This window comes from Oryctolagus cuniculus, chromosome 15 (genome assembly GCF_051225735.1).
Source record: "Oryctolagus cuniculus isolate XC-2025 breed Fujian yellow rabbit chromosome 15, ASM5122573v1, whole genome shotgun sequence".
NCBI lineage: Eukaryota > Metazoa > Chordata > Mammalia > Lagomorpha > Leporidae > Oryctolagus > Oryctolagus cuniculus.
In genome coordinates this window covers 73,818,490-74,106,847 of record NC_142881.1, presented here as the reverse complement: position 1 = coordinate 74,106,847, position 288,358 = coordinate 73,818,490, and the positions used below count along the sequence as shown (strand labels likewise).

Sequence of the window (288,358 nt, the reverse complement as noted above, 5' to 3'; positions counted from 1 at the left end):
GTCCAGAACTCTTCTCTGTTTCCTGGTAATTCACTTACAAGTCCAAGTCTTGTGTAGCTGTGTGTGCCTGCTTTGTAGAAACAAAGCCATATGTCTCCATTCTAACAGCAAGGGAGAGAAGGAACATTTCCTCTTTGAATTCTGCATTGAAAAGGCAGAATTAAAAATGTAGAGATACATCAACATATTGTGACTGTTCTTAAATGATATGTGGTTATATGAATGACAGAATTCCATGAAGTCTCTCTCCCTCTTAAAACAATTCTTACATTTTGCTACTGCTGTTTTAATACGAATGTTCCTCAGCCTATGATGTGTTGGGTTCCTGGTGAGTTGAAAATATCACAGGTGGGAAATGCATTGGGTACTCCTAACCTATTGAGGATCCTAGCTTGTCATCAGAGCACACTGTAGAGTGTCAATTGTGTCTTCTCACGATGGGGAGGCTGACTAGGAACTCTGGCTCTCTGCCACTGCGCAGTATCAAGAGGGTATCCTATCTCATATCACAAGCCCAGGAAAAACATCAAAACTCAAAATTCAAAGTACACTTTCTACTGAATACGTGTTACTTTTACACTGTTGTAAAATCAAAATATTGTTAAGTTGAACCGTAATTCAGGGACTGCCTGCTTTCCTTGCTGAACCATGGATTCAAGTTAGTGATGTCTTACTCATTTCTATATCCACAACCTTCCAGTACACTACCTGGCATATCAGTAATTCTTTGGTGATTGTTAAAATAATACAGCTATGAGAATTCCTTGCCTAGAATTTTTACACCATTAATTGTGTGAGATGTTAATTCAGTCTTGAAAACTGCATCACAATATCTATGCTGTAAAAAAGTCTTAAACTGAATTTTAAATAGCTCAAGCTTCAGGAACAATTTTAAATACTATTTCAAATTTGATCTTCAGGAGCAAGACCAAGTCCCTGCCTTTCAGTGTCACCTTTTACATCAAATGCCATGATAAACAGAGGGGTCTTCAGTCAATGACTGAGGGAGGTGAGGTTATCTTTAGTGCTCTTGGCCTCCCTTCTCAGCTCTCTTTTTCTCCTCTATATCACGCTTGGATGTCTAGAAAGGACAGTTACATCTCTACCCATTTAATACTCATAACTATTCCGCATGCTTTTACTATATCCATGTAATAGTCTAGGCCAGAAGTTGGCAAACTATGGCTTCAGGGTCCAAACCAGCTGCAAGAAGTCAGGGTTTGTAAATAAAGTTTTGTTTGCACTGTAGCCTGACTGATTCATTTATGTATTGCCCATGGCTGTTCAGCTATTATGGGAGCATTGTGTATTTGCTATGCCCTGCAAAGGCTAAAATATTTACGATCTGGCCCTTCACAGAAAAGTTTATTAGGTCCTGGCCTGAGCCTCTGGAGCACAATAGAATAGTCAGGACTGGAAACCAGGTGTTCTGATTGTAGGCTCCATTTCTGAAAACATGTGGAGATATTTCAAAGTAGATTTCTCCAACTGTAGTGTTCCTTTTGTCTCAGTTGATTCATACTGCTGACCAAGTGAATCAAGCATGGAGTTTATAAGCACATATCTATATAGCCTTTTTGGCTGTGAAGGGAAAATCACAGAGTATTAAATAGAGTGGTTTTTAGTGATTTGTGCATTCAACATGCATGAGTTGTTCGCAGGTAGAGTACAAGATTCTGCAAATACAGATAATCAGTCTTTATGTTTCTACCAGAAACTTCAAGGGCATAAAATTGTTCTGGTTAGTTATTGTTGTGTGACAATCACTACAAACTTGGCAGCTTAAAACAGCGGACATTTTAAATATAAATATTTGCTTTTGAATTAGGAATTTGGGCAGAGCTATTCTGGACAGTTTTTCTGTTCTGTGTGATGTCCACAGGGGCTGGCCTGTGGTCACTGTTGGGTGGAAGACTGGTCTGGATGGTGGAAGAGGATTTCATGCAAGTAGGTGGCATTTTGTGGGGAGCATTAGAAGGCTGGGCATAGCTGGAGCTGTCAGCCAGAGCATCTACCTGTGATTTCTCCAGCATGGCAGCCTCACGGTGGTCACGATGTCCTAAGTGGCTGCTCAGGACTCTCAGAGAGAGTATTTGGAGAGAAAAGAAAGTGGAAACTGCTAGTTTCTTAAGGCCTGGAATTACTTTTGCCATATTTTATTGAATAACATGGTCCTTAGCCCACCAGATTCAAGAGGGGGACACAGAAATTACTTCTCTATGGGATACATGTCAAGGATTTGTATCCATTCTTAATTTGCCACAGAAATTGATTAGGAAAAGTTTAAAACATGCATCAATACAAATATGCGCGGTGAATCTCTCTCTCCCCCACCCCTATTAAACAATCTCCTAATCCTAGGAGATTTGAGGGTTGAATAATGAGCGCATCCCTCAGATTTCCTCCTTCCAAATGCTAATAATCTGCTTTTACATTCAAAGAAACTGTAAAACTATTCTTTTTTTTTTTTTTTATTTTGACAGGTAGAGTGGACAGTGAGAGAGAGAGACAGAGAGAAAGGTCTTCCTTTGCCGTTGGTTCACCCTCCAATGGCCGCTGTGGCCGGTGCACTGTGGCCAGCGCACCGCGCTGATCCGATGGCAGGAGCCAGGTACTTATCCTGGTCTCCCATGGGGTGCAGGGCCCAAGTACTTGGGCCATCCTCCACTGCACTCCCTGGCCACAGCAGAGAGCTGGCCTGGAAGAGGGGCAACCGGGACAGAATCCGGCGCCCCGACCGGGACTAAAACCTGGTGTGCTGGCGCCGCAAGGCGGAGGATTAGCCTAGTGAGCCACGGCGCCGGCCAGAAACTGTAAAACTATTCTAAAGTACATCTCAGGCAAGACTCTTCAGAGCCACCATTCTGTGTTCTTGGCTGAAGAACATCCAGGTGCTGGAGCTGCCCATCACGAGGTCAGAGATCATATTTTGATGTGATCATCAGAGGCTGAAAAAGCCAGCGCCTTCATGGGGGCATCCCACAGCATTTGCTTTAGGGCCTAACAGTAAGGTTCAATATTAAGTACCACCTCAATTCATGGTAGAACTGGGGAATCTGGAATGTCCTAAGTTCCCCTTGTCTATTCCATGCATGAGAGCCCCTAGCCGAATAATCCTCCTCACCAAGTGAACCAGGTACAGTTCCTCCTTATCCCTGCATTGAAGTCTCATTTATCTGTCAACAGTGGAATTTTCCAAACCAACCAAGTATATCCCCTAACAGGAAACAGGGGCCACCCTATTCTCTTGATACTGAAAGCCTAAGTATGGTCTGTTTGGCAGTTTCTTCCTTCCCCAGGATGTGAGTACATGTGATCAATAGTGTGCTGCTGTGAATCTCACCTGTCCAGTGCTGGAGTTGTGGGTATGGCGAACCCCAAAACCCTAGGGAAGCTCCACAGTGAAGTGAAGAGGAAACAGCTCAAATAAAGAAGCACTGAGACCTGTAGAGGAGGGCCTGTTTAGATACTATGTGCCTGTGCAGTTGGGAGTCTTGCCCCTAAGAGCCTCCTTGGTGACAGAATGCTTCTGCAGGCTCCTCTGGGCACATGGGAAAATTCACTGCAAGAGCACCAGGGTATAGCTGAACCTTCCCAGTAACTGTAACACTAACTGCTGAGGTCTAGTACAAAATGATCCATTGAGAGTGACGGAGTCCAACCATCAAATGGTTTCTAGACCATTAACTGCAGAGTAACCCATATAAAAAAATGACAACCAGCCTACATTGAGATTCTGACATTCACTTTCAATCTTTATTTATTCAAAAGTCAGAATAGGAAAATTGCTTCTACTGTAATTACTGCCACACATCTTTTTCTTTTTCCATTATCCCAGCTCTGATGATTCTTTTTGGTGGGTCCTTGACTCACCTGAGATGTGCTAATCTGTAAAATGGGGATCATAATAGTATCTACCACATAAAGTTATAGTAACATTGCAGTTTCAACATGTATAAGTTCTTAGTAAGCATCAAGGGAAACTTTAAATTGAAAAAATGTGTGGGGCCAGCATTGTGGCATAGCCAGTGAAGCTGTTGCTTGTGACACCAGCATCCCAAATGCTGGTTTGTGTCCCAGCTGCACCACTTCCAATCCAGCTCCCTGCTAATGGTCTAGGGAAAGCAATGGAAGATATCTCAACTGCTTGGGCTACTACCACCCATGTGGGAGGTCCAAAGAAGCTCCTGGCTTCCACTTGGCCCAGTCCTGGCTATTGCAGCCATCTGAGGAGTGACTCAGTGGATGGAAGATCTCTCTCCCTCTCTCTCTCTCTGTCTTTCCCTCTGCCTCTTTCTCTGTAACTCTGACTTTCAAATAAATAAATAAATAATTTTTTTCTTAAAGTGGAACCTTGGCCAGTCCTAACTTTTCCAGGTGTCTATTCAATGAAACCTCTCCAGACTTACAATTAATCCAGGAAAATGTGAATAACTCAGATTGAATCAGTTGGAGAATGAGGCTACATAACAAATGATTGAAAATGTTAGAAAGTGCAGTATTGACAGTCTTTTCAAACAGCCATGGGGAAGGGTCTCAGCGGCTGGGCCTGCCAGCTAAATGTTTAAGAAGAAGGATTTGATCTTGGCCTTAACTATGCATAGAACTGTTAGAAAAGGGAAGAGTGGTGCTACATATGAATGGAATCTGTAGTAATTTCTAAGAACATGTATATAGCCCTAGAAAATACTAAAATTGACAAAACTTTACTTGTCAAAATCATTAAAACAGGAAAATGCCATTAATTATGTGTTTACTTATATAGTAGACATATTTATATGTCATCACTAGCTCAAACCTTACTTTCACCAAAAAGCTAATCTTGTTCAAGAACTTGCCACCACTATGCTACTACTGTACTTGACACACTTCTGGGTGGCCCTCATACTCCATAGTATAACATAACTTACCCATCTCCTAGGCTTGGCTCTCAATCTACAAACTCAAGTGTCAAGTGGTACAACTCAGTTTCAACTCAAGATGACATAATTTCTAAGGGGCTTTGTTTATAACCAAAGTAAGGGGTAGAATTGCAGGTGCACAAGGTTATCTATTCACGTAAGCCTAACCCTAGATTTCTAGTTCGTGTGAGTTCACTTTGGATTACCCAGACCTTGTTCCCATGATCTTCAAGCTCAGAGCTTGTCTCCACTACTTCCCTGCATTTTGGGCACATGGAAATAATCTTGTTGTTAAAGTCCCAGACGTATGCTGTTTCTTTTCTTGGGTCCAGGCATCTCATAGACCTGAACCCAGTAGAAGAGTCTTCATCTAGGATTCACCAGTGTCAGTCTTCTCTAGGATCAAAAAATATCAGTTCTCATCACTTCTCCAGCTCTCATCCCCAAGCCAAAGGACTTCTTTTCTAACAGAAAGGATGGGGAAGGTTGGAGGATGATTGTTCATTTTTGTCTCTCCAACATTTCCTCTAGATCACAAATTCCTTCTGTTCCCCAAAAATCCACTCCACATGCCCTTCTACTTCACTCCCCACACTGTAAACCCCCACACCCTTGCACCCAAAGAAGTACACTATTTATTTCCATGGAATGTGTGGTGTGTTCCTTTCCTCTCCTAAATGGCAAAATAAATAGCAATAGGCTTTTCAACTATTTACAGAGTCTAGAAGAATAAGATAAAGCAGACAAGGATGCTTCATAAAGTTCATGGCAAAATAGAATTAGAAGATAAGTTTATTTTGGTGCAAACAATTGAAGTCCATGCCTATGAGAGGTCTTCAAATGGCTCACAAAAATGTATATTATAAAAAACCTTGGGTGCTGGCACTGTGGTGCAGTGGGTTAACGCCCGGGCCTGAAGCACTGGCATCCCATATGGGTGCCGGTTTGAGTCCCGGCTGCTCCACTTTCCATCCAGCTCTTTGCTATGGCCTGGGAAAGCAGTAGAAGATGGCCCAAGTGCTTGGGCCCCTGCCCCCACATGGGAGACTTGGAGGAAGCTCCTGGCTTCTGGCTTCGGATTGGTGCAGTTCCGGCCATTGCGGCCATTTGGGAAGTGAACCTCTGGACGGAAGACTTCTCTCTCTCTCTCTGCCTCTTCTCTCTCTGTATAAGTCTGACTTTCAAATAAATAAATAAATAAATCTTTAAAAAGAAAACCCTTGAACTTTTGAAATGGCCTTGTACGTGAGCGCATGCATGCTTTTATAATTCTATTCACAGACATCTCCCACAATGAGATAGATTAGCTCCAGGGGTGAAAACATTAATATCTTCAAAACTTCCCAAACTGTCACACTAGAATCCTTGTCTCACGTTCTGCTTCTGAGAGAAGCCAGATTAAAACAACCATATGCACTGCTGGAGGGAAAGACACCTGTTGGTCCTTGTATGAGGGGAAACACCAGGCAGAGTCAGGAGGGAAGGCTGCTGGTGGCAGTGGGTGTTTTCCCCAGGTGTTTTCTGAGTAATACACATCCCACACCCTTGCTGAACATACAGTGATGGCAGACGGCTTCACATACCTAGGAATCAGCTGACGAGCAATCGTTTTACACTAACAGAAATGTGATAGTCTAGATGTCACTGGTTTTCAAAGTATGGTTGCTGGGCTAGCATCAGCAATGGGATATTGGAAATGAAAATTCTCAGGCACACTCCAGCACTCAGGAAATCTGGAGGCAGGTTCCATAGTACCTTGTGCCTTGACAAGATTTCCGGGTGATGCTGACGCACACTCAAGTCTGGGAAGCACTATAGAAAAGTGACCATGGAAATGACCAGGCCCCATGAAGGTGGGGCCAAATCATGGGACACTGAGAGCTTCTTAACTGAGTTTTGCTTTGAGACATGGCATCTACCCTTCTGAGATTATCTTAATTGCCAGACTGTGAAGCAGGGGTTAACATGGTCATAAGGGACCATGAGAATGAAAGACATTCATGTGCATGGAAGGTCTTCATCACTGTTAAAATGCCATAGGAAAACAAGGCAGCAGCTTCCAAACAACCAGCAGCAAAAGCAAGAGAACAGCTAGGTTGGAGGTTCCAGCACATTCTGAACAGCCCTCCTCGGGTTTGAACAGCTGCTGGAATCAGTCCCACATCTCAACAGATTCAACAGTCACTTGCCTGCCCTTCCAACTCATGTGAGAGCCTTTTCTCTTCTCTGCCTGCAGCCACCTGGGACTGGGCTCTGAGATTAGCGGTCACTTCAGTGTGATGCCCGCCGTGGTTGTGACTGCAGATGGCCATGATTTACAAAGAGCGTGTTGAAAAGATGCCTGGCTGGGTCTGGCTCGGCCATTTCTCATCGCACTGTCTCTTCAAAAGAACTGGTGAAAGAGAAAAGGCTGAGGAGGGGGACAGGAATGAGAAGAGGACTGGATCCTCCCTTCGTGACCTGCAGGCTGCTTCTTCCCTCTCTGCGTGGCTTCCTCCAGGGCTTGCCGCTACTGGTCAGAAATGAAGGTCACAGACAGAGCAGGGTCTGCGATCTGGACAGGAGGCTTGATCCAGATGCAGGGAGCTGCTTGCTTGTGCTTCTCCCCTGCTTGCAGAACAAAAGAGTGTAGCATCCAAACAGCCCTGGAGCCCTGCAGGGAAGGGCTGTCAGAGGGCTCTCAGGGACAGGGCCACGGTGCATGAATATCAAAGAGCTCCCCCTCCTCATTGGTGGACTGTCATGGTTCAGCTGCATCTCCCAGATTCCTGAATGGCCTTTGAGGCTGAGTGCTGCAGAGAGACTGATGAGCATAGTAAATATACAAAGGGGCCGTGGCGGATTCTGCAGGCTCCCCTGGCATCCCAGGCATCCCAGGGAGGAGGCTGATTTCTCTCTCTGCCTGTACCTATCATGTACTAAGATTTTAATGGCAAAGAAAGATTGAAAACCAGGAAGACTTCCTTGTTGTCAATTTTGTTTCTTTAAGTATAAAAGCTGGCAAGAAGCAATGCTATTCAGTGTGCAAGATGGGGGTGGAGAGTGGTACCTGCAATTGACGTATTTTCTTCTATAGATGCAGACAAGAAGACCTCCAAATTTTGAGATTTAAGCATCTTAGCCATTCTGTTTGCTAGAATATATGGAAGATCCTAGTCTTTGGATATATGGAGTACATCTCTAAGCACAAAATTCTGAGAACTGTTGTTACTGATGCCTAAGCTGATTCTCAGGTGTTTAAGCCTTTCAGCCAAGCAGTGTGGCCTGGCGCAAGTTCCAGAAGCACCGACTGAAGTGATGTCACACTTCTAGCTCCCAGGTTCTGACATGAGGCCAGGGAGAAGAAGAACAAACACAATTGTCACCCAAAGGAGAAAGGATGAATGATTGTCTTTCTTGACGTGCTGAACAAATTTTGTACATTGGTTTAGATCTCGTAACAATACCAAGAAAGGAGGGAAGGAAAGAAAGGAGGCAGGGGGAAGGTGTTAGCCCCTTGCCTCCTGGATCTATGCAGACAGCGTGAAAAATATCACTAGCTCTGGCACTACCACAAGAAAGACCGAGAAATGGCAGAATAATCACAAATAGGAAGAATAGCTCAAGCCTGTGGTTTTATAAACACAATGTCTCTTTCCTCCTGACTGGCACTCTCCTAAGCCCGCAGCCATGGTTTTTCACATTTTTTATTTGTACAGATGCCAATTTAGCTCAGGGAACAAAATAAACCACAGCTCTCAATTAAATAGACTCTGAAAACTGGAAGTTCATGTTTGGCCAGAGGTTTACTCACATTAAGCTGAGGTCTGCAGCCAGGGAATCCCGTTTAGCTTTCCTTTGTATGTTGTTTCCACTGTAAGAGGATCAGGGCTGATGCATTATCTCCAATTGTAAGGATTTGGGGAATCTGTATATACGATGTGAAGCTGTAGAAATTCAATACTGACCATCTTACAGCAATGGGACTACAAATAAAGACTGTATTATGCCTCCCTGAGATCTCAAAACGGATCAGTGATATTTGTAAGAATGTCCAGTAATTTGTGATACTCTTTACTTTCTGTACATATTCACTAGAGTCCTCCCCTGTGGTGGCCCTGCATTGGATCGTCAGACAGTAGAACCAAGAATTATCCCAAAAGTGCATTCAATGAATGTCCCCTAACCTCCACACTGAGAATTCAGGGTTTGCAGGGAAGAGAGTAGATAAAAGTGTCTGGTGACACAGAGCATCCTGAAAGAAAAAATATCAGGACCTAAACTACATTCCTCTGTGAGGTTAAATGTCTTTATTACAACCCTGTTATCATGTCCTTAACATTCATCAAAATGTTGTAAGGGTAGAGGTTCTATCCAGATGATGCTTAGGATTCGTTACCCAGTTGGACACTTCAAGTCTGATGAATGGACAGGGCATTTCCATTTAGGGCAGCGTGTCCAGCCCATTCAGAGCAGGTAAGGATGGATGCCTACCTTCTGAACTTGATTCAGGGGCTTCTTATTTCTCCCATCCTTGTGGGTGCTCCTGTCTCAAGAGCTGGCCACTGCCATTTGTTGATTCCTTCTCTTCGTCTCTGGTGTAGGACCTTTATTCCTTTAAACTCCCTTACCTTCCCAGTACCCTGAGCTCTCCAAACACACATGCACACACATAAACAGGTACATGCACCCAGACAAATGCATGTGCACACACATATCACAAATTGCACTTTCCTTCCCCTAGTCTTTCAACTGAATAAATCATCACTCCATTCTCCCCATCATTTTTCTGGAAAGAGCTGGGAGTGGTTGGGTTCCTAAAGGTCAACGAAGGGATGGAGGTAAAAGAGTGAAAACAGAGGAGCTGTTCAGGAGACACTAAAATATCTGTGCAGTGAGGGTAGTGGGGACAAGGATTGAGACAGTGAAGAGGGTGAGAAGGAGTCAGACTCAAGGGGCGTAGAGGATTTGCTGATGTGCTGGATGTTGGCTGAGAGGGAAATAGAATGATGATTCTTACATTTTTGTTTTGAGTAGCTGGGTGGATGTTGGTGCTGTTGACAGAGATAAGGGAGCCATGGAGAAGTTTCAGCAAGAAGTAGCCATCAGGAGGTCATGTTTGAATATAAACCTTGAAATACCTACCACACATTCAAACAGAAATGCTGAATAGACAGTTACATTTGTAAATGTAGAGCCAGGGACATAGACCTAGGAATTAATCATACATCATAATCTATGTACCCTCAGGCTGGTGAACAGGAACATTTCAGGAAAATGAAATGCACTTAGGACCTAATATGTGCCAGGAATAATGAGCAAGTTAAAACACGGGGAGACTGAGAAACTTGTTCAAATCTCTAAGCTAAGTAAGTCTCTCAACTATTCTTGTTGAACATTTATTAGGTGCCCAACATGTTCCAAATACTCTGGGTTCTTAAAGACACTAGGATCAAAGAGATAATTGGAACAGAATAAATGCTGACTGCTAGTTATTATTATTATCCATATTTGAGGAGCTAATCATGCAGTGGAAAAGAGAAAGGGATGAATATAATTATGGAAATTGTCATAAAAGCAACATTAGAGGCAATACAAAGCATTATGACAGTATCAAAGAAGTCTGCCTGATCCAAGAAAGAGGGTCTGTGTGCCCCTGACAGCCACCCACCCTCTATTTGTCCACTGTACCTGTAATTAGGCCAAGGGCACCCGAAGACACTGTAACTCAATTATATGGCTCCTAATGGTACTTAATGCAGTGAGGGTATTGCTGTGCTAGAACCAGGACTTCACATCTCCATGAAAGGTGAAGACCCGGACAGCCCTACTGCTACTTCAAAGACCCAAGTATTTCCTCTCTACTGGTGTGCTTGTATCTGCAGACTCTTAACTTAGTGATGGAAGAATCCATGCCTCTCCTCTGTCTCATTAGAGGAAGCAAGATGAGAGCTGTACCTCAGTGTCTTGGCAGAAAAGACACAAAATGCAGATCACCTTAATAGGAACATTACATGTGTGCTTCATATCACAGACTGTTCTGAGTACTTTCCTTATGCTGTTTTACATTATCCTCCAACAATGATGTGAAATTATTAGCCTCATTTAATGCATGGGGCACCAAGATCACCCAGTGTCATAAGTGGTAGAATGAGGATGTGAACGAAACCATGTAACCTCAAATGTTGCACTCTGGACCACTAGGTTATGCTAAATGAGTATTTCATTAAGGGGCACCACATTTACCTTCATTGTTTTGTATTCCTCTGCATACCAGCATATAAATCCAGAAGAACATGTACCCAAGGAAGAAAGTCACCTATCATATGTCCTCCAGCTCAACCTACCTTCCCTCAGCTCTATCCCTCCCTCTCACTCTGTGTAAACACTGTCCCAATTTACATAATAGTTTCTTGTTTCTCTGCACAGACCTGATTTTACACTGTTCAGAAACTTGCAAAATTTAATGGATTCCCTGTAGATACTAGGAACCCTTTCCATTTTGCTGCCAGTTGTAGGCTGTTAAACTACCCACCAATCTGCTGATAAAATACAATAATGTGATTTATCTCTAAGCACAGGAGAAACATCTCAACAAATTGGATTTACTTTATCTTCTAAAAAAATGTTGTTTGGGGTTTTCCACGATGTCCTTTTTCACAGCATTGTCCTCATGATAAGTTGAGATGACTTTGAGAAAAAGAAGAGAACTTCATTTGCACCCACTCCCCCTTCTGATTCTGGAAAGATTTATCTGCCCTGTATTCTCTCGAGATCCTTACCTGAGTTCCCAGAGTGGGACTCTCTGATGTTCTCCCCTTCTGCTTCTATCCTGACCATGGGCTGTACCCTTGGGAGAGGGATTCAGGGACTAATTAATTCATTAAGTCCTCACCGCTCTCTTGTTCTGGGTCCATCAACCTCAAGACCATAAGGACCATGGTAACCCAGGTTCTTCTGCTAATTTCCAGCCTTCCCCACTGTGCCCTTATTCACTTGCAGCTGAGACCTCACCCACTTGCCCAAATCCTGATCCTTTCTAGAGAGCTCAGTGGAGTCCAGAGTCATTGTAACCTCTCCCTTTAGTCTTTGTCCTGAATGTTTCCCAAACCTCTTTTATTTGCCTATTCCCTGGGCAGCACAGCTTTATCCATAGCTCCGTACTCAGGGAAGAATGCTCTTCTGGCAGCTCTCCTCCTTATTTCAGGGTGTATTTTGTGGTTTGTTTACATGACTATAGGAAAGTTGTGATGGGTCAGCATTGTGGCACAGCATGTAAAGCTGCCTCCTGTGATATCAGCATCCCATATGAGTGCTGGTTCAAGTCCAGGCTACTCCACTTCTGTTTCAGCTCCCTGCTAATGTACCTGGGAAAGCAGTGGAAGATGGCTCAAGGCCCTGGGCCCATGCATCCATGTAGGAAATCCAGATGGAGTTCCAGGCTCCTGGCTTCGGCCTAGCCTAGCCCTGGAAGTTGTAGCCATTTGGGGTGTCAATCAGCGAATGGAAGGTCTCTCTTTCTCTTTCCCTCTTCCTCTCTCTTTATAACTTCACCTTTCAAATAAATAAATTAACAAAATAAATAGAAGAATTGTGGTGGATGAAAGAAGACAGGTATATTGCTTTTTATGTGCTGCCTTGCCTATTCTCATACCCTGACTCCTCCATTTCAATCAGAATCCCCTCTGGGCCCCCAACTCGAATCAGTCCTTGCATTTCTCCTTCTCACTGTTGTTGTACACTGATCATTGTTGCATTCAAAAAGACATCTGGAGCCTTCATCTCTGTGTTGTCTCCACCCCAAACTGCCATTACCTTGGACAACTTCATCATCCACATGAATGGCTCATTCTCCTCCATTCACATCATCACATGACAACACAACCTGATTTATCATTCCCTGATTTTCTTCCCACTTTGAGGATCACCTCCCATGACCACATCCTGGATTTTCTTCTAGAGCTGTGCTGCCTCTGATGCTTACATTCAAAAATCATATCCTTTTTGGTTAGTCCTTCTCTTCTACTAAACATGATCTTTAATCTCTTCCAGACCTTTATTCCACAGTCACTTCTTTGTTCGTATGTTGACCATGACCTTGCCTTCCTCCATCATCTATGTCAGTGGTCTTGGATCACAGGGCCAATCATTTCAGTGGAATTTCCCCCATATTTTCATTTGTGCTTTCCCTTTTCTTTCATTACACCATCCAGGCTAATGTGCATGACCTCAGAGATAATGGACACAGGATATAAGAGTGAGTGAGGGTTGAGAAGAGTGGATAAGTTGAGCTTGCATCTACTATGTAATCATTTGTAGAAGCCAAACTCTTTGTCCCTTCTAAAGGAAATTACCCTACTCTTGACTCTTACAAATGCAGTCATTAGCCCTCTGCAGCAATCCCCAACCATCATTCATTATACTGAGTTGGGCCCCTTAACCACAATCCACAAAATCACGATCAACTAATTCTATGAATCCAGCACTCAGTAGATAACCTATGAGGTGACCTAGGACAAACCATTCTGCCCAAGCTGGGACAAGATAAGCTCATCAAATTGGTATTCTCTGAAAGTTATTACATACAGAGAAGTCAAGTAGTTCATAATGGGAAATGAGAACAAAAAATAGATTTCAAGAAGCCTCAAAGTAGATCGGTGGCCATGAGGAACCCTGCAGAGACAAGAACAAGCCAAAACTGTAGGAGATGAAAGTCATGCAAAATTGAAAATCCTAAATAAGCTGCAAATTCTTTTTTTTTTATTTAAAGATTTATCTATTTGAAAGTCAGAGTTACTGAGAGAGAGGACAGACAGAGAGAGAGGTCCCCTATCCCCTAGCCCACTCCCCAGATGGCTGCAACAGTTAGGGTTCGGCCAGGCCAAAGCCAAGAGCTTCCTCCAGGTCTCCCATGTGGGTGCAGGGACCCAAGCACTTGGATCATTTTTCCACTGCTTTCCCAGGCCATTAGCAAGGAACTGGATTGGAAGTAGAGCAGCCAGGACTTTAACTGGCACCCACATGGGAGACCAGCACTGCAGATGGTGGCTTTACCGGGTGTGCCGTAGCACCGGCCCCAGTTGTGAATTCTTTACACTAGAAACTTAAATCTCTTTTTCAACCCTTCCCTCTTCCTTATGTCTTCTACCTAGTTCGGTCAGTTGGTCATTAACTACAGTCACCTCTGCCTGTGAACCCTGTCCTTTCCCTTCTTTCATCTGCCATTACTCTACCAAGGCTGCTTTGCCTTCAGATAAGCTCTGCTTGAGAATCATCCAGTTGGTCACCACGTGTTTATCTCTCTCCCATACACTCCTCATTGCCACTAGGGTTGTTTCATAGAAAACAAACCTGACTTCCGCCTTCCATCTTTAAATACCTCAGTAGTCTCCCCACTGCCGTCATGACAGTACAGTGTCCAGCATCCTTCTTGCTGAATTCATGCTGAAAATCTGAGTCATTAAGAATGCTTAATGCATGGGTGATTCCATTTATATTGTCATCACTTTTACTATGTCCCCACCTTATCAATACCATAGCTATCATCATCTCCCTCTGATGCTTCCATGATCCCTCCACTTTAACACACCCAGTTCTTCTGTGGCACTTGACTTGAGCCATCACTATTGCCTCCCAGGATCTACGTTAGCAGGAAGCTTGAGTTAGGAGTTGGAGGTGGGTATTGAACCTAGGCACTCGGATATAGGATGTAAGTGTTCTAATCACTAGGCCAAATGTCCATCCATCATATTGTTTTTCTTAAACTAGATCACTAGGAAGCTCAGACCTGTTTGATCTGATTTCACTGAGTATTGTGAATTCTTTTAGTTCAGTTGGGAAGAAAGCTACAAGATCTTGCTTAAGCATAAAAGGGAGGATTTGTTAAAAGCAGACAGATGAGCAGAGAGCAGATAGGCAGCTGACTCTCAGCAATGAACAGGAAGCAGAAGCTGATGCCACCTTCCCCTTTCCTCAAGGCCAACTGTTTCTCTTCCTTCACAGATAGGCCTTATTTGCTTCTAGGTCACATAGTAAAAGCCATGGTAATTTTTATTTTCTCCTTTCAATACAGTGGGTCAGACTGAATGCTCTCTCTATTTTTTAACGATTTATTTATTTATTGGAAAGGCAGAGTTAGAGAGAGGCAGAGGCAGAGAGAGAGAGAGAGAGGTCTTCCATCCGCTGTTTCACTCCTCAAATGGCCACAATAGCTGGACTGCACCAATCTGAAGCCAGGAGCCAGGAGTTTCTTCCGGGTCTCCCATGCGGGTGCAGGGGCCCAAGCACTTGGGCTATCTTTTATTTATTTCTTTTCTTTTCTTTTTTTTTTGACAGGCAGAGTGGACAGTGGGAGAGAGAGAGAGACAGAAAGGTCTTCCTTTACCGTTGGTTCGCCCTCCAATGGCCACTGCAGCGGCATGCTGCGGACAGCACACCGCGCCAATCCAAAGCCAGGAGCTAGGTGCTTCTCCTGGTCTCCCATGCGGGTGCAGGGCCCAAGGACTTGGGCCATCTTTCACTGCCTTCCTGGGCTGCAGCAGAGAGATGTGCTGGAGGAGGAGCAAGCGGGACAGAATCTGGTGTCCCAACCGGGACTAGAACCTGGGGTGCCAGAGCCGCAGCTGGAGGATTAGCCTAGTGAGCTGCCACACCAGCCTATTTGTTTGTTTATTTATTTATTTATTTATTTTGACAGGCAGAGTGGACAGTGAGAGAGAGAGACAGAGAGAAAGTTCTACCTTTGCTGTTGGTTCACCCTCCAATGGCCGCCGTGGCCTGCGCACTGATCCGATGGCAGGAGCCAGGTACTTATTCTGGTCTCCCATGGGGTGCAGGGCCCAAGCACTTGGGCCATCCTCCACTGCCCTCCCGGGCCACAGCAGAGAGCTGGCCTGGAAGAGGGGCAACCGGGACAGAATCCGGCACCCCGATCGGGACTAGAACCCGGTGTGCTGGTGCCGCAAGGCGGAGGATTAGCCTAGTGAGCCGCGGCGCCGGCCCTATTTATTTATTTTCAAAGAAACCTATTTTGATAAAGTTATATATTGCTGTATTACAGAAAAAGAATTACTGAATACCTGGGTGAGGCTTTTCCTCCCCAATAATTAAAGTTATATAATAAGTATGAAATACATGGCTTTCATAATAACTGGACTCTTCTTCATAAAAATGCTCTACTTATTTTTTAATTTATGTTTTTTTCCAAAGAAACTTTTTATTTAATGAATACAAATTTTATAAGTACAACTTTAGGAATATAGTGATTCTTCCCACTATACCTGCACTCCCACTCCACTTCCTCCTCTCTCTCCCATTCCCAGTCCCATTCTCTATTAAAATTCATTTTCAATTATCTTTTTACACAGAAGACCAACTTTATACTAAGCAAGGATTTCAACAATTTGAATGCATACACACAAAATATAAAAAAATCATTTGAGAACAAGTTTTACAGTTAATTCTCATAGTGCAACTAATTAAGGGCAAAGGTCCTGCATGGGAAGTAAGTGCACTCTGACTCTTATTGTTTTTTTTTTTTTTTTGACAGGCAGAGTGGACAGTGAGAGAGAGAGACAGAGAGAAAGGTCTTCCTTTTGCCGTTGGTTCACCCTCCAATGGCCGCCGCGGCCAGCGTGCTGTGGCCGGCGCACCGCGTTGATCCGATGGCAGGAGCCAGGTGCTTATCCTGGTCTCCCATGGGGTGCAGGGCCCAAGCACTTGGGCCATCTTCCACTGTACTCCCTGGCCACAGCAGAGAGCTGGCCTGGAAGAGGGGCAACCAGGACAGAATCCGGCACCCCGACCAGGACTGGAACCCGGTGTGCCGGTGCCACAAGGCGGAGGATTAGCCTAGTGAGCCGCGGCGCCGGCCCTGACTCTTATTGTTAATTTAACAATTAACACTCTTATGTATGACATCAGTGGACACCAAACGCTTTTGACAAGAGCTATCAAGGCTATGGAAACCTTTTGACTCCACAGTGTCCATCAGTATTTAGACAAGGCCATAAGCAAAGTGGAAGTTCTAAACTCCCTTTAGAGAAAAGTACATCCTTCTTTGATGGCCTCTTCTTTCCACTGGGATCTCACACACAGAGATCCTTCATATTGGACATTTATTTTTGCAACAGTGTCTTGGCTTTCATGTCTGGAATGCTCTCACGGGTTTTTTAGCTAGACTGGAATACCTTCAGGGCTGATTCTGAGGTCAGAGTGCTATTTAGAGAGATTGTCATTCTATGAGTCTGCTGTATGGACTGCTTCCTATGTTGGAACATTCTCTCCTTTTTAATTCTGTTATTAGCAGACACTTGATCCTACTTGTATAATCCTTTTAACACTTAATCCTTTCTATATGATCAATTTAACACTTAAGATGGCATTATTACCACCTAGTTTAATGGGATTTGGAGTCCCATGGCAAATTTATAGCTGTACCCTTAGAAGTAAGGCCATAGGAATGTATGCAAAACTGTACAACTCCTCCTTCTCTTATTCTCACTCTGTATTTTTTTTACTGGGATCTATTTTCAATTGACTTTATACACATATGATTAATTCTATGTTAAGAAAGAGTTTAACCAATGGTATTAAGAAGAACAAAAAATTGTTCTTCGACAGTCAAGACAAGGGCTGTTCAAGTCATTGCTTCTCAAAATGTCAATTTCACTACTACAGGTTCCCTTTTAGGTGCTCTGTTATTTATCACAGATCAAGGAGAACATATAGTATTTGTCCCATTGGGACTGGCCTATTTCACTAAGTATGATGTTTTCCAGGTTCATCCATTTTTTTGCAAATGACCAGATTTAATTATTTTAACCACTGTGTAGTATTCCATAGAGTACATATCCTATAATCTCTTTACCTGGTGTTCAGTTGATGGGCATTTTGGTTGATTCCATGTCTTAGTTATGTGAATTGAGCTGCAATAAACATGGGAGTGCAGATAGCCCTTTCATTTGCTGATTTTTGATATAGTGATTGGGGTGCTGCTTGGGATGCCTGAAGCTCATGTCTTAGTGCCTGAGTTTGAATCCAGGATCTGCTTTCAATTCCAGCTTCCTGCTGATGTGCACCTTGGGAGGCAGCAGGCGATGGCCCGGGTAGTTGTGTACCTGCCACTCATGTGGGAGATGTGGCTTGAATTTGGGGCTTCTGGCTTCAGCCTGGAATGACACCAGCTGTTGTGGGTATCTGGGTATTGAACCAGTGGCCAGTAAGTGGAAGATCTTTATTTCTCTTTCAAGCACAAAACGAATTAAAATAAAAATAGAAAAGAAACTTCATTGAGAAGGGTATGTGATTTATTTATCTTGAGTCACTCCTGGACCAGCTATCTGTAACTAGAATGTATTAGTCAGGATGCGCCAAAGAAACAGAACTGGTAGACATGATTATGGATGCTAAGAATTCCCAGGATCTGTTGTCTGCAAGCTGTGAACCCAGAAAAGCTCATGGTATAGCTGCAGAACAAGAAGCAATGATGAAATGAAGTTCAGTCCACAGGCAGGGGAAGACTGATGTTCCAGCTTAAGAGGTCAGGTACACACACACATATACACATACACACATGTACACATGCACACACAGAAAATCTTTGCTTCTTCCACTTTTTGTTCTATCCAAGTCTTCAATTTGTTGGATAGCCCTATCTTCTCTACTCATTCTACGAATTCAGTAGTAGTCTCTCCTGGAGGCACCCTCACAGACACAACCAGAAATTCTATTTAATCAGATATTTGGGCATCCCATGATCCAGTCAAGTTGACACATAAAGTTAACGATCATATAGGAAGTTTTGATTGCTTTAGAAAGAATAAAGCCAGGAGCTTTGGCTATGTTCATGTGGATTGAGTGGAGAATAGAGGAGCGTGTTTTATGTTTTATAGGAAAGGCTATGTTGGCAACCCCACTACATGACTCTTTCTTTAGAATCTTACAGAACAAAGCTTTGTTGTCACAGCATGGGGACATGATCTCAAATGCACATATTGTATGACTTTTTGTTCACAGTGGTAAAATGTCTGTAGAGTGTATAATTCATACAAATTTTATGGAGTGTGATGTATGTGGCTTTGAATTTTGTCTCACAACTTGATTGAATTAGGCAAGTTACTTAACCTCTATCAACTTCAGCTTCTCATTGGTAAAATGGAGATAATATGCAGGATGGTTGTAAGAATTAAATAGCTTACTGTTTGCAAAGTGCATGCACTTAGGATAGAAAACATTCAATGAACAGTAGCTATTATTATCATCATCACTAATTTAACACTAATCATCATCATTGCAAGCAGCACATTCTCAGACCAACATTGACAAAGGCCATTCAAATAAATTGATGCTCTGCTTTTGACTGATGGCGACAACAAGATTGCAAGCCAATAGATGTCCTGACAGGCTCGACCCATGACTCTGAAAAACATAAAATGCATAATTATATTTTCATGCTAACAAGGACTGAGAAGCAGTACTCTTTAATTTTTTCATTTTTTGTGGTGACATCTACTAACCACCACCTGGCATTCTGTGGTGGGAAGATCACACAATGACACTTCAGTTTGTGAATTAGATGTGAACCTGTGTGCCAACTAAAGCCTGTCACTCTGTCAAACAAATACAACTGGCAGGAAAGTACTAATTTGAGTTGGTGCATGCTTTTTGTTTTTCAAATACAGTTTAAGGAGGATGTACAGCTAGAACAAAGAAAAAATTATGTTGGAATTGGGGATTCAGTGCTGTCTTGAAAGAGAACAGGGCACTAAAGGGAAGTATTTTGTAATTTACTGAGAAATGGGCCTCAGAATCCTGTTTTTCACTCAACATCAAAACAGTTCCCTTTTAAAGAACACAGGCATTTTCTTATTTCAAAACCTAGAGAAGCTACTCTTCCTGAAGACATCACATGCAGGCTTTTCCTGCCTGCTCTGAGGGAAACTTCCCTTTTTACTTTTTTTTTAAGATTTATTTATTTATTTGAAAGGCAGAGTTACAGCGCAAGAGAGAGAGAGAGTTTCCATCCACTGGTTCACTTCCCAAATGGCCACGATGGCCAGAGCTGGCCAATCTGATGCCAGAAGCCCGGAGTTCTTCCAGGTTTCCCATGCGGGTACAAGGGCCCAAGAACTTGGGCCATGTTCTACTGCTTTCCCAGGCCATAGCAGTGAGCTGGATTAGGAGTCCAGCAGGTGGATCTGGAACTGGTGCCCATATGGGATGCTAACACGATAGGGCAGTGGCTTTACCTATTATGCCACAGTGTCAGCCTCCTTTGTTTTCTTTAATCAGAATTTTCTGTTTTCTATCTTGAGTAAAGGTCTTATTATTCCTTCTCTCTCTCTTTTTTTTTTTTTTACAGAAGATCAATTCAGTATATATTAAGTAAAGATTTCATCAGTTTGCACCCACACAGAAACACAAAATGTAAAATACTGTTTCAGTATTAGTTATAGCATTACTTCACACTGGACAACACACTAAGGACAGATCCCACATGAGAAGTAAGTACACAGTGACTCCTGTTGTTGACTTAACAATTTGACACTCTTGTTTATGGCGTCAGTAATCTCCCTAGGCTCTAGTCATGAGTTTCCAAGGCTATGGAAGCCTTTTGAGTTCGTCGACTTCGATCTTATTCTGACAGGGTCATAGTCAAAGTGGAAGTTCTCTCCTCCCTTCAGAGAAAGGTACCTCCTTCTTTGATGGCCCCATTCTTTCCACTGGGATCTTACTCTCAGAGATCTTCCATTTAGGTCTTCCTTTTTTTTTTCTAGGGTGTCTTGGCTTTCCATGCCTAAAATACTCTCATGGGCTCTTTACCCATATCCGAATGCCTTAAGGGCTGATTCTGAGGCCAGAGTGCTATTTAGGACATCTGCCATTCTATGAGTTTACTGTGTATCCTGCTTCCCATGATGGATTGTTCTCTCCCTTTTTGATTCTATCAGCTAGTGTTAGCAGACACTAGACTTGTTTGTGTGATCCCTTTGACTCTTAGACCTATCAGTGTGATCAATTGTGAACTGAAATTGATCACTTGGACTAGTGAGATGGCATTGGTACATGCCACCTTGATGGGATCGTATTGGGATCCCCTGGCATGATTCTAACTCCACCATTTGGGGCAAGTCCGATTGTTTTAACTTCTCTCTCTCTCTTCTCCTCCCACCCTCCCATTATCTTGTGCAATACACATTAACAGCTATTACACAACAGTACTTCAAGATAAATATGAATGGTGGCTGGTATTGTGGCTTAGGAAACTGGGCCACTGCCTGGGATGCTGGCATCCTATATAAGTGCTAGTTTGAACCCTGGCTGCTCTGCTTCTGATTCAGCTCCCTGCTAATGCACCTGGAAGAACAGAAGATGGCACAAATCTTTGGGCCCCAGCCACCCACATGCAAGATCTGGATAGAGTTCTGGGATCCTGACTTCGATCTGGTCTGGTCCTGGCTGTTGTGGGCATCTGGGAGTGAAACAGTAGATTGGAGATCTCTCTCTCTCTCTCTCCCCCCTTCTCCATCTCTCCCTCTCTCCCTCTCTCCTTCTCCCTCTCTCCCTCTCTCCTCCTTCTCTCCCTCTCTCACCTCTCTCACCCCTCTCTCTCTGTAACTGTCTTTCAAATGAAAAAAAAATAGATCTTTTATATATTTGAAAAATCTAGAAACTTCAAAAAGTTCATGGGAAAATGGAATTAAAATGTCTATTTTGGTGCAAAACATTTTGAAATCTATACACATTTTTTCCATAACATAGATTTCCATGAATTTTTTGAAGATTCTGTATATATCACAGCATGATGTCCTCAAAGTTTATTAGTATCATTACAGTTGGCCGATTTCCTCCCTTTTTTAAAGGCTGAATATTATTCCATTATTTATATGTGAGACCAATGTCAGAGCTTCCTTTTCTGTGTTTTCCTTTAGTAGTTTTATGATTTCATGTCTTAGGTTTATGTCTGATTTATTTTGAGTTGGTTTTTATAAGTGACATGAGTACAAGCTCTAATTTCATTCTTCTGTATATGGATACACAATTTTTCTATCACCATTTTGAAGAGACTGTTTTTTCCTTATTGTGTGTTCTTGGCACACAAAACCAATCAACTGCAAACACTTACATCTATTTTTGGGCTTTTTCTCCCTTTTCATTGATATATATGCCTGTTTCTGTGTCAGGACCCTGTTGTTTTGATTATTCAAGCCTCGCAGTAGATTTTGAGATCAGGCAGTGTGAAACCTCCAGCTTTGTCTTTTTGCTCATGTTTGTTTTGGCCACTTATGGTCTTTTATGGCTCTATATGAAGTTTATGACTATTTTATCTGTTTCTGTGAAAAATGTCATTGGAATTTTGATAGGGATTGCATTCAAGCTGTGTTTAGGAGCTAATGCTTTGGGGCACTGATGAGATTGGAGGGACAGTCCAGGGGAAATGGGGAGAGATGTGAGGTAGCTGGGAGCTAGAGGAAAAAGTTGAGAAAGGGAAAGAAATAACTCATAGGGACTAAAAAAGTTGTGCTTTTCCAACTTTAGTGTGTGATTTAACATATTTTCAATTTCCCCAAGATATATTCAATAAAAGTCCATATCAATTACTAAGGTATGTGTGGAGGAGGATCTGTTTCTGGACTGGAACAAAGCTCCTAAGATAGCCTTGGGAATGAGACCTGGGGTCCTCACAGGAGGCTTCCTATCTCTGGGAGACATTGAAATCAGAGCCCACCTTCCTGTTCTGTCTCCACTAGGAACTCCCTTTTGAGAACCCCAAAGAGCACTGATGTTCCTCTTTGGAGTTTTGAAAGTGCTGATCTCATCAGAAAGCAGCAGTCTAAATTTATGATCCCAAATTTTTAACTCATGTGTCTGGCTCACTCTAGACTATGAGTTATTTGAGGGTAGGTTCCTGGGCTTTCTTGCTTCTCTATTCGCAGTACTGAGTGTGTCTAGGACTAGAATCAATGCCCTATAATTGGCAAAAATGATTTCTCAGGTCCATATGGCGCCTTTAGGTATGTTGACTGTTGGTATTGACACCATGTCTTAAGATAGTCTTAATGTAGAATGTTTAAGGGAACTGGCCCAGTTTCAGGTCTTCTTGGCTGAGCCATTTCATGCCAGAATGCTGTTGGCTAAGGCCTTCCATGGTTTGACATTTTGTTCCTGGCTCTAATGAGAATGTTCGCCTCTCTCTGTAGCAGCTGGGAAGCTATATTTTTCTTGGCTACTGACCTTCTTACCCCATTTGGGAATTACTCCTGAAGATGTGCAGACCAAGAAGTGAGGTTATAACCAGGTCAGCCTCACTCTTGAAATAGACATGAAAAAGAACTAAGCAAAATATCTGTGAAGGAAGTTTTAGAAAAGAATAGAAATCAAGTAAGAAGAGAAGTGAATTTTTAGCTAGAAATAGAGGAAAAAGAAAGGGAAGGCTGGTGTTTGTTTATTAGAGTGATAGTAGGCAATTGACCAAGAGAAGGAGCATTTAGGAATATATGTATGTGATCACTAACTTAGCCTTTCTGGTGTTTTCCTTTTTTAAAAAAATAATTATTCATTTTACTTATTAAGAGAGAGGGAGATAGTGCTAGAGAGAGAGAGAGAGAGAGAGAGAGATAGGAATCTTCTATGATTCACTTCCAAATGCTATCAGTGGTCAAGGCTGGTTGGGGCTGAAGCAAGGAGCTAGGAACTCAATCCAGTCTCACACATGGGGCACAGTAACCCAACTACTTGGACCATCACCTGCTGCCTCCCAGGGTTCCACATTGTAGGAGGCTGGATCTAGGTCTTGAATCTAGGCAGTCTGATATGGGATATAGGAGTTCCAAACAGTATTTCAACCACTATGCCAAACACTTGCCACTGGTATCATCCCTAGTAAAATGGGAATAACACTTCCCCTCCTAGGATGAGATTTCTGAGGTTGCTAGCATTGATTCATGCCCAAACACACCATGTGGCTCCCACCATGGCTGATTTGAGTTCATTGAATCCATAATTTCTTTACTACTGTTTGTTGAATGAAATTACTATTAAGAAGGTGAATGTAGGCCGGTTCCATGGCTCACTAGGCTAATCCTCCCGCCTGCAGCGCCGGCACTCCAGGTTCTAGTCCCGGTTGCTCCTCTTCTAGTCCAGCTCTCTGCTGTGGCCCGGGAAGGCAGTGGAGGATGGCCCAAGTGCTTGGGCCCTGCACCCACATGGGAGACCAGGAGGAAGCACCTGGCTCTTGGCTTCAGATTGGCGCAGTGCACCTGGCGTAGTGGCCATTTGTGGGGTGAACCAACGGAAGGAAGACCTTTCTCTCTGTCTTTCTCTCTACTGTCTAGCTCTGCCTGTCAAAAAAAAAATAGTTAAAAAAAGAGGGTGAATGTATGAGAGTACTTCAAAATAGTTCATGGAAAAATTTGGATTAATAGATAGCACACTTTTTCCATGAACTTTTTGAAGACATTTTGTATAGTACAGTGGTGAAAGTCCTGGACTTTGGACTGATTACTGATATGATATGTGAGAAAACAGTTGCTTTCGAGTTAAAAAGCTAGGTTCTTCTCAATTCATATCACATTAAGCATTTATATCAAGTGGGAGCTTCCTGGAGTTTGACATCAGGACAAATACTATTAATAATAAATCTTTCAGGTTCATATCTCAATTCTCTGACCTGTGTGAGTTATTTAATCTCTGTGAACCCCCATTTCCTGGCCTGTATAATAGTGAAAAACGATGCCCTTCATAGAATTCCTGTGGGGTTAGCTGAGCAAAGTTGTTTGGCACAGAAAGTCTTCAGTAATGGCCAATGATGATGGTGAGGGGGTGGCTGGGGTGATTGCATCAGAGATGGTCATTTGTTTACCATTACATATTTATTTGTTGTTATTTTCCTTTGGAAACAGAGTCCTGGTATATATTTGGGTGATAATATGCCCAGGACAATCTTTTCCAGGCTCCCTTGAAGCTAGGTGTAAACATGTGAGTATTTTTGGCACAATGTGAGCTGAAGCTGTTGGGTAGAAATTTAGAAAGGCTTTTTAAAAGGCAGATAGATCTTTTGTCCTTCTCTGATTCCTTCTTCACATTACCTAATGTTTAGAGGTGATGGCAAATTCTCCAATGGCAATTTGAACCATGCAGTGACTTTGCAAATGAAAGCCTCACTCTCAAAATGGCAGAATAGAAATATAGAGGATAGACAGATAAGGCAGAGTACTTTACCAGAACTCTTGTGGGTGAGAGGATTTCGTGATATAATTTGCTGTTGCTATGGTTTTTATTTTTTATTTTTTCTGTAGCCATATAATCATAACTGGCAGTGATGGGGAAGTTAATTTCTTTTTGGTTTTCAAGAGACCTGTATTCATTTGGGGAAATTTTGCGAGGATCGTCTCTTGGTTGGTTGATTTCCAACTGGCCAGTAGCTAGAGCAAGATTATGGGGGAATAGGGTATAAGGCAAATGCCTGGGGAGGGTATTGCTGGCGAAAGATTATGACTCTGAAAAGAGAATCCAGGAAGAAAGCCCCTAGCTCTGTGTTTACTAGCTGTGTCACCTTGGGCAGGTCAAATAGTAGCTCTGACTTCAGGCTTTTACCTCTCCAAGGGCTGCAGCAGGAATTAAATGGGATCATAATTATATGATCTGGTTCATGGTAATTACCCAAATAATGTTTGTTTGTTTTTACCAATTTACTAAAATAGGTCCAGAAAGTACCTATCTCTTGGTAATCAAAGAGTAGGTGGAAATAGTTTTTTCTCACCTAGGTTTTCACAGCTTACAAAGCAAAAGGCTTACTGTTCTTTCATTAGAATTGCTCAGCACCCTGCACTCTGATCTCCTTTATCTTTGTCTGTGGCTCCTGACAGACCCAGCCCTGCCTGCACTCATCAGGCTCAGGAGAGCAGCTCAGGGGGTGGGAAGAGAGAGAGTGGACACCAGGCTTCAACCTTCATTCCAGGGCACGCTGGCCTGTCTCAGCCCATCGCAGGCTGGATGGCTTTTCCTTTCCCCCGGGATGTTATGCTAAACACAATTACATGCAGCATTTGACAACAGAGCTGGTAATTTATGTGCTGCTGGAATGGAGGAGGCGGAGGGTGATCGAGATGAATATCAATGCACTGCAAGAGGACACTGTGTGTTCTCATCCCTTTCAGGAATCAGGGCTGGGTCAGGGAAGGAGGACGTTAATTGGTCACTTGGAGGATTGGTGTAAATCCCATCTGTTCAGAAAGATGTGCAAGGGACTGGGATATGTTATCCCTCCTGGTGGTCGTGTGTTTGGTGGGAGAGTGGGCAGAAGTCAGTGTCAGGTTGCCAACATGCAAATGTTTGGTGGAAATGCTGACTTATGACTTGTGAACTCTTGAGAACATTTTCATACCTTTCTGAATCTTTATTCTGTTATCAGCAAGTGAGAGATGATAATGCTATCTCACAGTGCTGCTCTGAGGGCTAAATGGGATAAATTATAAAAAGGATCTGGGGCTCCTCCTGTTACATTATGGAGGGACTGCTCACTATTTACTGGAATTGGAGACAAGCTAACTGCATTTTGAAGAACAGATGTGTGTGTGTGTGTGTTTGTGTGTGCATTTGTGTAAATTCAAACCTCTTATGGTTTCTGTTTTTCATCACCAGCAATCCAAAAATACCATTGCATACTATTATCACCTTAAATGCAGTCGCCTGCTTTTTCTCACTGATAGCTATACTCTAAGATCCAGATCCTGAGGCTCTTCCTCCTGGATTACCTTGCTGGGAACACACACACACAGACACACACACACATATACACATTGACAGAAACCTCTGCTTTTAGGAGGTTGTACAGTAGGGATCACAGATTTTCCTCCCCCATCTCCAAGAAAGAAATGATACTTCAGGGTCTCCTGGAAACACTACTTACGCTGCCTTCCCTGTTGGGCCCCACAGATGGCATTTTTCTCTGGATGACACATCAACACGAGCCCAGGAAACAAAACAAAACAAACAAAACTCTCTTCAGGGAAAGTCCCAAAAGAGGCCCTTCTCTTACTTACATCCCAGGTTTTATGCCTGCTTTCAGGCCACAGAACCCTCCGTGCTTGTGGTCTTGGGTTTGGATTCCTCTTTGCTTTCTTTCCTCTCTTTCATCTCTTTTTGCTTCTTGCTTGGTCCTGTAACTGATTTTTCCCTGTAGCCTGAGGTCCAGGGATTTTCAGCTCTGCCCTGATGAACTCAGTGGTCTTCTGCAACTCTCAAGAGAGGTGAGGAATCTGGGTAGATGTAGCCCCACTGAAGGCCCGGAAGACCCCTCTTCCAGGAAGTGATTGGCGGTCTTATCTCTAAACCTGTGGTCTTGGGCCCAGCCTGGAGGAGGTAGGATTGGCAGTGGCATTCCAGGTCTGGTTCTCTTTCTCTTGTAAGAGGTTGGCCTCTGAGGATGCTTTCCTTTCTCCCAAAGTCACTGCTCACTTTTGTTCTTTCCAGGACTGTTTTGCTACAGTGAATACTTAGTATTTGCTTCATCTCTATTTGTGGCAAAAAAAAAAAAAAAAAAAAAAAAGAATTGAAAAATCTCTTAAGTCCAGTGGCTCCAGTCTATGCTTTGTCATTGGACCTGGAGCCTGCCCATGCCCCAGTTGCATGGTCTCTGGGTTCAAGCCAAGGCACTTGGACCCAGTGGCACTGCTGGCTGGCTAGAGTCACTGAAATGGCTCATCTGGCATGGATTTTATGCTCCTATCGCTGTTGGGTATGCTTTTTACAACCCCAGAAGCCAGGTGTTCGCCCATCCCACCCGTCTGATGGGCAGACATCCTGTGGCAAGTCCACTAGAGAAACTCTTCATGATCTACCCCACTGGCTGTCCTCTCTGTTCCAGAAGTGGTTGTGCCTCTCCACTCCTACTCTTTTTGGCTGCTCCTCATCTCATTTCTCCAGGCTCTTACCTGATTGAAATTCCAAAGTTCCCTGTCAAGCCTCCTCTGCATGACAATAGACCCCAAGAAGCCTGGGGTTGTGGGACTTGGATGCCTTCCTTTCCCCTCTTCATCTCCACTTTATACAGTCTGCAATGTGTTTGTGTTTCCTGGGAGTTTGTGGTAAGGGCTAGGTGATTAGGTCTATCCTGAATGTAGTGAAAGCGTTTAGGAAGCTGCAAGCATTTTCTAAAGACAGAGTTGGAAGTTATATAATTACAATGTGCATCTCCTGCTTATGTTGCATGTAGTACAGTCAACCATGACCTAATCAATCAACAGACTCACTGATCAATCAGTGGGTAACGGAGATTTATTGGGCTTCCATTGTGTGCTCAACCATGTTTTAAGGATCAGCGCCTGCTTGGAGGCATTTGCAATCCGACTGAAGAGAAAAGATAAACAGCCAAGTCCCTGTGCAAAACTTCAGCAGGCAGTTGTTGATTGCTACATACTCTGTGTGAGCTTGTGTGTGTGTGTGTGTATGTGAAGCAGGGGGCAGGAATACCTGCCACCCAGAGAGAGAGAAAGAAAGTGGTGACATGAAGCAACCTGGGGTCTCAGGATGGGAGGAACCAGGTTTGAGTCCTGGTTCCCTTTCTTGTTTTTTGAGGGCTTAATAATTCTGAATCGCTTGCAGAAAACACTTATTGAGGTCTCTGTGTAAACATCGCACAACTACAGATAGGATTGTAGTGAGGTTTGCCACCAATGGCAGAGTCGCAGTCTTAACTCAAGCCACCAGACCAAACAGCCGACAAAGAACGTCCTTCAAATGTGTTAGCCCTGGAATAGATGAAGGGGAGTCTATGGCTGTAAATGCATGCTCCACCACACTGATCCAGGGACTCACCACACTGACGTGGCTTTGCTGTGCAATTTAAATTAACAATTACCCTTTTGATGGAGCTCCTGTCATATTTCAGGAGGAAAGCAAATGAGTGCACACAAGCACCTATTCCATGACAGTTTCTTTCCTTCTTTCTTTCTTTCTTTCTTTCTTTCTTTCTTTCTTTCTTTCTTTCTTTCTTTCTTTCTTTCTTTCTTTCTTTCTTTCTTTCTTTCTTTCTTTCTTTCTTTCTTTCTTTCTTTCTTTCTTTTGACAGGCAGAGTTAGTGTGAGAGAGAGACAGACAGAGAGAAAGGTCTTCCTTCCATTGGTTCACCCCCAAAATGGCCGCTACGGCTGGTGCGCTGCGCCAACCCAAAGCCAGGAGCCAGGTGCTTCCTGCTGGTGTCCCATATGCGTGCAGGGCTCAAGCACTTGGGCCATCCTCCACTGCCTTCCTGAGCCACAGCAGAGAGCTGGACTGGAAAAGGAGCAACCAGGACAGAATCTGGTGCCCCAACCGGGACAAGAACCCGGGGTGCCAGTGTCACAGGCAGAGGATATGCCTAGTGAGCCGTGGCGCTGGCCCCATGATAGTTTCTTAAAATCCATAATCTGGGGGCTGGTGTCGTGGGTAAAGCTGCCACCTGAGATGCTGTCTACCCATATGGGCCCCAGTTTGTGTCCTGTCTGCTCGACTTCCTATCCATCTCCCTGCTAATGGCTTGGGAAAGCAGTGGATGATGGCCCAAGTTCTGGGCTCCTGCCACCCCTGTGGGAAACCTGGAAGAAGCTCCTGGCTTCAGGCCGTTGTGGACATCTGGGGAGTGAACCAGTGGTTGGAAGATCTCTCTCTCTCCCTGTATCTCTTTCAAAATAAAAAAATCTTAAAAACAAATCCATCATCTTGATAATCTTCATGATCAGTTGTGATTATGCATGCTTTTTATAGGCGAGGAAATTGAGGTTCAAAGAAAGCAAATTAATTGCTCAAGATCAAACACTAATAAGCAGGTGAAAGTTGGATTCCAGCTCACGCTGCTAGGATGCTATCTCTAATTTTGTAGAGTTTATTTTAGCTTGATATTTCCCACTGTCAGATGAGGCCACCCAGTGAGGTTAAGTTATATAAAATGATCCTGTCCAGAGCTGGAATCCAAGTCCAGTGTGTTTGATTTTGAAGCCTGAGGCTCTTCCTGTAGACAAGCCTGAGGATTGTGGGGAGAATTTTGGATATGAAAGAAATGGTTGCTGTGTATGAAAGATCCAACCTAGGGGGTTTAGCCTAGTTGTCAAGACATTCAGTGTTGCACACTAGAGTACTTGGGTTCAGCCCCTGGCTCTGAGTCCTAACTCCAGCTTCCTGCTAATCTAGATCCTGGGAGGCAGCTGTGAAAGCCCTCAGTTGGTTTCCTGACACCCCACTGTGGGAGTCCTTCCTGGTGCCCAGCTTTTGCCTTCTTCCGCCGACCTCAGCTGTTGCTGGTATTTGGAGAGTGAACCAGCAGGTCAGAGTACTCTTTCTGCCTATTGGCCTCTGTTTCTCAAATAAATGTATGAAAAAAATTTAAAAGTGATAAAATTATACTAAAAAGAAACGGAAATTCAGACTAGTAATTTAAACTGAAGGGATCACCCATTATACAAAACAGCCCTAGCAAAATCTAAAGGAGCGCATCTAAAAGGTCCTGTGTATGTGAACCCCCGGAAGATCGGAAGATCGTGTAGAAATGCAGATTTTGATCCAGCTGGTCTGCGGAGGAGCCTGTCCCTAGGCATTTCTAAAGAGGCCATTCTGCTGATCCGGGAACCACGCTGAGTTGCAAGGGTCTAAGTCAGGTTTCTCAGTCTGAACTCTGTTGACATTTTGGCCAGGTCTTTATTGTGGGGGATGTTCAGGAGAACCCAGAGTCTCTTCTCACTAGATGTCAGTGGCATCATTCCTGTAGGTGTGACAACCAAAAATGTCTCCTGACATTGCCAAATGTCCCGCGGAGAAGGGCAGCAGCTCCCCCAGGAAAGGTGTAACCACTGATCTGAACCAGTGTCTGTGCTTGGAATCACCTGGGGAGCATCCAGATCCCTGGTGCCTGTGCCCCACTGGGCAGATGGCGGTGTATTTGGGATGCTGCTGGGCTGGAGGTTGGAAGGTTCCCCAGGTGACTCTAATGTGTAGACAAGTTTGGCAACCCCTGGGCTAAGCTCAAACTCTGGACCAATCAGCTTCTTCATCTCCCGCAGCTTTCCTGAAGCTGCCAAGCTTAATCCTCAGAGCTTCCTATGGCCAACCAGACACCTGGTCCTGGGAAAGGAAGGGCGGTTTCCAAGCCTTCACTCATCACACAGAGAGGCCAGCTCTGGACTGGCCAAAATCCTGCAGGAAGGAAAAGCAGGAGAAATTACGCAGGGCTGGAATCCATCATGCTGTCGCGGGCTGCTCTGCATACAGAAGCACTGTTTGTTTTAATCTCCAAAATTTTCTTTTTGAGTTGGTGATCTCCCATGTAAAGGCCTCTGCCGTGTTTTGGCTTCCTTCCCTACCTCCCCCACACCCTTCCTTGTTGGAATAATTTTATTCTTCTCTTAGAGGCCAGGATAATAGTCTAATGCTGCTCTGAAGTTTGGACTGAGCAGGTGCTTGAAGGCAGGGAACCTTTGCTAGGTAGAATTCCACCTGGTAGACCTTGAAAAGAATAGCTATTTTTAGTTTTCCCCTCAGCTGTGTGTGTGTGTGTGGGGGGGGGTTGGTGTGGTTGCACTCATCATGCTAAGGTTATTCCTATCTAAAGCCAAGTGTATTTTGCAGTCTGCTGTCATTTGCTGGGAATGTGAACAAAACAAACCTACAGTGGGGTTCTTACATAGGAATTGCTCATTAAGGATTCACCCTTCTTAGATGACCTTCTGCTTCTTTTTTTACTTATTTTTTTTTTTGGACAGGCAGAGTGGACAGTGAGAGAGAGAGAGAGAGAGTGGGAGAGAGAGAGAGAGAAAGGTCTTCCTTTACCGTTGTTTCACCCTCCAATGGCCGCTGCAGCCGGTGCACTGCGGCCAGCGCACTGTGCTGATCAGAAGGCAGGAACCAGGTGCTTCTCCTGGTCTTCCATGCGGGTGCAGGGCACAAGGACTTGGGCCATCCTCCACTGCACTCCCAGGCCATAGCAGAGAGCTGGCCTGGAAGAGGGGCAACCGGGACAGAATCCGGCGCCCCTACTGGGACTAGAACCCGGTGTGCTGGCGCCTCAGGCGGAGGATTAGCCTATTGAGCTGTGGCGCCGGCCTAGCTATTTCTTAGTACAGGAATTGCAGTGGCTGGAACCATGGCTAAGAGAACACAATCATCAGAAAATGTGCATGGAGCTGCGTCGTGGTAGGGCAGGGCTAATGGATCTTTGGGGACAGCCTGGGATAGGTTCCCAGGTCCACTTTGTTACCAATATTACTATTGAATTACCTAAACACTGAGAGTCTCAATTGCCTTATTGTTTTTTAATCAGAAAGTATAGTAACAGCTATAGGCTTGTTATGAAGATTATATGTTTTCATATGTTATGAAGATTATACGTTTTCACCAATCACAATTATGTGTTAGGAACATGCCTTATTCATTTAATTAATGCTCCCCCCTCTCCCCAGCAATCCCATGAAGTTAGTCTTTTCATTCTTCCTCCTGTTTTACAGCAGCCTGACTCTAGAGCTTATGGTTTCAAAAATTTAAAATCCACTACTAACTAATAAAGTTCCAGATATAGTTATAGTTCTGTTCTCCTTTCCTAATCTATGTAACAACTATTATTTTCCTAGTCCCCAATATTATCAATGGATTGTATTAAGATAAAGGAGGAAGGCTTAGTGGGAGGTAAAAATGGTGTCTTATGGATGGTAGAGTACAAAACCTACAGCATCAAGAATCAAGGCAGGCTGAAGGGGTTGTGATTTGTGCAATGAAGGATAGATATCCAGCTCTCAGATACCCAAAACCACTGCAGACTTGTTGGGAGGTCTTGCACAAAAGGCATTAGACTTAATGTGAATTCACTGTGTACCTAGATGTACAGTAACTGGATTACAGATAGACCCAGCGAAGAACTAGATGGGCATGGCTTGGCCATCTCTCTGCTGCTGTTAGATCTACATGGCTGTGGGGGCTTGATCCAAATTGGCAGGGAGTTCACAATGCAATTTTCTCAACCAATTGTCCATACATTCATCAACTTTTAAAAAAAATCCAGGATAATAAACTTGAAGACATCACAAAATTTGCATTTTAACATTAAATTCCAGCATCTGACTCACAGGAAGATGAGCAAATGTATGTTAAAATGACAACAACACCAGTGTCAACCATCATGTTTTGAGAGTCTCCTATGTACTGAGCAACTTACAGGATGTTTTGTGTGGCATTATTTAATTTAGTGCTCACTATAGCCTAACGGGATGAGTCCTTGTCTTGCTTCTCTTTTATAGATGAGGAAATGGAGCCCAGAGGGACTATGTCATTTGCTCAGGACCACATGCTGAGTTATAGGAATTGGGATCTAACACAAAGCAAAACCAGAAGGTGGGGTGTCGAGAAGAGCGGGCTGACAGAGGGCCTTGATGATCCACAGATTGGCTAATGGGCCTCTGGCTACCCATGGCCAAGGCCTTGGAGACAGCTTTACTGAGTGATTCTGACTAGGTCTCAATGCATGCATCTCCTTGCTGCCTGGAGATACATTTCCTATCCCAAATGTGACAGCTTCTCCTAACTGTTACTGTCACTGGCTCAGTGATAAAAAGGATGATTTCCATAGTTTTCCCAGCACGTAGAAATGAGATAGTGTCAGATGCAATAAAGCTCGGAAAGGCCATCATATCCCAAGGTTCTACCTTGTCATTCTTTCTGCTCTTGTAAACAAGCGCAGATCTGCTCCTGTTTTGCATCCATCAGAACGTAAGGTGGAGGTGAGCATTCAGCGGTTGTGGTTAAGTTGCCCTGAGTCTTGGCAGCAGAGCTGGAGGGAGCCAACAACAAGGCACAGTGCTGCAGGTCCTCTCCCTGCTTAGTTCAACCCTGGAGTATTTTCCTCTGATAAAACTGTAAAGAAGTCTCCCTTTGTTCTCAGACCTGAGGGTTTTGTGCAGTGTTTTCCAGTGTGGGCCTCATGTACAAAGAGCATTCAGAGCCTGTCTGGGTCTGGGGGTGTGCTCTGCTTCTTCCTGTCTCCCCTTCTTATGATTCCCTGTAAATAACCCCATATTTGGTCACCAGCTCGTTTTTTAAATTTTAAGTTTAATTAGTTTTTAACAGATTCAATGTGCTTTGTAGATACAATTCTAAGAATATAATGATGTTCCCTCCCTCCCCCTCTCTCTCTTCCACCATCTTTCTTTCTCCCTTTCTATTTTATTTTTTAGTTTTTGAGATAACATATTTAAATTTACATTACTGTAAAAAGGCTTAATGCTTCCCTGAATATGAAGTTTTACAAGTAAAAAGCAAGAAGACCCTAGTTTAGTGGGAATATAGACAACACTATGAACAATAATTGAAGAGAAAAATGACTGTTTCACTCACATGCAGTTAATTTTAAAGTAATCACAGATTATTAAAACTATAGTAGTTGAACATTCTTAACCACTGGTTTCTCAAAGGCATAAAGCAAAACTGTATTTGCAGCAATACTGTTACAGACATTTCTTTCTTTCTTGTTGTTCTTCTCCTTCTAATTTTTTTTTTTTAAATTTTAACTCCCACTTATAAGGGAGAACATGTGGTATTTGTCTTTCTGGGTCCTGCTTATTTCACTCAACATTATGGTAGATGCAAATGATAGAATTTATTTCTTTTTTTAATTTTTATCTTTTTATTTATTTTTTTGACAGGCAGAGTGGACAGTGAGAGAGACAGAGAGAAAGGTCTTCCTTTTGCTGTTGGTTCATCCTCCAATGGCCGCCACGGCCGGCGCACTACGGCCTGCGTGCTGCAACCGGCGCACCGCGCCGATCCGATGGCAGGAGCCAGGTACTTATCCTGGTCTCCCATGGGGTGCAGGGCCCAAGGACCTGGGCCATCCTCCACTGCACTCCCTGGCCACAGCAGAGAGCTGGCCTGGAAGAGGGGCAACCGGGACAGAATCCGGCGCCCGACCAGGACTAGAACCCGGTATGCCGGCGCCGCAAGGCGGAGGATTAGCCTAGTGAGCCGCGGCGCCGGCCAAATTTATTTCTTTTTGATAGCTGAATAATATTCCATCTCACAACAGACCCCTGAGCATATCAACCCCACTGTGTGCAAGAAGGACCTCAACTTCAGCAGGGGCAGGGGCTTCCCCCATATCACAGCTTCTGGAGGCAGGTACAGGGGCCCTCTCCAAGCTCACTGTGAGCTTTTAGCTTCCGTAGCTCTGGTCTCTTGTTATATATTAATGTTAGCTGTCGCAAAACACACCGGACACCGGAGTAAGGGAAAGGGTTTATTGTGGAACACCCTACAGACCAGAGTGAAGGGGCGGTGAAGGGAAAAGAGAAGGAGACTGTAAGAGAGAGAGACAGAGAGGAGGGAGAAGAGAGATGAGAGGAGGAGAGGAGCCAAGAGAGGCCAAGAGAGCGAAGGAGGGAAGGACCAAGAGAGCACGTGTGCAGGAACAGGCCCTTTTAAAACTTTGCCTGAGGGCGGGCAGGGAAGCAGGAGCAGCGAATCCCATTAGGATGGAGGTGGAGCCTGGCTCAGGTAGCTGGGCCATGTGGCCACCTGGCTACAACTGCGCCAGTTTCCTAACATCTCTAGCTCTGGAATGGAACTCACCAGCGACCACTGCCAGCTGCCCTCCACAATTTCTTTCTTTATATATCTTTCCATTTACTAGTCACCCATTGCTGCAATCTCACCTATTCTGATTTGTGGGTAGCAGCCTCTCTTCCCAACCAGAACAGAGTAGGTGCTCAGTAAACACTGGTAAAATAAAATAAATTCTACATCTTCCAGAAGCAGAGCTAATCCACATTATATCAAATATTTTCTTTCTTAGCCAGGAAAGTGAAAGCATAAACTACAGCCAGCATGAGTTCCTCCTGACCTGTCAGGACAAGAAAAAAAAATTAGCTAACCTCCTAGAGATCCTTTAGTCAAGGGAGCTCGGAATTTGCCCTCATGGTTCAGACTTTGTTTATGGGATAAGCAGGTGACTCACAATGAATTCTGGTTTGGATTAAGACAGATATCAGATTCCCGTGCAAGGGTGGATTTGTATGAACATGTGACCTGGGGGCCCAGATGGCCTTCCAGAACAGTGTCTTGGTGTCTACCCCAACCTCACACTGGCCCTCCTGATAGATATCCAGATGGCTGCGCAGCTGTAGGATTTCATTCCTCCTAAGCTTGAGGACCCCATCTCACAGGGGCTCACCCAAGGGCAGCTTGAGCTGTGCTGTTGAAGTCTGAGGGGAAGAGGGTCCTGGATTTGCAGGAGCCTGGGAGTGGAGGTAAAGCAGAAAAGACTGTGCTTCTGTAGCAGCAAACACTTTCAGGTCAATTATTCCCTGAAGAGCAGCCTCTATCCTCTCCCATTCTCTGCCTTTCTAGCCCTCTGGGCAAACTCCCAAGTTTAAGAGAAAATGCTCAGAGTGAAGGAACAATGCCATACACAAAAGCAGCAGGTTGAGCTCTCGATTGTGTGAGCTGTGCAGTCGCAGTTTCTCAGAGCACAGGGCTTTCCTGAGCCTCGCTGCTCTTAGCAGAGATGGCCAGGCATTTGCTTCATCTAATTGTGTAGTCCACATTCCAACTGCCCATTGACAGCCCATTCAAGAAAGTCACACCTGCGTTTATTAAAAGAGGCAGAAGGAAAATTCCAGGTCTCAGTGCCCAAGCATCCAGGTGGAAAGACGGGAGCCTTAGCAGAACAAGCTGAAAACAGGCTAACAAGGAGAGGAGGGCTTCATGGCTAGTGAGGGGAGGCCTAGGTTCTGTTGAAGGAACTCACTGAGCACTCGAATCCTGAAGGGGATGCAGAAGCTACAGTCATTCTCTTTGTGTTCTATTGGCCGTTTTCATCATCACCACAGCCACATTTGAAGGCAGGCGTGGAAGCGCCGTGTTCCCGGATCACAGTCAGAGTTTCAGTGTGTAGAGTAAGATGCATTTGGAAGCTTCACTGCAGAGCCTGGACTCAAAGGCTTGTGCATATTGCACAAGTCCAAGTCCAATATTCATGTCCTTGTGATGTCTTTGTCAGGCATCTCTGCAGTGCCAGATTTCTCATTCGGTACAGGTGTATGGAGAGGGAGAAACTCCATCTTGTGATGGAGAGCTCACCTTGTGCACTCTGTGGGTTTGGGGCTGGGGTTTAAAAGATGCCAGGGTGACAGCTGATGGCCACGGCAGCTGTGGGAAGGATGTCTTGGGCTTTAGAAAAAACCCACGGGAAAGGTGGCACAGGCATGGACCTGGATTGAAGTGGGACCACCAGAGAATAGAATGAACCAATACTTAACTCCAGGTCCTGCCTTGGAGTCCTCTCAAGCCTAGCAGGCTGGTATTCCTCCATCTTCCTGATGGTGGAGCTAAGGCACAGAGAGGACTGCTTTGTGGAGGGGCAGCGGAGTCCGGCTTGCTAGGCAGCCTGTCCTGGAAGTCTCTGCAGCACTGGGGCAGCATGCACCCAGGGCAGCAGGCTGGGCAGGGGTGGAGCTGGGGCTTTGCTCCTGCTGCCTGCCTTCTGTTCTTCTGTCAATAGACATTGTCTGATCTCATGTGCTGGAGAAACAGAGGGTAGTGAAGAAAAGATTGTCAAGGAAATGATAAGATGGGGAGGAACCTGATTAGTGGCTTACGGCAGGTAGACAATAGACGCCCATCCCCAAACCCCTTGAGCATTCCCATCATTTTGTTTATCCCAATGAATTCCCATGCTAAATTTACAAATCCCTCTGTAGCCGTATTCTGTGTTTCTGTTGCATGGATATAGTGCCTGACACTAGGAGCATTGCTTAGGTGAGACTCATTGGCACCCCTTGTTGCTGATAGTTTTTTTTTTTTTTTTATTTATTTTTTTATTTTTTATTTTTTTTATTTTCACTTGGAGTTGAAATCTACTCACTCAAGATATCAGCCTTAACCTACGCTGTCCACTTTGGGGAACAAAGGAATCAGCCAGCCCCCTTCCACTTGCCACTCCTTCAGAAAATGACCTGTCAGGCTCTCCTGAAAGCTGTTGACAGAGCTCTCTCTTCACTTGGAATTGACTCCAAACCCTCCACAGTCAGACCCACTTCACCTATTTCCATTTTCCTCTCTGGTCACACCTTCTAGTCTCTTCTGCAGGCTCACTTGCCTTTATTCACTACTAGATGATGGACTTCCACGACAAGAGTGGATGCTTCCTTTGAAATTTACTCTAGGCCGGTGCCGTGGCTCAACAGGCTAATCCTCCGCCTTGCGGCGCCGGCACACCGGGTTCTAGTCCAGGTCGGGGGGCCGGATTCTGTCCCGGTTGCCCCTCTTCCAGGCCAGCTCTCTGCTGTGGCCAGGGAGTGCAGAGGAGGATGGCCCAAGTCCTTGGGCCCTGCACCCGCATGGGAGACCAGGAGAAGCACCTGGCTCCTGGCTTCGGATCAGTGCGGTGCGCCGGCCGCAGCGCACCGGCCGCGGCGGCCATTGGAGTGTGAACCAATGGCAAAGGAAGACCTTTCTCCCTGTCTCTCTCTCTCACTGTCCACTCTGCCTGTCAAAAAAAAAAAAAAAAAAAAAAGAAGAAGAAAAAAAAAAAGAAATTTACTCTAGCCTTTCTGCCTGGGAGATTTTATCTGGGTCCGTGGCTTTAATGGCCACTTTCAGTATACATCAAGCAAACTTACATCTCAGCTGAGCCTTTCCTTGGAGCTCCAGACTTAAATCTACAAATGTATCCCTTAAATCACTTTTTTTTTGTTTCTGGAAAATTTTAAACACATACCAAAGTAGTCAGAGCAGTTTATTGAATCTCCAGTAATTAGTGTTGGTTTCAACAACCATCGATGTTGTGGGATTTTTGGTTCATCAGTCGCCTTGCTGGTTGGCATACTTAAAACAAATCTGAGGCATCATGCCATTTCATGTGTGAGTACTTTGGAATCTAACAGCCTTCTAAAGATTTCCCTTTGGCTTTCTCAGAAGTATCTCATGGGCAACTTTCCAGCATCAGGTGCAGGACTTTTCTCTTTAGAATGGCTTCTTTCAGTGTTTACTAGCCCAGTGAACATCAGCACAGTGTAGCCCATGGGTTTTCCTTGATAGCCCCCTTCCAGCCCAGCTCCCTGTGTATCAGGTCCCTTCACCTCACTCCTCAGTGAATTAGCCTCCACACATTGTTCTGTCTTCTCAGCACATCCTCTTTCGTCAGTCTGGTCCTATTCCATTTCTTCCCCCACCTCCATATTACAATCAAGTTGTATTTTCTTTGTTCATTCAACAAATACATACTGAGTGCTTACCGTGCCCTAGGATTTATAAAAAAGATACTGGACACCTATTGGTGTATGGGACAGGTACATTGCCTATTTATGAAACACACACACAGATTTATACATACACACATGTGTATGTCTCCGTGTTATTGGAGACAATAATATAATTTGAGGCTCAATGAAGAAAGCAAATCTGGAGCTAGATAGCAACAGGGGGGTTGTCCTACCCAGAATGATCAAGAAAAGCCTCTTTAATGAGCTCATGTTTGAGAAAAAACTGATGGATAATGAAAGCATGAATCATACACAAGCTTGGAAGCAGAGCCTTCTAAGCAGAGAAAATAGCAAGTGCAGGAGCACTGATGGATCTCATCTTTTTCTGTGAGGGAGGTTCTTCATTAATTTTTTTAAGACTTTATTTTTTAGAGTCACAGCAAAATTGAGAGGAATGTTCAGAGGTTTTCCACATTACCCTGACCTGAACACATACACAGTTTCTCCCATTATCAATACTCCTACTGTGGTGGTACATCTGCTACAACTGATGAACCTACATTTATGCATCACAATCATCCCAAATCCATTAGTTTTCATGAGTGCTCACTCATGGTGTTGAACCTTCTGTGAGTTTGGACAAACGTGTGATAACATGGATCCACCATTAGAGGATTATACAGAGTAGTTTTAAGGCCCCTAGATCCTCTGTCAACTTAGGTTTTTTTTTTTAAGATTTATTTTATTTATTTGAAAGAGTCACAGAGAGAGGTAGAGACAGAAACAGAGAGAAAGGTCTTTCATCCACTGGTTCACTCCTCAAATGGCTGCAATGGCCAGAGCTGAGCCGATCCCAAGCCAGGAGCCTAGAGCTTCCAATGGGTTCAGGGGCCCAAGGGCTTGCTTGGGCTCTGCTGCTTTCCCAGGCACATTAGCAGGGAGCTGGACCAGAAGAGGAGCAGCTGGGTCTCGAACCAGCACCCATATAGTATGACAGTGCTGCAGGCTGGGATTTTAATGCACTGCCCCACAGTGCTGGCCCTGTCAACTTAGTTTAAAGATGGCAAATATTTTTACTCCTTAAGAAAATAATACAGGTACAAGGTGTACCATGGGATAAAACATGCATAAGGTATCCTGTCAGAAGACAGTGCTATCTTCCTCACTATTATCAATTTCATGTCTGTTCATTCAAAGATGTACAGAATCAGGCACATATATGTTTATACAATACTTTCTTTAAAAAAAAAAGATTCTGTATGTAATTGAAAGGTAGAGTTACAGAGATGAGAGAGGAAAGAGGGAGGGAAGGGGAGAGAGAGAGGTCTTCCATCTGCTGGTTCACTCTCCAGATGGCCACAACAGCTGGAGCTGAGCTGATCTGATCCGAAGTCAGGAGCCAGGAGCTTCTTCCAGGTCTCTCACGCAGATGCAGGGGCCCAAGCACCTGGGTCATCCTCAGCTGCCTTCCCAGGCCATAGCAGAGAGCTAGATAGGAAGAGGAGCAGCTGGGACTTGAACTGGCACCCACGTGAGTTTTTGGCACCACAGAAGAAGGCTTAGCCCACTATGCCACAGCACCGGTCCCATTAAAGCACTTCTAAACTATCCTCTTCCCAACACATTTCATGACAAGTATCATTAGTCTCTGTATCCTCTGGTTTTGACTTGTGTCTTTGGCTCAGACCTCAGTCTCTGCTGCCCACTGTCCTGGGGACAGGGGCTTCCTCCCAGTCTCTGAACACTCCCCACCACCACATCCACCTTGCACACACTATTCTTTTCTGTTGGACATGCTGCTTTCTCCACCCTGCTTTGCCTTAACCTAGTCCATATAAGGAGTCCTTGATTTCTCCTGTCTCTGCCAGCTCAAGCTGCTACAATAAAATATCATAGAAGCTTTGGGGGCTTCTAAGCCACAGAGATTTCTTTTGCATGGCTTGAAGGCTGGAAGTTTGAGATCAGGACACCAGCATGGTTAGCTCTGGGGAAGGACATTTGCCAAGTTGCAGATGGTCAGCTTCTTGTCATATCCTCAGGGGGCAGAAAGGCAGCAAGAGAACTCTCTGGGGTCCCCTTTTTGAGGACTCATCCCATTCATGAGGGCTCCTGCACATGGCCCAGTCACCTCTGGAAATCCCAGCTCCACATACCATCACCTGAGGGGCAAGGATTCCCACACAGGAACTTGGGAGGACACAATTGTTGAGACCACGATGCCTCTTTAGGAGTACTCCCAGTGAAGTCTCGCTCCCCGTTTCTCCTCTCACCCCCTGGTCCTGCTGAAGTTTGTCTTTCTTGTTCCAGCAGAGCCTTCTTTTTGTTCTTCAAATGCAACAACCACCTCCCCGTCGTTGGCCTTCATGCAGGCCATTTTCTCAGCCTTGGATGCACTTTCTCATCATCTCAGGGTCAGTGTTGCTCAGACCACATGGCACCACATCAGAAAGCCTTTCCCAGGCTACCTCCCCTCACGTGGCCATGTGATGTCTCTCTGATCACTCTCTTCTAGTTTGCTGCTGATAGATTTCTTGATTGATCGAAAGGATTCCATTGATCTCTTCCTTTCCACCCCAAACTTAAGCTGTGAGAGAGAAGAAAATCATCTGTCTTCTTCATCTTGTCTCCCTAGTGCCTGGGGCATGTGGTGGGTGCATGCTGTGTGTCTGTTAAGTGAGTAAGGCATTATGTATCTGTGAGCTGGAAAGTGCAAGATGAAAGTGGTGCTTAAGGAGGCCTGCAGATCAATAAAATTCGAGGGGATCAAGGACAGCTTAGATGTAAAGACAGGAGTGAAATGAACCGGAAGGGGAGCATGGGGCATGAGTTGCATTGCTCCCTCCCCACTGCCAATCAAATGGGAGCCTGTGAGGGTGGAGCCCTGCTCTGCATGTTTGAAAAGCACCTCAGTAGGTTCTGATACTCAGCGGGGCTGAGGATGGAGTTAGATGAGATGTAACTGCACTGTCCACTGAAATAGAGTGCTGGACACGTCGGTACATGCCATTTAGTTTTCTAATAGTTAAAATGATTAAAAAAAAAGGTGAAATTGGATGTTTTATTTAACTCAATCTATCCAACGTATCATTCCAACAAACCATAAAGAGGAAAATTATCAATGATAAAGCTTACAGTGTTTTTTTAAATTAACAAATCTTCAGCCATCAGGGTAATGCAAATAAGATGTCACCTTACCCCTGTCAGCATGGCTGTTACTCAAAAGACAGCAACAAATGCTGGTGAGGATGTAGAGGAAAGGGAACTGTTATACATTGTTGGTGGAAATATAAATGAGTGCAGCCACTGTGGAAAACGGCATGGGGATTTCTTTTAAAAACTGGAAATAGACTTGCCATATGATCCAGCAATCTCACTACTGGGTATATACCCAAAGGACATGAACTCTTTGTATCAAAGAGATACCTGCTCCACCATGTTTATGGCAATACTGTTCACAGTAGCTGAAATATGAAGTCAACCAAGATGTCTATCATCAGATGGATGGATAGAAAAAATGTGATATCTATATCTATATATATGAATATTATTGGCTCTAGAAAAGAATGAAATTCTATCATTTGCAACAAAATGGTTGGAACTGGAAGACATCATGTTTAGTGAAATAAGCTGGACACAGAAAGACAAATACCACCATTTTCTCCCTTATATGTGGGGCCTAAAATTTTAAAAAAAAAGTAAAACAGCAAAATATCCATGTGTATCAGTTTTGTTGCAAATATGGTGTTTTGTCAACAAAAATTAAATCTGCAAAATCAGAGTGCAGCTTACGCTGACAGCACTTCACAGTGTGTAGCAGTCACGTTGCAAGTGCTTAGAGGCCCTGCGTGGCTGGGCTCCTGTATTAGATGGTGCAGACCAACAGGTCCTCTGGCTCCAACAGCTGACAGCTGAATCTACGCACAGCCAGGAGACTTCCATCATTCTGAAAGCAAAGCAACCCAGCATGGACTGGGACTCTCGTTTCTTTCTTGTTCTGATTAACATCTGTGTTCTTCCAAGATCTGCCTTCTTTTGGCTGCAGATTCATTTCATTGAGCTGTCTGTTGGTAACAAGAATCCCCAGGCTAGAGCAGAGCTGCTTTGCCAATCAGCTTTTTTTCTTCATTGTAAAGACACAGAATCTGATGTTTAGCCAGTGGATGTCACTGTTTACACAAAGAGCGTTCTCAGAAGAGACAGTCCAATCCATGGACAGGTGCAAAATTGCAGTCAGTGTCTCTTCTTCACCGATGTCAGTGTTTCTCTTCTAGTTTGGGCGAGTGATAGAATTTTAGAAGGAGAACTGCAAATGATCATTGTTGGTTGCCAATGCCAGTGTCTTGTATTAAGACACACCTACGGAGTGCTTCTTGTCTGCTAGGAGCCATGTACTATGCTTACCTGTAACATCTTATTCAATCCTCCAGACATTCTGGGAGAAAGTATATTTTGCATTTTATACTTATTATAAATCTCGTTTTTAAAGATACATTTATTTATTTGAAAGGCAGAGTTGGAGAGAGGTAGAGGTAGAGGCAAAGGCAGAGGCAGAGAGAGAGAAGTCTTCAATCTGCTTGTTCATTCCCCAAATGGCTGCAATGGTCGGTGCTGCGCCTATCCGAAGGCAGGAGCCAGGAACTTCTTTGGGGCCATGCAAGTGGAAGGGCCCAAGCACTTGGGCCATCTTCCACTGCTTTCCCAGGCCATAGGAAAGAGCTGGATTGGAAGTGGAACAGCCGGGTCTCAAACCAGAGCCCATATGAGATGCTGGTACTGCAGGCAGCGACTTTACTTGCTATGCCACAGCATCAGACCCTTGCATTTTATATTTGAGAACTATTTCAGTTCTTAGATAACTCCTCAAAATCTACGCAGTGAGTAGGATTTGAGCTGAGCTCCTGTGATTCCACAACTGGAGCTCTTAACCATTGCTTCCAAGGCAGAACAGGATCTGAAGTATAAGGCTACCACTGAAAAGCTGTGGGAAAGGAGAAATTATTTTGCTCCTTTGTGTGTTAAGCTTCTTTGCAAAATAAGAAATAAGAAGTCTGCTTCCCAGATTGTTGCAAGAATTAAGTAAAGTTCATATATCCTCTGATGTACCCTTGTCTCAACAAGTGTTAATGCACTTCACCCCTTCCATCCTCATATTTCATGGGGTGATTTGCCTTCTACTTCAATGCATTCATTTAGTGCAATGGACGAGCCTTGCCCTGGGAGAACCACCTGCCTGATCATGATGTCTCCCCTGCCAGGTAATGCATTCATTCATTGGGCATTTTTTGGGTACCTGTTATGTGTATTGTGAACAACCCAGATGCAGTTTCTGCAGTGTGATGGCAGGAAGGAGCCATGTATTTAATCAATGAGCTGCCAACTCTGTGTCTCCAAATGCAAGACTCTCAGGCCCCTCAGATGCATCAGTCTCCCCAGTGTGACTCTCCTCAAGTGCTTGTATTTGGGCAACACCACCCACCAGCTGTATGTGTTTGGGGGCAATAGCCTGCCTACCCTGTTACGTATGTCTCTTTCATCCATTACATTCCTTAGTTAAACAGGTTCCAGGTCCTAGAGGCTCTACCTGGAGCAGGGGCCCAAGCACTTGGGCCATCTTCTACTGCTTTTCCAGGTCATAGCAGAGCTGGGTCAGAAGAGGAGCAGCTGGCACTCAAACTGGCACCCTTAAACTGGTGGCGTTAACCCACTGCACCGTAGCGCCGGCCCCTGGAACATCTCTTACGTCCTCAGGATTCTTAGGATTCAGGCCACCCTCACTTCTCACCAGGAGCCTCTCTGCCTCTTCCAGGGGTCTCCTTTTCTGCCAGTCTTGATCCATCCAATATAGTCTCTCCATGTCTGACTGAATGCATGTTGTGAATGCAGCTCCAAGCCCATGGTCCCATGCTCCAGGCTCTGCAATAGCTTCTTCCTCCCGTCAGGTCCCTGCCCAGCCCCAGGGTGCTCAGTCTCATGATGTCTTGGGCCTCGTGGTGGGATCTTTTCTTCATTCCCTAATAACTTCAACCCTGTGGAACCTGTGGGTTACTCTCCTGGCTTATGCACCCACAGATTTGCTCAGGACACTCTCTTTGCTGGGAATGCCCAACCCAGGCCTTCACTTAGCTCAATCAATTTTGGGAAGGAGAAATCCTTTCCAACCCCTTCGGGAACCAACTTACAGCAGAAGCCTTTCTGTGCTCCCGAGCGTGGGTCAAATTCTTCTTTTATGCTTCAGACATGTCTTTATTTCTCTGTCTGAATGAAAGCAGGCAGCCTTGGTCCAGGCTCCTAAGGCCTAGGAGCATGAAGCCGGGTGGGCAGTAGGGAAGTCCTGAGCTTTCCCAGCTGTGACGCTATGCCCCTGTGAGCACCATGGCTCAGAAGGAAGGGCTTCTAGAGTGGCCTCCATAGCCACAGGGCTCGGAGGCTTAAATAGCTGCAGAAGAAGTCAGCATCTGTATCTCAAGCCCTTTTTTTTCCTGACATTTCTCTCCTGAAACGCCACTTCTACCGAGCCACATGCAGACACATGTCCAAGGGGGCTTGACCTATTCAGAGGCCTGGTGATCAATCAGAGAAGATGAGCTGATCCTGATTCCCAGCTGGGGGCATCGGCACTGCAGCAAACATCTGCTGCGGGTTGGGGCCTGTCCCTTTTGGTCCGTCCCTGCCTGCCTGCTGGCCTTTCCCATCTCCCGGCTCTCTCTGATGTGCAGAGACAAGTAATTAATTAAGCTAGGCCCTGAGTCTCCTGCCTGCCTCCCTGCAGCTCCTTCTTTCTCACCAGATGTCAAGACTGTCCCCTTGCTGCTCAGTGAGGATGCTGGGGACAGCATCATGATGGGTTGGAGCCAGGATGGGGTCCCCAGTAGGGCCCCTGATTCCTCATCTTCACTGTGGAATCTAGGGGCTCTGAGAAAGAGCTGAGGGCTTGCTTATTTTCAGAGAGCTGGGAAATGTTGGTATGTTTTTATGATAAGATTGCCAGGCTCCACAGTCGGGTAAAAATGACCCCAGGACTCCCGGTATGGAGACAGGAAGGGTCATGAGAAATAGCTGTTTATTTCTTGAAAGGGTAATCTCCCTCCCTTCACCCTACATCTGCCCTGAAAGTAGCTTCCTGCTGGCTTGTGCAACAGAACATGTACCACTGAATGAATCAACTCTTACTCACACTTTCTCATTTCTCACTTAATTTGATTCTTTATGAACACTGTGAGATGGGGAGGCAGAGACAGGCAATATGCTCCCTCCCTCAATAGGAGGAAACCGAGGCACGAAGGAGTTATCATATTTGTAAAGCAATTTGTATGTCAATGGTTGCATTTGATTCTTAGCAAGACTGCAAGGTAAATAAGGGCATGTGGATGACGGGATCTTCAAAAACTATTACATGTTTATATATGCTGGGTACAATTCTTTGTGACAATTAAATATGACATTAGGCAATAACCCTGTTTAGGTGGTGTTATCTCTAGGCCGGCCATACAACTGGGACTCAGGTAAGTGAAATAAACCATGTGATATACAAGGTCGTCTGAGACCAGGACTCAGACTGCCAGGCCTGCAATACAAAATCATCTCTACCACCAGCCCAAGGCCATATACTCAAGCCTCCTTCTAGAATATTCTTTAGTACTTCCTGTAGTCTTTGAACATGAGCCTGGCCTTCAGTTATTGTGGTAGCAAGATTTATCTCCAGTACTGCTAGCAGGCACAGGAGGGAGGCTGATGACACAGGACAGGGAGAAGATGAGGTCCATTACTGTGTGTGGCTGACGTAAAGCCTGGGCAATACCCCAATAAGGAGTGCTACAACATCACCACTGAGCAAATTATTCTTCTCTGGGAAATACTTTTGTTTTTTCCCTGGCTTTTCCTGGATCCCAGATTTGTTTCCTATTGGTAACTTCATTTTCAGCTCATCTAATTCAAGTTTCAGAATTTCCTGCTGAGCCACGTAATATTATCCTAAACTTTTAAATAGGGACTTTGGAGATGCCGAGAAGTTAAATGATTTGCTCTGGGTCATACAGTGTGCTAAGTGTGTAAGTTGTATAGCAGGCATTAGAATCTCAGCCTGGTTGACCCCAGAGCCTGCACATTATCTACTTTAGTGTGTCATGGACTTGCCGAAAAATCTGAAGGCGATGCGCACTGTAAGCACCTTTGAGCAAATTAGGAAAAAGTGCCGCTCCCGGACACCAGTTCCAGCACAACTCTGGGACATGTGGCTCAGAGAGCCAAGCCTGGTGGGAAGGGAAAGGCATCCTCTTCCCCCTCCAGGCCCAAGGCCTGGGTAAAGTTCCAAAATGGGCTGTATTTCAGCACCACTGACCACCTCAGCAGGTGCCTTTGTGCAGATGGTTCCCTCTGCAACCCCAGCTTGTGGTGGGCAGGCTTGGGGTGGGGGTGGGGCACTTGGTACTGCAGTTATCAGACTGCCTGGGTTTGAATTCTGGCTCTATTCCACACCCCCCCACCCCAAGCCCTGTGACCAGGAATCTGCCTCCTCACCCTCTCTGTACCTCCAGGTGTGAGGATTCACTAAGACATTCCTGCCTGTGCATGTGCAGTAGTGTCCCCACTGCTCTCAGTGTTTGCTGTTATTAAAGGGAGTCGGCCTGGAGGGCTCCTCTCAAATCAATGCACCTGCTTTCCAGGCTCCCTTTTCATCAGCTGCTTTGGTATGGTAATTTGAGGCCCAGGAGGATCTAATTAGAGATGGAGAAACACATCAGGAAAAAAATAAGACACACCTTCTTGGTAAGCACACTCTGGCTGCAGTGGATATGAATCCCAGCTCTCTTCTGTAGGTACAAAGCACAGGGGGAGATGTCTAAGAATTGGGTTCTTCTGCCTTTCAGTCCCACAGAAAACTCTTGTTCATTCTTCTAAGTCCCAGCTTAGACATGTCATCCTCCATGTAGTGTTCGCTGATCTCATCAATATATTAAATCTCTAGTTTCACTTCAGGACATTTTACTGATGTTTCAGTAGTAGAATTCTCGCCTGCTCTGTTAGGACATTTTGCACATACATCCAACAATTACTGACTCATTTGCTAACTAATTAAGCAATTGTTTATGCAACTAGTACTTCATGAGTATGTATTACATGCAAAATATAGAACCAGGTGTGAGCCGGCGCTGCGGCTCATTAGGCTAATCCTCCGCCTGCGGCACCAGCACCCCAGGTTCTAGTCCTGGTTGAGGCGCTGGATTCTGTCCCGGTTGCTCCTCTTCCAGTCCAGCTCTCTGCTGTGGCCCGGGAGTGCAGTGGAGAATGGCCCAGGTCCTTGGGCCCTGCATCCGCATGGGAGACCAGGAGGAAGCAGCTGGCTCCTGGATTCGGATCAGTGCAATGCGCCGGCCTTAGCGGCCACTTAGGGGATGAACCAATGGAAGGAAGACCTTTATCTCTGTCTCTCTCACTGTCTAGCTCTGCCTGTAAAAAAAAAAAAAAAAAAAAAAAAAAGAACCAGGTGTGTGGTTTGTCCATGTGTGAGGAATTTTTTTCTTTTTTAAAGATTTTATTGGGGCCAGTGCTGTGGCACAGCGAGTTAAAGCCCTGGCCTGAAACGCTGGCATCCCATGTGGGTATCAGTTCTAGTCCCGGCTGCTCCTCTCTGCTATGGCCTGGGAAAGCAGTAGAAGATGGCCCACATCCTTGAGCCCCTGCACCTACGTGGGAGACCTGGAAGAAGCTCCTGGCTTCGGATTGGCGCAGCTTTGGCTGTTGCAGCCATCTGGGGAGTGAACCAGTGGATGGAAGACCTCTCTCTCTCTCTGTCTCTACCTCTCTCTGTAACTCTGTCTTTCTAATAAATAAAATAAATCTTAAAAAAAGATTTTATTTACTTATTTATTAGATAGAGAGACAGGATATGTTCCATTGGCTGGTTCACTTCCCATATGGCTGCACTGGCTGGGGCAGGGCCAGGCTGAAGCCAGAAGCTTCTTTCAGGTGTCTCACGTGGGTGCAGGGGCCCAAGGACTTGGGTCATCCTCTGCTGCTTTTCCAGGCACGTTAGCAGGGAGGTATATTGAAAGTGGAGCAGCCAGGGCTGGAACTGGCATCTGTTTGTGATGCCAGCATTGCAGCCAGTGGCTTAACCTGCTTGCACCATAGCATTGGCCCTGTGTGTGAGGACTTTGGATCCTTTTTTTTCTCTATCAGTTTTTGGTCCCTGGCTATTGTAGGCAGAAATGCCTGTTCTGTTTCTGCACTTAGCCCTAATCCTGGCACTGGCTCACTGTGCCCTACACCCTGTTCTCCCTCCAAGAGTAACTTCCACAGTGTGGCTTAGGATGAACAGAGGAAAAATGCGCTGAGAATGTCCACCTTCCTGGTGAAGTTCTCGTGCCAGAAGTGGCAGAGGCCACGACGTGAAGACAGAGGGCAGGCAGCCCTGTGAGTCATGTTCCATGAGGGCAGGGCTTAAAATGGAGGATTAGTAGGTATGAATTAGTAGGTGTGAATGGGGAGTGCAGAGGCTCATTTTGCACTTTCTCCGCATGTTACTGCTTCCTTTGGTTGGGGAGGCATTAGTGCAGCTGCTGCTATAGCTCTGCATATAGGTGTCTGTGCAAGGAGGAAGAGAAGGGGGAACATCTCAGACAAACAGAGACAGCTGGTATAGCAGGCAAACTCAGCAGTAAGAGCATCGCTGAAGCAACCAATAGCCTTGACCTACAAGGAACATTAAACCGTCTTGACAGGGACCATTTTGTGCTGCAGAATACCGAGACAAAGGAAGCAAGGCGCTCCAGAAGAGGCCTGAGGCCAGGTGGGTAGAGAATTCCCACATGTCTTCAGGACTTTTATTAGCAATTATTTTGTGAGGAGAAGTCCCAAGGACAGAGGCTGGCTGAAAAAGACCATTTGAGAAACTCCTTGAAGGCTGTGATATGACGCAGTGATAACTAGTCGAGGATAAAATCGCTTTTCTTGGTACGGAGAAATCCCAGAGAATGGAGCTCCTTGCAGTCCTAGCTCCACTCTTGTTCACAGTAGAACAGACCTGCTTTGAATTCTCACCCTGCACTTACTAGAGAGGTACTCTTTTGCAAGTTACTGAATGTCTCTGTGGCTGCCATCTCGTCATTTGCAAAATGACAGGCATGGTCGCTATGAGAGATTAAAGACAAGATGTGTAAGCCATCTTGCACGGTGGCTGGCAGGGAGTAGCCATGGCTCAGTAAAATGTAGCTATTATAATTTTGGGGCAACTACGGAGGTTGGTGCTGGTTTTAGGGTAACACTAGCTGTTGGAACATAGAGACCCTGAAGTGTCTGGTCCATAAATCCGTAGAAATCTGTCTCTTGCATATGCAGTATTCGAATGCAGAACCCGAGGTCATGGAGCAGTTTTCTCCCATATGGGAAAGTGACACTCAGGAATGAGTGTTCTTGCTGTACCATCTGCCAGGATCTCACAACCCAGGCCTGCAAAGTCCTAGCTGAATGTGATTCATAGCACTCCTGCTCAGGTGGCTGAGAATGGGACATGTGTCCACCCCTAGAGATGGGGGCCGGATGGATGGGAGGGTGCTTTGACAGTGACTACTGGGAGCTCTCTATTAGGCATAAATGCATGTTGCTTCAGGAGGCACACATATTTTTGGTGAGCAGTGAACTGGCTCTGCTCTGGTGGTAAGTGACAGATTGGGATGAAGCAGATGGTTTAGGAAGAAGCTAATCCAAGCCAGGCCGATTATGTAGGATGGAAGTGTGTGCATGTGTGTGTGTGTGTGTGTGTGTGTGTGTGGTACAGGGTAGGGGGTGGAGGAGGTGTGCAATCAATTCCATAGAAGCTCATTGTTCAAAATGTGCTCTGTGGCCCAGCAGCATTGGCATCACTCAAGAGCTTGTTTTAACAGGCACAATCCTAAGCTGCACCCCAGACCTCCTGAGTCTGAATGTGTGTTTAAGATCCCCTGTGTAGATTTTGATTTGACAGGGCTGGGGTGAGGCCTGGGATTCCACATGTTTCTATGAACCTCTCAGAGGATGCAGCTGTTGCTGCTCTGTGGCTAGCCTTTAGACCAGCAAGCACACCATTTCAGAAACTTCTCCCTGGATTGAAGGAGGATTTGCAATGTAGAAGTAGGGGCGACAAGGCTTTCCGTTTCTCCTCCTGTGCTGTGGTTATCTACTGTGCGGAAGTGGTGGCATTTCTGCAAGAAGAGGATTGAACAGGAGCCCAAGCTCTTTGTTTTGTCTGAGAAAGAAACTCAGAGGCTCCCCACCCCCAAACACACAGGACCCCTGCAGCTGTGTATTTGCTGAAACCCTATGGATGAGCAGGGAGAGACTCACACTTTTCAGATGTGGGATTAGGATCATCTGTGTCCAGCTGAGATTTACTTGCTATTGTCTGCAGTGAGCAGGGTTAGTTAATGAAGCTTGTGCTATGGTCACACAGGTAGTCACCTCCTTTCCTTTTCTCACCCTCCAACCCCTCCCCACCATGACAGCTCATTCTTTTGGAAAAATTCATTATCCTGCAGTAACACTTTTCAGCGTCGACAACACCGAGTAAAAGCAGACTGGTGTTTCTTGCTTTTCACAGACAATTCTCTCAGCTCCCTGAGAATTGCACACATTTTAGAAGAAAAAAAAAGCAGCAGCCTTGACTTGAGATCAGTGGTCCTTGGGTAAACGCTGCCTGGAGGTGATTCTGGCCTGTGCTCCAAATTCATGCCAAGACTTTGCAGGAGCTGTGGAGTGGAGGGTGGGGAGGGACGTGGTATGCATTCATCACATGCTATGTACCATGCACTGTACTTTGCACAAGGATCTCCTCAACCTTCTAAAGTACCCTGCAAATAAGAGAAGGGGACTAATAGTGATTAACATCTGCCAGGTGCTCTGCTTTGTGCTAGTGTGAAGAAGAGTAAGTATAGAAGGCAAGACATGTGGTGGTGGGGGCATGGATCACAGACAGAGAATCTGAAACAGTCAACTTGCTTGAGCTTGCTTTGCAGAGGATGATCCAGGAAGGCTGATCCCAGGGAGGCCCGGACAATCACAAAGAAGGAAAACAGCAAGAAATCAGTCTGAGTCAGATATTTGCCCATGCAGTGTATAAAGATGTAAGTTCCTTGAGCAGGAAGAGCCCTTCTCCCTGGCTTGTCTGTGTCCTGGATGTATATTGCAAACAGGACCCTCTTGCTGTTTTTCTGAATCCTGGACATTCCCCTAACCCTTGTATAGCAGTCCTGGCAAACTGCTTCTCAGGGAGTTGGTTTCCTTAAGGCGCTCTGCCTTCCCACTACCTCCTTTACTTGTCACAAGTAAATAAAACTCTCCTCTGAGCAACTTCTGCTTGAGGCTGATTATCCGAGGACACCCCATCGAGCAGATCCCTTGTGTCTGCTAACACTAGGTGTTGTCTGCCACATTGGCCGTCTGATTTAGTCCATTGCAACCCTGAGGATCAGGCATTATTGTGTGTTCTTATCGTTTCACAGATGAAGATGGTGCGGGTTGGGGGAAGTGTAAGTAAACTGCAGAGAAGGGTTTAAAGGTTTAAACTCAACTGCACCCTCATTGAAGCTCCTGCTCTTCCAGCTTCATTACAAAGTCACTACCATTGAGAACCATGCAGCGCACTTTTAGAACGGTGGGCTGCTCTTCCATGGCTCCCAGATCCATGACATTGCTCATTTTAGGGGCCATTTGGGACCATTGCACATAGCAGCTGAGTGTGGACTCTTAGTCAAATGCACCTGTGTGTAATTCCTGCCTCAGCTGGGACTACAGTCACATTGCTGAGCCTCTCAGAGCCTCAGTTTCTCACTTACATTGTTATCACAGACTAACATGTCATAATATTGTTATTGGGATAACCATAGTGTTGATCCCATAGGGACAATGGGACATCCATGAAAACGTTTTAGCATAGTGCCAGATGTAGAATAAGTAACTAGTGAATACGAATTACCATTAATGCAGTTAATATGATTAGAGTCAAGGCCCTTGTGGTTGAAAGAGATGGACACTACTCAGTTCAGATCACGTGAAGAAGACAGGGCTCTTGCAAAGCTGTGCAGAGCAGCCTGACCAGAAGGTCAAACAGAGGCTCCTTTCTTTGTCCTTGGGGGCCACCATCCTTGCACCTGCTTCTCTTGTGGCATCTGGATCGTACTTCTCTGGACTCGTGTCCTCAACTTCCCATTCTCAGTGCACAATAAGGCTGCCTAAGGCCAGAGTTTGCATGCCACCTTTTTTTTTTTTTTTTTAAAGCAAGATTTATTTCAGTCAAATTCCTCCTGGTAGAGTGGCCAGGAGGGGGCTCCAAGAGAGGAGAAACCTGAAGGAGCTAGTGGTAATGGGGTTTTTTCAGCAAAATTTTGAGGAAGAAACGGTCAATCAGTGTAAGGCAGGGATAAGCCCATCAAAATACTTGATTTGTAATCTTTTTAATGTGTCTGGCTTGCTCATGATAAAATAAAAGAGCCATAAAAAGGGTGGGATACCTAATTTTTAAAAAATTTATTATTTATTTGAAAGGCAGAGTTACAAGAGGCAGAGGCGGGGTGGGGGGGATTGTCTTCCATCTGCTGGTTCACTCCTCAGATGGCCACAATGGCCAGAGCTGTGTCGATCTGAGGCCAGGAGCCAGGAGTTTCTTCTGGGTCTCCCACATGGGTGCAGAGTCCCAAGAATTTGGGCCATCTTCCACTGCTTTTCCAGGCCACAGCAGAGAGCAGGGTCAGAAGTGGAGCTGCTGGGACTCGAACTGGCACCCATATGGAATGCCAGCACTGCAGGCTGCTGGCTTTACCTGCTACACTACAGCTCTGGCCTCATCTAATTTGTTTTACAGTAAACTGGGAGCTCTTATTCCAAGTTCTTGCCGTTGATCACTTTTAGATATCTGGGACTTCATTTGAAATGAATGAAAGAGCACTGGTAAGTTGCAGGTCAGCCAACATATTGAGCTCCTGGGTCTGGGGTTTGCTGGCTGTGCTGGATGAATTTTGCTTTCTGCTGTAGGAACCAGCTGTGCCCAAAAGGGCTAAGGGTAAAGGCAAGCAGTCATGTACCTAGAACTCCCTTCCCTCCCCTCCCCTCCCCTCCCCTCCCCTCCCCTTGCTAGCGCGCTGTGCTGATCCGAAGCCCAGAGCCAGGTGCTTACTCCTGGTCTCCCTCATGGGTGCAGGGCCCAAGGACTTAGGTCATCCTTCACTGCCTTCCCAGGCCACAGCAGAGAGCTGGACTGGAAGAGGGGCAACCGGGACAGAACCGGCCCCAACTGGGACTGGAGCCTGGAGTGCTGGTGCTGCAGGCGGAGGATTAGCCTAGTGAGCCACGGTGCCGGCCGTGAATTGGTTTCTTGAGGAACAGGAATTAGAGATAGTATTTGGGATGATTGTCGCTCCCCCTCTTCGTGGAGGAACGACACAGGACCCTGCGCTGTTCTTTCGTCTGCTCGGCCCTCCCCGGGTTTGCTGCTGGTTCTTCCCGGGTTGGCTACCATCCCTTCCACCTCCGTGGAAGGGCGGTTCCCCCTGCCACATTCCCCACTTCCGCGGGGGAGCGGCACACCGCCGGCCGGCTCTCTCGGGGGCTGCACAGGTGTTCCTTCAGATGTTCCCGTTAGATGTTCCTGGTGCATGTTGTCTCTCTCCTCCTTTATAGTCCTCTTCCACCAATCCCAACTCTGCTACCCACACGCCGAGTACGCTGCTCTCCTCCAATCAGGAGCAGGTCCTACAGTTTGTTGGTTGAACTGGAGGCAGCTGTGTAGAAGCTGTTTCTCCCTTCTCAGCGCCATATTGTGGGAGAGCAGATGCATAGAATAAGTCTTAATTCCAGTAACTTAGTCTAGTCCGAGTTGCTCCCCACAATGATGAAAAACATTTCCCCACAAATGGTGAATTGCAGAGAAGGGCATTTTTACATGTTGGGCTTGACTAGAGGGAGTGTCCTGTGCTGTAAGCCATGGGCCCATGGGCAGCCTCTGCAGGACTTGCCGCTCTGTGCGCTGTCTGGGGAGACCTTGATGGGTGTTTCTCTGTTTCTGTCTGTCTCTACGCCTTCAGACATAATTGTTGCTATTTTTCATTAAATAAGAATTTTCTAGGAGAAAATTATTTTCTTAACCTTTTGCCTTTTTTGTGGCCTGAAAGTCATCAACTCCTTCTGGAGCCAGAACATTGTCTTTCTGTTTCTTTTCTTTTCTTTTTTTTGACAGGCAGAGTGGACAGTGAGAGAGAGAGACAGAGAGAAAGGTCTTCCTTTGCCATTGGTTCACACTCCAATGGCTGGCGCGGCCGGCGCGCTGCGGCCGGTGCACCACGCTGATCCGAAGGCAGGAGCCAGTTACTTATCCTGGTCTCCCATGGGGTGCAGGGCCCAAGTGCTTGGGCCATCCTCCACTGCACTCCCTGGCCATAGCAGAGAGCTGACCTGGACAAGGGGCAACTGGGACAGAATCCGGCACCCCGACCGGGACTAGAACCCGCTGTGCCTGCGCCGCAAGGCAGAGGATTAGCCTATTGAGCCACGGCGCCAGCCTGTCTTTCTGTTTCAAGACCTGATTCCCTGCATGAGGTTGGGTGGTAGAGCATCAGGGAATTAACCAGGAGAATTTAGCTGGTTTCCTAAAACTCAGGGATGACTGATTAAGGAATTATGATTTTCCTTATTTAAGGAGAGGAGCCAACCATACCATTAATCCTAAATTGCAATCTGGGATTTTCTATTCCCTGCTATACCTACTATGATATATAAAAATGACCATATTAACTCAGGTCCTTAGTATTATGCTGCTTTTGGACATTTAAATCAATGAAGCTTTAGAAATTGTGAGGACACTTCAGAAAGTTCATGTAAAAAGGAATTTTTAATTAACTTAAAATTAAAAAAATATTAAATGTTTATTTTAGTATAAAAATTTTGAAATTCCATGTATAAGTTTTCTTTTTTTAAATTTATTTATTTGACAGGTAGAGTTATAGACAGTGAGAGAGACAGAGAGAAAGGTCTTCCTTCCGTTGTTTCACTCCCCAAATGGCCGCCATGGCGCCGATCCGAATCTAGGAGTCAGGTGCTTCTCCCTGATCTCCCATGCGGGTGCAGTGGCCCAAGGACTTGGGCCATCCTCCACTGCCCTCCCGGACCACAGCAGAGAGCTGGACTAGAAGAGGAGCAACCGGGACTAGAACTGGCTCCCATATGGGATGCCAGCGCCGCAGACAGAAGATTAACCAAGTGAGCCATGGTGCTGGCCCCAAGTTTTCTTATAATATGTGTTTGTCATGAGCTTTTGGAACGTCCCCTGTATTCGTGGATTTCCAAAAAACTTCCTTTTAAAGATTTATATATTTATTTAAAAGCCAGAGTTATAGAGAGGCAGAAAGAGAGAGAGAGTGGTAAGAGAGAGAGAGAGAGAATCTTCCATCTGCTGATTCTCTCTCCAAATGGTCACAATGACTGGGCCTGGGCTGGGCCAAATCATAGAGCCTGGAACTCCATATGGGTCACCTACATGGGTGGTGGGGGCCCAAGATCTTGGGCCATCATCTGCTCTCTTTACAGGTACATTAACAAGGAACTGGATCATTAGTGAAGCAGCTGGGACTTGAACTAGCACTCCCATATGAGATACCAGCTGTGCAGGCAGCAGCTTATCCCACTGTGCCACAATGCAGACCCCATGAGGATACTTCAAAATATTCAGCCCAGCTCTGAAGCCAGGAGCCAGGAGTTTCTTCTGGGTCTCCCACATGGGTGCAGAGGCCCAAGCACTTGGGACATCTTCCACTGCTTTCCCAGGCCATTAGCAGAGAGCTGGATTGGAAGAGGAACAGCCAGGACATAACCTTTGATGCTGGCAGTGTGGGCAGAAGCTTAGCCTACTACACTGCAGAACTGATGCCCACTGAATTTTTTGAAGACCCTTGTATTACTCAGTTTCACATTTATGGCTTTGGATAAGGGATGACACCACCTACCCTATCATTTGCCACCATAAAAAGCACAAGCTTGATTCCTGTGGACTCTGAGAGACTTTTTTTTCTGACAGGCAGAGTTAGACAGTGAGAGAGAGAGAGAGAGAGAGAGAGAAAGAAAGGTCGTCCTTATGTTGGTTCACCCTCCAAATGGCCGCTACAGCTGGTACACTGCACCGATCCGAAGCCCAGAGCCAGGTGCTTCCTCCTGGTCTCCCATGCAGGTGCAGGGCCCAAGCACTTGGGCCATCCTCCACTGCCTTCCCGAGCCACAGCAGAGAGTTTGGACTGGAAGAGGAGCAACCGGGACAGAACCGGTGCCCCAACTGGGACTAGAACCCGGGGTACTGGCGCTGCAGGCGGAGGATTAGCCTAGTGAACAGTGGCTCCGGCCTCTGAGAAACTTCTAAAGACTTATAGAAACCATCCTCTGGTTCCCACTTCCAAGTTCCTTTGCTGCTTTCTGAAAATAAGTGGGGAGAAGCTTGCCTCCCATATGTAGATTTGATTGCCAATTTTAAGCTCAGTCACTGCAACGCTGTTAGTATATATGGCCAATTTGCTTTGTGCTTTTTTTTTCGATGTAGGCATTCCTTGTTTATTTTTCATTAACTTTTATTTAAGAAAAGCACACGTAAGAGTAGTTAACATTTATTGAATGTTTGCAATGAATCAACCACTGGGGTAAGAACATTTTAGGCTTTATCTCCTTTAATTACTACTGGAGTATGGTGAGGCAGGTTTTAGGATCATTGTAGTTTGCAGTTGCAGAAACTGAAGCTCAGAGCACATAACTGTCAGCTTGGCTAACCATGCAACTTTTCTTCTACCCTTTTGCCATACTCGCTGTCAATAGGATACATGTCCCTACTGTAAGCCTTCGCCACCCTTGTGGGAAAGGGGTGGCTTCAAATACTTCCCAGCCCCATCAAACACATCATTTGATTTTATTACCCCTTCCACACCTGCCTTTCTGCTCCTCTACTTCTTCTACATCTGCCCTCTGCTGCCTTCTGTTTCTTGGTGGGATGTCTACAATGATGCAGCCAAAGAAAGCCGACTTTGGAATGTGTGTGTACCACTTTTCCCCACCTCTCCAGTGCCAGTCGTTCTGTCACCTCTGAGAGCTGTTGCTGCATCCTTCTTCCCCCTGCTTTGCCAACGAGATGTTCAGCCAGTGTGCCCAGAATTGTAGCTGCTGCCTGAGGAACTGGAAACAATGGTGTCAAGACAAGGTTATTAGGGAAAGTGTGCAAAGAGTGAAAAGCCAGGGAGACACTTGAAGCTGGAATTGTAGAATCACTGTCCCATAGGCCAAAGATTGGCTAAGCTACTCTCTTGCTTTTTGGCCTTCGGAAAGATGCTTGTTCTGAGCAATGGGAATAGCAAATATGTCTTCCTTGAAGTCCTGAGTGGTGGCACTGAGATTATTATCTTGATTCTGGCACAGTGCCTGGCACCAGGTGACACCACACCTGCTATTCCCTCTACACCCCTTAAATGCTGGAGGACACTTTCTCTGAACAGCAAGCTCTGCTTCTCTTTGTGTTAACAAGAACTCAGAATGTTAACTCAAAGGTGCTTGATCAAGCACAGCCCTGGCATTATGCACTGTATGAACTTGGTCCTATGGCTTTGCCTAGTGAAGCTTTATATCTTCATCTATTACATGTCCAGAACAAAATATCCAGCCTTACATGTATGAGGCATTTTGAGAAAACTCTTTTGAGTAATATAGAATTTCTGTTTGATGCTATCAAGAAATGCATGTCAAATGTTTCACCTGTTTTCTCCATCCAATTCCTCATCATGTCTCAGATCCCTATCTTGTGTGTGTGTGTGTCAGCTGAAGGGTGTTAGTGGCATGTATAGGTTATTGCCAGTGGATTAAGGCTCAGCAATAGGGAGTAGATCTCTTTTTTTCACATGATTTAATAAGGAAACAAAACTCTGGGTTTTTAAAAAATTTGTTGTGCATAATAGAGATACTCCAACTTGTCTATTTTTCTTTTGTTGCTTATGTTTTTAGCATCCTACTGGAAATCATTGCAAAGACCACTGTAAAGGAAACCATCAATAGAGTGAACAGGAAACCTACAAACTAGGAGAAGATATTTACCATGCATCTGGTAAAAGGTTAACATCCTAATATAATGAATGAACTCCAATAACTTAATAACTAAAAACTCCAAATAAACTAATTTAAAATGACAAAGAGGGACCAGCATTGTGGCACTTTGTTTAAGTTGCTGCCTGGATGCTGGCATCCCTTATTGGAGCACTAGTTCTGAGTCCCAGCTGCTCTGCTTCTGATCCGGCTTCCTGCTTATGTACCTGGAAGATCAGTGGAGGATGATTTAAGTGCTTGGACCCCTAAACCCATGTGGGAGAGTCAAATAGAGTTACAGGTTCTTGGCTTTGGCCTGGCCCAGTTCTGGCTATTGGGGTTATTTGGGGAGTGATCCAGTGGATAGAAGATCTCTCTCTCTCTTTCTCTCTCTAATTGTTTTTAATTTATTTATTTGATAGGTAGAGTCACAGACAGTGAGAGAGAGAGAGACAGAGAGAAAGGTCCTCCTTCCGCTGGTTCACTCCCCAAACGGCCGCCTCGGACGGTACCGTGACGATCTGAAGCCAGGAGCCAGGTGCCTCCTCCTGGTCTCCCATGAGGGTGCAGGGGCCCACGTACTTGGGCCATCCTCCACTGCCCTCCCGGGCCACAGCAGAGAGCTGGACTGGAAGAAGAGCAACTGGGACTAGAACCCAGCTCCCATATGGGATGCCAGTGCCGCAGGTGGAGGATTAATCAAGTGAGCCACAATGGGCGCCGGCCCCTCCCTCTCCTTCTCCCCCCTCCCCTCTCCTCTCTCCCCTCTCCCCCTCCCCCTTCCCTCCCCCTTTCCCCTCTCCCCTCTCTCACCTGCCAAGTACCATTTTATTCTCTGTTTCAATGAGTTCAGCTTCTTCAGCTTCCTCATGTAATGGGGATCATACAGTAATTGTCCTTCTACATCTGACATATTTTGCTTAACATAATATGCTGCAGATTTGTCCATGTTGCTACAAATATCAGGACTTCCTTCTTTTTATGGCTGAATAATATTTTGTTGTATGTATCTACCATGCTTTCTTCAGCTATTCACCCACTGATGGACACTTAAGCTACTTCTGTGTCTTGTCTAATGTGAACAGTGCTGCAGGAGACAGAAATGCAGAGAAATGCAGATTCCTCTTTGAAACCTTCATTTTTTTCATATATATGTGTGTGTGTGTGTGTGTGTGTGTGTGTGTATATATATGTATGTATCTCCAAAGGTGGGACTGCTGGGTCATATGAGCTACTCTTTTGATTTGTATTTTTCTGATGGTCAGCAATGTGTAGCACCTTTCCATATACTGTGGGCCATCTCTAAGTTTTCTTTGGTTAAATATCTGTCCTAGTTCTTTGTCATTTTGTAAAAGATTTATTCTAGTTATTTGAAATGCAGGGTCTGTCTTTCTCTCTCACAGAGGAACTGAAACTTATTTTTATCTATGTATTTATTTATTTATTTTTTTTGACAGGCAGAGTGGACAGTGAGAGAGAGAGACAGAGAGAAAGGTCTTCCTTTGCCGTTGGTTCACCCTCCAATGGCCGCCGCGGCCGGCGCACCGCGCTGATCCGATGGCAGGAGCCAGGAGCCAGGTGCTTTTCCTGGTCTCCCATGGGGTGCAGGGCCCAAGCACTTGGGCCATCCTCCACTGCACTCCCTGGCCACAGCAGAGAGCTGGCCTGGAAGAGGGGCAACCGGGACAGAATCCGGTGCCGACCGGGACTAGAACCCGGTGTGCCGGCGCCGCAAGGCGGAGGATTAGCCTACTGAGCCGCGGCGCCGGCTCTATGTATTTATTTTTTGACAGGCAGAGTTAGACAGTGAGAGAGAGAGAGACAGAGAGAAAGGTCTTCCTTCCATTGGTTCATCCCCCAAATGGCCGCTCGGCCAGCGCTGCGCCGATCTGAAGCCAGGAGCTGGGTGCTTCCTCCTGGTCTCCCATGTGGGTGCAGGGGTCCAAGCACTTGGGCCATCCTCCACTGCCCTCCCGGGCCACAGCAGAGAGCTGGACTGGAAGAGGGGCAGCCGGGACTAGAACCCGGTGCCCATATGGGATGCCGGCGCGCAGGTAGAGGATTAACCAAGTGAGCCACAGCGCCAGCCCCATGGAGATTTTCTGTACAACATGGGTCCTGTAGCTAGGAATACTGCAGTGTGCACTTAAAATGTTAAGGCTAGATCTCATGTTAAGTGTTCTTACCTCAATTTAAAACAAAAAAAAAAAAAAAGAAAGTGATGTCTTAAAACATCTAAACATGTCTTCCTCAAAGTAACAGCGTTGAAGATGGTGGCAGCCAAGTCGGTGTAATAGAACTGTTATGTTCACCTGTCCACCTAATGGGATCACCTGAGGATAAAATGAGACAACTGTTGGGACAAAGTTTTGTAAACTGTGTTGCTACATGTGTGCCAAGTGTTGTTGTTGTAAAACAGTGTGTCTTTGTAGAGAAACATGTCATTTGAGACCCACTGCAGTAACTTGACCTCTCTAAGTTGACCAGTAAATTGATTCCATATGGCAGGGGTGGCAGGCTGTGGAGGAAATGGCCAAGTGCTGTGTGGAGGAAGCGAAGGCCAGCTCCTGGGAGAAGGTGAGCCCTTAGCCAGGTCATCACGGAGCTGACCCACTTGGCTTTGCACAGGGGAGGGTATGGAACACTCTCAGGTGGGAGGTGGAACCTGGCAAGTGGGGGGTCAGGTCCCAGGCTTAGGACCCATGCAGTCTTCCACAACTGACAGGAGTGCCTTTTGCCTTTTGTGAGATAATGTGAATGAATTCTATGAGTTTAGCTATCTAGTAAGAGCTCTCACCCTGCAACAGATCCCAGTGCTGGCAGGAGGCAACTGAGATGTTTGAAGTAGATGGGCAGCCAGCCCCTCTTCCTCTGCCTGCCTCTGTCTTCATAGTCAAGGGACTCTCTTCCATCCATCATCATCCTGGCCACGCCCACGTGGGTAGAGTGGAGCATTTTCTCCTTTTGTTATTATTTTTCCCCACTTACACTAGCATGCTCTGTAAGCACCCTTGGATTTCGGAGAGTAAATCATTAATATCCAATTTGGGAAAGTCAGTGGTATGTAACTGCAGCACTGGCAAAGTAAATGGGAAGTGCAAGGCTATGAGCAGGGTATTAATTATCCTGTGCTGCAGACAGAACGGGGGCAGGTGTTGATGGGCTCCATCTAGCTGGCTGCCATGGCTGCAATCAGGGAGATTCATGCCCAGGGGCATATCTGCCTGCTCCCTGCTGAGCTGTCCTCTCGCCCCAGCAATATTCTTACTTCGAATTCAGACAAAATAGAATCTCTATAGCATCTTAGAGTACTGTATCTCTTTCTTCCCGGGCAGGCTTTGTTTGCACTGAACTTTCCTTGCACACACACTGTGGGGGAAAGTGAGGCCAAACACTGCCTGAGGGCATGACACCAGATGAGTGTGGGAGGGAGGTCTCCTCCACTTACATGGAGATTGATGCACTCTCAAGATGGGTGTTTACTCATGCGTGAGATGAGTGTGAAATGATGGGAGTTTAGAACAGCAACCTAAGATCCCTGGTAGCCTCTCATTCTCCTTTTGGTTCTTTAGACGTCTTTCATTCTCCTGGACCTTGTGATTCTGTTTCCTCTCCCATTTGGCTCCTTGGCCATTTCCATTCTCAGTTCAAACAACTGCTATCCCTACTAAACAATGCTTTGTGTGTGGCATTATTTTGATGTGACTGTGCAGAAAGAGGACAGACAGGGTCACAGAAAGAAGACCCTGCTACTCTGTCATGTGGATCTTGGCTGAGGACATGGGAGTCCTGAATACACTCTCAGGGCTGGTGCTGGGGCTCCCTGTTGAGCCTGGGCAGGTGTGCTGCCATGACTGTGTGGGTCAAGGCTTACTAGCTTCTGTGCAGGACACCAGGCAGCTGTCCTGGTGGAGGGACAAGAGGGCTGGGGAAGATGGTCAGCTCCTGTTGTGAAGGGAGTCTACTCTCTTTTGGCTGTATCTTCTAGTCCTATTTGACGAATAGTTGGGTTATGTCCTAGATACGAGGGTGAATAGCTGCTGCAATTGCCTCGTCTCACTGTGGCCCTGTGTATTTAGAAAAGCAAAGCACATAAAATATTTATGCTTTTCTGAGTAAATAAGAGTTGCACTTTTGGAATGAGGAACCCAGCGTAAAGTGAAACAGTGTACGTGTAACACACATGCACACACAGCTTGCTTCTTTATCAACTTCAAGAACAAAAGGTATTTTTCTCACTTAATTTGGCACAGGAAGAAAACTTTAATATGATTTTATTTCCTTTCTCCCACATTTTCTATTCCATCTCTCCCTTTCTTATATTTTCTTGAATTTGTTCATATAGTTGGTCTTTATTTATTAAAATTATTTGGAAGGTGTAAAATACTGTTTCAGTACTAGTTATAGCATTACTTCACATTGGACAACACACTAAGGACAGATCCCACATGAGAAGTAAGTACACAGTGACTCCTGTTGTTGACTTAACAATTTGACACTCTTGTTTATGGCGTCAGTAATCTCCCTAGGCTCTAGTCATGAGTTGCCGAGACTATGGAAGCCTTTTGAGTTCATCGACTTCGATCTTATTCCAACAGGGTCATATTCAAAGTGGAAGTTCTCTCCTCCCTTCAGAGAAAGGTACCACCTTCTTTGATGGCCCTGTTCTTTCCACTGGGATCTCACTCGCAGAGATCTTCCATTTAGGTCTTCTTCTTCTTTTTTTTTTTTTTTTCCCAGGGTGTCTTGGCTTTCCATGCCTAAAATACTCTCATGGGCTCTTCAGCCAGATCCGAATGCCTTAAGGGCTGATTCTGAGGCCAGAGTGCTATTTAGGACATCTGCCATTCTGTGAGTCTACTGTGTATCCTGCTTCCCATGATGGATTGTTCTCTCCCTTTTTGATTCTATCAGCTAGTATTAACAGACACTAGACTTGTTTGTGTGAACTCTTTGACTCTTAGACCTATCAGTGTGATCAATTGTGAACTGAAATTGATCACTTGGACTAATGAGATGGCATTGGTACATGCCACCTTGATGGGATCGTATTGGGATCCCCTGGCATGATTCTAACTCCACCATTTGGGGCAAGTCTGATTGAGCATGTCAATCTCAATTGTACATCTCCTCCCTCTCTTATTCCCACTCTTATATTTAACAGGGATCACTTTTCAGTTAAAATTTAAACACCTAAGAATAATTGTGTGTTAATCACAGAGTTCAACCAATAGTACTAGAACAAACCAAAGAGAAAATACTAAAATGGATAAAATATTTGTGTTTCTGTGTGCGTGCAAACTGATGAAATCTTTACTTAATATATACTGAATTGATCTTCTGTATATAAAGATAATTGAAAATAAATCTTGATGTGAATGGAATGGGAGAGGGAGTGGGAGATGGGAGGGTTGCGAGTGGGAGGGAAATTATGGGGGGGGGGAACCATTGTAATCTATAAACTGCACTTTGAAAATTTATATTTACTAAATAAAAGTTAAAAAAATTATTTGGAAGGTATAGAAACAATGAGAGAGATATACACAAATACAGAGAGAAATCATCTATCTGAAGTTCACTTCCCAAATGTCCTCAACAACAGGGCTTACCTAGACCTAAGCTAAGAGTTTAGAAGTCCATCTTGGTCTCCCATGTAGGTGTCAAGGACCCAAGTACTTGGGCAGTTGTCTGCTGCCTCCCACAATGTGTATTATTAGGAAACTGGAACCAGAAGTGGAACCAGGACTCAAACCCAGATACTCTGACATAGGATGTAAGCAGTGTCTTAAGTGCTGTGCCAAATGTCTGTCCCAGTTTCAGACTTTAGATTGAGATTATTAACGTATTTATTTTTTATAATGATAATAGTCAATGATATACTAGACACTAAACATTTTATATGTTATCCTTTAAACAATATTTATGGTGGTGTGGTATGTGGGTGCTCTTCAAAATGTCCATGGAACATGTGTTTTATGAAAAAATTATGCATAGGTTTCAAAATATTTTTACCAGCTTATCTTTTAATTCCATTTTCTTTGAACTTTCCTAAGTCTCTTTGTAGCTTTGACATTTATAGTAAGTTTTATTTTTAATATTTTATTTATATTTAACATTTTACAGGAAGAGAGGTAGAGAGGAAAGGAGAGGAGAGGGAGAGGGAATGGGAGAAGAAGAGAGGGAGGGAGAGGGAGAAAGAGAGAGAGAGAGAGAGAGAGAGAGAGAGAGAGAGAGAGAGAGAGAGAAACTGCTACCATCTGCTAGTTCATTCCCCAAATTTCCAGGGCTGGGTTGAGGTTGAAGCTGGGAGCCAGGAACCAATCTAGATCTCCCATATGAATGGCAGGAACCTGACTACTTCAGCTATCTCAGCTGTTTCCCAATGTTTTCATTGGCAGGACACTGGAATTCAGAGCCTGAGCCAGGAATTGAACTCAGACACTCAGATTTGGGATGTGGGTGGGCTAAATGCTTACTCTTATGAAGTTTTATAACCATATTAACAGTAATTTGGAAGACTTACCTTACTGATTTTATTCCTCTTGTATACCATGACTTCCTCAGTTCTGATTTTATGGTTTTTGACTCACCTTTTGGTAATGTGGAGAGTTTCTATTTTCAGGGGGTAGAAGTATATTGAGCACATGTTTGAAACAGCTGGGACTCTTTGTGTTGTCTTGTACATGGACAGGGTCATAATCTTGACTCTTAAAAATCATTTACAATTAATTGTTTGTTTCATGACTTTAGGGGAGAAGTCATCATTCAGTCTGGTTCTTGTTCCTTTGAAGTAGTATGTTTTATCTTATAGCATGCTTATACTTATTTTCTCTGGCTTTAAAATGAAAAACAGAATACATAAATGGTCATCATGATAGTCAGATGTGAACATTATTTGGTTATTTTGGCCTCTCACTCAGGGATCTCATTTGATTTCTGACTCAACTTGGCATTGAGCATTGTTGCAGATGCTAAAGAAAACTGCTTAGAAGGGGGGAAGGCCTCATGAAAGAGTGGAAAATCTGAAAAATAGATTTGGTGATGGTCCTATTTCATTGTGCTTGTGGAATAGTGGAGGTGGGAATGGGATGGAGTAGGGACTGAGTTTGGGGTAGGTTATCCACTTGATGATAGGTTTGCAAGAGGGTAATGAGGTTAGAGGTGGAAAGACTGATTCTGGTAGCTAGAATGAATGCAGGGTATGACAAGGAGGTCTGTAGGTTATGAGCTTAAGAGAGGTGACTGGCTGTGGGGCGTGGCTTCTAAGCAGGCTCAGGTAGGAGCTATTGGGAGACTCTGTGTGGGACAGTCAGGGAGGACTCCTACGCTCATGTCACTGGGAGAAATGAATGAAAAGGTGAGGCTGTGGGGGAGGGAATGACCTCAGGGAACCAGCTAGATTATAGCACAAAAGGTAGAGGAACTTTAGGGAGGGATGGGAAGTCTTTAGGGAGGGATGGGAATACAGGCCATGTATTCCAGAAGATACAGTTCAAGGTAAGGTAGGCCAGAGGGGAGGATGCCCAGGTTAATATGAGGGTGATGATCTGCTTGGTACTGGATGACCCAAGAGGCTGAGATTTTTAAGTTGTTATTGCAGGCAAACACCTGTGAAGAGGAGACATGGCCAGTTTTGTGGGTGAGTGACTTTTGCAGTTGTGCAAAGCTCCACGTTTAGAAGGGTCCATGCTTGTTCTGATAATGTACTATCATCATCTTAAGATTACTAATACTTTTCAACCAAGGAGTACTGCCTTTCAATAATGTTCTGGGTCCAAGAAGTTACACAGTTGGTTCTGGGATGGGGGTTAGGTGTGCCTGCCACTTGAATGAGATTGCAGTTCCCACACCAACTGACTGCTTGTCTCAAGCTTTCCCAGAGCTCTGTTCCTATCCCAGCAATGCTGGTGCCAACTGTGTGTCAATCACTGTCCCAAGGCCCAGCCTCACTCCTCCTCTCTCAATTGGAGTATATGAGGGCTTTTCCTTGGGCTCTTATTCTATTATGTGGGGAGCTGGTGGGACAGAGTGGGCCACATCAGCCCTTCTTCAATCCAGACTATTCCCAAAAGGCTTGTAGTGTGAGAATGTTCCTATTTCTTTCTTTTCTTTTTTTTTAAGGTTTATTTATTTGAAAGGCAGAGTTACAGAAAGGCAGAGGCAGAGAGAGAGAGAGAGAGAGAGAGAGAGAGAGAGAGAGAGAGGTCTTCCATTAGTTGGTTCATTCCCCAGATGGCTACAATGGCTGGAGCTGTGCTTAAGGGAAGCCAGGAGCCAGGAGCTTCTTCCAGGTCTCCCAAGCAGGTTCAGGGACCCAAGGACTTGAGCCATTTAGTACTGCTTTACTAGGCCACAGCAGAGAGCGGATTGGAAATGGAGCCACTGGGACTTGAACTGGCACCCATATGGCACTGCAGGTGGCAGCTTTATCTGCTACACCACAGCGCTGGCCCCCGGAATGTCCCTATTTCTTTGTTTCCATTGCTGATGATGGGGTTTTTAGACTTTCACTCAATGAGAACTGGGGTATAACAAGGAAAAAGAAGTAAAGTTATATATTTCAAATTGCCATGGTAAGAGATGCTTTTTTAAAAAAAGATTTTTTATTTGAGAGGCAGAGCTACAGGCAGAGAGAAGGAGAGACAGAGAGAGATCTTCTATCCGATGGTTTACTCCCCAAGTGCTACAACAACTGGAGCTGGGCCAATCCAAAGCCAGGAGCCAGGAGCTTTCTCGGGGTCTCTCACATGGGTGCAGGGGCCCAAGCACTTGGGCCATCTTCCACTGCTTTCCCAGGTCATTAGCAGGGCGCTGGATCAGAAGAGGAGCAGCTGGCACAGAAACCAGCAACCATAGAGGATGCTGGCGCCATAGGCAGAGGCTTAACCTAGTATGCCATAGTGTTGGCTTCTTTTTTTTTCTTAATAAGATCTTTCCTAACTCTTTTAAAGGATCAGGGTGTATATCCTTGCATTCCATACCCTCTTTGTTCTGAGAGATATTTGCATCATTAGACACAGCTGATGGCCGAGTGTATAATTTAATTTTGTTAAGTTGCCAGTATACTCATTGTTACACAACCATTAATGTGAGGAAGAAGGATTAGTGAGTTCATAAAAATCAATGCAGGGTTGACCCAGTAACAACCGATGTGGTATCAATGGGTTATTTCCTTCTTAAAATAATTAATTTTTTTGTTCTATTTTTCCTTTTTTCTTTTTTACAATCTGTTACTTCTGTTGACCACACACTCTTCCAAACAAACACCAACATCATCCCTTGCTGCCATATTTCACATTAAGTGTGTGAGAAAAAAATATCTCAACATAGCAGAGATTAGTTTCTGTGCATTCAGAATGAGATCTGAATAAGCAAGACGTACAAGGGAAATGACCTTATTTATCTTGTTCGTTCCTCACATTTTATCTCACTTAAGGAGGATGAAAATCAAATTCTTTTTGCCTTCTGACACGCAGCGTAGCCTGCACAGCCCATGACAGTTACATTTGTGAGGAGGAGGGTGTGTGGGCTTTTGAATGCCATCGGCTCAGCCAAATACCAGGGCTTTCTGTTCACTGATGCAGAGTATCACAGATGCTCAGTAAAGATGGTAACCAACCTTAAACAGATGCGTCTACTGTTTGAAGAGGGTGAGGGTCCTCAGAAGCTGTTACCCCCACCTGAGTGTTAGCCGCCAGCTTGTTACTTTCGTTTGTCACCTCAGGGGATGAAGCAACAACACCATATGGTTTATTTCCCATTTGCAATATAAGGAAACTGAGGCAGATGAAGGACGGTCCAGTTGTAAATCATGGACACAGCATGACCCAGGACACACCTGTCTGACCCAGGTACACAATGGGAGGGTGTCTTGGTATGCTGTAGGTGGCAGTAACTTGTCAGTGGCCTTTTATCTCTATTGAGCCTGGAGTTGGTTGGTGGTGTGCTGCAGATGGCAGTAACTTGCCAGTGACCTTTTATCTCTATTGAGCCTGGAGTTGGTTGGAGGACTGAAAGGATGTGTGTGTGTGTGTGTGTGTGTGTTGGGGTGGGGGTAGGGGAATGTTGTTGTACTTTAAGCCATTGCTTGCAACACCATCATCTCCTCTCAGAGACTTTATTGAAGTCCTGGCCACTTTGCTTCCTTTCCAGTTTCCCACTAATGTACCTGGGAAGGCAGTGGAACACAGCCCAAGTACTTGGAAGACCAGGATAAAGTTACTGGCTCCTGGCTTCAGTTTGGCCCAGATTTGGCTTCGACAGTCTTTTCGGGGAGTGAACCAACAGATGGAAAATTTCTCTCTCTCTCTGTCAATAAGTAAATCTTTAACAAAGATTTGTGGGGGAAGTACAATTTATTAATAAAATACTTGGCTTCATTATACATTTTTTATATTTTATTTTATTTAATGAACATAAATTTCCAAAGTACAGCTTATGGATTACAATAGCTTCCCCCCCCCCATAACTTCCCTCCCACCCACAACACTCCCCTCTTCCACTCCCTCTCCCCTTCCATTCACATCAAGATTAATTTTCAATTATCTTTATATACAGAAGATCAATTTAGCATATATTCAGTAAAGATTTCAACAGTTTGCACCCACACAGAAACACAAAGTGTAAAATACTATTTGAGTACTAGTTATAGCATTAATTAAACACCTAAGAGTAAATGTGTATTAATTACAGAGTTCAACCAATAGTTTTAAGTAGAACATAAAAAATACTAAAAGGGTAAAGTATTAAGTTCTTTTTTTTCTTTTTCTTTTTTTGTTTGTTATATAGTTTTTTTTATTTAATAAATGTGAATTTACAAAGTGCAACTTGTGTATTGTTGTGCCCCCCCCAACCTCCCTCCCTCCCATGGCCCTCTCCTCTCCCACTCCCTTTCCCATCCCGCCCTTCATCGAGTTTCATTTTCAATTACCTTCATATACTGAAGATCAACTTAGTATATAATAAGCAAGGATTTCAACAGGCTGCAGTCACACAACCACACAAGGTATAGGGTATTGTTCGACTAGTAGTGTTGTTTTTAAGTTTCATAGTAGAACACATTAAGGACAGAGATCCTACGTGGGGAGCATATACCCAGTGACTCCTGTTGTTGATTTAACAATTGGCACTCTTATTTATGACGTCAGCAATCACCTGAGACTCTTGCTATGAGCTGTCTAGGCTATGGAAGCCCCTTGAGTTCACCGACTCTGAACTTGTTTAGTCACAGTGGAGGTTCCTTCCTCCCTTCAGAGAAAGGCGCCTCTCTCCTTGATGACCTGTTCCTTCTGCTGGGGTCTTGTTCACCAGGATCTTTCATTTAGGCTTCATTATACATAAAAGAGAAGCCCAATTTGAGGGAAACTCCATTTCCTGTCCAAAGAGAGGCCATATTTTCACAATACTCGTGTTTCCCAAAGTTTGGTTTCCTGGTCCCCTTAGAATATGGAATACCTACCTACATAAAAGACATACACCTATAACTTGTGCCTTCTGTACAGCCTTTCTCAATCACACACTCATGAACTTCTTTCCCTCCTTCCCTAAATGTGAGAACATACAGAAGACTCATATGTGCTGGGAACTAGACATTAAGAGACTAAGAAGATAGATGGTGGTCCTAGTAATGGGCATGCAAAATGCCAATTGTAGAAAATTAGGGGCCAGCATTGTGGCATAGTGGGTATAGCCACCACCTGCAATGCCAGTATCCCATATGGGTACTGGTTTGTGTCCTGGTTACTTCACTTCTGATTCAGCTCTCTGCAAATAACCTGGGAAAAGCAGCAGAAGATGGCCAAGTGCTTGGGCCCCTGCCACTTACATGGGAGACCTGTATGAAACTCCTGACTCATGGCTTTGCCCTGGCTCAGCCTTGGCTGTTGTGGCCATCTGAGGAATGAACCAGCAGATTGAAGCTCGCTCTCGCTCTCACTTTCTCTCTCCCTCTCCCTTCCCCTTCCTCCCTCCCTCTTCCTCTGTAATTCTGTCTTTCAAATAAATAAATCTTTAAAAAAGGAAAATTAAAAAATATTACTGGTAAAAGGCATCAGAGAAAGTCTTACAATAGATGTAATCTCTGAGCGGAAGCTAGGGGTGGGTATGAATTCTCTGTGCTGAGAAGGCAGGAGAAGGGCTCTGCAGATAGGGGCTGGGCAGGAAGGGTTTGTTTTGGTGGAAAAGAGTGGTGGAGGACCAACATTATGTAAGGATGCAGAGAAGAATGGCAGAAGGTGAGGTGGGAAAAACAGTGGGGATAATTGAAGGCCACAGACCTTAAGTGGCACAGGAATATTATTCTATAGGTGATGGAAACTACTGGAAGTCTTAAATGAGAGGAGTGCCAGGGGCATATTTGTAGTTTAGAATAAAAACCGACACTGTGTTAAGGGTGAATTGAGCTGCATGGAGACGAGGAGAGACGGGAGGGCTGGAGACCACAGCTGGGGCTATTTCATCATGTAGCTAAGCACCTGGGTTAGGTGACTGGTAAGATTAAGGAGGAGCAGTATATTCACATGACACTGAGAAGACTGAACAGATGGGTCTCTACTGTGTGGAGGTTGGAGACATGGGAATGAGGAAAGCAGCAGGAATGGCTCCCAGTTGCAAGCTTGGGCTACTGAGGGCATGGTGATACCCTTCACTGAGGCTAGACATATAGGAAGAGGAGTGTTTTGTCGAGGGGATGGTTGGGGCAGAAAGGCAGAAAGGAGTGTCATGCTTGAGGCACTGCCTTGTTCAATGATGGTAACAGTGGATGAAGAGTGAAGTTCTCCAGGGCAGAGATCCTGGAATTCTCCCTCCTTTCAATCTGATCTGACCTTCAAGGCTCACTAGGATGCTGCCATTAGCAGAACTGGGGGTATCTTGAGTTCTTCATCTCAACTGTGGTATACAAAGCTAATCAGTAGCATCAGAGATCTGGGAGCAGCAGCAAGGGAGTGTTTTCAGTTCAGACTGAATGACCAAGAGAAGCCAGAGCTTTCTCTAATGTAATGTGACACTGGTATCAGGCCAAAGCTTACTGTTAATAAATTTCAGCAGTGTCCCTAAGTTGCAATCATTCAGTATTCAGAAAAGCTACCTACAGCAGCTTCGAAGTCCAAGTTGAATGCCCAGAGCCATTATGGGACCTCTCCCCTGATGACAATTTGCATTCCTCAGTGCCTGGCACTGGCACTGGTGATTAGAACATCGACAATGTTCTTGCCAAAATGTTCTCTTGGGGAGTCGCTGTGCACCTGTCTGGGTGAATAGCTGTGGTGAGTGAGGCAGACAGATACAGGCTGCCTGGCCAAGCACAGAACAGACAGAACAGGAACTCTAAAACTTTGCTGAACCAGAACATGGCATGAAGGAGAAACACATTTTCTGATAATTATGGGCTATTGTTTTATGCAAGTCATTCTGGTGGAAAATACTCTGACTGGCCTACTCATCCAACAGTGCTTACAGAGCATGTGCAACACAAAGTCTCAGGGTTTGTTAAGTGCCCTGATGGTGTCTTCAACCCTGTTGAGGGCCAGGGAATGTAATAGAAAATTGTTATCCTGTGCTGCCCATCAGGAATCACTAAGCAAGGTTCTGGAGGGCCATCCTTTACTTGGTAGGCCCTTTAGTCTGCCATCGAGAAAATCCAAAGAAGCTAAAAAGGAGATGTGTGAATGATGGATCAGGCAACTCCAATTGCCACTGTCTGGAACATGGGAACTCATCTGCCCTCTGTGACTCATGCCATCCCTGCCTGTGCTCTGCACTCATCATCATCAATGCAAACAGAACCTTGCAGTTGTCCAGCCCAGGGCCAGCACAGTCCATCAAGTTTTATCTGTATTCTGTACATACAGAGAAAATTACCAAGCATGATTCTAACTGAAGGCAGGAGCAATTAATGTGAAACATGCATGGCTCAATAAGCTATTTAAATGTATGGCTACAAATTCCACTTGGAATGAGACCAGCTCCAGAGCCTACTTCAGATGTGCCAGAACTGGCTGCCAAGCAGATATCTAAGGGAAAAACCCCAGAAGGACTGTTAGGGGCTGTTTATGAAATATCCTCATGAAGTATTTGCAGGATCAGTGCTGGGAAAGATCTCCACTGATGACCCTGGTAGTGGGAAAGGATGCTGGAACTTAGGGAGAAGCATTCATCATTCTCTAATTCCCCATACGGAGTTAAATTTGGCCTGGAGAGTGCAACACTCAGTAAACTGAACATGAACTTTAGCTGAGCTTGGATTCTTGGCTTTCTGATACTCTGGGTAGTCCCTGAACAGGCCAATTATCCCTTATCCTGAATGTCAAAGGAAAGTAGAACAAAGCAGGCCCAGAAAGGTAACATTCCCCTTTCCTGGAAACTTTTAAGGTCATGTTATATTGCATGATTCAGACATTTGTAGGGCTATCCAGTTTCCAATAAAATTTGGAATGAAAGTAGAAAATTGGGTTGGCTGGACTAGCTGAGACCATGTTTATAACTGCTGGCTTGGAAATTTTCTTAGATACATGGAGATAAAATAAAATGATCTTATCAGTTTCTTTCAAGAGAATCCCGTGGAGTCAATGAATTTTGCCTCTTTTCTTTCAGACTAAGAATCTGTAATATTGTTTGAGGGCACAGTTTTTCAGATCATGGCTTCTCAGATCACCAGAAGTCGAGGGATCATGGTGTTTAAAAGTTATGTTGAATACAGGAAATTTGATGATCCATTGTGAAATTGATCTCTCAGCTTCCCATCACCATCCTGAATTCAAATGGGGAATAAACATACTTTTAAAGGATTCTTGTGAAATTATCATTAATAAAAGAAATAATCCCGATTTGGAAATATCTCTTCACAGTCTACACATATGAAAAAGAAATTCTTCAAAACAAACTTAAAAAACAGTAGCAAGAACAAATATACCTCCACTTTCACACCCCTCCCTGCATTGTTTATTTTGATAATCCTTTATGGTATTTTGGATGATTTTTTATTTATTAGTATTTATTTTAAAGGCAGAGAGGCAGAGATCTTCCATCTGCTGGTTATCTACTCAAATGCCAGCAACAGCTGGGGCTGTGGGCCTGGGAACCAGAGCTTAATACAGGTCTCCCACATGGATGGCAGGGACCCAAGTACTTGAGCTTTCGTCTGCTGCCTCCCAGGGTATACGTTAGCTAGCAGCTGGCATTGGAGGCAAAGCCCAGGCTGAACCCTAGGCAATCTGATTTGGGATGCTATCCTCCCAAGTGGCGTCTTAACCACTGCACTGAATGCCCACCCTTACAGGATTTTATAGAGAAATAAAATGCATTGGAACAGGACTCAAGAGATATTATCATTAACCACAACTTTGGGCAAACCACTTAACCTTTCTGGCATCCTTTCCTCATCTGTGTGATGCAAAGTTTGAATGAAATGATCTCTTAAGAGCTGATTTCTCTACTTTGCCCGTCTGTCCCCAACTGTAACTGCTGATGACTTGTGACCTTGCTACTTGGGTGTTCAAGGTATGTCCTGAGACCAGCAGCATCTGCATCACCCCCAGTGCTTGTGAGAAATGTCTCCACCTCAGCACTTTAGTGTACAGTCAGAATGTGCACATCAGCAAGACACTGGTGATGGCATCAGTGCACACACAAGCGTTTGAGAAGTGCTTGTCTACACCCTGCAAACACTGGCATCCTGGCTGGGCTCAGTCAGCCTCCCAGGCCCTGGTTGTGCTGCCTCAATTGCTGGTGAGGCCCTCCCCTTCCTGCTGTGCCTTTGCTTTCCTACTCCCTGCAGCATGGACCTCTGGAGCTCCTGCTTCAAGCAGACTGGGCTCCTGGAACCAGATGCTCCCAGCTGGCTATTGTGTGCCATTCTGATCCCTTTCACTGTATGTGGCTCATGTCCTGGGTAAACAATACTGCTTATTGTACTCATAGAGCCGTTTAGTATTTTTACACATAAAGAATGATCTGATTAGCTCTTTATATAGTTATCCCTTGATATCTGTGATGAGTTAGTTCAGGCTCCCACAGATACCCAAATCCATAGATGATCAAACTTCTTACAGAAATTAGTGTAGTATTTGCATACAACCCACCCACACCTCCAGATTACTTATAGTACCTACTACAGTGTAAATACTGTATAATTATTACGTTGTATTGTTTAGTGAATAAAATGAGAAAAAAGGGCTGACTGTACATGTTCAATGTAGATTTTTTTCCCCTAAGTATCATCATTGCATGGTTGGCTGAGTCTTTGAATGTGGCTCCCATGGATATATAGGGCTGGCTTTGCTTATTTATAAGATTAATTAATTGGTGCCCTGAGTGGATAAAACAGACAGGCGTCCCATCTACACTTCACCTTAGTAGCCTTCCAGCAGTCAGGAAATGTTGCACGTTACAACCACATCTAACAGTACATATTTACTTTCCTTCACTGTAACCCTTCTGCAGCCCAAATATATCAGACACTTTAATAATGCACAATGTCTTCATTCAGAGTTGACGAAGTAACATCTATTTGCAATGTCTGAATTGTTTCTGGGTTTAAGATTAATTACTGAGTGAATTCCAACGCTGAGGACTGATTCCAGTGTTCTAGTTTCAAGGACAGACATTTCTAGACAATTATGCGATGATTATATGGTAGTTGATTTTCGGTTTTCAAGGTCAGGATTAATAGAATAAATACAGTGGAAACACAACGTTGATATTTTTAACCTTTTTTTTTTTCCTACTGAATGAGAAAACCATTTTCTCTTGAGCTTGTTGAAGCAGCTCTGTTTGTGCAAAGGGCTCCCACTGTTCTCAGTCAATGTTGGAAAAGGGGCGGGGGGAGTGGCTGCTGGGCGCCAGCAGCCTTGGTGGCCATCAGAAATGGGACTGCTGTGAGCCTGGAGCCACAGGCTCTTTTGCTTGATGAGTTCAGATGGACAGCATGACGGATATGTGTAACATGGGAAGTGGAGGAGGAGGCTCAGGAGCAGGTGGGTCAGGGTGTGTAAGGCCACCCCTGTTCTGGATGAGAAACTTTGCTCCTTCACAGTGAAGGGTTAGACAGCCGCATCCTCCAAGAGGACAGCTCCAAGCATTGAGGTTTCTCACTCCTCTCCTATCAAAGCTGGGTACATCATTTGGCCCTTGGTGGCAAATGCTCTCAGCTGCCTTGTTTTGTAAATAACGTTTTATTAGATCACAGCCATTCTCATCCATTTACCTATCATCTCTGGTTGCTGTTTGTTTCAACAGAGACTGGATAGCCTGCAACACCTAAAATACTCTTTACAGAAAAACTCCGTTGATTTTTGCCTATATCCATTGTTGTTGCTCAGTTTTAAATCTTGTGGAGGGGTATGGATAGATTTCAGCTAGGATCAGCATTTCTGATGATCCCTCACTACTGTAATGCAAACTTTGTCCTTGGACAGCAGTTAAAATGTAAGATTTCCTGTGGCTATCTTGGCAAAATACCTAGGGATCCATCCTTCTAACAATGAACCTTCCTTTTTTTAACTTTCATTTTTTTCTTGCTTTCTTATTTGAGTAGTAGATAGAGCTTTCATTGCTGGTTAACTCCCCAAATGCCTGTAGCAGTTCCACCTGGTGCTACAGCTGGGTGCCTGGAACTGAATCCAGCTCTTCCTTATAGGTGGCAGGAATCTGACGACTTGAGCCATCACCACTGCCTCCCAGAGTCTGTATTAGCAGGAACTGGAGCTGGGAGTTGAACTCAGTTGCTCTGATGTGGAACACAGGCATCTTAACTGCTGGGCTAAATGTCTGGCCCCAGATTCAACTTTGGGCACATACCATCGCCACTGCCCAAATTTACTCTTTGATAATAAGGCAGCATATAGTTATAGTTACCCTTGAACATCCCCATCCCACCCAATTACTGCTTCTAGAAATCCCAGTACCCATTTGGCTATCTTGCTTCAATTTGATACAAGTCTAATGTCTACTCTGGCTTCCAGGAACAAGTTAGGGTGTGATGGGGAGGGCAGGCACCCAAGCTTCATCAAGTACTGTGATCTGAACGTCTCCCCTCCCCAGTTGTTAAGGTGATGGTTTTAGGAGGCAAGGCCTTTCAGAAGGTAATTAGGTCATGAGGACCCAGACCTCATGAATGGGATTATTTTCCTTATAAATGAGCTCCTTTTCCCCTTCCATAGTGAGAAACAGGCTTTGTAAAGACACTGCATGTGCAGGAAGCTTGAAGTGGGACATCCCAGCCTCCAGAACTGTGGGAAGTAAGCCACCCACTTTATGACACTATCTTCTTTTTTAAAAAAATTAGTTTATTTATTTGGAAGTCAAGAGTTACGCAGAGAGAGGAGGGGCAGAGAGAGAAGGAGAGAGAGAGAGAGAGGTCTTCCATCCGCTGGTTCACTCCCCAGTTGGTCACAACAGCCAGAGCTACACTGTTCCAAAGCCAGGAGCCTGGAGCTTCCTCCTGGTCTTCCTGTGTGGGTGCAGGAGCCTAAGGCCTTGGGCCATTTTCCACTGCTTTCCCAGGCCATAGTGGAGAGCTGGGTCGGAAGTGGAGCAGCCTGATGCAAACTGGTCCCCATATGGGGTGCCTGCACTGCAAGCGGCAGCTTTACCCGCTACACCACAGCGCCGGCCCCATAACACTTTCTTAGAGCAGCCAGAACAGATGAAGACACCAGGGGATCTGGGAAAGTGTGTTATTGTGTGCAGTGAATCACTGTTGGGCCACTTGGATTCGGAGTCCAGAGTTCAGACCTCCTATGGGTCACGCAGCCTTAACTGCAGCGAGTAACAAGAAATCCCTATTTCTCTATTCAGGGTGCAAAACCATTTAATATTTTAAGTAGAGAAAGAGATGTCAGTAAAGGGAACTGCAAAACTCCCCTTTTTCTTTTTAATTTAGAAGATGAAATGTACAGTGAGCCTTTGAAATCTTAATTGTCAAAATTTCAGGGGATGTTACTTTGTGACAGTTTTACTAATTGAAAGTCAATTAAAAATAAAAATTCTTTTACACTGTTTTCAGTCTGTGGGTGCAGATACTTTGAATTGGGTCCTGGCAGAAACCAAGTGAGGCTTTCCTTTTTTCTGTTTTTTCCTTTTCTGTTTAAGAGGGGTGTAGTTTGGGGAGAGTAAGAGAGGAAAGTGCTAGGGGTTCTGAAGAAGCAGACCAGGGATTTTCAGTATTTTAACCTTGCTGACTCCTGAACCTTGAAAATCTTTGCTATGTCTTTGCCCCTGTGTGGGGCAATTGGGAATCAAAATAGGGTGAACATTTGGCCCAGTGGTTAAGACACTTCTGGGGACTCTTGCATCCCATACCCAAAATGCCTGGGTTTGAGTCCTAGTTCTGTTCTTAATTCCAGCTTCCTGTTAATGTGCACCTGCGGAGGCAGCAGGTGATGGTTCAAGTGGCTGAATCCCTACTACCCAAAGAAGATCCAAACGAATTCCCTGCTCTTGGCTTGGGCCTGGCCCAGCTCTAGATGTTGTGTGCACTTTGAGAGTGAACCAGTAGATGTGTCATCTCCCTTTTTCTTTCCCTGTATCAAATTAAAAACAACAACAACAAAAGGGCAGAAAGCAATCTTTCCATCCTGGCCTGTGGAGTTTCAGATTGTGCTGCAGCATTGGGTGGCTAAATGCCAGCAACTATTTTATGGTAAGGCTTTGAATTCAGATTCTCCTGGTTGAAAAAAAAACAAAACTTTGTTGAGTGTCTGGGACAAAGTCAGAGTCAAAACTAAGCCAGCCCTGGTAAATACTTCTAAAAGAGTAGTCTTCTTCCTTTTATTTCCTTTTCAGATTGTGCCCCTCTATAAGATCCAGGTTGTTCTACATCGTAGTAAAGCAATGAGTAATTGTACGGATTTGGAAAGAGCTGTGTTGAGAGTCAGAACAGGTTTTAGCTCCTAGTTCAAGAGCTGATACACTATTATGTGATCTTGGACAAGTTAATGGTTTCAGTCTCTGTTTCCTCATTTCAAAACAAGTTTAGCAGTAACATCTTGAAGTGTTAATATGTGGGCAATGAATGAAATAATTTCTGTAACATTCCAAGCACACTCTGGCACTTTAGTGGGTTAGTTTAATTTATTAGTGGGTTAATAGATTAAAAAATAGTTTAGTACAATTTTAAAACCATGTTTATCCTAATACTTAAGAGAATTATATTAAACATTTCATCTCGTTTTGAGTCCAAATAGCAGAATTTGCTATCTTCATCTGAGGAACATATTTTTTTAAAAGATTTATTTTATTTATTTGAAAGAGTTACAAAGAGAGGGAGAAACAGAGAGAGAAAGAGGTTTTCCATCTGCTGGTTCACTCCCCAGATGGCTGGGCTGATCTGAACCCAGGAGCCTGGAGCTTCTTCTGGGTCTCCCACATGGGTGCCAGGGGCCCAAGCACTTGGGGGCCATCTCTTACTGCTTTCTCAAGCACATTAGCAGGGAGCTAGATTGCAAATGGAGTAGCCGGGACTCAAACTGGTGCCCATATGGGATGCAGGCACTGCAAGCTGGTGCTTTAACCCACTGCACCACAGCGCCAGCCCCCTGAGGAACATATTTCTAAAACTGGATGGATGTTTTCAAAAACTTTACTACTGTCATAGTTTGTGAACTCAAGAGGCTTCCATAGCCTTGGCAGCCCATGACAAGAGCCCCTGGTGATTACTGACATCATAAATAAGAGTGTCAATTGTTAAATCAACAACAGGAGTCACTGTGCACTTGCTCCCCATGTAGGATCTCTGTCCTTAATGTGTTGTACTATGCAAATTAATGGTAAAGCTAGTACTCAAACAATACTTTATACTTTGTGTGTCTATATGGGTGCAATCTGTTGAAATCTTTACTTAGTATATACTAAGTTGATCTTCTGTATATAAAGATAGTTAAAAATGAATCTTAATGAAGAATGAGATGGGAGAGGGAATAGGAGATGGGATGGTTTGCAGATGGGAGGGTATAATCTGCTATAATCCAAAAGTTGTACTTTGGAAATTTATATTTATTAAATGAAAGTTTTCTAAAAAAAGTAAACTACTGAAGGATAAGGGAACAAGAAGTTAAACCTCGAGTTAGTTTCTCCTTCCCAGGTCTGATTCATGCACTTCCCATGGTTCATCTCCTGAACCCAGGGAGATGTTTGGAAAGCCCTGGTCAGTGTCTTTGACTCCTTGCTTCCTGAACCTCTAGGTTGTCCCGGTTGCCCATGGAGGCCAAGGCCGGGCTTTATCATTTCTCCATAGCTATGGCAGATCCAATGTCAAATCCAACTCAATCTGTCTCCTCAGGGGCTGCTCAGAGATGCCTGGGTGATAGGATTGGCAAGTGAGGGGGAGTTAACAGCCCAGTGGGGCAGCTTTAACAAAAAATAAATTCTACAAGAGTAAGGAGTCTGCAGACGACTATTTACTTTTCTTCGCAAAGGACATTCCAAGACACAGTGCTTCTTCCTGGGCTCCTCAGGGACATGCTGAATGACAAGCAACCAGCTGGGTCTTCTCTCTTTTTAATTTGAGAGGAAGAGAGAGAGAGCGAGCCCACAGCTGGTTTACTTCCTAAATGCATGCAGCGCCCTTAGCTGGGCTGGGCAGAAGCAGGCACCTAGTAATTCAACCTGGGTTTCCCAGTGAGTGGCAGGAACCCAACTGCTTGAGCCAACACCATTGTCTCCCAGGGTGTGCATTAGCAGGAAATGGAGGCAGGAATTGAACTCTGTCATTCCAATGTGGGCATCTTTTTTTTTTTTTTTTTTTTTGGACAGGCAGAGTTAGTGTGAGAGAGAGACAGAGAGAAAGGTCTTCCGTCCGTTGGTTCACCCCACAAATGGCTACTACAGCCAGCATGCTGCGCTGATCTGAAGCCAGGAGACAGGTGCTTCCTCCTTGTCTCCCTTGCGGGTGAAGGGCCAAGCACTTGGGCCATCCTCCACTGCCTTCCCGGGCCACATCAGAGAGCTGGCCTGGAAGAGGAGCAACCCGGACAGAATCCGGCACCCCAACTGGGACTAGAACCCAGGGTGCCGGTGCCGCCTGCGGAGGACCAGCCAAGTGAGCCGCGGCGCCGACCCCAATGTGGGCATCTTAACCTTTTAGCTAAACACCTAATCTTCCAGCTGTGTTTTCTCACAAAGCTGTCTCATAAGCCACTTTGCATTTTTTTCCATGGGTGCACTCTTTTTTTCCCCTTTGCTCTTGCTTCCCTGGGATTGCATGCCTCAGTCTAGCGACAAAGTAGCACACAGACTTTGCCTCAAGTTCCACTTTCTGGGACCAAGACACTTGGCACTGGATCATCCTAGAGAGTGGAATGTTCAGATGGGACTTTGGAATTGATCCAAATATACTGCTGGGTGCTAACAGACTTTCTAAGTGGTGGTTCTGCAGTGACAATTGTCATGAGGTACAGCGTTGGTAGAACAAGTGGCTGGTGAGCTTGATTAGCAGGGACATGGATAATTACAAGGATTTAGATGTCTGTTGTCTGTTCATGGCAGTGTTAGAACCCTAGCCAGGAAAGGAAACTGAACTAAAGACAGGACATTAAAACTTAATTTAACAAGACAGGTAACTGTCATGTTAAGGTGCACTCTGAAAGCTGGAGGTCTCCATGGGAGTTTTTTTTTTTTTTTGGACAGGCAGAGTGGACAGAGAGAGAGACAGAGAGAAAGGTCTTCCTTTGCCATTGCTTCACCCTCCAATGGCTGCCACAGCCAGCATGCTGCGGCCAGCGCACCGCACTGATCCGATGGCAGGAGCCAGGTACTTATCCTGGTCTCCCTTGCGGGTGCAGGGCCCAAGCACTTGGGCCATCCTCCACTGTACTCCCTGGCCACAGCAGAGAGCTGGCCTGGAAGAGGGGCAACTGGGACAGAATCCAGCGCCACGACCAGGACTAGAACCCGGTGTGCCAGCGCCGCAAGGCGGAGGATTAGCCTAGTGAGCTGCAGCGCCGGCTAATTGATATCTTTTAATGTAAGTTATTTCATATGGTAAAAAATATTCCATGTATCCTACCATCAGAAACTGTCTTGAAAACATCTGTTTGCACGTTAAAGAAAAATACTATCAAATATTATATACTAGTTGATAGTGTTTTTCTTTGGAGTTTTGAAAGAATCTGTACTCTTCTTGGGGTTATGGCTCTGGCCTATTTACTGAGTGCCTTAGACTGCTGCCAGTTCTAAGAGAGGAGTCACATCAGGTCAGTCTCCAGTATAAAAATACGTGGAACCAGCAGAGGTGAGTGTGCTGGATTTTTCTGTGCTGGGGTCATTGGAAAGCCTCATTGCTGCCACACAGTTGCTTGGGTTCTTGAGAAAGCCTATAACTTCTGTTGTAAAGATTGTTCTTTGAAAAACACATGTTCTGGAATCCTCCCAGGCTTTACACTGACTTGACCATGGAAAACTGACAGACTATATAACTAGAACTGTCCATCATGACATGATTTTTATTGGGCCCATTAGTAATTCATTATGTCGCTCCCCGTCTTCATGGGGGAACGACACAGGACCCTGCGCTGTTCTTTCGTCTGCTCGGCCCTCCCCGGGTTTGCTGCTGGTTCTTCCCGGGTTGGCTACTATCCCTTTCACCTCCGTGGAAGGGCAGTTCCCCCTGGCCGCATTCCCCACTTCCGCAGGGGAGCGGCACACCGCCGGCCGGCTCTTCTCAGGGGCTGCACAGGTGTTCCCTTTAGATGTTCCCCATAGATGTTCCTGGTGCGTGCCGTCTCTCTCCTCCTTTATAGTCCTCTTCCGCCAATCCTAACTCGGCTGCCCACACGCCAAGTACGCTGCTCTCCAATCAGGAGCAAGTCCTACAGTTAATTGGTTGAACTGGAGGCAGCTGTGCGGAAGCTGTTTACTTCTCTCCCAGCGCCATATTGTGGGAGAGCAGATGCATAGAATAAGTCTTAATTCCAGTAACAGTCTAGTCCGGGCTGCTCCCCACAGATCCCCCTTTCTTTTTATTTTTTGGCGTTGATACGCGCCTGTCTTCGGTGTCCCGCAGCACACACTCTGCTCTACTTGCTAGAGTTGCCACAGGCTCTTACAAGTCCTATCAATCAGGAAAACCGAATCCGGGTCCTCTCTTCGCCATTGTGAGGAGGTTTTTAGGCGCTGATGCGTGCCTGTGTTCGGTGCCCTGCAGCGCATGCTCTGGTCGAGCCTGCAGGGGCTTACAAGCTCTATCAGGCAAACCGAATCCAAGCCTTCTCATTGCCTTATTGTGGGGGAGACTTATTAGTGTTGGTTCGTGCCTATCTTCGGTGACCTGCATCTCATACTCTGGTCGAGCTTTGCTGGCGCTTACCGCCTTAAATCAGGCAGACCGAATCCAAGCCTCCTAATTGCGGTATTGTGGGGAAGCTTTACTGATGTTAATTCGTGCCTGTCTTCGGTGACCTGCGGCTAGCCGCCTAGGTGCTCATCGCCTCACTAATCGGGCAGACCGAATCCAAGCCTTCTAATTGGCATGTTGAGGGGAGGCCTTATTTTTCTCTATTTCTCTATCTCCGGGCATTCCTACCTCTCCCATTTCACTTCTATCTTCCAGCATTCCCATTTCTCTTTTACTTCACTTCCAAACTTCTGTTTCTCTTATCCCCGCAGCTTCCCGGCACCTCGCCCCGCCGGCGGGTTCCCGGCTCTGCGCCACTTCAGCCCGCGCGCCTCTCTCATCTGCGCAGCTTCCCGGCTTTGCGCGGCTCGGGTTCACGCGCTCCGCGGTCTCCATGCTTAACCCTTTCGCGTCTGAACCACGGCCTACGCCAGCGTTCCCTATCTATTCACGCCCCGTGCTCTCTCTGCACGCGGCGGCTTCCGCGAGTAACACAGCGTAGCTTGCGTCTCCGCCACTAGGATTCAATCTAAGTTCCCCGGGCTAGCCTGGCGAATTCAACCCAGCGTACGTCTCCGCCCCACGATTTGGCTTCCCGTCCTTTGCTCCCCGGGCTAATCAGACGGATCCCAACCTGGCTTGCGTCTCAGCTTCTAGTTTCAACTTTTCGCCCCCTATTCCCGGGCTAACTTGAGAATCCCAAAGTGGCTTTCGTATCCGCCTCGGCCTGCCCCCCGCGGCTTCAATTTCCCTAACATTTTTCTCTACCCGGTATGTTTCCCCAAACTTTCCTCCAACGATATTCCTCCCTCATTTCTCCTGGCCTCTCCCCACAGTCCGCGTCCGAGTCTGTTTGTTCTAGCTTTCACTTTCGCTTTCGACCTTAGAGATTTCTCCCAGCTTCCCCCCGTAGTCTGCATCCGAATCTATGCCTAGGCTTTCAATAGCTTCCTCCGGCACCCTTTTCGTCCGGCTTTTCCCTAGGCTGTTTGCTAGTCTCTCTCTCCGATATTTTCCCAATTCTTCCCGTTTCTTCCCGTTTCTTCCCCCCTAAGTTTGCTATCCGTCCTAGGCTTCATATCCGAGTCACGGCACCATTATGTCGCTCCCCGTCTTCATGGGGGAACGACACAGGACCCTGCGCTGTTCTTTCGTCTGCTCGGCCCTCCCCGGGTTTGCTGCTGGTTCTTCCCGGGTTGGCTACTATCCCTTTCACCTCCGTGGAAGGGCAGTTCCCCCTGGCCGCATTCCCCACTTCCGCAGGGGAGCGGCACACCGCCGGCCGGCTCTTCTCAGGGGCTGCACAGGTGTTCCCTTTAGATGTTCCCCATAGATGTTCCTGGTGCGTGCCGTCTCTCTCCTCCTTTATAGTCCTCTTCCGCCAATCCTAACTCGGCTGCCCACACGCCAAGTACGCTGCTCTCCAATCAGGAGCAAGTCCTACAGTTAATTGGTTGAACTGGAGGCAGCTGTGCGGAAGCTGTTTACTTCTCTCCCAGCGCCATATTGTGGGAGAGCAGATGCATAGAATAAGTCTTAATTCCAGTAACAGTCTAGTCCGGGCTGCTCCCCACACATTACAGGCTGAATGTGGCCCTTTAGAAATTAGACTCAAGCAAGGACTTGAAGACAAAGATAAAAACAGGTGGCCCAGGTTCCCATGTAACCAATTCATCGCCCTCTGTTTGCACCTATGGCCACTGGAGGGCCCCCTACAACCAACTGATAGAGGAAGAAAGACTTCAATCAGGTTCATAGGTGGGTTGTGCTGATGCTTTGGCACCAACTGGCAAGAGATTCCTGCGACATTTCAGCCTCACTCATTAGTTGCTTTGAAGGGAAATGATTTGAGTTGGCGTAATGCACTTGTCATCTATTTCCTATGACAAGAATTGAGGGAGAGCTGAGTTATGGCTATATACTAACAGGCAGTATCAAATGACTTGGTAGTTTTGTCAGGGACAACGACAGATCCGTGACAGGGAAATCTAAGGAAGAGATGTGTAAGCAGATGTGTAAGGTGTGTAAGATGTGAGGAGCAGGCCCAAAGCATGAACATCTTTGGGTCTAGGTCAGTACCTGCCAGGGAGTTTTCCAGCAACAGGTAGACAAATGGTTCCTCCTGAGGATACCACCAGCCTTTCTCCTTGGCCATTGCAACATGTGTGCAATGAACCAGGACCCAGTGCCTCACGTGGAGGCATGGAGGTTGTAATAAGCATGACAATGTGATTGTGGTCCTCTTGTCACTGAGGGTTTTGTAACTACTGTCAGGACAGATGGCTTAATTTGCTAGGCTCTGAGAACACTGAGCTCTGCTCTTGATATGACATCCTTCTGAGGGTATGCCAATCACAGTGGACAATCTAAAGTTTTTTTTTTTTTTTTGACAGGCAGAGTGGACAGTGAGAGAGAGAGAGACAGGGAGAAAGGTCTTCCTTTTCCATTGGTTCACCCCACAGTGGCCGCTGCGGCCAGCACGCTGCGGCCGGCGTACCGCGCTGATCCGAAGGCAGGAGCCAGGTGCTTTTCCTGGTCTCCCATGGGGTGCAGGGCCCAAGGACTTGGCCCATCCTCCACTGCACTCCCGGCCACAGCAGAGAGCTGGCCTGGAATAGGAGCAACCAGGACAGAATCCGGCACCCCGACCGGGACTAGAACCCGGTGTGCCGGCACCGCAGGTGGAGGATTAGCCTATTGAGCCGCGTCGCCGGCCGACAATCTAAAGTTTTAAAACAAAGTTACATATTTTGTATATGTTATACTGATATGAGATTTATATAGAGTAAAATTATTAAAAATGAAATGGGAATGATTAAAACAGGTTCATGGTAGTGTTGTCTCAGGAAGTGGGAGCAGACAGTGCTATTGGGGAGAGTGTTATTAATGTCATTCACGATATTATGGTTTTCATAGTTAATGACATTTTCACACATTTCTTATACTATTTGTCTTTAGATAGGGATAAAATCTTATTATGGAGGAAAAGAAGTTGTGAATATGGTTAGGAAGAAAGGACAAATATTCTACAGAACAATGAGAAAGGTAGGCTGAGCAATGAAGTAGAGTAGAACCAATGAGCCTGTCAGTGGCAGAGCTAGGCTTGCCTGTGGGTCTGCATAATCCAAGTCTCGAAATCTCCCCATCTCCAGACACTGTGATGCCAGCCTGCATTCTGAGCAGGCTATGAATCTTAATGTGGCCTCCTATATAATGGAGGTCAACCAACTTTTCCTAAAAGGGCCAGATGGTAAATATTTTTGGCTTTGCAGATCACATAATCTCTTCTTGCTACTACCCAAGCCTGCCCTTTTAATATGAAAACAGCCACTGACCACACACATAGCTGTGTTCAGGGCCAACTACACCATAGGTGGGGAACAGTTGAATAATTATTAAGAATTTAAAAAAATGCCAACTGCAGCACATTAAACCCAGTAAGGGCCATTCTAAGAGGCTTCCTGGGTGGGGTGGGGGGTTAATACAGGCTGTGTGCCAAAAAACTTTATTAAATAGGTAGAGGGATAGAGTTGTATCAGAGGCCAGTTGACTGACCCATCCTATAAAGTGTGAAATAACAGTGTATGCTTTAAATGATGAAGAGGATTCTGAGCAGGTGCGTGCTATTGATTCCACATTCAATTGTCTCTCAGTTTTCCCACATTTCTATGCCATGACTGGAAGTCCTCGACCTAGGATTATCCTTTACGGAAGGGCATCCCTGGCCCTACAGATGAACAGGCCAACAGTAAGGGGTTCTTTTGCAATCATGTGTCGTATTGCTCTTACTTGGTTACCTCTGGGAAGACAAAAGGGATTTTTGTTTCTGTTCTTTTTTTCTTCCAGGTAGCTTTGTATTGACTTTCCCTGGAAGTGTCCTTGACTTCAGAAACTCCTTCAAAGGCCACTTTTGAAATAAACACAAAGTGATCCTCTCAGAAGTCTGTCAGCCTTTGATTAGCTCTCGCTGACTTTCGAAGAATGTGTCTTGTCACTTCTCTTGAGTTTTCAGGGCAGCCTTTGTAGTGTCTGAAACGTGTGTGTGTGTGTGTGTGTGTGTGTGTTTTTACTTCCTCCCATATCAGAGCTGGGCTCCGGGTGAGTCCTGGGCTGGGCCTGTGGGTTTCCATCACAGCTGACTTCAGTCTCTTGTGCTGATCTAATGTTATTTAACGTTTCTGTGCCCCATGCACCTGATTTGTAAATGAGGGATGGATAGAAAGGGTTAATACATAGTCATAGAGCAATGACTAGCAGATAATGCAGTAGACAGCGTCTCAGGGAGAATCAGCTGCTGTGACTCTTACTGAGAGTAGCCTCTTTCATTTTATGAGAGCTTCATGACCACCACAGATAGATGAACAATATGGTAATCTTGAGTCATTCCTTTTCTGTTGATAGAAAAAGATCTAATCATGGCCTTCTACAATACATTTTGATGCTGATTCCTGCATTACAATTTCCCCAGAACCCAGCAAATCACTTTAATTTTCTTTTTTCTCCAGATTTATTGAGCTATAATTGACAAATAAAAATTATATTTAAAGTATAACAATGTGATGTTTCACTTTAATTTTCAATATTGATTCTTTTTAAATTTCTGAAACATTTTCTCCAACTTTAACTTTCAAAAATCATCCGATTCCAACTGGCTTACACAGTAATTGAATTATTCAGGAATTCAGGAACTCCTTACATTTTCTCAGTTTTTTGTCCTCTCATTATTTCTTTCTTTGTCTGTTTGAGGCAATGCTCTATTCTGGTAATGTGTTATTGTTTATAATTCTTATTTACTTTACCAGGGAAATAATTTTCCATTCTTTTTGTTTTATGTTTGTAAAGTTCATTTTAGTTATTTGATAGTGGATGACTGTATGTGACCACTTTTTTTTTAATTTAGAATTTTGGTGGTAGGTTTGTCATACTAGTTCCTAGATAAAACTTTCTGGTGTGGTTAGTCTTCTTGTGCTTTGGAATGGTCAGTTTGTACATTATCAGAAAAGGAATGATGAAGACATTGATATAATGCCATTTTCTCCACCTCATCAATGCCAGAATGGGCTCCCAAAGTTTGAAGGTGCAGTTCCAACTATATGGAAATAACAAGGCTATTGGAGCAAAATTCCCAACACAGAGAGATTTCCCTAGATTTGGGGCTGAGAAGCACACCCTGTGGAGGTGATTCTACAATTTGCTCAAACTACTCAAAGCTCTCTTTAGAAGCAAATTCCCCCCTATGGCATCCATCAGCAAGGGAATCCACTTCTATCTCACCTCAGCTATGTAGGCTCTGGCAGAGGGAGCCAGAGGTTGAAGACAAGTTGGATTAGGGGCATCTATTCGTGTGGGGGATTGTAAACTGACTCTCACGGTATGTGCTTGATTAATGCAAGTAGCTTCAGGCCTGCTTTGCCTGCTGTTGAAGCAGAAATTCTGCAGCTGGGAATCCAAGGGAATACAGCCAATATCTGAGCAAACACTGTGTTAGAGAACAGAGAAATGGCTCCAAATTCCAGCGGGAGACTGCAGTACCATGACAAGGCACATTTGAAAGTCAATCTGTGAGCCGGTTAGGGATGTTATTACATTTGTACTCCCCAGACAATCTGGATATGGATGGGGTAAGTTTCTTCTGGCTGCTGCAGGGTAGCTCTGGGTGTTCCCGGAGTGGACAGCTTCTTGCTCTCTGAGGTTTCCTAAATTAGGGCACAAAGTAAGCTGAGGTTGGAGAGACAGGACTCACCCAGGATTACTCACAGGCTCTAGACAGCTTTCTCTTGCCTGTATTTGGAGGTCTACATTGGGAAAGGAAGAAGCCAGAGTGGGTCATTCTCTGCGTACTTGCCATTTAAATCACTGGGAGGGAACGTTCACTTCAGGGATGAACACCAGGCTTGCTGAGTAGGCTTTCCAAACCCTGCTTTCCAGGAGGAAGGATGGCATTAATGTTAACTGTCCTCATGCCATCTGAAAGCTGTGAGTGCTAGCCACGCCAGAGATCAGACATGATGGAGGGTTACCACAACTGAGTTGTCTGGGTCTTGTTCATCTAGCCAGGCACAGAAAAGGTTATGAGGATGGTAGGGAGGGAAAGGGATGGTTTAGAGACAGCAACCTGAGACAAACGGACTGCAGTGAGGAAGACCTAGTGAGCTTGGTAGGTATCGGTGCTTAGCTTGTCTTTGAGAAGGGCTAAAGGGACTCAAGTTTGTTCAGAAGGAATGCTCACACCCTTAGTGTGTACCTGGAAGAGGAAGCTGGACTGTGGCTATTCATGCCAGGCCAAGATACCAGAGGATTCTCAGAGATCAGTAAGCCTGGAAGATGGAATGGGGAGGGTGGCAGCTAAAAGTCAGGAACCAGCCCTTCTAAGTCCCTTGGAGGTGTTTATCTGGACCCTGTTGTCCTCTGTGTTCAGTTCACTGAGCTGAGGATTGCAAAGAATGTCATTATCATTGCCATGACTATAACAATGGTCTCATAACACTATGATTTCCTTGATAGACCTGTTTCTACAAATGTGGCGATAGATTTTGAACTATAGAGAGAAAATGCTAGGCATGGGAGAACAAATGTTTTCTTTTCCTCCTTAGAGTTAGCTTTGCTTCATGAAGTGATAAACTCAGGAGAAGTGGTATCAGACACAGCTAGCAACAAAGCAACAGTGATTGTATTCAACAAGAGCTTACTTATGGATGAGAATGTAAATGTGTATGGTCACTATGGAAAACAGTATGGAGATTTCCTAGAAAACTAGAAATGGAACTGCCATATGACCCAGGAATCACACTACTGGGTATATATCCAGCAGACCTGAGTTCATTCTATAAAAGAGATAACTGCTCCACCAAGTTTTATAGCAGCACTGTTTTCAATAACCAAGATGTTGAATAAACCAAGGTGTCCATCCTCAGATGAGTGGATTAAAAATATGGTATATATCCACAATAGAACACTATTCAGCTATAAACAAGAGTAAAATCCTGTCATTTACAGCAAAATGGGTGGAATTGGAGGACATCATGTTAAGTGAAATAAGCCAGACACAGACAAATACAATATGTTCTCCATTATATGTGTAACTAAAATAAAACAACAACTCAGTCTGAACACAGAATGTTGATTACTGGAGGTTGCAAGGGGTGGGGGTGGGGGATAAAAAGAGTGTGGAAGCTGGATGTAGTTAATTAACTATGACAAATATACTAATGTGAGAAAATAAAAGGGACACAGAGTAAATAGGAAGACTTTATATTACTTGCCACACAATGTTTGTTTTGTAACTTTAAAGCTATCCTGAAATAAAATGTTAAAAAAAGAGCACACACACACATACACACACACACACTACTATGGACCATACATTCTTCTAAGCTCTTTTCATACATGAATTCATTTAACCCTCACAACAAGTATGTATCCATATTATCTTTGCTTTAGAAATGTGTAATTCCTGTTTTATTTCTGTTTTATATCCAGGCTTTGAAAGGTTAAGCAACTTGTGCTAGTTCACTTGGATATCTGGAGGAGATGGGATTTGAACCTAGGCACTAGTCACTGATGGTGCTTCCTCCCCTGCTCCTGCTCCTGGCTGCACTGCCACAGCCTTGGACAAGTGATAACTTCCCAAAATGAGTGCCTTGCTAGAGTTTGCAGCTGGAATGCACCTAACTAGCACCTGGAACATAGGTGAGAATCCTCCTCTACCCCTGTTTTACATCCCTTCTTAGCTGGCAGAGCAGGTTAGCAACATATACAGCTGGATATTTTAAAAATTAGTTTAAAAATTTTTTAAAATTAATGACAGATGTAAAGTCTGTTATAGTTATGACTTCCAAAGTTTAAACTCATTCTTGCCACTTTATTTTGTTTTCAGCCATTCTTTCTCCTGCTTCTCTTTCATTCTATTTCATTGAATTGAAGAGTGTTCTTTGTCTCTTTTTCTTCCTTCAGTGACTGCATGCTTGAGCCTCTTTCTCTGTTGGCTCCACTGCTATCCTCACCACTACTTTTTCTCCTTCTCACAGCTCCACCTTTCATGTTGGGATTATTTGTGATTTGGGTTTCTATTTTTGAAATTTCAACCAATTAGTCTATAAATTTCACAGGTTTTAGTGAATTTTTGTTTTATTTCTTGCATCTCATGTCATTTTCTTACTTTATTCATTTTCCAGTAGATGCCCAATTCTTTCAGAGATATCGCATGAGGAGATATATCTATGAATCCTTGTATGTCTCTATCTATCCATCTATCTATCTATCTATCTATCTGTCTGTCTTCTCTTTTGAATATCTGTTTCAGTGGATATACGATTTTAGGTTCAAAGTAATTTTGGTTGTTTATTGTCTTACTTTTTTGGTATTCAGTGTTTCCAATGAGAAAAAATGTGCATCTGATTTTCATTCCCCTCTAGGTGATATTTTTTAAAAAAATTGTGGAAGTTTTAAAAACCATTTATTTATTTATTTGAAATGCAGAGCAACAGAAAGAGAGAGGCACATGCACACACACACATATCTACCATCTGCTGGTTCAATCCCCAAATGACTAGCAGATGAGGCTTGGCTAGGCTTCAGCCGGGAGCCAGGAATTCCTTCAGGTATCCCACATGGCTAGTAAGTCCTGAGTACTTGACCCATTGTCTACTGCCTCCCAAGCACATGAGCAGGGAGCTGGATCAAAAGCAGAGTAATGGGGACTCAAACCAGTGCTCCAATATGTGATGCCAATGTCACAAGTGGTGGATTATTCCTCTGTGTCACAATGCCAACCCCAAGCTTTGTGGAGGTTTTTGAAGACTTTACAGTTACCCTTGATGTCCTTACATGTGACTGTTGCGTTCCATGTGGATGGTTTTGCTTCCCAATCTGCTTTTTCATGTGGTGGGTCCTGCTAGTTGGAATCTGGTTCTCTAATCTTGAGAAGTTTTCTGTTCAATCATTGGTTACTCTGTCCCCTCCATCTTCTTTGGCATGTGCATTGGAGTAACTGTGGTACTTCCAGGTTTACTCTTCCTGTTTCAGTCTCACATGCCTCCTTCTCTTGCTTTTCTTCCTAACAGTATTCCTGCATGATGAACTTCTGCACAATTCAGTGGTTTAAAGTGGCCAAAATGTGTCATGTTTTGTGATTCTGAGGTGGACGAGGCTGTTTCTGCTCTTTGTCATGTTGGCTGGGGTCCCTCAGCTGGCTACCTTTGGCTGGGGTCTCAGAAGGGCACCGACATTCCTTTCCTGGTGGTGTCTCACTCCAGGTGACGTTATCCTCCTGAATATCTCCACTTACCTCTTTTCTCCAGCAGGATCACATGGGCTTCCTTCCATGACGGCAAAAAGAGGGAGCATTCCAGGATCAACCCTGTAATGTCCCATTGGCCAAAGCAATCCACATGCCAACCTGAGTCAGTGTGGTGGATCACTGTGCAAGGACTTAAGAGCTAAGAGATGCAAGTTTTTTTTTTTTTTGACCCAACCATGTAATAACCAAGCAATGTTGGGGAGCTGGTACCTCAGGGTTAACGAAAATCTGAGACACTTTCCAGCTCCTCATAGGCCCACCTTCTCTGGTATTCTCTGATCTGAGGAGAGTATCTCTACCACTACCGACTGCTATGGTGGGAGGTAGCAGGAGGAGCTCACCTCCTTGGCTGCCCTGCATTCATCTTTGCAGTTAATCTTGAGTTTTTGTAGCCCGTAACTGTTCTGCCTTTGTTTCTTAGCCCCACAGTGTCCAAGTCTTACTTGTATTGCCTGAAGTGACAGTGTCTGTCTTTTCTTTGGCTGCCTCCTTCTGATTCTTCTGATGGGATAAGAAATATAAATTGAGTTTTTTCCCCAGAAACAAGTTTACCTTTATCTTTTTCCCCATAGGTATTTTGCAAAGTCTTTACGATTTAATAATCACATTTTAATTATATTTAGTGAATATTTGTTGTATGGCACAATTAATGTGCAAGAAGTTATTGATTGGGTTTAACAAAATCTGTTCTGGCAAGCATTCATGTTGAACATATTCTGAAAAGTCACCTCAAAATTCTAGCACTTAGGACAAAGCCCTAATTCCTTGGTATTTCACAGATGACTTTTTGTGCTTGTTTTTGTTTAAATTTATCCCTCAAGTGTTCTTGCATAGGAAACTTAATTCCCAATGTGGCAGCGTTGGAAGGTGGGTTAGAACGGGAGGTGTTTTAAGTCATGCGGGGATCCATCTTCATGAAGGGGATAATGGCATTCTTGTGGGAGTGAGTCAGTCCTCACGGGAGGGGATTCATTAGTTATCATTAGAGTGGGTTGCTCTAAAAGCAAGTTTGGCTGCCTTTTGTCTCCTCTTTCCCCACATGGCTTCTTCCACCCTTCACTCATGTTAAGATGCAGCACAAGGGCCTGACCGGAAGCCAGGTGCAAGCTGGCACCATGCTCTTGGACTTCCCAGCCTCCAGACTGTGAGTCATAATAAACCTCCATTCTTTATACATCACCCAGTCTCAGGTATTCTGTGATAGCAACAGAGAGTGGACTAAGGCAGTGGTCTGTGCAGTGCCTGGTTCTGTGGCATCACCTCTTACTCTCAGTTGTATCCTCTTCTGTATTCAAACCAGTGTTTATTCAGCTCTTCAAGAACTGCATGCTCTTCGAATTCTGGCCCTCTGCTTGTGTAAGGCTTTCTACCTGGAAGATTTTTTCACTTTCCAATAGCCAGTTGACTCTAACACATCCTTTAGATCTAGTTCCTCTGGGACATCAACCGTGACTCCTTCACATTTCCAGAGCTCGGTTAAAAACTCCTCTGCTGTACTTGCAAATCCTCCTGTTTGAGCACTTATCCTATGGCACTCTAATTGTATACCTGTTGCCTGGCTCTGTCATGTGACTGTAAATTCTAGGAGAGCAGGGACTGTGCTGAGTATCTAGCCAGTACTACATTGTTGAACACTTAGCTTACTACAGTGCTAGGCACATGGTAGACACACAGAAACTGTATATAGCACAGTAGTGATATATAAATGAATTATTTGAAAGTCAGAGTCTCTCTCTCTCTCTCTCTCTCTCACACACACACACACAAACACAGGACTGTCAGCAGGGGGCCAGAGAGAGAGAGAGAGAGAGAGCAAGCGAGCGAGCTTCTATCCGAGGGTTCATTTCCCAAATGACTGCAATATCTGGTGTGGGACGAAGCTGAAGCCAGGAGCCAGGAACTCTCTCTGGGTCTCCCACATGGTTAACCAGAACTCAAGAACCTGGGCCATTGTCTGCTGCTTCCCAGGTGCATTATCAAGAGGCTGGATCAGAATCAGAGCAGATGGGACTTGAACTGGCACTCTAATATGGGATGCCAGGGCCCCATGCATTGGCTTAATCCACTGTGCTACAATGCCCACCCAAGAGATTATATTTTAAGTGAGTGATTGCATTAACATGCTTTAGGGGATTTTTACAAAATTTGGAGAAATTTTTCGGTGATTAGCTGACATTTAAACATCAGGAGGGGAGGGAAGGAGGTTGGAGGGGGAAGCCACAACAACACAAAAGTTGCACTTTGTAAATTCACATTTATTAAATTAAAAAAAATCAGGAGGAACCTGTTTAATGTTTTCACATATGGTTTGAACAAATTATCCAGCTGAAAATAGTTCTACTACTAAAAGGGTTTGGGGATCTTGGTCTGGATGATGCTTTCATTTCACAAACACATAATGGATTTTAGGATGGAGAGTGACTTACAAAATCTCACATCTTTGTGACTGGCAGAGCTGGGAGCTGGATTCAGGTCATCATCTCAGCTCTCTTGTGACAAGCCTCTGTGACAGGTTGAGTGGCATCGCTGTCCAGGCTAACCTCTATTCACTCACATACAGCCATCAGTGTTCTTCTCTTGCCCTCCCGGTGGTACCTTCTCACCCCTACCTGCCCCTTATCTCTACCCATGATGGAAACTGCCTCTGACCAAGTTCTCTTATGAGTGCTATTTCCTAAAGTGCTTGCTCACAAAACTGTAATGGGGGTTGTCCAGAAAGGCTCATAAAATCTATTGGTATCATGTTAGGACTCTGAGGAAGGTCCAGTCTACATCAGATGCCTTGTGAGTATCTCACCATGGTCAGGCAGGGTGGCTTTTGCCATCCTGTTTTACAGATAAGGAAATCAGACTGCAGGAGTGACAAGAGCTGGACAAAACAAGGCCCACACAGTTTCAGGAAGAGCCAGGAATGGACAGGGATGCATCGCCATCTGTCTTGGGAATCGCACTGCTGCTTGCTGACCAGTTTAGCAAGTATCCAATGTTCCCCTTGAGAAGGGACAAACTGCAATACAAACCAAGTCAGCACGGAACAAAACGTTCTCATTTGCTGAGCAGGAACTTAAGTTGGGCCTTCCCTGTCTTGGACACGTAGTGGGGGTATTGTGGGTTATGTGCTGTGCTGCACTACCCTGTTTCCCAGCTTCCATGCCCATACACTCAGCCCCTCACCTGGAGAGAGTGATGGTTACTGTTGGTTCACAGTAGCATCCTTCTCTTGTAATTCCCTTGACTGAAAGAGCTTTCTTGCATCCAGTGCTGGGTGATGCAAGGGTACAGAGACCTGGTCATTTTAGCTTGAAAGTCCCCTGGGGGATCAAGTCAGGGCTGATACCACTTCTCTCTCTGCTAGTCTTCTTCACTTGTTTATAGGAGTCCTTCCTATCTGTGCTCTCCTCTGAACATCCTCACTGTGAATCTCCATTTTCATCTACCTCCAGGGAAGTCAGCCCTCACTGAGTTGTTAATGAGCTGGGCATTGCCCACACCTTATGGGGAAGCAAAGGGGAGTCTCTCCCTGGCACAAAATCAATAGAGAAGGAGCTTTTGTCTCAAAGAGCATGTGAAGCTTTGAACCCTATGGGAATGAAAGTCTAACACCTGCAGAAGTTTACAGGTGGGAGGCTTTATGGAGTTGCCCCAGGTGGCTGTGCAGGAGAAAGGAGTGGGAATAAGCTGCAGATGTGGTTCCCTTGGAAATGAGATGGACTTTGGGCATCTTGAAAGCTTCTTCACCCAAGAAGCTGGCCTGAAGGGATGAGAAGTCCCTGCCTTGGAGCATTGCTGGACACCCGGTGGGGGGGAGAGGAGGGGTTAGGGCACAGTCCTGTTGGCTTACTAGGAATGACAATAGCCGTGCCAACATGTGCAGGTGAGAGACCTCACCTCTGACACTGGGGGTCTCTGAAATACCCCAAAAGTGCCCCCTGCAGGATTTGGCTGCTTGTCACAACTAAGGGCAATAAGAAACAGGGAGAAGACAGAGAAAACACTAGAGGTGCAAGGTACTTTGACATTCTTTCTCTCTCTTACTGCTCTTTCCTCCTACTCAAGTTCAGAAGCACCCAAGTGCATGGGAGAGTGGAAAAGAAACGGTTAAAGGAAGGTAAAAGGAGGGCCGGCGCCGCGGCTCACTAGGCTAATCCTCCGCCTAGCGGCGCCGGCACACCGGGTTCTAGTCCCGGTCGGGGCGGGCGCCGGATTCTGTCCCGGGTGAGCCTCTTCCAGGCCAGCCCTCTGCTGTGGCCAGGGAGTGCAGTGGAGGATGGCCCAGGTGCTTGGGCCCTGCACCCCATGGGAGACCAGGAAAAGCACCTGACTCCTGGCTCCTGCCATCGGATCAGCGCGGTGCGCCGGCCGCAGCGCGCCGGCCGCGGCGGCCATTGGAGGGTGAACCAACGGCAAAGGAAGACCTTTCTCTCTGTCTCTCTCTCTCACTGTCCACTCTGCCTGTCAAAAAAAAAAAAAAAAAAAAAAAAAAAAAAAAGGAAGGTAAAAGGAAAACAAAAAGACTGGAATTTCTCAACGTAGGCTTTCTCAATGCAGGCTTTGTCTCTGGCCCTCACTACAATACTACAGGAGTATGAAACTGGATGGGAGACTGCAGTTTTGGAATTCAAATGGACCGGACTTTTTTGCTCCTAAGCACAAATCCACCTGTTAATCAACTGAGAATGACTGAGAAAGCTCTGAGTCCTGGCTGGAATTTTACTCAGAGACGGAAAAGTGTAGTGTGTCTGAGTAGGTTTAGAAGACACCTGATGAGAAGGGACCATTTTGTTTTCTTCTTGCACCCTGCTGAGTCCAGCTCATTCAATAAACAGCTTACACTTGACTTCCCTTTTGGCCAGTTTCCTGCTGGGAGCATGCTGAGGGCAGAAGGGTGTATGGAAAATCCTTTGATCTGGGAGGTTTTCTGACAGTTGTATTTCCCCAAGTGCGCTCCATATTCTGCCTGATGTTAATGAGTATTCATCGAAAAGGGATCTCTGTGGCCAAATAATCTTGGAGTCCCCGGACTAAGTATAATGGAATTCTTTGCTGCAGGCAATCTCATGTGCTGGGACAGAGGGAGGCAAGAATATGGCATGATTTAGAGGAGCTTTAAAATGTCGTATAACCTGTGCTGCGGTTAGATGTGGTTTGCGTGTGTTTCTGAAAGGTCCATGTGTTGGAGACATGGACCCAGTGTGGGGAGGATGAGAGCTTGAAGAGCTGGGGTCTGGTGGGAGGGCCTTAGGTCACCGAAAGGGGCTGCCATCGGAAGGGATTAACGTAGCGCTCATCAGGTCGTGCCTGGTTCTCACAAGAGAGAGCTGTTATAAATGAACAAGCCTGGTTCTTGAGGGATTTTTTTAGCTTCCTGTTCTATCACACGGTCTCCTTCTTTCACATATGCTCCTGCTTGATGCTAATGGCCTTGATGTGATAGAACCAGGGTGGCCCTCACCAGAGTTGTGCCGTACTGCTTAACCTTCAGCCTCCAACACTGTGAACTAAAGAAACCCCTTTGTAAAGTTCCCAGCATTGTGTATTCCATTATAGCAACAGAAAGCAGACGAGTATGGGCCTTTTAAAATAACAACACATAGGGCCGGTGCTGTGGTACAGTGGGTTAATGCCCTGGCCTGAAGCACCAGCATCCTATATGGGTGATAGTTCGAGATCCAGCTGCTCCACTTCCTGTCTAGCTCTCTGCTATGGCCTGGGAAAGCAGTGGAGGATGGCCCAAGTCCTTGGGCCCCTGCACCTGCATGGGAGACCCAGAGGAGGCTCCTGGCTCCAGGCTTTGGATCGGCGCAGCTCCAGCCATTGCAGTCAGTTGGGGAGTGAACCATCGGATGGAAGACCTTTCTCTCTGCCTCTCTTCTCTCTGTGTAACTCTGACTTTCAAGTAAATAAATAAATATATATATATATATATATATATTTAACAAGGTAACAACACACATCGTGAATTCCTAGACAGGTTTTCCCACTCATTTGATCACTACCTGATTGTCCTGATGAGGATCTCTAGGACCCAGTGTTGCTGGAAGTACCTAGGAAAAGGGGAAATTTAGAAGTACAGCTCCCTGTACCTGTATGTCAGAGCAGGGTTTTCTGGTAACAAATGTGTGGCAAGATTTCAGCAGTCATTATGTCTTAGTCTAGGCTTCTGTAACAAAAGCACCATAGACTTGGTTCCATAAACATTTGTGGCTCACAGTTTTGGAATCTGAGAAATTCAGGATCAAGCTGCCAGCAGATTCAGGGTGCAGCAAGAGCCTCTTACTGGCTCCTAGGTGGCCATGTTCTCAGGGTGTCTTCCTGTGGCATAAAGGAGCCACTCTGGGCTGCCCAGCCCTTTGAAAGGGCACCTGTTCTCAACATGGAGGCTCCCGCCTCATGACTGACTTACCCTCCATAAACTAACACCATTGGGATTAGATTTTAACAAACACATTTTTTGGGGGGAAGAGACCTAGACATTTAGTCCATAACAGATCCTCGTGGATGTTTTCAGCACTGCTTTTTAGGTCAGACATGCTTTGGGACAATTTCAGATTTGCTCTTAACTCAGTCTCCTGGGCTCCAGAGCATCTGAAGAGAGGTCTGCCACAGTGGTCTTCACAGCTGAGCACTGTGGAGCACTCACATAAGCAGCGTGTAGCTGGGCAGCACCGCAGCCTGTGTCCCTGGGGTGCTGTCCTCCTGTAGAGGACCTTCTGAAAGCTGAGCACGTCTTGCTGCTTCTCACATCCCAACTTCATTGCCCACCATCCTGGGCACCCTCCACCAGCCTTAATGCCTTCTTTCCATGTTCTGATCCACTCCCCAGAATATGCTTCACTTTCTGGGCTCTGCAGTGCAGTCATGTGGCTTTTTAGTCCAAGGCTTGCTTGTGGTGGAGGGAGTGGCTTACGGCATCAAACCCTTCCCATACTGGGACTCAGGACAGAGGCAGGGTGAAAACTCTGATATCTGCCATTGAGTTGCAGAGCCTGGAGGAGAAAGAACCCCACAGTGAGGAAAATTCTTTCCAAGGTTCAGCTTATTACTTTCTCAATCCCACACATGTAACTTTTGCCCTTGCTGTAGAAATTGTATTGATTTATAATAAACCTCTGCTCGTGGAAAGAAAACGAGAGCGCAGAGCACACGACTGAGTTACTGTGCTTGCAGCTACCATTTGGGGTGGCTTGGGAAATTACAACTTGAAGTGTGGTCCTCGGTGTTCTTGGGGGGACCCTCTCCGGAAGCCAGGGAGTGTGCAGCTCCTTCATCCGTCCATAAGGAGTCTCAGTTCCTTCCAGAGGAAGGAGAGAACTAGGCCGGAAGTGGAGGAGTTTACCAAGTCCTAGGAAGCTCTCAATACCAACAAAAGATGCCATCTTTGTCCACCTCCAGTTTTGCTCCAGCACAGAACTGCCATCTCCAGAGGCTTGAATGAAGAAGATCGTGACCATCAGATTCTGTGTTCTGCTGAATTGTTGTTATGTGTGGATATTAAAAAAAAAAAAAAACTTGCAGAAATGTGAGGGGTTAGAAAGTTTGCTGCTTTCTTATGCTTCATCGAAACTGCTCTAAGATGTGTTGCCTGCTGCTAAGAGATACATCAAATGGAAGATCCCAAAGTAGATTATGTTGTCTGCCGCCAAGAAAATCTCAATGTGTTCCAAAGTGTAGAAGGAGCCCTAGCCACATTTTCTGACTGGGATATGATAGCATGGGGAAGATAAAATACAAATCAAAAACCGATAATAAATGGAATAAAAAATAATTTTCACAAATGACTACTGGCAGAAAGATGAAATAAAATGGAATTATGGTATATTTTGAAAATGAGTAATTTGATGCAAATGAGAATACTGTGTAATTGAATCATAATCATTTCACTTCTGGATGAGAAATGATGATGTAGGGTGCCTTTTGTTGCACAGAGTGAGAGGAGGAATCAGGGCAGGGGTCTGCACCTTCCCCTGAGAAGACAGCTGCAGAAATTGGATCCACTTACCCAGGAGAAGTATCTGTTACCAGAATTGCCCCTGAAACAAGGAGGTATGCTCAGGGAGGGAGGGAAGATGGACTCATTTCATAGGAGTTAGCTGAGGAGGCAGACAAGAACATTTGTGATTTCTCCCTAAAATACAAGGAAGTGGAGTCAAAGGCAGCAGCAAGGCATCACCCTGAAAGTGACAGCAGGCCTCATTTTCAAAGGAGGGGCCAGCCCAGGCTAACTGGCCTGAATCGCAAATGTCCCTCCAAGACACAGCCTTACCTGGGCTAGCAGCTGCATAGGCCCTGGGCTGCTGCCTGTGCTGAGCGCCTGAGGAGCCAGCCCTGATTTGCCCCTTTGGCGCTCCTCAGACCTACGCATGTCTCAGGGCACAGGCCCAGGGAGCATAAGCACTGCCACCCCAGAGCCCAAGAGCTGTCCCCTCCTCTCTGCCAGTGGAGGCTGCAGGTTTTCCTGCTCCCACCATGGCCTCTTCCGGAACTCACAGAGCAGGGGCCACCTTCCACCCGATGCCTTTTCCTTTCCTCTCCCTTTCCCTTTCCCTTTCTCTTTCTTTCTTTTTTTTTTTTTACATTTTAAAAAATATTTATTTTATTTATTTGAAAGAAAGAGTTACAGAGAGAGGTAGAGACAGAGAGAGAGGTCTTCCATCTACTGGTTCATTCCCCAATTGGCTGCAATGGCTGGAGCTGTGCCGATCGGAATCCAGGAGCCAGGAGCTTCTTCCCGGTCTCCCATGTGGAGACTTGGGCATCTTTTACTGCTATCCCAGGCCATAGCAGAGAACTGGATCAGAAGAGGATCAGCTGGGACTAGAACCAGTGCCCATATGGGCAGGATGCCGGCACTTCAGGCCAGGGCATTAACCTGCTGCGCCATAGCACCAGCCCACTTTCTTTCTCTCTTTCTCTTTCTTTTTTCCCCTCCCTCCATCCCTTCTTTCCTTTCTTATTTATTTATTTATTTAGTTTTAAAGACAGAGTTAGATAAAGAGAGAGAGGTCTTCCATCCGCTGGTTCACTCCCCAGATGGCTGCAACAGCTGGAGCTGTGCCGATCTGAAGCCAGGAGCCAGGAGCTTCTTCCAGGTCTCCTACATGGATGCAGGGGCCCAAGGACTTGGGCCATCTTCTGCTTTCCCAGGCCATAGCAGAGAGCTGGATCAGAAGAGGAGCAGCCGGGACTAGAACCGGCACCCATATGGGATACTGGTGCTTCAGGCCAGGGTGTTAACCCGCTGCGCCATAGCGCCGGCCCCCTTTCCTTCTCTCTCTTTTTTTTCCCCCTCCCTCTTTCCCTCCCTCCCTCCCTCCCTCCCTTTCTTATTTATTTATTTATTTAGTTTTAAAGACAGAAATAGATAGAGAGAGAGAGGTCCTTTATCTGCTTGTTCATCCCCCAAATGGCTGCAATGGCCAGGGCTGGGCCAAGCCAAAGCCAGGAGCTTCTTCTGGGTCTCTGATGTGGGTACATGGGCCCCAGAACTTGGCATCTTCCGCTGCTTTCCCAGGTCATAAGCAGAGAGCTGGATCGAAAGTGGAGCAGCCAGGACTTGAAGCAGCATCTACGTGGAATGCCAGTGCTGCAGGCAGCTGCCTCACCACAGCCCTGGCCCCTGCTCCTTTCCTTTCCCAGTGTGCACAGGACTGTCAGTCTGGCAGGGGCTACAGCATGCAGGCCTGGCAAGCACTCCCACAGGATGGGCCGTGCAGCCGCATGGGGTGAAATGTGAATTCTGCCCATGTGCAGGTGGGCCCAACAAATGCCTGAAGCTCAGAATGTGGCTGTGCCTCCTAGGACCAGCGCTGCTGTCCTCAGGCAGCACCTAGGAGGACACACAGTTGGGACAGGGCCCCTGCCTGCATTGCACATGGCTTCTGAGGAAGTGTGGCCGAAGCTCCAGCCTCACTCCATCCTGCCAAGGTGGCAGCAATTGGTGACCCCCATTGGTGGACCTCATTGGCTGGAAGGTGACCTTTGGGTCCAGAGGGACACCCTGTGCCTGCTGTGTCTTATTCTGCTTTCCATTCTGGTCAGCCAGCTACACTGCCATCCTGTCTCCTCATTGCCCTTCTTGCCTTCACCCTCACAGCTTTTCCTTCACCTTCCAAATGTCAGCCAGAGAGTGACCTTTCTTCAACACCAGTCTGTGCATGTCTCCATCCTTTAAATTCTTCAGGGTCTGCCCATTTTCCCTCTGGATGAGGTCTGCATGCCTTACGGAGACTACAGCATCCTGTCAGCCTTTGCCAGACATATTTCCCTTCCTGCTCCCTCCGTCCCCCAGCTCCATTCACCAGCGTCTCTGAATGACTCAGTCTTTCTTGATGTTGGCTGTCTCCTGCTCTCCTCACTGTCTGCTCAGACACCTGTACCCCTCTTCGTCGGGGTGCCTCAGCCCAGGCTTTAGCTGCAGAGCCTGCTCCAGTGTGTGAAGCCTGGGTCTGGTGCCTTGTGAGCTCTGGAGGTATGTTTTGCCTCCCCATCACAGCAGGTATCAGATCGATCTCTATTTGCTTGTTTTTCTGATCAATTCCTCTGCTCTTTTCCCAGTGTTCTACCAGGGCAGGATTTCCCTTCTAATTGTTCTTTCATTTATTTGGCTCCTGATGTTGAACAAATACATGTAGGGTCACAGGTAACAGTAAGTGTACCTACCATCCTACTGGCTGCTGCACGTGCCGCAGGGGAGAATGGGAGGACTTTAGACGTTGCCCACCTTTGATGGGCCCCAGAGCCCTCAAGAGAGGAGGCTGCTCACATGGAGGGTCAGCACCCACCAGGGGCTCGGAGACAGGTCAGCTTCATCCAAGGATGATAAGAAATATGGATGGAGAGGCGAGGGTGTATGAATGGCATTTGTGTATCCTAACTGAGCCTGCCTTTGCAAAGTGCCCAAATGTGGCTGCACCCACAGCCAAATGCTTTTTGTGTGTGATTGGAAGTCACAATCAGCCAATTTTTACCACCACAGAGGCACCCCCAAGGAGTTTGTGTTCCTGAACCTAACAAGATCCAGAGGGACTGAGTAGGATTTGCTTCCCTTTGTTCTTGTATCAGAACTCCAAATAGGTTTGAATTGTACTGGGGGAATCTGGGTGGAAGAAATGGGTTCCTGCCACCTTTTAAGTGACACGTGGCCAGCAAGTATCTGAAGACAGAGGCAACCCTTTAGCCTTTGTCATCCCAGACTATTGCTCCTGAATTTCCAGTTTTTCTCCAGGTACTTAGAAGATGAGTTTATGAGCATGCAGAGAAGCTGGTGCAAGACTGTTGATGCAGATCCAGTCGTTCAAGGAGAAAGGGGGGGCTTGAGTATTGGCTAGCCATGCTGTTTTTCTGTCACTGGGATGTGCCAGGACCTGGAGGAAGTCTCCTCAGCATGGCTGGAATCCATAGCAGAGAATCGTAGTGTTCCAGCAAATTTCATTTCTTTTAGTTTCTTCCAGGACACAAAATGTGATTGCATCATCTCAGTACCTGCTGCAGGTAGTGATACTTTGGAAAGTGGAGTGTGGGCGGGAGTGACATGGGTCATTCTTTGGCCTGGCACTTGAATGCCTCCTGTGTGGTCCTCCACAGAGGCTCAATGGTGCATGGGTCCCGAGAGGACTGCATGGAACAGAACAATTCTTACCCATCCCTCCTCCCCTGCTGACTCAACGTGGTCTGTGAGTCGAGCAAGGAACAAACCTTTGCTGGTTTAAGCCACGGAAGCATGAGCATCATTTGTAAAGTGCTGAGCCAACTTTTGTGCAGCAACCCTTTAGCCTCTGTCATCCCAGACTATTGCTCCTGAATTTCCAGTTTTTCTCCAGGTACTTAGAAGATGAGTTTATGAGCATGCAGAGAAGCTGGTGCAAGACTGTTGATGCAGATCCAGTCGTTCAAGGAGAAAGGGGGGCCTTGAGTATTGGCTAGCCATGCTGTTTTTCTGTCACTGGGATGTGCCAGGACCTGGAGGAAGTCTCCTCAGCATGGCTGGCACCACACTGTTGTTCCCAAGTGTGCCAGATGCTCAGGGAGAACAGGCTGTGTTATCCTGCTCCTCCCACTTCCGTAGGAGCCCTTTGCCCATGTGCCCATGAGCACTGGAGGCCGTCAGTGATGGATAGACTCTGCCAGTGTTCCGAGTCACCATGCTGCTGTCCAAGCCATGACAGTAGCAAATCCTTCTGTATTGGGGGTCAGACAGATGTGGGCTGGAAACCCTGCTCTGGCATTTGAGTGACTTAGGGCAATTTGATATCTTTGAGTGCCATTTTCAACTATAAATATAAAAATATATCTTTATAGATCTCTCTCTACATATAAATAAAAATACCCATGTGGATTTCTATAAATGGAGATTGTGGGGAGCAACTCGGACTAGACTGTTACTGGAATTAAGACTTATTCTATACATCTGCTCTCCCACAATATGGCGCTGGGAGAGGAGCAAACAGCTTCTACCCAGCTGCCTCTCACCAACTTGACAAGCTGCAGGAGCTGCTCCTGATTGGAGGAGAGCAGCGTACTCGGCGTGTGGGTAGCAGAGTTGGGATTGGTGGAAGAGGACTATAAAGGAGGAGAGAGACAACATGCACCAGGAACATCTAAGGGGAACATCTATCTGAAGGAGCACCTGTGCAGCCCCCGAGAGAGCCGGCCGGCGGTGTGCCGCTCCCCCGCGGAAGTGGGGAATGTGGCTAGGGGGAACCGCCCTTCCACGGAGGTGGAAGGGACGGTAGCCAACTCGGGAAGAACCAGCAGCAAACCCGGGGAGGGCCGAGCAGACAAAAGAACAGCGCAGGGTCCTGTGTCGTTCCTCCATGAAGATGGGGAGCGACAGAGATAAAAATTATGCTTTTCACCCAGCCTCATCTTCCATATGTCCTGCGTATTTGTTAGGTTTTTCTGTGGTCAGAAATCTGATAATGATGACCACACACTGAGTCCCGTCAGGCTTTACCTGTATTAACTCTCACTTGTATTAACCCGCTTAACCCTCACAATAAGCCTATGAGTTAGGCTGTATTATTTGTGAGCTCCATTTTACAGATGAGGAAACTGAGGAAGAAGACTGGACATTCTATAGTTCACACAGCTGTAGTGTTAGAGCTAACTTCAGGCACAACCAGGCAATCAAGAGTCCCTGTTCTTTACTACGAGGTCTAGGTGATGGTGATGAAGGGAAGGAGGGGAATGATGAGAATGTTGGCGTGGGACCCTTTGCTCACAGGAGAATTGAACTATATGCTGTGTCCATTTCTATCTCTGTGGCTTCCATGGCTCCTACCTTGGGCACGTGCAGGGTCTTCAGGTTGGGGGGAGTCTCTGTTGGCTCTCTTGGCTCAGCCCACAGTGTCTGTGTGCACCAGTGGCTCTACCTGTCCTGGCAGTGGTTTCAGGCTCCTGTGAGGCACACTGCTTCTCCTGTCCATGTCACCCCATGGCTTCTATTAGGAAATGCCAGCAGCACACAATTGCCAACTGCAGTAGTCTGGGACTATCCCAGGAGCACTGTGGTGTCCATCTGGGATTGTGGTGGCCACCTCTGTCTCGGCATCTCCCAGCACAAACTGTGGGGATAGGTCTATGCTGGCTTCCCCTGGAGATGTGACAATTGAGTTATGATAGGAAAAAAATTGTAGAGCTAGGTGATAAAATGGGCCAAAGTGAGGAAAGAGCATGTTCAAATGCTGTGAGGTGCACCTGAGCTTGGAAAGTTGGATGCTGAGATGCTGTTCTCAGCCATGGTATCTGCAGGGCTCCCAGCTCAGCTGTGCTCACACAGGACCTGGGACTGAAGACTTCCTCTGCTAGTGCATGCTGCTGCAAACCCTTCCATGATGGATGGGGATGACAGCCGTTTCCAGACCCAGGCTGTGAGGAAGCCATGAATCCAAGCGTAAGGATGAGAGCTCTGTGGCAGTCACAGGCAGTCAGCCTTGAATACATGGCCTCAGGCAGATACTGCATTGCTCCTGGCACCCAGTCTCAAAGACACCTGCTCAAAGGAGATGACGAGGTCAGGATAATCTTTTCTTTTCAGAAAGGAAGAGCCAGACAGTCTTGACTCTGAGGAGGCCATTCACTAATTGGCTGCAGAGCAACAGGTACAGAGGCGACAGTGGAAGGTGTGCCCTTGAGAAATTTCTACAAATACCCAAGCCTTCCAGGGTATATTGTGAGTAGGTTGCCAGTCTCTGCCTGCTGGACTTAGTCAGCACGTGTCCTGGAGGCTGCATTCACTAACGGGGTATGTGTGTGTCTCTGAGCCAAGAAGGACCATGTCTTGCACAGCATAGATGAGGGGAGAGCTGGATTATTTCTCTCTATCATATCAGAATGAAATGGGTCACTGGGGCCCTGTAGGAATGTTAGTTTAGGACCCCTTTATCTGATCTCCAGAAGGTAAGAACTGGGCATCACCAGCTTCCTTTGATTCTTTGTGGTAATCAGAGACTCTTGAGGTCATAGCAATGCAGGCTTGCATTCCATCATTAAGTCACTGTATTCCCTTAAACATGTCAGTGAATTTCTCAGAACTTCAGTGTCTTTCTCTTTGGTGCTGTGAGGAGTCCTAGAAATCGTGTTATCTAATGTGTGGGAGCCACATGTTGCCATGCCTGGTGCACAGTAGACCTGACTTTAGAGCTTCTCTATGCTCTGCTTGCATTGGTGTGGACAAGTCATTGCCATCACACATGACCCAACCTACTAACTGCTGAGAATGTCTCCAGTTTCTCACCAAAGGACCATCAGCCTGATCAGAACATGAATTATTTATATCCCAGGGCCACCCTGGCTGTTTCCTACGTGCAGTACCAGTCTCTAACCCTCCCTATTCCCCACCTGTCACTCTGTGCTTGCTGGCTTGCTGCCTAGGGAGAGTTCTGTTGTCAAACTGGGTGGCTTTCCTGGCAGCTCAGTCCTGTGACTTGGGGTCAGAAATGTACAGATCTCACCCTTCAGTATAAGGCGAGGTTGGTGCTGGATGGTGATGAAACCAGAACTCCTCTTCTGAGGTCCATTGCTATCAGTGACCCTAGGGCTGCCTAAGTACGAGGAAAGCTGGCCTTTGCCCACTGTCTGGAAGATCAGAGCAAGCCTGCCACCCATGATGATGACATTCAAGGTGGCAATTACCCTGCACAATGCCTGTCCCCCCCTTAAATTTAATACAGAAATCAGGTGTGTCATGAAAGGGTCTGGAAAGGCTTTAATTTTCTCATTCATCTGAGGCACTGTGCAGATTGAAGTGTCCCTGCTACAAAAGCTCTGTCCATCATGTGCTTGCTGAATACAACCCTTAGACCAGGCCTGCAGTTTGCCCAGACAGCACCACAATGGGGCTCAATCAAGGCTCAGAACCTTGACCTCTCCTCCCAGCTCCTCACACCTGTCCCTGCTTCCCTCTTTCTGAAAGAAAGAATGAACGTATTGTTGAGTATTTCTTTGATGCTTATCGTTGGCCAACAGGAGGTATCTGCTGTCACTTGTGACCCTTTCGGTGTTGCTCCTTAACCTTTTAATCCAATTTCCTTGGCAGGGAGGTGGTCAAGAGTCTGTCACTTTCCCCAGCTGACATCTCCCTTCCAGCAACTGAAGAGGGAAAATCTACTCCTTTGGCAAATGTGGAAGTTTCTCCTTAAACCGTCTACCCGTGAGACCTGCTGTTCCATTCAGTCTTTCTTCTAGTTCCAGAGCTGAGTAAACTTGGACTCGGCTCCACAGGTATTAACTGGCAATCAGAACTTAAATGCTCCACTTAGACAAACAGCCCCCCAGAGGAGGGCTTGCTTTGCAGGCAGTCATGAGTAAACCAAGGAAGAATGAGTTGGCATATGTCTTTGACCTTCCTTAGTGGTGTTTGGGGAAGTGCTTAAAGAAAAAGAGGTTGCACAGTGTATCCAAGTGGATGATGTTCAGTTTGTTGTCAGAATATGAAGTTTTCTGCAGGAGTTTTTGTAACACAGGTAGCTTTGCTCTGGGGCAGGCTGGGCCACTGTGGAACTGGAGGAATCTGGCATTGGAGTTTTCAGGAGTGAGCTTCAAGGCAGTTTCTCAAAAAGGGGTAGCCAACCACCCATTTCTCGAGCATCCTAAGGGCCAGGAGACTCTATGGGGACACCCACGTCAGGTGTTTTGCCTGGTGCATGCAAGATGCCAGCCAGGAGTTAGAGTAGGTAGAGTCTGGCCCAGGCAGGTGAAGGGCTGCCAAGATCTCAATAGAGGGTGTCGAGGTACAAGGCACAAGGGCAGTTGTTCCCAGTTGAATTGCTGGACATGCTGTCAGATGCACTGAGCTCTTGATGTGCAAAAGAGCTCTGGAATAAAGGATGAGGTTCACTAGAACTCAGAGCCCCCCAAACTGGCAAATTCTAGCTTCCTGGTAACTTGTTCATCGGGGAAGCATTGACCAGGAGGCATTGTGGGACTGATGCTGCAGGCTGGAGAGGGGCTGGGTAAGTTGAGTCTGGCAAAAGAGAAAACCCTCTTGTGCATAGAAGGAAAAAGAATAAAAGCCCAGTTGGCATTTCCCTGGAGAATAATCTCATACTGATTAATGTGATTATAATGATTAATGTGATTATAGCCATTTATGTGTGTTGTTGGCAACCAGAATTAGTTCTGTAGCACAGACTAATAGTCCTGAGAAGCCAGTGTTGTTTCTCACCATTGATTTTCCATTTTCCATTTCAGCTGCACTCTTGGGTCATGGTAAACTCTACTTCATTGCACAATCTCTTTCTTCTCCATTCTGCCATTTATTTTAATCCTCTGTTCTTATTAGTGCTGCATAACAAACCACCTCAAAACTCAGCAACTTAAAATAATCACCATTTGAATATGAGGGATCTTCAATAAGCTCATAGAAAATATGTATCATGAAAAGCCTGTGCGAGGATTTAAAAAAAATTTCTGCACCAAAGTAAGCTTGTCTTTTGCTTTAATTCTCTGCAAACCTTTAAGGGTATCCTTGTGTGGGTAATATGCTGTAAGAGACATAATGTGACTAATGTTCATGATAGTCATCTGATCCACAGGACCTCTACTTTGTGTCACTTAGCAGGCAGATGTGACCTTGTCTGGGGAGTTCCAGGAGACAAGGCCACCTCAGCATAAATTTAACTGTCATGAACCTTAAAGCAAAGCAGAGGGGCAGGCACTGTGGCATAGTAGGCTAAGCCTCTGCCTTCAGTGCCAGCATCCATGTGGGTGCTGATTCATTGTATTCTGGCTGCTCGTCTTCTGATCCAGCTCTCCGCTGTGGCCTGGGAGAGCAGTAGAAGATGGCCCAAGTACCTAGGCCGCTGTGACTGTGTGGGAGACCTGGAAGAAGCTCCTGATTCCTGGCTTTGGATAGGTCCAGCTCCAGTCGTTGTGGACATTTGTGGAGGGAATCAGTGGATAGAAGACCTTTCCCTCTGTCTTTCCCTCTCCCTGTCTGTAACTGTACCTCTCAAATAAATAAGTAAATCTTTAGGAAAAAAAAAAACAAAGGTGAAACTCCCTTTATGAAAAAAAGGAACGCTTATAACTGAAAGGTGGAAGGACACCCACCCTCTGAGAATTGTCTCTGTTTGGAGGCCCTCCTGGCCAGGTGGTCTTCTGAGCCCTGGCTGTGTCTGGTCCGTACCAATGGCTAGCTCTCACTGTCTGTCCTGTAAGATGCTGCCAGCATAAACTTCTCGAACATCAAGTAGTGTCTTAAGACACTTAAGACTCATCTTTGTTGTGAACCAGACCAAAGGGGAAAATATCACCCCTGAGGAATCTGGTTAACTAGGACCACTTGAAACCCTCAGCTTCAATAATACTGAAGTAACACCTTGACAGTAGGGACTGCATTTTAGAGCACCCCAAACTCTATGCTGAGAACTGCCCTCCCCCCAGCCATGAGACTTTGGTCTGAAACTTTGAGCTAACAGTACACTGTATCCCACTTGGCAGAAGACAGAAACTCCCTAGCATGGTGGCTCAAGCTTATGACAGGCTGCACCTGGATGAATGTTAAGATTGTAATTTGTTTATTTTCAAGATTGTAACTGATATTAGTTTCCCATAGGCCTTAGGTCAGCCTGACCCTAGTAACCACTTATTTCCACCCCCCACTTCCTAGCAACCATGTATTCCCCCTCCCCTCCTTGTGGTTTTTGCCTTTAAATAAACCGTGTTGCTTTGAGCTTCTGTGTCCAGAGTTCTTCAGGGCATGACTCGCTCTCCACCGCTGGCAATAAAGGACTGTCAGATTTTATCAATGTGTGGTGCTCCTGTGTTTACACTCCCTCAGGCGCAATAATATGCTGTTGACTTCCATCTGTTGGGGATTTAGAGATGGCACCTGATTGGGTTTTCTCTGTTCCATGATGGCTGAGGCCTCTGCTAGGAAGACTTCAATAGTTGTGAGGTTAGAAGAACCGGGGCCCGGGATGACTGGAGACTTCTTGCCCCATGACACCTGGGCTAAAATGGCTGCAAGGCTGGGCTCCGCTGGAATTCTCAGCTGGAGTGCCCACCTGCAGCCCATCCAGCATGGCAGCTTAGGGCTCCAGGAATAATGGCCAAGTGTACCCTAGCCTTGAATGTCACTGTCATACTCTGTTGGTTCAAGTCATGGCAGCTTCAAGGGAAGTGGGCATGGTGGGGGTATCCCAGAATTCGTGGTCACTATTTAAAACCACTGTGCCCTCTGGGCTTGGTATTTGCTGAATTGTTGCTGCTCCTATTGTGTCGTGTCACCTGTTTTCTTTCATTTAGGCCAAGCAGGCTTGCTTCCTTATGAGGGCAGTGCCCCCTGTCTCATCTCTCTGAGCCTACCTAATTGTTTATGTTTTAGTTTGTTCTTACCACATGATTGTAGGGCCAGGCTTATTCTTTGTCCATCCCTCAGGAAGAGCTGCCATTTTGCTGTGTTTGTAAGAATGACACGGGAAGGGTTGGGGACAGGAAATGTTATTCCTAGTGTTTCTGGGCTGCTTCTGGCTCCTTCTCTTCTCCCAGCAGTTTTATCAAAGATCATACTTTTATAGGAAATAGAGACTGCAGAATAAATAATCAAGTCTTAAGTGTCTCAACTTTTCCTGCATTCCAAGAATTCTTCTTTGTGAAAATCTATACAATTATCTATACATAATAACATACATACACACACATAAACTTTTTTTTTCTGAATTTTTAAAAGTGTTCCAGTCTGGTCTCCTAGACTAGGTTTAAAATATGTAGGTATGGGAGAATATTGGTAGTGCTTCGTTTATACCCACCCCAGCAACCTCAGTTGCCAGAGCTGGCCTGGCTGAAGTTTAATAAGTATTATTTGATTACCAAGGTCATTTTCAGGTTTTCCTCAGTGTGACTTGAGTTTTTGTTTCACTTGCATATTTGATTGGTTTGATGAAGTAAGTCTGTGTTGTAGGTGGGAGTGAGTGACAGCTAAGGGAGTCCATTAGTCTCTTTTCAAAAAGTGCATTCACATGTCAAAGCAAGGCAGCATTATCACTTGTGGCATCACTGATGAAATGTCTCCTTGGTCTTGTCTGCTGTAGGGTGTGAATAAAGAGGCCTGGATGTGGTGTAGGAAGAAAAAGGGCTGAATCCCAACTCTGGCATCGACCAACACCATGACCTTGGTGAGTCACAACCAAGTCTCCTGAGCTATATAATGGTAGTAATAGAACCTATCATTTAGAGTTAGGGTCAAACAGTGACAGTTTTTTATGGTGAGGTTTAAATTTTAAAAATTTATGGGAAAGTGTTTGTAAAATGCAGTTATAAAGGTTTGTGAGTGGTCATTAGTGAGCTAAGTCAAGGTTTGTTAACTCAAGGAACTGGACTGATGATTTAAATGGCCAAAAAAGCTGGATCTAAAGAAAAGGTAAGTGTTAGAGGTGCTGTAACAGCACAGGGGTGTTCCCACTTCTCTTCTGCTGACATTGCCTGGTTCAGGCCAAAGGGGAAAGATTTGATTTATTTATTTGTTAAATAATTATTTATTTATTTTAAAAGGCACTTACAGGGAGAGAGAGAGAGAGAGAGACAGACAGACAGACAGACAGAAAGATATATCTTCCATTCATTGGTTCACTCCCCAAATGGCAGCAATGGCCAGGGCTGGGCCATGTTGAACCCAAGAGCCCCTAGCTCCATCTGGGTCTCCCACATGGGTGGCAGAGGCCCAAGCATTTTAGCCACCCTCTGCTGCTTTCCCAAGTACACTTACAGGGAGCTGGATTAGAACTAGAGCAGTTGGGACTCGAACTGGTGCTCATATGGAATGCCAGTGTTCCAGGCAAAGTCTTCATCTGTTGTGCCACAATTCTGGCCCTTCCAGATTTTATTATCTCAGGAAATCCATAAATACAGAATTTTGTGAGGACCCTGTGATTTTTTTAAATGTTGTTATTCTTTAACAAAGAAATGCTCACACACATAACTAAATTAAAAAAGAGAGTGGGACAAACTAAATACTTTGCAACTCATCATTGTTCTACATATTGCCTACTTAAGATTTAGTTCAAAAGTTGCTCAGAAGGTGTAAAGATGGCATAAAACCATTACCCCTGCTTCTCATACAACTACGAGCCCTGGCAATATTGCAACAAGTAACCAAAAGAGAATCTGAACAGAGGAGGGTGGGCTGGCTGGGGAGCCTGGGACAGGAAGACTGCAAGTACAGGGCATCTCAGCACTCCTCTACCTCAGGCAGAAGAGATCTAGACCCTGCGTCCCTCAACTTCTACCCCAACAACAGAAGATGACACAGTTAGGGTTACCAGCGCAACCACTCCTTGAATGGCTCAAGGAGTTTCTTCACAAAGAGAGGAATGATAAAAGAAGGAATTTGGGGGACATTAGGAAGGAAGAACAATGGAAAGCCCAGTTATTTGGGTAAATAAAATAATCTATAAGATTTGAAAGTACATTAGGGAGTGGATGTTTGGCCTAGTAGGTGAGACTAGCTAGACAGAGAGTTCTCTCTTTGTCTCTCAAATAAGCAAATAAAAAATAAATTGAAAAAAAAAAAATAGTAGAGTGGGTGATGTGAACTGTTGAAAGTGAGCTTTCCACACTTTAATCCAAGCAATAAAATGTTGATACCCATAGACTATGATAAAATTGTGTATGCATATTGTGAGACACGGGCAACTACTGCAAGATGACACACACCAGCGAATGCAAAAACATGACAGATGAGTCCAGGTAGCCTTCTAGACAATGTTCAAACATTCCATAGGAAGGCAAGAGGAGAGGAGTGAGGAGGGAAAAACAGGGAGCAGATAAATCCACAAAAAGCCGTTCAGAATCATCAGCATCATCAGGCATTGGAAACAGCGCTGGGAACCCCAATAGGATGTCACCACACACCTGCACAGTGCTTACAATGGACAACGGCAGTGACAGCTGGTCAGGACGCCGAGAAGCCGCAGCCTTCCTACCCGGCTGATGGGAACTCAACATGTTACATCCACTCTGGAAATAGTTCCAGTTTGTTTTTATAAAAGTTGACCTGCCATTACCACATGACCCAGAAATTGTACTTTTGGGCATTCAGCCCAGAGAAATGAACATTTATCTTCATAAAAACCTCTTCTGGATATTTATAGCAACTTTATTTTTAACGTCCCCAAATGGGAAACAATCAAGGTGTTTTTCTGCGAGTGAAAGGTTAAGCAAACTGTGTTAGATACACACCATAGAATATCTCTGAAAACAGACTGGAACAAACTGTTGATGCTCCAACCTGGACCAATGTCAAGGGAATTTTTCTAGGTGAAAATGAAAAGCCAAACCCTAAAGGTAACAGGAGCCAAAGAGAGATGTAGGGGACTAGGCAAGGGCAACCAGGGATACTTGTAATAGAATTGGTTGGTTTCTTGACCGTGCAAGTAGATTCATGAACCTATGCATCTCATAGATACACACATGCAGTAAAAATGGGGAAACCTAAATAAAATCTGTAGGTTGCATCAATGTGAATATCCTGGTTGTGACAATGTAGTAATTTTAGATGTTACTCCCTGTGAGAACAGTGTAAAAAGGTGATCTCTGTGTTTTTTTTTTTTTAAGATTTATTCTATTTATTTGAAAGTCAGAGTTACAGAGAGTGGGAGAGATGAGAGAAAGAGAGAGAGAGAGAGAGAGAGAGAGAGAGAGAGAGGGAGAAGGAATCTTCTGTCTGTTGGTTCACTCCTGAGATGGCCACAACAGGCAGGGCTGAGCTAGTCCAAAGCCAGGAACCAGGAGCCACCTCTGGTGGCTGGAGCTGGATAAAAAGTGGAATTGGATCAACAGTGGATCAGCTAGGACTCAAACTGTTGCCCATGTGGGATGCCGGTGTTGCAGGCAGCAGCTTTACCTACTACGCCACAATGCTGGTCTCCTCTGTGTTATTTTTTACGGGTGATGTCAAAACAAAAACAGTAACTAAAAAAAAAAACACAAAAAAATGATACTGATTTTCAAGACAAAAGTTGCTGTCATCCATTTTCCAACATTTGGGTGGACAGATCTAGGCTTAGAATCAAATTGTATATCAAAAATATTATAAAAGGCAGTCAAATTAGGATAGTTTATACATGGCTTTTGAAGTGAACCTCAACTACGGCCTATGATACAGCTCAAGTTTTGCAGTTAGATATTTTTCTTCGGTGCTGTTGGGAGGTTGGAAAGTCTTTTTCTCTTTTGATTTCCCACAAGTCAGTTCAGTTATTTCTCCTTCAGAACATGTGAGATAGGATCTCTGCTGCTGGAGAGCAGAATGTGCGTTATCTGTCATCTGAAGTTATCTTGGTTTGGACAAATGACGGGAGTGAGTCCCCTTTTTGTCTGAATGCTAGAAACTACTTGAGGGGGAGGAGAAGGCACAAAGAAACTATTTCTTGCCAAATTTTCATTAAAGAAATGGCTTTTCCATCTTCTGTCCCGACTGAAGGAAGGAACAGGGTATCAGCTTGGCAACCTCTGTAGCTCAGGAGAGCCGAGAATTGAGAGCAATTCATGGGTTTGCAGGAGTGTAAGAAAATGGACTGAGGCAGACCCAATCGTCTGTGGCACATAGATATTTTATTTCACCTACACTTTATAGCAAACACTACTGTACTGGATCTCATGTGCACTCGGTGCTCCGTCACTTTGCTTGTCGTTCGACTTCACCCATAAAAGAAACCTTTCTGAGGAGTGTGAGCTGGTGACAGGAGGCAGGCGAGGGAGCGACTCAATCATAGAAAATTCAAGAACTGGGTTTTTACATGATTTTATTTGTTAGATTTTTGGCATTATTAAAATAATCCAAAACTTTTGTTTTTCAGACTTACGGAGTACCTACTAAGTGCTTAACCTTGTAGTATCTCTTTAGGAAACAGCATAGATTAGAAGTAAATCCTTAAGTAAAATGATTTGCAGATTGTAAACTGTTTTCTACTGCATCATCTCATCTGCTTCTCACAAAACTCCTGTCAAGTAGGTATTATCACTTGACATCATCATATAGGGGAGAAAAATAGAATCTTTCAGAGGTGAAGAGAATATGCAACGATAATGCTATTGTTAAGCATAGACCTTAAGCTGTGATATCTCCCCCTTATCCATGGGGGGTGAATTACAAGACCCCCCAGTGGAGTCTGAAAGTGAAGATGGCACTGACCCCTTTATTTATCACATCCAGACCTATGACACGGTTTAATGTATCACTTACGCACCATAAGAGATTAGCAATAGTATCTGACTATAGACTACAACAACATACCAGGATAAAAAGTACATGAAACTGCTGTCTCTCTCCAAATATCTCATTGTAGTGTCCATCTTAGGAACTTCAGTATATAATTATTTTTCTTTTTGTGAGGTGAGAGTGTTCACCTTTTCACTTAGAGAAAGTACTTTATGGCTTCTATTCAGCACATCTAAGTTGCCAGGATAAGTGAGGGTTATTTGAACCAAATCACAGTGAGCTGAGAGACCGGATCTGATAATCCAGCTGGCTACTGAGTGACTAACAGGTAGACAGCATGGACTGTGTGGACACATTTCAAGCTGGCTGGAGTGGGAGGCTTTGAGATTTTTATCATGGTACTCACCATGGTGTACAGTTCAAAGCTTAGGAGTTTATTTCTGGAATTTTCTGCTATGTTCTACTGTAAAGAAAGTGAAATTGGAATGGAGTAGGGGTGCAGGGTACTTCCAAATCCAACCCCTACCATCTTTTCACCGTGGCATGCTATAGGATCTCATCTCCCAAGGGTTGTTTAACACGTTAAAGTACGCAAGGTTTCTCTCTTACTCCCTCTCAGACCCACCCTCTCTCTCTCTTACACACACAGACACACAGACACACAGACACACAGACACACACACACACACTGGACATTTATATTATTTTGAATATTTCCCATTATAAATGATGTGGGTTAAAAGGAGAATAATTTATAATAGTTAACACCAAAACTATTCTAAAGAAGAAAAAGTATCTTTGCATGAATAATATTTTATCAGATTGACCAGTTTGGAAAATAAAAGCTTGAGCTACTATTTCAGGTCCAAGAGAAATCCCACTTCAGATATGGCCAAAAAGAACAAGTAGTGGGTAAAGCTAGGAGTCACAGAATAAGGACACAGGAGTTCTTTCCAGACAGCAGGATCAGGGTATATCAGGAACCACCCTCCCCACCCCCATCTCAGTTCTCCTTGCACACCACAGTGTCCACTTGGTTGGAGTTCAGAATTGCTGCCGAACAGTGATTCTCTGTCTCCCATTCTCCATTCTGAATGGAGAACTTTTGTAGTGAACCTGTCCCCATTTCACTCCGGTATGATGATACAGGTGCAAGACAGATAACATGTCTGTGCTGCTTCATAGGCCTCTGGATCTCGGGAGATAGACTTGAGGGGGACACTGTCGCCATCCACCCGAGACTCAGAATTTGGTTGGATTCAGTTCCTGGAGCTTGCTTTAGTCTTCTCCCTTGGGGAGGAAGTTATTCTCTCTCTCTCTCTCTCTCTCTCTCTCTCTGTGTGTGTGTGTGTGCAGAATTACAGTAGTCTCTCCTTCTCTGTGGTTTGTCTTTCCACAGTTTCAATTAGCTGTGTTCAACCAGTCTGAAAAACGAGTATTTTGAACAGTTAATGGAAAATGGGATTAAAAGATTATTTTGGTAGAAAAATTTTTGGAATCCATAAGTAGCTTTTTTGTAATGTATATTTTTCATGATCTTTATGAAGACCTCTCTGTGCATGGATTTCAATTTTTTTGCACCAAAACTATTTCTTTTAATTCCATTGTTCCACAAACTTTTTGCAGTACTCTCATATGTATGTAGGGTTTAGTACTATCCATGATTTCAGGCATCTGTTGGGGGTCTTGGAACACATCCACTGAAAGTAAGGGGAGGTATTATAGTCCAATACTTGATGACAAGAAAGATTCTGATAGAGATTTCCAATGCTCGCTTATACACAATTCTTTCTGAATGCCCGAGAGGACCACTCTTTCCCAGCCCCCTTGTGCTTAGTCGGAGTGAGGTTCTAGCCAAGGGCTTTGAGCAGAAGTGAAGTACAGTCACTGCTGGTCAAAGCATTTGAAGGCAGGTGTAAGTTTCCCACGCTGACTTTTCTCTCGTATGGTGATCCAAGAAGGCAGGTGTTAATTTCTTGGTCTGACATTAAAAGATCATAGGATCTGTCAGTCTGGCCCCTCAAGTGACTTTGTGGAGCAAAGTCCTCTTCAGTACATGTTTGACATATATTATTGATGATGGCAAAAGATCTCACAAGCTTTTACTATACTAAGTCATTGGAATTTGTTTCCACAGCATCCCCTCACTTGCTCTGACTAAAGTGTGCCCTGAGAATATGCTAATGAAAACACATACAAACACTGCTAACCTTTTACAATGCTTCCAAGTTTGTCATTTATTTTTGTTTACAATAAGTCATTTACAGTCACTGGAATTGCAAAGGTTTCTATAACTTGGACTAAAATCTGAAGAAGACACTGGGATTTGGAGCTTGATATTTATAACAGGTGAGACTTACACAAAGCTCTAAAGAACAAAACTATTCATTGCAGCAGTGTTTATAACACTTGAGCAATCTAAGTGGTTATCAGTGACAGAATGAGTTAAGTCGATTAGAATACAGACATATGATAGGATGATATGCAGCCATTGAAGCCATGCGGTTGATGGTTGATGTATCTTTCTTGCAACGAATGATATTTCAGATTTATTGGGCTAAAAAGAAGAATGGAAAACAATTTCTATCATGTAATGCCACTGTCAACTTGGAGGCAAGAGTAGCCCAGTGGAAGTGTCTTGGAATTTCAAATTATTAACTAAAGGTGCTTCTGGATTATAACATTCTGAGGGATTTAAACTTCTTTAGGTTTCCCAGTACTTCTTTATTGAAAAAAAAAAAAACTGACATGAATGATTCCTAGAAAGTCATTTTGCTATATAAATAAAATGTTTATTGCATTTATACTTACATATTGTTATATTAAATATATTTATATTTTATATGCTAAATATATTTCACTCTGTAAGTATTTAATTATACATTTAAAACTTTTTCATTTTATTTGAAAGGCAAAGAGACAAAGAGAGCGAGACAGAGTGACAGACAGACAGACACATAGAGATATATAAAGATCTCCCATTTACTGTTTCACTTTCCAAATGCTGGCAATAGCCAGGGCAGGGCCAGCTGGAAGCCGGGACCTGGAAACTCAACCCAGGTTTCCAAAGTGGGTGGCAGAGTCATCACTTGCTTCCTTCTGGAGTGCACATTACAAATCAGGAGCAGAGCAGGGACTTGAACAGGTGCTGTGATATGGGATGTGGTATCCCAAGTGATGGCTTAATCCATTGCACCACCTTGAACATTTTTATGTCAATATTTTCCCAGTTTTATGAAAAGAACTTGGAGCATTTTCTTTCTTCTTGGAGAATTTTAATAGAATAGTATTTAGATACACCACAAATTTTATTGATAATTCTTTGACAATTTTTTCCTTCCTCTCTCCTGTGTTTATTGGACTATATAGTTTTTTGTCCACTAAGAAATTAGTCTGATAAGACATTTTTCCTAGAAAATTTTCTATTTCATCACCTGCTTCATACATATTTAAACATTTTCACATTTATATATTTGTGTTTTATAATAAGCTATGTTATCCTTTTCCTCATCATTTGTATTCCATGAGTATTGGAGCAAAATGTTTATTTTTTGTTCTCTAGTGTTTTGTTGGATATTGGTTAAAGGATTGTTCATTTCTAAAATTTCTTCAGTGGTTTTCTAGCCTCCCATTGGCAAGGACCTGCAGAGGTCTAGCCTTGCTCCCAGCCCAACCCTCCTTTTTGTGTCTCGTTCTAGCAATACGTGACACAGACAGCTTCTAGGAAACTGTCTTCACTGATTCCTGAGCGACGTGACACAGAAAGAGCAACAAGGCGGGTTTCACATGTGAATCATTTCAGAAAAACCGGCAGTCCCTTATTCCCCCTTTGCAATGCATAATGCACACGTGAATATTAAAAATCCTGAGAAATCCTGCTCAGAAGAAACCTGTTAAGTATTTTCTTTCAGCCAGTGTCCTCCAAATTTATTTCACATGTGTTTCTGAACATAACACCTATTAGCTTCCCTTAGGGCTGGAGTGTGATGGAAATTGTTTGGAAGATGCTGAGCTGGAAGGGGCCTTTTATGCTTCTGGACTCTTTCAGTACACCATCTGCAGCTCTGGCAAGGCACTTTGCTCTTTCTACCTCAAAAATGTATATTGTGAATGACATACATGACTTTCAGATTTTTTCCAACCAAAACAAGCATATTTTTTAAATCCCAATTTTCCGTGAGTCACAGACAGAGAGAGGGAGAGACAGAGAGAGAGAGAGAGGTCTTCCATTGCCTGGTTCACTCCCCAAATGGCCGCAATGGCTGGAGCTGAGCTTCCTCCAGGTCCCCCTTCCCCCTATGCAGGGGCCCAAGCACTTGGGCCATCTTCCACTGTTTTCCCAGGCCACAAGCAGAGAGCTGGATCAGAAGAGGAGCAACCAGAACAGGAACCAGTGCCCAAATGAGATACTGGCATTGCAGCCGAAGGCCCAGCCCACTACACCACAGTACTGGTCCCCCATGAACTTTTTGAAACACACTGGTACACATGGTTAGGGAGCGTCACAGAGCGTCACTGGCCTTTAAAGAGAGGGCTGAGATGGTGTTAAGTTTACCTTCGGGACCCAGTGTTGTGCCTGGCACAGAGCAAGGGATCCCAAAATGTACATTGGAAGTAAATGGATGTAGTGCTATGGGGATCTCAGGAAGGTCTTTTTGGGCCACACTGCCTTTAAGATCACATTGCCTTCTGTTTGTCGGTTGGAATATATTATTTCATAGGATCACATACATCACATTATGATGTATTTTATAACAAAGAACTCAGAGAGGTTAATTAACTTGCCCATCATTATGCTTAAAGTAAATTATAGAATGCTAGAATCCATGTCTTTTTATCTCTTTCCTTGAAACTACAATCTCTCTCTTTTTTTTTTTTGACAGGCAGAGTTAGACAGTGAGAGAGAGAGAGAGAGAGAGAGAGAGAGAAAGGTCTTCCTTCCGTTGGTTCACCCCCCAAATGGCCGCCATGGCCAGAGCTACACTGATCTGAAGCCAGGAGCCTGGTCTCCCATGTGGGTGCAGGGCCCAAGCACTTGGGCTATCCTCCATTGCCTTCCTGGGCCACAGAAGAGAGCTGGACTGGAAGAGGAGCAACCGGGACAGAATCCAGCACCCCAACTGGGACTAGAACCCAGGGTGCTGGCGCCACAGGTGGAGGATTAGCCTAGTGAGCTGCAGCGCCGGCCAATGTCTTTTTAAACAAATATTTACTTCATTTATTTGAAAGGCAGAGTTACAGAGAGAGAAAGAGACAGTTGAGAGAGAGGGAGAGATGAGAGAGAGAGAGAGAGAGAGAGAGAGAATGAGAAAATATCTTTCTATCAGTTGCTTCACTCCCCAAAAGGATGCAACAACCAGGGATGTGGCAGGCTGAAGTCAGGAACCTTGAACTCCATCCAGGTCTCCCACATGGGTGACGGGGGCCCAAACACATGGGTCATCATCTGCCACTTTCCTAGGTGTATTAGCAGGGAGCTGGATTGGAAGTGGAACAGCTGGGACTTGATCTGGCACTATAACCTGCCGTGTGACCTTGCCAGCCCCATGTACAATGTCTTAATTCAACAACTTCTTAGCTCTTCTCTTGATTGTACCCATTCATTTTCCGACATGGGTTAAATACAATGTTGTTCTTGAAGTCATGCAGGACTTTAAACCTCAACGATATGGATCAATGGTACTAGGAGAGTAGAAGCTTTTATCCAATCACAGTATTTAGGAGGTGGGACTAGTGGGAGACCTGTAGGTCCTTGAGGGCCCTCAGGTGGTAGTTTCATGAAATGGTTCTTATAAATACCCCAAGTTTTGGCTCTGCCTTTTCTCTTCTTCCTGGCACCAATATGATCCTTACTCTTTATCATATACTCTACCACGGCCATCTCTGTCCTCACCAAGCACCAGACAAGGGGGCTGTACAGTCTTGGACTTGACCCTCCAAAGCTATGAGCTAAATGACCTTTTTTCTTCATAAAGTTAGTTGCCTCCAGTACTTTGCTGTAGTAATGGAAAGCTGACCAACACATTCTTGCTTTGGAGGAAAGTGTGAAATGAAAAAAATTATTTTTAAAAAAATTATTTATTTGAAAGGCGGGGGAGAGAGAGAGAGAGAGAGAGAGAGAGAGAGAGAGAGAGAGATTTTCTACCCTTTGGTTTTCTCCCCAAGTGGCTCCAACATCTGGGGCTGGGCCAGGCCAAAGCTAGGAGCCAGGAACTCCATCTGGGCCTCCACTTGGGTGGCAGGGGCCCAAGCAGTAGTGCCACCTTCTGATGCCTTCCCAGGTGCATTAGCAGGAAGCTAGATTGCAAGCAGAGCAGCCAGGACTTGAATTGATGTTCTGATATGGGAAATTGGCATTGTGAGTGGAGGACCAATCTTCCGAGCCACCACATCAGCCCCGAAACAAACAAAAATTTCATCCTTGCCATAAAATACTCCTCTCAGGGACTGAACATGATTTTGAATGAACCCTGATCTCTAGGAAAAATTTATGGGAAAAATAGAAAATGTACCAAGAAGAAAACTGTATTTGGACTCTTGAAGTTTTAGCCACATTTTCTCTTGAAGAGTCTACTGCTGACATGGTGGCAGGCTCCAGAGCTTAGCAAGAACAGCTCTGTTTCTTTCCTGACTTCACTGATATCATCACAAGTGAAGGGGAGGGAAGGTGAAAGATTTTTAAAAATATGTTTATTTGAGGCTGGCTCTATGGCATAGTAGTTTAAACCTCCGCCTGCAGTGCTGACATTCCATATGGGCACCAGTTCGTGTCCCGGCTGCTCCTCTTCCCATCTTGCTCTCTGCTATGGCCTGGGAAAGCAGTAGAAGATGGCCCAAGTCCTTGGGCCCCTGCACCCACATGGGAGACCCAGAAGAAGCTCCAAGCTCCTGGTTTCGGACTGGCTCAGCTGCAGCCATTGCAGCCATTTGGGTAATGAACCAGTGCATGGAAAACCTCTCTCTATGTCTCTTCCTCTCTGTGTGTGCAACTCTACCTCTCAGATATATAAATAAATCTTTAAAAATATGTTCATTTATTTTAATCTACTTGAAAGTCAGAGAGACAGAGAGAGGGAGAGGGAGAGGGTGAGGGGGGAGAGAGAAAGAGAGAGAGAGAGAGAGAGAGAGATCTTCTATCCTCTATCTGCTGGTTCATTCTTAAAATGACCCAGCCAGGGCTGAGTCAGTGTGAAGCCAGGAGCCCAGAACTCCGTCCAGGTCTCCCAGTTGGATGGCAGGGGACCAGGCACTTGGGCCACCATCTGCTGCCTCCCAGGTGCATTAACAGGAAGTTGCATCAGAAGTGACATAGCTGGGACTTGCATTAGCACTCCAGTATGGGGTGCAGGTATCCCAAGCAGCAGCACTTGCCCTAGTGAGAGATTTGTCCATACTGCTCAGCTTGCTCATTGTTAGTGATTAAGTGGCTATTTATCAGGTAATTGACACTTGAATCCTTGGATACAAATGTTCAAAAGGCTGGGTTTTAAGTAGTGTTTATTTCTTATGAACAAGTCCAAATCCTTTCATCGGTCTAGGATCACCCAGTAATATTTCTCTTTCAGAGAGGATCCATTTCACAAACTTTAGTTACAAATTTTTTTTCGAAGAAGTTATTTTTTTGTTTGCAGAGAATTTCAAAAATATTCATGTGTTATACTTTATTTGAAAGGCAGAGAGGGAGAGAGTGAGAAAGACAAAGAGAGATCTAGGTGGATAGATACAATCAGACAGATAGTTGTCAATCATCTGCTTGTTGATTTCCCAAATGAAGTGCGTTGGAGGCCAGGAACTCAATTTGGGTGTCTCATGTGAATGGCAGAGATCCAACTACTTGAGCCATCAGTTGCTGCCTCCTGAGGTGCACATTAACTGGAAGCTGGAAACAGGAGCAGAACTGGGATGGGCTTGAACCCAGGACTCTGCTATGGCATGTGAGCCTCCCCAGTGGTGTGTTAACTGGTGTGCCAAATGCTTACCACTTCACAGATTGTTTTATCATTTTCTTTCATTTAGGACCAAAGTGAGAAGACAAGATAAAATGCCTGTGTGTGTGTGTGTGTGTATAAATTTGCGCTTCCTAATAAGAGTGAGAAAACAGTCAAGACAGGCCATCCCTTTTATCACTTTGTTCACAGATGTAAAAGCTACATTTACAGCTACAAAACTTGAGGTCTTTAGATTTTATCTGTTTCATGAATAAAAATGCCTGTTATTCACTTTGCAAGGTGGAAAGTTGGCTTGAACTTGTACCTAGAGTGGGGATAAAGTTTCATAAGTGTCTGTGAACTTACGAGAGGAGCTCACCTCTCCTTGGGCTTTGTGCACTCTGTGTGGTCACCGTTGCTCACATATTGGACAGTTGCTTGAGGCCATCTTGTTCCTCAGCTACACTGGGGTGGCCAGTTGAAGCTAACCAACAGCCACTTCACCATCAGCCTCTTATCATAGCAGTAATTACACAGATTGAAAAAGCAGTGTCTTTTGGGGCCGGTTGTTCTGCATGTGAGAGGTGAGGCACCCTGTGTTTGCGCACAGCTGCAAAAAGTCTTGCTTCAGGCGCAAGTTCTTGGCCACCGAGTTTCTTTTTCGTTGATTCAGCAGCTATTTCTCATTCACATAACGCATGTCTACTCTATTTTTTGTTTAGCTTTTTTTCCCCCAATAGATGTCATTTGAACTTGCCTTAAATGCACATGGTGAAGCTTTGTTTACAACTGAGCATGCCTTCTTTCTCCTTTGCTACTCTGTAGAAATAACCCTATGCATCTATCAAGTCTCAGCTAAAATTGTTTTTCCCCTCAATGAAGCTCCTTTCACTTGCTTAGAGTTTAAGCTTCTTTCTGGACCTGTATGCTCAGATTCCATGGTTCTGCTGCATTAGGAGCCAACTGACCCTTTGTTTTCTGGTCAACCTCTCACACACCCAGCCTGAAATTCTGCCTTTGTTAGGAGAAATGCTCTATGAAATTCTTCAACTCTCCTTTAAAGGCAGAGTTAAGCTTGTAGGAAAGAGAAGATACTTGGTAAGTACTAGATCGGAAAAGGTTTCTGCAAATCAGATGTGTAAAAATGGGAACTGATCCTCTGTAGCTTTAGTGGGTGGTAGGAGATTGCAGATCTCAGCACACTGGGACATAGGTTTAACACCCATGTGCAGAATGAACATGTTGGAACTGAGACCTTGCATAAGGCAGTGGACGCAGAGGGCTGAGGAGCTAGACAGTGAGAGAAGCTACATGCCCTCTGACTCAGACACAAACAGACAACAAGAACACAATCACTGCCTGGGCCCTGGGGAAGAACAACATTCCCTAGAATCATTTGTGACTTTGTGTCCTAGGGTTCAGGTTCTGATTTTTACTATTGGATTTTCAGGAAGGATTTTAAACCTTTATGTGAGAGCCACAAATAACTTCATGTGACAAATTTGGAAGTGCTAAGGGAAAATAAAAGAATTCTAGAAAATTATAGTCCAATAAAATCATTTATAAAGAAATAGAAAATTCCCATAAAAGTGGTGAGTCAGTTATAGTAATGTTTTCCCAGTCACCCCCAAGGCTAGTGAAAATAGATTCATACTATTTATAGACATCTTCTTCCAAACCTTTGAGGAATAGGTAATCCTTTTGCAAATATTTTCAGAGAATAAAAAGGAAGGAAAGCATCCCAATTAATTATGTGAGATTATTATAACTTTGTCTCCAAAATCAGGCATAGGTAGCTCAAAGAAGAAAAATTGTAGGTTAATTATGGTCAAAAATCCTGAGTGAACTCTTAGAGAACTGAACCTAGGGGTGTGTGAGTGTGTGTGTGTGTTTGTGTTTAAGTATCAGAGAGAGAGGGAGGGGGATGAAGAGACAGGGAATATGAAGACACCTTCATACCACAAATATATTCCTGCTGTGTAAGTTACTCCCAGGAATTCAGAGGTAGTTTTTTTTTTAAAGATTTTATTTATTTGACAAGTAGAGTAGACAGAGAGGGAGAGACAGAGAGAAAGGTCTTCCATCCTCTGGTTCACTCCCCAAATGGCTGCGATGGCCAGGAGTTTCTTACAGGTCTCCCACACAGGTGCAGGTGCCCAAGCACTTGGGCCATCTTCCACTACTTTCCCAGGCCACAGCAGAGAGTTGGATTGGAAGAGAAGCCGCCGGGACTGGAACCGGCGCCCATATGGGATGCCAGCACTGCAGGTGGAGAATTAATCTACTGCACCACAGCGCCATCCCCCAGAGGTAGTTTTAATCATAAAATGATAATTGAAAATATTTTAAAACAGAAGTGGAAGTGACTATCTGTAAACTAAAAGCAGTAACTACTAAATACCTATAATATTTTATTATGCTTAATGGTAGAATATCAGAAGGATTGGCCTAAAAATCAGAAGTTAATCAAGAATGTGCTCCAATTCTATTCAATATTGTATTAATATCTAAAAAATATTTATCCACTTTCATTTTATTTAAAAAGAAGAGACAGAGAGAGAAAGGTCTTTTCTATCCACTGATTTACTCTCCAAATGTCTTCAACAGGTGGGTGCTGGGCCAGGCCAAAGCCAGGAGTTCAGAACTCAGTCGAGTTCTCCTAAATTGATGTCAGGATTCCAAGTACTTGAGCCATCACCTGCTGCCTCCCAGAGTGTGAGGAAGCTAGAACTGGGAACAGAGCTGGGACTTGAGCCAGGGTATTCTGACATGGGATAGGAGTGTCCCAATCAGTGTCTTACCCATTGGACCAAATGCTCTCACCTGTAGGCTAAGTTTGAGGCAGTATGCTAACATTAGGTTGAGCTACATAATTTTTTATGATATTTAACTGTTTTTGACCAACAATTTAACATAAATTGAAGATGTGATATTTAAAAATGATGAACTCAAAATAACATTACCCATAGAAAATACGCTTGTGTAGAAAATTCAAGAGATTTTTACAGAGAAATGTTTGAACAAGAGAGCTTTCAGAGTTGCTGGGCACAATATTAGTGCTCAAAGTCAATTACATATCCATACATGGAAATAAATAATTAGAAGAAAAACTATTATTTTTAAAATGCTTGTATTGAGATAAAACTATGCAGTTAGAGATAAAAGAGATAAAATAATGAAACCCAAATACTTCAATGAAGACCCAAGTTATAGAAAGAGTTAATATTATAATGAAGTTTATCCCCAAATTATTTTTGTAAGCAATGAAATTACAATCAGAATTTCAACAAAATATTTGTGGAACTCAGTGTACTGATCTAAAAATTCTAATGGAAAAAGAAAGAGACTAATTAATTTTGAAGGAGATGAGTAAATTGGAAATTTTACAACCAACTATTAAGAAGCTTTATAAAGACAGTTTGATATTCACATAGAGTAAGTCAAATAGAATAATGGTACAGAATTGAGAATTTAGAAACATAACTATGCATTAATCCCAGCTTGCCACAGGATGAGTGGCATTTAATATGGCAGAAAACACATGCACTATTTGATTAATGTATCTAGCACTATAGGCTAAAAATACATATAAAGATAAACATAGGATTATGTATGAATTTCATATTATTCCCAAAATAAAATTAAAAAAAAACTAAATTGTGAAAGGAGAAATATACAACTTTAAGAAGAAAATATAAGAGGATATTATTATGACATTGAGTAGGCATATACTTTTTTAAATAAAGTGCAGCTTGCTTTGAAATTAAAAAATATTCTTTTATAGGATATTTTAAAAAGTGAAAAGTGAGCAGATGTCCTAAACAGCACTGTGGCCTCAGAATCAGCCCTTAAGGCATGCATCCGGCTGAAAAGCCCATGAGACTATTTCAGGCATGGAAAGCCAAGACACTCTGGGGGAAAAAAAAAAAAAACTAAATGAAAGATCTCCACGAGTGAGATCCCAGTGGAAAGAATGGGTCATCAAAGAAGGAGGTACCTTTCTCTGCAGGGAGGAGAGAACTTCCACTTTGACCATGGCCTTGTCTAAATATGGTTAGAGTCAGTGAACTCAGGGGGCTTCCATAGCCTTGGCAGCTCATGACAAGAGCCTAGGGTGATTACTGATGCCATAAACAAGAGTGTCAATTTGTTAAGTCAACAACAGGAGTCACTGTGCACTTACTCCTCATGTAGGATCTTTGTCCTTAGTGTGCTGTACATTGAGATTTAATGCTATAACTAGTACTCAAACAGTATTTTTCACTTTATGTTTCTGTGTGGCAGCAAACTGTTGAAATCTTTACTTAATGTATGCTAAACCGATCTTCAGTATATAAAGAGAATTGAAAATGAATCTTGATGTGAATGGAAGGGGAGAGGGAGTGGGAAAGGGGAGGGTTGCGGGTGGGAGGGACGTTATGGGGGGGAAGCCATTGTAATCCATAAACTGTACTTTGGAAATTTATATTCATTAAATAAAAGTTTGAAAGGAAAAAAAATAAAAAAATAAAAAAAGTGAAAAGTGAAATAATAATAGAAGTTTTATGCAGAACACGTACTTATATATCAATGAGTCAAGAAAGACAATGCAACTGAAGACAAATCGGCAAAATGAATATATGAATGGGCAATTCACAGAGGAGGAATTCCAAATGGGAATAAAAAGAAGTAAAGAAAAAATACCCTCAATCTTTCAAATAATCAATGAAATGTAAGTTAAAAAAAGGAAATCTATTTTTTCTTTCTTTCTTTCTTTTTTTTTTTTTTTTTTTTTTTTTTTGACAGGCAGAGTTAGACAGTGAGAGAGAGAAACAGAGAGAAAGGTCTTCCTTCTGTTGGTTCACTCCCCAAATGGCCGCTACAGCCAGCGCGCTGAGCCAATCCGAAGCCAGGAGCCAGGTGCTTCCTCCTGGTCTCCCACGCAGGTGCAGAGCCCAAGCACTTGGGCTATCCTCCACTGCACTCCCAGGCCACAGAAGAGAGCTGGACTGGAAGAGGAGCAACCGGGACAGAATCCGGCACCCCGATCGGGACTAGAACCCGGAGTACTGGCGCTGCAGGTGGAGGATTAGCCACGTGAGCCACGGTGCCGGCCAAAATTATTTTTTCTACCTATAGGCTTATTAAAATGATTGATAACATATTTGATAAGAGACAAAGATTAATGATACATTACTGTTGGAAGTACAAATTGGTATAAGCAATTTAGATAATTTGTCAATGCCCAAATAAGTTGAAAATAGGTATTTTCTGTGACTTAGCAACTTAACTTCTTGTCCAGGGAATCATTTGTTTGAACATGTCACCAAGAGACATGCACAAACATCTTCATTGTGGCACTGTTTGTAATGGCCAACAAGTGAACTGGGCCACTCCTTAGGAAGAGAATGTTGGACACATTGTGGGTTCTCCTCTTACTCTTCGCCTGTGAATCAAGCAGATCACCTGGCTCCCCAAGCATCAGCACAGAGAGGCTGGCTGAAGATTTTAAACTGAATCCATTTGACAATAGAATTCAGATTGAGTAGGAATCATGATATGGCTTCAGTGTGTGTGTGTGTGTGTGTGTGTGTGTGTGTGTGTGTGTGTATTATCTGTGGAAAGAAGTATCACTGTTTTGGGAGGTTAAAAAAGGATGGAGAGGGGCCAGCGCTGTGGCGCAGTGGATTAACGCCCTGGCCTGAAGCACCAGCATCCCATATGGGCGCCGGTTCAAGTCCTGGCTGCTCCACTTTCTGCTATTGCCTGGGATAGCAGTGGAAGATGGCCCAAGTCCTTGGGCCCCTGCACCCACGTGGGAGACCCAGAAGAACTCCTGACTCCTGGCTTTGGATCAGTGCAGCTCCAGCTGTTGTGCCCAATTGGGGAATGAACCATCGGATGGAAGACCTCTCTCTCTCTCTCACTCTCTCTCTGCCTCTCCTCTCTCTGTGTAACTCTTTCAAATAAAAATAAATTTTTTTTTAAAAGAAGATGGAGAGACCAAGAGGAAAGTTGACTAATAGAAGATTAGAATTTACAGAACTGGGTTGGCCAATCCTATATGAAATCAGATCCTATTTAAGGTCAAATTAGTTTTGTGTATATCCACTGTGCATTTTTTTTCCTGGAAAATGCCAATGTGAGATATTGAACTGTAACTATGAACTGAGAAACATTTTGTAAACTACAAAGTTCTGTGCACACACCAGGGGGTTTTGGTCCTATGCAAATCATCAGCCAGGATTTCCTTCTCAGAGAGCAGATCTTTGGCAAGGTCCCCTCAGCTCCCACCCAACAGATCCTGTACAAAACCACCTTAACCCAGTAGGTTGGACTCAATTAAGGGTTGTTGGCAGCTATCTCTGGAGTCTAGCAAACAAGCTGTGTCTCCGTGTGTGTATTTTTTTCTGCCAACTGTGTTATTAATTGCCTGGGTAAAAGAACAAGGCTAATTTAAGTCCCCGATTTCACCAGGGAGCCTTGAGGCTTTGCAGGAGAAGCCAATGATACGGTCTTCCATTTCAGGAGCTTGGAGCTAGCTCATTGTTCAGCATTGCTGGTGGATGGGAAATGCTCCAAATCAGATTAATTAAGGTGGTCTTGGGAGAGAGAGCCTGAGGGTTGTTAATGACTCTGATGTAATGTTTGTGAGTGAAATTAACATTTTGAGATTTGATTATTGTCTATAGCCCTGTTTTTATACTCTCGAGGAGCAGTGGTGCTTCTACTACTACTTGTTGTAATTGTAGTTTTTTTTTTTTTAAGATTTACTTATTTATTTGAAAGGCAGAGTTATAGAGAGAGAAGAAGAGACAGAGAGATCTTCCATCCACTGTTTCACTCCCCAAATGGCCACAGTGACCAGGGCTGGGTCAGGCCAAGGCCAGGAGCTTTTTATGGGTCTCCCTTGTGGGTGACAGGGTTGCAAACACTTGAGTCATCTTCAGGGCTTTCCCAGGCACGTTAGCCGGGAGCTGGATGAAAAGTGGAGCAACCCTGACTTGAACCGGTGCCCATATGGGATGCCAACACTGCAGGCTGCACCTTAGCTTTCTGTGGCACTGCACCAGCCCCTGTTGAATTCTTTATTTAACGGAGGGTTAAGCTTGTGATTATAAAGTAAATTGAAAATTAAAAGAGAAATAAAAAAGGAGTGAGGGAGGGTAGGGTGAGAGGTATCATTAGGCTCTTGAATCTATATGTATCAAATACATGAAATTTGTTCGCTTTATATAAATAAGAAATTACAGAGAAACAGAGGAGTTTTGGAGGTGAAATGGAGAAAAGAGTCTTTTTGTTTTTCTTTCTTGTGCTTCTGAAACAGGTGATTCTGTGAGAGATTTAAAAGGCCAGTTTTCAACTCACTTGCATTTGATCACCTTGTTGAGGAACTGGGGCATTTTCTTTTCTGATTCACTGCCCTTTCCAGAAGGAGGTGGTAAATGTCTCAGTCCAGGTTGTGCAGGAAATAGTGAGAAGCATGCGGCTTAACATGCTACAGTGCTCTTACGAGTGGCAGCCGATGCTAGAGGGTCCTGACTGTGTCTTGGTGGCGAAAGGGCAAGGGAACCACTAGGAGGAGAGAAGTAGGGGCCTGCATTCTGGTCCCATGTGTCTAAATAGAAAAACAAATGCTCCAAGTCAGAGCCCTTGGTTTCAAGCTTGCCTCCCCCCGAGAGAACTAACCCAGTCTATTTCTTATTCCACCCTCCTCTTACTCATTTAGAGTCCTGCCTGCTATTCTTTGCCATAAAAGACTATGACAGGGACAGCTCAGGTTAGAACTTCCTGTTCTCTCCTTTCCAGTCCAATTTTGGGGTCCAAACAGAGGTACCGTAGGCTACTGAGCAGAGTGGAAATGTGGGTGGCATTCGAATGCAGCCCTTAAGACCTTGGCTCTCCAGATGCTCTGTTTTGGTCCTGCGTGGCATTTACTGAATGCTTTCACCTGGAGCTTGGCCTAACTGAAGAATGAGGAGTGCCGCTAAGCTTCCTTTGTCCAGTTCTCAATTAATGAGTAGGAAGTAAAAAGTGATCTGAATGAGTAGGTGATTCGGAGCTATGAAATGTTAGCTCTTGCAGTGTTAGTCAAAGCCTGACAGAATGTGAGGCCCTGCTGAGGCCACCCTGGCTGGGTCGGACGCCTCTGAGGGTTGTGTGGGCTGCAGGCAGCTGACCCTGAGAATGACATCTGGGCGTTGAGATCATAGTTTTCTGAAACCTGCAGAGTTTCTAATGCAAGAAAGGCAGATGAGGTCTTAGGCCAGCATATCTGGTTTGGTTTGCTTGCCGCCTGGGGAAGTGTTCTTGCCTTAATGTGTGTTTGGGTTGTTTTTTTCTCACAGTGCATCCGTGAGATCCCTCCTCCCCACACGCTGCTATCCTCACAATGTGTGCCACCGCCGCTGCTCAGATTCTCACCGTACTGTCAGCTTTCCTTGACACCAGTAGCATAGTTGGACATTACTGTACTGCTGAGGTAGAGAGATCTTCGAGTTTAAGGCACCTGCTGTTGTAGAGTTTTCAGATTGTTTGGAGAGATTGATCATTTCGGAGTATTTAGAATAATGTTTCTAGGCACCCTAGTGGGTCCCTGCCTACATTATTATCTCACTGGGCCCTTCAATAACCTTGGTTATGTTATAATACCCATTCTGTAGATTAGGAAACTGAGGGTGAGAGGGGGTTAGCAATGCTCCCAAGGAACACTGGCACGAGGAACACTGGAAGCCAGGGCTTGCTACATTGAAGTCATCGTATTACTGCCTTGCACTAACTTGTGTATAATTTACTGATGGTGGATCACTCTTGCCTTTCTGCAAATGAGCCATCAGCCAAGGTCCTGAATGGGTTGTAAGGAGGGCACAGAGAGCTGTAGCTTCTAGGTGGAGGCGGGCCTTGCCTGCAGAAGCCACCTCTGAGAAGGGAAGGTGGACATTTCAGGGTGAGTTGGCACAGCTTGATGAGACAAGGTGGGGGCATCCTCACTGGTGCTCTGCTTGTCTGTGAATCTCAGGGCAGAGACTTGTGAGTTAAGGTGGCAGGAAAGGCAGTTTGGTGAAGTGTGAGGGAGTGGAGCAGGGAGTTGAGAGAACTATGGGGAGTGGAGGACAAGAAGGGAAGATAGGTGAGTAAAAGGAGAGGGAGTAACAAATAGAATAAGCAGAGCAAACAAGGAACATAGAGAAAAAGGGAAAGAGGGAATCGAAAAAGGAGAAAAAATCAGAGTCTACATTTCTTGAAGCTCTAGGCTTCAGTGGTGATAGAGGACAACTCCACTTGCTAGCAGAAGCACCCTCCCTTGCTGGAGAACTTGAGGACATCACTTCTGTAACTGTGCCTATAACCCTTTGCTAGGAGAAACTCACGGCAGAAGGGTTGAGTGCTATTTCCAACAGGAGCTGACCTCCCCCAGAGAAATGCTAAGTGGGGTCCAGCTGCAGTTCCAGGAGAGGAGTGGTGCCTGACGAACTTCTCCCTGCAGGCTCTGCCATCTGTCGGAGTCCCCGGACTGGCGTTCACCCAGCCAGGTGCACAGCAGGTGGGCTTTCTATTTATTTAGCTGCCAAAGATGTGATGGTGCTTGCAGTTGTCTAAATCCCTGCACCTGTGGGCTGCTACCCTTGGGCTTGCCGAGCTTGCTGGATATCTGGCCTGGGTCCCAGGCTGATCCTGCCCACCTGACTGGGCTTTGACATGTGGCACGACAGTGTCCAGCCTGCAGTTCTGGCTGTGGTCTGATAGAACCTCGTGTGTTTCTGGGAGCCAGGATTCCACTGCCAGGAGACACCTGTGGTTGTCCATCCCCACCACATTCATACTTCTTTCTACCCTAGATCTGATGCTCAGGGAGGCTGAGACCTGCTGAAATCAAGGCTTGTACCATTCTCTTCCCTCTGGGCTGACACTGGAGTGGGGATGCTGTCGATCTCCTTTGGGCTAACCTTACAGCTGAATATAAACAAACAAAACCTATGTGACTCTTTTCTTTCCCTTCTCATTTAGAGAGCATGTGGGAAATAGCTGGAAGGTAGTACTGAAGTTACCTTTAGTAGAGTTAGGGAGAATGTATGGCTCTAATTGTTATTATTTTGTAAAAAATGGGGAATTATTGAAAGACCACAAGGAGGGAAGCACTATGATTGGACTGTGGTTCAGGGCTCTGGAAGCTTTGGTACCAGAGAGAGGTGACAAGAGGCCAGGGGGAGCAGAGAAAGGAACTGGATACAGCTGCATGTCCTTGGGTGGTGAGTGTGGCTCAAGACAAATGAAGGAGGTGAAGGACCCTCACAGAGGGGGCTGTAGCCTTTATTCTGCTCCCTGTGCCTTGTGTGAGCAGAAGTAGTGGCTAGTGTCACAACTCAGCCCCCTGTGTTTGGATATTTTAGAACTCTTAAAAACATGTGGTTGTCTGCATGGGATTAAATACAGTGATGTGTTGCATAACAAATTACCCCCAAAATTTAGCAGCTTAACAAAAACAAACCTCCTAGTTTCTGATGAAGGCTTCTGGTTGGGGCTGCAGTTATCCCAAAGCAAGGCTTGGGACAGCTCTGCTCCCAAAGTCACTCAGGTGGGTGTTGGCAGAAGGCCTTGAGTGCTTAATGGCTCTTGGTTGAAGACCCAAATTCCTTGCCAAGTGGACCTCTCCATTAATTGCCTGGGTTTCCTCATGGTATGACAGCTGGTTTTTCCCAGAGTAGGGGTGGGGGGAGAGGGTGAGAGAGAGCGAGAATGAGAGCGACAGCGAATGAGAATGCTGAGTTCACTTTTTTTTTTTTTTTTGACAGCAGAGTGGACAGTGAGAGAGAGAGACAGAGAGAAAGGTCTTCCTTTGCCGTTGGTTCACCCTCCAATGGCCGCCGCGGCCAGCGTGCTGCGGGGGCCAGCGCACCGCGCTGATCCGATGGCAGGAGCCAGGTGTTTCTCCTGGTCTCCCATGGGGTGCAGGGCCCAAGTACTCGGGCCATCCTCCACTGCACTCCCTGGCCACAGCAGAGAGCCGGCCTGGAAGAGGGGCAACTGGGACAGAATCCAGCGCCCCGACCGGGACTAGAACCCGGTGTGCCGGTGCCGCAAGGCTTTTATAACAAACCCACTGCAACAATGAAGCTATTAATCCATTTGTGAGGGTGGATCCTTTATGATATTATCACCTCTTAAGGGTCCCACCTCTCTCTTTATTTGAGAGCAAGGGTAAGTGTACCCATCCACTGATTTATGCCTCCCCCCACCCGTGTCTGAAATGAGCTCTGGCTGAAGTGGCAGCCTGGAGTCAGGTCTCCCACATGTATGACAGGAACCCAATAACTTAACTCATTACTGCTGTGTTCCAGAGCCTCACTAATAGGCACTGGAGTCAATAGCAGAGCTGGTACGGACCTCAGATTCTGATGTGGGATGTGAGCATCTGAACCTGCATCTGAACCAGCAGGCCAAACGCTGGCCCCAAAGGTCTCATTTCTAACAGTGCTGCATCAGGGATAAAATTTTTGATACTTGAACTTTGGGGACACTTTGAAACCACAGGAGGCACCCATGGCATGAAGAAAAGCAGGAGAAGCAGTTTGGGAGGAGAAGCAATGAACTAAAAGACATTTGGTTAACATTGCTCACTACTCTAACTGTACAGTGCAGTGAAGAACTCTTGCTACTGTCAGGCACTGTAGAATCAGCACCACCCTGGGCTAAGTCCTGTCTCAAGGCAGGGGATGCAGAGTAAAATCCGTGCCCTTTCGAGGGACTCTTGTCCCACTGAGGGAGGCTGACTTGGATGCAGGCGGTGGGATGCTCTGCCACAGGAAAGGCTGTGATAGACATGGACTAATGTCCTCTTAGACCTTGGGGAGGTGGGGAGAGAAAAACTGTCGGAGAAAGTGTAGAGAGATGCTACCTTCCAAGTTAATCCAGGGCAGTCTACAGGGAGGACAAGTTCAGTTTACATCGTTCTCATCGAACTGGATTTCTCAGGTTCCCATGGATGGCCACCACAGTGGAAGCCAACCTCATCACTTCCCACATGTTCTCGAATTTCCAGTAGAGGGTAGGAGATGAAAACTACTGCTCCTAAAGCCTGCATAGATCCCCTCAGCATAACTGAATGACTCTAGTCGTCAGCCTCTACCTTCCTCCTTCGAGTTGGGTAAGGCTCCCTCATCTTTGACTCCAAGCCTCTCGGCCCTGCTGAGTCATTACTCCTTCCATTTTCCTCTGACTGCTCATTCTGGACTTGCTTCACCTACTCCTATCAAGAATCTTGTTTAATGCATTTGTATATTAATGAAAAAAAAATCTGTAAATGAACGTAGTTTGCATTTCCTCCGTTTTAATAGATGACTGTTGATCTTGTCTGGGCTTGAACAGAACATCGGCAAGGTTCCTATTGAAAAATTCGTCCTTTTATGCTGGTGGCCAAAGTCACTCTGCAAGAAATAATTGGCCCAGCTGCAGCTGTTGTTCATATTGCAGTAGAGGCAGCAACACCCCTTCCCTAACCCTTATTTCCCTTTCCTTGGAGCAATCCTCCAAGAGTCTGGTGTGGTTTACATTTGTTGGAAACGTCTTGAAAAAAATCCCATAGGAGTAACAACCCTCCCCACACAGCACAGCCAGGAAGTCTTTCTCCTCCCGGCCAAAAGATAGTGCCCTGGGTGCCAATTGGGCTGCTGCTGGTTTTTGAGAATGCTGCTGGCCATTAAATCCCTGGTTGTCATTTCTGCCTTGGGTCCTTACTCCAGGCATCCTTTCACCACTGTCGTCCCTCTTCACCAGTCACATAGAGACATATAAAGTTGCTGTCCAGTTTTCGCTGCCCGTGATAAATCATTCCAGACTCAAGGGAAGGCAATTGTGAACTTCAAGAAAGACCTCCAGGCATTCTGTACTGGAAACTGTACTTTTTAAAAAGATCCAGCTCTTGGCACAATTGCCCTATGAAGCCCACTTGGTCAGCAACAAACAGGTTAATTTTGTCTAAAATGTGTCTTATGTACCTTTTGATGAACACAATGAGTACACTGTCTTGTCATTCTCTTTCATTATGTGTGCCTGTTTGACTAAACAGGACCCATAGACTTGGAACACTTTTGGGAGTGGGGATAGTATCCCATTGTTTGCTTTATGCAGAGTCCCATGCCTAGCACCTGGCAGAGAGTTCATAGTTACTAGATATTTTGGAGTAAATCAATGAGTTTTGAAAAACCCTAAAAACATACATTTCTTACTTTCTTCTTTCTCCTGACTATGGCTGGAGCCTCTACATAGAGGATGCAATCTTTTCCTTTTCTTTTTTTTTCTTTTAGAATAGTATTTTTAACTATTGTCAGTCATTATTTTATATAACATTCAACTCATCCTGAGCCTGAATGCTTTTGGCATAATTTCTGTGTTCAACACTTTTGGGCCCTCACAGCCACCTGGTGCCTCTCCTTGCTCAGCAGCTACTGTTGGCCCTTTGTCTTTTCTTGTTTATAAAATTGTTTAAACATATTCATGTGTTTAAAAATTCTCTCTCTGTTTTTCTGTCTCTCTCTTTCTCTCTCTCTGTGTGTGTGTGTGTGTGTGTGTGAGAGAGAGAGAGAGAGAGAGAAAACAATGCCTTCAGCTGGCTTACTTCCCCAGTGCCCACAATAGGAGAGGGGGACTCAATCCAGGTCGCTCATGGGTCTCAAGTACTTGAGCCATCGTCCCTGCTTCCCAGCATCTGCATTAACAGAAAAAGGCATTCAGGAACTGGAGCTGGGTTTTGAACCCTGGCTCTCTAATGTGGGGTGCAGGTTGTGGAGAATAAGATTTCTGCCAATGCACTCCTAGGAAAGATATTTTCTTCCCAGAACACATTAGTGTGACCTCTGTGACTGATTAAGGGTAGTTTATGACCTACTAACAAGAAGAGCATTGAGCCCTTGTGGGAACGTTGGCTTCACAAGGACATGCAGCTGCTTTTCCAGACATGCTCATCTAATATGTCTTGCTAAACATGTTTCATAGAAAGCTTAGAGTTATATGAACGCACATATGTGCTGTACAATAGGCTATTGTAATCCTTATCAATAAAGAAAAGACACTGGGTTGGCCTGGCCCAATGATATATTTGCAGAGGACATGGTTTGTGTAATAGCTGGGGTCAACTTTATCTCCACCACTGGTTCCAAAAGTTAGAGACAGGTGGAAGATAGTTAATCATCACTATCAGCATTGCAATAAGCATTTTTTTATGAAGTCTACTATGTGTCAGAGCCACATAGGGTAGCTATGTTTCATAGGATATCTTATTGAACCTTCAAAATAATAACCTGAGGCAGAAATTAACCTTGTTTGTTCCCGACAGATGTGGAAATCAAACTCCAGGAAGTAACACCCCTTGCCAAAGACCTCATAGACACTATGTAGTTCAGTCAAAATAGGAACCTTCAAAGTCCCTGAAAGAAGGCATTGCTTTCACCTGCAGTGCCTTCCTGCAGATGGCCTCTGAGGTTGAGCCTCCTGGGGAATTTGGGTTGATCTTATGAAGGATAACTGCCCTAACTTCTTAGTCATGCTGTTTGATTCCCAGCTAGGAATTGCTTTATAACCCATATGAGTGCCCTAAACCTCAAAGCCACTGAACCAGAGTAAACAAACCTCATTTCCTTTTAAGTGTTAGCATTCCAGGTGTCCCAATGCCTGGTAGCTGAGAAAGATGCTACCTCTAGGCCCAGGTGACACCCAGGGGACAGATGTCAACATTGCATTGGTTGATTGCACTCCTGCCCCATAATCTAAGGGCAGGCACCTGTAGTTCTTCGGTGTAGGAGATACCAACTGAGGAGTCTGCAGCTATGTAGACTCCTGTTCATTGATTTGCTATGGTTTGCAAATGACCCCTTTCATAACATGTGTTCAGCATCCAAAAAGGAGCTCTAAAATCAAATATTCAGTAACATACCACAGTTGTCCAACATTTTCTTTTGTTGATAAAGGCCTGAGAGTGCCAGGCCACGGGTAGCTCTGGGCTCACAAAGCACCATTTCTGATGGACTGAGTCAGTACTGAAGTCGTGGGGATTGCACAGACAGGATACTCACTGCCAGCATAGATAGTATTGCATCATCCAGAGGGAAATACTAGTTGCCCTGAACTTATTGGTGTTCATCATACACATTTAAGGAAATGTTATAATGTATCCAATAAACATGTAATGACTATTGCAGGTTAACCAAAAATTATATTGAAAAAAAAAATGTTTGGAGCCGGTGCTTTGACATAGCAGGCAAAGTCACTGCCTGAAGTGCTGGCATTCCATATGGGCACCGGTTCTAGTCCCAGCTGCTCCTCTTCTGAACCAGCTCTCTGCTGCAGCCTGGGAAAGCAATGGAAGATGGCGCAGGTGTTTGAGCCCCTGTACCTGCGTGGGAGACCTGTCTGAGCTCAGATATCCTCCTCAGGCAGTTTACTGCTCTTGGTTCATAAAGCTAAGGGAAGCTCTGATAGTTATTTCTGGTAAAGAATGATTAACCAGGGGCCAGCGCAGGGGACCTGGAAGAAGCTCCTGGCTTCAGATTGGCGCAACTTAGCAATTGCAGCCAAGAGAGTGAACTAGCAGATTGAAGACCTTTCTCTCTGCCTCTCCCTCTCTCTGTCTGTAATTCCACCTCTCAAATAAATAAATAAAATCTTTTAAAAAAGGGAATGAATACCTTGTCTCCACTAAACCTACTATCCTCCCTCAAAAGTCATCTCCCAGGGAAATGATTAGGACCAAATTGGCCCCTGGCTTTAGGAAGCTCTCAAGCCCTTTCCTGGCAGTGAGGCTCCAGAAAAGATTGAGTTCTGATCTACAAACAGATGGATAGGTCCCAGCACTTTGGAGAGGATGGTGGCCTCTGTGATCTGGAAAGCTCTGGTTGTGCCTTGGCACGGTCAGTTTTCTAGAGCTAAACAATGTGACTCCTACACAATGGGCAGAGAGCACCGAGGCCACAGTATTAGGATGATTCCTGCCACGGATGTTTCCTGAATGTCTATACTCAGTGTAGTCTACATGTGTCCTGGGGGTTTGATCATTGTGGGTCCAGAGAAGCCCAGTGCGTGGATGGAGTCTGCTCAGCAGACTCAGGGAGCTGTGGCTAACATACCTGTTCAGGAAGACTCTGCATCTCTGTCGACTGTGGCTTTTCCTGCTATACACAAACACAGCTCTACAAGCCTGCACTCACACACACGGACACACATAGCCTCCAGGCTTGGCTTCCTTGGTGCCTGTGAAAGGGCATGCCATTGTCACTGGCTCACTTCATTGCTTCTTTGAACCTCTTCTTTCCTGGACACCTCCATTGCACAGCTCCATTTGTCAGCTTGAATTTCACAGGTTGTCTCTGTTCCAGCTTTGTTGTGATTGTTCTTCCCAACTCATAGGGCTCCTCTTCATCATCCGAGATCTCCATGGGGAGTCTACCTGTTGCAGGTGCTGAAGCTACTTAAGGCCTAACTTTGGAATCAGGGACTGCTTTCAGCACCAATCCATCTCCTGGCGGTTTCAACTTATTTGTTATTTCTTGAAAACTAGATAGTCACAGTGTGGTCTCAACTGTATTCTCCACCTGCCACTTATTAAGGTGTTTCACAAGGAAGTACAAAACAAGGAGTGATGCATTTTATCTAAAAAAAAAATGTGCTCAGCTGATCTGTAATTCTCCAGATAGAATTTTTTTTTTTTTTTTTTGGACAGGCAGAGTTAGACAGTGAGAGAGAGAGAGACAGAGAGAAAGGTCTTCCTTCCATTGGTTCACCCCACAAATGACTGCCATGGCTGGCGCACTGTGCCGATCCGAAGCCAGGAGCCAGGTGCTTCCTCCTGGTCTCCCATGCGGGTGCAGGGCCCAAGCACTTGGGCCATCCTCCATTGCCTTCCCGGGCCACAGCAGAGAGCTGGACTGGAAGAGGGGCAACCGGGACAGAACCAGCACCCCGACCAGCACCCCAACCGGGACTAGAACCCGGGGTGCCAGCGCCACAGGCAGAGGATTAGCCTAGTGAACTGCAGCACTGGCCCAGACAGAAATTTAGACCCATTTCTCTTTTTGACTCTTGCTGATGTTGGGCCTCTATTTTGTGCTATTAAGCTGCTTTTGCCCATGAAAAATTACTTTCTGAACACAATGTGGGCCAGCTAGAGATGTGAGCATTAGGCTGCAGAAAGGGTAAGTCTGAATAGGACTGGGAAATGAGTGAGCACTGTGAATTTCAGGTGCATTACTTAATAGCTACTCAAACTTGGTTAAATTAATTAGCATCCTTGAGTGTTCTCTTATTAAATGTGGATATCAACGTTTTGATTGAGTGTTAAAAGTGAGGCTGTGTGAAATGGGTCTGGCTCTTAGTAAATGCTTTATAAAAGCCCTATTGCTTTCCTTCCTATCCCATGTGTTAATACTGAGTGTGTTTGATAGAAATGCCGAACAGTGGGTGATGTCAGGGTTTAATGGCATCATTTTTAAAACTTCAGCAGAAGAATAAATAGAGACTCTACTTAGATCTTGAGCACCCAGATCTGCTGAAACAGAAAGAGCAAGTCCAGTATTCAAGTCATGTATACCTGATTCTGTTTGCACAAGAATCCTACTAGCTCTTCCTGGAGTGCTGATAGGGTCTTACAGTGGCATATGGAAAGTGCCTAGCATCCAATCTGCCAACAAGAGATGCCCAATGAATATTAAACCTAATTCCTTTTATTCAGAACTGGCAGGAAATCAGGCCAACTAGGCAGATAGGTAGGAACCAACCTGGAAGCCATTGGGCCACATGGTGCCTCTGGGCCCCTGTTGTGTGGGTTCCTTGTCCTGCCACAGTGTAACGCCAACTCCAGGAGATGTCTGTGTGTCACGGCTACCATCAGCCCAACACTGTGGATCCAGGGAGCAGAAATGCAGCTGTGATGTTTGAGCACATTGTCCACAGGGAGGCTGAGTTGAGTGTGAGAACAGCGAGCACTGGAGTTCGAGTTATATCAAAGGCCAATAAATAATGAAAAAAAAAGGTTTTTTTTTTTTGGGGGGGTGGGGGTGGGGGAGGAAATTCACATCTCAAGATCAGAGTGGATGACTATAAGGGAACACTTCTAGATAAAAGAAGAGAGTGTATGGATTTCCACGTGCAGAAGCATGAAGCAAGACCCCTACCTTACACCTTACACAAAAATCCACTCAACGTGGATTAAAGACCTAAATCTACGTCCTGACACCATTAAGTTATTAGAGAACATTGGAGAAACCCTTCAAGATATTGGCACAGGCAAAGAATTTCTGGAAAAGACCCGGGAGGCACAGACAGTCAAAGCCAAAATCAACTATTGGGATTGCATCAAATTGAGAAGTTTCTGTACTGCAAAAGAAACAGTCAGGAGAGTGAAGAGACAACCGACAGAATGGGAAAAAATATTTGCAAACTATGCAACAGATAAAGGGTTCATAACCAGAATCTACAAAGAGATCAAGAAACTCCACAAAAACAAAACCAACAACCCACTTAAGAGATGGGCCAAGGACTTCAATAGACATTTTTCAAAAGAGGAAATCCAAATGGCCAACAGGCACATGAAAAAATGTTCAAGGTCACTAGCAATCAGGGAAATGCAAATCAAAAGCACAATGAGGTTTCACCTCACCCCGGTTAGAATGGCTCACATACAGAAATCTACCAACAACAGATGCTGGCGAGGATGTGGGGAAAAAGGGACACTAACCCACTGTTGGTGGGAATGCAAACTGGTCAAGCCACTATGGAAATCAGTCTGGAGATTCCTCAGAAACCTGAATATAACCCTACCGTTCGACCCAGCCATCCCACTCCTTGGAATTTACCCAAAGGAGTTTAAATTGATAAAGAAAAAAGCGGTCTGCACCCTAATGTTTATTGCAGCACAATTCACAATAGCCAAGACCTGGAACCAACCCAAATGCCCATCAATGGTAGACTGGATAAAGAAATTATGGGATATGTATTCTTTAGAATACTATACCGCAGTAAGAAACAACGAAATCCAGTCATTTGCAACAAAATGGAGGAATCTGGAACACATCATGCTGAGTGAAGTAAGCCAGTCCCAAAGGGACAAATACCATATGTTCTCCCTGATCGGTGACAACTGACTGAACACCAAAAAGGAAACCTCCTGAAGTGAAATGGACACTATGAGAAATGGTGACTTGATCAGCATAGCCCTGACTGCTAATGGACAACTTAATATATTATCCCTCATAGTATTTTTTTTTGTCTGTTCTACTTAATATGACTGGTTTAATTCTGTAATTATCACACAGTTATTCTTAAGTGTTGAAAATTAACTGAAATGTGATCCCTGTTAAACATAAAAGTGGGAATAAGAGAGGGAAGAGATGTATAATTTGGGGCATGCTCGGGCTGACTTGCCCCAAATGGTGGAGTTGGAAACATACCAGGGGATTCCAATTCAATCCCATCAAGGTGGCATGTGCCAATGCCATCTCACTATTCCAAGTGATCAATTTCAGTTCACAATTGATCATAATGAAAGGACTAAGAGTCAAAGGGAGCACATAAACAAGTCTAGTATCTGCTAACACTAACCGATAGAATAAATAAAGGGGAGAGTGATCCAACATGGGAAGTGAGATACTCAGCAGACTCATAGAATGGCGGATGTCCTAAATAGCACTCTGGCCTCGGAATCAGCCCTAAAGGCATTCGGAGCTGGCTGAAAAGCCCATGAGAGTATTTCAGGCATGGAAAGCCAAGGCACTCTGGCAAAAAGATCTCTGTGAGTGAGATCCCAGTGGAAAGAACAGGTCTTCAAAGAGGGAGGTGCCTTTCTCTGAAGGGAGGAGAGAACCTCCACTTTGACTATGACCTTGTCTAAACAAGATAAGAGTCGGAGAACTCAAGGGGCTTCCATAGCCTTGGAAACTCATGACTGGTGCATAGGGAGATTACTGATGCCATAAACAGGAGTGTCAATTGGTAAAGTCAACAACAGGAGTCACTGTGCACTTACTCCTCATGTAGGATCTCTGTCCTTAATGTGCTGTACACTGAGGCTTAATGCTATAACGAGTACTCAAACAGTATATTTCACTTTGTGTTTCTATGGGGGTGCAAACGATTGAAATCTTTACTTAATGTACACTAAACTGATCTTCTGTAAAAAAAAAAAAAAAAAAAGAAATTATCAATTCCCAACTTGACTCTCACTGGGATTAAACATGACAATAGGTCTGATCTGATTTCATCATGATTTAAAAAAAAATCATCTATTATTTTTCACTTTATGTTTCTGTGTGGGAACAAACTGTTGAAATCCTTACTTAAGGTATACTAAGCTGATCTTCTGTATATTAAGATAATCGAAAATGAATCTTGATGTGAATGGAAGGGGAGAGGGAGTGGGAAAGGGGAGGGTTGTGGGTGGGAGGGACGGTATGGGGGGGAAAGCCATTGTAACCCATGAGTCGTACTTTGGAAATTTATATTCATTAAATAAAAGATAAAAAAAAAAAAAAAAAAAGAAGAGAGTGTACTTAATCTGGGTAAGGGTCTGGGAGCTTAGTTGAAGTTCGAATGGACACAGATATTGAATATAGACACTCTTCAATTTCTGTTGTCACCTGCATTGTTAATAGTCTTTTAGTAGGGGCTGGTGCTGTGGCACAGTAGGTTAAACCTCCACCTGTGGTGCCGGCATCCCATATGGGTGCCGATTCTAGCCCTGGCTGCTCCTCTACTGATCCAGCTCTCTGCTATAGCCTTAGAAAGCAGTGCTTGGGCCCCTGAACCCATGTGGGAGACCCAGAAGAAGCTCCTGGCTCCTGGCTTTGGATCAGCACAGCTCTGGCCATTGCGGCCATTTGGGGAGTGAATCAGCAGATGGAAGACCTTTCTCTCTGTCTCTCCTGCTCTCTGTCTGTAACTCTACCTCTCAAATAAATAAATAAGTAGTCTTTTAGTAACTTTTATGTCACTGGGAAACCACACTGCATGTTTCAGTGCCTTCTCCATGGTCCTCTAGAGAGGGTGAGGACAGCCATGCTTGAAGTCCTTTCTTTCAAGGGGAAAGTCCTTCATGTGACTTTAAAATTTGGAGAAGCTGCAGGAAGCAGTTGCACGATCAACTTGAGCCTTAAATAGCTCTCCATGGAGAGCATTCAACCACTTGCCTACAGCACATGCACATCCTGGGTTTCTAGTTAAGGCACAGGCAGTTGCTCCAAGTCATGAGTATTGTAATGAAGTGATTCATAGGTTAAGGCAACCCCAAGATGATTCTAAGTGAAGAGCTAGAGTGGTAACTTAGGATAAAAGTGGGGTTCTTGTTCCAGACTAAGAAAATCCTGTGCTCTTTGTTTCTAGAATGTGTTGGTTGTGGGTCTGTACTTAGCTTCTGATAAAGGAGCTCACTGATTCTCCCATTCAAACAAATGCTCTTGTGAACCTCTGCCAGAGGCTTAGAGCTGTGTGGTGGCCCTGGGTGGGGGGGAGGGGAAGGAGGGAAGATGAGGCAGAGCTTGCCATCTCTGTAGCTTCCTGAGGTAAGGAGGTTAGCAGGTATTAAAAACGCTCTGAGGAGAACCAAACTAAATAAGCTAAAGTAATCATCCGTACACTAAAGGTGTTGCAGTGATCTGGAAAAGTTGGAAGAGAAGGAAAGCAAGGCAGGGCAAGGAGTAGGCTTTGAAGTATGTTGGATTCTGTGAGTGGAAAATGAGGGTTGAAATCTTTAGGGGTGGAGGCAGTTGTATAAGAGTGTCAGGAATAAGCCTGCTGTGGGCGGGACAGTACCGGGGGCAGCCTGACTGGAGCCCACTGGATGTGCATGGAAGAAGAGTGAATTATACCTTGTTAGCAATGAAACCCAGGTCTCAAACGCCAGATGAAAACATAAAAAGATCCAGCAGTTATTTTTCAGGCAATGTGGTGCCACCGTGGGAAACAAGATTCCAAGAAGTGCTCCTGCTATGTTCCAAACATGTTCAAGAATTCCCCAGTGACCCATAGCTCAAGCTGAAGTCTGAGATTCCTCTTCATTTTCTCTTCCACTCTGTCTCCTACGATTGACATCAGACGGTACTAGGGGGCTGGAACAGGGGAAAGGATAGGGATGTGGGTTGAAATGGGAACAGGCCAGACAGGATACTGCAGGAAGTTCTCCCAGGGCAGTTTGGTTATGGTATGACTTGGACCTGCCTCAGGACATTGGGAATGGCTACAAATAAATGGGAATGTTCCCTAGAAAGAACAATTGGAGGTCTTGGGACCAGCTCGATGCGGAGGATGAGACAAAGAGAAGAACCAATGAAGACTTATTTCAGAAAAGCTTTATAGCTTTAATGTCTGAGACCATTGTTAGGCACCTGAAAGATGTGGGGACTTTGAAAAGGAGTCACTTTAGAATTGAAAATTTAGACTAATAAGAAAGATAACGAGAATAATTTGATAAGCAGTGAAGTTGACATAATGGTACAAGACACACCCGGACATCTAACAGGCATTTGAGGAGATGGACATGTGTCTCTAGGGGCTGGGGCTCTGTGCTTGGAGATTCACTTGTGTGAGTCACAAGTCTGAGATTCAGTGAAGACAGAGAGTAAAGAAGGCAGAGCACAGATCAAGGGCTTAGTCCTGAAACCAAGAGCCATGGAAGAAGAACCTGCCTAGAAGCAGGATAATATGGAGAGAGACCCCCTCACACCACCTCAGTTCAAGACAGTTTGCCCTGTTTCCAACCAGTGTTTCATTGATGTGCTGAGCATTTATCACCATAAGAGGAGTTAAGAAGGCTGCATAGTAGCCCTGTGGGCCCAGGAAACACTTTGTAGCTCTCCCAAGAGGATCCTTATCGGGCCCAAGAGTTCAGAGATCACCTGGTCCATCTGCCTGCTTATAACAGTGGGGCACCTGAGGCCTGGAGAGAGTGGCAGCTAGAGCTCTGCATTTAGTTAGCACTGGTAAGTCAGCAGTGCTGGCAAGACTGTAGCGCTGGTAACACCGGCATCAAGCAGGGCTGGTTTCAAATCATAGCACGGCCACCTGCTAGGAAGGAGACCTGAGGAGGTTGGAGAATCTCTCTGAGTCTCAGTTTCCCTACCTGTAAAATGCAAAGAATGCAATTACCTCCTGCAGTGGTTCCTCATGTGACATGCATGCAGTGACACAGCCAGGATACTGAGTGCATCACCACCAGAAAAAAATAGTCAGAAAAATTCAGCTCACTGATGTGTTAACTTAAGAAAGTTACATTATTCCTCCTTTATCCCAGGGGATATGTTTCAAGACCCTCTGTAGCTGCCTGAAACAGTGGATGGTAGCAACTCCTCTGTGCACTGTGTTTGCTCTATACTATACATGCATCTCTATGATAAACTTTAACTTATAAATTTGAAACAGTAAGACATGAACAAGCACTAATAATAAAGTAGAAAGACTGTAATAATGTGCTGTAGTAAAATTGGCAGCATCATTACTCTTCAACTTTGGAGACAATATTAAGTAAAATAAGAATTGACTTCAAGACTAACACCATGAGAGTGGATCTGATGAGAGTGATACTGAGTGGATACTCTGGACAAAGGGGTGACTCATGTCCCAGGTAGAATGAAATGGTGAGAGCTTTCATCACACTACTCAGAATAACATGCAGTTTAAACTCAGGAATTGTTTATTTCTGGAACTTTCCATTACTGTTTTTTGTTCTCTATGGCACGGTTAACTGAAGTTACAGAAAAAGAAGGTGTGCATGAAGGGAAGACCACTATGTTGTACACCTCCCACACTCTCAGTGTTGGGGATAAATGGTGAACAAAACCCATATTGTCAGCCTCATGGGTCTTACGACCTAGAAGAGGCAGGCATTAATTAAATACCAGAAATGCATAGTTATTGACTGTGATAAGGACTTTTGGGGAAAGGGTAGAGTACTCTGAGAACAGACCACAGGGCAGCCTGGCCTACCCCAGGGCTTAGGGAAGAGCTGGAAGCTGAAATATTTCCAGGAATGTCCCATATATAGAAAAAGGCAGCAGAATATTGTAGTGCAGGAAAGGAGCTGTGCCAAGGCCACGAGGTGGGGGAGGGACTCGGTGTGCTGAAGACCAGTCCCAGGAGAGAAGTAGCCCTGTGTTCAACAAAAGAAGCCACAGTCATGTCTGGATCACAGTGGGAAGGAGACTGCAGAGGGCTTTCAGGCTGCCACGCTAGGAAGAATGCAGAATTCAGCCAGGGAGAAGTGTTACAGAATAAGGCACATGTGTGCTAGACCCCCTCTGACCCTGTTCCCGATCGTGGCACCTGGCTGCTAACCACATAACAGTGCTTCAGCCACTGGGTTGAACTCCAAGATCTGTCGATGTTAAAATGTGTTTATCACACCTCTAGATGCGGTTCAGGTTTGCAGGCCAACAATGCCCTGAAGGACCCGCGCCATGGCTGTCCTTTTCTCCTGCATAAGCTCCCTGAGGTCCCTGCATGCCCTTGTACTTAAACTTGTCCTGCTTCTACCCTCTTTCAGTTTCTCTTTGAACTCTTCAAATCCATAGTGAAAGATTAATGAGGGAGAAGATGTGCTACTTAGGATGCTGTCCTGGGAGCCTCCAATGGCAAGGGTAACTTAGGCCTTTACAGAAGTGTCCAGTTGCTACCTTTTATCATCATGGATGCTGTCTTATTCTTTCTATTGCTGTGACAGAATACTTGAGTCTGGTGATCTATAAAGAACAGAGATTTATTTCTTATGGTTCTGAGGTTGGGAAGTCCAGGAGTAGGGTGCTGGTTCTGATGAGGCCCTTGTGCTACATCATAGCATGGCAGAAGGGAAAGAGAGCACATGAAACAGAAGACAAAGCCATTCCTGTGAGGATGAACCCACTCCTGTGATTATGGCGTTAATCCATGCATGGGAGCAGAACCATCATGACCTAATAACTTCCTAGGTCCACCACCTAACACGGTCACAGTGAAATTAATTTCAGTGTGACGTTTGGAGGGGACATTGAAATCATAGCAGACATCAAAGTTAAAGGCACACTATATGCAACAAAGAATCTCAGTGTCTTTAGATCTGGAAAGAACAGTAAAGTCTTTTGGCCTTCATTGTAGCCAATGGACTATGAAATTCACTTCTTTGGTGATTCTCAAGAACATTTAACTGAATATGAAATACCAAGAACCAAGAACTTTGGGGCTGGTGCTCTGGTGTAGTAGGTTAAGTGTCCATCTTCAGCGTCGGCCTCCTGTATGGGCACCTGTTCAAGCCCTGGCAACTCCACTTCTGATCCAGCTCCCTGCTAATGGCCTGGGAAAGCAGCGGAAGATGGCCCTAGTACTTGGGCCCCTGCATTCACCTGGGAGACCTGGAAGAAACTCCTGTCTCCTGGCTTCAGATCAACCCAGCTCTGGCCATTGTGGCCAGTTGGGGAGTGAACCATCTGATGGAAGACCTCTCTCTCTATCTTTCCATCTCTCTGTCTGTAACTCTACCTCTCAAATAAATAAATAAATAAATAAATCTTTTAAAAAATTATCCAGGAACTTCCTGATAGAAATCTATGGCATTATGTGAAATTTATTTTGAAGTTAAGAAGTGATTTTCTGAGACAGTGGAGCCGAATGTTGCATAGGAGAACAGGGATGCTCCCTGATGCACGGGAAGGAATACACATTCAGTGTTTGTGTGGTGGGAACTCCTCTCAGAGTTTAGCACATTGCACTGATGTGTCGATGATTCTCATAACTCTCTGGGCTAGAGGATTACAGCTCAATTTTTTAGCCCATCCCCTCGCCTTTCCATTAAGTGGGGGAACTAGGATTTGGAAAATAAATCTGTGAAGCCAAAGTCTACGGTTCTTTTACTAAATCAGATTGCCTTGTATTTATTTATGCATAGAGGTGATAGCATCAGAAGATATTTTCATAGGTGCTGTCTCGTGGAGTTAAAAGTAACACTCAAACATAGCCCTCTTCAAGCTCTGGGTTCTTGTCATCATTCATCAGCATTCCTCCATGACAGCCAGTTGCACCTGTCACCCTCCTACCTTGAAGAGAGTGAAGATGAGAATGTCTTTGAAAGATTTACAGGCGGGGATCAAGGAAGCAGTCAGGGCAAAGTTCAAGCTTTAGTCCCCAAGGTCCCTTTTATTCTTTGTGCCAATAAATCCAGCAGCCCCACTCAGTAGTCACACTGATTTGTTTTCAATACTTTGGTGGGTTCACACAGGATGTCATGTGTCCTGTAGTCTGTATTTTCTGTCTTCTATGAGCTGACCCTGTAATAGGCAGCGGAGATGCAGGGAGATGGTCCTGGCCAAGTAGCAAAGACATGGATATAACTTTGTCACTGTGGAGCACAGCATGTGTGTCTCACAGCTAGGACATGGCACAGAGACTCACTGACTCTACAAGGGTCAGAAGCTACTTGGGGATGGGTCTAGTTCAATAAGAAGAAGCAAGGGTCTATAGGGGATTTTAGGAATGACAGGCAGCATTAGATCTTCTAGGGTCTTGGTTGTCAGCTTAGGGAGTTTTTGCTTTAACTTTTAGTGCAGAGAACCATCAAGGGTCCAGCCTGGTTGCAACCTCTATCCATTCCTCTGTCCTCACATCAAACCCTCACCTGTAGGCTCAGCTGCACTCCAATTCTCTGGCTTGGGGAGGACTGGCCCTGAAGTGAAGCTGGGGGTTCTCAGAGCAGCCTGGCCACATACCTCCGTTGCTTCAGCCATAGCTCCTGTTGTTTTCCACCTGCATTGGAGAAGGGTTCCCCATTCTAAGGAGCTGCGTGCTCCCTAAGCACCAGCTCAGTGCCCAGATTCACAGATGGTGCCCTTCTGGAGCCCAGTGTCATTCAGCCTGGGTACTTGGGCTCTGTCTGACTTGTGGGGCACCCTTTACTGTATCTAGAGACCCCCCTCTCTGCCAAACTCCTTGGACAATAATGGTGGGGGAGGATGAAGCCCACCCCACTCTCCACCTCTCCACATCTGGGCTCAACACTAGTAGGCAGGTCAGCTCCCCAGATCTTCCAAGCCTCAGCCCTGACACTTGTTTGTCACTTTGTCTAGACACTGTTATGAAAGGCAGTCCTGGCCTCTTCCATCTCAGGAAACTCACTGAAAGCTCGGTGTGGTTTTCAGAAGTAACGATTCTTTCCTGATTAAGCACTGTTGAGAACTCTTATATTCTTTGGGGAGTCCCACTAGGTATTTTGCCTAACATTTTTATTCCACTGCCATTGTAGTATGTTGTTCATTTGGCATATGTCTTTAAAATCTTTTTTTTTTTTTTGGTGAAAGCTATACATGCAGTGTGACTTCTAAGACCTTAAATATCTAAGACATTTTTTCTGTGGAATTCACATTCAAAAGACAATGTGGGCATACATTTTAGGCATTCAATACTTTTTCTCAAAATTTTATGCATATTTTCACCTTGTCTTTTGATATTTGTAGCTGTAGGGGTGAGTCTGATGTTGTTGCACAATGTTGTTACATTGTGGAGAATCAATTTCTAATATTTGTCATAAATTAAATATATATTTATTGAATCAGTCCATTTTCAATGATATGAAATAGCTTTTTTTCCTTTTGTAGGCCAAAATAGTTGAAATAAAAAATTCTATAGGGTTCAGCTTAATTATATATGCAAATACCGTGTTTGTGTGGGGAAACACCAAAATATCAAACCATCTCTGCCCTCCAGGTGCACACAGCTTGGTGGGAAGCAGAAAAATAAGCAGTTAATGCAATGGAGTGTGTCAGAGCTATATTAAAGGTTAAAACAGAGGAGGCAGGAAAGAGACGTGTAATTGGGAAACCAGAGAAAACGGGGTCGTCTGTGCTTTCCCTATGTTCTTTCATTACTCCCTCTCAGTGCTTGAACTGCAGACTCATAGACTTATTATGTGTATCCCTGATGAAGAACAGGGAAAGAGAAGAACTAGTATTCAGGCTGTTTCCAGAAGCAGAATCCCTGCCAACAGAGAGCTACACTTTCCTTGTCTTCTACAGCATGGACAGCCTGTGGTCATCCCAGATGTAGACCAGGTGGGCCACCGAGGACTTTCGTGACTCTTGTTCTCTCAGCTGTGCAAACATTATTCTCGTTTTATGACATTTGGTTGTCATACAGCTTGTCCTCAGTGCATTGGTAAATTTTCATGTTTCCTGAGCTTGTTCCGAGACCTTTTGATGGGACACTGGGGAAGGCTTATTCAGGGGTTCCTGGCCAGATACTGTTTTAAGTCAGAGCCAAAAGAGGTTAGACTGAAGCAAGCCTTGTTTCTATGCAGCCTTTTGAACACTGGATATTGGACTTCAGATCACTCATTCACTGGTCACCCAGGGTGTTAGCTTAGAGCTTCCAGTTTTAGTTTTACATTTGCTTGGCATAGTCCCTTTCTGCAAAACATACCTGAGTTCTCTGATTACTCCAAGCCCATGTAGGTGGTTCAGTATCGTTCCCCCTCCTTTTTTTCTAAATGTAGACTCTTCACAATCTTTCCCAGCCTTAAATCATCTCTGCCTTCCTCTCTTATTTCCCCAGGTATCTAAATAACTATTTCACTATTTGAGGAGGGTATTTAATTTTTAGTAATTAATATTTAGCTGTTTGTGGGCATGTGATTTCTTTATCCAGCAAAGCTGAAGGGAATCTCTCAGTTTCCAGCATTTTTTATTCTTTCAGTTATACCGTTTCTGACAAGCTAGGATGTTACTGAAGTGCAGACTCCTCATTAGGTGAGACACAGTTGTGTATTCACACTGTCGAGGTGGGAGCCTGGCAACCCGCTGCCATTCTTCTGGAGGAGCTGCCAGGACTAGGGTGTGCTTAATTGATTCAGGTACTCAGAGCCAAATCTGTCCCTCCATGACTTCCTGATGGCTGGTGATGAGTACCTGCCAAGTAGTCAGCATCAGCAGGTGCATCCAAGCTGGGTGTCAGGGACAAGGCCCAAAAAACCTGTAAACTGGCAGCATCTCCCCACAGGATGTGTTTGAAGTGATTGGAGTGTGGAAAATGAGAACTTATGTTTTAAATGTTTCTGGGAAGCTCTATAAAACGATACTTATATTTCCATAATTTAAAGTATATTCTTTATACTGGTGACTCCAAATTTCTCTCTCAAATATAGACAGACCTCTCTCTTTAATTCCAGACCTCCATGTCTAATTCTCTGTCTGAAAAGTACCTCTAAATAGTAAAAACTGATTTTATAATCTCTCTATACTATTCCATAAATGTCTTCATCCTGTACTTTTCCTATCTTAGTAACAGTTGTTGTTCCATATTCTTGCTCAGTGTAAATTTATTGGCGTAATCTTCACTTTTCTCTTTTTCTTATACCTAAATAAATTGACTCTACTTTAAAATATATTGCTAATCCAACTACTCACCACTTCTATCTCTACCACTGTGGATGTGAGTCACTATCATTGCTTGTTTCCAAAGTTGTCCTTTCCTGGCTTGAAGATATTTAAAAAATGTTTACTTATTTTCATCTCTTTGAAAAGCAAAGCAAGAAAGAGAAAGAAAGAAATCTTCTACTTGCTGGTTCACTCTCCAAATGTCTACAACAGCCATGACTGGGCCAGGCTGAAGCCAGGAGACAGGAACTCTATCCTGGTGTCCCACATGAGTGACAGGGGACCAAGCACTTGAGTCATCATATGCTGCCTCCCAGGATGTACCAGTGGGAAGCTGGGTTGAGAGCAAAGGAGCAGGGACTTGACTGGCACTCTGACATGGAATGTGGGCTTCCCAAGTGGTGGCTTAACCCTCTGCACCACAACACATGCTTCACGCTTAAAGCTATTTTCTACCTAATCAGCTAGAGCAAATCTTTCCAAATGTAAGCCACCACATCAATTGTTGGTTCAAAACCCTCCAAAACCTTCCCTCTCACTCAGGGTAAAAGCCCAACCCCTTACAAAGTCCTCCGTAATCTAGTCTTCTATCACTTCTAGCTTCTGCTTCATTTCCTCTGTGCAGTGAAATTGACCTTTAAGATTCTTCAAATATTCTAGGTGTATTTCCTCTTGTGGTGGACTTTTTAATCTATATAATTAATATAAATTTGTGAAACAGATATCAATAGATATAGATAGATGTGGGAGATAGGATCCAGGATCCAGGAACTCAATCCAGTTCTCCTATATGGGTTACAGAGATCCAACTACTTGAGCCATCACCTACTGCCTCAAGCAGGAATCTGGAATAAGGAGCCACAGCTGGGACTCAAACCCAAGCACTCCATTGTGGGGTGCAGACATCTTAACCATTAGGCTGAATGCCTATTCTGTATGGCTAACTTCTTCACCTCCTTAAAAGGTTTTGTTAAGTCATCATCTTCTTCATGAGGTTGTCCTTATTTGAAATTACACCTGCTGTTTACCACTATTCGTATTCTTAATATATTCATTTCTATTTTAAAATTTGCATGGAGTTATCATTAACTTCTGAAATATTATAAAATACCTTTACTTATTGTGTCTGTTGTTCATCTTATGTGCCTCATCCCTTCTACTCAATAAAAGAAGCTATAAGGTCCTTCTTGTTTTGTTTACGGATGTGTCCTAAGTATCCACCTGCACTTGGTACAAGTAGGGAGTTGAGTATTTATTATATGCATAAATATTCTATTAATCTTGAGAATGATTCCTCAATATCAACCTACATATCAAGCTATGGAAACTGCATTACTGGGAGTTTTGATAGTCCAGATTTCACTAGTTCATGTTAAAGTTTGATCATGTAGTCCTTGTCAGTCTTGAACTTGCAAAAATGTCATTGGAATGAAGGAATACAAATAAAACTCACTATTAATCACATTGTTGCTGCAAATCTTTCTTGATGAGTGAAGCAGCAGGTTGCTGTACATCACCTCAGCATAGATGGGTACTTCTGATAGTCTTGGTCTAGAAGCATTTTGGCCAAGGTCAAAAGAGCAGTCAGTGTAAAAGTTGAACTGGAAGCTTAGTCTTTTGAAGTCTGAAATAGGATTTAAGTCATAGGTCTGGCCATAAACAATCTTGGGATGATTCAACAGACTGGGTATACCTGTTGTCTTCTCCTGCCTGCCCATTGAATACCCGTGATGAGTCACAACAAATATTGACCACTGCTCTGTATATTGAAACATCAGAAATGAAATCTGTTAACATTTGGATAAAAATTTTACTCACTAAACTCTGGAAGGATATGGATTCTGGAGTCCACATTTTTGGTGATATATATTATCTTTTAAAAATAGACAAATCACTTTGAAGAATTTGTGAAGATTATTTGAGTCACCTCTGGTTCTGATGTGCAGAACCAGAACTTGATTTATCAGAAAAAAGGATATTATTCTTTGGCTGAGAAATCTTTTAAAAACAATCACCTCCTCTGTATCTGTATCCCTCAAGAATCACAATGATTTTTGATCTGATGTAGCAATAAATGTTAAGGTGTTTAAGAAAGTTTGTATGGTAGTTTTGTAATAAATGGGAAAATCATTGTAAACAAGAAAAAAGAATAAAATATTGCAAGAATCAGCTGTTGTTTCAGGAAGTCAGAATGTGAACAGTGACTGGTGCATTAGTATGGATAGTAAATCTGATTTTTGGAGCAAGAGACCTTATATCATGGCTAATAGGCATTGAAATCAGTTAAGGGCTGCATACATCAACTTATTTTTTGATTGTATATGAGAGGAAAAGATCCAAGATAGTCAGAAAGGTCTGGAAGCAGTATACTCACTGTTTAAGGAAACAAGGCTAAGGAGATGTCTTCCCATTCAAAAGTTAATGTGAAAAAAAAATAGTTATGATGAGGAGAACAGGTTGAGATCTGCTGCTGCTGCTGATCCTTCAAGGAAAAGTTGAGTATTTTGGACTGGGGAATGAGAAAATAAAGCCAAGGAAACTGGCTACTGAATAGAATGGGAAAATCTTGGATGGAAGAAGCAGCTAGAGGTTCCCTCAATCTTGTCCAGTAGATGCCAAGTGGTTCAGGTAAAGACAAATGATTGAACTTATGGAGATACTGCACAAGAAACAGACTTTGTGGTTCAAGTTTGCCCAAGAGAACTGCTTACTCAAACAAAATAAATAGCACTCATCAGGAGAAAATAAAAGAATCCACAGTAATAAAAGATTGTCTACAATTAAACATTCATAACATCCAGTATACAATCCAAGTATTCTACATATCAACAACCAGCAAAAGAGCACTCTCAGAAGCAGGTGCAGGCAAACAGGTCTGAGGGCCAGATTTATCCCACAGATTGTTTCTATATGAGTCACTCTCTAGAAGGATCTTTTAGCTTTAAAGACTGTAAAACAAAACACCACCACCAATAATAAAGAATATGTGAAAGCAATCACATGTGCTATAAATAGCCTTAAATATTTACTCTCTTGTCCTTCATAGCAAGTGCTTGCGAATTTTTACTTAAGAGGAAAGAAATATAAGAGATAACTTCAGAGAAGCCAGATGTTGGAATAGCTTACAAGACTTTAAAGTGGCTAAAATGGTACCTAAAATGAATAAAGTAGGACAAAATAATATGGTCACAATTAATGAAAAGATGGGAATATTGGAACAGACTAGAAACAAGGTAAAAGAAATAGACGTTACAGAAGTGGAAAACTCTTACGCGAAATTAAAACACCCACACATGGAATTCAGAGCCAAACAGAGATGGGAGAAGAAAGACTTAAGTGACTTTGGAGCTCAATCAATGGAAATGACTAAGTGTGAAGAACACAAAGAAAAAGTACTAGAAAATAGAGGCTCAGGGATCTAATAGCCAACATTAAATAGTCCATTATATTGCATAGCTTGAGTCACTGAAAGTTGGAAACAGGTGGAAAAAAATGGATAAAATAATAGTTGTAAAATACTTAGATTTTCAGTAAACACTAAGGAGAATGAAAACAAAATCCACAACAAAATATATCAGAAAAAACTTTCAAAATTCTAGGTTCAAGAGTACATATTGAGAGAAGCAAGAAGAAAACAAAAATACGTTACAAATAAGGGCCAGAGAATTTAATCAATGGTTAACTTTAGATTGGAAACCATGGAACTAGAAGAGAGTATAATGTCTTGAAAATGCTGAAGTGATATGTTGTTGACCCAGGTTTTATATCCAAGAACAATATCCTTCAAAATTGAAGGCAACATAAAGATATTTTCAGAAAAAGAAGGCTGAGAGATTTTGTTATGCTAAAGGAAATTCTTTAGTGTGAACAAAACTGATCTAAGACAGAAATTTGGATCCACAGAAAGGAAATAAGAGTGTTATAAATAGTTACTAAATGAATACAAGACTAATTTATTTCAAAACTGTTTGCTCTTAGGTTCTTTATAATGCCTGTTCTTACGTAAGTGTGCCCACCCTTTTGTGGGGTTTATAATATGAGGGTACTTCCAAAAGTTCATGAAAAGTTTGTGTTACTTGTTAATTTTAGTTTTCAAAGAACTTTTTGAGGTACCCTCATACCCATAGGTCAAATACATAATAATATGTCATATGTAATTGCAAACTTTAAAATATTGTAAATGAAGGAATATATATTAACTGTAAATTGATTATGAAAAGTTAAGGATATAAATTACAATCCTTAGACAAAATACTAAAAGCTAATGCAAAACAAATTTAAAGAGCTAAAAAAATAAAATGGAATTCTAAGAAATTGTAAGTCCAAGTCTGTAAATGATTTATTTTCCATAAGAACAGGTATATTAAAAGTAAACAATAGGGGCCTGCGCCGTGGCTCAATAGGCTAATCCTCCGCCTTGCGGCGCCAGCACCAGGGGTTCTAGTCCCGGTCGGGGTGCCAGATTCTGTCCCGGTTGCCCCTCTTCCAGGCCAGCTCTCTGCTATGGCCCAGGAGTGCAGTGGAGGATAGCCCAAGTGCTTGGGCCCTGCACCCGCATGGAAGACCAGGAGAGGCACCTGGCTCCTGGCTTCGGATCAGCGTGATGCGCCGGCCGCAGCGCGCCAGCCACGGCAGCCATTGGAGGGTGAACCAACGGCAAAAGGAAGACCTTTCTCTCTGTCTCTCTCTCTCTCACTGTCCACTCTGCCTGTCAAAAAAATAAAAAATAAAAAAAGTAAACAATAGAAAAAATATGTATTGTGTAAATAACAAACACTTTTGTGTAAATAGTAAACACTTAAAGGCTGAATTGACTATATTTATATCAAATGGAAGAGATTTAAAACTAAAATATTATTGGCGATAAAAAGGAAAAAATTATAGTGATAATAGGTCATTTCTTCATGAAGACATAGTAGTCACAAATATTCAGGCAACCAATAACAGAGTTTCAAAAATATGAGGTAAAAGTTTCACAATCATAGTTGGAGATTTCAAAACTTTTCTCTTGGTAATGGAACTACTAAAACATTCAGTGAAGTCATGAAATACCTGACTTACAAAAAACCTTGACCTAATTGAATTTTATAAAATATTATATTCCCAGATGCTAAAGTGATGTTCAACACAGGTTTAGTGAGGCCACAGTGCCAAGATATCTGGTCAGATATTATTCTGGATGTTGTTGTAGTTGTATTTTAGATGAGATTAATATTTCAGTCAATAGGAGGCAAACATTGTGGTGCAGTAGGTTAAGTTGCCGTGTGAGATGCAAGATATCTCATATGGTTGTGCCTGGGATTGAGTCCTGGCTCTCTGCTCTCCATCTAGCTTCCCGATAATGCACACTCAGAGAGGCAGCAGATGATGACTCAAGAGTTGGGACCCTGACACTTATGTGAGAGACCTGGATGAGTTCCTAGATCCTGACTTTGGCTTGACCTAGCCCTGGCTGTTGCAGACATTTGGGGAGTGGACCAGTGGGTGGAAAAGTCTCTCGCTCTTGCTCTCGCTTTCTCTCAGGGAAGGAGAGACATGAGGAATTCTTTTCTTCCTGCTTTCTTCAATATATCTTTTCTTATTGTTAAAATCAGGCTCTGCAGTCTTCTCATCTGGGTTCCTTAGCGCTTGTGAAGCCAACCTTGTGTGTAAATAGTTATTCAAATGGTCTCTCTGTGGTGAGAAATTCACCCTAGCATCTTATTCAGCTGCCATCTTGCTAGCATATTCCTAAAACTCTAGAACTTCTAAAACAATAAGAGAATATCTTTGTGATTTTGAGATAGGTTAAGACTTTTTCAAAAGCTCACAAAAAGCATGAGTTGAAAAAATAATGTTGTATTTATTAAAATTAAATTTATATTTTGAAAGAATAAACTAAAAACTGAAAAGCCATGGACCAAGAGACAACCATTGTAGATCATTTTCTGGATTTATGTTCCCATTCTGTGGTGCAAATAATCAGATTAGTGGTTTCCTGGGTCAATGGTTGTTGAGCTGAAGAAAACATTTAAGGATGGTGCAAATGTTCTGTGTTTTGGTCATTGTAAAGATACTTGTATGGCTACAATGACCAAAATTCATCCTCCTGAAAATGGAAAATGGGTGAGTTTTACTAAATGTGAATGATACTTTTAAAAAGTTTTAAAAAGTCAATTACACACTCTCTAGAACTATATTATAATGGAAAAAGAGTATGATCCTATGGAGTCAAAGGAAAGTAAGGTCTCTATAAATGATGTTTCTTTTTTCAATAAAGAATTATTGAAAATATATATTGATGTCCTCAAAAAGTTTCAAAAGGGGGTGGGCATTTGGCATAGGAGTTAGACACTGTTGGGATGATTGCATCCCATACTAGAGTGTCTGTGTTTAAGTCCTGGCTTTACTTGTGGTTTCAGCTTCCAGCTACTGTGCATTCTGGGAAGTGTTGATGGCTCAAGGACTAGGATCCATGCCATACAAGCCAGAGGTCCAGGTTGAGTTTCTGTCTTCTGGCTTTAGCCTGGCCCAGCCCCAGCTGTTGTGGGCATTTGAGAAGTGAACCTGCAGATGGAAGATCTTTGTCTATGTCTGTTCCTGCCTCTCTCTATAACTGCCTTTTAAATAAATAATTAAAATCTAAATGTAAATAATGTCTTTTTAAAAAGGTTTCAAGAGATTGTTCTGTTTTAGAGATATAAGAAATTGTAATGCAATAAGAGGCTGATATTAAAGCATTAATGTAAAGGAAGCTTTGTTAAATAAAAAAAAAAGTTCAAGACAACCCAATGTCAAGAGTGGAAAAATAGATATGTAATTCTTAGAGGGCTGAATTGACATAGTGCAAAACAAGTTCAGTAATATTAATTATAAGCTCAAAAAAAAAATCTTTCCCATGCTGAAGAAGAAAAGACAAAAAGAAAGAGAATGACAGATGTGGGAGACAGGTATTAGAGATACAACCAAAGCTTTTTGTTGTTTCAAAGCAATAAAGTTAGATTCTATGAATAGAAACAATTACCAAAGGTAATATAGAAAATGTTTGTCCTTGAACTAAAAAAGAGTCTGACTCTAATTCGAGTGAACTTATTGAGTGGTGAATAAAATAATGAAAGAGGCCAACTAGTAGTCAGATTCTGTTGAGGCTTTCATTTTAAGGAGAAAGAAGACACACATAATGGGCAAATAAATCAGTTTCACAAAGCAAACGGTAATCAGATTTATTTTTGTCTTAAACACTTGTCTTCTCAAATACTTCTTATCTTAACCACAAAAAAGAAAAGAACTCCTTGCCAAGTTGTTTCTCATGTCAAAAGGCAACAATAAGATATTGTCTTTTATCTTAAAAGCTAGACAACTGTTATTAAACTGTCCTAAAACAATCAAGAAATGTATAGGTATAATCCAATTTTTTGAAATGTAGGCTGTAGGTATATGGAGAGATTTTTGAATGCATGATTGCAGATATGCATTATGAAAGCCCAACTATTATGTAGCAAAGGTTTTTATCCTAAATATAATAATCGCATACTACAGATCTACAGCAGTGAAATTTATAGTCAAAAAGTCATAGAAGCTGAAATGGTCAGAACAGATGTGTGGGAGCCTGCTGGCTGCATATCAGCCTCTTACATCATTCCAGAGGAAATGACAAGTGACTGGAAATAGACTGGTAGAATAAAGGGAGACATGTGTGTGCAGAAATTCTTGTTATGACACAAGAATTTGGAAGTTATGATCTGTTCTTTATTATCAATTAAAGTTTAGTTATGTATTTAGAAAATTAAGACTATTAAAAAATTAAAAACATGATTTCCACCTACCAAACACTCTAGGCTATAAAAGCAAAGGTCAGTAAAACAAGATGAAGCATGATGTAAATAGCAAGAAAATGTAGACAGCTTGCAGCGTGAAACAAGATTATGAAAACATGATTGTAGCATCAGTCACCAGGACAAACATAAATGGATCAATTCCCTCCACGCACTACCATTTAAAAATGTCAAATTATACAATTTAGTTAAAGTCATAATCAAAATTTGTTACCCTAAATGCTACAATTTAAAATATTAAAAGAAATGATGAATGGAGACTCATAAATCAACAGGAAACGACAGAAGGGGCTCTTACATGAGAAAATATGGAAAATATATTTTCATGGAAATACATATTATGAAAAAACAATACATATACTTCAAATTCATTTTGTTTACCAAAGCAAGCCCATACTAACTTGTTATAATAATGTCTAAACAATATCTCTTTTGGGGCACTAAGAAGGATAAGATACCAGTTTCAAAGAGCCCCTATCAGAGCAGCATGAATTCTGCTAAAACTGAAGCAGGAACAAATATTCAGTTGATGGTGAAGCTTGGGAGGAAGAAAGGTGAAATCATTGATGACTAACACAAAGCTTATGGGGACACTTCCTCGAGGAAACCAGAAGTTCACTAATGGACAGCTTGTTTTAAGAAGGTGTGCTGATGTTGAAGACAAAAGCTGCAGCAGCAGAGCATCCAGCCCCGTTTGAAGAGGACTGATGATTGATCGCGGAAACAACAGCCAGCACCATAGACATCTCAAGTGGCTCAGCTTACACAAGGCTGGTGGACAAATTCAAGTGGAGCAACTGCAGCTTGACGGATGCCAGAACTGCTGCACTCAGAGCAGTTGCAGACAAGAACAGAACATTGGATGGAGACTTTAAACAAGTTGGATCAAGATTCTGAAGCATTTCTTCAAAGCATTGTAACAGGAGATGAAACATGGATTTCACAGTGTCATCCTGAAGCAGCATCAGATCAGAGCAGTGGCTACCACGAGTGGGAATGTCCTCAGAAGGGGCGCTGTGGTGAGAATTTCAGTGAGAAATCATAAGCCATCCACCCTGCAGTCCTGATTTAGCTGTATCTGAGTTGTTTGGTTTTTTAATCTTTTTTTTTTTTGACAGGCAGAGTGGACAGTGAGAGAGAGAAGCAGAGAGAAAGGTCTTCCTTTTGCCGTTGGTTCACCCTCCATTGGCCGCCGCAGCTGGCGCACTGCGGCCCGCGCACCGCGCTGATCCGAAGGCAGGAGCCAGGTGCTTCTCCTGGTCTCCCATGGGGTGCAGGGCCCAGGCACTTGGGCCATCCTCCACTGCACTCCTGGGCCACAGCAGAGACCTGGACTGGAAGAGGGGCAACCGGGACTAGAACCCAGCACCCATATGGGATGCCGGCGCCGCAGGCAGAGGATTAACCAAGTGAGCCACAGCGCCGGCCCCAGGAGAATTATTGTAGGAATAAACTTAAAAACATGAAAGCCAGTGTAAGTGAATAATCAAACAATGATGTTAAAAATATTTTCTATTTATCAGAAATCACTGATAAAGGGACTACCCTGAAAAGTTTGGGATTTATTTTGTTAAAACTATGAAAAAGGTCTGATATACTCAGTAAAAAAAAAAAATCTTGTAACAGAAATAGCTTTCAAGTATAGTGAAATGGAAACATGGTCAGAGATGAAATACACATAGCTAAGAACTATGTGGAAAAGGTTCAACCTCTCTGGTAATGAAAAATATATATTAAACTCAGGAAATATTTTCACCTCTCATGTCTGAAAATATTAAAACTATGTAATGGTGTTGACAGGGGTAAGAGGAATTGGACAGTTACAAAAGTACCTACTTATAGTGTAAATTGATAATATCATTTCTGGAAACAAATGTGTTAGGATCTGCCTCAACACAGGAATTTCTCTTCCAGGGTCATTTCCTAAGAATGTTATGGAGACATGAACATGTAATTTAATGTTGGCATGCTCATTGCTTAGTTAACTGTAATAATGAGATGTGTAGGCAAACTAAATGTCCAATATTGGAGAAATGGTTAAATACTTATTGTGCCACCTGTAAAAGGAATATTATCCAGACACTAAAACACATATTTTTGACGAATACTGATGGATGAGGTTCAGTGTGGGTTAAAAGAAAGCATGATTCAGAACTGAATGTCTGCTATATGCCACATGCACATTCGATTACACCAAATCCACCTTTTTATGAGTAGAAATATAACAGGAATTTATGTAGAAAAGACCATCATTGGGAATTAAAATCAAATTCAGATCACAAAGAAAAATCATTATGGTGGGCAGAAGAGCAGATTGAACATTATGGCTAATGAATGAGCTAGAATAGGCAGGAAACTTCTCTCAGAATGCAGCACAATGAGAAAGAAAAGAAAAAAAATGAAAGAGAGATTGAGCATAGTAGATAAATCATAAAGAAAGAGAAGAATACTGGAAATCAGAAGAACAAAAATCACAAGTCTTTAAATTGAAAGGGCACTAGTGTGTTTAAGTAACAGGAATTTAAGCATATTATTGGGCCCCTCTTCTGAATATATCTCTTCCCTGATGCTCCTCAGATGTCCTCAAATCTCCAGGCTCCTGTGTGCCTATCTGCCTTCAACCCTCAAATCTGGGCCCCAGAGCCGGCGCTGTGGTGTAGTAGGCTATGCCTCTGCCTGTGGTCCCAGCAACTGATATGGGTGCCAGTTCCTGTCCTGGCTGCTCCTCTTCTGATCCAGCTCTATGCTTGTGGCCTGGGAAAGCAGTAGAAGATGGCCCAAGTACTTGGGCCCCTGCATCCATGTGGGAGACCCAGAAGAAGCCTCTGGCTTCTGGCTTCAGATTGGCCCAGCTCTGGGTGTTGCAGCCATTTAGGGAGTGAACCAGAGGATGGAAGATCTCTGTAACTCTGCCTGTCAAAAAAATATTTTTTTTTTTTTTAAATAAGGGCCTCTCCACCCAGGACCCACTGCAGAGAACAGAGGGAGGGGAAGAAGATGCCAGTGTTGCACCCTACCTGACAGTGCTCCAACCTCCCATGATGCATCTGTCTGTTCACTGGTCCCCACCCCTGGACAAAGGATACTCTCAGCACTGCTCACATTTTTTAATCTGAGAGAGGTAGAGAGACCGATGGAATGAGAGAGGAATCTTATTCACCGGTTCACTCTCTGAGTGCCCACAACCATGAAGACTGAAGCTGGGAACCCAGAACTCCATCCAGGTTTCCCACATGGTGGCGGGGACCCAATTTCTTGCCCTATTACTGCTGCCTCCCGGGTCTGCATTAGCAGGAAGCTGGAGTGAGGGGCCAGAGCAGTGTCTCAGTCATCATGCTCGGTGAATGCCTGCCCCAGCTCCCACTTTTGTGCCCCAACTTTCCTCTGTGTCCCACCTGTCCAGCTGAGCTGTGATTTTCCTCTTCTCTTCAGTTCAGTCAACATTTTCTTTCTCTAATATTCTTCAGTTTCTCATCTACCCCAAATTTCTCTTGGCTCATTTTTGATTGTTTATGTTTTGCATGGCTACATTATAATTAACTAATTTTCCATTAATTTCTGTTCATTTGGTATAAGGCAGGGGAGTCTCCAGTGTATCTTGAGCCAGCAATTTTGAAATCAGAAATCCAAGTGTATCTTTTAACATCCGATCACTGGAGGATTAATCAGGGAATAGTGTAGGAGAGGCTGACCAACCTGAGTGGAAAAGAGGTGTCCTGATCTTGCTCCTGACATTAAAGACACAGAACTCCAGGCAGGAATGCCAATCCCCGGAGACTGTGAGGTGCTGAGATACTGCAGGCTTGATTGCAAACGTCTCAGATGCTGGTTGGGACCAAGCCTATGATTTGAGGAACTAAACATTTTGGTTGAGAGGGGCTGGGAAAACAAGGGCAGTTGTTGCTATCCAAATGCTGTTCAGGTAATTCAGCCTGATCGCTAGGAGTCCTGTGCTTCTCACTGGATGCCAGAGTGAACCCATTAAAACACTTGCCTTCTGTGTCTCCTATTATTTCACAAAAAGGGAGGGGGAGGTAAAAATGCCTAACATGAAATGTACTCTTAAATTTAAAGAAATGTTTGACAGGCAGAGAGGGAGACAGAGAGGTCCCATCTGCTGGTTCACTTCCCCAGTGCCAGCACCTGCAACAGCTGAAGCCGGGCCAGGCTGATGCCAAGATTCCTGAATTCAATACAGGTTTCCTACATGGGTGACAAGGACCCAACTACCTAAGCCATCACCTGTTGCATCCTAGGGGTGAGCATTAGCAGGAAGCTGAAACTGGAAGCCCAAATCCAGACATTCCAATATGGGATGCAGGCATCCCAAGCAGTATCTTAATCACTGGGCCAAAGCCTGCCCCCTACTCCCAAATATCTAAGTGTGCAGTGCGGTGTGGTTGGCCATCTGCAAACTGTGCTGTAGGTCCCTAGAACGTTTTCTACTTATATCACAGAAACTATGTCTTTCTAAGAGCTACTCCTTGCTCACCCCTCCCTCAAGCCCCTGGTCACCTCCACTCATAAATTTGCCCATTTCATAGTATTTCAGTATTTTTTTTCATGACTGGCTTACTTCACTCAGCACAACGACAAGGTTTTTCTATGCTATAGCATGTGACAGGTTTGTCTTATTTTTTAAGATTGTATAGAATTCCACATACAAATTTCATATACAATTTGTGAATTTTAAAATTTTCTTTCTGCGTGTGATTCCTTTAAGAAAAGATAGCGCCAGCGCCACGGTTCAATAGGCTAATCCTCCACCTGCGGTGCCAGCGCACCGGGTTCTAGTCCCAGTCGGGGTGCCGGATTCTGTCCCGGTTGCCCCTCTTCCAGGCCAGCTCTCTGCTGTGGCCCGGGAGTGCAGTGGAGGATGGCCCAAGTGCCTGGGCCCTGCACCCCATGGGAGACCAGGAGAGGCACCTGGCTCCTGGCTTTGGATCAGCGCAGCACGCTGGCCACAGCGCGCCGGCCGCAGCGGCCATTGTGGGGTGAGCCAACAGAAAAGGAAGACCTTTCTCTCTGTCTCTCTCTCTCTCACTGTCCACTCTGCCTGTCAAAAAAAAAAAAAAAAAGAAAGAAAGAAAGAAAGAAAAGAAAAGATAGCTTTCTGCAAATCCTCCTAATGATTTTAATCTCCTTGAATTTGTTAAGACTCGTGACTTAATATATGATCTGTCCTGGAGGATGTCACATGTGAGCTTGAGGAAATGTGTATTCTGTGGCTCTTTTTGGGTTGAATTTTTGTAGTTGTTTGTTTTTGATGTGTGAGTGCAACTTCAAGTGTGGGACCAATTCGGAGACTATCAGAAATAGAGGGAGGATAAATGACACAGAGACTCTCAAAGCCAGAGGAGAGGTCAACATGCTTTATTACTAACGTATGTCAATTTAATAGGGATGAGGAAGTTAAGAGTGCTCAGGTGGGCAGCCCTTTCTTAGCCACAACCTTCTGTCATTGCTTGTGATTCAAATTTTACAAGGGGCTCAGAGCTTTCTTAGCAAAACAGGCCTTTGTGTGCAGTTCAGAACAAAACCTACCCCCTTTAGGATGGGCTATCTCGTTCCATCTGTAGAAGCACAGCTAGGCAGAAGGGGCTTTTTACAAAAATCCCAAAGCTCTAGTCACCTAATTCAGGAGAATGAATTCTCCCAGGCAATGAGAAAAATAACAACTGTGCATGGCACCAGGGGGTACTTTGATTTATTTCTATATCTAAAGAGAGAGTGGATGTTTTGGACTGTAGCCTGCTTTGGGAGTATCATGTAACTTTGGTCTCTTTTGCCTAGGGATTCATTAGCAGGATTTGCAGGAAGCTGGGGGCCCTGGCTGGATGTTGCTGGAGTCTCTGCAGAATGTCAATAAAGAGGGCCCCCTCTTCTGAAAGCATATGCAAAGCACTGGGGGAACCCCAGAGGAGCTCCCCGTACAAAATTTCCATTTTTCTAAACTGACATTTTAGTTCCCATGATCATTAGAGGATTTACTCTGAGAGCTAACAGCTTCTTCCACTAAGCAAATACACAGACAAGGGTGAGGAACGCGGCGGGGTAGGGAGTGGTGGTGAGGGGAGGTGCATTTCTCTAGGGTGCCTGGGGGCTCATGCTTGTGTGAGTATGGACCATTTGCCTTCCGTGTGTGCACTTGGTAACAGCTGCATTATTAGGGTCTGACTTAAACACTGATCTCTTTAGAGGCAGAGGCACTAGCAGATGAGCTTTGTGTTTCTTCACAGGCTGATTCCATTAGGGAGGCAAGAAATACAGGAAGCGTTGTGTAGACGCACCCTACCCCAGGACACTAATGAGGGAAATCCACACTTGTCTTGGCTCAACAGGTCAAAGTCGAGGCCTCTGGACTGTCACTCCAGTTCCTTTTCTATGTAGAGTTCCTGGAGGAGTTGTTACCAATAGAAAGTCAACTCGGGGGGCCAGTGACTCATTGTGCCCCAGACTTTGCTCCCACCATGAAAGTGGCCTGCTAGTCACTTACAGTCCTAGATGGGAGCCAGCCTTCCCAGGCCACAGCTACTAGCTCTGTCTGGACTCTCCCCCAAGGCTTTCTCCCTTGTGCCAGGTTGGAACTCCTTCAAATTATGCTTATGGTTATCTTTTCCTGGGTCTGTGACCACTGCAGACTCTCAGAGAGGATAATGAGTGATGTATTCAAAGTAAATAAGCTGGCCAGATATTGATTCTTGAGCTCCTCATTCTACTGCTCTGGCCTGGCCTGGGGTGAGATCCTGCTATCAGGGCTCCTGTTGATAGTAAAATGTCTTTATTATATTAAGGCTGGGTCATTTCTGCTACTGTAGCACTGTCTTTGTTAGTGGACACAAGGGGTCCATTTGCTTGGCTTGTCGCCAGATAATCAGCCTCAAGTAAGAGTTGCTCGGAGGAAAGCTTTATTGACTTGCGACAGGGAGGCAGTGGGAAAATTTAGTTACCTACAGAAACTGCTTCTCCGAGAAGCCGTTTGCCAGTTCTTTTATAGCAAGAGTTAAAGAGTTAAGGATGCAGAAAAGGGGGAGTCAGGGGAGCCTTGTTGCTCAGGCAACATTGATCTCATCCCCATGCATTGCGTGTTCAAAACTCGCACCCAGCCTGGGCGCTCGCAGCCTTCCTTGTGATGATCCAGCCCTCCTCTGAGGACAGTGCTGCCTGATAAGCTTTCCCGGAGAATCCTCTGGAGAATAAGCTCAGGCGAGCAAGCAGTTGAAGGTTCTCTGTCCGTGGTCCACTGCCCCCTTTCACTTAAATCCCAAACTCTTGGCTGCACCTTCTTGGGTCTTCCCGTGATAGGTGTGTCAGCTTCACCTCTCAGAGGGCAGGGGTTGAAACCAGAGTGTGCAGCCATCCCCATTCATAAGTGGATTCCTGCAGCTTATGCTTATGCTTCAGCAGCTTCCCTACACTCTCGAAGGTCACAGCCAATTCAGCTCCCTGAATATAGGAGTATAGGAAAACATTTTTTATCATGGGATAATCTGGAATGGAATCTGATTAAGTGCAGTCAGCATCCTGCCTTCCCATGGGCAGCAGGGGTGGCACCATCTGCAGGGCCAATTGCTGGGAGTCCCTAGGCTGTGTGTTCCCTGTATCTGGCCTTGCCATTTGCCCATCGGGTCACAGAGTCATAGAAGGAACTTCTTTGGGCTCCCCCATCCTCAAACTGTGGACTTTTCCATTTGAAATTCTGATATAATTTCAACATGAGAACCATTTGTAATGTGTGGCCCAGCTTTCTGTAATTTGGAAAATTCTTTCATATATGCCACCTCAAGAACCATTATTATCCTTTTGTAGATCAGTAACTGGATTCAGAAGGGTCAGATGGCTTTCTCAAGGTCACACTGCTAGAGATGAAAGCTGATTTATTTTTATTTTTATTTTACATTCACTGCTCTTTCCATTATAGCAAACATTTCTGCATTTAAATCTACCTGGCAGACCCTAGCTAGATACCAAGGTAGAAATTACACAGAGATGATCAGATTGGAGAGTCATTTAAAACTGATAGAATGTTCTATTTCTAACTTGAGAATGAACAGGCTTTTATCCAGCTGTGCTGCAGGTCTTCAGAAATTGAAAACAAGTTCTCACCCCTTCCCCATTTCATGTGTATTTTCCATTGGTCTGTATTTTCTTGGCTGCTTTTTGTCACTTATTCATTTAAAAATATGATTTTGCCCTGCACTTGGAGCCTTGAATAAAGAGATAATAAACATAGGCATGGGCCCTGCCTTTTATGGGCCATATCGTCTGGTGGAAAAGGTCAGCTACTGAATGGAAATTACCCAGTTGAGAAGATCTGTGCCTTGGGGACCTGTGACAGCAGGATCTATGGTGGTCTGGGGACCCAGAGAAGGTATCCTCTAGGAAGTGTTGTGTTTGTGGAAAACCAGGATGAGCCACACAAAGAGCAATGTGTGGTTAAAGAAGGTCCTGCGGTCTTTGAGGAACTACAAGAAGTCCAGCATGGCTGAAGAGAACGAGGGAGAGGGAGAGTAGCATGGGGTGAGTCATCCACAGTTTAGGGAACATCTTGCCTTCCAAGAGGAGGCACAGGAGGAAAGTGTGGCTGCATAGCTTGGCCTGTGTGGAGTCACCCAGAGTGTTCACGAGGCCATTGATCTCTGGATCAAGATAACGGCACCATGCCAGAACTTGCCCATGAGTAGTTTCTCACCCCTGTGTCAGGCACTGTAGGATTGGCATGAACATTCATATAACTGCGTTGGTCAGCTGAAGATTATTGGGGCTTAGCAGCAGACATGGCTGTGACCCTTCCTAGGGCGCTGGGGTGTTCCTTGTCTCTGAATGGCCTTCAGTAGGTGCCATTCCCACCTGTGACTTGGAGAAATGTTGCTCATTTACAATGTATTTCAGCAAGAAGACAATTTTTCATTTTGATCTACCATGAATTTAAAAATATATAGGCTTTCAACATTTTTTATTCTTTTAAAGTGCTTAAGGGTTTGCATGTGGAAAAAAGAATCCGTAATGCAACTGAAGCATAAACTTTGCATAGAATTCTTATGCCTCTTGCCTTTATCCAAGTTTTCAGTCATACATGCAACATGATGGCTCCTGATCAACCAAACTTTTTGGCAAATGTGATTTGAGCAGATGATTGAGTGTCTACTAGCAAAAAGGAAAGTAAATAGGACACATATTATTTGGGGGCAGAGACACAATTCTATATCTGGTCATCTCAACAGAAGTAGAAGAGTGCTAAGAATATAGGTGTTTGTTCACTTACTGGTGATGAGATGAAGAGAAACAGAGTCAATTGGCATGGTAACAATATCTCAGGTGGTATAGCTGTTGGGTTTCCACTGGTCATGGATAGGGATAAATGGAAATGAAATAAGGCACACTGTTGATCAAGAGAAGCTCACAGTTATCATTGCCCACCTCATCTCACCCTTACAGGCTGCTTTTCTGGATTAGTCAGGTTCTAGGACATTGTACAGAGTACTTAAAACATTGATGATGAAAAAATGGAATTAGAAGTCTGAGTTTAATCTGGTGCAATTTTTTGATGCAAAGAAAAGTTATTCATAGTACGTGAAAAATGTGATTATGAAAAAATAATGCATGGATTTCAAAAGTTATTTTTGTACCAAAATAAACGCATATTTTAAATTCCATTTACTTCCATGAGCTTTTTGAAGTCCCTTAATATTAGGCTTCAATCCTGTAGTAGAGCTTTCAAAGACACTGAAAATCTGTGTGGTCTCTTGAGGTGGGCATTAGGATGCTCTTCTCTGAGAGAAAGCCTGGCCATCTGACTTTGTATCTTTGATGCTTGATTCTGAATTATCTCCTTTCTAAAATAAGTAATTAAAATGTACTCCTTTTTCTGAGAAAGGCCTGAGGCCAGTTTACTGAGATGTACAGCAAAATCTCTGAATATTCATTGAGTCTTTACTTTTTGTTGGTTTATTTGTGTTTCCTCCATTGTAGTAGGGACTCCTGGGACTCAGCTATGGGTTTTGCAGGGGAAATATATGGAAAGAAACCTTTCTAGATGCTGTGGGATTCTTTAGTTTTGGCAGTGAGCAGCCTGGCTTATTATGGCCCTTGCAAATATCAAATGTGCCTGTATCAGTCGCTGGGCATGTTTCTCTCAGAGGTCTTAAACAAGGAAGATGGACTGAAAGATTCACATGTCCCAGGGACCCTAACCTATTTGTCACACAGGACTTAGTTATGTTAACATAACTATACTTACAGGTATTGGGACTAGTTTTTTCTATATTAATTTGCTGGTCAAAAAAGAAATAAAACCATCTCTTCCTGATAAATATAAAGTATATTAGGAAAAATAGTTTAGAGCAGGATTTTTTTTTTTTTTTGACAGGCAGAGTGGACAGTGAAAGAGAGAGAGACAGAGAGAAAGAACTTCCTTTTGCCGTTGGTTCACCCTCCAATGGCTGCCCCGGCCGGCGCACCGCGCTGATCCAATGGCAGGAGCCAGGTACTTCTCCTGGTCTCCCATGGGGTGCAGGGCCCAAGTACTTGGGCCATCCTCCACTTCACTCCCTGGCCACAGCAGAGAGCTGGCCTGGAAGAGGGGCAACCGGGACAGAATCCGGCGCCCCGACTGGGACTAGAACCCGGTGTGCCAGCGCCGCAAGGTGGAGGATTAGCCTAGTGAGCCGCGGCACCGGCCTAGAGCAGGATTTTTAACAACTACCAGTATTGGACAAACTCAAGGAACTTCTCTTGACTGCAAAATTGCCTCTTTAATCTTGGGCAACATATCTGGAATCTTCACTAGGGTGGTAATACTTTTAAACAATTCATGTTTCAAATGATTGTGATGAACACATTGAGTCTACAGAGTCTGTGAGGTAGCTAGAATCAGAAGACAATCACACAGATTTCTATTTATGATCAGAGAGTCAAAGGCAAAGTGAATTTCCAGAGGAAAGAGTGATCAAGTAGGGCCAGAACAGAGCAGAGGTCCTTACAGAGTCTCCTTTGGTGGTGTTTTTGAAAAAAAATTAGGAGAAAATATATTTCAAATCTTGGGAGTACTTGCATTATGTAAAAGAAAACTGGAAAAGTTGGGTGTCTCTGAGTCTTCACAAGCACCTCTCGGCCCAGCTATAGATAACCTGGTTGGCTGCAGTAGGTTGGAGGTACATTTTGAGGGGCTAGGATGTGGAATCAGAACTGATATCTCATGGGCGACCATCCAGAACAAACCCAACTGCAGAACCTGGGAATAGGTCCAATGAGACAGCCAAGGATTCCCAAGGGAAAGAGACAGTCAAAGAAGAAACATGAACATAGGCTAAGGAACTTGCAGGGAATTCAAAGCAGTACATACGGCTAGGCTCACAGTGGATTCTGTCTCAAGTGCAACTGTACAGTAGAGCACAGAAGAGTTCTCCGTAGGTTCAGTGTTTGTGCTGTGCAGCAGCAATCTTTGAAAATGAGGGACCTTATACCCTTGTAGGAGGACAGCACGAGCAAGGCTAAGTCAGTGCTTGAGGGACTGAGTCGTCAAGAAGATACTGACAGAGATGCAGCCACAGGGGTGAAAGATGGGGGCGCAATGATGAGGGGGATCCAAGGTGGTGAACAAGGTAGAACCCGATTTCCTCAGCACTGAGTCTTTGTCCCATATGTAAGGGCACTTCATTCAGTCTTTGGTTTCTTTGAGAAGAAGGGGAATGCCTTTGTAAACCTTGTGGTGGTTGTGGTAGGGCTTTCCTCCCTGAATGAAATTTCTTGGCTGGAGAGGAATGCACTTAGTAAAAGAGACAAACTTGGAAGGAAGAAAGGAGAGAAAGTAAATTCATATTTTTACAAGGTCAGTGAAACAAGCTTTGAAAAAGTTTGGTATAGTAATAACGGAAAACGTGTAACTTTTCTGTAAGTTAGGAGTTCATGAAAAACGTCTCTTTTGGGAATGTAAGAGCCAACTCCTGTTTATTTCCTTTAAGATTCCTTTTAAGAGAGGGACAGCCTGAAGCAAAAATTAAGCTTCAGGACTCCAGAAATTGCCAGCTCTTCCATCTCCCAGCGGGTCACCCTCCATAGTACAACCACATGCTTGAAAGATTTTTCATTTCAGATTGTGGATGTGTTTTCTGAAGGAAAGAGAGTGCTATTTTATTGCAGAAAACGTTAGTGACAGTGGTGCTCCAAGAATCTCCTTGGAAAGGCAAGATAAGGCAGTCTCATTATTTTCCTATTATATCTTCTCACTCTCACTTTTTCTTTATGCTCACTGCTGTGGAAGTCCCCCTGATCCTCCCTCACCCACCATGGAATTTTATTACCCTCTTCTATGACTTTCCCATGGTTAGCAGCCCAGGAGATATCATGGAAGGCTTCAGTTACGGCACTAAATATTACCTGAGAGAGCTTGGCACTTTAAACCTTGCTTTTATTTTTCATTGTTTTTATCGCTGGTCAGTTTGCTACTTTTTGTTGTTCATATTTCAAATAGAAGTTGGTCTAGAATCCCTCCCTGTGTCTCATGTGGATCTACGATGAGTAGAAATTCAATAAGAGGGTGCCTTTTGAGTGGGCCTTGAGGGGGCTTTGCAGCAAAGGAAAGAGATGAGGGGGAGGAGACTTAAGCACAGGAGATTTTCCCACACTCAGCATGTGTGGGTGGGATTATGTGTCTGGGTAGGAAATTCATTTAAGTAGGAAATCTTTTTTGGCTTCAGGAAGGACCTCAAATTTGGACTTTGGTATCTCCAATGTAATTATTGTTATAGTTGCAGAGATATACTGTGCAGAAGATGACAACATCACCTTTTCAAAAAATACGTGAGAGAGTGAAAGAGAGAGAGAGTGCACTCTTATCTGCTGATTCAGTCCCCAAATGCCTGAACCAGCTGGGGCTGGACCAGGGCTGGAGCTTGGAGACAGGAACTCAGTCCAGGTCTCCCACGTGGGTGGCATATAGCCAACGACTTGAGCCATCACCTGCTGCCTTCTAGTATCTGAAATGGCTGCAAACTCGGAATGGGGAACTGAGTGCAGTGCAGACATCTTAACCAGTGTCTTAGCCACCATCTCAAGAGTTAAACTGGAGAAAACAGCTTCTAAAACTTATATTTGATTATGAGATTGTTATATCTGTGATGGATACTGAATTAATTTTGTAGTGAAATTGTAATTGCTATATGGGCAATGTAATTGTATTGCATGTGTGTTTGTGCTTTTTAAAAGTAGCCCTAGGGAGGTATAATGTACAATAAACCACATTTATTTAATTATTTTTAAAGATTTATTTATTTGAAAGGCAGAGTTAGAGAGAGAGAGAGAGAGAGAGAAAGAAAGGAGAGAGAGACAGACATCTCCCATCTGCTGGTTCATTCCCCCATCACTGCAACAACCAGTGCTGGACCAGATGGAAGCCAGGAGCTAGGAGCTTCACCGGTCTTCCATGTGTGTCCAGGGGCCCAAGCACCTAGGCCATGTTCCACTGCTTTTCCCAAGTGCATTAGCAGGGAACTGGAAGTGGAAGCAATTGAGACTCCAACTAGTACCCATATGGGATACTGGTATTGCAGGCAATGGCTTTACTTACTGTATGCCACAACGCTGGCCCCTGAACTGCATGTATTTAAAGTGCACAGCTTAAGTTTTGACATATCTCTACATCTGTGAAACAATCTTAATCAAGATAATCATTCAGAAGGTTTTCTCTTGCATCCCCTACTATTTTTTTTTTATGTTTACCTATTTCTATTTATTTGAAAGGCAGAGAAAGAGAGAGAGACAGAGACAGAGAGACGGAGAGAGAAGAGTGACAGAGATCGTCTATCTACTAGTACACTCTCCAAATGCCTTCAGCAGCTGGGGCTGAGCCAGGAAGAAGCCAGAAGCCAGGAACTTTCTCCTGGTCTCCCACATGGATGGATAACCTCCAAATCCAGACATGGTCTTGGGGACTTCTGAAACAAGAAAAAATTGATACATTGAACTTCATCAGAACTTAAAAACTTCTACATTTTTCTGTTAAAGGCAAGTCAGAGACTCAAAAAATTTGCAAAGCCTATAAGTGATTTTTTTAAAAGGTCTTTTATCTTTTAAAAAATCTATTATCTAAAAATATATGAAAAATTCAATATTCATTAAAAACAATTTTAACGTGAAAAATATTTGAATAAACATTTCAACAGACATGGACAGTAAATAAGTACATGGTAGATACTATTAGTGATTAATATAATTATGATGAATATAACTAACCTTATAAGCAGACCTCTCTAAGGACAGTGGTCTCACTTTTGCTGTATTAACTCTTTTCCATACAGTTTACTTCTGGAGAAAACTTTTGGTGTTTTAGCAAAAAATATTCTCCTAAACCGAAGTCACAAAGATTTTCTCCCATGCTTCCTTCTAGAAGTTTTATAGCTTACCTTGTGCATTGGTCTGTGATTCATGTGTGTTTGCGGGATGTTTCTTATTCTGTCTCTCTCTCTCTCTCTCTTGCTCCATGTTGCCAGATGGGTATTGAAATTTGCTTTTTAATGAGTGGGTACCCCATAGTTTCATCACCACCCATTACCAAGACTCTCCTCTTCTCTGAATTGCTTTTGCCCAATTTATGTAAAGTCTGCTCTGTGTATATGTGTGGATCTATTTCTAGACAATGCTCTGTTTCATTGATCTGAGTGTCTTCACCTCCATAACATGCACTCATCGTTGTGCAGCCATATACTAAGTCTTGAAATCAGGTAGTATTATTTCTCCAACTATTTTCTTCTTTTTCAGATTTGGTTCGACTTTGCTAGGTTCTTTGAATTTTGGATTAAATTGATCAGTTTTATTTAAAAAATCTTCTGGTAGTTTGATTAAGATTACATTGACTTAATTAATTCAGGGAGAATTGATGTCCCAACAATATTACCTTTTCTGATCTCTGAACATAATATCTTTCTCCAGTTATTTAATTTTCTTTAATTTCCCTTAGCAATGTTTAACATTTTCCACTGAACAGTTCTTTCACATCATTTGTCATACTGTAAGTATTTTCTATTTTTGAAGCATTGTACTTTTAATTTGATTATTTTGATAATCTCTAGTCTGTAGAAATAAACTTGATGGTTATATACTGATCTCACACTCAGCAACCCTGATAAACTCAATTTTAGCTTTTTTTAAAGATTTATTTATTTATTTGAAAGTCAGAGTTACCCAGTGAGAGGAGAGGCAGAGAAACAGAAACAGAGAAACAGTCTTCCATCTGCTGGTTCACTCCCCAATTGGCCACAATGGCCAGAGCTGCACTGATCCGAAGCCAAGAGCCAGGAGCTTCCTCCAGGCCTCCCACGTGGGTGCAGGGACCCAAAGACCCGGGCCTCCTCTACTGCCCTCCCAGGCCATAGCAGAGGGCTGGATCGAAAGTGGAACAGCTGGGTCTCGAACTGGCGCCCATGTAGGATGCTGGCACTGCAGGCGGCAGTTCAATCTGCTGTGCCACAGCGCCGGCCCCTCAACTTTAGCTTTTATAAATTGCATCAGATTTTTGGTGTAGATGAATAGGGTACATGTCCTACTCATTCATCCTTTTCAATTTGGAGGATTTTGATTTTTTATTTCTCTATTTTATTAGATATAAATTATTTAGATTTTTTATATCTGTTTTGATTTTGTTCAATTATTTTATTAAATCAAAAAGATTTATTATTTATTTGGAGGGCACAGGCAACAGAGAGCAAGGTGGGGAGTCTCTCTCTCTCTCACACACACACACACACACAGAGGAAGAGAGAGAGAGAGATAGAAAGAGAGAGAGAGAGAGAGAGATGTTGTCCATTGGTTCACATCCCAGATGACTGCAACAGTCAGGGCTGGGCCAGGCTGAAGCCAGGAGCCAGGAACCAGGAATTCCATCTGAGTGTCCCACATCTCACACATGGGTGGCAGAGGCCCAAGCATTTGGGCCATCTTTCATTGCCTTCCAAGGGGCACTAGCAGAAAACTGTCATAAGTCAAGTAGCTAGGACTGCAACTGGCAGTCTGATATGGGATGCCAACAATGCTAGCAGTGACTTAACCCACCATACCACAACTGGTTCCTGTATTATCAATTCTTAAGAGCGAGATATTTAATTAAGTCTCTAATAGGTATGTCTATTTCTCCTTGTAGTTTTTTTTTTTATCAGATATTGCTGCATGAGTTTTGAAACTATTTTTAGCTACATAAATATTTAGAATTATTATGTCCTGTTAATAAATTTAGCTTGTCATCATTAGAAAATGGTCATTTTTAATCTTTATTAACACTATTTGCTATGAACTCTTTTTGTCTGATATTAATGTAGCATCTCTAGCTTTTTTTTTTTTTTGACAGGCAGAGTTAGACAGTGAGAGAGATAGACAGAGAGAAAGTCTTCCTTCTGTTGGTTCACCCCCCAAATGGCTGCTATGGCCAGTGCACTGCGCTGATGAGAAGCCAGGAGCCAGGTGCTTCTCCTGGTCTCCCATGCAGGTGCAGGGCCCAAGTACTTGGGCCATCCTCCACTGCCTTCCCGGGCCACAGCAGAGAGCTGGACTAGAAGAGGAGCAACCGGGATAGAACTGACGCCCCAACCGGCACTAGAACCCGGAGTGCTAGCGCAGCAGGTAGAGGATTAGCCTATTTAGCCATGGTACTGGCCCATAATTTCCTTTTTTTAAAAAGATTTATATATGTATTTGAAAGGCACAGTTACAGAGAGGCAGAGGCAGAGAGAGAGACAGAGAGAGAGAGAGGAGGAGAGAGAGAGTTCTTTCATCCACTGGTTCACTCCCCAGATGTCTGCAATGACTGGAGCTGCTCCAGTCTGAAGTCAGGAGCCATGAGCTTCTTCCAGGTCTCCCACATGGGCGAAGGGGCTCAAGCACTTGGACTATCTTCCAGTGCTTACCCAGGCTATAGCAGAGAGCTGTTTTGAACTGGGGCAGCCAGGACTCAGCTTTACTCACTTTGCCACAGTGCCAGCCCCCTCCCATAATTTCTTTATCCAGTCTTCAGGTGTTGGGCATTTGGGTTGATTTCATATCTTAGCTACTATAAATTGAGCTGCAATAATAGGGGTATAGATAACTCTTTCATTTGCTGATTTCATTTCCCTTGGGTAAATTCCCAGGAGTGGGATATCTGGATCATATGGTAGGTCTATATTCAAATTTCTGAGGTATTTCCATACTGTCTTCCATAGTGGCTGTACCTGTTTACATTCCTACCAACAGTGGATTAGGGTACCTTTTCCCCACATCCTTGCCAGCATTTGTTTGTTGATTTCTGTATGAAAGCCATTCTAATGGTTGTGAGGTAAAACCTCATTGTGGTTTTGATTTCCCTGATGGCTAGTTATCCTGAGCATTTTTTTGTGTGTGTCTGTTGGCTATTTGGATTTCCTCCTTTGAAAATTGCTTGTTTAAGTCCTTTGCCCATTCCTTAACTGGATTGTTTGTTTTGTGGTTGTTGAGTTTCTTGCTCTCTTTGTATATTTTAGTTATTGATCCTTTATCAGTTGCACAGGTTGTAAATAATTTGTCCCATTCTGTCAGTTACCTCTTCACTTTACCAAGTGTTTCTTTTGCAGTACTGAAGCTTCTGAATTTGATGTAATCCCATTTGTCAATTTTGGCTTTGATTGACTGTACCTCTGGGGTCTTTTCCAAGAACTTTTTGCCTATGCTAATGTCTAGCAGGGTTTCTCCAATGTTCTATAAAAACTTGATGGTATCGGGTTGTAGATTTTGATCTTTAATCCATATTGAGTGCATTTTTGTGTAAAGTATAAAGTAGGGATCTTGCTTCATACTTCTGCATGTGAAAATCCTATTTTCCCAGCACAATTTATTGAAGGGATTATCCTTGTTCCAGGGACTGATTTTGGTTCTTTTGTCAATGGTAAGTTCGTTGTAGATGTATGGTTTGATTTCTGGCATTTCAATTCTGTTCTATTGGTCTATCCATCTATTTTTGTACCAGTACCATGCTGTTTTGATTATAACTGCCCTATAGGATGTCTTGAAATCTGGTATTGTGATGCCTCTGCCTCTCTCTTTGTTGTATAAGATTGCTTTAGCTATTCAGGGTCTCCTGTGTTTCCACATGAATTTCAGCATCATTTTTTTCTATAGCTGAGAAGAATGTCCTTGGTATTTTGATTTGGAATTGCATTGAATCTGTAAATTACTTTTGATAGTAAGGACATTTTGATGATATTTATTCTGACAATCCATGAACATGGAAGATTTTTCCATTTTTTTGTGTGTCTTCTTCTATTTCTTTCTTTAGTGTTTTGTAATTCTCATCATAGAGATCTTTGACATCTTTGGTTAAATTTATTCCAAGGTATTTGATTCTTTTTGGAGATATTATGAATGGGATTTATCTAAGAAGTTTTTTCTCAGCCCTGGCAATGTCTGTGTATACAAAGGCTATTGATTTTTGTGTGTTGATTTTATATCCTGCCACTTTACCAAACTCTTCTGTGAGTTCCAACAGCCTGTTAATGGAGTCTTTTGGATCCCATATATATACAGAATCCTGTCATCTGCAAATAGCATTGTTTGACTTCTTCCTTCCCAATTTGTGTCCCCTTGATTTCTTTTTCTTGCCTGATGGCTCTGGCTAAAACTTCCATGACTATATTGAACAACAGTGGTAAGAGTGGGCATCCCTTTAAGTGTCAAAGGGATCACATAAACAAGACTAGTGTCTGCTAATAATAACTGATAGAATTAAAAAAGAGAATGATCCAACATGGGAAGTAGGATACACAGCAGACTCATAGAATGGCAGATGTCCTAAATAGCACTCTGGCCTCAGAATCAGCCCTTAAGGCATTCGGATCTGGATAAAAAGCCCATGAGAGTCTCTCGGGCATGGAAAGCCAAGCCACTGTGGCAAAAAATGACCTAAATGAAAGATCTCTGTGAGTGAGATCCCAGTGGAAAGAACAGGCCATCAAAGAAGGAGGGACCTTTCTCTGAAGGGAGGAGAGAACTTCCACTTTGGCTATGGCCTTGATTAAATAAGATCGGAGTTTGTGAACTCAAGAGGCTTCCATATCCTTGGGAGCTCATGACAAGAGCCTAGGGTGATTACTGATGTCATAAATAAAGAGTCTCAATTGTTAAATCAACAACAGGAGTCACTGTGCACCTACTCCCCATATAGGATCTCTGTCCTTAATGTGTTGTACTATGCAAATTAATGGTAAAACTACTACTCAAACAGTACCTTATACTTTGTGAGTGCAAACTGTTGAAATCTTTACTTAGTATATACTAAGTTGATCTTCTGTATATGAAGTTAATTGAAAATTCATCTTAATGAATGATGGGATGGTTGCAGGTGGGAGGGAGGTTTTGGGGGAAAAAGCCACTATAGTCCAAAAGTTGTACTTTGGAAATTTATATTTATTAAATAAAATTTGAAAAAAAAAAGAGTGAGCATCCTTGTCTGGTTCTGATCTCAGTGGAAATATTTCCAAATTTTCCCCATCCAATAGGATGCTGTTTTTGTCATAAATTGCCTTAACTATGTTGAAAAATGTTACTTTTATACCCAATTTAATGAGAGTTTTCATCATGAAAGTGTGTTGTATTTTATCAAATGCCTTCTCTACATTTATTGGAATAATGATATGGGTTTTATTTTTCAGTTTGTTAATGTGATGTATCATATTGATTGATTTGCTGATTTTGAACCATTCCTGCATACCAGGGATAAATCCCAGTTGGTACAGGTGAATGATTTTTCTGATGTGTTGTTGGATTCCAGTAGCTAGTATTTGTTGAGGATTTTTGAGTCTATGTTCATTAGGGAAATTGGTCTGTAGTTTTATTTTTCTGTTGTATCTTTTTCAAGTTTAGAAATTAAGGTGATGCTGGTGTCATAGAAAGACTTTGGTAGGATTCCCTCTCTTCCAATTGTTTTGATTAGCTTGAGAAGAATTGGAGTCAGTTCTTTAAATGTCTGGTAGAATTTAACGGTGAAGTCATCCAGTCCTGGACTTTTCTTTGTTGGGAGGGTCTTTATTACTGATTCAATTTCTGTTTTGGTTATTAGTCTGTTTAGGTTTTCTGTATCTTCATGGCTCAATTTAGGTTGGTTGTATGTGCCAGGAATCTATCTATTTCTTATAGGTTTCCCAGTTTATTGGCATATAGCTATTGATGATTCTTTTTCTTTCTCTGATGTCTGTTGTTACATTTCCTTTTTCATCTCCTTTTTTTGTTAATTGGACCAATGGTGTGTCATTTTGTTTATTTTTTCAGAAATCAATTCTTTGTTTTGCTGATCTTTGTAATTTTTTGATTCAGTTTTGTTTATTCTCCAATTTTAATGATTTCTTTTCTCCTATAAGTCTTAGGTTTGGTTTGCTGTTGTTTTTCTAGGTCCTTGAGATGCATTGATAGCTCATTTATTTGGGGCCTTTCCAATTTCTTGATGTAGGCACCAATTGCTATAAACTTTCCTCTGAAGGAAAGTTGTATCCCATAAGTTTTGATATGTTTTATTGTCATCTTCTTTGTTTCCAGAAGTTTTTTGATTTGTCTTTTGATTTCTTCTATAGCCTACTGTTCATTCAGGAACATGTTGTTCAGTCTCCATGTGTTTGCATATATTCTAGAGATGCCTGAGTTGTTGATTTCTAGCTTCATTCCATTTGGTCTGAGAAGATGCATGGTATGATTTTGATTTTTTTTTTTTAATTTGCTGAGACTTGCTTTATGGCCTAGCATGTGGTCAATCCTTGATAAAGTTCCATGCTGGTGTGAAGAATGTGTATTCTGTGACTGTAGGAAGACAAGTTCTATAGATATCTGTTAGGTCCATTTGGTCTATACTGTCGATTAACTGTTGTTTTCTTGTTGCTTTTATGTTTTGTTGATGTTTCCGTTGCTGAAAGTGGGGTATTGAAGTCCCCATTACTATTGTATGGGAGTCTATGTCTCCTTTTAGATCCATTAACATTTATTTTGAATAGCCAGGTGCCCTGTAATTAGGTTCATATACATTTATTATATTCACATCTTCCTGTTGAATTGACCCCTTAATCATTTCATAGTGCCTTTCTTTGTCTCTTAACTGTTTTTGTGATAGAGTCTATTTTGCCTGATATTAGGGTGGCTAAACTAGCTCTTTTTTGGTTTCTGTTAGTATGGAATATTTTTTTACATCCTGTCACTCGCAGTCCGCATGTATGTTTGTTGGTGAGATGTGTTTTTTGTAGGCAGCGTATAGATGGTTTTTGTTTTTAATCCATCCTACTTGTCTGTATCTGTTAACTGGAAAGTTGAGGTCACTTATATTCAAGATGGCTATTGATAAATAATGGCTTGGCCCTGTCATTTTTCCATTAATATTCTTATTATTTACTTTGGATTTCCTTTGTACTTTTACTGGGAGATTTCTGCCTTTACCTTCTTTCATAGTGATGACTATGTTTCTGTGTTTCTGTGTGTAGCACATCCTTAAGTATCTTTTGCAGGGATGGATGGGTGGTAACAAAGTCTTTCAATTTCTGTTTGCCATGGAAGGTCTTTATTTCACCTTTGTTTATAAATGAAAACTTTGTGGGGTACAGTGTTCAGGGTTGACCATTTTTTTCTTTTAAGATTTGTAGTATATCTCACCATTGTCTCCTAGCCTGTAGGGTTTCTGATGAGAAGTCAGCTGGAGATTCTCTGAAAGTAATCTGGCATTTTTCTCATGCACATTTTAGAATCTTTTCTTTATGTTTTACTGTGGAGAGTTTGACTACAATGTGTCATGGTGAAGATCTTTCCTGGTCATGTCTACTAGGACTTCTATGTGCTTCCTGTACTTGGACACCTCTTTCTTTCTCCAGATTAGGGAAGTTTTCTATAATCATTTAACTAAAAAGTCCCTCTAATCCATTATCTCTTTCCACACCTTCAGGAACTCCTAAGATCCGTATGTTGGGTCATTTGATAGTATCCCATAGATTTCCAACACTGGTTTTTAGCTTTCTGTTTTCTTCTTGTTTTTTTTTTTTTTTTTTTTTTTTTTTCTTGGTGTGACTGTAAAATTGCTGGTGATTTGTCTTCTGACTCGGATATTCTTTCTTCTGCTTCACCACATCTGTTACTAAGGCTTTCCACATTATTCTTAATACCTTTCTATTGAACTCTTCATTGCCAAGATTTCATTTTGACTTCTCTTTAAGATCTCAGTTTCATGGGAGAAATTTTCTTTCGTGTCATATATGGATTTCATTAGTTCATGCATTTGATTCTGATTACTTCTAAGTAATCCTATGATCAATTTTTTGAATTCTATTTCTGATATTCTTCAATTTTTTCATCTTTACAATCTAGTATTGAAGTGTTGTGTTATTTTGGGGGCATCATGTTGTCTTCCTTATTCTTTTTTGTTGAATTGCTGCGTTTATTATTTGGCATTTGTGGAGATACTTGCTGGTTTCTTTTTTGTTTTGTTTTGTTTTGTTTTCCATTGATGGCTTTTACCTTTGGATTCTGCCTGTGTGGCTTAGTGGAGTGTCTGCTTTTTCCGTGAATACCCAGAAGCATGTGGTGGGTGTGGCCAGAGCTCTGTTCAGTGCTCCAGGGTGAAGGGAGTGTCCAAAGTGACACCCAGGTTGGGTGTGGTAAATCTGCCAGCCCTTCCTTCCTTCATTCCTTCTTCCCTTCTTTCCTTCCTTCCTCTCTCTCTTTTTCTCTTTCCCTCTCTCGCTCTTTCTCTCTTTCTTTATTATCAGAGGGGAGGTTTGTTCTGCTCTTTTGATATAGTCTTATTCACCTCCTCTCCTCAAAGGAGACCAGTGCCTGGACGCTAGTCCCAGTAGGTACAATATTAATCTGCAGTGCCACAAGAACCATACAAGGAATCTGTGCAGTCCTCAGTGTGAACATGGATCCTGCAGCAATGACACTCACCAGGGAATCAGGGAGCCCTGAGCTTGTGGAAATGTGCTCAAAGTCCCAGCCACACCCTGTAGCATCCCATGCAGCCACAGTGTTTTCAGAGTCCTAGCACACAAGTTTCCCACAGTCTCAAACTCCCAGCTCCCTGTCAGGTCTCCTGGCCAGACTCAGTGTCCCCACTCTGCTGATTGCTGGGCGTGTGTACATGAGCTGGTGCAGCTGTTACATATGTTCAAAATGGTGCTGCCATCTCTTGGCTAGTTACAGGATACCAGTGCAGGATGGTTGGGAAGAGAGAAATGTGCCCCCTTTTTTGCTCTTCTAGGTTGGCAGATATACTGTCCCCCATAGGTCTCCAAGCTGTTTTTTGTTTTGTTTTGTTTTGTTTTGTTTTACAGGCAGAGTGGACAGTGAGAGAGAGAGACAGAGAGAAAGGTCTTCCTTTTGCCGTTGGTTCACCCTCCAATGGCCACCACGGCCAGCGCACTGTGGCTGGTGCACCGCGCTGATCTGAAGGCAGGAGCCAGGTGCTTCTCCTGGTCTCCCATGCAGGTGCAGGGACTAAGCACTTGGGCCATCCTCCACTGCACTCTTGGGCCATAGCAGAGAGCTGGCCTGGAAGAGGGGCAACTGGGACAGAATCCGGCGCCCCAACCGGGACTAGAACCCGGTGTGCCGGTACCGCTAGGTGGAGGATTAGCCTATTGAGCTGCGGCGCTGGCCTCCAAGCTGGTCTTGTGACAGGCTCTTCCCACAGCTTTATCACCAGTGGCTTGGGCTGTTGCGGTCTGGTCTCACCTCACTCTCCCATGCTGGTACTGAGGCTCTCACTTGCTGGTGTCCTGAGATGTTGCACAACCACACCCTCCATGTAGATCCACAGAATCCCTCTAATTTGCATAGAGTTTCCTCTGCCGTTTTCTCCCTAACTCTTCCCTGAGACTGCACTCTCTCCACTGTTTTTAAACTATTTCCCCCTAGACTAGAGCAGTAAGCTCCCTCCCCATTCTGCCATTTGGCTCTCTTCATAGATACAATTTCAAGAATATGATGTTTGGTATCCATGCATTTTTTTTGTAATATACATTTTCAATGAACTCTTTGAAGACCACCTTTTATGCACAGATTTCAAGTTTTTTAAATCATCTCTTAACTTTCTTTTCCATGAATGTTTGAAACAGTTTCATGCCACGTCATGTGTTGTATATAGGACTTTTCCACAGTATACTTGTGTTTATATAATCCTCCCTTTTATACTATTTTCATGCATTTTAATTCTACAGTCGTTATAAACCCATGCTATATTATTATTTTTGCTTAAGCAGTTTTCTTTTAGTGACATTTTAATAATTTTTAAAACCTCTTACAACATATTTATCCATTTTGTTACACTTTTTCTTTTTCTGTATTTTTTTATGCTGATCCATATTACCATCTGGTATCATGTTCCTGCTGCCTGAAGGACTTCTTTTAACATTTTCTGTAATGTAGATTTGCTGGTGATAAATTTCAGATGTTGAATATCTAAAATAATTTTTGTGTTTCTTTCCTTTTAAAGAATGGCTTTTGCTGCATGTAAAATTCTATATGGATTTTTTTCTTTCAGTACTTTAGGATTTTACTTTCTAGTCTTTTCACTTGCATTGTTTCAAATAGGTTATCTTTTGCCTTAAAAATATTTATTTTACTGTATATAATAAGACTTTAAAAAGTATTTGAAAAGCAGAGAGAGAGAGAGAGATAGAGAGAGAGAGAGAGAGAGAGAGATCTTCTATCTGCTGGTTTACTTCCCAAATGGCTGCAATCAATGGTGTGGGCTGAGCCAAAGCTGAAGTCAGGAGCCTGGAACTCTATCATGGTCTCCCACATGGGGTGGCAGGGGCCCATCTGCTGCTTTCCAAGGACCATTAGCAGGAAGTTGGATCAGTATCAGAGCAGCCGAGCCCAGAACCAGTGCTCCAATGCAGTGACTTAACCTGCTGCATCACAAAGCTGGCTCCAAGACTTTCTTTCCTATTTTTAACATTTTAACTTTATCAATGATTTTGAGCAATGTTATTATAATGTTTTAATGCATTGTTATTCATTTGTTGTCACTGTGGCTTATTGAACTTTTGAGATTTATTAGTTTACAGTTTTCATCAAATGTGGACAGTTTTTGCCCATTATTTCTTGAAAGAGATTTTCTATTTTCCTTCTTTTGGGGATGCCAATTACATTTGTATTAGACCTCGTCAAAGTATTCCACAGCTTACTGATGTTCTTTACATAACTTTTTCTATATTTATGCTCGTTATGGGTAAGTCCAGTGCTGCGTCTCCAAGTTAACTGGTCTTTCCTTTTGTAATATCTGATTTGCAGTTGGTTCCATCAGTGTCCCATTCATCTCAAACCCTATAGATCTTTGTCTTTTGTGGTTTGTGTGGTTTTAAAAAAGTCTTTCATGTATTAAAAGGAGGAAACCCTTAAACTAATTGAATTCAATGGAGTCTATTTGAGCAATAGGAAGCAAAACAAAGCAGAGCAAAAGCAAACCAAAACAAAAATGATTCATGAATTGGGAAGCTGTCAGAAGCAAATCGGGTTCAGAGAATTCCAGTCAACAACATAATCTGGCAGCATTTGTAGCAAATGGGAGTGAGGTATAGAGGCAACTTAATTGTTTACAGCTTAATGGGTTAATTGCTTACAGAACCATAATTAACTGAAGGCTCAGCTACTATAATTAAATTCTCCATTGGTTTGGTATGTCAGGTCCCTTGTGCAGGAGCCTAACCCATACCAATAACCTCCAACAAATTTCATTTAACACATGTCTCTACTTAGTGCAAACTTAAAGTAATTATAATGACCCTGTCTGTTAATTCTAACTTCTACATCAGTTATTGGTTGATTTCAATTGATTTAATTCTTCATTATGTTATTTATTTATTTACTTACCTTTTTTACCGCCTGGTAATTTTTTTGTTTGATGCCCCTCATTGTAAAATTACCTTATTGGTTGCTAGATATTTTCATTTAGTATTCCTAAAGGTATTATTGAGCTTCCCCACCCCCACCCCCTTTGGGATACAGTTTAATTGTTTTCTGGAATAAGTTAAGTTGCTCCTTTCAAATCCTGCTATTGAGATTTGGTCCGCAGGACCAGGGCAGTGCTTGGTCCAGGGTTAATTGTTCCCTGTCTAATGCAACAAGACCTTTTTGTCCCATGACTCGAGGTTTTGCAGTCTGGCAGATGGAAACAGATGAAACTCGGCACCATTACCTATAACTTTAAAGTCATTCTTTTTCAACTTTTAGTAGTTTTCTTACCTGCATGTGCTAAGAATTACCTAGGCTAATACTTGGAAGTAGCTCTCCGAAGACCACCAGAGTTCTGCCACTCCACAGCTCTTTCCTCTGTGGTGCACTACTTTGCAAAATCTAGCCACTGGGAGATGAGGGTGGATGTGGGGGGGGGGGTGCCTCAACTCTTAGTTCAGTATCCTCAGCTCAAGGAGGAGTTGGATTTCCCTACCCTGCATTGTAGCCTATCAGCTCTCTCAAGGAAATATGCCAGGTCAGTTTTAGAGCCACTTTGTTCATGTCCAGTTTATAGAAGATCATTGCCTTTCCTTTCCTGATGATCAGTGCTTTATCCATTGTTTCATACAGTATATCTGCATTTTTGTTATTTCAGGTGTGTGTGTGTGTGTTGGGGGTGGTAAATTTGGTTTCAGTTTTCCCACACTGGAGGCAGAAGTAATCGCATTCAGAAATGTCTGGGTCCTTCCAAGCCTTATTTGGCCTAAAGCAATGTTAACGACAATTTGTAAATAGTATATGCATAAATGATTTATCAGCAGTTCCTTTTGGCAAACAAAAATGCATGTTTACATATACCTTTTTGCTGAGGGGGGATGGATGGTGGACCAGTAAACAGTAAATGTGCATATTTAGGAGATGATCAGAGGACATTTACAGAATACAGTCAGTAGCTGTAGGATAGCAATAGGATGCACGTGGCTTATACAATGAATTAAAATGCAAGGCTGAAAGGGAAGAACACTATTTAGAGCATCCTCTGCTTGATATATTGAATCTTCTTGAAGCTCATTTTAGCAGTCCCTAAGAGCCTAGGTGGTCTAATGCAATCCAGTGAATTAGAGCATTACATATTGATTGAACAACTCTATGTGCCCGGGAAGATATTAAGAAGTCTGGAATTTCAATACATTCTGACCCTTAGTCTATATCCTTTAAAAGAATCTGAAATTCTCTTACCATGCTGCCTCTCCAGCTTTTAAAGAAGAGTGGGGGGCAACATGGCAGATGGGGAGTTCATTCCCAAGTGGCAGGTGCTGCTGTGTGTGAATCACGCCTCCTGCATTTATTATCTGCATTCTGTAAGGCAAAACAGTTTTTTTGTCATAAATGCTAATATTCTCTTCTGTATAATAAGTATTATTATGCTTATTTTGTTTTTACTAAATGGGATACAATGTATTGAGTGATTCTTGTGTGACTAGATATTATATCATGTGTTTTTATTAATCAAGATTCTTCAGAGAAAGAAGAACCAATGGCATGTATATGGAATTGGCTCCCATGGTAATGGGGCCTGGCAAATCCAAACTCTGCTTTTGGGGGTGTGTGTTTGGTATAGCAGTTAAGATGCCCACATCTCCATTAAAGTACCTGGGTTAGGTTTCCAGCTCCTGCTCCTGACTCGAGCTTTCTGCTGAAGGCAATGGTGATGGTTCAAGTAATCAGGTTCCTGCCACTCACATGGGAGACTTGTATTGCATTCCTAGCTCCAGGATTTGGCTCAGGCCCAGGTCCAGCCATTGCAAACATTTGAGGAAGTGAATTAGTGGATGGGAGTGCTCTCTCTTTCAAGTAAATAAATAAATGCAGCACCCCCCTACACACAAACACAATATATAAATACAGCCCCCCCCAAACACAATATATACATGATGTAACAGACTGGAAGCATAAGAAGAGCTAATGATGCCCCTAGACTCCAAAACCTGGAGGATTGCTTCTGGCTTGTGGGAGATCATCCTTTTTTGTTCTGCTCAGGCCTTCAACTGGTGGAATGAGTCTCAGTCCCTTAAGGAAGGCAAATTTCTCTCTTTAAAGTTCACATATGAGTATTTACATGTTGATCTGGACATCAAGTCTTCTCATTTTACATTCAGAGGCATTGTCTTCCTTTCTCTCTTTGGACACACCCATGTATATACCCACTGCAAGGTGCACTCCCAAATAAATCTGTTGTTTTTGGAGAATCTCTCTTTCCAAAACAATTTCTGGGTTGTTTTTCGTTTGATTTTGGGTAGTCAAACAAAAATAAATCATTTTACAGAGAAAGAAAATGACTCAGAGGAAGGAATTCTTCCTGTGAGAAGTCCTATCCGATGAAGTGACATTTAAGCAAGGACACATACGATGCAAGGAGAAAAATGCAAAATTTTGTGAGTGTTGAACCTTGTGGTTCGGCCCCCAGGAGTTCAGAAAGCACACTCCACATGGGGACTTCAGGAGTGAATAATGTTTAATGAAGAGGGCTAGAACCCTAAAGTGTGTATCTTCCTTCCCTCAGAGCAGCTACCAGGCTTGTAATCCCAATTCTGCATGACCAGCAAAGGTGAAGAGACCCATGTGCAGCAGATCTTTGAGAGCAGACTTTGTTGGAATCTTCTGGGAATGCTCTTAAAAAAAGAGATTTCCTATTTATTTATTTGACAGGCAGAGTGTAGATTGAAAAGGGAGGGGAGGAGGAGAGAGAGGGAGAGGGAGAGAGAGAGGCAAAGAGAGAAAGAAAGAGAGAAAGATAGAGAGAGTGAGGGAGGGAGGAGAGAGATCCATTTTCTATCTACTGGTTCACTCCCCAAATGGCCACAACTGTCTGGGCTGGTCCAGGCTGAAGCTGGGAGCCTGAAACTTCATCCTAATCTCCTATATTGGTGGCAGGAGCCCAAGAATTTGGAGTATCTTTTGCGACTTTCCCAGATGCATTAGCAGGGAGCTGGAATTCAAGCAGAGTAGCCAGGACTCAAAACAGTGCTCTGATATAGGATGCTGACATCACAAGTAGTGACTTAATTTCCTGTGCCACAATACCAGCCCCTGGATGTGCTCCATTGTTTTAAGACCCCCCTTTTCAAATCCTGCAGGAAAGGGCCTTGGTCTGGAGTTCACCTTTCAATAGTAGTAGATCTCTATCTTCAGCTGCTCCTGCCCCTGATTCCACTCCTGCCTGTGGCGGTTCTACATGTATTTCAGGTTTGAGGACTTGACATTGAACTTCAAAGGCTATGTTCAATAAACAGCATAAGTCTGACATCACTGGGCTTGACCTCTGGCTTGTAGGATGTTTGACAGACAGAAAACTCAGGGAAACACATTCATTTCTTATTTTCTATGGTGCCTTATAGTTGACCCTTCTTACTAGTAAGAGTACTCCCCTAGTCACTGAGACAGGATGGAAGGCTCAGGGCAGGCATCGCCGATGTCTCTTTTTCCTGGAGCCCAGCCAGTCTCAGGACACTTCTCGACCTAGACCTTCATTATGCCTTTAAAGTTCTCACTTACTCATCCCTTTATTCTTTCAACACCTTTCAAAGAGATGGTATGGCATTGTAATTGGGCTCCAGAATAAGAACTCTTGGGTTTACATCTTAGCACTGTCACTTACAAGCAGTGACAAGAGAAGTTACTTATCTCTGTGTGTCTCACTTTCCTTATGTTAAAAAGGGGAAAGTATTTAAATCATTTTCAAGGAAGAGGGGCAGGAGAGTTCAAATGTGTAAACAATTCAGGGCAATGGTGGACACATTGTAAACTTTATTATTATGGGGGTAGTGATGGTTGTACTTACATTTCTTATGTTGATACCATTCTACTTATTAATAATTTCCAATGTTGATAAGCTTGTGGGCTCTTGCCACATATTCAGAGAAGAATTCTGAATACTGGCTCAAATAGACCAGACAACATGACAAGTTTTTAAGGATTTTATTCAGTGAGAGAAATGCAAAGGAGAGTGAGGGCTTTATTTAAGGGAGAAAGAGAAGTCTAGAAGCCGAGTTGGGTCCATAGCAAGCAAAGAGCAGGCCAGGAGCCACATGGAGCAAGCATGCAGGCAGGAAATCAGAGAGCGGGTGGCCCGAAAGTGCAGGGCAATAAGCAAAGCAAGGTAATAAGGGAGGGGCCCACCATGTTCCAGGCCTTTTATCCACTTCCAAAGGGGAGTGGTTACGTTGTCTGATTGGCAGGTGGGCATACAGGTGGGATCAGGTAGGGGCCTGAGATCACTCAGGTGGCGTGGTCTTCCAGCTCACAAATCTAATCAATTTCATCCCATCTGCCTGCCTTTATCAGTGTGAGTGGTAGGAGAAGAAAAAAATGGTAGGACAAGAGTCAGGTTTCTGTGGGCAAAGGATCTGAATAGACATTTCTCAGGAGAAGAAATACAAATGGCAAAGAGGTATGTGAAAAAAAAATGCTCAGTATCATTAGCCATCAGGGAAATGCAAATCAAAATACCATGAGATATCATCATACCCTCCTTAGAGTGGCTATTATCCAAAGGACAATAAAATAGCAAATGCTGGAGAGGATGTGGGGAAAAGGGAGTCCAAGATCCAGTGGGTATGCAGTGTTGGTGGGGATGAAAATTAGCATAGCCATTGTGGCAAACAATTGGTCTACCTTGTAATCCACTGAGCCACTTCTGGGAATATAGCCAAAGGAAATAAAATCTCAAAGAGGTATCTGCATTTCCATGTCTGTTGCAGCTCTACTCACAATAGCCAAGGTGTGGAATTAGCCAACATGTCCCACAGTGGATGACTGGATTAAAACAATGTGGAAAACACATACACACACACACACAGTGGAATTTTATTCATCCATAAAAAATGACTGGAATCCTGGCACATTTAAAACAAAATGGATGAAACTGGAAGCTACCAAATGAAACAAGAAAGACACAGAAAGACAAATACCGCATGCTGTTTGTCATACATATATGACACTTTCATAAGAGTGTCAATCCAAACCTAAAATAGTGATTACCAGAGGTTAGGAAGGTGGGTGGGAGAAGCTGGAGAAAGGGCTCCAAAACACAGCTTAGAGAGAGGGACTAAGTTCTAGTGTCCCACAGCACAGTGGGGTGACCCTAGTCCAAAACAGAAGTTTTATTTGATAAACAACTAGAAGAGAGAACCTCAGAGTTTCTAAACATTAACCAATGGTCAGGAAATGAAAATGCTAACTACCCGATTTGAGCACATGTACTCAGAATACTTCTCAACTAAGACTATCATTATCCACTAAAAGTTCTCATTTGCTCATTCTTTTACTGTTTCAATAATTTTCATAGAGATGGTGTAACATGGTAATTGGGCTCTAGAATCAGAATTCCTGATGCATGTGTGTCAAAATAGCTTAGTGGAGGACGGGTATTGTGGTGCACTGGGTGAAGCTGCCTGTTGGCATGCCTGCATTCCACATGGGGCCTCCTGGTTTGAGGCTTACCTCTGCTTCCAGTGCAGCCTCCTGCTGACTCACACTCTGGCTCAGGTAATTGGGTCCCTGCCACTCACATGAAAGACCATGATTGACTTCTGGGCTCCAGGGTTGGCCTGGGCCAGCCCTAACTTCTTGTGGGCTTTTGAGGAATGAACCAGCAGATGGAATATCTCTCTCTGTCTTTGTCTCTGTCTCTCTACTTTTCAAATAAAAATAAGCTGTTTTATTTTAAAGAAAAAGAAGCATCCCACTGAGCCCTATAAACATGTACACATACTACATGTTAATCCATGAAAGCCATCAGGTCTCTGCTGTGTACAGCGCAGCTGGCTTCCCTGGCTCCTCACTGCACCCCTCTTCCAGCATGTTGGCAATCCTTAGCACCCAGGCTGTTCTTGAGTGCATCCAGCACTCTGGGTATCCCCTCAGTTCCCATCGCTGGTGTGGTTTGGCAAAGTCCCCCTTCCAGACCCAAGATCCAGTGGGTGTGTGGAAATGTCCAGTCTTTCTTCTGTATCGTTATTAATATTTTGATTGACAAATCATAGTTGTATATATGTATCAGGTACAATGTGGTGTCACGATATTACAGGTAGCTTCAAAAATTTGTGGAAAATTGAACTAAAGGGAAAGTTTATTTTGGTGCAAAAATGTGTGAAGTCCTTGTGTACTTTTTTCATAAAATGCATTTTTTTTGACAGGCAGAGTGGACATGAGAGAGAGAGAGAGAGAAAGGTTTTCCTTTTGCCATTGGTTCACCCTCCAATGACTGCCACGGCCGGCGCATCGCACTGATCCGAAGCCAGGAGCCAGGTGCTTCTCCTGGTCTCCCATGCGGGTGCAGGGGCCCAAGAACTTGGGCCATCCTCCACTGCACTCCTGGGCCATAGCAGAGAGCTGGCCTGGAAGAGGGGCAACCGGGACAGAATCTGGCGCCCCGACCGGGACTAGAACCCCTTGTGCTGGCGCCGCAAGGCGGAGGATTAGCCTAGTGAGCCATGGCGCCGGCCCATAAAATGCATTTTCATAAACCTTTTTGAAGCTTACCCTGATATGCATGGGTCTCAAAATTTATTTCTAACAAAATAATCTCTTAGTTTCATGTCCCACCAACTTTTGAAATATTCTACTATGTGTACAATGTGAATGATTAGATCAAGCTAATTAGCATAGCTATCACCTCACATGGTATCATTTTCTAACTTTTAGATATTTTGAGATATATAATACATTAAAATTTTTTATAATCTCCATGCTGAGCCACAGGTTTCAAAATTCTTCCTGGGGCTGGTGCTGTGCCATAGCAAGTAAAGTCACCTCCTGCAGTGCCTGCATCCCATATGGATGCTGGTTGGTATCCCGGCTGCCCCACTTCTTTTTTTTTTTTTTTTTTTGACAGGCAGAGTGGACAGTGAGAGAGAGAGAGACAGAGAGAAAGGTCTTCCTTTGCCGTTGGTTCACCCTCCAATGGCCGCCGTGGCCGGGGCACCTTGCTGATCCGAAGCCAGGAGCCAGGTGCTTCCCCTGGTCTCCCATGCGGGTGCAGGGCCCAAGGACTTGGGCCATCCTCCACTGCACTCCCTGGCCACAGCAGAGAGCTGGCCTGGAAGAGGGGCAACCGGGACAGAATCTGGCACCCCGACTTGGACTAGAACCCAGTGTGCCGGTGCTGCAGGTGGAGGATTAGCTTATTGAGCCGCGGCACTGGCTTGCCCCACTTCTGATCCAGCTCTGTGCTAGTGGCCTGGGAAAGCAGTAGAAGATGGCTCAAATGCTTGGGATCCTGCACCTGTGTGGGAGACCTGGAAGAAGTTCCTGGCTCCTGGCTTCAGATGGGTCCAGCTCTGGCTGTTGCAGCCATTTAGGGAATAAACCTGTGGATGGAAGACCTTTCTCTCTATCTCTCCCTCTCTATAACTCTTCCTCTCAAATAAATAAATAAATTTTTAAAACCTATTCCTTGTGTCTATCTGACACTTTGGACCATTGAAAAACAACTCTCCATTCTCTACCCTCTGTCCCAAGCCTCTGGGAACTCTACTTCTATGAGTTAAACTTTATTAGATTACATATAAGAGTGAGATCACTTGGTATTTATGTTTCTGTGCCTGACAATTCACTTAGCATGATGTCCTCCATAGTCACCCATGTTGTCACAAATGATAAAATTCCCTTCCCTTTTAAGGCTGAACAGCATTTTTTTGCATGTGGCAGAGAGAGAGAGAGAGAGAGAAAGAGAGAGAGAGAGAGAGAGAGAGAGAGAGAGAGAGAGAGATCCCAATGGCCAGGGCTGGGCTGAGACTGAAGTTTGGAGCCTAGAACTCAACCAAGGTCTTCCACATGGGTGGCAGGAACCCAACTGCTTGAACCGTCGTTGCCACCTCCCAGGCTGTGCATTAGCAGGAAACTGGAATGAGGAACCAGAGCCAGGACTAGAACCCAGGTACTCCAGTGTGAGATGTAGGCATCTTAACCAGTGTCTTCATTGCTAGGCTACATACACACTTCACCACTGCAAACATACCACATTTTCTTTAGCCACTCATTCATGGGTGGTCATTTACCCTTTTAGATTGCTGTTATTTCCTCCCATGACTCCTGGGACCCTCTCTCCTCTAGGGCATCTCCTTGTCCCCTCTCCCTATGCAGGCACAGTTTTTAGGTGAGCCTCCAGTCTCAGCCCCATTTGCTCACACATGCCTGTTTACCAACCTTGTTCCTGGAGACTCTGGGACTGAAAGATATTCCACTGCGCCTTGATTGAGGTCTCACTGTGGAGCCATAGCTTCACCTAGAGCTGAGGACATCAGCTCTGCAGGGCTCTGTGATCCTGACGGCATCCCGGCATCCCTGGCTCCAATCAGGTGTCTACCTATTACCCAGACAACTGTGCACAGGGCTCAGGTGAGTGCCAGGTACCCCAGAGACTGACCAAGCATATGCTTAGGGCAAAGGAGGAGCAACGTTCCCTGCAAGAACCGAACGGGCTCACTTTTAATTATTTTACTCATAATTTTGCAATTCAAATGCCTCAAAAAGGGCCATGTTAATTCAGCCTATGTACAAATTTAATGTCATTTTGAAAAATACATGTTCCTTGACTTGCTTATGGGGAGGAGTGGGCCATAACCTTTCATTCTCTCTAGATCTTAATGTGGCCCTGGCTTGGAGACCGCTACTGTCCCCTGTGTCCATCCTGCCTGGGGGAGGCTTGCCACATGTCAGGGACCGGCTCTCACTGTCTCCTGCCTCCTCCCCACCAGCATGTGCTCCTGCTGCAAATTGCCTCCTGCCTGAGTCTCCAGTTCCATTATTTATTTGTCTTTCCTGCTTTCCCCTCACTGCCATTAATGTCTAGAAAGGCAAGAGATCCCCATGAGCAAGGCCTTGGACCATCACCTGGAAACATCCCCAGCTGTTTCCCTGGTGGGGTCTAAGAGCATTTAGATAATTACAGCCCTCAGGAAGAGAGAGCTTCCTAATGGAAGCAGCAAGCTCTTTTCTGCCTTATAGCGGGTACCAGTTGCCAACAGATAAACAGGACATTTGTCACTCCCTGGCCCATTTATGCCCTCACAGGGGAGGGTGCCGTAAAACTCCTTCTCCGTAGGCCTAATGCTGTGTATTTTGACAAAGATGCCTTTTTCAGGGCCATGATAGTAAAAGCACCATAAAAGCAGACAGAAGCAGAGTGTACATTGAATCTGAATGAGTCCCAGCCTAGCTTCAGCACTGCCTCTTGGTTGAAATGACCTGGCTCCCCTGTGACCTATGGCTGTGTTAGGGACTGGACTTCCAGGAACCAGATATTGGGGTAATCAGTAGAGCTTGGTCAGCCTGGAGGGCCTGGAGAAGACCAGGAGAAAGGGAGACAGTTTCTCTCTGGTGTGCATGCACGAGGCACTGGAAGAAACCGTGTATGTGTGTGCATGTGTGCGTGTGTGTCTGTGTGCCTGGCAGTGGAATAATGTATTGATGTTTGGCCAGGAGAGAGTTTAGGGTTCTTGGCGCCTGCCCACTCCTTTTATGAAGCATTGCTGAGGGCAGGTTTGCCTTCATTAATCACAGTAATAGCAGTGAGCAGGCAATTAAGTTCTCCCAAGGAAGTATGTAAGATTTCTTGGCTCTAGCAAGGCTGTGGTGGTTGGTGGAGTTATTGGCAGGGAGCCGGGGCTTTGTGTCTGGGTCAAGGCTCATTTTCAGGTTTTGTTGGCTCAGGGAGGTTACCCTCAGGCCTGGTGCATGATGAGCTCTGCTTCCTAGTCACATCTTCCTGATGCAAGGGTTTTACTGAGTGGCTGCTACTGCCTGAACCCTCTGCCCAAGGGTTTCTCCTTCACTAACTGACTTTTCTTCACCCTGGAGACCAAGAGAGACTCCATTCCAGGACTGTGGTCCATGCACTCTGTCCTAAGAATGAGCACTTGTGTAGATGAACTACACCCATCCCTTAAAAATGATGAATGGCCCAACCCCAAATATGCCCGTTACCACGATCATGACAAAAATCTCCTGGGGAGTGGGAGTTTCCTTGCAGTTCCCTGCTGACCACCTCCAAATCATCCCACAATCAGATGACCTCTTACACAGTGGCCTCACCAGAGGGTGCCTTGCTCAGGAGTCCTTTGTGGCTCTCACCTGCTTCTGCACAAGCCTGGCTTTCCTTCTGGCATCTGTGAGTGGGCCATCCAGCTTGTGGCCCAGGAGGCTGCCTCCGCTGTGCTCAGAGTTTCTTGTGGACGCTGGGCTCTCTCCTTCCTTCTTGGCTTTTCTCCTGTTGTCGTGTATGTTTTGAAGGTTCTCTGCTCTCTCCCTTTGAGGGAGACTGTGGATCTGCCCCCCTTAGGGAAGACTTCCTTGGGTAGTCCCCAGCCATACCAAGCACCTGCTGTCCGAACCCATCTTTTTTTTTTTTTTTATTTGACAGATAGAGTTAGACAGTGAGAGAGAAAGACAAAGGTCTTCCTTCAGTTGGTTCACCCCCAAAATGGCCGCTATGGCCAGAGCTACACCGATCTGAAGCCAGGAGCCAGGTGCCTCCTCCTGGTCTCCTGTGTGGGTGCAGGGGCCCAAGCACTTGGGCCATCCTCCACTGCCTTCCCAGGCCACAGCAGAGAGCTGGATTGGAAGAGGAGCAACTGAGACTACCTCCAACCCAGGGCCCATATGGGATGTTGGCACCGCAGGCGGAGGATTAACCAAGTGAACCATGGTGCTGGCCCCTGAACCCATTTTATATTAGTCTCTTTCTACAACAAAATACCTGAGGCTGGAGAGCTTATCAAGAAAAGAGTTTTATTTAGATCACACTTTGAAGTCTGAAAGTCCGAGATGAGGAAATCCCCATCTACTTGATTCTGGTGAGGGCCACGTTGTCCATGGTATCACAGGGACCAGCTCTGTATAGAAGAGCTCACGTGGTGGGAGGGGAAGCCAGGCCGCAGGGAGGAGCCAGTCTTTGGAGCCAGCATTAATCCTTCCTGAGGCTGGTGCCCCCAGTGATGTAATTACCTCTCCCAAGGCCCCACATGTTAAAGGCGTCACCACCTCTCACCACCACCACACTGGAGACCAAGCCTCCAGCAACAAGTCTCTGGGGGATACACTCAGACCTCAGCAGTCCTGTTATAACCACGCCACGTGGCAGTGTCACCCGTTTCTTGTGTTCCATCTCTCTCTCTCTCTCTCTCTCTCTCTCTCTTTTTTAAACCCAGTTTCACTGAAAGTGACTGGAGGACAGGGATGAAGCTTTTAGTTGCTCAGCGGGACAGTTTGGAACACCAAAGAGGCACCGGGCATATCTGAGTATAGAAAGCAAAGTCCTGGTTCTGCCATTTCCTGCCTGGCAGATTTTGAGGAAATCTGTTCTTACGTCTGCTGGGTTTCCCACCGTTAGCCCAAGGACCCCACCTCTGTAGGGACTGCCTTTTCTTGTCCCATGTTCTTCCCTGCAGTCGTCAGTGTCCACAGTCCAGCTCCAGGCTATGCACTGAACTTGCTTCTTTCTTCTTCATCTACCGCCACCATTAGGACTGTGGCAGACACCCAGCTCTTGCCTTCTGGGCACATAGTGGGATCATACTTCCTTGCCCGTTCGCTCTGATTACGACTATTGTTCAGATGGTGACTTTGCTGACCCTGGTCACCTGCCAATGGGAACATCAATAAGTAGAGCACGCGGTAGCCTGTTCCCTTTTCCCTGTGGTAATGGGCTGTGCTGCTGCAAAGGGCGAGTGGCTGCTCTCTCAGCCTGGATCCCTGAGTGAAGATAATCACAATACAGAGTCTCCTTTCTTTCTGGGAAGATCATGTAGTATGAGCAAGGAATGAATCTTTATTTTAAGCCTCTGGGATGTGTGTGTGTGTGTATTAAACAGAGGAACACAGTCTGCCCTGATACACTGTCTTCTTTATTCCTGACCCCCTAGTTCTCCTCTTCTTCCTGTCTCCCCTCACCCACCAAGTGTGACTTGCAGCTGGGCAGGAAACCCCTACAAGCAGTGCTGAAAATGTGGCAAACTATTGGCAAGTGAGTTTCTGAGTCTCATATAGCAAGGTCTTTATAGGTTTTAGAAGTGGAAAATTCTCTCTACTTCTTTGGGGGATAAAGTTCAAGATGTCCAGGAATATTTTTGGTTTGTAGGTGGTGAGTCATTGCTTCACCAACATATTCTTCTGATGTCCGAATCAAGGTGGTTCTGAAATGTGTAGCATATTTAAAATATTAGAAGCAGTAGCAAGACATCGGTCATAGATTTGAATCTATCAGATCTCCCATGGGTTTTTGTGACTTTGTTTTCATGTTACTTCACTAATGTAGTCTAAGTTATTGTGACCTCTAAATGTTCCTTATCTTTTTTTTTTTTTTTTTTGACAGGCAGAGTGGACAGTGAGAGAGAGAGAGAGAGAGAGAAAGGTCTTCCTTTGCCGTTGGTTCACCCTCCAATGGCTGCTGCGGCCGGCGCACCGTGCTGATCCAAAGCCAGGAGCCAGGTGCTTCTCCTGGTCTCCCATGCGGGTGCAGGGCCCAAGCACTTGGGCCATCCTCCACTGCACTCCCTGGCCACAGCAGAGAGCTGGCCTGGAAGAGGAGCAACTGGGACAGAATCCAGAGCCCCAACTGGGACTAGAACCCGGTGTGCCAGTGCCGCAGGCAGAGGATTAGCCTATTGAGCCGAAGCGCCGGCCTAAATGTTCCTTATCAAGCGGGGATCTAGGTAGTTGCCTCTTTGGTGAAGCTTAGAGCAGATAAAGCTGGGTTGATTTTATTTATTGTGTTTGCTGACAGACGGGAGTGAAGACCTTTGGAGAGACCCATAGAATGCAAAAGGTACTCATTGAATTAGCCCACATTTCTGATCAGCATGGGAGTTTTGACCTGCTCCGACTCCGACCTGGGCCGATTCACCCCTCCTTAGGCAACCTGGTGGTCCCCCGCTCCCGGGAGGTCACCATATTGTTGCCGAACTTAGTGCGGACACCCGATCAGCATAGTGCATAACAGCCCCTAACTCCTGGACTCAAGCGATTCTCTGGCCTCAGCCTTCCGAGTAGCTGGGACTACAGGCGCACGCCACCACGCCCGGCGAATTAGCCCACATTTCAAACATTACCCTTCTCAGCCTCCTAGCAGACCCGCCCAACTCTGTGTCTGCAGGAAGGAGCTCAGAGATAGCTCAAGAAGAAAAAGAGGGGAGAAAAATGACTTTGTGTCCAGGCTGAGAAACACAAGATGGTATTATAATTTTCTTCTTTCATTATAGGTAGGCTGGGCTTCTGTTGAATTAACAGATTTGTCCATATTGTTATCTAAACAAGAACACTTGTCTCCTTACTAGATGACAAGGCCCAGATGTGCTCAAATCAAGAGTAACTATGAAACCCAAATCCCAAGATAGGACTCAGGGCTTGGTTAAAAATCTAGTGATAAAGGCAGAAGCAAAGATACAAATTGACGTGTTCCCAGCTGCCTTCTTGGTTTCAGATTGGGGGAGGGACCAATGGATGTAGGAGACTTTCCAACTCCTTTCCTTAGAAGGTCAAATGTGAACATTCCAGTCTGCAGGATGGCCCACTCTTGCAGAAGGGGATTCTGGGCAAGCGTGGCTTTGGAAATATTTTCCACAGGAAACAAAGTGCCTCAGAATGTGAAATTTCTAGGAAACTGCTTCATTCTGTAGCAGCCATTGGATGGTGGAGATCCCCCACCCCGCTTCTCCATTTAGATACTGGTTATGAAAATTAAAGTTGCATTTTCATTTTTACTGAAAGAATTCTTGGAGACAGTGATGCGATGGCTGATTTATAGATATGAGGGTTTAAATAACCATGGCTTAAGAGAATTATAGCGATGTTGGCACATTGACAGACACCTTGTTCTCTGACTCAGCGTGAGTGAACACTAAATACAGAGATCATTCAGTTCTACAGGAAAATCATAATGTATGAATACTGAGGAGTGTAACATGCTTTAGCAGGCTGGAAAATTCTTCAAAGTGGTTTGCCTGCTAATGAAACTATTAGGGATAAACTGAGGAAGTAAGATAAAGTGAACACTTCTCCATGATTCAAAATGATGAAGCAGGCTTGGTGAATTCAAATTTGTACATTGAACCAGGGTGGAAGAATGGAAAGAACTGGAATTGTGTCCAGAAGACACTGGACTGAATCTCAGCTCTGTCACTTGAGGCTGTGTTTCCTCAGGCAGATACTTCAATGGATCCCCATTCACATATTAGATCATGAATACTCTCACTTTATTTCTAAGACTTTTTTTTTGGATTCTCTGAACAGATTTATACATATTTCTGTTCGTTGCTATTTTTTTTTATTTCTTTCAACTCACTGAACCTGCATTTTGAGTCTCTGGAATCCACAGCCATCATTCAATGTTTGCCTACTGTTCTTGAATGCACTTGAAATACCATATGGTGCAGTGGTCCTCAGAGAGATTTTGAGAAGCCATAGAATTTCTAGTTCTCAGTTTATTTATTTATTTTTAAAGATTTATTTATTTGAAAGGCAAAGTGATACATACAGAGAGTGGGAGGGTGGGAAACAGAGAAAGAGGTCTCCCATCTGCTTGTTCATTCCCCTACTGGCTGCAACAGCCAGGTGTGGGCCAGGCTGAAATCAGGAGCCAAGAACCTCATCCTGGTCTCCCATGTGGATGGCAGAAGCCCAAGCATTTGGGCCATCTTCTGTTGTCTTCCCAGATGCATTTACAGAAAGCTGGATAGGAAATAGAGCAGCAGGGACTTGAACCGATGCTCAGATAAAGGATGTCTGTGTTGCAAGCTCTAATACTGTGCTCCGATGCTGGTCCCTTGCCTCAGTTCTTTCTCTGAATGTTAACATAGACATTAAAGAATTTTTGACAAAGTAAAGAAATGAATAATATGGGGCCTCAAACTCATTCATTCCTTCTTGCCCATCCTAGCATTAAATTTCAAAGCTGATATTTTACATGCAACTGGATCCTGTTATTTTGGAGAGCTTTCAACTCCCAGCTACTCCACTTCTGATCCAACTCCCTGCTGTTGTGCCTAGGAAGCAGCAGATGATGACTCCAGTACGTGAGTACTTGCCGCTCACATGGGAGACCCAGATGAAGTTCCTGAATCTGCCCTGGCCCAGCTCTGGTCATGCCCAGCACCTGCTGTGGTGACCATTTGGGGAGTAAACAAATGAATGGAAGATCTCTCCCTCCCTCTCTCTCTCTCTCCTCTCACTCCTTCCATTACCTAACCTTCTTTCGAATAAATGAATAAATAAGTAAATCTTTTTTTTAAGGAGAACCTGTTCTTCAATTACAGCATTAAAATAGCTATAGATAAAATGAACATTGATGCATATGACTGTGTTATAACTAAATTTTATTTACAAAACACATGATGGCCTGTAGTTTCCCAGCTCCCAGCACAGAGTACTATTGGAGTGTCTAGTAAGATAACTGGAAATTATTCATGTGCTTTAGCTGCACTAAGATAATTGTTGTCCTTGTTGAGATTATTTTCAATTAACTAATGGGTGCAAAAGCCTGACTGCTGTCTACTGGAGAGAGAATAAGAGGTTAGGCAGTGGAAACCGTTTGCTGTTATGAAATTTAATTTGGGGAGGAAGATAATTAGAGCTATATCATGAATGAGGTGTGGGTTAGGGAAAATTTTTGTTTTATTCTTGTTTCAGAAACTGGAGTAAGCAGTCTAATCCAGAAGACTGGGGTAGAAAGTTACTGGAGAAAATGGAATTGGAAGAGAGCTACAGTAGCATGGAGCTCTTAGTATCCGAGTCTTCTTTCTGTGTGAAAGGCTGGAAGAGCAGTGAGTCTGTGAGTTTGGTAAAAAGAGAAGGATATTTGCTTCTGAAACCTTAGTTTCTCTATATGAAGGATCACAAAAAATTCACAATTAATAGGGAGTGTGATAGAAGGAGAAAAGAAAGAGAAATCAGAGATTTGAGAAATTATTCCACGTATGCCATATTTTCCTTAAGTATGCTGCTTTTGTTGATCTTTTAGGATTTTTTAAAAAAATTACATATACACTGAACATCTCTTTGCAACAAAATGATCCTATTTATGGCTGTATCCATTGGATATATTCTCAGAATTAGAAAAAAATCCACTTTTTGTTCTTTCTGTTCCTTAAAGAGTTACTTTTAATTTTTAAAAATGATTACATTAGGGCCAGTACTGTGGCATAATAGGCTAAGCCTCTGCCTGCAGCACTAGCATCCCATATGGGCACTGGTTTGTGTCCTGGCTGCTCCTTTTCTGATCCAGCTCTCTGCTAACAACCTGGGAAAGCCCTGGAAGATGGCCCAAGTGCTTGGCTGCCTGCACCCACATGAGGGACCCAGATGAAGCTCCTGGCTTCAGATCAGCCCAGTACTGGCCATTGCGGCCATGTGAGGACTGAACCAGCAGAAAGGAAGGCCTTTGTCTCTGTCTTTCCCTCTCTGCCTCTCAAATAAATTAATAAAAATCTTTAAAAAATGATTATATTACATTAAATAGAGAAACTTATAGGGAAAGTCTGGCTGACAATGTTATAATTTACTAGGTTGGTAATCCATTGAAAATTACTGAATTGGCATTAATTACAGCCCCAAACTTCCATTTCCTAAAGCGGAGGAACCAGCACCACTGGAGAATTAAACAAAGCCTGGGTGGCTGTGCCTAAGGTTTAGGACACGCAATTCAGGAGCTCAATGTTAGCTCTTTCTCAGAGTCCAGCATGGGGTAGCAATCTGATCTAATTAATCTTCCTTACTTGGAATTTGGATTGATGAAGTTTGGATGAGTTCCTTGGATCTTTTGGGACTGTCGTCACTAATATCATCAAGAAAACTGCCAGTAAGAAAATTAGAAGGCAAAATTCAGTGCTAATTCTTCAAATAATGAATATTTCTATTTTCCAGGGGAAATTAATAATCTAAAAAAATGTTTACTTTTTTTCTGGCTGAAGCATTCAGTAAGTCTTTATGATTTACTTCAGTTTACATGCTCATTATTTAATGAGAAAAGCAGATTTTGTATTTTTTTCCTTACCAAGTTGAATTAAGTCCTTTTGTGACTCATTCAGCCAACTCTGACTGAGCCTCTACTATGTGCCCAGCCTTAGAATTGTCCTGGTGAAAACACAGATGGACAACTTTAGTCTTTCCTTTCAAATGCCTATTTTTTATGGGTCAGAGAGGTGTATAAACAGGGATTCTCATAGCACTATGCTAAGTACAGTGGTAGAAATATGGATGAGGAGCCATGGAAACCTCAAAGAAAGGATCCAGGAGAGAATGGGCCAGAAATGCCCATGGAAGGTAGAGATGAGTGAGCAGACAGAGCTTTGCAGAATTAGGGACACTTTGCCAGCTGAAAACCATGGTTAATGCCATAATATAGTAGGACTCAGGTTTTGTCCTGAGCCCACCTCTTTTTATCCATGTCTTGAGTAAATCCATCCAGAGTTATGTAACCTCTTTCTCAAAATAAGATCTCAGAATGTACTTGTTAAATAAATCGATGAATGAGTGATTTGGTCATCTAACACTGTGATCCTGTACCTATATCTTCAATAAAACACATTCCTGGACTCCAGGTCAATATTTCCAACTGTCTCTGAGTCATTAACACTAACAAATGCTTCTGTCAGCCATGTCTCACTCATTACTTGTATGCTGCCTTTTCAAAAGTAGGCATCAATATGTTAAGATATTAACATTGCCGTTTCAGACTTTTCTTCAATAAAACTGCAAACCGATTTTTTTGTCAACATCAGCTCATGTGAATAGATGAAGAATTTGACAAGAACTCAACATTTTGCTCTTTTATAAAGTTACTAGTCTCTCTTCTTCTTCTTTTTTTAAAGACTTACTTATTGAAGCTGGTGCAGTGGTGTAGCTAGTAAAACCGCCATCTGCAGCGTCAGTATCCCACATGGGCACTGGTTGGAGTCCTGGTTGTTTCACTTCCAATCCAGCTCCCTGCTAATAGCCTGGGAAAGCAGCAAAAGATGGCCCGATACTTGGACCCCTTTACCCATGTAGGAGACCCAGAAAAAGCTCTTGGCTTCTGGCTTTGGACTGGCCCAGCTCCCGCTGTTGCAGCCATTTGGGAAATGAACCAGTGGATGCAAGACCTCTGTCTCTGCTGCTCTCTCTCTGTAACTCTGCCTGTCAAATAAATAAATCTTTTTAAAAAGATTACTTATCTATTTTAAAAATCCGAGTTACAGTGAGGGAGGAAGGGAGACAGAGAGACAGAGAGACAGAGGTAGAGACAGAGACAGAGGTCTTACATCCACTGGTTCACTCCCAAGATGGCAGCAATGACCTGCTCCAAGACAGGCCAAAGCCAGGGGCTAGGAGTTTCACCTGGTCTCCCATGTTGATGCATGGGCCCAAGCACTTGGGCCAGCCTCTGCTGCCCTTCCCAGGTCACTAGCAGGGAGCTGGATCAGGGAGCAGCCAGCACTGAAACTGGTGCCCATATGGGAAGCTGGCATTACAGATGGTGGTTTTACCTGCTGTGTCACAATGCTAGCCCCTAATCTCACTTTAAATTTCCAAACTTTCTGGACCAAATCCACTAAATAGGAGTATTGTGTGTTAATATAAGAGGACTGTAGGATTATCTGTAGAATTCTGAGTGCTTGACAAATCACAGCCATACAATACATTGTCTTATTGTTGGTCTCTGTTTTCTGTGTTCCTACACAGGTTACACCACATGAGGGCTTTATTGTAAAGAGGACTTAAACAAACAAACAAAAAAACAACAGAGAATTCTGTGGTAACACAATTCATGTTTATATTATCCTAGAGGGATTATAAACCAAGAGGGATATTTCATTGCAATGGTAGGAGGCAGGGACATGGGCCTAAGGAAGCTTGAGCAAGTCATTTAAACTTTTTCTATCTCAGTTTTCTCATATGTACAATTGGGTTGATAATAATTTCCTCTACAGGGAATGTTTTACAAGAAAATGGACAGGAAAGAGCTTTGGAAGTTATGAAAGACCATGCATGAAATAGGAATTGTTTATTTGTGTATCACATGTGTACCACCATATGCCTTTTTGTATCTCATAAATGTCAGTGTTGATGAAATGCCAGGAGTTAATGAAGAAAGGCTACATCTTTGTTTCAGGAAATCATGCTTTCCCATAAAAAATAAATGTAGGAGATTTGGGACACTCACTTATATTGTAATCATTAATATCCTCATTATTGCCAACAGTTATTTATGTGTATTATTTACAATTTATTTGCAAGAGTATCTTTCCTTCTAAAAGTGTATTTATTTGCAGAGAGTTGGGTTTCATTTGTGTGTTTCAATCTCTAATTACCAAACCGGAGTGCTACAGGATCCTGATGTGGCTGTAAGGGTTACCTTTGGTCCTCATATAGTCAAAATGCTTTGCCAATTGGCTTGTCTGATAAAGACTAAGAGGGAAGAGCCAGCATTGAGTGATGAAAAAAAAAAAAAAAACACTAGATTTGTAGCCATACCTGAATTTAACTGTGCTTCTGTCACCTGGAAAGGAGACCTTGGTCCTCAGATTGATCTTGTTGCTTTCAGCTGCCAGCTGATATGAATGGGGAAAACAGAAGGTTTTCTTTTTGTTTTCATTTGAGAGGTAAAGATTCTCTCTCTCTCTCTCTCTCTCTCTCTCTCTCTCTCTCTCTCTCGCCCTCTCACCCTCTATCTCTCTCGCCCTCTCTCCCTCTCTCTTCTTCCATCCATTCGTTCACTCCTCAAACACCTACAATGGCTGGGGCTGGGCCAGGACAAAGGTGGAGCTTGGAACTCAATCTGTACCACCCATGTGGGTGGCAGGAAATTCAGCTGCCTGAGCCACTGTCTACTTCTTCCCAGGTGCTCATTAGCAAGACGCTGAAATTAGGAGCTCAGCTGGTACTTGAACTTAGGCACTCTAATGTGGTTGTCTCAAGTAGTGGCTTAACCACTAGGCAAAACTCCCAACTCTAGAAGTTTTAAGAAGAATGTGACTTACATGGATGGGGATAAAATGGATCATCTATTCATAGTAAATGCATTAAAGTGGTGAGTAAGATCATTAAGAACAAAATGCATTTCAAGGCCCACCTGAGACGGAAGAATGAAGGGATCATGTCTGTCTCCCAGGGAAGATGGACTGTGGTGGAGAGCCGTTTGTGCTAAGGAAAGGGGAGAGCCAGCAATCGGCTTTGTTTCATGCCTGTAGCTCCTGGTATGTGATTTTCCCTATAACAGAGGAAAAATCATACTCTCAAGACGTTCTCAGATGCGTGAGTGCCCCTGCATTCTGTTCCCGATCCCGAGAAGCTGAAATGCTGGGGACCTCCCTCTGGTGGTGGTGGGTTGCACAGTCTGATGTCAAGATGGTAATGAGTCCTGCTTACAGAGAGCAGACTCCCTCTGCTTCTGTAGAAACTCAGTTTGTATGTTTTGGACTTAGGTAAGAAGTATGGCTATCAACTAGCACAGGGGAATTTATAACCTACAGCAACTTACACTTGGACGTACTGAAAAAAAAAAAAAAGCTCTGTATTCTTCCGACTGACGAAATGATAAAAGGCATTTTCCTCTTTCCTATTTTGTGATCAGAGTCTGATTTCTTAGCCAAAGGAAGCCTTTTTAAAATTCATTCATTCTCTTATTCATTCATTAAATATTTCTGGAGCAAGTTCTCTGTGGCAGGGTGCTGAGCATGTTATGATAAATAAGAGACATTCTGCCTTCCTAGAGCTTACACTTTAACTTAACAAAGATAAACAGAATCACGCAACAAGGGAAGCAAACAAGGGAATACGCCCATTCAAGGTGTGATGTGTGCTATGCATGTTAATAGGAGGAATGTGACAGTGGGATGAAGAATGTCTAAGAGGTCAGAGAATTTCTTTCTCAGGAGGCACCAGGAGCAGATGTCTGACTGAGGCACAGACATATCAAGAAAGTGGACAAGGAGTGGCTCTAACCATTTGCACTTTATTATTTTTTTGTACATATAGTATATCTGATGATGAGTCGTGTAGGCTGAATGTGTCAGCTCAATGACAATATAAAGAACAAGACAATTTACCTCAGTTATTCGTTTTCAGAAAAGCGTTTTTAAAAATGCTTATTTATTTGAGGTAGGGGAAGAGGGAGAAGGAGATGGAAAGGGAAGGAGAAAGAGGATGGGCCAGGCCAAAGCCAAGCACAGGGAACTGAACCCAGGTGTCCCACGTGGGTGGGAACCCCAGTTCTGTGAGCCATCACCAGTGCTTCCCAGGATCTGCCTTGCAGAAGCTGGAGTCAGCAGCCAGAGCCAGTATTCTGATAGGGCATGCTTCATTCTTAATATGTTGGATTTTTCTCCTCATGATTTCAAATTGACTACTACACCTCTAAGTGTCACATATGCATTCAAATCATAAAGAAAAGGAAACGGCTGTTTCTGTTAGGGGTGATGCCTGAAAATGAAAACGTAGGACCCTTTGTTCAAAAAGCAGGGGAAGGGGCTGGTGCTGTTGTGCAGCGGGTAAAACTGAAGTAGGCAGGCACACAGGTCAAAATCGAGTAGGTTTGTGAGCTGGAAGACCACGCCTTCGCCATGCCCCTGTGTGACCTCATCCCCCTACTTGGCCACATCTGGGTGCCCACCTGCCAATCAGGTTAATTAACCACTCCCCTTTGGAAGTGGGTTAAAAGCCTGGGACATGGTGTGTCTGGCCCCTTCTCTTCTTCCCTGGCCTCTTGCCAGGAGTGGGCTTGCTGTAGCCCTGCGCCCGAAGGCCATGCACTGTAGGCTTTCTGGTCTAGATGCTTCTCCACACTGCTGGCTCCTGGTGCTCAGTATGAACCCAGATTTACCTCTCTCTCTTAATAAAGCTCTCACTCTCCTGTGCATCTTTCGTACTAAATAAAAGCCTAAAATGTACCATGCTGCCTCGTTTATCTGTACCGGTATTTAGAATTCTCTAAATATTAATCAAGAACCCTCTTGGGCTTATTAATATTGGGCTTTATTAGTAAGCATATGGTGAAATTGTATGGCACCCCAAATTCCGGTAGCATATGTGGCACCCCAGATAGCACTTCTGGGGAACTTTAAGAGGCCACAATTTTGTATAGATTCTAGGGGGTCTTCTCCGATTTCAAAACCACTGTCTGCAGCGTCAGCACCCCACATGGGTACTGGTGCAAGTACCGTCTGCTCTGTTTCAATCCAGCTCCCTGTTAGTGCACCTGGGAAAGCAGCAGAGAATGGTGCTTGGGCCCCTGCACCCACGTGGGAGACCTGGAGGAAGCTCCTGCCTCCTGGCTTCCAGCCTCAGCCATTGTAGCCATCTGGGGGGAGTGAACCAGCGGATGGAAGAACTGTCTCTCTGTCTCTCCCTCTGTCTGTAACTCTTTCAAGTATATAAACAAATCCTTCTTTAAAAGCAGGGGGGGAAAGTGACATTAAACATCTTAAAAATATACAAAGCCTTTTCTTCAATATATGTTTTTACTTACAGGGACAGACATTTGGTGCAGTGGTTATAATGCTTCTTGGGATGTCCACATATGTATCAGAGTGCCTGGGTTCCAGTTCTGTCTGTGCTTCCAATTCTAGCTTCCTACTAATGTAGACCCTGGATGGAAAAAGTGATGTCTTAAGTAACTGGGTTCCTGATACCCATGTGGGAGACCTGTATTGAATTCTGGATTCCTGGCTTTAGCCTGGCCCAACCCTGGCTTTTGTGGGTATTTTTGTGGAGTGAATCAGTGGATGGAAGATCTCTGTTTGCTTCTGTCCTGCCTCTATGCCTTTTAAATAAGTGAAGAAGGCTTGCAAGTTGCAAGAGAAAAATTTGGTGTTATAAATTCATATAAAACATTCATAACAATTCATTTATTGTGTTAATTGATCTTACTACAGTTGAGCATCCTTAATGTGCACATGTGAAATGTTCCAAAATCAACCTTTCTGAGCACTGACATGACACAACAAATGGGAAATTCTGCACTGCCTTGATGAATTGCAGTCAAAATGCAGGCACATTAAAAATATTGTATAAAATTACCTTCAGGCTATGTGCATAAGAAATAATACATGAAACATAAGAGAATTTTGTGCTTAGCCGTGAGTCCCATCCCCAAGACATCTCATTATGTATATGCAAATATTCCAAAATTCCGAAAAAAGCTGGAATCCAAAATGCTTCTTGTCCCAAGCATTTTACAGAAGCGATGCTCAACCTGTACTTTTCTGGTTCGCTTTTTCTGCAGTTTCACTTTTTAGGTCATCAAAATTTATACTAAAGTTCATTTTTTAGTCGATATAGTTGAAATCAGTGCTAGTCACTCTTGGTAAATGCTAGATTACAAATGCATTTTGATAATTTTTGAATTTTGACAAGCATCTTTCTCCTGTTGCAACTGTTACTAGACTTGATAAGAGAATTTTATAGACTGTGACATAGCTGGGAAATTTGTAGTCAGTTATTTTGAAATATAAACTGTAGAATTGATTCTTACATGACAATTTTTCTAAAATCAGTTTTATGTAGGTCTGGATCTTATTGTAAATGTAAATTTGTGCAATGGCATTTTAATGTCTCCTGTGACATTTCTGGTAGTGTATGGTGGTTGGATAAGAAACTAAAAGTGACTTCATGGTTTGGATATAATTCAAAATGCATGTTTATGCAGTCTATTATTGTGGCTTCAATTAAAAAGGCAACATTAATTTAAAATTGTCCTTCTCATTAATAATTTGTTCATCCAAAGCTTCATTGGAGGGTAGCCTTTTCCCCTCATGGGATGCCACCATGTGGGGAGCAACTCGGACTAGACTGTTACTGGAATTAAGACTTATTCTATGCATCTGCTCTCCCAAAATATGGTGCTGGGAGAGGAGTAAACAGCTTCTACACAGCTGCCTCCAGTTCAAACAATAAACAGCAGGACCTGCTCCTGATTGGAGGAGAGCAGCGTACTCGGCGTGTGGGTAGCAGAGTTGGGATTGGTGGAAGAGGACTATAAAGGAGGAGAGAGACAACATGCACCAGGAACATCTATCTGAAGGAACACCTGAGCAGCCCCCCGAGAGAGCCGGCTGGTGGTGTGCCGCTCCCCCGCGGAAGTGGGGAAAGAGGCTAGGGGGAACCGCCCTTCCACGGAGGTGGAAGGGTCGGTAGCCAACCCGGGAAGAACCAGCAGCAAACCCGGGGAGGGCCGAGCAGACAAAAGAACAGCGCAGGGTCCTGTGTCGTTCCTCCACGAAGAAGGGGAGCGACACCACCATCTTTGCATTTTATTTCTGTTTGCTTTCTAATGTTGTAGCTTTTTTAAAACAAGAGATTCTGAACTCTTTGAAGAACCCAAATAATTTCCTAGTCCACTTTATTGCAATGTCCATGGGTAGCTTATTTGTGTGTAATTACTTACCAACCAAGTTTACTGCACGGATCCTGGTGCTCTTATCCTGATGCTGAAGGTGCAGAGTTAATATTTGTGCAGAGGTCTCAGTGAACATCTCCAGGAACAGACAGGAAGGACAGTCACCCACTGTGCCCCAGGCACGGTCCCTTAACTGATCTTCTCCTCCCTCCTGTGGTCTTGGCTGCTAATGTGGCTGTTGCTGCTGTCTCTATTGCCATGGGAGCCCAGGCCCCTCTCCCTTTGTCTTCATTGTCATCTGGCAAATCTGCTTCCCATCATCGTGTTCCACTTCTGATTGGACTTCTTCACTGATAAAACTAGTCAAGAATAAAAGTAGAAAATTTTTTGACATGGCAACACTAGAGCATTGACCCAGGTGGGAAGTGGGAAGGACTTGCTTGAGACCAGGACTCTCTGTGACAGCACACGCTGCCTGCCTTGAAACCAGCCCCCATGCCTGTCATCTTTCAATCAAGAAAGCAGATTTATCCCCAGAAGTTTCTGCCTATGCTTTATCATTTGCTACTCTTGTTACAAGGCCAACTCTTGCTGCAAGGCACTCCGGGAAAGTGGTTGCTTTCTGTCTTCTATACTGGAGGCCAAGAGTGGCAAGAGAGGGAGGATTTGGGAATAGGTGTTGGTTTTGTTACCGGAGAAGCAAAGGGTCCTTGTCTTTGCACAAGAAAGAATTCAGGCATGAGACAGAGAGCAGTGGAAAGCAAAATAGCAAGGTTTATTATGGTAGGGACATGCGTAAAATGGATGGGCACCTCTCCAGACAGAACCTGAGAGAGTGCCCAGTTCATGTTTAGGCTGGGGTTTTAAGGGGATGGGTATTGCCTTCCTGCCTTTTCCCTCCCCCTCTCCTTCTTCTGCTCCAGAACAAAGGACTTGTTGAGTGTAAATACGAAAAATTCCTTTCTGAGTTTTTTTCATTTAAGTTATCAGACAGGGGAAGCCCACCTTAGAGGAAGGATGTTTGTCAGGCCAGGTAGAAGGGGCAGGACCCCCTGGAAGGTCATCAGGATCTGGGCGGGACTTAATTGCAGATACTTGGCTGCACCTGGAAGGTTATTGGGATGACTTTGAGATGTGGATGCTGGACCACTGTAGATGTCAATTCCTTAGGCCCTTGTCACACACACATGAGCTCATTTCTGACTTCCTACCTAAAAGTTTAGCCTATCAAAAATCTGTCATGAGCAACTGTAAGACAATCTGTGACAAAGTACACTGCACTGGATTAACAATGAGCATGGGACTCTGGCCTCAGAATCAGCCCTTAAGGCATTCGGATCTGGCTGAAGAGCCCATGAGAGTATTTTAGGCATGGAAAGCCAAGACACCCTGGAAAAAAAAAAAAAAAAAAAGGAAGACCTAAATGGAAGATCTCTGTGAGTGAGATCCCAGTGGAAAGAATGGGGCCATCAAAGAAGGAGGTATCTTTCTCTGAAGGGAGGAGAGAACTTCCACTTTGACTATGACCCTGTCGGAATAAGACTGAAGTCGGCGAACTCAAATGGCTTCCATAGCCTTGGCAACTCATGACTAGAGCCTAGGGAGATTACTGACACCATAAACAAGAGTGTCAAATTGTTAAGTCAACAACAGGAGTCACTGTGTACTTACTGCTCATGTGGGATCTGTCCTTAATGTGTTCTCCAATGTGAAGTAATGCTATAACTAGTACTGAAACAGTATTTTACACTTTGTGTTTCTGTGTGGGTGCAAACTGATGAAATCTTTACTTAATATATACTAAATCAATCTTCTGTATATAAAGATAATTGAAAATGAATCTTGATGTGAATGGAATGGGAGAGGGAGTGGGAGATGGGAGGGGTGTGAGTGGGAGGGAAATTATGGGGGGGAAGCTATTGTAATCCATAAACTGTACTTTGAACATTTATATTTACTAAATAAAAAATTAAAAAAAAAAAACAACGAGCACGGGAATCTGAGAGGGAAATAAAAGAATGTGTATGTGTGCACGCTTGTGTGTGGTGGTGGTGGTGGTGTGTGTGTGTGTGTGTTAGAGTTATGTGCTTGCAGGGCAGCAAGAAGTGCAATGTTGTTGGAGTAAGATGAGGAAGGAGATAGTGAGCTAGAGGACCGGGTATTGTGTAGTCTTCAGGTCTCTTACTGCTTCCAGAAAGATTGTTTTCCTGTCCCTGTTTCTTCATTCAATGTCCAAGGTATGAGTGTTTCAATGGACAAACCCTGGCCATTTTTTTTTTTATTTCCAAAGATTTATTTCATTTATTTGAAATGCAGAGTTACAGGGTGGGGTGGGGGGAGCGATAGACAGATCTTATATCTGCTGATCCACTTCAGAATGGCCTCAATGATCAGGGAAGGGCCACACCAAAGCCAGGAGCCAGGAGCTTTATCCGGGTTTCCTACTTGGGTGCAGAGGCCCAAGGACCTAAGCGATCTTCTGCTGCTTTCCCAGGCGCACCAGCAGGGAGCTGGATCAAAAGCGGAGCAGTCAGGCTGGGTTGCTGGCAGCTTAACCCATTATGCCACAACGACATGTGCTTATGTACTAAGTGAAAGAAAGGCTCCAAAGGAAAAATTGTTTGAGTTTTGGTTGTTGTTGTTGAAGGAGGTCCCTCTCTCCCCAAACTTTGTACATACCTCAGAATGCAATCCTCCAGATCCCATCCGGATGCTGGCATAACAGATACTCATTACAGGCCACCCTTTTGTTGAACCCTACTTACTAATCTTTAACTTTAGCCTTATGTTTATAACCCTTTGCCAAATATGTTCCCAGTTAACTTAAAGTAACTGCAGGCCCACTGATTAAAATGTTACCTCATTTTCTGTTATGGGAAAATGGCGGTGGAGAAATTATTGTTACTTCGGTTCTTTGTCTCACATGGAAGAAGAATTTTCAAGCGGATGGCAAAGAGATTTAAAAGTATGTATTAGGGGGCCGGCGCCGTGGCTCAATAGGCTAATCCTCTACCTTGCGGCGCCGGCACACTGGGTTCTAGTCCCGGTCAGGGCGCCGGATTCTGTCCCGGTTGCCCCTCTTCCAGGCCAGCTCTCTGCTATGGCCAGGGAGTGCAGTGGAGGATGGCCCAGGTGCTTGGGCCCTGCACCCCATGGGAGACCAGGAAAAGCACCTGGATCCTGGCTCCTGCCATCGGATCAGCGCGGTGCGCCGGCTGCAGCGGCGGCCATTGGAGGGTGAACCAACGGCAAAGGAAGACCTTTCTCTCTCTGTCTCTCTCTCTCACTGTCCACTCTGCCTGTCAAAAAAAAAAAAAGTATGTATTAGGGACTGGCGCTGTGGTGCAGTAGATTAATCCTCCACCTGCGGCACCAGCATCCCACATGGGTGCTGGTTCTAGTCCTGGCTGCTCCACTTCCAATGCAGCTCTGTGCCTTGGCCTGGGAAAGCAGTGGAAGATGGCGCAAGTCCTTGGGCCCCTGCACCTACATGGGAGACTGGGAAGCAGCACCTGGCTCCTGGCTTCAGACCAGTGCAGCTCTGACCATTGCAGCCATTGGAGAGTGAACCAATGGATGAAAGACCTTTCTCTCTGTCTCTCCCTCTCACTATCTGTAACTCTACCTCTCAAATAAATAAATAAAATCTTTTTTTAAAAAAGTATATATTAGAATCAAGGACCTCCGGGCAGAGCAGCATGGAAGGGAGCTTCCAAGAGAGGAAAACCCAAAGGGGGCTGATGGTAGTTGGGCTTTAAGTACAATTTCGAAGGAAAGAAACCTTGAGGATTAGATTGGCACTCAGTTGCCAGGCAGGGACAAAAACCATCAATAGACCCCATTTTCAATTCTCCATCCTGTCTGGCCTGCTAAGGGTGGGGTAGATAACTTGTTTTCATAATAAGCTATGAGCTCTGGAGGAGCTCCCTTGCTATCCTCATGGTGAATTTGGAGATTCCAAGGAAGGAGGGCGGCCAGTTAGCTCTCCCTAAAGATAAAAGTTTTGGGGAAGGAAGCAGATATTTTACAGCCCAAATTCCATTGGGATCCCCTGACTGACTATTAACCCATCTGACTCCTCACATTGCAAGCATTTCTTGGTTTCAGTGAGGAGAGCAGCATCCATTTCTGTACTGGCTCTCATTCCCTATCCACAGGACACAACCTGGACACTAAATCGTAAATATAGTGACCACTAATACATCCTACACACAAGCATGGAGTCAAGAAGAGGAAATAAGAGGGAAATACTTTAAAGCATAAAGAATTTGACCCAGGAAGAAAAAAAGCTAAAATCCTTACTTCTTTGCATTCCCTTTTCTCCAGAGAGCTTTTCGGCTGGTAGAGGTGAACTGATATGATTGAAATGTTTATTCTGGTGGTGTCTGGTCCTCTGTGATCCTGCTATTTGGTTACTTAATCTTTCATTAAGTTTTACTATAGACATGGTAGTATAAGGAGCCTCCCTAGGAGATCCTTGGCTTCACACACGCTTATCCATCCATGGCTTGCTTTCTTCACTGTTGATCAGGATTCATTTGCCTTGCCAAAAATGTATGCTTTTTTTCCCTTTTGGTACAGTTAGTTATCCATGGTATGAGGGAAAAATTGGCCAGGTGTCAGTTGCAGATTCAAATTTACTGGACCCAATGTTATGCTCCCTGGTAGAAGCATTCCTCCCTGAGTCTTAACATTTCTAATCAAGGCAAGGCCCTTGGAGTGCAAAATATTATGAGAATGAGTTGTGAGAGTGAGATATCCTATTCCAAATTCTACTTCCTGTTCCTCCACTCATTGATTTTGGTTATGGGGAAAAATCACTGTGTGTGTGTATATATGGTTATTTAGTATATGACTCAGTTTCTCAAATGGATCCTGACCTGTCAAGTTATTGTTTCTCATCCTATGTTGTATCAGTGTTCTGTAAGTCTTGCCTTTAGATGAAGGGATATGCATTAATGTCATCAGTCCCCAATAGTCTTACAACAAAAACCTCCTTTCTTTAACCAAAAGTTAGTCTTTGTTGAAAATGCAATAGTATATGTAATGCCTTGGCACTAGGTCATAAGGTGTGATGGTTTTAACCACTGCCTTTTTCTTGGTCTATTTGAAGCAGACAATCTCTGTTCTCCAGGTGAATTTATCAAGGCAATGCACCCAGATTTGTATATGTTCCCTCAAAAATTAATATGGGATCACCAAACTCTCTGCCAGTTCCTTTGTAGCTGAGAGGGTAGTGTGTGTGTGTGTGGTAACCTGTGCTCTGTTTTGGAAAGTGTATTCTAATATGTTCCAGACTACTGGACCATACCGTTCTAGGTGGCATGGCCCTCCTTGAGTTGCTGTCCACTTTTTCCCCCACTCAGTGGCCTCTGTGAATCTTACCATGGGATCTAGGATGTCTGCTTTCTCAACCCCTTCATAAAATGTCAGTGTGGTGCACAAAGGTGGTGGATTTTCTCCTGTTGCTTCCAGTAAGTAAAACCTCTGTGTTCCTCCACTATGATATTCATCCTTAGAGGTTAAACTCTCAGGCTTCATTGCTGTGAGACTCTCCACTGGATTTGGCTTCTGAGAAGTACTGGTGGGATATGGAAGGTTGAGAGGAAAGAAGCCTTGAGGTTTTCCCTTTCTCCAGGCATTCTGTTGGCAGTGGTTGCATCCCTCTAGTGATAACCACAACTTCCAGGGGTAGGAAATCTTTCATTAAGTTTTACTACAGATGTGGTAGTATAAGGAGCCTTCCTAGAAGATCCGTTGGCTTCACACACGCTTACCCATCCATGTCTCTCTTCATTGATGATCAGGATTCATTTGCCTTGCCAAAACTGTGTGCTCCCCCACTCCCCCATTTCTTCACTGGCTCTCATTCCCTATCCACAGGACACTAAATTGGAGACTAAATTGTAAATGTAATGGCCACTGATACATCCTACACACAAACATGGAGTGAAGAAGAGGAAATAAGAGGGAAATACTTTAAAACATAAAGAATGTGGCCCAGGAAGAATGGGTCTCATGCTATGACAGATCCTTCTAGATCTTATCAACCCACCCCTCTGTTTGTGCCTCAGTTCTGGGGATGATTATGACTTCTTGCTGTTGTTCACTCTGGGATCCTCCAGCATCTCTGCTTGGTGACCCTTAGCTCTGTTTTTAATAGTCCCGTCCTGGAACTGTCTTTAATTCCCTACTTTGTGTGTGCCATGAGTTTATTACCAGTCTTTGAGTTAGAGGACAAGTGAATATCACTTTCAGGATGGTTCTCTCATAGTTGTAATAGTAACAGATCTCCAGATCAGTAACCCAATATTGGGTTCCCAGGAATTCCACAGATTTACTCTGGGAAAACTGTCCACCTTGAAAATAGACAGCTACAATTCTTGTCACCACTTGCAGCAGCTTGTATAATCTGTTACAGATTGAATAGGACTTGGCTCCCTGACTCATACATGTGTTTAACCTCCAAAGTCTTATGTTGGCAGTTAATAGATCAGTGCTATTGGTTGATGGATAAGAGTGGAGACTTGATCTGACTATGGAGTCTGAAAGGGAGGCCCACAGGGAGGCCATTGGAGGCTTGTCCTGGGAAGATGGTCCTTGCAAGGGAGTTGATTATTTAAGCTAAGTTGGGGTTGGCTTCTCCCTCTGCTTCCTGGCTCACTGTGTAACTAACTATTCCTCCACACATTCTCTGCCATCACCAGCCTCCATCACACTAATTGGGCCACCTGTTCCTGAACAGTGAACCTCCAAACTCTCTCAGGTATTTTAGTTAAAGTAATGGAAACCTGGCAGCACTTAATCCACTGTCAGTCTTTCAGATACACCTCTTTTATATAACTGAGAGGTCACAACCTCTGCATTTCCCAAGTTTTTGTTGGCAGAACACATTTCTGCAGTTGCTCAGGGATATGACTTTAGGTCTGATATAATATTATGGTCTGGTGCTTCTACTTGGTCCTTACTCTATGTGTCAAGAAGCCAGTAAGTGGGTCTCAGCTGCTGAGATAACATTTTCAGTAAGTAGTCAGCACCTGAAGTGTATATAGGCTTTTCTACAATAGACTGTGTATAGAGATTCATGTAATAGAGAAATAGAGAATGATAAACCAGGTTATTACACTGAAGTGTGTACAGGCTCTCCTATGATAGAGTATATAGAGAGATTAATATAACAGAATAATAGAATCAGATTCTCTGGATCGTTGATATATAACAGTACTAAGAAAAGGTGCTGACCCAGGAGCCAGGATCTAATACATTCTGAAGAATCTGGACATCTCTGTTTACTCACTGCAATGTTCTCTTGGAAAATGGCCATAGGCTCTTTAGTGAGAGTCCAAGAATAAGATTCACAGTTCTTGCTGCTGGTTTTGTTAGAAACCACTTTTCAAGGTGATCCCATCTCCCTTTCATTCAGTAAGAGCTGGGGTCTTCGAAGTGATGCAGATTAACGTATCAGATGAGAGATTATGAGCCTCTTGGTGATCCTATGTTCACAGAACTTCTAATTTATTTGTTTTGCTTTTTCCCTAGTTACAGGGGCTGCCTATTCCTTTGCAATTGCCCCCCTACAAAGATTATTTAACAGATTATGTTGATCTTCAGTGCTGCCATTTAGGCCGCTATACTCATCTAACTCTTGCAGTCACTGCAGCCTTGCTGGCTCATGGTTTTACTATTTCCACTGAGTTGAAGGAAATTATTTAATGCACAGTAGCAGCTACCAGCATCTCTGACCTTCAGAGAAGAGCTTCGTGTGGACCAGGGGATTGGGCATGTTAAATCCACTCTGCTCTATCTGTATCTCTCACTGGAGTTCCTCTTTAATAGTGCATTAAGGAATTGCTGGCATCTTAACTTCATTTAGTGAGGGCCTTTGTTGAACCCATGTTTCAGTTAATCAACCAAGCACCCAATTAGAACTGCTCCCTGCTGCTTGTGCTAACATACTGAATTCAGAAATGCTTCCAAGTGCATTAGAGATACATTAAGCAGAATTTAAAGTTAGGCGGTCTTTTCTCCTCGGCCCGGCACCTTCAGAATCTATAGCGACATGTATTTCCAGAATTTTTCAGGTGTAGATAAGCCAATTCTTTTGGAGGACAGGTTTTGCCTTGTTTCTGTGACACTGCCATTGGCCTGGGGAATGCTGACATCTTATAGTGTACCTCATTTTGCAGGGCCTGGGGGAATGTTAGGGAATATGAAATGAGATGTGCAGATACAGTGAGAGACAATGAAAACAGCTCCACAAGTGAAAATAGTCAGATGCTCTTTAAGAATGCTGGAGATAACTTCATCAGATAAGGAGGCCAAGGGAGCCCGGTCGGTCCTCGTTAGGGATCAGAGTCTTCTGGGTCAGTTGATATCGTACCATGTCCTCACGTTGATACTTAGGATTCTGAGATTTCCTAACAAAAATACTAATGACCACACAAAAGACCTGATGAGATTGATGACTTAAGGCATGAAGTAACTTGCACACTTCTCTTTCTTCTTCTTCTTTTTTTTTTTTTGACAGACAGAGTGTATAGTGAGAGAGAGAGAGAAAGGTCTTCCTTTTGCCATTGGTTCACCCTCCATTGGCCGCCACGGCAGGTGCGCTGCGGCCGGCGCAGCGCGCTGATTCCAGGGGAGGAGCCAGGTGCTTCTCCTGGTCTCCCATGGGGTGCAGGACCCAAGCACTTGGGCCATCCTCCACTGCCTTCCCAGGCCACAGCAGAGAGCTGGCCTGGAAGAGGGGCAACCGGGAAAGAATCCGATGCCCCGACCGGGACTAGAACCTGGTGTGCCGGCGCCGCAAGGTGGAGGATTAGTCTATTGAGCCGCAGTGCCGGCTACACTTCTCTTTCAAAATCTTTGTATATTATCTTAAAAAATTATTATTTATTTAATTTGTTTGAAAAACAAGAGAGACAAGGGCAGGTGGGGGGAGAGAAAGGGAGAGTGAGAGCGAGAGAGAGAGAGAGTGCCCCATCCACTGGTTCACTCCCTAGATGCCTGCAAAGACTGGGACTGAGCCAGACCAAAGCTGGGAGCTGGGAACTCCATCTGGTCTCCCATGTGGCTGGCAGGGACCCAGCTGTTTGAGCCATCATCACTGTCTCCCAAGGTCTGCACTGACAGGAAGCTGAAGTCAGGAGCTGGAGCTGGCATAAATATTCTGATATGAGATGAGGCATCTTAAAAGCTAGATTTAGAATTTTTTTTAGATTTTTCCTTTTATAAACATATCTTTTTTTCAAGTTATAACCACTTAACCCCACCCTATTTTTAACCATTTTATTTCAGAATTGTTCTAAATTAGACAACAAAAATTGCAATGTAGTAAGATAGAGTTCCCATATACCCTTCACCCTGCTTTCCTTATTAACTGTTAACTTCTCATATTAGTATCTTTGTCACAATCGATGAATTACACTCAGTTTCTCCCATTTTTAAAATCCAGAATCCTTTTATGTCTCCTGCTCTGCCCAGCCTCTAGTAATCAACATTCTGTTTTCAGATTAAGTGTTTCTTTCTTGAATTTGAACTCCCACATAGAAGAACAAACATACAAATCTGTCTTTGTGTGTCTGGCTTATTTCACTCTGCATGCTTTCCTCAGTTCCATCCATTTTGCTATAAATGAGAAGATTTCATTTATTTTTATAGCTGACTAATATTTCATTGTGTATACGTAGTACATTTTTTGTTTTTAACTTAAATTTTACTTTTTTAAGATAAATATTTTTTAGATTTACATTATAGTCAAAGGTGTAATGGTTCTACTAAATAAAAAGTTCAACATAAAAAATAAAAAGACCATAGTCCAAGTAGGATGATAGGCAAGGGTTATAATCAATAATCAAATAAAAAATTTTTCTTTTTTTATATTTTGGAAATTGATTTTAATAACCTTTGGTACATTTTAAAATGTAACAGTCACTGCTTAATAAATAACATTATAAATCAAAATAGTTCATTAGTAGGCATTCTTTACCTTTTTCTATCCTGTATTTCTTCCCTAAGGGAATGGTAAGAATCAGACCTTTTAGGGATCTGTGTTTATTAATTATCATATTAGTTTCCTTGAGAATTTTTTTAACTTTTATTTAATGAATATAAATTTCCAAAGTACGGCTTATGGGTTACAATGGCTTCCCCCCAATAACGTCCCTCCCACCCGCAACCCTCCCCTTTCCCACTCCCTCTCCCCTTCCATTCACATCAAGATTCATTTTCAATTCTCTTTATATACAGAAGATCAGTTTAGCATACATTAAGTAAAGATTTCAACAGTTTGCTCCCACACAGAAACATAAAGTGAAAAATACTGTTTGAGTACTAGTTATAGCATTAGATCTCAATGTACAGCACACTAAGGACAGAGATCCTACATGAGGAGTACCATCCCAGTCAAATAAAATATAAAAGTCACAAAATTTTTAAAATTATAGTGTTTTATAATTTCTGTCAATTTGTTCACAGACATTTAAAACAAAGTTTGACAAAACACTGATTTTGCTGCAAAACTGATATAGGAATTTCTTTTCTTTTTTTTTTTTACTGATTGTGTCTGCTTTGTTGGTGAATTTGTCACGTGTCCTCAATATGTTTACTTCTAAGGTAGGACTCCCTTCGGAGTCACTTGTGAGCCTAGTCTGATGTTGATAGATTCTCTCAATTCTGGCTTGTCTTGGGGATATTTTATTTCTCCTTCACTTTTAAATCAAGTCCAACCTATCCAGATTCTGAATTTGGAATTGCAGGTTCACAGAAGATTCTGGAGATTATGAAAGAACTGTTACAGCCTTACCAAGGTTGGATCAGTTTCTCCAGTCCTGGGAAGGTGATGGGGACTTTCACAATGTTTCTATGCCTGAGCCTCTTTCCTGTTCACATGCTGCCACAGGTTACTGCAGAGGATATTCATAGATGTGGCCTTGTGAACTACACTCAATGGTCCTGGGCTCTTCCCTGCATGGGCTCACTCCCCAAATTGCTGCAACAGCCAGGTCTGGGCCAGGTGGAAGTCAGGAGCCAAGGGCTACCCACATAGGTGTGCAAACCCAAGTACTAGGGCCGTCTTCTGTTGCTTTCCCTGGCACATTAATAGGAAGCTGGATCAGAAGTAGAGTAGCTGGGACTGGAACCAGCACTCTGTTATGGGACACTGGTGTTGCAATGGTGCTTAACCTGTTATGTTACAACACCAGCCCACATAATGGATTTTGATATCTGGAATCATGTGAAAATTTGAAACATATTTAAAATCATACACACACACAAACACATACACAGACATATACACAAACACTCTTAGGTTGAATTTAATTCTGTTGTATTTTCTACTTCTATATTTTCTATTTGTTTAAAAATAATTTATAGTTCTTTTCTGAGATGTTTCTCTTCAATTATTTTCAAGAGAATTGGTAATTGTTTGTTGAAGCATTTTTAGCATGACTGCTTTAAAATCATTGTGAAATAATCTATCATCTAGTTGTCTTGGTATTGCATCAGCTGATTGACTTTTCTCAATCCAGTTGTGGTTTTCCTAGTTCTTTGTCTGGTGGGTAGTTTTTGATTGTATCTTGGACACTTCATCTATTGTATTAGTCAACTCAGAGTCTTATTTAAGTCTTTAATTTTTGCAAACAATTACCTTATTTAGCGTGCAGGGCCTGGCTTAATTTGCAGGCTATGGTTCCACTAGCAGTTTAATTTTTAGAGCCTTTGGGGTGCTATTTTGGTCTGCTTGGTTATCTGTGCAAACAGGGCTCCCCTTGGTCTCTGCTTGTGCTGACAAGGTGGGTGGAAGGGGTTTCTCCAGGCGGGGCTGCAGGTGTCTCTTGTTGGGAGAGGGGTGGTGGGCATGCCCTGCTGGAACTGGCCCCCTAACCATTTTTGAGATGTCTCTGGCCAGGTGAGGAGTGGTTAGGGGGCCAGCAGTGATACGAGGCTTTCCGGACAGGGATGCTCATCATAGGGCTGGATTCCTTTGTCTGGTTCTACCTGCCTACCTCAGAATCTCTTGGAGAAAAAGAGGCAGCTCAGGATTGGTGGAAGAGAGTATATCAACCAGTGGCTTATTTTTGGTGGTTCTACCTTTTGACGCCCTTTAGCTATGGTGCCAGGCTCACTTATTGCTGTGAAGGGATTCCTGGCAATGCGAGCTCACATGGGATCCCTTATTTTTGCTCAGTGCGGGTCATGAAACACAAGTTGGGGGCACCTTCTTCTATTGTGAGATGAAATGTGCATGCCCTACTGTTGTGTCTTCTTCCCTTCCCAGCTCCGCTTCTTCCTGTAGACCTCTCAAAGTTCCCCTTTGATTTTCTTTTAAGTGGATCTATGGTTCATGGTGGTGCCAGCCAGGGAGAAGCAAGGAGAAATGGGTCCCCACTTTAGTGTGTATACCTGAACTCCTTTGGATGAATTTACTTGAATAGTGAAAAAATTTATGCTAATTGCCTGAGGTCAGTCAACTAGTCAGGACTCAAACTCGGGATTCTAACCCCAAATACTGTGCTTTCTCTGCTTTATCTACAGCCAAAGTTTAGGGAGATATTGAAGGAAAACATCCCCTAAGTAATAGTAGCAACATCTCCCATCTGGCATCCCAGTTAGCCATAAAGGGTTAATTTTATTCAAATGATGTCTGTGTCCTAAATTTCCCTACTTTGAGTGATAAATAGAGATTGAAGGGTAGACACAGACATGGTTCCTGGGCACAGAAGTGCCACTTTCCTGCATGCTGTCATCAACATAATCACTTTAAAGTTTTTCAAATGCTGTACATATAATAACTTTCACACCAGGCACTCCCTCAGGTAACCAGCTTCTCAACATGGCACCGAGGTGGGAAAGTGTCTGTTTTTCTCACATCTATCCTTAAGTGAAAAAAAAATTGATTATTGGGGCGGGCATTTGGCCTAGCAGTTAAGATGCTGATCAAAAGGCCTAAATACCATACAGGAGTGCCAGAGATCCAGTTCTGGCTTTGTTTATTGATTTCCTTCCTGACCCTGTGGTTGCTGGGAGGATGTGGTGATGGATAAAGTGGTTGGATTCCTGCTGCTCATATGGGAGATCTGGATTGAGTTGGCCATTGTAGGCATTTGGAGAGGCAACTAGTGATGGGAGCTTGCTCTCTCTCTCTCTCTCTCTCTCTCTCTCTCTCTCTTTCCCCTCCCGCCCCCTCTAATAAATAAAAATTTAAAAAAATTTAAAAAATAAAAATAAATGTGCAAACTCAAGCTATTTTTTTAAAAGACAGAGCATTGATCATCATCAACCTGTTTGAGGTCCCTACTTGGCTGCTTGTGGGGCAAGACTGCATCTGCTGTAAACTAGTTATATGAATAGTCCAGTTACAGGAGTCTTCCCATCAAGGGACTAAATAGGACAAAAGAGAGATGCAAGTTATATTTGGAACACAAAGACAACGTTCCTCAATAATAGCCATTCTCAGTATGTTCCTAGCATCGCGTATCATGCTATGAAAGGAAGCAGTAAAATGGAGCAGAATTAAGACAGCCTGCAAGAACAGCCCTTTGTTAAGGCTCAATTTATCCTGGCATCAGAGCCACTTTCTGTAACACGACAGGATACGTTTCTGACACCCCGGCTAAAAGCTGCAAAGAAACAATTTTAAACTGAAACCTATGAAGAAGTGAGTGTGCAATAATCGCACTCCTTCTGTGGAAATGGTAATCTCTGGGCAGGGTAAGCAGGGGTGGGTCCTGTTAGGGCATTCTGGATCCGTAGATGACCAAGAATACTGTCTTTCTCAGGGGTCTCTGCTTTGCTTGATTCCGTCAAAGGCAGAATAAAAGTACCTCAGTTTAACAGCAGGAGGCACACACCCGAATGAACCCTGACCTTGGCTGAAAGCAGGCAGTTTAAGTACTGTCTGACATGTTCAGAAGAATATGGAATCAGTTGATAAATAATACGAGAAGGATCTTTGATGGGTGCTGGCTTTCTCGTACCCATAACCGGATTCCTTTCTTTGTATCCAGAAAATATCATGTTAGGAAATGGCAAAAGGTATTTCTCTTTCTAGGTTTGACATTCTCCTTCCTTAGGTCTCTCTGTCCTTTCATTCTGTAAAGGTTCAGGACAAATGCTGAATATGAGCTCCAGAGCCCAGCATTGTATCGTACTGTCTTTTGCAGAGTGATGCCAGCCTTCAGGGCACACAGAGGGAAGTCTCCACTGATCGTCTCTGGCTTGTTCTTGGATCTCAGCACCAGATTTCCATGCTCCCCTGACATGGTCCTCTTTGTAGACACTGTCCTTTTCCATCATGGGTTATGTTGTATGTTGCAAGTGCTTATTTTTTGGAATGTTTCATTTGTTGTCTATCACTCACACTCAGTTCAGTTCTGTTTTGGCCTATTACATTCTCTGGTGGTGGGGGGGGGACGGGGAGTATATTGTCTGGCAAATGCTTTGCAGCAAAAACAAACAAAAAAGCAAACAAACATTTGTTGAATATTGAATAAATATATTGATTCAATTAGCATATCTTCAACAACAGCTCTTCACTGGGCCTACTGCATTCTAGACACATCTTATTAAATGGCCAAGGATTATTACCAGGGGCTCAAATGAACCAAAGCATGTATATTTTCTGTAGTGATCCTGATCAGACATAATTTCCTTTGACCTAGTATGTTAAGTGAGACAAAATCCTAATCAACACTAAGGGTGAGTGTTCATTCTGATAACAGAAGGGAGCCATGATGCATTGTCAAGCTACAGACAGGGTGCCCACCCCATTCTGTGTTTCTCCATCATCCAGGCTTTTGGCTGCCATCCCCAAGGGATATCAGGAGTGATATGAAAGGAAGAAAGGGGCCAGTTAGTGTGTTCTGGCACAGCCTCGACTGCTGACCATCAGTGTATGGAGCAAGTCAAGGCCATTGGTACCCATGCATTATGTAGTCTGGTGGTTGCTTTTTTAAAAAAATTATTATTATTATTATATTACTATTATTGGCAGTAAAACTGACTGAGCTAAGCTTACCTCTGGTTAATGCTGATGGCACACTGTGGGGAAGGCCAGCCTGGAAAGATAGCTCTGAGAGTTGTCTGCTGGGTACACTGATGTTATGAACTCTGGGGCAACCCCAGGCTTGGGAGTGGTTGTGGGAGAATGACATATCCTAGAAGTTTATGCCTTTGGTTTCACTTTTAGCTTTCTTCTATAGTTTTATAATTGGGGTAATTTCAATGGGGAGAGTGTTGAAGGGATAGAAAAGGAGTTTGATACTTGTGAGCAATTCAGCCATTAAATAAATTGCCGCACTCCTTAGGTGTTGCCAGAGAAGGCCTTTAGAGACAGAACGTTTACCACTTCTCAGAGGTAACAAGGACACTCTGCCCTGTCCTGGTGGAGGTCACACCAGAAGCTGAAAGGGGCATCATGCCTCACCCAAGTACAATATAGTGGACGCAGAGAGGGGAACAAGAATGCTCTCCTCCTGTAGTGTCCACAGAGTTAGCGTTTTCGTTTTTTTTGAAAATTGCAATAAAATAGAGACATCTTTTATGGCAAATTTGACAAAGAAAAAAGGAGAGAAGGGACAAATGATTAATATCAAGAATAAAACAAAGGATGTTACACAGGCCTCTGTAAGACAACAAGGGATTATGATGAACAACTCCGCATATATACACTTGACATGTTAGATAAAGTATTCAATTCTTCAACTATTGTAACCAATGCAATGAAAAGATGAATAGTCCTATAGATATTAAGAAAACCAAATTTGTAATTTAAAAACCTCTCCCACCTTATCATTGCCCCCCAAATCTCCAGGACCAGATGGTTTTCCTGGAGGATTTTACTAAATATTTAAAATAGGGTTGGCACCAGTGTTATAGCTTTTTCCAGAAAACACAAGAGGGAACTCTTCCCAGTTTAGTTTATGAAGCTACTATTAATCTGATTCCAAGCAAAGCTAGCTTTAAAAAAAGAAAATAATGATTAATATCCTTCAAGAATACAAACACAAAAATGTCTCACAAAATTCAGCAATATATAAAAATAATCATACACTAGAACCAAGTGGGGTTTATTTCAGGGATCTAAGACTAGTTTAATTTTTTTTTTTTTTTGACAGGCAGAGTGGACAGTGAGAGAGAGAGACAGAGAAAGGTCTTCCTTTGCCATTGGTTCACCCTCCAATGGCCGCCGCGGCTGGCGCACCGCGCTGATCTGAAGCCAGGAGCCAGGTACTTCTCTTGGTCTCCCATGGGGTGCAGGGCCCAAGCACTTGGGCCATCCTCCACTGCACTCCCAGGCCATAGCAGAGAGCTGGCCTGGAAGAGGGGCAACCGGGACAGAATCCGGCGCCCCAACTGGGACTAGAACCCGGTGTGCCGGCGCCGCTAGGCGGAGGATTAGCTTGTTGAGCCACAGCGCCGGCCCCAGTTTAAGATTTTAAAAATCAATGTTATCTACCATTTTAACAGGCTAAAGAAGCAGAGGAAGCATTTCCAAAAATTCAACACTCATTAGATAAAAACGCTGAAATACAAAATGGAGGTGAGCTTCACATGATAAATTAAAGCACTGATATGAAAGCTACAGTTAATATTATATTTGATGGCAGAAAAGTGAATGCTTTCCTCCAGAGATTGAGATCAATGCAACGATGTCTCCTTTGCCACTCATACTCAGCACAGTGCTGGATGTTGCAGCCAGTCGAATAAAGCATGCAAAGGAAATTAAAGCACACAGACTCAAAAGGTAGAAACCATGCTTACTTGCAGATGACATGATGTTCTAACCTAGAAAATGACAAGCAGTCTATAATACTTCCCTAGAATTAGTAAGTGCATACAGTAAAGTCATGGAATACGAGATAAATCTGCCAAAATTAAATGCATTTCTGTGTACTAGCAAACATGTGAACATGTATTAGCCCGTTTCCTGTTGCTATAACAAAATACCTGAGGCTGGACCACTTACTACAGGAATTGGCCCACATGATTACGGAAGCTGAGACGTCCCGTGACAGATGTCTCCACACTATAGAATCAGGAAAGTCATGGAATAGTTCAGTCCAAGTACAAGGACCTTAGAACCTGGGTGGCTGCTGTGTAAGTTCCAGAGTCTGAAGGCCCAAGGTCTTTGAGTTCTGATACGCAAGAGCAGAGGAAGAAGGGTGTCCCAGCCCCCAGAAGACAGAGATTTCTGTTTGCTTTGGGCCCTTTATTGATTGGATGGTAGATGAGAGCTGATATACATATATATATATATATATTTTTTGACAGGTAGAGTTAGACAGTGAGAGAGAGAGACAGAGAAAAAGGTCTTCCTTCTGTTGGTTCACCCCCTAAATGGCCGCTATGGCCGAAGCCAGGAGCCAGGTGCTTCCCCCTGGTCTCCCATGTGGGTGCAGGGCCCAAGCACTTGGGCCATCCTCCACTGCCTTTCCGGGCCACAGCAGAGAGCTGGACTGGAAGAGGAGCAACTGGGACAGAACCGGCGCCCCAACCAGGACTAGAACCTGGAGTGCCGGTGCCGCATGTGGAGGATTAGCATAGTGAGCCGCAGCACCGGCCAAGAATTGATATTTCTGAATCAGTTCACTGATTCAAATGCCAGTGTCTTCCAGAAACACCTCCTAGAAATACTGAGAAATAATACCTGACCAGCTATCTGGGTTTCCTTTAACCCAATCAAGTTGACACCTAATACTGACATGTCATTTGCAAACCTTTTCTTCTAATATGTGGCTTGTCTTTTGACTTCCTTAAAGTTACTTTTCATATTACAAAAGTTTCTGCTTTTAATAAAGTTGAATTTATCTTTTGCTTCTTTCATGTATTTTGCTTTTGTTGTTTTGTCTAAAAACTCATCACTAAATCCAAACTCACATATATTTTCCCCAATGTTTTCTTCTGAAAGTTTTTTATTTAGACCCATTATCTCTTTTGAGTTAATTTTTTGAAGAGGTATAATTTTGGAGTGGTGGTACATTTGGATGTTCAATTGTTCCAGACTCATGTTGTAAAGATGGTTTTTCCCCATCGAATCACTTTTGCTTCTTTGTTAAATTTTGGTTGAATATATTTGTGTGAGCACATTTCAGGATCTATATTACATTCTATTAAAATATATCTATTTGTCAATATCACATCACTTTGTTACTGTAGTTTTATAGTAAGTCTTTTTTAAAAAGATTTATTTATTTATTTGAAAGTCAGAGTTAGAGAGAGAGAGAGAGAGAGAGAGAGAGAGAGAGAGAATGAAATCTTCCATACTTTGGTTCACTCTCTAAATGGATGCAATGGCCAGGGCTGGACCAGGCCAAAACCAGGAGCCTAGAACTTCTGGGTCTCCCATGTGGGTGGTGGGGGTTCAAGTATTTGGGTCATATTCTGATGCTTTTCTAGCCACACTAGCTGGATCAGAAGTGGAGTAGCTGGGACTTGAACTGTTACTCAGATATGGGATGCTGGCATCACAGAATGTGGCTTAAGCTGCTGTGCCATCATGCCAGCTTCTCCCTTTCTAATCTTTATACCTCCTTTTTTACATTGTCTCTCCTACTTCAGCAGCTAGGACTAGAATGATGTTGAAGAGGAGTGGTGAGTGAGTGGGTAAACCCCTGACTTTTTCACTATTTTAGGTTTAAATGTAAGCTCCATTGGGATTTTGCTTTATTGTATTGATATAATTCTATATGATAATACTGCAGACTTAAAAATCATGAATTGTAGCCGGCGCCGTGGCTCACTAGGCTAATCCTCCGCCTTGCGGCGCCGGCACACCGGGTTCTAGTCCCGGTCGGGGCGCCGGATTCTGTCCCGGTTGCCCCTCTTCCAGGCCAGCTCTCTGCTATGGCCAGGGAGTGCAGTGGAGGATGGCCCAGGTGCTTGGGCCCTGCACCCCATGGGAGACCAGGAAAAGCACCTGGATCCTGGCTCCTGCCATCGGATCAGCGCGGTGCGCCGGCTGCAGCGGCGGCCATTGGAGGGTGAACCAACGGCAAAGGAAGACCTTTCTCTCTCTGTCTCTCTCTCTCACTGTCCACTCTGCCTGTCAAAAAAAAAAAAAAAAATCATGAATTGGTGTTGAAAGGTATGAAATGCTTCTTCTGCATCAGTTATATTATCATGTTATTTTTTTCCTGTAGCCTATTAATGGGTTGACATACATTAATGGACTTTTGAATACTGGACTAGCATTGCTTACCTGGAATAAATCTCACTTGGTCATGACATATACTTATTTTATACATTGTTGTATTTGATTTCCTGATGTTTATCGAAAATTTTTGAATCTATATTCACAAGATACATTGTTCTTAATGTCTTTATCTGCATTGAATATTAGGGTGATGCTGGCCTCATAGAGGGATTTAAGAAGTGTTTCACTCTTCTGTTTTCTTAAAGAGATAGTAGAGAGTTGGAATCATCCTTCCTTAAATGCTTGGTAGAATTCATCAGAAAAATTAAATGGATCTGGTGTTTTCTTTTTTGGAAGGCCAATATGAATTCAATTTATTTTAATAAATATAGGCCTATTCCAATAATCTATTTGTCCCTGTTGGATATTTGGTAATTTGCATCCTTTCAAAAAATTACCAATTTGTGGAACTAGAATCATATACAATATTCGTTTCTTACCCTTTTTGTCTCTGGGGGATCAGTAGTGATGACATTCTTTCATAAGTGATATTAGTAATTTGTTTCTTCTCTTTTTTACTTATTAGCTTATTTACTTATTAGCTTGACTAGAGATTTATTAAATCAACTGGTATTTAAAACATTTTTCTGTGTTATTTGAAAGGGTGGAGAGAAAATAGTATATTCCATCTACTGGTTTACTCCCCAAAAATGCCTCACTAGTTAGGTCTGGGCCAAGATGGATAGATAAATCCAGGAATCCGGAACTCAATCCAGGGCTCCCATATGATTGATAGGAACACAACTATGTCAACCCTCACTTGTTGCCTCCCAGAGTATACACTAACAGGAAGCTGGAATTGGTACAAAGCTGGGGGGTCAAACTCCAGCACTCCGATACAGAATGCGGATCTGACTGACGTCTTTAAGTGTTCCACCAAATGTCTGTCCTGACACTTTCTTTGTGACACATGTACTACTTAGAAATATATTTAATTGCTAAGGGTTTGGAGATTTTTCTTTTATCTCTCTGTTATTGATTTCTAGTTTGAATTCATTGTGGTCCGAGACACCTGCTTTGACTGAATTCTTTTCCACTTGTAAAGATATGTTTTATGATCCACAATGTGGTCTATTTTAGTGAATGTCCCATGCGTGCTTGAAAATAGCATGCATTCCACTGTGGGTGTTTTATAAATGTTGTTTACATCCTGTGAGTTGATGTTGTTCAGTCCTTCTGTTACAACTGATTTCTTTAATAGTGGCTGCACATGTACTCAGAGTAGTGTTGCCGTCTCCACTGCAATTATGGATTTCTCTATTTTATGGTTCAGTTTTATTTGTTTTTGCTTTATGTGTTTGCCAGTTCTATTGTTGGCATATGCACACACACACACACACATTTAAGATTACCATGTCTTCTAGATCAATCAATTTACTGCTTGGCCATTTTGTTAACACACCTCTTTGTCCCTGGCAATTTTCTCTTTTCTGAAACCTATTTTATGTGTTTATACCATAATTTCCATTCTTTTCCCCTATGACAGTTCTGTATCATTATTTGTGAAGTGAGTTTCCTGTAGACAAAGAATAGTTATGTCTTTTTTAAAAATCAATTCTGAAAATCTCTTTGAATTAGTATATTTAGATTGAAGTTAATGCATTTATTTTTATGTTGGTATTTAAATAAACTATCTTGCTATTTGTTCTAGCTTTCCTTTGGCAAAAATCAAGCAACATCGTATCTGAATTTGCTTGTGCTGGTTCCCCATGGTGCAGACCATCATGTGTCCCAGGGGTCTGATCAGGCTCTCTGCCTGGTAAGCCCAGGGCTTTGCTGCTTGTGACCCATTCACAAAAACGCCAGAACATCTGGATCTGAATGAGCTCCAGTAATCTAGATGGCATCAATGGTTTCTTATGCTCATGTGCTCCACCCTGATATTGTTCCTAGACTAACTTCATACATCCCCATTCTTCTCCTCCCAAACCAATTTTTTACAAGATTATCTAAACACTTAAAATTTTGAGCCTTTTTTAGTACTCCAACTTAAGACTTAACATTGTATTACCTGAAGCGTATGTTGCCTCATTTAATCCTCCTAACAATTATATAAGTACCCATTAATACCCTTGTTTTACCGAGGAGAAAAGCATGTAAGGGGTCTGTAAAGTGATTTGCCTCCTGCAATGAAATAAATTTCGAGAATTCAAAGGAGTTTGGAGAGGATGTAGTCTGTGGGGCGGAAGGCAGCGTTCAGATGGTTGGGAATCATGAAGAAATAGACATTCCAGAACCCCACCAGCACTGGCCATTTAAACTTGCCAGGAAAAGGGCTAGAGGACTGAGATTTTTGTTTCCAATTAAGCTACTGGTACACCTGGAATGAATGTACCCATCAATCATATCCCCCGTTCACCTTTCCTAGCTATTTTAACAAAATACTGTGGCAGGACTTCTGGGCACAGAGAATGCTAAGTCTTTTATTAGCTTAGAAAAAATAGTTTCAGTATATATAATTGACAACAGATTGGTATCCAGAGCATAAAAAGAATAGCTATCAATCCAAGTGGAAATTGTAAGTAAACAAATTTTATAAGTAGATGCTTTGGTTTCAATGTTAAATTTCCCTCCACATGTGCACATTAAAGGTGTGGTCCCCAGGGCAGCTCCGTCAGGAGGTGGTGAAACCTAGTAGGTGGTCCTAGTGGGTCTGTGGGGTGTGCCCTGGGACGGTGCTGCTCACAAGAGGCTTGCTATTGAAGTCTGCCTTTGGCCTCAGCCTCTAACTCTGCTTCTTGGTTCCCTGTGTGATCCTGCCTCTGCACATGCCCTGCCATTGCTGTTCACTGCCTCAGTCAGAGGTCAGACAGGTGGGGCTGCCTGATCTTGGAACTGACCTTCCAAGCCTGTGAGTTAAGTTAACCTTTTCTCTTTCCACTATCATGACTAAAAGCTGACTGCTTCAGGAGATAAAATATATGATTTGGTTATTCATAGAAGAAATTAAAATGACCAAAAAAAAAAACCTGAAAAAATCTGTAACTCTTTAGAAATTAAGAAGTACAAATTAAAATAGCTATAGCATTTCATATTCATTTCATTTCATTTCACCAACAAGATACACACAAATCCAGAAGTTTGGGGTTGAGTGTTGTGGTATGGCAGGTTGAACTTCTGCTTAGGATGCCTGCATCCCGTATCAGAGTGTCAAGTTCCAGCTCTGAGCTCAAGTGCTTGGGTCCCTGCTGCTCATGTGGGAGACCAGGATGGAGTTCTGCGCTCCTGAGTTAGACTTGGCCCAGCCCTGACTGTTGTGGATGTTTGGGAAATGAACCAGTGAGTGGAAGAGTCTCTGTCTTTCAAGGAAAATTGACAATGCTTTGTATTTGATCATAGCAAAATAGGGAATGTACTGTTATTGTGGAATCAATTAGTATGACCATACTGGCTTCAAAATGTTCATGGAATGGCCAGTGCTGTGGTGCAGCCTGTCAAGCCACTGCCTGTGACGCCAGCATCAAAACCAGACTGAGTCCCAGTTGCTCCTCTTCTGATGCATTTTCCTGGGAATACGTCTGGGAAAGCAGGGAAAGATGGTCCAAGTACTCGCATCCCTGCCACCCACGTGGGAGACTTGGGTGGAATTCTGGGCTCCTGGTTTCGGCCTGGCCCAGCCCCAGCTATTGTGGTCATTTAGGGAGTGAACCAGCACATGCAGGGAAGAGCTCTTTCTCACTCTCCCACTGCCTTCCAAATAAATAAAAAAAATTTTTTTTGAAGTTCATGGAGAATACCTATTATAAAATTTTTTGAACGTGGCTAACAATATTAAATATTTGAATTTATTATGAGACAGCAGTGATTTCACCCTAAAATATTTCTTAGAGAAGTTGTTAAACAGTAACAGCAATAGATTAAAATGTGATAGACTTTCCTACTTTCTGTTTCAGTCCTTACTGGCTGCTTTTACCTAGGACATCAAGGGCAGGTTGCTATTCCAATCCCTCCTCTCTCTCCAATCTGAAACTCTTGTTCCAATTTTAAATGTCTGGGCAGGCAAGCCAGAAACAGAGTAATTGAAACAGCAAGCATTACAGCCAAACCCATCTAGGCAATTTTTCTGTTAACTACATTGAAGGAGAAAATGGCAAATAGCTTCAGAAGATGCTTCAGAAACGAACCCCATTCTCCCGTGGCACATCATCCATGTCATTTGGCAAGGGCAAGATAGGATTTTCATCGTATTAGTAAACACTCTTTATGATTGCATTAAAACTTGTACTAAGGCACCATGGAAAATTGGAAACACCAGACATATTCACGCTGTATTAATGCTGATGGGGCTTATAGAAACAAAGTAAACTCAAATAAGAGTTTTGGGTTCACCATGCTCTGTTTCATAGACATATTTAAAAAAAATCATGACTTGGAAAAATGCCTGTGCAGTTTTTTGGAATTAGACACTTTTGAATATTTCAACTGTTTAGAAACTTCACCTTCTTGTAATTCAGTTTCCTTATAATAAAATTGACCTGAAGGATGACCATTTTACAGAGTTTTTGTGAGAAGTAAATGATACTGTAAACAAAGACTTCTTCTACCACCACAATTGGCGCAGAGTAACAGCTCTGTTAATTCTTTCTTCCAGTTTATTGAGAATAATTCCAGTGTACAGAGAGTTATAGAAACAAAACAACCAGCCATTTTTGAAAAAAGTTAATGTCTTGTCAAATTTGCCCTATTATTTTTCAAGATGTAAATCATTTCAGGCACAATCAAAGCCCAGCACTCCATTCACCCACTCTCCTCAGAAGTCACTCTTAGTCTAATTTCTTTATAGTTCTCATGCATTTTCATATTTTAAAATGTTTAACTGGCAAATAAAACTTGCATAGATTCAAGCCTGTGCATTTCTATGTGATAAAATATGTCTCTACATATGAATTACAAATAATAAAGTGTATTGGTAATGTGGTTTAACCTTTATAGAAGTAGTGATGTTCGATTTTTTATAAATTGGGTGAATTTCAAATCTAATTCAAATTTTCCCCAAGTAGACACAAATTTTCCTAGAATAAAATTTTAGTTGATCATTTGCCATTGACTTGTGATGCTATCCTGATCATAAATCAAGTCTACCTATAGACATGTGCTTGATGTTGAATTCGCTTCTGTTTCATTGAACTAGCCATATATCTCTGCACTAGACCCACACTGTCTCAATCACAGTAGATTTATTATAAACTTTATATTTTGTCAGGAAATTCCTTTGGATTATTTTACATAGTAGAGACTATTCTTAAAATTTTTAAAAAAGAAATATTTATTTACTTATTTGAAAGGCAGAGTGACAGAGAAAGAGAGATAGAGAAAAAGAGCTTCCATTCTTTGGTTCATTCTCCAAATGCCTGCAACGCCAGGGCAGGGCCAAGCTGAAGCAGGAGGCAGGAACTCCACCTGGGTCTGCCACATGGGTGCAGGGACCCATGTAACTGAATGGTGATCTGTTGCCTTTTCAGACACATTAGCAGGAAGCTAGATTGGAAGCTGAGGAGCTGGGACTTGAAGTGGCAGTCCAACATGGGATGCAAGCATTCTAAGTGGATCTTAACTTGCTATGCCACAATACCTATCTCTATGATTGAAATTTTAATTTCGCAAATTGATTAGAATCTGATTAAGTCACACATGCATACCTTTCAGACTATTACTGGGAATTTATGGAATAATCTTGATAGAACTGATGTCTTCATATTGCTGCTCCTCTAATTCATGTACATAATAGGTCTTGCTGTGTTCTGTGCAAGAGAAATAAAGCTGGGCACTCATCAAAAGGCAGTAAGATTTCACTCAGTGTCTGTGGCAGTAGAGAAGAGAGTCCAGTGCAGACTGAAGTAATTCCAATCATGGAGGGGTCACTGGGCATCTTAGAGAGAGCAAGGGGACAGGGCGGGTGGCTGAGTAAGGGCTCCAGCAGAGTCAGGGAAGTGGGAAGTTGTAACAAGCAGGTGGAGTGGGGCCTCCACACTCTTAGGGCTCTACATGGGAGACAAGCATTCTACCCTCAGGTGTCAGCTGGAACAAATGGTAAATTCTTTTTGCAGCTTTGCCAGCTTGCAAGCCTTTAAGAGGGTTGGGTAGTTCCAGGGGTAGGTCTTTGAACTAGAAGGGGCCATGTTAGAATGGAAAGCCAAGGCACTTTGGCAAAAAAATAGGACCTAAATGAAATATATCTGCAAGTGAGATCCCAGTGGAAAGAATGGGCCATCAAAGAAGGAGGTACCTTTCTCTGAAGGGAGGAGAGAACTTCCACTCTGACTATGACCTTGTCTAAATAAGATCAAAGTCAGTGAACTCAAAAGGCTTCCATAGCCTTGGCAACTCATGACCTTGTCTAAATAAGATTGGAGACAGCAAACACAAAAGGCTTCCATAGCCTTGGCAACTCATGACAAGAGCCTAGGGAGATTACTGATGCCATAAACAAGAGTGTAATTTGTTAAGTCAACAACAGGAGTCACTGTGCACTTACTCCTCATGTAGGATCTCTGTCCTTAATGTGTTGTTCAATGTGAATTAATGCTATAACTAGTACTGAAACAGTATTTTACACTTTATGTCTCTGTGTGGGTGCAAACTGTTGAAATCTGTACTGAATATATACTAAATTGATCTTCTATAGATAAAGATAATTGAAAATGAATCTTGAAGCAAATGGAATGGGAGAGGGATCAGGAGATTGAAGGGTTGCAGGTGGGAGGGAAGATATGGGCGGGAAAAAGCCATTGTAATCCATAAACTGTACTTTGGAAATTTATATTTATTAAATAAAAGTTTAAAAAAAAGGATTTGTTCCCATCTCTTACTATGGGGGGGGTGAGGGGGTGGACAACACTGCTTGGAGTCCAGGCCTTATGGTCTCAGTGGAGGCCTCATGAAGAGGAGAGATCATAGAAGCCTGAGGTTGGGGCATGGAAAGCCAAGACACTGTGGCAAAAAATGACCTAAATTAAGTATCTCTGTGGGTGAGAAAGAAGGGGCCATCAAAGAAGGAGGTACCTTTCTCTGAAGGGAGGAGAGAACTTCCACTTTGACTATGACCTTGTCTAAATAAGATCGGAGTTTGTGGACTCAAGAGGCTTCCATAGCCTTGGCAACTCATGACAAGAGCCTCTGGTGATCACTGACATCATAAATAAGAGTGTCAGTTGTTAAATTAACAACAGGAGTCACTGGGCACTTGCTCCCCATGTAGGATCTTTGTCCTTAATGTGTTGTACTTGAGAATTAACAATAAAACTAGTCTTCAAACAGTACTTTATACTTTGTGTGTCTGTGTGGGTGCAAACTGTTGAAATCTTTTCTTAGTATAGAGTTGATCTTCTGTATATAAAGATAATTAAAAATGAATCTTAATGAAGAATGGAATAGGAGAGGGAATAGGAGGTGGAATGGGAGTTGGGGTGGGAGGGCGGGTATTGGGTGAAGAACTGCTATATTATAAAATTTGTACTTTTGAAATTTATATTTATTAAATAAAGGTTTTTTTATTAAAAAAAAAAGAAGCCTGAGGTTGGACAAGAAAAGAGTTTCTGTCACTTCAGTTATTTTATATTCCTTACTAATGGTTTATAGATTAGTAAACTATTACTAATGATTTTTTTTTTAAACAACTAAACACCAAACGAAAAGAGACCTAATACCCAATAGTCAGGGGTAGGCACTTGGCCTAGTGGTTAAAACACCGGTTAAAATGCCTATGTCTTGTGTTGGAGTGGCTGGCTATGACACCTGTGGTGGCTCTTGCCTGCACCTTCCTGTTAATGCAGACCCTTAGAAACAGGGGTGATGGCTCACTTGTAGGGTTCCTGCCATCCATGTGGAAACCTGGGTTGAGTTCCCGCCTCCTGGCTTAGGCCTGACTTACCTTAGGCCAGGTGCTGAGACCATCTGAGGAGTGAACTAGGTAATGGAAGTACTATCTCTCAAGTACATTTAAAACAAATAAATATTTAATAATCTTAAAAGAAATCAGTCAATAGTGTCCAAAATCAGAATATCAAGCCATGCATGTGAGCATACCATATAAAGTAATTTGTCTTTTCTAGGTAGACATAGAAACTTAAGAACCACAAGGAGGTCAGCAACCATGTAGAGTAAAGGAAGCTAGATTTTTTTATATCTGCAATTTCAGTGGTTAAATTTCCTCAGAGAAAGAAAGAGAGGCCGGCGCCATGGCTCAATAGGCTAATCCTCCGCCTGCGGCAACGGCACCCCGGGTTCTAGTCGTGGTTGGGGCGCCAGATTCTGTCCCGGTTGCTCCTCTTCCAATCCAGCTCTCTGCTGTGGCGCGGGAAGGCAGTGGAGGATGGCCCAAGTCCTTGGGCCCTGCACCCACATGGGAGACCAGGGGGAAGCACCTGGCTCCTGGCTTCGGATCAGCGCAGCGCGCCGGCCGTGGCAGCCATTTGGGGGGTGAACCAATGGAAGGAAGACCCTTCTCTCTGTCTCTCTCTCTCACTAATTCTGCCTGCCAAAGAAAAAAAAAAAAGAAAAAAAAACGATAGAGAAAAATGTATTGTTGAGGAAGGAAAGAAACTGACACAGAGGCTGAAAACTATATGACACAGAAATTACCTAAATGACCATGGGAAGGTTTCAGGCGATAGTTCTGGGCAGGCTCCAGAATGTTGTAAGACAACATTTACTCTTTTACAAAGGGCTATGGAGAAGAGATACAAGGATCAAAAGGAGATAAAAATGAATTATGAAACCTCAGGAGATAAATGAGGAAAACATACAATCTATCAGAGAGATGAAAGTCATATTAGAAACAGTTCAAAGTAGAATAAAACCTTAAAAACATTTATTATAGAAAAGATCACAGGCATCCATGAGAGAGGAGATATAGCACATATATACTTGATGGCATTGACAAATCACATACAATTAAAATGCAATCAATTACATACACACAAAGAAAAATTCTTCTGAAATAAAGAAAATCATTACTTCCAGAGGAGCAGGAGATATCAATTCCCAGATTATGATACAGAAAATTGATACTGATTTATATCTTGATAATAACACTGACTTTAAAAGCAAATGGAAGGCTTCTGCAAGTAGTCATTGAGGCAAATGAAGAAAATTATGTGGAGTTTGAACTTAATTTTTTCCATCAAAAAGACATTTGTGGATACCCAAAAAGTTTCAAAATGAAGCATCTGATCTCCTATTACCCAAATAACTCGAAATCCATTTAGTTAGAGAGGTAAAATAGAAAACTATGAAAATTATGCTCTTAAAAATGGAAGGGAGGGAACAGGTGTTTTGCTTACTGGTTAAGATGCCTGTGCCGCCCGTCGGAGTACCTGGGTTTGATCCTGGCTCCAGCTCTTGACTCCAGCTTCGTTCTTATACTCACCTTGGGAGGCAGCAGGAGGGTCTCAAGTAATTAAATTGCTGCCACACATGTGGGAGACCTGGATTGGTTTCCAAGCTCCAGCGTTGGCCCTGGCTTATCTCAGCCAATGTTGGAATTTGGGAGAGTAAACCAGAGTTAGAGAGCTCTCTCTTGTCTGTTTCTCAAATAAAAAAGGGGGTCATTTGATATAGGTATGACAAAGTTAAAAAAAAAAAACACAAATAAATTCTGTAAGAATTTGAAAAAGCTTTGAAGGAAATGCCAGTTTTATCACACATTATAGCAGATAATTAATAGCTTTTAACATTGAGATGTGTGGTGTAAAAACTACAAAATCTGAACCTACTATTTTTTTTAACAGATTGAATTTTCTGAGAGCAGTTTTAGGTTCACAGCAAAATTGAGCAGAAATCACAGAGTTCCCATATAGCGCCTCTGACAATATATACATAGCCTACCCTGCCATCAATATCCCCTGCCAGCGTGGTGTATTTCTTACACCAGTGAACTCACACCAGAGTTCACTGAGTTTGCAGAGGCAAAGCAGACAGGCTGAGAATGAGAAACCTCTGCTAATGTAAGAAAGGCCATTTTCTGAAGTTTAATCACTCCTTTAGTTTTATATTAGCAGTTTTTTAGGAAGGGTGGAACATTTAAATGCTATATAATTCCAAGTTATTTAGTTTGAATCGAATTATGTAGTATTTCACAAATATTACTTACCATGTAGGAATGATAATTTATTTATTTTTAAAATTTGCTTATTTATTTAAAAGTCAGAGTTACACAGAGAGAGAAGTAGAGGCAGAGAGAAAGGGAGAGAGATAGAGAGAGAGAAAGAGAGATATATATAGAGAGATATCTTCCATCCATTGGTTCACTCCCCAATTGGCTGCAATGGCCGGAGCTGCACCAGGGTTGCCCATGCGGGTGCAGGGGCCCAAGGACTTGGGCCATCTTCTACTGCTTTTGCAGGCCATAGCAGAGAGCTAGATCAGAAGTGGAGCAGCTGGGTCTCGAACCAGTGCTCATTTGGGATGCCGGTACTGCAGGCAGCAGCTTTATACACTACGCCACAGCGCCAGGCCCAGGAATGATAATTTTATGAAGTCAGGATTCTATTGCTGCTTTTGATGCCCTTTATTTTTACTAATACGACATGGTATTATTGCAAAAATTACATTTAAAAATTAAATTTAATAATAGTAGGAGCAGGGGCCAGTGTTGTGATGCAGTGGGTTAAGCCACCACTTCTGATGCTCGCATCCCATAATGAAGTGCTAGTTCAAGTCCCAGCTGCTCTGCTTCTGGTGCAGCTTCCTGCTAATGTGCCCGAGATGGCAGCAGAAGATGGCTCAAGTATCTGGGTCCCTGATACCCATGTGGGAGACCAGGATGGAGTTCCTGGCTCCTCGCTATGACCTGGCCCAGATCTGGCTGTTTTAACCATTTGCAGAGTGAACCAGTGGACAGATTTCTCTCTCTTTCTCCTTCTCCTCTCTCTTTCCTCTATTGCCCTACATTTCAAATAAAATTAATAAATCTTTTAAAAAATACTAGCAACAACTTGAAAATCTTAAAGAAATTGTATTATGCATAGAAGCTTTAGGGCATGGTAGATTTGATGGTAATTTCTAACATCACCTCTTTATGTGTAGCATATTTCTGACTTCATATATTCCTTCTTTTTTAAAGATTTTTATTTATTTATTTGAGATGTACAGTTACAGAGAGAGGGAGAGACAGAGAGAGAGGTCTTCCATCCGCTGGTTCATTCTCCAAGTGGCCACAAAGGCTGGAGCTGAGCTTTTTCCAGGTCTCCCGTGCAGGTGCAGGGGCCCAAGCATTTGGGCCATCTTCTGCTGTCTTCCCAGGCCACTAGCAGAGACCTGGATTGGAAGAGGAGCAGTCGGGACACCAACTGGCACCCATATGGGATGCCGGCACTGCAGGCGGAGGCTTAGCCTACTGTGCCACAACGCCGGTCCCATATATTTTTATCATAATAAGTGATGACAATAATTATGATACGAACACCAATTTACAGAAGTTCCTGACAGTTAGCTGCTTCTAGAAATAGCATGCTGTGATGCCTGATGGACACACTGCTATCTTATTAAGAGTTAATTTCCATATGATAAGGCATAAAAATTTTTAAGCTAGCCTAATTCAGCTAGCTGGATGCACTAACCTGATTCTCTTGGACCATACTCGCTTATGCTAATTCAGGAATCTCTAACCTGTTCCCATTTAGGTCCAGTTCTTATATAGTTTTGAAACTTGGCTTTTGATGATAGTTTGTCTATCCCCCATATGGTATACACAATTGCTATCTCTGTCTTACTTTGAAGGGCTTTGCTTAAGCTTTCTCTCTTAACATTTTCCTTGCTTTCTATAACAAACTCTGCCTATGCTGACCCTGCAGTAGGCCAGCTCCCTGCCCCAGCCCACCAGCTGGCAGGAGCACCCTTCCTATTTTTCTGATAAAGATGCTTCCATTTGAGGCCACATGGGATTCCAGTGGAGACCTGGTGTTTGGAATATTGTGGACTGGTTCTCAGTCCAAGTTCTGACTTTTACTGTCCTGTGACCCAGGAGTCACACTGAGGTTCCTCAGTCCTCTGTTTGCTGGTTTGTTTAATGGGGATTTGCAATGCTTCCTCTTGAGGTTGCTTTAAGGACAAAATGAGATAACTTACATAAAGTGCCTACCATTATGTAAACTCCCTGGAAAATATTCTCGGAGTGCCTTTTATTTATTATCAAATAGCAGAAGCAAAGATTTCTTTTTTTCTCAGAAATTGAAAGTAGGGCAAATTCTGGGGTGAAAATTGCTCTTTTCAGACTAATGACTTTAAAATATGCTTTTACTTCTATGTCCCTGAGAAATGGTGGATGGAACTACTGAGTACCCACCAATACCTTAAATTGCATTTTCCTGCCTGTGAAAGATTTTTTTAAATTTCCCGTAAGTAATTCTCTTTTCTCAGAAACTTGTTTCCCTAAGACCTTTCCTGCTTATTCCCACAATGTGGATAAAGAAACTTTCCCACCACAGTGCAGCACGCATGGGCCACAAGTAGGAAGGCACAGTCCATGAGCCTGTTTCCTTTGGGAGAATCATTGTCACGTATCTGACTCAACGCTTATTTCTAGGAGAACAAGTTGTTTGGGAAGTAAATCTATTTCCATAGCAAAAATGGAAGTTTTATTTAAGAAGTGCAATTGGAATAAATCACGCACGAGAAAGTGTAGCAGTGCACAGCTGCTGGTTTAAAATTGGACTCTCTTTGTGTGTGAAGAAGAGGTTGAGAAAGTTTTACTTTTACTCCTGGACCTGATGAGTATCCCCAGGGTATGTGAAAGTGTTCTCAGTTCCCAGCTATGTTTGGGAGAGCACAAAGCAGAGGCTCTGGGGCTTTCCAGAAAACAGGCAACAAGCACCACGCAGAAACACAGCGTGCTTCTTGGGGTGCACTTTCGAAATTTGGCCCTGGGAGGTTTCTAAGCAAAGTGATCGAGAACACTGCTGCTCTGTTGGATAAAAACAAAATGTGAGAAAACATTTAACTGAATGCATCTAGGACTAGATGGCAGAGGCCGTGGACTAGTGCCTTTGATGCACAATGTGGACTCCTCTGAGCTCCCCGGGCACTCACAGTGCCTCCTTCTGAGCCTCACCTCTGCTCCCTCACTCTGCTTCCCCCGGCTTTTGCACACTCTTTCCTCCCTCCCTTTCCTATTTTTTCTACTTAAACAACAGTACTTCAAAAAGTTCATGGAAAATGGAATTAAAATATAAATTTTTTTAGTACAAAATTTCTTAAATTCAAGAATGTATTTTTTTAAATACACATTTTCACGGGCTTTTGAAGACCCTTCATATTCAGAGATTTCAAATTTTTTTGTGTGTACCCACATTAATTTATCTTTAACTTACATTTTCCTGTGTACTTGTGGGGGAGCACCCATGTACAGTATAGCAACTATTATCTTTCTCCCTGCTTGCTGTAACCTTTTCATCTTTTCCCCAGCCATACCCTGCCACACCATGTTTTTTCTGCCCTTTTGTCACTTATTTTTATATCTATTTCTCTTTATTTCCTGTTTTCTTGTTAACAATTGAATAACGGGTAGAAAATATTCTTTACTATCACGGTTCTAACTCTGCCACTTCTCCATGAGGGCTCCCATGACTTCACAGTTGGGATGATCTCTTGCTTCTCTGGCTTTTTCAACCTCTTTATGCAGTTCTGACTTGTCCCTGCTTCCTCTTGGCGATCTGAACACCTGTCCACTCACACAATGTACCTAATTAGAAGCCCTCTTGCACATAAGCATAGTGTTTTCCCCATCATTGTCTCCTCCAAACACTTAGCATAATGGCTTGGATTGCAATTGGTAGAATAATTTACTAAATAAATATTCTGAATATGTGAGAGAAAATGAAATTAAAAGGTAAATTACATTTTTATACAAACAATAAAATCCACGAATATAAAAGATTTTCACAAAGTTTACTGGAAATGTATATTATGAATGATTTTAAAAGTATTTTGAATTAAAATAACTTATCTGTTAATTCAGTTTCCCACAAATGTTTTGAAGTACCCTCTTACATGTCAATGTTTAATATAACAAGTTAATATGTTATCAGAAGTCATAAGCTTTTATCTACAGAAAAAATCGACAAATAGCTTTCTATATTCTGTTCAAAAGAGATTTATTTTAAGGATAAATTTCTAAAGGAATGTTGTTTTAGAAAATATTTACTATTTAGATATCCTAGGTTTACAACTGAACCAATGGGTGTATTGTAGCTAAGCATACTGGGGTCTAAATGAATGTATTGGGGGTTGGGTGGGGAGAAGGGAATGAGTTAGACATGGTCCTGGGACCAGAACAATTGTCTGAAGTCTGAGGCATCCCAAGGGGTTGATTGTATGATTGCCCAAATGATAGCATCTAAGAGACCTTGGTGAATCTACTTTGTTGTTTGACATCAGGTTTCTAAAAGGAACTCAATAAATAACACTTCTCTACACTTCAAGAAAGAAAATAAACTACTGGGTACTGAGGGTTAATGCTTTATGCCTTTACTATAATAATAAAAATGGAGGGCCAGCGCCATGGCTTACTTGGTTAATCCTCTGCCTGCTGCGCCAGCACCCCATATGGGCACCGGGTTCTAGTCCCAGTCACTCCTCTTCCAGTCCAGCTCTCTGCTGTGGCCTGGGAAGGCAGTGGAGGATGGCCCAAGCCTGGCTCCTGGCTTCAAATCAGCTCAGTGCTGGCCGTGGCAGTGAATTGGGGAGTGAACCAATGGAAGGAAGACCTTTCTCTCTGTCTCTCTCTCTCTCTCTCTCTCTCTCTCTCACTGCCTATAACTCTACCTGTCAAATAAATTTAAAAAAATAATAATAAAGATGGAAACCCAACTGAGCAGGATTTTGTAGGATCTCACTCTCAGTAAAAGCCAACATCTTTAATCCAACCCAGCATACCTTACAATATCTGCCATACCTCTTTCTCTCTCATCTCTTTATGTCTCTGTCCTTCTGTTTTTTTTTTAACAGATTTATTTATTTGAAAATCAAAGTTACAGAGAGAGGGAGAGACAGAGAAAAATCTTCCATCCACTGGTTCATTCCCCAGATGGATAGAATGGCCAATTCTGTCCTTCTTTTTCAACATTATTTTGGCTGTTTTGGGTCCTTTGAATTTCCATGTGAATTTTAGGATAGCTCTTTCTATTCTGTCAACAAAAAAACTTTGGTATTTGTTATTTGGTAGGAATTATATTATATTTGTGGATCAGTATGATTAGGATTGAGATCTTGGTGGTATTTTTTTTGTAATCAGTGAATTATGAACATAAGATTTCATTCCATTTACTTGTGTCTTAATTTCTCTCAGCACCGTTTTGTACTTTTCAGTTTATCAGATTTTCTTCACCTCACTTGTTGTTTATTACTTAGGATTTTAGTCCTTTGTTTCTACTTTAGATGGAAATGCTTTCTTAGTTTACTCTTTGGATTGTTCATTGTTAGCATATAGAAACATGAATGGGCCGGCGCTGCAGCTCAATAGGCTAATCCTCCCCCTGCGATGCCGGCACACCAGGTTCTAGCAGGTTCTAGTCCAGTCGAGGCGCCGGATTCTGTCCTGGATGCCCCTCTTCCAGTCCAGCTCTCTGCTGTGGTCTGGGAGTGCAGTGGAGGATGGCCCAAGTCCTTGGGCCCTGCACCCGCATGGGAGACCAGGAAAAAGCACCTGGCTCCTGGCTTTGGGCCGGCGCACCGCAGGCTGCAGTGGCCATTGGAGGGTGAACCAATGGTAAAGGAATACCTTTCTCCCTGTCTCTCTCTCTCTCACTGTCCACTCTGCCTGTCAAAAAACAAACAAACAAAAAACAAAACAAACAAACAAACAAAAAACATGAATGGATTTCTATGTTGAGTTTTTATCTTCAAACTCTTCAGATTACTTGTATTTAGTTTTTTTTTTTTTTTGACAGGCAGAGTGGACAGTGTGAGAGAGACAGAGAGAAAGGTCTTCCTTTACAATTGGTTCACCCTCCAATGGCCACCGTGGCCAGCGTTCTGTGGCCGGCGCACCGCACTGATCCGATGGCAGGAGCCAGGTACTTATCCTGGTCTCCCATGGGGTGCAGGGCCCAAGCACTTGGGCCATCCTCCACTGCACTCCCTGGCCACAGCAGAGAGCTGGCCTGGAAGAGGGGCAACTGGGACAGAATCCAGCGCCCCGACCGGGACTAGAACCTGGTGTGCCGGCGCTGCAAGGCGGAGGATTAGCCTAGTGAGCCGCGGCGCCAGCCTGTTTTTAGTTCTAATCCTCTCTTTCTCTGTGTGTGTGTGTGTGTGTGTTTGTGTGTGTGAGAGAGAGAGAGAGGATGAGAGAGCGCGAGAGAGTTTTGTAAATATTCTATATGTAAGATAATTTGGTCTTTGAACAGAGATAATTTTACTACTTTCTAATTTGCATGCTTTTTATTTTTCTTGTCTAATTGCTTCAGGTAGGACTCCCAGATCCGTGCTGAATAGAAGTGCTAAATTAAGGTATTTATTTTGTTCTCTTTATTCCTATGATTATATGATACTGTAATATATGACCAGAAATATCTTTTAGCTTTGGAGAGTCTGGTGCTATAATGAATGTCTTTGTTCTAGGTCCATAATTTTGTGAGTCTTGGGTAGATATGGGTTAATCTTAAGTCTTCATAATGCACTAAAAAATGAGACTCATAAGATACAAGAGAATGGAAAAATGAAAAGTTTCTGAAGGATCTATACCATCTGAACAAATACTGAAAGGCCAAAGGGAAATTTGCAAGAAAATGTGTTTAATTTTAGACTTTAATCTCAAGTTTGATACTTAGATTATTTTCTGTTGCCTGCTTCCTGGACTCATTACATGCCTTCTTTTGAATTTGGACTATATTCTCATGAGAACTACTTTTGATGCTCACTGGTAAACTAGTTTGGACAACAGACATATGCATAGTGTTAGTTGGAAAATAGAAAAGGAGATGAATTTTTGTTCCAGGGTACACGGGGCTTTGGAGTAAACTTGTTTAAATTTTGGTTCTAAATTTATTTTAGAGACATTAGGGGACAAGAACTAAACTACCCATTTCACAGGTCTGAGAAAACACAAGGTATCCTGATAGTTATTGGGGGAGAAACTACATAAAGACAAAAAGTGCTCCACTTTCTCCTTTGAGTATTTGCTTATTCTTCTGGCATTTGCCCAGTGCCACAGTCAGTTCCATGTGCTGCTGACTCTAACTGCATAATCTTCCCCTGTTATTTCAATCACTTAACATTAGGAGCTGATGGATAAGTATCCTCACTTGTATAGGTCAGGTATCAAATAGACTGTGGTTAGTTCTATCCGGGCATCAGTATCCATACAGCTCTGCAAACAGTGTTTGTATGTCATTCAGAAAATACTTTTCCATTTGGAACAAATAACTTGAAGATGAATCCTATTATTTTTTAAAAAAGATTTTATTTATTTGAGAGGTAGAGTTACAGAGAGAGGGAGAGACAAGGAGACAGGTCCTCTATCCATTGGTTCACTCCCCAAATGGCCACAATGGCTGGAGCTGAGCTGATCTGAAGCCAGGAGTCAACAGCTTCTTTTGGGTCTCACAGGTGGGTAAAGAGGCCCAACCACTCAGGTCATTTTCCACTGGTTTCTCAGGCCATAGCAGAGAGCTGGATCAGAAGAGGAGCAGCCAGGACACAAACTGGCACCAATTTGGGATGCTGGTGCTGCAGGAGGAGGCTTAGCCTACTATGCCACAGCACTGGACCACATGAATCCTATTCTTTAATAAAAATTTATTGATACAAGTTATCAGTTAACCAAATCTCTTTTATATTTTTGTGGATATAAAATTATATGATTTGTTTGCTTTACTGATACATTGTGTAATTTTCATTATTTTTTCAATTAATTTTGTTACTCTATTATTTTATTTATAGCAGTTTATTTAGATTTTAATATCTATGAACATGTATGATGATTTTTTTTCTGGTTCTGCAAAAAATTTATCAGCATTAGAGACTAAGGTACTCACTGACCTTGCAGAGCTACCTTGAGAATCTTTGTCTTGTTCGATGCCTTAGCCAGAAAAAGATACAACAGAGAAAGAGAACTATACACCAATATCCCTGATGAACATAGATGCAAAAATCCTTAACAAAATATTAGCTAATCAAATCCATCAACACATCAGAAAGATCATTCTCCTAGCCCAACTGGCATTTATCCCTGGTCTGCAGGGATGGTTCAACATTTACAAATCAATAAACGTGATACATCACATTAACAAACTGAAGAACAAAATCAATCTGGTTATCTCAGTAGATGCAGAGAAATCATTGATAAAATACAAAACCATTTCATGATGAAAACCTTAAACAAACTGGTATAGAAGGAACACTCCTCAACACAATCAAGGCAATTTATGACAAACCAATGGCCAGCATCCTATTGAATAGGGAAAAGCTGGAATCATTCCCACTAAGATCCAGACCCTGACAAGGATGCTCACTTTCACCACTGCTATTTAATATAGTTCTGGAAATTTTAGCCAGAGCCATTAGGCAAGAAAAAGAAATCAAAGGGATTCAAATTGGAAAGGAAGTAATCAAACTATCACTATTTGCAGATGACATTCCTATAAATAAACTCCAATTCTTAAGTAGATATTAACTAGATGACATGATCCTATATATATAAACTCCACTAAGAGACTATTGGAACTCATAAAAATGAGTTTGGTAAAGTGGCAGGATATAAAATCGATATGGAAAAATCAATAGCCTTTGTATACGCAGACAGTGTCATGGTTGAAAAAGAATTTTTAAGATCAGTTTCATTCACAACAGCTCCAAAAAGAATCAAATACCTTGGAATAAATTTAACCAAGAATGTCATAATCTCTATGATCAAAATTACAAAACACTAAAGTAAGAAATAGAAGAAGATATTTAAAAATGTGAAATCTTCCATATTCATGGATGGAAGAATCAACATCATCAAAATGTTCATACTACCAAAAGCAATTTACAGATTCAGGATGATACCAGTCAAAATACTAATAACATTCTTCACAGATCTAGGAAAAATGAAGCTAAAATTCATATGGAAACATAAGAGATTCTGAATAGCTAAAGCAATCTTACACAACAAAAAACAAAGCTGGAAGCATTACAATACCTAATTTCAAGACATACTATGGGGTAGTTATAATCAAAACAGCATGCTACTGGCACAAAAACAGACTTGTAGACCAACATAACAGAACAGAAATCCAGAAATCAATCCACACATCTACAACCAACTTATGTTTGACAAAGGAGCTAAAATCAATCCATGGAGCAAGGACAGTGTCTTTAACAAATGGTGCTGGGGAAACTGGATCTCTACATGCAGAAGTGTGACACTTTACACAAAAATCCTCCCAAAATGATCAAAGACCTAAATCTATGACCTAATACCATCAAGTTTCTAGAGAACATTGGGAAAAATCTACAAGACATTGCCATAGGCAAAGACTTCTTGGAAAAGACCCCAGAAGCACAGGCAGTCAAAGCTAAAGTTGAGAAATGGGATTACATCAAGCTGTGAAACTTCTGCACTGCAAAAGAAACAGCATTGCAAAGGGGCAACCAATAGAATGGAAGAAAATATTTACAAACTGTGCAACTTATAAAGGGTTAAAGTCCAGAACCTATAAAGAACTTAAGAAATTCAACAACAAAACAAACATCTAGATAAGAATTGGGCAAAGGACTTAACATGCATTTTTCAAGAGAGGAAATTCAAATGGCAAACAGATACTTGAGAAAATGCTCAGGATCACAAGCCATCAGGAAAGGCAAATCAAAACCAAAGTGAGGTTTTACCTCACCTCCATTAGAATGGCTTTCATACAGAAATCAACAAACAACAAATGTTGGTGAGGATGTGTGGAAAATGGTACCCTGGTCAACTGTTGCTGGGAATGTAAACTGGTGCAACCACTGTGGAAGACAATATGGAAATACCTCAGAAATCTGAATATAGATCCACCATATGACCCAGGTATCCCACTCCCGGGAATTTACCCAAACCAAAAGAAATCTGCATATGAAAGAGTAATCTGTAACCCCATGTTCATTGCAGCACAATTCACAATAGCTAAGATATGGAATCAATCCAGATGTCCATCAACTGTTGTCTGGATAAAGAAATATGAGATATATATATATATATATATATGCTATGGAATATTACTCAGTTGTAAAAAAAAATGAAATCCTATCTTTTGCAACACTATGGACACAAATGGAAATCATTATACTTCATGAAATAAACCAGTCTCAAAAAGACAGATATCATGTTTTCCCTGATCCAAGATAACTAATAGAGTACCTGAAATGTAACATATTGGAGTGAAATAGACATTTTGAGATTTGATGATTGTTTATAGCCCTTGTCTCTTCTGTTGAGGATCAATGTTTGATTTTTTTCTCTTCCTCCTATTTGTTGAACTCTTTTACTCAGTGTAGGGTTAACTACACAATCATTAAATAAACTGAAAAACAGATCTTGTAAAAATTAAGATTGGGAATGTGAGATGGAAAAGCAGGATGAGTTGGACCATGGGGAGGGGAGAGGGGGAAGTATCACTATTTTCCTTAATCTGTATATATGAAATACATGAAACTTGAATAACTTAGATAAATTTTTAAAAAAGAATACATGAGTTGAAACCTTGTGATATTTTCAAAGAATAACAGAGGATACCACCCTCACACTGGTTACCTTCACTACTGTGGATAATCTTTAACATTTTTCTTCATTTTACCGATTGATACCTTTAGGCTTTCTACTTCTCATTGTGTACTGTGTTGATTTTAGTGTTAGTTTTGCTGTAATTTTAGTACTTGGTCCATTTTATAGAACATGATCCCTTTAATGTTATGTACATATTTATAAATATTAAATATAATTTTATTACAAAACAGTGACAGTAATTCTTCATAGATTAATCACTTTATCTGTTACAATAATCTCCTTCTAATATTGACTTGTTATTTTGATTAAGTTTAAAAGTATTTTAAACATTTTATTGGACATTTTAAGTAACCATTTTTGGATTACTCACCAATTTACTAACTTAATTTTGTATTTTTTCCTGCATTTCCATGTTTGATTTCATTCCCTCAAATTTTTTTGAGTTGGTGTTCTCATTTTCTGAAATCTTAGCTAATTTGCATTTAAAATATAATATTTTATTAAGCATTCTCCATGTGAAAAAATAACTGCAGTTTTTTTGTTTTTTTTTTTTTGACAGGCAGAGTGGACAGTGAGAGAGAGAGACAGAGAGAAAGGTCTTCCTTTGCCGTTGGTTCACCCTCCAATGGCCGCCGCGGCCGGCGCGTTGCGACCGGCGCACCGCGCTGATCCGATGGCAGGAGCCAGGAGCCAGGTGCTTTTCCTGGTCTCCCATGGGGTGCAGGGCCCAAGCACCTGGGCCATCCTCCACTGCACTCCCTGGCCACAGCAGAGGGCTGGCCTGGAAGAGGGGCAACCGGGACAGAATCCGGTGCCCCAACCGGGACTAGAACCCGGTGTGCCGGCGCCGCTAGGCGGAGGATTAGCCTAGTGAGCCGCGGCGCGGGCCAACTGCAGTTTTTTTTAAAAGATGATCATAGCATCTGGGAAATCTGGATTTAATGACAGGAACAGTGAATAAGAGCAGTGTGACTAGGGCCTCCAGTCCCAAATGCCTGGTGATAGGAGATGCTGATGTATGACCCTGGCTGGTCATCATGACATGGTTGCAATGTGATCAAGTATCTGTGATACATGGTTATGAAACAAGAACTTGGAGGCAGGACAGCAAGATGGTACCAGTAGTGATATAGTCAGAAACTATACCAGAACTTGATACTGAATTCCTGGTAAATGGCTTAGCAAAAAGTTTGGGATAACATGGTCAGGAGCCCACTCCCTGGGATTCTTGAATTCCTGCAGGACTTGCCCTGGAAAGGCAGACTACCTGGATAGCCATCACCTGAGCTCCCCTCCTGTGAAGAAACTGGGGCCAGCTGAGAAACTGTAAGTCTTTACCTTTCTTTTTTTTTTTTTTTTTTTGACAGGCAGAGTGGACAGTGAGAGAGAGAGACAGAGAGAAAGGTCTTCCTTTGCCACTGGTTCACCCTCCAATGGCTGCCGTGGCCAGCGCGCTGAGGCCGGCACACCGCGCTGATCCGAAGCCAGGAGCCAGGTACTTATCCTGGTCTCCCATGGGGTGCAGGGCCCAAGGACTTGGGCCATCCTCCACTGCACTCCCTGGCCACAGCAGAAGTCTTTACCTTTCCCATTCTGATACACTTGAAATCCTTCATTGCAATGTGTTTCACACAATTACAGTGGCATTTAACCACTTACGCCCAAGAGTGGCCAGTTTCCCAAAGCTTCAGGCCTAATTCTTTTTATGAGTATTCCAATGGGTTCTTCAGAGAAAAGTGCTACAGTATAATTTTCACATATGCAATACCATGACTCTCAGGCAAATACAAAATGAGCACATGTTTAATATTTTAACTCAGGAATTAATGAGAGAACCAAGTGTGGATAACACCTCACTCATTGTAATAATAGGCAATGTTGTAAGCATTTACAGGTTCCACATCAGTTAACTTCTTACAGCAAAACTGTTAGGAGGATACTGCCAGCATCCACACTGATAGCAGTAAAGCAGGATGCAGAGAGGTGGAAGCTCAAGGCCCCCTACAGAGACGTGGGGAAGTCAGTACTGAATTGGACCCAATGTCTATTACTAATTGCTTTTCTACTTGTCCTCATCTGTAGATGTGGGACTTTTTTCAGGTTTGTTCCAATATGTGCTACATTTGCATAAAATAATGATTTTATAATTTTGTATCTCACTTTCTTCCTCTCTCCCTAATACAATTAATGACATAGTTATTATCTGTATTTCTTGGGGATTTCCACATGCACACATGGGATCTTTATAATATATTCAACTTTTTAAAAAATTTTAAAATTTATTTGGGAAGCGGAGAGACTTAGGCAACACACACACACACACACACACAGAAAGAGAGAGAGAGACAGACAGACAGACAGAAGAGAGAGACAGAAGATCCCATCTGTCGTTTCACTCTTTAGATACCCTTAAGGGCCAGGGTTGGGTGGAGTCCAAAGCTGGGAGCTAGGAACTCAACACAGGTTTCACATGTGGGTGGCAGGAATACAATCACTTAAACCATCAGTGCTGCCTTCTAGGGTCTGCATTAGCAGGAAGCCGGGGTCAGGAGCTGGAGCCAGGTGTGGAACCCAGGCTCTCCAATACAGGACACAGGGGTCTTAACAGTCATCTTAACTTCTAGACCAAAAACCATAATTGACTTTTACTTCTTTGGCCTACTCTCCTTAATATTCTGTCTTCTGTATCAATCACCCAATCCTCTGCTCACTCTAAGATTTAGCATTATCAGCTACTGTCCTCTGTCTATGGTCTCAGTTCCAAATATACTGTAATCTTCCACTGTTTTCAGCTCACTCCCTCTAGTACTACAGCTCAATAAACTTGACCCCAAAGGAGCCTACAGTCTTACTATGCTGCTGAGTTTTCAGAGGTAACACCCAAGTCCTTCCTTACCCACTTAGAGCCTGAGGTTCATCATGCTAATCATCTGTTTCCATGTACCTCAGCTCCACTGTCTTTCTCTTCGTTGTAATCCTCATGTTAAACCAAACCTACAACCCATTCCATGTCTATGCATGTGCTGCTGAAACTGATGAGAAAAAAAGATCAAGCTGACTGGTCTTACATTAACATTGTGACGTGACGTCCAGGGCAGGAATTTGGCCCAGCAGTTAAGATGCTGCTTAGGATGCCCACATCCCATATCCAAGTCCTGGCTCTGCTCCCAATTCCACCTGTGCACCCTAGGAGGCAGCAGCTGATTGCCTGAGTATTCGGGTCCCTGCTGCCCATCTGGAAGACCTGGGTTAAGTTCCACTATCCTGGCTTCTCCAGGGTTCAGTCCATGCTTTTGCAAGCATTTGGGGAATGAGCCAACAGAGGAAAGAGCTCTCTTTGTCTGTCTATTTCTGTCTAGTTTTCAAGCAAATGAAAAATAAATGCATAAATAAAATTGTGACCTCTAACTTCCATGCTGCCTGGCAGACATGTTTCATTTCTATAGTAAGGTGCTTGCCAAATTTGTCTAAACATTGATATCAGCTGTGGAGCTTCAAAAAAATTCTCCTGTCTGTGTCTCACCTTTGGTGATTGTATTTATATGGTTAAGAGTGTTGGGTGCACAGCAAAAATTAGTTATATATGGGGAAGGTAGTTTGTTCACCTTCAAATATCTCTGATGCAGCTTATATGAAATAATAGTTAACTGGATAGCACTCTGTAATTGCAAAAAGAAAATATTTCACCTGTTTTGGTTGCATTCTGAATGCTTCTAAGTAAATATATTCTTTAAAATTAAGAAAAAAATATGCTTATCACCTCGTGCATTTACACTTCAATTCCCCTGGGTGATTTTTTCACATCTTCTCTCTCAAACAAGCAACTCCTTCTCAATTATCCTCCCTCTTCACTTGCTTCAATTTTTTACTGAGAAAATAGAAACCAACAGAAGAGAACTTGTCCACTACCTCCGTAGCCCATACTCATTTGTCTCCTCAGCAGGTATTTTTGGAGGTGCTGCTGTATGTGCTCCTATGGGAGCCAGTCCATCCCTGGGGAAGGGATCCACTGGATCCCACCAGCTCTTCCCGTACACCAAGAAATCACTTCAGCGTTTGTATTTCAGAAATCCAGGTCTACTTCTTTTTTATCACTTTATTAATATTAGTATAATGTGTACTCATTTCAGACAGTTCCCATGTATGATGGACTGATGTTTGATTTCTTGACTTTATAAAGGTACAAAAGCACACATGTGCAACTATTCTGTTTTTCACTTTCAGTACTCAACAAATTACATGGTATATTCCATACTTCATTATAAAATAAGCTATGTGTTAGATGATTTATACCTTTGTTACCCAATAAGAGTGTTTTGAGCACATTTCAGGTAGGCTGGGCTAGGTGTGTGCACACAGGACAAGCATATTTGGATTCTGCAGGTCAGAGAACAACCCAGAGTTGTCTGTAGTTTTATACCTTGTTTACTCGCAATGGTGATAAGAGACACACAAGAAATACTCTAGCTCCTGGCGGCAGTGGGTTCACAAGGGGTATCTGCCTTTGTGTCTGTGGTGGAGAGTTGGATACAGGCACACAGAGTCATCTATGTACATCTACACCTGTGCTTCCTCATGTCTATATCCACCTGCAAAGAGCTGCATATCTATTCCACCAATAGCCACAGCGAAACAAGCCCCCACTCAGCTGCTTCTATGGGCTTACAGACAAAAGTGACTTATCACCAAACAGTTACGTAACAGAGTTGTGGGCAGCTAGCCAATCTCAAGGAATACAGATAATGGGACAGAAAAGTGATAAATTTCACCTTCTCAATGGTTATGAGATGTTCTGTAGGTTAACGATATTAAATAGGTTTTCAGCTTACCATAGGCTTATCATAACTCCATCATAAGTCAAGGGACATCTTGCATAGCTATTAGTTGTTTCCTCCGACTAGAAAGTAAGGATGAAGAGTCAATCATTCTTGTTTTCTTATTAGTTTCTCTAATGCTTAGAACAGTCTTGCAAGTGGTAAACATTCAAGAAATAATGGAGAAACAAACCTGTCTCATTCTTCATTGTGCTGGTTATTTGCTGCTCCTCCCTAAATCCACCCAAGCCATTATTTGCTCTATACCCAAGGAGACTGGCTTGCCAGAACCACTTTCTGTGCATTTCCTGGCTGGGTTCAGACAAAACTTAGGGAGGAAATTTGGGGGCAGAACAGGAAGTCAGGACATTTCTTTCCAGCTGTAATCTTCAGTAGCTCCATCTTCCAGTGACCCTGTTCCAACTGGGCATTTCTCCTTGTCTTTGTCCATAACTGCCCCTCTCCCTGGGCTGTTCTCTCAGCCTCAGCTGTAGGAACTGCATGACCTATAATGTTCTTTGTCTCCAAGGTGGGTCAGTACCCTTTGTATGATCCTTTACTGCTGTTTGTGTTTCCAGTGCAGAACCTTAATTGAACTCCATTTGAATGCACCATTTGGAGAGGATTAGTCTGTAGCAAGACTTAGTTCAATCCAGTTGCTTTAAGAATCATCTCTACTTTTATTTTAAACATATAATTGCCAGGGGATGGCACTGTGGCATGTCTGGTAAAGCTGCCGCTTGCGGCGCTGGCATCCCGTATGAGCACAGGTTCAGATCCTGGCTGCTCCCCTTCCAATCTAGCTCATTACTAATGCACCTAGGAAAGCAGTGGAGCATGACCCAAGTCCTTGGGCCCCTGAACTCACATGGAAAACCTGGTAGAAGCTCCTAGCCTAGGATTGGCCCAGCTCTGGCTGTTGTGGCCACTGGGGAAGTGAACTAATGGATGGAAGATCTCTTTCCCTCTGTCTCTGCCTCTCTGGAACTCTGCCTTTCAAATAAATAAATAAATCTTAAAAAAGAATACAATTGCCAACCTGAAATTATGCTGAGTGAAAATTAAAAACAAAATGATCATATGATCCAACAGTCTCACTTATGGTTATATATATACATACACACACGCACACACATACAGACTGAAGTAAGGATCTCAAAGAGATATCTGCATTTCTATTTTCATTGCAGCACCATTCACCATAGCCAACACCTAGAAACCACCTAAACATCCAATGACCAAAGAATGAATAAAGAAAGTGTGGAATATGCATACAATGGAAAATTATACAATTTGATAAAAGAAGGAATTCTTGCCATTTTTAATAGCCCATGTTGTTAAAAGCCAAGAAAACATCATGATAAATGAAATCAGGCAGACACAGAAGGCCAAATACTTTATGATCCCACTTAAATGGGTAATCTAAAGCAGTCAAATCCGTAGAATCAAAGAACAGAATGGTGGCTGCCAGAAATTAAGAGGAGGTAGAAATTGGTGGAATTAGTCAAACAGTATAGTTTTGGTAATGCAAGATGAACAAGTCCTAGAGATCTATTGTACAGTAGTGCCTATAGCTAACAATAATATATTGTGCATTTAAAAACTTTCTAAGAAGATATTTCTTATGTTGTGTTCTTAATACACTCACAAAATATTAATAATATTAATAAAAATAGGAAGAAACTTCTAGAAGTGCTAGATATGTTTACAGCATAGAGTTTGGTGATTTTTCATGAATGTGTAATTATCTACAGACTCAACAGATTGTATCCATTGAGTATGTACAGCTCTTTGTATGTCAGTCAAACCTCAGTAAAGTGATGCACATACTCAAAAGCCAATCCTCAAAGGTTACATACTGATTCCACTTATATAGAATTTTGAAATGACAAATTATAGAAATGGAAAGCAGCTTAGTGATTGCGAGGAGTTGGCCATTGTATTATTAATAGTCTGGTTTTTTCAAATGAAGAGAAGAAAGCTCAGAGTGGTTCCACAATTTGCATGGTATTGTCCAGTTGGTTGATGATAAATCAGGATTCTCATTTGTGCCTGTTTTACTTCAAGTCTCCCAGGATAGCATTCTGTAAGTTACCCCAGTGAGGGGTAAACAGGTTTTGTTGTTCAATTAGCTTTAAAAATAAAAATTAGCTACCCCATTTATATGTGGAAATCTACTTATAATAAGCATAAATTTCCACAGCTTTTTCACGTTGGGCCTCTTTTCCAAAGCAAAGACTGGTACATTTCTTGAGGATATTCAGAAGCCCAGATGTTTAAATATTTATACAGCAGTATTGCAAAATGTATGCCTAGCCAGGAAGCCTTTTTTGCATGTAGACATAATTAAACAGGCAGATAGCACATGAAATATTTAAGGTTTCCTCATAGAGTCTCTGAGGAATCCTTTCGAAACCAGTAAGATATGAGAAGATGCACCATTCCCAATGTGAGAGAGAAAAGTCTTAAAGAATTTGAATGCTCATGCAAGATGCCTTTTGGTCACATCAGCAAGAGTATTGGTATACACAGAGCCCAGAGGCATAGCCCTCAGAGAGTTGGCCTCCTTTTAGGCCCACAAGGAGGCCTATGCTCATATTGATGGCAAAAAGCACTTTTCATGGGTTCCAGGGAGTGCACTACCTGAAACCATGGCTGAAAAGCAGTTTAAGATCTTACTGGTATGCCCTGTTTTTGGTCAGATGGTTCCAGATGACAATGGAGTCATCTAAGGATTACTCACATTCTTGTTTTCTTGCTAAATGCTTTGCTATATGCTCTGGTTACTTGCATTTGATTTAAAAATAGATAATAAAAATTACTTTAATAAAGGCAAAGCCCAGGATTGTGTAATAACAACAACAAAATTAATCAGAATTACAATGACGACTACTATTATTGGATGGTTAAAATGTGCCCAATACCATGCTAACTGTTTTTTACATAGATCCCATCTACTATTCTCACAACCATCATGGCACAGGAACCTAAGAAGAAATTGAGGCTCAAACCCCCAGAAAAAGTATTGAATCTTATCTAAGCCTGTGCTCTTGGAAAACAGCCAGAATTACGAACTCTTCTCACTCTTTTGTGTTCTGGGGAGCGATTACTGCTAAGGACCACCCTATCCCATATGACTTAGCTAAGACCCTCAAGCACCCCACCTTATTTCTCCATGACAATGCCAGGCATGAACTCTCCAAATTCCCATTCTTTGCCTCATAAATGACTAGCTGAATTGTTTGTATCCACAGATAAGTGTAGACAGAAACACTTGCTACCATGACTTGAACCAGCTCAGTTACACATTCTTTCTTTTTCCGTTCCCCTAAACTTCAACCTACCCTCAACCTGAGCCCGCAGACAGTCTCTGCTGCTGGTAGCTCTCTGGAATAGTCTGACCTCAGGGTCAGGGCAAAACACTTTCTGATCACCTATTAGTCATGTCATTGCCATCTATACATCCTGTTTCTTCTAATCCTTGTTTCCCCTCCCAATCTCAGAAAAGCCTTCTTGTGCCCAACCTTTGGGGGCACTTGTAGATCTCCCTATTCCATTAGTTCCTCTCTCACAGTAAGCCCTTAGACCAAGGTCTCTCCTTATCTACAGGTAGATTTATTTTATTTCATGTAAGTGACATAATTATAATTAAACTGTAAGTTTGTCTGAATTGAGATATATACAACACTGCATAGAAATTAAAACTCCAGAGAGCCCATGCAGAAATTTATCATCCCCATTCCAGTTCTCCTAGAAATGCTCTATGAATCAACCCATAGTAGCTTCTCTTCCCTATTGCACTGTGAGCCCTTTCAAGGGAAGGTTTTGCTTTGAATCTACCAAAGAGGGAAGAACCTGCCCAAATCTATGTTTTCAGGAAGAATGGGTAGTAAGTATTCTTTGTATTTTAATGACTGCTATTGTAGGGAGGAACAGAAAAATCTTTCTCCATGTTCCCAGACTTTCTGGCCAGAGTGATGAAAGGCAGATTAGCAAGAGAAAACCAGAGTTTATTAACACATGCAGAATGAATACAAACATGAGAAATTCTGTGATGAATAACTCAAAGGCATCATTAGACTTTGGGTTTATGTAGCATTTTAACAGGAAAATAAACTTACAGAGAAATGATAAGACAGAGGTAAAGGTTTCAGAATCCTAAGGGTGGCAAATTGTAAGAAGGTAAATACGTGGGGAAAACAAAGGAAATAAGACTGGGATACACAGGTCCAGCTTAGCACCAACTTCCCATCTTCTTCACAGCCATAGCATTTCCCTGGGAGAAGGGGTTTGGGATAGTCTCATTCATCAGAGGTTTCAGTGTTCAGTCAGATAAAGGAAGCTTCTTTCTGCATCTGTTAAAACTCAAATGCATTCCAGTAATACTTATGCCCATGTGACATATTTTGGAGTGTCATATTTTAATCCCCAACATCATGAGTGAGAATATTTTTCTTTGATCCTCAGATTCTTGTCCATATGATAATTCCCAGACTCCAAGTGATCAGTCCTCATTGCTACCACAGTGCATCATAAGCCAGCACTCAGAAGTGCTGTCTGGATGCTAGAGAATCTGACCACATCCACTGGATAAAGCGGGATCCAGTGATAGGGTCCAGGAATATGTTAACTTGCTGCTGTGGCTGCCAGCGAATCCGGGAGACTGCCATTGCTGCTGCACTAGGGGTTGGGACAGACTAGAGAGATGCCTGTGAGCCTGCACTCAACACTGGCATCGGGCAGTGCCATCATCACCTGTCAGCTCCCAAAGGATTTGTTTGGCATTTCTTCAGAATCCACTTGCCATACCTCCCTCTGGTGCCAGTCAGGCTGCCAAGTAGTCAGCATCCTTCTGAGAGAGAGGACAAAATGGACAGGGGAGGCTCAAGATGGTATTACTGTGGTTTGCTGTCACACATATGTGCACACATGCACATGCACACACATATATGAATACATTGGTAGAATGATTGACTTTAGGAGAGATGTGAAGAATCCTTTGTCTACAAGACTTGCCACACCATAATGTACGTGTCAGACAGTTTGCATCCGGGAAGTCTGTGCTTCTCTCCAAGTTTGGCAATTAATTATCTCCAAATATCAAACATGGGGAGGGTTCAGGGAGACAAGCATAGAGATTAAAGAGCTTAGGGGAGCAAAGTCAAAGGACTAGACTCCTATCTGTAGTGAGCTTGCACAAGTTGATGCTAGAAGGTCCAGCCATGGGGAGAAAGAAAAGATAAAGGGAAATTCTAAAGGTACTGCAGAGGAGAATAGGGACCAGGGATTGGCATGAAATAGACAGCTGAGTAGACTGAGCCAACCGCTAGGCTGAGGTCTTGGGAAGGAACTAGAGGAGATATAAAGGAGGCAGACACTACTCAAGCAAGTCTTAGGACAATCAGACATTCCCCAGGGAGGTCTAAAGGCACAGCTAACAGCTGTTCTACAGGGAAAGGGGCATTCCCAGGTATTATAAAGTTCAGCCGAGGAGTCACAATGTCTGGTGGGTGTGAATCACGTTTACTGCTCCCCACACTTTGCTTTTCCTTACAGGGATGCTCTAAGCATAACGCATTCTTCTCACCATACACATCCACTTACATCTCAGCCTTCTGTGCTCACTGGGGCTTCTGCAGTTTATGAAATTGCAAAGAACTGAGAATCCCCCCAAGCTTAATGATCTGCACTATAATTCAAGGATGAATGCCTTGGAGAATGGGCAGTGCACGGTAGCATTTCAGCCTAGAAGGAAGGGTTCTTATTAGTCAGGGTACAATGATAGAATTCTCCATCCATTTTTCAAGTTACCAGCCAGTCCAATTTCAGAGCAAGAAGAACAGTAATAAATAGCAAGCCTAACCAGGTTTACCCAGGGATCATAATAAATAAAAGTTGGCTGGTTTAAAGCATACCAGTGCAGGTTTAGGGTTGGTTATGACAGATTGTTTGTTTTCATGAAATATAAGATGTGATTGGAAACTTGAGACTGCTGAAGGCAGCAGAGAGTAATGGGGCTCAGTGCTGAACTCCATCTAGACTCAAATTTCAGCCCTCTACTTTGTGAGAGCTATGTGACTTTGGGAATATCATTTAATCTATTTGCTCCTCAATTAATTTAATTGTTAAGTGGGTACAATAATGCTTGTATGTTAGAGTAACTCTGCAAGGGAAAGCTTATACCCCAGGGTGAGGGACAAGTCATACCCATAGAAAGAACTCATTCCAAGAATCTGAGTATTTATAACCAGAAATGGGATTGGGGAGCATAGGTTCTAAGGGTGAAGTGGACATCAGAGCTGGAATGTTTTCTTGGCCCTGAGGGAAGTCAGAGTGTAAGGTTTAATTTCATGTGTTAACTGGGGCTCTGCACATGCAAATAGGGGCTAGAACCTGGAAGGAAGGAATACAATACTTGCAGGTGATTCTGGGTGAATCAATATTTCTATAGGAAGGAGCTGAGACTGAGTCAAAGAAGCTATATGTGATGATCCACAGAGTTTGAGCACTTTGTCCATTTTCCATTTTTGTCCACCTTTTGGATTTAAAGGTTTTGTAAAAACATCAGAACATCTCATCAATGCCATGGGGTTTCCCAGCTGCCTTGAGTCAGACTGTGCAGGGAAAGAAGGAAGAAGAAGCAGAGGTGGGTAGGAGTTAGGCTGGCCTTTTTCTGATGTCCTATGTCTTAGCAAATAACTTTCTCCCTTTATGTGGAATATCCATAAAAACAAAGGCCATCCCTTATTCCTTCTTCCATAGAAATTCTCCTTCCAGAGCTGAGATGTGGAGATTATATATAGCAGAAAATGAGATTTATCATGAAGGCCTTCCTCTGCAGATCACACAACCTGCCCCCACTGGCCCCACCCTGTCACTGTCCTTCATTCTAGGATGCTCATCAGAGGAAGAAAACAAAAGACACAAACGAACCCTTTACCTGCAATAAAATATTTCTAATTTTATTGGATGGCCTTTGTTCTGAAGTTCTGGATCTCTGCAAATATTTCTTTTGTTAAATTAAAAAATTATTTATTTGAAAGGCAGAAAAAGACAGGGAGATATCTTCTTTCTGCTAGTCCACTCCCAATGTGCCTGCAACAGCTGACAATGACCCATACTAAGACCAGGAGTTGGGAACTCAGTTCAAATCTCCTATGTGGGTAGTAGGGACCCAGTTACTTCCCAAGGTGTGCATTAGCAGGGATTTAGAATCAGGCTATGGGCTGGACTCAAACCCAAGCACTCACATATGGAAATTGGACATCCCAAGAAATGTCTTGACTGCTACATCAAATGCCCATCCCTCTGCAAATATTTCTATTGATAGGCTAGTTGTTTTCATGAAGATGAATTTAAAAATTCCATCAAATAATTGGTATTTAACTGTCATTCTTCACAAGTATCTATGTCAAGTGAAATTATGTTTTACCCACCTTTCCACACACAAGCACTTCTGGAGGCCAGTTTGTCAGGCAAACAATGATTTCCAGCTCCAAATGAAAGATGCTATGTTACCTCTGCTGTATTCATTAGCAGAGTCATGCCATTCTCATCTGCTTCATCTTCTTCCTACATTCTACCCTTCTGGGTGGTTGCTGAATCAGGGCAGTCTTGGCTTTAGGGAACCCTCAGTCTTCTCACACCCCCTGCCATGGAAAATAAAAGCTGGAGTTTCCTAATTGTGTCACAAGGTGGTTAAGATGTCATGGGGGAAGTTTAGGGAAGGAGTAGAAACTGCCAGAAATGACCAAAGATCAAGCTGGATTGCGTGGATTTAGGTCCCCATACTGAGAAATTCCAGGGAGTTTGGACTGAGATAAATCAGGTGAGACAGAGGACAGAAGAAATCAGGGACAAATGAGAGTACATTCTGCTCTGGGAGTGAAATGTCCTGACTAGAACACAACTTAAGTTGTTTAACACAGTGTGGCTATGGGGTGGTGGGAACACTGAGGAGGGCTAGGGAGTGGCCGCTCTGACTGATATACAAGAATATTTTCAAGACATACACATATACAGGTTGACCACCCCTCATCTGAAAATCCAGAATCTGAGATGCCCTGAAACCTGAAGCACTGTGGGTCTCAAGCATTTCAGATAAGGAATACTCCACTGAAAAGGCATTTTACAGTTTATAAAGCTTTTGACAGATGATGGTGGAAAGATTCTGAGATGTGGAATCTGAACTAACATTTGATTTAGATGTCATTTCTACCACCCCTCCTTTGGGTAACTTGGCTGTAGAAACAAAGATCAGTAGCAACAAAGATCTCCTTATCCCATAGAAAAGAAGCCTAGAAAGTCATGTCATCTGCAGAGACACTGAGTAACATGGCTGAGGCATGTGCTCCCCCCACAGATGATGGACAGATGGTCAGATGAGGAGGCCTTGTTTCTTATGCTCTCTGGGAAGCTCTGCTGCCTGCACTTTTCTCGCACACGGGATTAGAATCTCAGTTCTGAATCAACCGTGCTTGGCTCCTGCACGAACTGTGGTGAGCCTGGACACACTTGCAGTCCACAATCTTAAATGCCCATGAGCTGAGCTGCTCTGCTTGCTCCTCCTAGCTGACCCTGCTTGTGCACTTGCTGTTCCTTCACCCAGGTTTCTTCTCTGCTCGTTGGATTATGCTCAGTCCTGGGATTCTCTGACAGCCCTTGCCTAGACCTCAAGAGTGGAGACTTGGCAAGTGCTCCATCATCCAAAGGACGGATAAAGGAACGGTTCATAGTGTGCTCTAAAATCTGGACACAAGAATGGGACTGCCTACAGTAGGTCCTACTTACGAGTCATGAGACAATGTGAGTTAACTTCCCTTAGCTGCAGTTTTCTTATAACTAACAGGATGATAATTATAATGTCTTCCCTCATACTGTGACATATGTGTGATTAGCACCATGCTTCTCACATATTTTTAAATGACCCATAAACGTTCACTATTTCTACTGATGTTATTATTTTTCATGACATACTCCACCACTTTACCACTTAAAACTAAACCACAAAAATGACGGCTCAGGATCTAGCTATATTATTCTGGCAAAGCTTATGTTCCCAGCAAAAGATTTTCCAAGGAACATGTCTATATCTATTTGAATTTCTTCAGACAAGGGCCTGAAGGTACTTACTCCACTGTAAACTAATCTGCTGAGGTCAATGCAAATTCAGCTGCATTGATTCCCCAGTGGCTGTGTGATGGCTGCCCAGGAAATCGATCTTTAGCACATAGGCACAGTTTTGGAAGGCGAGCCCAGGCTGTAATGTGTGCACTTCCTCTGTTGCTGTCTGGAATGCCCACAAATGCATCTCCTTCCTGCTGCCAAGGGAAGGCAGCCCGCCATGCTTGCTCTTTTGGGAATGAGAATTACTGGAAGATCTTCACACACAATAGTGGAAAATGACTTGGTACTGCCTTTTCTCCCCATCTGTAGCACAAAATTTGCTGTCAAGTAAAAACATTCGCAAATGGCTAGTAGATAGAAGTCAATAAATAAGAAATTATGATATCTTGAAGGGCAATTACGGAACACAACTAAATAACTCTCTTTGTCTGCTGTGGTCCCAGAGGTAGATGAAAAACAGAGGGTAAGCCGTTCTCAGCTTTTTCAGGTGAGGTGAAGTCTTTGAGACAGGGGAGAAAAGAAGAGCGATATGAACTGACATTACAGATTTAAAGGGGAAGAGATTTCAGGGCAGTACGAGCAATGCTCAGGTTAAGGTGGAATTATTACCCATATGCTTTTTTCCATGTGGTAAGCCCTCTTTTACAGCGAATAAAAGAACCTCATACTACCTCAGTCAGCATAAATGGGGACATTTCTTGTAAGGAGAGAGGGATGGCTCTTCAAACCCGAGGGCAGGAAGTGAGACTGACACTTTATTTGCACATGTATTTCTTACTTCTTTTCTTCCCTGCAGACCCGGTTTCTCCACTTCCAAGTCCACATAATTTAAAAGAAAAGTGGCCCACACAGGCTGAATACTAAATATCAGTATTATCCAAACACAGAGATATGGCATCTCACTCATCCCTACATTTCAGTACTTAAGGGGCTGGCATTATGGCATAGAGGGTTAAGCCACTGCCTGTGATGCCCACTGGCATCCCATATGGGTGCCCATTTGAATCTCAGCTGCTTCATTTCTGATCCAGCTCCTCCTAATGCACCTGGGAAAGCAGCAGAGGGTAGGCCAAGTCCCTGGGGCCATGAACCCACATGGAAGACCCAGAAGAAGGTCCAGGATCCTGGCTTCAGACCTAGTCTTGGACGTTGTAGCCATTTGGGGAGTGAACCAGCAGATGGAAGATTCTCTTTCTCTCTCTCTCTCTCTCTCTCTCCCTTTTTCTGTGTAACCTTGCCTTTCAAATAAAATAAATGTATCTTAAAAAAAGAAATTTCAATATTTAGAAATAAGTTTCTGATTGGCCCAGCTCAGTCACGAAACTCAACCTACAGCAGCCAGGAGCTGGCTTGGGAACATGGTCATGCTGCATAAAATGCCCAACAGGAATTCATTATTGTGAGCTAGAGAGGACACAGTCAAAGTGGAATCTCTCTGCAGTGGGAAGATGTTCCTACAGCTATCTACAATAGCTTCACTAGAGAGCTAAGACATTCAAGTAGGGGCATTACTCAACATTTTGGGTGGGTGGGTGGGGGTGAAATAAAGCCATTTGGATGAACTCAAGAAGAGCATTCCCTTACAATACTTTAGGTTGACCTCTGGTTCATATTATTCTAGTATGAGAGAAATGAGCCTCGGGAAGACACTTCTACATTTGCAGATTCCAAGCCACATGTAGAAGTGACAGATGTCTGGAGGGATCTACACAGGTTAGGACTGCAGTAGTCAGGCCATCATCTCGATAGTCCTTTTCCTACAATTTTTGGAATCTCCTGGTGGGGACTGCTCCCCTCATCTGGGTTTGCAGCTGTCCAGACGGTCACTCTTATTCTTTTGGTGTCAAGAACAGTGATAGTCAGGCAAAGAGTTTCTGGAAAAGACCCAGGAGGCACAGGCAGTCAAAGCCAAAATCAACTATTGGGATTGCATCAAGTTGAGAAGTTTCTGTACTGCAAAAGAAACAGTCAGGAGAGTGAAGAGACAACCGACAGAATGGGAAAAAATATTTGCAAACTATGCAACAGATAAAGGGTTAATAACCAGAATCTACAAAGAGATCAAGAAATTCCACAAAAACAAAACAAACAACCCACTTAAGAGATGGGCCAAGGACCTCAATAGACATTTTTCAAAAGAGGACATCCAAATGGCCAACAGGCACATGAAAAAATGTTCAAGATCACTAGCAATCAGGGAAATGCAAATCAAAACCACAATAAGGTTTCACCTCACCCCAGTTAGAATGGCTCACATTCAGAAATCTACCAACAACAGATGCTGGAGAGGATGTGGGGAAAAAGGGACACTAACCCACTGTTGGTGGGAATGCAAACTGGTCAAGCCACTATGGAAGTCAGTCTGGAGATTCCTCAGAAACCTGAAGATAACCCTACCGTTCAACCCAGCCATCCCACTCCTTGGAATTTACCCAAAGGAGTTTAAATTGGCAAACAAAAAAGCGGTCTGCACCCTAATGTTTATTGCAGCACAATTCACAATAGCCAAGACCTGGAACCAACCCAAATGCCCATCAACAGTAGACTGGATAAAGAAATTATGGGATATGTACTCTTTAGAATACTATACCTCAGTAAGAAACAACGAAATCCAGTCATTTGCAACAAAATGGAGGAATCTGGAACACATCATGCTGAGTGAAATAAGCCAGTCCCAAAGGGACAAATACCATATGTTCTCCCTGATCGGTGACAACTGACTGAACACCAAAAAGGAAACCTGTTGAAGTGAAATGGACACTATGAGAAACGGTGACTTGATCAGCATAGCCCTGACTATTAATGAACAACTTAATACATTATCTCTCTTAGTAGTTTTTTTTTTGTCTGTTCTACTTAATATGACTGGTTTAATTCTGTAATTAATACACAGTTATTCTTAAGTGTTGAAATTTAACTGAAATGTGATCCCTGTTAAACATAAGAGTGGGAATAAGAGAGGGAAGAGATGTACAATTTGGGACATGCTCAAGCTGACTTGCCCCAAATGGTAGAGTTAGAAACATACCAGGGGACTTCAATTCAATCCCATCAAGGTGGCATGTACCAATGCCATCTCACTAGTCCAAGTGATCAATCTCAGTTCACAATTGATCATAATGAAAGGACTAAGAGTCAAAGGGAGCACATAAACAAGTCTAGTACCTGCTAATACTAACCGACAGAATAAATAAAGGGGAGAGTGATCCAACATGGGAAGCGCGATACTCAGCAGACTCATAGAATGGCGGATGTCCTAAACAGCACTCTGGCCTCAGAATCAGCCCTAAAGGCATTCCAATCTGGCTGAAAAGCCCATGAGAGTATTTCAGGCATGGAAAGCCAAGACACTCTGGCAAAAAAAAAAAAAAAAAAAAAAAAAAAAAAAAAAAAAAAACACCTAAATAGAAAGATCTCTGTGAGTGAGATCCCAGTGGAAAGAACATGTCTTCAAAGAAGGAGGTACCTTTCTCTGAAGGGAGGAGAGAACCTCCACTTTGACTATGACCTTGTCTAAACAAGATAAGAGTCGGAGAACTCAAAAGGCTTCCATAGCCTTGGAAACTCATGACTGGAACATAGGGAGATTACTGATGCCATAAACAGGAGTGTCAGTTGGTAAAGTCAACAACAGGAGTCACTGTGCACTTACTCCTCATGTAGGATCTCTGTCCTTAATGTGCTGCACATTGAGATTTAATGCTATAACGAGTACTCAAACAGTATATTTCACTTTGTGTTTCTTATGGGGGTGCAAACTGTTGAAATCTTTACTTAATGTATACTAAACTGATCTTCTGTAAAAAAAAAAAAAAAGAAAAGAAAAGAAAAAAGAAATTATCAATTCCCAACTTGACTCTCACTGGGATTAAACATGACAATAGGTCTGATCTGATTTCATCATCATTTAAAAAATCATCTATTATTTTTCACTTTATGTTTCTGTGTGGGAGCAAACTGTTGAACTCTTTACTTAATGTATACTAAACTGATCTTCTGTATATTAAGAGAATCGAAAATGAATCTTGATGTGAATGGAAGGAGAGAGGGAGTGGGAGAGGGGAGGGTTGCGGATGGGAGGGACGGTATGGGGGGGAAGCCATGTAATCCATAAGCTGTACTTTGGAAATTTATATTCATTAAATAAAAGTTAAAAAAAAAAAAGAACCGTGATCGTGATCGTGGGATGCACCAACTCTGCTTTCCTAGCCTGCGAAAGCTGACCTGGAAACAGAACAAGCGAGCCTGTGATCCCAGAGGCAGACTCATCGTGTAGCTAGCCCTGCTCCCTCTCCTGAGGGCTGATTTGGGCTTCCTTCACTGATCAGACAGCGAAGGTACCGCACAAGAAAAAGATATCTCTGGACCAGTGAAAGCCTCCTCTAGTATGACTACTCCAACTGCCAACTTCCTTCCCAAGGAAGGGGATGACTTCCTGCAATCTCACCTAACAATTCTAGGTTGTAATTTTATAGATTTCCCTGAAAAAAAAGGGAAAAGCTAACCAGCTTTCACAGAAAGTGGGACATTGCAGTTTTGCACATGGAGATGGACATTCAATGGGGCAGGAACCAGGAGGTAAAAGAAGAGTATGGAAAAGAGTGAGTCTAGGATGGTCTAAAACTCCCCAAATCTCTCACCATTGAACAGAATATTATACGAACAAATAATTTAGAAAGACATGAATGTAATTGACAAAATGTTATCAAACTGTTTAAATTTGGGTCCAACATTTTTTTCCTTATAAACTTCTGAGCTATACTCTACAGAAAAATGCAAAGGATGAATATATAGCTAGATTAATTTTTATAAATAAAAACATTTGTGCCTCATTCAATCACCTTTCATACTAAAATAGTCTTTATTCTGAATTCTAACACCAATGAATGATTTTGTTATTGAAACTATTTGTGGGGCTGGCGCTGTGGCTCACTTGGTTAATCCTCCGCCTGTGGCGCTGGCATCCCATATGGGCACTGGGTTTTAGTCCTGGCTGCTCCTCTTCCAGTACAGCTCCCTGCTGTGGCCTGGGAGGGCAGTGGAGGATGGCCCAGGTCCTTGGGCCCCTGCACCTGCATGGGAGACCAGGAAGAGGCACCTGACTCCTGGCTCCTGGCTTCAAATCGGCGCAGCACTGACTGCAGTGGCCATTTGGGGAGTGAACCAACGGAAGGAAGACCTTTCTCTCTGTCTCTGTCTCTCTCTCACTGTCTATAACTCTACCTGTCAAATAATAAAAAAGAAGCTATTTGTAATTAAAACTAAATGTTATTGAAATTATTCACATGGTTTGTACTCTCTTATGTCTGGCTTCTTTTGCTGAAAATTATCCAGGGCTTATCCACTTTGTTTGTATTCTTGTTGTGTAAAGTTTATTAGTGGGATTCATAGTACATCTATGCCATACTATACTTATACAGTTGAATGTAAGTGGGCATTTATGTTGTTGTTATGGTGAGATTATTATAAGTAATGCTGATACAAATATTATATATTTTATATGTAATTTTTGAGATTGTTTTATTTTAATAAGTACAAGTAAAGAGATATAGAGTGTCAAAAGAACCAGACTTTCCCAAATGGGGAAAAAGGGGCATTCCATCTCTGAATGGCTAAGTGTGAGGTCTCTCACGTAGGCTTTGGAGATATTCCACATCTGAATGGGCTCCAGAGGCATTGCTAATGCTGGATGCCCAAATAGCCTTTAATAACTCATTCCCCATTTAAGTACTACTCGATACTTTTCATAAGCTGTCCTGGTACCTACTCACCTATTTATTCAGTGATGGTTTCCACCTTCTCACTCACCTACCCTATTCAGTACTGATGACTTGAAGGGATATTGTACATTGGCTCCTCCATTCCACCCTACTCTGAGGCAGGTGATGACCTGTGTAGATTGTATCAGTGGTTTCAAGTGGTTGAGCTAATGCCAAGTGAACCAGAGTTGAGTTGCTTCCTCCTTCCCAGTTCTTCCAAACCTCAGATTAGTGAGATTAGTGAGAAAAATGAATGTGGTAGTTATTTAATTTTTGGAATCCCTTGTTTCTCCTTATCAAATAACTAGACCACTGTATTTGCTACATATTTTCTCAAACTTATGCTCTGACTTCAAACATCCTCAACTGTTATCTCATGATAAGGAAGAAGAAGATATCCCAGTGCCTTTCCTGAACTATTGAACCATGTAAATCTTTGCATTACCCTACTCTAAGGAAGCTCAGCCCTGCTGGGCCCACAGTCAGATGTGAGGATGAGGCAAGGACAGAAGGACATATTGGCCAGGAGAGCCAAGATCAATTGGATCTAGGCTTGAGGAACAGTAAAAGAGGAGCAATTCAGAGCTAGGATGATATATAGGTTTTCTTTTGTGTATAGTTAGCACATGCATAGGATTGGTTTGTAGGTGCTTAAAGAAGTTGGCCAAGAGCCAGGTGTGAAGAATACGGCCTTGGCATTATTTTGTTGGTCTCAACCTCAATGCACGGTCCAGTTCTAAAGTATAACACATTCGTCAGCACAATTTCCCAACATTTACTTACATTTGTGCTCCAATTGCTGTTTAAAAACCTGCCAATTTCCGAAATAAGCAATGTTGTTAATGGGCATTGCAGCCATTTGGGCTCTTCAGTGAAACTGAAGTTGTGCCTTTAAAAAACAATATGCTTTCCTTTCAGACAGTCTATTTGCTTATAATCTTAATCATGTTTCTTTATGGTGGATAGTAAATGGTCCATGTGACCTGTTGACTACTATTAACCTTGCATTTCAGGGCATCACAGTAAAATATTCTCCTGAGCACAGTTGGCAAATGAAAGGCAGCCACAATGCCTATCGGCCTTCACATATGAATCACAAATAAAAACAAGTAGAATATAATGGAAATTTTCTATAGAATTAAATTGGAGGAAAATAGTTCATCTTCCTTTGACAACTTTATACTGCCTGCAAGCATATGGTTTCCTAACTTTCCCATATATTTTGGAAGCAATGACTGAAAATGTCATTCAACAAACTGATTATCTTATTCAATAAATAACTCCAAAATATATTTTTAAAAAAAGATAAAGAGAGAAGAACAGAATAAAGTTAATGATCCTTGTAATTTGATGGTCAGGCACACACACACTGTTGGCTTCTATCTTTGCATTGAAAGATTTGTGCCTCCAGATAAGAATTTGGCTGTGTTAGAAAATGATGTGTAGTGAGAAGCATGAACCGGTGTCAGCAAGCCTGATCTCCATGCCACTCGAATAGTCAAGAGTGAGGGAAGGAAGGGAAAAATCAAAGAGAGGGGGAAGCTAAGAGAGGTAGAGAAGGCCACGGCGCCGGCAGGTGAAGACACTGCTGAGTTCTAGTAACACAAAATCTGCCCTAAAAAAAACCCTCTTGAGAGAAGACTAGGAGGAAGTCTCTGGATAGGAGTGGTGGGTAGATCTCCTTTCGTCTGATGCTTGTTTTTTCAACCAAATCAAGGATTTGCCTAATTTCTACTTTATACCAGATGATGTCATTGCAGATGAAGAGTCCAGACAAAGATGTAATATTTTCTACTCCCATATATTATTCAGAGGTCCCACGGGTGATATCCAATATGAAATACAGTAAATCATGAACTATTCATGTTTAAGATTTCTGCCCAGCTACCTATTTAAGAAATCAGTTTCAAAATATGTATGTATATATGTATAATGTATGTATTTATAACATTTACCAGAGAGAGAGAGAGAGAAACTCCCATCTGTTCCATTGGCTTACTTCCCAAATGCCTGCAGCAATTGGGGCTGGGCCAGACAAAAAACCAGGAGCTGGGAACCCAATCCAGGGCTCCCGCATGGGTGGTAGGGAACCCAAGTACCTTAGCCATCACCTGCTGCTTTCCAAGGTGCACATTAGCAGGAAGTTGGAATCCAGAATGGAGCTGGCCTCTTTTGTTAGTAAGATCATAAATGCTAGGCAGACATATTTTAGTGAGTACAAAGTATGAGCTATGCACTTAGGCTGTCTGAATTTGAATTTCACTTCTGTCTCTCACCATATGACTTGAACAAGTTACTTATCCTCTTTGCATCTTAATATCTTCATCTATAAAATTGCAATTGCTTCATCAAGTGAAATTGAAAGCATTAATACATATAATGGATTTAGAATAATCATTGCCTTAAATAACTGTCTGCTTTTTTTCCTTCTGTGTATTAGCTGTATGATTTTTTTTTTTTTTTGGTTACTTAAACATGTATTGATAGGGGCTGGCGCTGTGGCGCAGCAGCTTAAAGCCCTGGCCTGAAGCCCTGGCATCCCATATGGGCGCCAGTTCTAGTCCCAGCTGCTTTTCTTCCGATCCAGCTCTCTGCTATGGCCTGGGAAAGCAGCAGAAGATGGCCCAAATCCTTGGGGCCCTGCACACACATGGGAGACCTGGAAGAAGCTCCTGTCTCTTGGCTTCGGATCGGCGCAGCTCCAGCTGTTGCAGCCATCTGGGGAGTGAACAAGTGGATGGAAGACCTCTCTCTTTGTTTCTACCTCTCTCTGTAACTCTGTCTTTCAAATAAATAAAGTAAAATTAAAAAAAAAGTATTGATTAAAAAAAATAAAGGGGAGGGGAGGGGAAGTTTTCCTTGTCATTCAGGATAACTATTTCCTGGTATAAAAAGACATTATTCTCAAACAGTAACTTTCTAAAAAAAAACACATCATGCAGTTTTAAAAAGTTTCACTGAATGTTTCAATAGCTATATGATCTTAAACAAATTCTATAACAATTGCTGTGTCTCAGTTTCCTCACCTGTACAAAAGGAATTAAACTTTATAAGGCTGAAAAAAAAAAAAAAAAAGGGTGAAGCTGGGACATGAATCCAGGTACTCTGAAAAGGGATGTGGGTGCCCCAGGCCATGTTGTTGACCACTATGTAAACCACCCAACCTCAAACTAATATTTTTCATCAGTTGATTCCTAAATTGGTTCTCTTTAATGGCAAACTCTAGACATCAGGCGATTGCTAATAGTCCCGTCTGTGGTGGAGACCTGTTCTTATCTTCAGCAATGAAGACTCTCTTTCAACCTGAAACCCACAAGAACTGCAGGAGTTTAAACCTTGTGGAGTGTTCCTTTCCATCGTTGGCTCTTCACCTGGCCTGAGATAAAGAGACTCCCTCACTCATATGAATCCAGGGGTTCAAATGTGAAGTTCCCATATCAGGAACATCAGTCCTTATCCCACATTCACAACTCCCTGCTGTTTACTTTGTCCCCAGATAGAATGAGATCTTTGAGAGTTAAGTCTCTGATTTGTTATTTGCATTTTCTCTCTTTCATTGATGGTAAGTTATTTGTAAACTTAGCAAGTTTACAAGAAATGATGTTAGTGCCATTCTGTTGAGTAAATGCTGATCTTTTCAAATTTCTCAAGGACTAGTACCTGTGGAAACTGGATTTGCCCATAGGACAAAAGGCTGGCACCAAAACAGAGATGTTAATTGTCATCTTCCTTGAAAAGGAAATGGAGAAGGGAAAGAAGACTCCTTTTGTTGAGGATCCACTATATGCCAGATTAGGTACTATGAACTTCAGAAACTTACTTCACTAAATCCTCTCAACAGCACTGGGGATATATGATTGGAAAGAGATTAGACTGAAAATAGAGACAAACATATGTGGAGAAATGAATTGCTGTTTGTGCATCCAGAATATGTTAGTTATCTCTTCTGAAGGGCCTGCTATTACAGACAGCATAGCAGTAGGGTGAGCCTAGCATACACACACCTCACATCTCTAAGTAGACAGCCTTGTCTCCCTTTCTTAAGAGACGAAGACTTGGTTGCTGAAGGTGTCCAGGATTCATACCCTCATTATTCATTGTCTAAAGGCCATTTCTGTTTTCATCCTACCCTCTTACAGTCTAATGGAGAAGGTGAAGATTTGGTTTGAAAAGGGTAGCATGCACATTTTCTCTGTGGTGTGAACAGTGACCAAACCTTCTAAGCGAGAAGAGGAAATTCATTTTCTAGGATCTGAGGGATATAGCATTAAGTGTTAGATATGAAATGCCATAGGCAACATCACTTCTTTTCTCTGCTTCCCTAGATATGTATTTTTTCAAAGACCAGCAACCCTGGAAATTGATTACATTGATGAACACCACAGAGACTTAGGAAAAATCTCAGACACAAAATCGGCTGATGAGAATAGGAAACTTTTAATGCTGTGTATGCTTTTGTTTGGGCGTAGTGCTCTGAACTGAACATAATCTGCCTCTGCCATTACAAAGCACCTGCACAGAAAGAGGGCTGGCTTTAAAATTAGATAGAGCTAGGCTTATATAGTAATGGTGACACTATGACTTCAGGGAAGTACTTCTCTCTGTAAAGTGCGGTAACAGCTACTCTGCCAGGAAAACGGAATGAGATAACTTGTGTTAACTGACTAGTGCAGGGCTTGGCCAGGTCACCCAGCCATTTTTGTTGCTTTTCAGATTGAGAATTTTGATCTTATTGATAAACCCTCTCTGTTCAAATTGTGGACTAGTGTGGTCCCAGGTTAGGAGGCAAAGAGAACAGCCATCCTAGAAGGTATGAGATGATATCTCAATATGATTTGATTAACATTTCCCATGAGTTGCAGGGAGTGGGGAACACTGTTGGTGGGAATGTACAGCCATGATGAAAAACAGCTTGGAGGTTCTCCAAAAAATTTAAAGTAGAACTACCATATGGTCCAGCAATCCCACTACTGGTTACACATACAAAAAGAAATGAAATCCACTTTCTTGAAGAGATGTCTACATTGTCATGTTGATTTCTGCATTATTCACATTGGCCAAGATTTGGAAATAACATTAAATTGTTCACTGACAGATGAATGGACAAAGACAATGTAACATATATACATAGTAGAATTCAGTCTAAAAAAAGAAGGAAATCCTGTCATTTATAACAAGATGATGAATCTGGAAGACATTAAGTGAAATAAGTTGGATACAGGTAAACAAATATTTCACAGTCTTGCTTTTATCTGAAATCTAAAACAGTGAAAGTCATAGCAACAGAGAGTAGGAGGCTGGTTTTCAGGGCTCAGGCAGTGTTGGTCAGAGGGTACAACCTTTCATTTGTAAAATAAATAAGGTCTTTTGTTAAAACATAAAGCACAGTTAATAAAAATGTGTTGTGTAATTGAAGTTTGCCAAGGGAATGGATCTTAAACATTCTCACCATACATGAAAAGAAACAAAACAGACAAAAAGGAGCCATGTGAAGTAATAGATATGTTAATTAGCCGACTTGGGAAATCCGTTCACTATGTATACACATTTCAAAACACCACATGGTACACATTAACTGTAATTTTTTTTTAGTAAATTATACCTCAGTAAAACTAAAAAAAGGAAGAATGCCAAAGATATTGGAACCAAAAGTGGTGGAAGCAGTGCCACATGATGGGGTCGGGGAAAAGCAATGTGCGTGGATGCTGCCAACTTCCATAAATGGAATCAACTCAATGAGGTCTTTAATGAAAGGAAAACAGGTTTCTTCTTTCTTTTTCTTCTCCCTCTCTTTCTCCCCCCTCCACCACCCTGTCTTCAATGCAAATTAGGGAGTATCTTCTATGAAGAAGGACAAACAGGATATTTAGCTGGAAATTGGAAAAAAGAGACAAACATGCAGGGGAAAGTGAATTTGTGTTTGATTCTCCGGAATGTGGTGAGTGCTCTGGAAGGGTCTGATGCTGCAAAGTGTGCTGTGTAGGATGGGTCTGACACACACCGACCTCACAGCACAGGCGTTGACTTCGACACGTGCCCACGGAAGACCCTGTATTTCATCTCCCAGTGTCCTCAGAGGCATTCTTTATTTCTCCGTGGTTTCGAGGACATCTGCATGAAAACACAGACTACCAGAAGTCACAGGATAGTGGTAGCCATAGCAACAGCTTCCGTATTGCTAACCCCAAGGGGTTACAAGCTCAGGTAGGAAGTGGGAGACCAACACGTATTGAACCAAAAGAAATCTGAGGGATAATGACTTCAAAGGGAACCCCCCTCAACTCCAGACATCAATAGATTATAAATCAGCAGCAAGAGAAATGAGGAAACAATGTTTATTAAGCATATCTTGTGTGCCAGCCACTGAGCTTGCCTAGATTGTTAAATGTAGCTCTGAAAATAATCCAATGCAAAGTCATAATAATGAGCTCTAATTACTTATGCACAAATAGAGGTGATAAGGTGTACATCACTTGCCCAAAGTATAAAATTTTGGTAAGTTCTAAAGTTTTGAAATTTGTACCAGCTCTGTCAGATTCTGTTCCGCATCATAAGTTTGGTCTCCGCATCCAGAAATTTTTTTCTGTGAGATTTTATTTTACTAACTGTTATTCTCTCAGTCTTCAGTGGAAAACCCCTTTAGGGAACCCTTCTTCCCTGCCTGTGTCCCTTTCTGTGATCTAGTCTAGAAAATTCAAGTTTCAGGGTTATTTTGGGTCAGTGGCCCAGAGGGAATCCAAAGCCTTTATTTTGTTCTGCAAAGAATATATCAAAAACATCTTTACCCAACAAGCACATTAAAAATACCTTCTATATAATGGAAACAAATGGGGACTCAGGTCTTGAGACACAAGTGAAAAATCAAGATCCCTGAGTTAAAATTGTTGAATGTTAGCTTTTAGCTTAAAATTGACAAGTCAACTGCAGCAAAAATGAAGTGAGAAAGGACAAAAGAAATAAAAATCAATGGAGGTATGTAGTGACTGCCACCTTCTCTTCTCCCCTTTTCTTATCAAAATAGTGCATATCAGTATCTGGAGATAAAGTCCTGTTCCATAAAGTGGGACTGTAGGAGAGTTTATCTTCTTTATGTTTCAGTCCCTAAGTGTTTATAATATCCGGTGCTCCTTTTTATAATTGTAGAGGAAAGTTATATTTGAAAAAAAATTCTACTACCATAAACTATCACACACATACACACACACACACACACACACACACGCTCAGCAAATCAGCCTCTGATTGGTCTAGCTTAAATACATAGCAGGAAGGGACTGCATTGTAGTTTTAACTAGTCATCTCTGAGATCCTTTCCCTCATTGACCACACTGATACGATTTCAGTATGATTCAGTATGCAGGTAGAGATGAAGGCTGAATTTGGAACTTGGCACATTCAAAATGTTCTTCACCCATGAGACCCTGTAAGGGGCAGCTGAGAGGTCCCTGTTTATCAGTTGATAACACCTGTTCCTATGTAGAACGAAGCTCAGGACCGATGGTACTTCCTGCTTTGAGGGCCGCAGGGAGCTCCAATTGGGACATCATTTACAATGTGTAGGTGACAATATTGAGCTCCAGCAGAGCCAATAAAAAATACACCCAGTATAAACCACTTCCACTTAAAGTGGTTGTGCTGTTCTGTGTTCCAAAGACAAATGGCCAAAATGCTAAGCGTTATTCCCCTATCAGCATGAAACTAGGGTATAGACATTGTTGATAACTTGGTCCATGCTCCAGCCTTTCTGCTCAAGAAAAAGCCATTGGGAAAAAAAAAAAAAAAAAAAAAAAAAAAACAAGGGAAAATGCAATCATTCATTAGAAGCAGTGAGGAAATATGGTCACCTGTTCTTAGTTCTGTTTAGCGTTTGTTCAGTTCTTAGTACTCACAGTTCTGCTCAGTATCAGCAACTGTCTCTAACTTTGAAACCCTCACTTAGTATTCCACCTTTCTCCCCTCCATTCTCTTTGTCAGTCCATGTGATTCTTACCCTGCCTACTTATGGTGGGAATGAGTTTATTTGAAAATTAGAGTCATAAGCATTGCTTTAAAGGAAAAAAAAATATCTAAGTCCATGATACATTTTGTTTTCACTGGCTCTGTGGGACTCTCCATAGTTTCTTTGGTCTTTGGAGCCCTGATCCCTTGTCACAGTAGCAGAGACCCTCAATGATGGAAAGTAGCATTGGCCGCATGGAACTGCAGCCAGGAGACTATAATGCTGCACCTACTCTTCTCCCATCTTTCTCTCCCCTTTGAGCCCATCCATGTCTTCTACTGCAACTCCACATTGGATATGAAGGCAAATCCCAACGGATACCTAAAGAAAACACTCTTCAGTGAATTTCTCCCCATTTGAGGGTGTGCGGAATCAATGAAAAAGTAGAGTCTGGAGGCCACCATTCAAGTGTCAGAGCCCCTCAGCTGGGGTCCAGTTCCAGTGGTAAGACAGGAATATGAGAGGAAGTGAGCGCACAGCGGGAATCCGAGCAAAACCCAGATGCTGTGTTTGGCCTCACACAGTGGGGACTTGGGGGCCAGCACAGAGAGAACAACTGTCATGCGCAGTAATGGCAGGTTCCAAAACTAGCTTTCAATCCCTTTGGCCCCCAGGCAGAATAACTTATAAACAGTCAGCCTCAAGGAGCTTGTGCCAAGTATTGACTCATTATATCAGAGCTTCTAATTTGCCCTTTAAGCTGGCCCTGTGAAAATGGATCTGGGACCTTTAAAGGTTTTTTTCTTTTGCTGCCAGGCACACACTGTGTGTTGACAGCAGAGAAGTCTGCAGAGACATTTCAAGGCGAAGGCGCCTTGATTCCAGCGAGCTGCAGTGCTCCTTGGGCAGACTTCTGAGGAATATGCGGCTCCTCCAGTCTAGCTCCTGCAGCACATGGGACATCCCCAGCAATGCCTGAAATTTCTTCAACTTCTGGGTCCTGCGGTAATAGCCATCAGAAACACATGGTAGATATCAGCTTCCTTTAAGATTCCTTCTTACATGGTTTTATGGCCAAGGGCTTCTGATGAGAGACGCCTCTAGTGGACAGCTTTCTAGAAAGTTCTGGAATTCCATAGAATTCTTTTGGTGTCTCACTACAGGGACTTCTCTGCCCCTCAGTGAGCTATGGTCCTGTGTCCCCAACAAAGTAAGTAATTATAGTTTTATTGTCTGCCATCTTTCCTTTTAAGACAAAATTAGGCACTTGAGTTCAGTCTTAAATTTAATAAATAAATGCAGATATACTGAAAATCAATTCAACTTCTCTGTCTTGGGATTAAGACATGGCATTTCCTTTTCGGGAGAAAATTGAAACTTTGAGATCATTTATTTCAATGATTTTATTTTATAATGAAGAAATGGGATGGAGTAGTTTACACAGGGTACACCTTAGATGGGATCAAGGCCTCCAAACTCATCACAATGCTCTTTTGTGAAGTTATTTAAATTCTCTGGGTGTTTCTAATTGCAGCTAGGATCAAAGTTTAAGTGGAAAAGTCAAGCCATTCAGAGGTGCAAAAAAAGAGCATATGTTCAAAGGATTTCCACGTATCTCATTTATTTCTAACCTAGTTTTCTACTACTTCTGGATTTTAAAAGGATAACTCACCTTTCCTGGGCTACAGAGACCATGAGGTGTCCTCTGGAAGGAGGCTATCATGACAGTAATAAATCGTATTCTTTCATAACTCTGTGGGGCTCAGAAAGTGATACCCTAAAGTAAAGGCCTCAGGAGCAGAGTCTGTCTCTGATCTACCTCCTGTGTCTCATTCCTCATCCCCACCGAAGGCCAGTTATAGAAATTAGAATTTATGTTCTCAAAAGTCGGTCACAGAAACCAGAACCACTCTTTCTGCAAAGCCAGCTGACCTAAAAACACTACTCTTATTTTTATGTAAGAGTTGGCCTGAAAGGAATTCTCTGGCCTGCCTTGTGTGGTTGTAGGTCATAAGATCCTACGCCATGTTTGGAAGGAAGAAATGCTGCACAGAGACCATGAAGAACCTGAACAGATTGGTCTGTCTGAGTTTCCTCCCTCATTCTATTATCAAATCCTGCCACTTTTGTCCAGTCATGTTTCTACACGTGATTACTCAGGCTTCATGAAATCCTAAGTATAAAAATGGATAACTGAGGGCCAGCATTGTGGTTAAGCAGCCACCTATAACTCTGGCATCCCATTTGAGCTCTGCTTTGAGTCCTGGCTGGTCTACTTTCCAATCAGCTCCCTGCTAATTCAAAAGACAGCCCAAGTACTTGAGCCATGTCACCACAGGAGACTCAGATGGAGTTCCAGGCACCTGGCTTTGGCCTGACCCAGTCCTACCTGTTGTGGACTTCTAGTAGTGAACCAATGGGTGGAAGATCAATCTCTTTCTCTCTCAGTCTCTGTCTTTGTCTCTTTGTAATTCTTTTTTTGTTTAAAAAAATAGATAACTCACCAGGGTCACCAGTTCTTCATTCTGAAGGTTCCTGTGTCACATAAAACTATGGTCAAGGGGCCGGCACTGTGGCTCACTTGGTTAATCCTCCACCTGCGGCACCGGCATCCTATATGGGCACCGGGTTCTAGTCCCGGTTGCTCCTCTTCCAGTCCAGCTCTCTGCTGTGGCCCGAGAGGGCAGTGGAGGGTGGCCCAAGTGCTTGGGCCTCTGCACCCGTAGGGGAGACCAGGAGGAAGCACCTGGCTCCTGGCTTTGGATCGGCACAGCGCCAGCCATAGCGGGCATTTGGGGAGTGAACCAATGGAAGGAAGACCTTTCTCTCTGTCTCTCTCTCACAGTCTATAACTCTACCTGTCAAAAACAAAAACAAATGCAAAAAATAAAAAACTATGGTCAAATGCATTTGTTATACTTTTCTCTTGCTGACCTGTCTTTTTCTACATGGATGTTGGCTGCAACCCTTTATGACAGGCAAGAAGATCAACTTCCATTTCTGCTCCTTAATTACATTGGCATCAAAGTCACTGGAATCCAGCCCTCAAATCTTTTGTCTCCATTGTAAGCTTCTAGGTAATCCTTTAAATCCTGAGCAGCCATGACATGTAGTCCTCACCACTACCTTACATCAGGGCTCTCTGTGGGGCCTCTGTCATTCTCCTTTTTGTCACACCTGTGGATTCTATATGGCCTCATGATTTGCACACAGTATTTTCCTGCCAGATCTTGGGGTTGCATCATTAGTTTACATGCTAAATTGAAGTAGATGTACTTCTCTTGCTGGTATTAAATTTCTTTATTCAGATATTTATCCCAAAGCTTCTAAAGCACAGACTATCATTCAATTCTGCACCCTATTCATCACTGGCCCATACATTTTCTCTCTCTGCCTTTCAAGTAGCTCAAAATAAACATTTTTAAAATCCAGTTTCCATTTGTACATTGCTAGTACACACAAATAAAATTAAGTTTTATGCAAAAAAGATTTATTTTTTAAAATCTATTTGTAAGGCAGAGATAGAGAGAGGAAGAGATAGATAGACAAAGAGATCTCCCATTCTCTGGTTCACTTCCCAGATGGCCTCAATGGCTGGGGCTGGATAAGGCTGAATCGAGGAGTCAGTAGCCAGGAGCTTCATCTGGGTCTCCCAGATGGGTGCAGGGGCCCAAGGACTTGGGCAGTCTTCCACTGTTTTCCCAGGTGCATTAGCAGGGAGCTGGATGGGAAGTGGAGCAGCCAGGATTCAAACTGCACCCAAATGGCACGCTGCCATTGCAGGCAGCAACTTAACTCCTTATGCCACAATGCCAGCCCACATTTTTTAACTTCAAATTTTAGTATAATTTAAAATGTATTTTTGGATTGCCATATGGTAGCCCATATTTTACTAGGCCAAGTCAAGATGTGAGAAAGAGACATTACTTAGTATTATTATCTCTTTATAAAAGAGGATATTTGAACTCCAAAATATAGAAACTGAAGGGCATTCATTTAAGTTTAATAAATTTTATTCAATAAAATGTAACTACAAAATGCTTTCCTCCCATAAATTTTAGGCAAATTCTTTTTTTTAAAAAAAAGATTTATTTATTTATTTGAGAGGTAGATTTACAGAGAGAAAGATCTTCAGTTCCCTGGTTCACTCCTCAGATTGCTGCAATAGCTGGAGCTGGGCCAATCTGAAGCCAGGAGCCAGGAACTTCTTCCGGGTCTCTCACATGGTACAGGGGCCCAAGCATTTGGGCCATCTTTCACTGCTTTCCCAGGCCATAGCAGAGAGCTGGATCGGAAGAGGAGGAGCCAGGACACGAACCTTCACCCATATGGGATGCCAACACCACAGGAGGAGGCTTAGCCTACCATGTCATAGTACTGGCCCCAGGAAAATTCTTAAGATGGTCTCTTTTCCATGGCTGAAGAGCCCACAAGAGTATTTTAGGCATGGAAAGCCAAGACACTCTGGCAAAAAAAAAAAAAAAAAAAAAAAAAAAAAAAAAAAAAAGAAAGAAAAGAAAGATCTCTGCAAGTGAGATCCTAGTAGGGAGGAGAGAACTTCCACTCTGACTATGACCTTGTCTAAAGTCAGCGAACTCAAAAGGCTTCCATAGCCTTGGCAACTCATGACTAGAGCCTAGGGAGATTACTGACACCATAAACAAGAGTGTCAAATTGTTAAGTCAACAACAGGAGTCACTGTGTACTTACTCCTCATGTGGGATCTCTGTCCTTAATGTGTTGTTCAATGTGAATTAATGCTATAACTAGTACTGAAACAGTATTTTACACTTTATGTTCTGTGTGGGTGAAAACAGATAAAATCTTTACTTAATATATACTAAATCGATCTTCTGTATATAAAGATAATTGAAAATGAATCTTGATGTGAATGGAATGGGAGAGGGATTGGGAGATGGGAGGGGTGCGAGTGGGAGGGAAGTTATGGAGTGGAAAAAGCCATTGTAATCCATAAACTGTACTTTGGAAATTTATATTTACTAAATAAAAGTTAAAAAAAAAGACGGTCTCTTTTCTATGAAATAATATTTGGGAAACATTCCTGTACATTTCTAGGAATTAATAGGGAATTTGGTTAGAATATTATATAAATATGATCCGATTTTATAAACATTAACACGAGGCTAAACAATATACACAGGTATGGCCTACACTTTGGTGCTGTACAGTTCATTCCCTTCTGATCCAAAGCCAGTTCAGCTGGGGTCTCCCATGATCTACAGCATTCCATATACTTTTATCAGCATTAAGGATAATCAGAATTTCATAATTTATTAGGACAAGTCTTTGATAGTAAGGAGAAGCCATCTGCATTTTTTTTTCCAGAAGTGGTTGTTGATTCTCAGCAACCATGTGGGCTGACACTGGAATAGACCTGGAAATCATAAACTCTGTGGGTTTCATGGACTCTCTTATGTATTTTTGTTTTTAAAAATAAGTGAACTTAAAGCCAAAGTTGAGCATGGAAACAAAATTTATATATACTCAAAATGTTTGCTATAGAGAGAGTCCAGCTTTCAGAAGAACTGAGGTCTTTGAGTAAGACAGTGAGATTCTAAAGGAAAAGAAAGCTACAAGTAGTCTGATTTTGGGTGCAAAAAAGGATGTTTTCTCTAATAAAGGTGGGTAAGGTCTTCGGACATGTGCATTGCAAAACGTAGAGATAAAGTTGAGGTATTATCATCAGGAAATGAAATATTTAGGAAAGGGTCTAATACACTTTGTATTTGGAGCAACAGTAATAGACATGATGTTATTGCATTTTGAGGTTTATCTCTGAATCCAAAGTTTTCCTATGATTACACTGAATAATAAACATCTTTATTTATATGGAAGCAGAGCAAGGTGAGTGTTCTGCATTTTCATCTTCTGTTGCAAACATCCCTAACTATAAACCAATGCCTTCACACTCTCTTACTTCAAATTCTTGGAAGAAATTTGACCACATTCACATCTTTGTGTTGAGTCATGGGCCATCTTCTACTCTTAATATCCTAGTATGAAGTGCTCATCTTTGATTCAAATATCTAAACAGAGTTGATAAAATGGGTCAAATAGTGGCAAGAAGGGCCATCTAATGGCTCATGATAAGATTCCTGTAGGAGGGGTGTGGGCAGGCAAGTAGCATAAATACCATAGCTGCATAACGGTCTTAGTCCTTGTTGTCATTGGCCTTAACTTATCTAAGCTTTTCCTGTGAGATCCATTCACCTGTAAGCAAATAGAAAAGCTGTTAACTTATCAGAACAGGGTACTCAGGTATATCCGGAGTACCATGGATTAATGGTGAAGGGACATGAGGTCAGGAAAGTCTAGCTTAGATACACATGTGGGACTGAGTTAGGTTTGTGTGATCTGTTATACCAGAAAACTTTTTAACTGATCCATTTCCTTAAAGCAATTCTGAGTCATCTAGGTTAATTAAGGTAGTGATTGATAGAAAGTCACCAAGGATCTCAGTAAATGAAATTTTCGAAGTATGCATGTCTGTAAATCAAGGAGGATGTGTTAATGGGGTTGTATCTGTTCATTATTATGTTAACAGTTGTGGAAAATATACTTTTACACTTTCCCTTAGGATTGCGTTTATTTTCCGACACATTCCATGAAGCTTCTACCTTGTAATTGTTGAAACTAGTTTCCGTTACTGTCCCACTGGCGGCATTTGTGTGTGCTCTCTTTGAAAATTTGAAAAGTTTGGAGAATCAAGAACTGACTAAAACATTTTGTGAGTTCATATAAGTAGTGACGAAAGACAATTCCTGTCATGCTGCCAATAATCTAGTGCAAGTCATGGCCCATAAATGTTGACATGAACAGGAGAACCATGATGTTATTTGTGAGGCTGGCACTGAAGGAGGCTGAATTTCAGCCCCGTCTTGTCTCTGAGCAGCTGTGTGAACTTGGACAAGACATTTATTCCCCTCAGTATTTCCATTTTACAAGTTTGGAAACAGAATTGAATGAGCAAGCAAGCAAACCTCTTCAACACGCTGTATGAAAAACATCCTTACTCTTGCTGAAATGGGAGAAAAGGAACAAAGTGCATAAAGTAGACAAATAATGAGAAAATTCCTAGTTAGCTACATCATAAAAGAACAACGGTGAGTGAGAAGGAGAAAAATAAGGAGAGCGAGAACTTGCTCTTTATACGGATCTGACTTCCCCCAAACTCAAGCCCAAGTCCAGGAATTGTGGTGCAGATACAGACATCAGGACCCATTTGCTTTGTGACCACAGCCATGTCCCACCAGTGCCCCTGAGATATCAGCACGCTCATTTATTAAAGTAGTAGGTGAGGTGATTTACAAGATCCCTTCTTGATTTGTGAATTAGCTTTATGTAATTATAAAAGGAAAGGATTTCATTTTGCTGATTTTTTAAGCTGCCAGACACCAACTGTGTCCCAGCAGTAAACCCGAAATGCTTTCATGGCATAAATATGCATATGCTCATGGATAACCTTCAATACCTCATACAGCCACAATCATTAATAAAATATCAAAACTATAATTTCTGTAACTGCTCTCTTTGCTTAACTGAAGAATGCATTTACCAGGGAGGCACTCCCCAGACTGCACGTCAGGTGGCCTCTGGGAAGCCTTCTAGCTTACCCTGGCCAAAGCTAGACCCCTGTTGCAACTGCACCTGGCTTGGGTTTTAAAGCAAATTCAGCAGAGTCTCATGGCTCTGCCTCTTGGGGCTGAGGGATTTAGTGCCATATGGAAGGTTGTCCCCATTGCTCCTAGTGCCTGGGGCAGGCGAGTGGACTGTGTGTCAACAGCAACCCTGAGGCGGGAATCTGGCACTTGCAGACAGATCTAGCTCAGCCTACAGCAAACAACATCTGCCCTGCTATTTAGTCTTGTTGGGGCTGCTACCTTCATCAGGCACTACAATGTAAATACTGTATCAACACCTTATAGAGCAGTATGGTGGAATGGGAATGGGAGCTGTCTATCAGGGAAAGTGGCTTCAAATTTCAGTCAATCATTCATAAAATAGGGGATTAGGAACTAATCTTTAGACATCCCTGAACCTCTCTAGTCATCTATAAAATGGCAATAGAAATTATAAATGTGCATTTGCCTTCCAGAAAACTTATAGTCACAAATTCCTCTCTAAAAGAAAAAAAAAGTAAATATTCCAAGCCAGCAAATGAAATGGACTGAAAACAGATGCTTATTTCTGTGTATTTCCATAAGGTTTAGATTGAATCAACTTATCAACAGTGCAGCATGGCATTCACCGTGAACATTAACATGTTTATATTTTATGTTCCTTTTTTCCCTCAGTGCTCCCAATTTTTCATCCCTGGTTTCTGTTTGAGTCTTCAACTCCACATTCCCTTGTTGGGAATTTCTATTGCCTTAAGGCCTGCACCAGTGCTGGCTGAGTGTGAACTGTACCCAACACCATCATTGTAATAATAGTGGACTCTGACAGAGGCCTACTTGCTGTCATTGTGGTGAATGAATATTCATGTGGATGCTTCTCTGACTGAATCTTCGTCTCATTCTCATGAGTCATGTAGTCCCAGCCAAGTCTATCAACATACAGATAAGAAACCTGTCCATAATCATAAGTACCTGATAGTTTCCCCACACCTCTCTCCATTGCTCTCTTCCTGTTCACCAGTGTTCTTCACCTCCATTCTTTCCAGTTGCCTCCCTCTGTATTCCAGCTCTAGCACCATTTCTTCATTCCTTAAAGTTGGTTAACATCTACAAGCTTCTTTCGGCTTTTTGGCTATTAGCTTTCTGTCAAGATCTTGGCTCTATTCTTCCCTCTGATTTCTGAATCCCTTATAATCTTTGATGAATTATCTTTTCTAGCATTGGACTCATAGAGTTTACTGGTAAAGCCTGTACGTTCTGTCTCTTCATTAGAGCTTTGACTTCAATGTCTAATCAATAATAACTTTTATTTCTTGAGGCCTACAATGTATTAGGCAGTTTGCCAAGAGCTCTTAAACCTACATCATTTCATCCAGACATTCTAA

General features: G+C 43.2%; 1 long non-coding RNA gene and 1 pseudogene across 1 annotated transcript; one reads left to right on the top strand and one right to left on the bottom strand.

Moving 5' to 3' along the window:
* The first annotated feature begins 112,319 nt into the window (after positions 1-112,319).
* On the top strand, positions 112,320-253,026 carry LOC149122068 (uncharacterized). Its single transcript, XR_016221710.1, has 3 exons — positions 112,320-112,406; positions 247,422-247,464; positions 252,941-253,026. It is a non-coding gene; the product is annotated as an uncharacterized LOC149122068 (long non-coding RNA).
* LOC149122069 (signal recognition particle RNA) lies at positions 200,260-200,539 on the bottom strand (annotated as a pseudogene).
* Positions 253,027-288,358: the final 35,332 nt, after the last annotated feature.